General features: G+C 44.1%; 1 protein-coding gene across 1 annotated transcript; it reads right to left on the reverse strand.

Annotated features, from left to right (window-relative positions):
• Nucleotides 1-18,633: 18,633 nt before the first annotated feature.
• CRYL1 (crystallin lambda 1) lies at nt 18,634-181,217 on the reverse strand. The gene is made up of 8 exons (XM_077298366.1): nt 181,082-181,217; nt 162,137-162,244; nt 138,218-138,344; nt 74,243-74,404; nt 73,185-73,379; nt 44,925-45,030; nt 26,417-26,523; nt 18,634-22,079 (listed from the first exon to the last, which is right to left on the reverse strand). The coding sequence occupies exons 1-8, from the start codon at nt 181,120-181,122 to the stop codon at nt 21,966-21,968; spliced, it is 960 nt and encodes a 319-aa protein (XP_077154481.1). The 5' UTR covers nt 181,123-181,217; the 3' UTR covers nt 18,634-21,965.
• Between the last annotated feature and the right edge of the window lie 24,480 nt (nt 181,218-205,697).

Genomic DNA, 205,697 nt, shown 5'->3' on the forward strand with positions numbered 1-205,697 from the left:
GTGGCACGTATATACGTGGCACGTATATACGTGGCACTTAACTACGTGATACGTGGCACTGAAATACGTGGCACGTATATACGTGATACGTGGCACTTAAATACGTGGCACTGAAATACGTGGCATGTATATACGTGGCACTGAAATACGTGGCACGTATATACGTGGCACTGAAATACGTGGCACGTATATACGTGGCACTTAACTACGTGATACGTGGCACTGAAATACGTGGCACGTATATACGTGGCACTGAAATACGTGGCACGTATATACGTGGCACTTAAATACGTGATACGTGGCACTTAAATACGTGGCACTGAAATACGTGGCACGTATATACGTGGCACTGAAATACGTGGCACGTATATACGTGGCACTTAAATACGTGATACGTGGCACTGATATACGTGGCACGTATATACGTGGCACTGAAATACGTGGCACGTATATATTATTGAAGGCTTATTGAAGGCTGGCTGTCTCATCAGGTATTGCACCTGTGCATTTGCTATTTCATTTGGGTCCGCTGCATCCTGCTTGTGCATTAGTATTGAGGCCTATTCAGACAGGTAAGCATCTCTGCCTGTTTTTGGTGTTTTTTCTTGGATTGTTCCTTTTTTGGTGTTTTTCATGTTAGTGTAGGACTGGCAATAAGTAAGGACCCTTGACGTGGGTTGCCAGCTTCCATATTATGGCCAGAATATCAACCAATACCTTACATATATTTATATGTTTTGTTTTTGCACGTATATCTTTTTGCAGGGTGCAGCTGGGCCCAATTGGTTCTGTACACTGTGGCCTCTGTTCACACGGGATGCATTTTGGCACTGGGCAGCCCGCCATAGGGCGTTATTAATAGGCTGGAGCCAGATGCCTGCATTCCCTGTGTGAACACGCCACATACAGTTTTTATCTTAGTGCACGGGTGCACCACACGGCCAAACCCTTATTGAAGGCTGGCTGTCTCATCAGGTATTGCACCTGTGCATTTGCTATTTCATTTGGGTCCGCTGCATCCTGCTTGTGCATTAGTATTGAGGCCTATTCAGACAGGTAAGCATCTCTGCCTGTTTTTGGTGTTTTTTCTTGGATTGTTCCTTTTTTGGTGTTTTTCACGTATATACGTGGCACTGAAATACGTGGCACGTATATACGTGGCACTTAACTACGTGATACGTGGCACTGAAATACGTGGCACGTATATACGTGGCACTGAAATACGTGGCACGTATATACGTGGCACTTAAATACGTGATACGTGGCACTGAAATACGTGGCACGTATATACGTGGCACTGAAATACGTGGCACGTATATACGTGGCACTTAAATACGTGATACGTGGCACTGATATACGTGGCACGTATATACGTGGCACTGAAATACGTGGCACGTATATACGTGGCACTTAAATACGTGATACGTGGCACTTAAATACGTGGCACTTAGGCTACGTTCACATTTGCGTTGTGCGCCGCAGCGTCGGCACAACGCAAACAAAAACGCAGCAAAACGCATGCACAACGCTGCGTTTTGCGCCGCATGCGTCCTTTTTTTGATTGATTTTGGACGCAGCAAAAATGCAACTTGCTGCGTCCTCTGCGCCCGGACGCGTGCGCCGCAGTGACGCATGCGGCGCAAAACGCAAGCGCGACGCATGTCCATGCGCCCCCATGTTAAATATAGCGGCGCATGACGCATGCGGCGATGCTGCGGCACCCGACGCTGCGGCGCAGACCGCAAATGTGAACGTAGACTTAAATAGCTGGATAGAGCTGGATCCGCGGGCTGTGATCTGGCCTACGCTCAGCACTCTGCGGAGCGCTGTCATTCAAAACACGTCCACTCATTTTGGTGTTTAGTCCCAAAATGGAGGATGGAAGAAGAAAAGGGTTGGACAAGGAAATGACATCATTTCTTTTTTTTTTTTTTCCCCCACTGCAGTTAAAGCTTTATTTGTGTCAAACACAGACAATCTGCAGAGAAAACTGCATAAAAAACCGCACTAAAAACCGCATCAAAAAACGCACCAAAAACCGCACCTGCGTTTTCTGCCAAGAGCTGCGGTTTTTGTCCTGAAAAAAAAGGATTGAAATCAGGAACGTGTGAACATACCCTAAGCCAATCTCAAACTGCTGTGATAAAACCACATTTCTGCATCTGTATTACAGGGCAATACCCCAGATCTCTTATAGTTTTATTTAATTGACCTTAGATCATGTTAGGATTTTAGGATTATGCAAATTGGGTACTGTAGAATCACAGAGTCTGGATGTTCGTATATGACCCTACCAGGGTTTCCAACTGTCCAGAAATTCCAAGACGTTCTGTAGCAATAGGGTACTTTTTTTTGCTATAAAAATATTGAGCTGAAGGAAGTAACACAGATTTTTTGGCTTATACTTATCATCATTTTAAAGGTCACAGTTAAAGGGGTATTCCCATATTCAAGATCCTAACCCAAATGTACTAGGTGCAATAATAATAATATTAGCAAATACGGGGTGGGCCATTTATATGAATACACCTAAATAAAATGGGAATGGTTGGTGATATCAACTTCCTGTTTGTGGCACATTAGTATATGGGAGGGGGAAAACTTTTCAAGATGGGTGGTGACCATGGCGGCCATTTTGAAGTCGGCCATTTTGGATCCAACTTTATTTTTTTCAATGGGAAGAGGGTCATGGGACACATCAAACTTATTGAGAATTTCACAAGAAAAAAATTGATGTGCTTGGTTTTAATGTAACTTTATTCTTTCATGAGTTATTTACAAGTTTATGACCACTTATAAAATGTGTTCAAAGTGCTGCCCATTGTGTTGGATTGTCAATGCAGCCCTCTTCTCCCACTCTTGACACACTGATAGCAACACGGCAGAAGAAATGCTAGCACAGGCTTCCAGTATCCGTTGTTTCAGATGCTGCACATCTCGTATCTTCACATAATTATTATTATTATTTATATAGCACCATTAATTCCATGGTGCTGTACATGAGAGCATAGACAATTGCCTTCAGATGACCCTCAAGATAAAACTCTAAGGGGGTCAGATCGGGAGATCTTGGTGGCCATTCAACTGAACCACGACGACCAATCCACTTTCCAGGAAACTGTTCATGTAGGAATGCTCGGACCTGACACTCATAATGTGGTGGTGGACCATTTTGCTGGAAAAACTCAGGGAACGTGCCATCTTCAGTGCATCTTCAGCCACTGATGTTTCTTTATTAGTGACAATTTTCTTGTGTCCACATTTTGGCAAATCCAATACTGAACCTGTTTCACAAAATTTGGTAAGCAGTTTGCTAACTGTAGCATGGGAGATGGGTGGTCTCGTAGGGTATCTTGCATTTTATATCTGCTGCAATAACCCGGGTACTGCGTTCATCAGACATCAACACAATTTCTGTCCGCTCCTCACCTGTTAACATTTGTGACATGTCAATGGCTGTAAACAGAGAAACTTGTAAATAACTCATGAAAGAATAAAGTTACATTAAAACTAAGCACACCATTGTTTTTCTTGCGAAATTCTCAATAAGATTGATGTGTCACATGACCCTCTTCTCAGTGAAAAAAATAAAGTTGGATCCAAAATGGCCGACTTCAAAATGGCCACCATGGTCACCACCCATCTTGAAAAGTTCCCCCCTCCCATATACCAATGTGCCACAAACAGGAGGGTGATATCACCAACCATTCCCATTTTATTTAGGAGTATCCATATAAATCGCCCACCCACTCATATAGTGACAGTTAGTTGGCTGTTAGTGCTCATGCCCATGGATACCTAAGCTACCGCAATATCCTGCACATGGGGGAAGCAACATAGTAAATCAGAAGAACTATACTACATTTCTAGTTGAAGGGATTTGCTAATATTATTATTATTATTATTATTATTATTACAACTGCTACATATTGAGATAGGATCGTGGAGATGGTAATACCCCTGTATTGTATCTGATGTCAAGTTTATTAGCTGTAGACATATAGCACTTATACTCATAATGTTTTATTAAGGTTTTACAATGTGTCCATAAAAAATATTATCTGTCCATTATTTTTCAATACACTGTCTAGAAAAAAATAGGGTGTCAAGTTGGCAACCCTGAAACCTACCTAAAGGTTATTATACATATATGGTATTGTATGTTCATAGAATCATAGAATGTTAGAGATGGAAGGGACCTGAGAGTCATCGTGTCCAACCTCCTACTCAATGCAGCAATGCAGGAGTCACTAAACCATCTCACACAGATGTCTGTCCAGCCTCTGAAGACTTCCATTGAAGGAGAACTCACCACCTCTCGTGGCAGCCTGTTCCACTCATTGATCTCCCTCACTGTCAAAAAGTTTTTTCTAGTATCTGATCTGTATCTTCTCCCTTTTCAGTTTCATTCCATTGCTTCTTGTGTTTCCATGTGCAGATGAGAATAATGATGATCCCTCTACACTGTGACAGCCCTTCAGATATTTGTAGACAGCTATTAAGGCTCCTCTCAGTCTTCTTTTGTGCAAGCTAAACAATCCCAGTTCCTTTACCTGTTCATCGTAGGACATAGTTTGCAGTCCACTCACTATCCTGGTAGTTCTTCTTTGAACTTGCTCCAGTTTTTCGATGTCTATGTTTTATCGTGGTGATCCAAATCTTCCCCATCCTCAGATATCAGGTGAAAGGTGGATTGGGCATAGTGGATTTTAACATGCCCAGTCTTTTGTTCTTATGGGAGATAAGCTGATGCTAGAGGTGAATGACGCTGGTCTATCTTCCTCCAAAACTAAGCTCATTGCAAGGTGTCCAACTGTTGGGCTATAGGGATAAGCAGAAATTTGTGGATGAATCTGGCGGCAAGTGTTTAATTGTCCTGCAGCGCCAGCATAGAACATTACATGACAGTACTCAGATGTCTGGGTTTTTTCACAGACCCATAAACATTGGTAATTTTTATCCCACACAAATTAATATTGGTCCGTGATTTTGACACCTGATCCTCAAAAAAAGTTTGACAAGTTAAAAGTAAAATAGACAAATAGGTATGAGTGCTATCCATGAAAAACACAGATAGAACTCGTACGAGAAAAATGGACGTGTGAATGAGCCCTAACTTGTATTTTATTCATTGAAATCCTTGGTGTTTGTATGCATGCATGCGAGTCCAGTGGGTGGTGCTAGTCATTGATTGACTTGAATGCAAAGTCATACAGGGAAAACTGTCAGTCATTGAGTAGGACCGCCCACTGGACTCATGTGCATACAAACACCAGGGATTTCAATTCATAAAATAGAGTTATTATTTCTCCTTTTGGAGATTGACATTCTAAGCTTGCCGAGATGAGGAGTCTTAAAGCCGCAATGCTCCTCTGGGAAATGTGCTAATTATGCAAATTGTCTCTTCAGAGAGGAAGAGAACTAGAACTCTAGTGCCACCTATTGGAAGGTAGTAATCCTACAAGTCAATGTCGACCCTTTAATGAGCCTAGGTGGCACTAGAGTTCTAGTTCTCTTCCTGCGGCTTTAAGTCTCCTCATCTCGGCATGCTTAGCATGTCAATCTCCGCAGAATGTGAACATGGCCTAATGGTTCAGTAAGGTTTAAAAGATCAAGGCTACGGAAATAATATCGCAAACCTATTCAAGCCCTTGTCATACTATCTCAACAGCTATGCAATTCTACGAATTCTATATATTCTATAGCCAGTTCTGGACTGGGACTAAAATTTGGCCTCAGTGAAGGAAAAAAGTTGTCTTTAAAAGTTAAAGCACACATAGTGCGACCTACATAGCCAATGTGTATGGAATAGCCCCCTGCAGCTACAGCAAACAGCTGAACAGCGCTGTCCGAGGGGGAAGGGGGTTGGCAAGCACTGGCACTCGACTTCAAACTTTGTTTTTCCAAAAGTAAACAGAGATAATACTGATGTGACATCTATATAAAGTAAGGAAAGGGATGTAGAGTAAGAAAAATAGGAGAGATGTTAGATGACCCAAATTAAATCAGTTTTTTAAAAGATTATACTCTACCTAAATAAGCACTAGAAAGGAGAAAAAGCGAACCGTCACCTCCAAAAACTTATATTTATCTGCAGATATAGGGGTATTCTGCATGTAAATAGTGTATGTCCGGCTTGCTAATTGGAGCAGCGGCTACAGAGAGAACATGAAGTTTTATTCTCCCTTTACTCGCTGGCTTCCAGGCATTGGGGCGGTGCAGGAAGATAGTAACAATCACGCTCATTATACAGTGAGCATGCTGTAATTCCCCCATACACACATTACACAGAAGGCTGTCAGTCAAAGTGCATGTGAAGTGATCATGGCTGCGCTCACTGTGTAGTATGCGGTGATTATTGCACCACCCCAATGACTCTTAAGCAAGCAGCTGCAGGGAGGATAGAATTCATTTTCTCCCTGTAGCCACTGCTCCAGTAAACTTTCCAGGCATGATTTAAATTCTGATTATCTACATATTACCACTATATCTGCAAGTAAATAGCCTTTCTGGAAATAACAGGTTCCCCTTAAATACATTGAATCCATTTCCCCGTGTAGATTTTATCATTTGTCTCAATCTGATGAACGTGACTGAACAGGGAGGACTATTTGCACAACAAGTGAACACAATGTGCATCACAGTTACCTTTAAAATGTTGACAAAGGGATTATATTCCTGCGAATTGAATTCCTCTGCAAATATTACATTGTACGGACACAGTATTCCTATCTAACATTATTGGTAATACTGGATGCTAAAACCTGTCGCTGATAGCTGATATAAAACAAAGGCTAGCATAAATCTTTATGATAGGAATAACTGCATTGTACATGATGAGACAGGTACAAATTAATGTTATTACTATTATGTTTTTAGGTAAGGATTATCTTTTTGGATACATACCATGCATGCTGTAAGGTCAGTAAGTAAAAGCTATAATATAAGCTGTGGATTTTTATAAAAAATAAAAATAAAAGGTCCCACCATTAAAGGGGTTATCCAGAAAACTTAAATTATTATATTATATTACCTCAAGACGGACTTAAATAAAAAGGAAGGAATTCCTCACAAATCCTGTTCTGCCCCCCTCCTGTTCCTGGCTGCTAAATCTTAGCTGGTGTCATCTTCAATAGATCAGAAATGGATGAAAATGATCCCAATCAGTGTCCACAGCAGTGTCCTACCTCAGACAATGATTGGCTAAACAGACATCACTGTTCAATTTGGTGTATGGGTACCATCACACAGTGGCATTTTCATCGCTACGACGGCACGATTCGTGTTACGATCTCGCAGTGTCTGACACGCAGCAGCGATCAGGGACCCTGCTGAGAATCGTACGTCGTAGCAGATCGTTTGAAACTTTCTTTCGTCGCTGGATCTCCCGCTGTCATCGCTGGATCGTTGTGTGTGACAGCGATCCAGCGATGCGTTTGCTTGTAACCAGGGTAAACATCGGGTTACTAAGCGCAGGGCCGCGCTTAGTAACCCGATGTTTACCGTGGTTACCAGCGTAAAAGTAAAAAAAACAAACCGTACATACTCACCATCTGATGTCCGTCAGGTCCCTTGCCGTCCGCTTCCCGCTCTGACTGTCTGCCGGCCGGAAAGTGAGAGCAGATCACAGCGGTGACGTCACCGCTGCGCTCTGCTCTCACTGTACGGCGGCACTCAGTCAGAGCGGGAAGCGGACGGCAAGGGACCTGACGGACATCAGATGGTGAGTATGTACGGTTTGTTTTTTTTACTTTTACGCTGGTAACCACGGTAAACATCGGGTTACTAAGCGCGGCCCTGCGCTTAGTAACCCGATGTTTACCCTGGTTACCAGCGAACCTCGGCATCGTTGGTCGCTGGAGAGCGGTCTGTGTGACAGCTCCCCAGCGACCATACAACGACTTACCAACGATCACGGCCAGGTCGTATCGCAGGTCGTGATCGTTGGTAAATCGTTATGTGAGACGGTACCCTTAGTTGGAGACTGGGTGAGCATCACATAAATATCTTTTAAGGGACTTCCCCAAACTGTTCCCACCAATTTGTATGCATACAATTGTCCAAAATTACTTGGAAGGCTCTAGCTGTAACAACTCCTTTTTTTGGAACTAAGGGTACCGTCTCACAGAACGATTTACCAACGATCACGACCAGCGATACGACCTGGCCGTGATCGTTGGTAAGTCGTTGTGTGGTCGCTGGAGAGCTGTCACACAGACAGCTCTCCAGCGACCAACGATGCCGAAGTCCCCGGGTAACCAGGGTAAACATCGGGTTACTAAGCGCAGGGCCGCGCTTAGTAACCCAATGTTTACCCTGGTTACCATCGTAAATTTAAAAAAAACAAACCGTACATACTCACCTTTCGGTGTCCGTCAGGTCCCTTGCCGTCCGCTTCCCTGCACTGACTGACTGCCGGCCGTAAAGTGAAAGCAGAGCACAGCGGTGACATAAAGTGAAAGCACAGCACAGCGGTGACGTCACCGCTCTGCTGTTAGGGCCGGCACTCACAGTCAGTGCAGGAAGCGGACGCCGGGGGATGCGAAGGTGAGTATGTACTATTTGTTTTTTTACATTTTACACTGGTAACCAGGGTAAACATCGGGTTACTAAGCGCGGCCCTGCGCTTAGCAACCCGATGTTTACTCTGGTTACCCGGGGACCTCGGCATCGTTGGTCGCTGGAGAGCGGTCTGTGTGACAGCTCTCCAGCGACCAAACAGCGACGCTGCAGCGATCGGCATCGTTGTCTGTATCGCTGCAGCGTCGCTTAGTATGAAGGTACCTTAAGAGACCTAGGCAGACCCCTGAAAAATAACCCTATAGCATTATCTCTCCTACATCAAGTTACACATTTGGCTCAATGTAGTCCGGCAGGTAGAGTTTACTGGCATTCGCCAAACCTAGACTTGTCCATCAGACTGACAAATCAAGAAGCTTGATTTGCTACTCTACAAGACAAATTTCTACTGCTCCAAAGTCTAGTGGTGTTATGCTTTTTTACTTCAATACTTGGCATTGAGCTTGCTAATGTAAGATTTTCATGCATCTGCTCGCCATGGAAATTCCCAGTAGCCACCTTTTGTGCTGATGTTAGTGCCAGAGGAGGTGTGGACTCTGAGGTTATGTAGTCATCAGATCATTTGTGACTTTTGTGCACTTAGCACCTCAGTATTTAACTTTATGAGGTCTCTATTTTGTGGACAAGTTGCCGCAATTCCTTCCATTTTTCAATATCACTCACATTTGTCCCCCTTCACTTCCTTCCACTGATGATCATTCTTTTCCTCCTCCAAATTCTGCAGCAAGATACATGGACCTTGAGGGTCCCCAACAGATACAGGGTGGTGCTAAACAGTTGCAAATTGGTGTTCTTTCTCCATCCCATCTTGCATGCTGGTTAGTGTTTTTAGAGGATAAATATTAGCAGGATTAAATTAATTATTCTACAAGTATCCCTACTGAAAAAAATGGCCTCATGCCTCACACGCCTCATTAACTGCCAGTGTCGTATCTCAAAGTAAAATGTATTGTCCCTAGCCATGGTTGCTGCACCAGGTATCGAGTGCAGTGCACTTTGGAGCGCAAAGAAAAGCCCAGAGAGCGGCCTATGGCCTCCTGTATGTGTCAACAACGAAGAAGGCATTCCTTTCTGCTAGGAATAATGGCGTCTGGGTATCTTCCAAAGAGGATGAACGCACATTATCATTTCTCAAAAGGCAGCAGAATCCACAAACTGGTAAGGCGGTGACTACACCGTCAGCAACCTGACAAATTGCAAGTTAGTTTCGTGACCCAGTAGATGTAGATGGGAGCGTAAGCTTGTTTCTGCGACATAATCAGGGATGGATACTTGCTGATGCAAAAGAAAAGGAAGCGCACTTGGAGTTTGACATGTATTAGAGCAGGGGTGGGCAATTCATTTTCCCAAGGAGCCACATGAGAGACCTTGACTGTTGTGGATGGCTGAACCAATAGGTTGAAATTAATTATGCTCAATGTTAATATTAACATAATTACAATTATAATTATTGTTTCATTTTTATATTATCACTTAGTATTGAGCAGTATTAAGTATGCTGACATCCCCCTGCATATAGCATGAGCCCCCACATAGCCTCCTTATATAGCATGAACCCCCATAAAGCCTCCCTATATACAGCATGAGCCCATACACAGCCTTCCTATTGAAGCGATGGCCGGTGGACCACCACGGTGCAGGAAGACTACTGTACACAAAGCACCCCCACACCATCACACCTCCTCCTCCATGCTGGTGGGAACCAGGCATGTAGAATCCATCCGTTCACCTTTTCTGCGTCACACAAAGACACAGTGGTTGGAACCAAAGATCTCAAATTTGGACTCATCAGACCAAAGCACAGATTTCCACTGGTCTAATGTCCATTCCTTGTGTTCCTTAGCCCAAACAAGTCTCTTCTGCTTGTTGCCTGTCCTTAGCAGTGGTTTCCTAGCAGCTATTTTACCATTAAGGCCTGCTGCACAAAGTCTCCTCTTAACAGTTGTTGCAGAGATGTGTCTGCTGCTAGAACTCTGTGTGGCATTGACCTGGTCTCTAATCTGAGCTGCTGTTAACCTGCGATTTCTGAGGCTGGTGACTCGGATAAACTTATCCTCAGAAGCAGAGGTGACTCTTGGTCTTCCTTTCCTGGGGCGGTCCTCATGTGAGCCAGTTTCTTTGTAGCGCTTGATGGCTATTGCCACTGCACTTGGGGACACTTTCAAAGTTTTCTCAATTTTTTGGACTGACTGACCTTCATTTATTAAAGTAATGATGGCCACTCGCTTTTCTTTACTTAGCTTTTTTCTTGCTATAATACAAATTCTAACAGTCTATTCAGTAGGACTATCAGCTGTGCATCCACCAGACTTCTGCACAACACAACTGATGGTCCCAACCCATTTATAAGGCAAGAAATCTCACTTATTAAACCTGACAGGGCACACCTGTGAAGTGAAAACATTCCCGGTGACTACCTCTTGAAGCTCATCAAGAGAATGCCAAGAGTGTGCAAAGCAGTCATCAAAGCAAAAGGTGGCTACTTTGAATAACCTAGAATATAAGACATAATTTCAGTTGTTTCACACTTTTTTGTAAGTATATAATTCCACATGTGTTAATTCATAGTTTTGATGCCTTCAGTGTGAATGTACAATTTTCATAGTCATGAAAATACAGAAAAATCTTTAAATGAGGTGTGTCCAAACTTTTGGTCTGTACTGTATATATATACACTGCTCAAAAAAATAAAGGGAACACTTAAACTACAGAATCTAACTCCAAGTAAATCAAACTGTTCACTTTGGAAGCAACACTGATTGACAATCAATTTCACATGCTGTTGTGCAAATGAAATAGACCACAGATGGAAATTATTGGGAATTATCAAGACACTCAATAAAGGAGTGGTTCTGCAGGTGGGGACCACAGACCACATCTCAGTAGCAACGCTTCCTGGCTGATGTTTTGGTCACTTTTGAATGTTGGTTGTGCTTTCACACTCGTGGTAGCATGTGACTGACTCTTCAACCAACACAAGTGGCTCAGGTAGTGCAGCTCATCATCAATGTGAGCTGTGGCAAGAAGGTTTTCTGTGTCTGCCAGCGTAGTGTCCAGACGCTGGAGGCACTACCAGAAGACAGGCCAGTACACCAAGAGATGTGGAGGGGGCCGGAGGAGGGCAACAACCCAGCAGCCAGCAACTGCTACCTCCGCCTTTGTGCAAGCAGAAACAGTAGTACTGCCACAGTCCTGCAAAATGACCTCCAGCAGGCCTAAAATGTGCATGTATCTGCACAAACGGTTAGAAACCGACTTCATGAGGATGGTCTGAGTGCCCAATGTCCACAGATGGGGTTTGTGCTCACAGCCCAACACCGTGCAGGACACTTGGCATTTGCCACAGAACACCAGGATTGGCAAATTTGCCACTGGCGCCCTGTGCTCTTCACAGATGAAAGCAGGTTCACACTGAGCACATGTGACAGACGTGACAGTCTGGAGACGCCATGGAGAGCGATCTGCTGCCTGCAACATCCTTCAGCATGACTGGTTTGGCAGTGGGTCGGTAATGGTGTGGGGTGGCATTTCTTTGGAGGGCAGCACAGCCCTCCATGTGCTCTCCAGAGGTAGCATGACTGCCATTAGGTACCGAGATGAGATCCTCCGACACCTTGTGAGACCATATGCTGGTGCGGTTGGCCCTGGGTTCCTCCTAATGCAGGACAATGCCAGACCTCATGTGGCTGGAGTGTGTCAGCAGTTCCTGCAAGATGATGGGATTGACGCTATGGACTGGCCCACCCGTTCTCCAGACCTGAATCCGATTGAGCTCATCTGGGATCTCATGTCTCGCTCCATCTACCAATGTCACGTTGCACCACAGACTGTCCAGGAGTTGGTGGATGCTTTAGTCCAAGTCTGGGAGAAGATCCATCAGGAGACCATCAGCCGCCTCATCAGGAGCATGCCCAGGCGTTGTACAGTAGGGAGGACATACAGGCACGTGGAGGCCACACACAATGCTGAGCATATTTTCCTTGTCATGAGGCATTTCCACTGAAGTTGGATCAGCCTGTAATTTGATTTTCCACTTTTGATTTTGAGTATCATTCCAAATCCAGACCTCCATGGGATATTCATTTTGATTTATATTAATAATTGTTATGTTTTATTGTTCTGAACACATTCTCCTATGCAATGAATAAAAATTTGCAACTGGAATATTTCATTCAGAGATATCTAGGATGTGGTATTTTAGTGTTCCCTTTATTTTTTTTGAGCAGTGTATATATTTATATCTATATATATTTATTTTAAAACTTGACGATCACCCCCTTTAACCAAACTTAAATATAATTTAAAGAAACCACAAATGCTAAGTTATGAAGTTGCTACAGGTGGGTTCACAACTGGAAACAAATACGCAGTCAGTGTGGTTGTGTAGATAAACAGTTTGTGTTTGTTCTTTAGGATAATAGGATTTCTCTTTAAAAAAAAAATGGTCTTGAGCGCCTCAAAATATAGTAATTAGTGTTGAGCGAGTATACTCGTTGCTCGGGTTTTCCGAGCATGCTCAGGTGTCCTCCGAGTATTTTGGCGTGCTCGGAGATTTAGTTTCTGTCGACGCAGCTGCATGATTTGCGGCTGCTGGACAGCCTGAATACATATAGAAACACAGGAGGACAACAGGAGCGTTTAGAAAGCATAAATATAAACTTTATTAGAGAAATGGTTAAAAATGACACACTTAAAAAACACCAATTGAAAACACCAGAAACACATCAGTACCGGTACCCTTTGTTAGCAACAAATGTAACCGTATAAACTTATAAGCATCTGATAGTGCTTAAATAGGGGGTTGCGCCCAATCCAGGGACCTCAGTACTGGGTAAGATCCGGACATGGTTGGTGTTTTGGTGGGGGCCTCTTATGCCAGTTGGCATTTTACCTACGTTGCTCCATAAGACACTCCTTGTATTTACCCTCACCTGGGACTATTTTCTGGCCAGACCTTTTACTGCCTTGGCCGCACGGGCAGCATGTGTGACTAATGGGATATTGAGGCGGGATATGCACTCTGGTCCTTTCTGGGGGGGTTATGGATCGTCCATTTAGACACTATCAGATGCTTACAAGTTTATACGGTTACATTTGTTGCTAACAAAGGGTACCGGTACTGATGTGTTTCTATTGTTTTCAATTGCTGTTTTTTAAGTGTGTCATTTTTAACCATTTCTCTAATAAAGTTTATATTTATTCTTTCTAAACGCTCCTGTTGTCCTCCTGTGTTTCTATATGTCTTATTGGGAGTAGTATTTATAGGGGCCTAGATATTATCTTTGGCCACCTTTTCATTATGAGTCTGGGTTTATGTGTAGTACAGCCTGAATACATGTGAGGGTTGCCTGTTTGTTAGGGAATCCCCACATGCATTCAGGCTGTCCAGCAACCACAAATCATGCAGCTACAGAGACAGAATCTAAATCTCTGAGCACACCAAAATACTCGGAGAACACCCGAGCATGTTTGGTAAAACCCGAGCGACGAGTATACTCGCTCATTACTAATAGTAATCGCACTTTTAACGACACACGAGCTTTAAAATCAGAATTAGGTTTTAAATGCAAAATTAGAAATGAGGGGTTTAATACGGAACCTCCTTGCTTGCACTGTGTAGAATAAATGCAGCTATTAAGGTGGTGCTACCTCAGTATATCACAGATCAATCAATTTACAGTCACATCGAGTGACTATATAGCTACAGCAGTTCCCTATATATCACTTGAATCTTGGATTTCTATTCTCAGACTAAGGGTACATTTCCACTGGCGAGAGACAAATCGGTCCGTAATCTGGACCGAAAAAACGGATGTAACGTATGCGATTGTCATGCGAGTGTCATGCGAGTGCAATGCGATTTTTAATCGCATCATCCGTATGACATCAGTATGACATCCGTATTGCTGTCCGATTTTTACGCACCGGTGTCCTTTGAAAAGCCGGCAAATCAGCGCCGTGTACAGTAAAATCACACTGACAGGTTAGAATAGAGTAGATATATGCACATAGAATGTGTGTATATACATATATATATATGTCAGTGAGACACCTATATATGTATATTTATATTTAATGCAGCTCTAGATAGCATTAAAGCCTCTAATTCAATTGCCGGCTTTTGCTCTCTCCTTCCCAAACCCGACAGGATATGAGACATGATTACATACAGTAAACCATCTCATATCCCCCTTTTTTTGCATATTCCACACTACTAATGTTAGTAGTGTGTATGTGCAAAATTTGGCCGCTGTAGCTGCTCAAATAAAGGGTTAAATGGCGGAAAAAATTGGCGTGGGCTCCCGCGCAATTTTCTCCGCCAGAGTGGTAAAGCCAGTGACTGAGGGCAGATATTAATAGCCAGGAGAGGGTCCATGGTTATTGGCCCCCCCATGGCTAAAAACATCTGCCCCCAGCCACCCCAGAAAAGGCACATCTGGAAGATGCGCCTATTCTGGCACTTGGCCACTCTCTTCCCACTCCCTGTAGCGGTGGGATATGGGGTAATGAAGGGTTAATGCCACCTTGCTATTGTAAGGTGACATTAAGCCAGATTAATAATGGAGAGGCGTCAATTATGACACCCATCCATTATTAATCCAATTGTCTGAAAGGGTTAAAAAACACACACATGATTAAAAAGTATTTTAATGAAAGAAACAAACAGGTTGTTTTAATAATTTATTGCTCTCTCAATCCATCAGCAACACCCTCGCTTGGCAAAATAATAAACACACAATATACATACCTTCTCTGATGACCTGTCACGTCCAACGATGTAATCCATCTGAAGGGGTTAACTAATATTACAGGCAGGAGCTGCGATAAACCACTCGCTCGTGCCTGTAATCCCCGCGTGCTGAAAGGAAAGCAGAGTGATCTATACTTACATTCAGTCGCGGTGATGCGCCCCTGCTGGATGTTCTCATGAACTGCAGCCTGGGAACTTTTTCCCACGCTCCAGGTCATATGAGGACATCCACCAGGGGGCGCATCACCGCGACTGAAGGAAATGTAGGTCAATGACCTACATTTCCTTCATTCGCCGGGGAATTACAGGCACGGAGCACAGCTGCATTTGCAGGGCTCCTGCTTGTAAATTATTTTAACCCCTTCTGATGGATTACTTCGTGGGACGTGACGGGTCAGCAGAAGGTATGTATATTGTGGGTTTATTGTTTTGCCAAGCGAGGGTCAGCAAATGGATTGAGAGAGCAATAAAATATTAAAACAACCGCTGTGTTTATTTCATTAAAATACTTTTAAATCATGTGTGTGTGTGTGTGTGTGTGTGTTTTAACCCTTTCAAACAATTGGATTAATAATGGATAGGTGTCATAATTGACGCCTCTCCATTATTAACCTGGCTTAATGTCACCTTACAATAGCAAGGTGACATTAACCCTTCATTACCCCATATCCCACCGCTACAGGGAGTGGGAAGAGAGTGGCCAAGTGCCAGAATAGGCGCATCTTCCAGATGTGCCTTTTCTGGGGTGGCTGGGGGCAGATGATTTTAGCCACGGGGGGGGGCCAATAACCATGGACCCTCTCCTGGCTATTAATATCTGCCCTCAGTCACTGGCTTTACCACTCTGGCGGAGAAAATTGCGCGGGAGCCCACGCCATTTTTTTCCGCCATTTAACCCTTTATTTGAGCAGCTACAGCGGCCAAATTTTGCACATACACACTACTAACATTAGTAGTGTGGAATATGCAAAAAAAAGGGGGATATGAGATGGTTTACTGTATGTAAACCATGTCTCATATCCTGTCGGGTTTGGGAAGGAGAAAGAAAAAGCCGGCAATTGAATTAGCGGCTTTTATGCTCTCTTGCGCTGCATTAAATATAAATATACATATATAGGTGTCTCACTGACATATATACACTCACTGGCCACTTTATTAGGTACACCTGTCCAACTTCTTGTTAACACTTAATTTCTAATCAGCCAATCACATGGCGGCAACTCAGTGCATTTAGGCATGTAGACATGGTCAAGACAATCTCCTGCAGTTCAAACCGAGCATCAGTATGGGGAAGAAAGGTGATTTGAGTGCCTTTGAACGTGGCATGGTTGTTGGTGCCAGAAGGGCTGGTCTGAGTATTTCAGAAACTGCTGATCTACTGGGATTTTCACGCACAACCATCTCTAGGGTTTACTGAGAATGGTCCGAAAAAGAAAAAAAATCCAGTGAGCGGCAGTTCTGTGGGCGGAAATGCCTTGTTGATGCCAGAGGTCAGAGGAGAATGGGCAGACTGGTTCGAGCTGATAGAAAGGCAACAGTGACTCAAATCGCCACCCGTTACAACCAAGGTAGGCCTAAGAGCATCTCTGAACGCACAGTGCGTCGAACTTTGAGGCAGATGGGCTACAGCAGCAGAAGACCACACCGGGTACCACTCCTTTCAGCTAAGAACAGGAAACTGAGGCTACAATTTGTACAAGCTCATCGAAATTGGACAGTAGAAGATTGGAAAAACGTTGCTTGGTCTGATGAGTCTCGATTTCTGCTGCGACATTCGGATGGTAGGGTCAGAATTTGGCGTAAACAACATGAAAGCATGGATCCATCCTGCCTTGTATGGAGCATCTTTGGGATGTGCAGCCGACAAATCTGCGGCAACTGTGTGATGCCATCATGTCAATATGGACCAAAATCTCTGAGGAATGCTTCCAGCACCTTGTTGAATCTATGCCACGAAGAATTGAGGCAGTTCTGAAGGCAAAAGGGGTCCAACCCGTTACTAGCATGGTGTACCTAATAAAGTGGCCGGTGAGTGTATATGTATATATACCTATTCTATGTGTATATATCTACTCTATTCTAACCTGTCAGTGTGATTTTACTGTACACCGCGCTGAATTACCGGCTTTTCAAAGGACACCAGTGCGTAAAAATCGGACAGTACTCGCATGGTGCGAGTGCTGTGCGATTTTTTTCTCGCACCCATTGACTTGCATTGGCGAGTCTCATCCGAGAATTGCAGCAATACGCAGCTTGCTGCAATTTTTTTCTCAGTCCGATTTCGGCTGAGAAAAAAATCGCAAATGAAAAGACACCTATTGAATAACATTGGTTTGAGTGCAATCCGATTTTTTATCGGATTGCACTCGTCCGTTTTCCTCGCCAGTGGAAATGAGCCCTAAGGCTGCCGTCACACTAGCAGTTTTTGGTCAGTATTTTACATCAGTATTTGTAGGCCAAAACCAGGAGTGGGTGATAAATGCCGAAGTGGTGCATACGTTTCTATCATACTTTTCCTCCAATTGTTCCACTCCTGGTTTTGGCTTACAAATACTGATGAACAATACTGACCAAATACTGCTAGTGTGACGGCAGCCTAAGACTATCACTCAAATTTTTTATGTGGTACATGAACAGCATATCAGTACTGCAAAAGTACACCACAATCTCATTAAGCTTTTTTCTATCTATGCTTTGTGCTCTTCAATCCATACAAAGTATAAGCATAAAATGACATTCCCTGGCCACCCCATACCTTGTATACTGCCTGTGATAGCCACCTGATTGTCTAGGCTACACCATGTTAGCTTATTGTTGCAGAGCATCATGGAGCTGCCCAATGGCATAAGCATACTCATTGAGTCTTCAGCAGTGTGTGAGAAATGGCGCTAGGCATATATTTTCTTTTTCCTCTGATCCTCGCGAATCACAGAATGTTCAATTCGCATGGAACCCCGAATTTCAGGACATTCATCTCCAACACGATTCTCAGTATAACTTGATGATCCCTGATGAGAAAAGTCAGGCTCTCTTCTTGCCTTAAATCTGAAAAAAAAGTGTACCATTTCATCTTTCGAATGTGAGAAGAAAACTCAACGTTGTGGATCTGAACGGATGTGTCTAGCCAATCTGTAGGATCCGATCTTTTGAATTAATTCTATTTTTTATACTTGTCCAAAACGACGAAGATCCAGTTGATCAAATAATGTACAACAAATAGTGAAAATTTGTCAGTCACATAGGCGCACATGCAACAGAACAAATATTTGTGAGCTGCACAGAAACATTAGGTAACACAAGGGCAAAATCACATTCGCCTTTATTGGAAGAGTTTTCAAAATACACAAAATACAGTAAATGTTCTGTGCTATTTGAAAGGGAATGTAATTGATTAAGAGGCTGTAATTTTGTCTGAGCTTCTAACATTCAGAGATATGGTTTACAGCAGAGACACGGACGATAGGAAACAACTGGAGATTAGTGATCAGCGAGTATACTCGTTGCTCGGGATTTCCTGAGCACGCTCGGGTGATCTCTGAGTATTTGTTAGTGCTTGGAGATTTAGTTTTCATCGCCTCAGCTGCATGATTTATGGCTGCTGGACAGACTGAATACATGTGGGAATTCCCTAACAAACAGGCGTTCCTCACATGTATTCAGCCTATCTAGCAGCCGTAAATCTTGCAGCTGCAGCGATGAAAACTAAATCTCCGAGCACTAACAAATACTCGGAGACCACCAGAGCGTGCTCGGGAAAACCCAAGCAAGGAGTATACTCGCTCATCACTACTGCAGATAACTCACTGACATTTATGGGAGTTGTTGTGATCTCCCTAGAACTAATTTTGCAGTGTGGGGGAGGAGATGATCTCTGGCTGTCACCTATTGTAAATGGTGGAGTTTGTGTTATCTGTATATAGATTATAGTTGTTATTGTAATCCTGCCTGTGATAATGAGAATCCTGCTGAGAAATAATCTCCACGGAACAAAAAGAATCAGCCTAACTTAAGGTCCAGAACGAGAGTGAAAACTGCAAGTTTTCATGATTTTTTGATCAAGACCGTGACATCAAAATGGAAAAAAGAGAAAGTTTAAGCAGCAAAAATTATTAAAAATGAGTTTCACATAAAATCTTGCTTTCGACAATAGGTAATTTTCTGATAATACATTCTTTTTAATTTAAGAGGTTTGCAGTGAATAAACTAGAAAATATTTAGAAATAAAAAAATTCAGCCATGAGCAATGATTAACTCCCTTTCGCGAATCTTCTTGAAAGTCATTCCAGGTCTACTGTGTATTGCTTAGTAAACCATGTTTTTACGTAATAATACTTGATTCCAGTAGAGAGAAGGAAGACATTTTATCTTGTCTCGGATTTGGTAATGTCTTCGGAAAAAATCTCTCTCGTAGGAGCATGGTTCAAAAGTAAAATATGCCCTTATGTCATGGGGGGGGGGCGACTTTGAGTACAACAGGTGTTTTGTCCCAACTGAAATAAATTGGTACAAAAAGAAAATTGTCAACGAGGATGTACTCTCAGATCAAGAAAAATTACTGACGGATCAAGAAGATGAATTTCATTCCTTTTATTTGATCATACTGTGTTTTGGGTAGGTGTTTACACTGTCTCCAAACTAGATGATGAGCTAATCTGAATAAAGGGGTACACACGCCAAAAAAATTCCAAAAATGGGAGGATGAACCCTCACATATGGGCAGAACTGGTCAACCATCTAATTTGTCAGGTCCTCCTAACTGTCCACAACAGTAGAGATAGGAATCCTGACATTGAATTTCAACTGCCTTCTTGTGGCACCCAAGGGTCCAGTCACCACAGGGGTACTGCACCTCAGAGGTGTGGTGCTCCTCTCTCCGGTAAGGAGGGGACACTACCCAGGACTCACACACTTGCATCCAACACCAGACCTCTATAGGCCTGGAGGGAACTAGGTAGAGGAAGTGGGTGGAGAGAGTTGAGTTGTCATGGAAACAAGAGGGAGGAGTTATTTAGGGAGTTACACAGTGGGAGCTGGGGACTTGAGCAGTGAGGAGCTCCTCCCAGCACCAGAAGATAGAGAGAAGCTCCTGACAGAAAGGAGAGAAGGGGTCCTAGGGGCTCGGGTAGAGAGGAATCCACCTGTGGGGCCCGAATCCACACCGACTGTAGTTGGGTGGAGGGACCAGGTCACAGTGGGGGAACACACAGAATAGTGGGGAACTACAAGGCTCAGCTAGCCGGCCGGAGGCTGTTGTATCTGTACGTGCCAAAGCCACAACCACATACACTCGCTGAAAAGGCAGCCACATAGGATCAAGGGGACAAGGAGGACATCGCCCGACAATATCCGAGGCTGCTGGCTTGGGACACTGTGTGAAGGCGCAGTGCAGGAGAGGTGGGAGCCAGCACAGTGAGACGGCCAGGGAAGAACATAAGAAGGGGATTCTGGCAAAGTGGACCCCAAATTACCTGAGAGCTGGCCGGACCACAGACCCGGAGGACACAGCACCGGACTGGGACTGCATTTAAGAACTGTGAGTAAAAGTGTGGAAACTGCACCCTGCTGTGTCCTCTCCATTCTCTTTACTGCATCACCCGCTCTGCATCACAACATTCACTATCATTAACGTTAACTCTTTAACTGCCCTGGGGCCTAGCTCTATGGAGAGCTGAAACATCTCTGCTGCGTCATCATCTGCCCCAGAGGACCTGAACCGCAGCGTCGGCCAATTCCCTATTGCCGAGCACCACGCGTGGCGGACAAACAAATCCCCTAAACACTTTATTTCCCCTTCCTTTAATTGACTTTTATTGGACGCTCAGAGCCATGGACCGGGTCACTTCTGCCGTGACCATCCCCTTAAGAACTGTCGGACCCGGCCCAAGTACCCCACGTTCCTAGTGGGCGCTCCACTTACCTATTGTCCTTAGGGAAATAATCTGTTACCAGAGGTACATTTTGTACAATTGGGGCCCTATCTGAGCACAAGAAAGGAACACGTGCCAACTGTCCAGAATTTGTTTGAACTGTTGTGATTTTTCAGAAAGTTTCAGAAAATCTGTGTTGTCCAAGGCTAAAAGAAGACACAGTTTACACAAATCCTGCCCAGAAATGGATTCTAAGTGGGACTGGGGACGGGACTAAAGCATCCCTAAATTGCCAAAAATAATTGATAGTTATGAAAAGATTAGGACAGGAAATCTAGCACCTTGTGATAGCGGTAGATGTTATCAACCCATTTGTGAATGCACTTGCATAGTCATGCTCGACCTAGTAGAAATCAGGAAGGTTTCCAATGAACAAATCAATTTTTCCAGTAAAGAAAATACAAATTTAGTGACAAAATTTCTAGCAGAAAAAAACATTTTTTGATAATTGATCCCTGGTTATAAGCTAATATTATACAGTAATGGTCTCTCCATATGGCACATAATCAGACATGGAGCACATAAAATCATGGTAGAAACATATCAGAAACATAAGACCTTCTCACTCCAGTTCTATTCATTGTATATTTTGTAATATAAACCACCAGTGTCTTTTTGGCAGCGCATGTATGTATTCAAGCCAAAGGGCAGGGATTAACAGGTTGTGCACTGAATGACATTTTGAATCATCTGGACGCAAACATGAATTAATTCTTCTTCAGCTCTTTCTTCAACTTGGCTAGGTGACTCAGACAGGCATCTCTCCATTCTCTCCGTGCCTTAAGCTGGTCAGGTTTATCAGTCTGTTCCTCCCACAATGCCTGCAAAAGAATGAAATATGGATTGAATCATCCCTTGTTAAGTTGTTTCATATGGCTACAACCCAGGCTACTGTCTCCATCCTACATGGTAGAAATTATTTATGAGTAGAAGCAAAACATCTAAGAAAATGATGTAACGAGTAGTCCACATTTCATCTGAATGTATATTAACAGAAAAAGGTGGGCTACAAAAATTTCTACGTAACTCATTGTAGATGATAATACTTTGTCCACACATGAAAACATATTTGCAGGGCACTGGGGGATTCCATTTAACCCAAGAGTTGCGAAGACCAAAAGTCACCATCAGGTTTTTTCAGGTATTACCATATTGAATGATGGTCTTCAGGGCTCTATTGGCAACCTATGTTCATTGGAGTTCTGTATAATTTCCAGTGATCAGCGACCTTGCTCTTATAAGGTGTTATCCGGCATGCTAACTAAGTGTCTCCGGCATTCCAAAAAAATATGTCTGAGTCCCCGCACCGCCATGTCGCTCTAACAAATAGGCAATAAATGCATGTGTAGCGGCTGTCAAACAGATGCAGCTGCGGTGACTCGAACATATTTTTCGAGCACGCAGAAGACTCTCGGTTAGCACACGGGCATGCCGGATAACACCTTATCCCAGCACATTCCCTCATCACTAATAATTTCCCATTATTTGCATTGTAGTAAATATTCTTTCAGTGACACTATTAGCCTCTGCACACCATCAAAAATCAGGAATGCACATTGATCTGTATTTGATGTTGTGCGACTGAGGTCATAAAGAAACTTACAATCTGTCCATTACTTGACTACTAAAGATACGAGCTCGTGTGCATGTTATAGGACAGTGAACATAACCTGTTTGGCTTCTTAGGCTATGTTCACATGTTGTCTATTTACAGCATTTTTTTCAGCAGCCAAAACCTGCTCTCTTTGCCATAAAAACTGGTTCAAGATGCCTGTTTTTCAGTGTTTTTGCTGTGTTTTTTTGCTATTTTTTTTAGCATGGATTACTTGTGTGATTTGTTCACATCACATGTCTAATAAAGTCAGTTTTATTCACCATAAAATGATGCAAAAATCCTTAGTTGCATTCTTGCAGTGATTTTGCACTTTCTCATTACTTTCAATTTATGAAAATATCCTGGAAAAGTGCTGAAAAAATTTGACATGCTGCAGATTTTTAAAAACGCTGCAATTTTCCAATTCAGTCAGAAAAAAAAAACAATTGTGTGCATGAGATTTCAGAAATCACATAGTTTTGCTGGCTATTAGTGATGAGCGAATATACTCGTTACTTGAGATTTCTCTGAGCATGCTCGGGGGTCCTCCGAGTATTTTTTAGTGCTCGTAGATTTAGTTTTCATCGCCGCAGCTGAATGATTTACATCTGTTAGCCAGCATAAGTACATGTGGGGGTTGCCTGGTTGCTAGGGAATCCCCACATGTAATCAAGCTGGCTAACAGATGTAAATCATTCAGCTGAGGTGAGGAAAACTAAATCTCCGAGCACTAAAAAATACTCGGAGGACACCCGAGCGTACAAAGGAAATCTCGAGTAACGAGTATATTCGCTCATCACTACTGGCAATGTAAAAAGTCTATGGGTACGTAAAAAAATTGTATCACACACAGAACATCCGTGTTGCATCCAATTTTTAAGGATACATTTCTATTATAAACATAGGAAACTATTTATTTGATCATACAAACTTTTTAAATGTAGATGTATGAAAACAGATCACAAATGAACATCGACTGTCACACAGATGTTACTCGGACGTAAAAGTGGACACACAGATGGCACATGGATGATATTCAGATGTTAATAGTCCATGTTTTCTGGATGAAACTTGGACAATTTTTCATAAGTTTGTCTGCAGCTGGCCTTACGTGGATTTTTTTCAACCACTTTTCAGTATGTTATGTGGTAAAATAACTGAAGGCATTTAACACTACAATTCGTCCAACAAAAACAAGCCCTTGTGTGAGAGAAATACACTTTTTTCTATGCCTTTTGAGCTCCAAATTAATAAGATGTACACAGCCTTGTATGGTGTACCCAGGACTTCTGCTTGATTGGCATATATAGGCACTTTCAATTGGGTCACAGAGAAAGAAAGAAAAAGTTCCCTCAAAACTATGAACCAATAGGAACTTTAGAGGCGTGAATACAAATGTGAAACGTTTCCGTCCAATAGCGTTATTTGATCACCATTACACAAAAGTTACAAGACAAAATGAACACCACATACGCAAAATGGATTCTGTTCTCTCACAGCTTTGCATGGCTATGTCAAGACAACAATAAAAATGTTATTGGTCTTGGAGGGCTCAAAAACGAAAATTGTCTGTTTCATTAAGGGATTAATTTCCTGAAAAAATCTAAAGGCTTTTAATTGCTGACAGATATGACTAATTTTCAAGTTTCTATGTATTTCTTTTCATCTTAGCATAGCTGCTCTCCATAAATATGACGATGCTGCAGTTCCGGGAACACCCAGTGGTCAGGCTGCCGGCAAATTAAGGAGAACATACACTGATAATGTAGATGTCTAGATTGTGGTAATTGTGGCTGTGCCTTGCCTGACGATTGTTTTCAATTTAAATTGGTTCATTTGTTAAAGAAATAAAGGTAGGGCCACATGGTGCTGCTGTGGTGGCCGCAGAAATTAGCAGCTCAGTCTTTTAATTGCTTGAAAAATAATTACGGTACTTGATTTTTAAGGGAAACAGCAAAACGGCTCAGTCATTACAAGTTGTGTACATGTAAGCATTGTTCTGTTGTTCTTTTTGGTTATTGCTGCTCTTAATGATTATGTAATATATTATTAGGTTTTTCTTATTACTGAGTGTATATTGCTTTGCATGATATTTTTCGTCCTAGTTTGTTAAGTAGGGTAGTTTGAGATCTCTGCCTTATATTTCATGAGCTAGTACTATAGGAAATCATCACAGATTAGTTTTGATGGCGTGGTGTTTTTTCCCTGTATTTTTAAACATTTTTAATCATGTTTTTTTCTATTCCTGTGAAATTTAATTAAATTTGCCTATTCCTTGGATTTCGGTGTGAGCAGATTTAATTAATATATAAGTCTATAAGTCTCAATGCAATCCTATAAGAAACTCCATGTGAGTCCCATAGGCTTACATTAAGAAAATGACTTCCTGGCCTCACAGAAGATACTTGGTGCAGAAAACAACCTTTACAGTGCTGATATAATGAGAGAAGGAGGCGTTTCGTAAGTAAGACTTGTACAATTTTCACAATAAAGTTTGGAAAAGGACTAAAAGATAACATTTTTTATTTAATTGCTTCTTTAAAGGGAAGCTGTCAGCAGGATTGTGCACAGTAACCTACACACAGCATGTCACTTAATCAAAATGGCGGCTCCTGCTGCACCTGCGCACTTTCTCTTATCAGTTAGTGTCTAATATCTTCCTGTGTTTTAAAGAAAAAAAAATCAACATCATTATGGCGCTGTCGGGTGTGCCTGCGCACTAGCATCTATCGCGTTCCGACAGATGCTACTGCGCAAGTGCCACCACCGGCTCCTTGTTGCTGCAGGCAAAAAAATGTACACTACAAGAAAATAGTGCCAGCGCTTGCGCAGAAGGGTCTCTCAGTACGAGATAGATGCTACTGCACAAGTGCCTCTGCCGGCTTCTTGTTGCTGCAGTCAAAAAAAAAGTACACTACAACAAAATGGCACCATAGGAGGCGCATGCGCAGTAGCATCTATCTCGCATCAGCTGTTTCTCAGGTGTTGGCTTCGACAACTTAGTTCAATGAAGGGAAATCTTAAATGTACAACATATAAGACATTTTGGACAATTGTAGCTTCAACTTTGTGGAAACAGTTTGTGTAAGGCCCTTTTCGAATCCCCCATGACTCTGTCCTAGTGCACAAAGGAAGCTCCATAAAGACATGGTTGGGGGATTTTGGTCTGGAAGAACATGATTGTCCGCACAGAGCTCCAACCCCATTGAACACTTTGGGATAAGCTAGAATGGAGATTGTTAGACTGGCCTCTCATCTCTGTGTCTCCTCTCACAAATACTCTTTTGGATGAATTGGCAAAAATTCCCAAAACACCCACTACTAATATCTTGCAGAAATCATTCCCAAAAGAGTGGAAGCTGTTACAGCTGAAAACGAGGGATGGGGTCCATATTAATGCCCATGAGTTAAGTGTCACAATACTTTTGTTCATACTAGTGCATATTATGAAAAGAATTGGCACAGAAATTTGATCACAAAAAACTTTTTGTGGTTTAGTGGTGGTCATGTTTTAAGTTTACCATGAGACCAAGGAGGCCATCAGATTCAGAACCTTATACATACCTGGTCAATTTTCTCTGCAACTTCACCTGAAAAATCTGGAACTGGTCCAAACGTCCCCAAGACTCGTTTTATACCTTCTCCATATCGTTCACAGTAACTTTTAAAGCCTGGAACATATCAATGAATATATACCATCATCTTAGTTTGAAGAACAGTAAGCGATTTTTTATTTAAAAAAATTATATATAATTAGTTTATTAAATTTACAACAGGGAGAAAATGTAATTAGATAAGAAAATGTGATTTAATAGTTAGAAGGACAATTAGCTTATAATTCTGTGTACAACAATGATAGTAAAAGTGAAAGGGCACAATTCCTACTTTACCACATAGACCATCATGGGTTTGTAGACAAGCGTGGCTTCAAATAAATTTAATAAATGAGGCCATTGTCTTTTTACAGGTTGCTAAAAATTGTACATGGATTTCCAAGTCACCCCCATTTCTCTAGTTTACTGTAGCTTATAATCTTCCTTAAGTTCGGTCAACAAATTTTTGCATAACCATAAATTTAATAGATTCCTTCAGTGCCCATCCTCTAAATTGAAAGGCGAAGAAATGCCCCCAGATGTGTGGCAACGCTAAACCTCCCTGGTCTTTAGGTAACTAATTTTTCTCATTTTATTCTAGGGGTACCTTTTTCCAAACCAGATCTCTAAAAATGTTATGCATCTTTTTAAACCAATATTTCGGAATCCCAATGGAAGAAGTATGAAGGACATTTTAATAAGATTCGTTCTTCCAAGGGTAGAAAGGGATAATTTATTCCATGCACTGACTTTATTCCTCGACTTAGACACCAAAGGGATCAAATTTAAAGAGATATAATCGTTAACCTGGTTGGTAATATAACTACCTATATACTTAAATCTGTGTCCCACCAGAATTTCCAAGTTATTATTTAATAGGAAAGTATCTGTGTTATCCATGGGAAGAACAGCGGACTTTGACCAGTTAATAGTTAAACCCAAGAAAACCGCAAGCTTTTCTACAAATAGCAACAGGTCATTCAGTGCAATCCACTCCTATCTCCATTTTTAAAACCCTCAATCCCAGGGTGATTTCTAATAGCGCAAACTAGGTGTTCTATTGCAAGTGCAAAAATGTAACGGCAGTAGAAGGCAGCCTTGTCTTGTTCCCCTGTAGAGCTCTAAGCTCTCTGATAAATTACCGTAGGCTCTAATTCTAGCAGTTGGGTCCTTATACAATAGTGTTACCCATTTAATGAAGTTGAGGTCAAACCCCATTCCCCTTAGTACAGCCCAGATATATTTCCACGCCACACTATCAAATGTCTTCTTGGCATCTAGGGAAAGAATAGCTTTATTACCGGGATCTGTCTGTGATGCTTTGAAATATAAACATATAGTAGTTGATTTTGAGGGCATGAAGCCAGACAGATTTGGGTGAATTACTAAAATAATAACAAAACTCACTGAAGTTGCAAGAATTTTAGCAAGTATCTTAACATCTAACATCAAAAGCGGAATAGGCCTGTATGAGTCTGGCATTTCATTGTCTTTTTCGTCTTTAGGTACGACCACTATTATCACATTATATCGTGATCTAGGCAACTTGTCAGTCTTGAACGCATTATTAATCAATTCCAAGTAGTCCGGCAAAAGTTCCCCCTCAAATAGCTTAAACATTTCTATTGGAAAGCAATCACAACTCGGGGCTTTATCATTTGGAATTCTACCTACCTAAGGCCTGTTGGATTGCCTCCAGGGAAATCGGTAATTCCAAAAGATCTCTATCCTTATCAACGACCACAGGTTTTTAATTGGATTGAGATCTGATGAGTTTCCTAGCCATGGACCCCAAATTTCAATGTTTTGTTCACCGAGACACTTAGTTACCACTTCTGCCTTGTGACATGGTGCTTTGTGAAGCTGAAAAAGCATTGTTCAGCATCAAAGTTTTCTTGGATCACTTGGTGAAGTTGCTCTTGGAAGATGTACAGTATACTATTCTTTATTCATGGTGATGTTGATAGGCAAAATTGTGAGTAAGCCCACTGCCTTGGAAGAAAAGCATCTCCTCACCTGAATGGTTGCAGGATGCTGTAGTGTTGGCATCGCACAGGACTTATGGTAGCACTCACCTTTTCTTCTTCATAAAATTCTTCTTCTAGATGTTCCAAACAGTCTTGAGAGGACTTCATCAGTGAAATACTACAACTTGAGTTCTCTGCATTCCAATTCCTGTACTTCCTAAAAAATATCAGTCTGTCCGTGATGTTTTTATTAGAATGCCCTTGACACAAGTCCAGCCTCCAAAAACTTTTGCCTCACTGTGCAGCAAATAAATTTGCATGAATCTCAATACTGAAAAGCTTGTAATTTCTCAGACAATACACTGAGAGAAAAGAGGTGAAAAGAACACTGCTGACCATAAGAGCTTATACTCTACAGGAGATAGAGGACCCTGCTGACCATAAGAGCTTTCCCTCTACACAAGAGAAAGTGGACCCCACTGACCATAAGCGTTTACGCTCTACAGAAGAGAGGATCCTGCTGACCATAAAAGCTTACACTGTACAGAAGAGAGAGGACCCTGCTGACCATAAGGGCTTACACTCTACAGGAGACAGAGGACCCTGCTGACCATAAGCATTTACACTCTACAGAAGAGAGAGGATACTGCTGACCATAAGAGCTTTCACTCTTCAGGAGAGAGAATACCCTGCTGACTAAAAGAACTTATACTCTACAGGAGATAGAGGACCCTGCTGACCATAAGCCTTTACACTCTACAGAAGAGAGAGGACCCTGCTGACCATAAGAACTTATACTCTACAGGAGAGAGAGGACCATGCTGACCATAAGGGCTTACACTCTACAGGAGAGAGAGGACCATGCTGACCATAAGGGCTTACACTCTACAGAAGAGAGAGGATACTGCTGACCATAAGGGCTTACACTCTTCAGGAGAGAGAGTACCCTGCTGACCAAAAGAACTTATACTCTACAGGAGATAGAGGACCCTGCTGGCCATAAGCATTTACACTCTACAGAAGAGAGAGGATACTGCTGACCATAAGGGCTTTCACTCTTCAGGAGAGAGAGTACCCTGCTGACTAAAAGAACTTATACTCTACAGGAGATAGAGGACCCTGCTGACCATAAGCCTTTACACTCTACAGAAGAGAGAGGACCCTGCTGACCATAAGAACTTATACTCTACAGGAGATAGAGGACCATGCTGACCATAAGGGCTTACACTCTACAAGAGAGAGAGGACCATGCTGACCATAAGGGCTTACACTCTACAGAAGAGAGAGGATACTGCTGACCATAAGGGCTTACACTCTTCAGGAGAGAGAGTACCCTGCTGACCAAAAGAACTTATACTCTACAGGAAATAGCGGACCCTGCTGACCATAAGAGCTTACACTCTACAGGAGAGGACCATGCTGACCATAAGGGCTTACACTCTACAGAAGAGAGAGGACCCCGCTGACTAAAAGAACTTATACTCTACAGGAGATAGAGGACCCTGCTGACCATAAGCCTTTACACTCTACAGAAGAGAGAGGACTCTGCTGACCATAAGAACTTATACTCTACAGGAGATAGAGGACCCTGCTGACCATAAGAGCTTACACTCTACAGGAAAGAGAGGACCATGCTGACCATAAGGGCTTACACTCTACAGAAGATAGAGGACCCTGGTGACCATAAGAGCTTATACTCTACAGAAGAGAGAGGAGCTCGCTGACTAAAAGAACTTATACTCTACAGGAGATAGAGGACCCTGCTGACCATAAGCGTTTACACTTTACAGAAGAGAGAGGACCCTGCTGACCATAAGAACTTATACTCTACAGGAGATAGAGGACCTTGCTGACCATAAGAGGTTGCACTGTACAGGAGAGAGAGACAAACCCAGTGACTAAGGAGGTGGAAAATTACTCTGCCATCAAACTGTGCTCCACTAAGAACCGCTGACCTGTGATGGCCCCTCTACCGACCACCACTGTATAAGGTATGATAGTCTGTAAGATGTCATCATGGCTGCTGTTCAATGTGAGGAAGCCGGAGCAGCCATGCAAAAAGATATTAGCCCGCTCTCTGATGCTTCAGCAGAGTGGGAAATGGTGCAAGGCAAGTTTTTTTGGGGGGTGAATCATAAATCGAATCTTAAAGTGTATGAATTTGCGTGAAACCACGAACGTCCAGAGGTTAGACTCAAACTCAATCCTCCAAGGATCAGTTTACTCTTCTCTACTGTTTTTACTTGAGATACATGTGAGTAAAAAAAAATATTGCAATGGTGACCATAACATTCAAGAAATAAATCTTCCAGTATAATTACCTATAAATTTAGCACGCTGTTTCAATCATCAGTGCTTCTTAGTTACATGAATGAAAAGCTCTGGAACTTGTACAGTACATGGATCGCAGACAACATCAGTACTGGAATCCGTTCACACTACTATCATGTTCTGCTGCTATTCTTACTAAAATAATGGTCAGATTCTTCTTTCCGTGAGTTGCAGCATTATAGTCTATTCAGCACTCAGGTTTCCGTCTCACTAGAGTCTGGTGCTCTCATTGTCTTATTTATTTTGTCTTTAGGATTCAGTCCAATTTACCTTTTAGCCAAAAGGTCCCGTAGGATGTACAGGATTTTCTCGCTAGGTCACCTTTTGAACTAAGAGAAAGAGGAGAGCAACCTGTAGCCTCGCGGTGACATATTACTGACATTTCTGTCTGTGATCCAGATATGATCTATTCTCTGATCTAACTTGACTAAGGGTACCGTCACACAGTGAAATTTCCATCGCTGCGACGGCACGATTCGTGACGTCGCAGCGTCGTATGAATATCGCTCCAGCGTCGTAGATTGCGGTCACACTTTGCAATCACGGCGCTGGAGCGATGCCGAAGTCCCCGGGTAACCAGGGTAAACATCGGGTTACTAAGCGCAGGGCCGCGCTTAGTAACCCGATGTTTACCCTGGTTACCAGCGTTAACGTAAAAAAACCAAACAGCACATACTTACATTCCGGTGTCTGTCCCCGGCGTTCTGCTTCTCTCCACTGTGTAAGCGCCATAGCCGGAAAGCAGAGCGGTGACGTCACACAGTGCAGAGAAGCTGAGACGCCGGAGGACAGACACCGGAATGTGAGTATGTACTGTTTGTTTTTTTTACGTTTACGCTTGTAACCAGGGTAAACATCGGGTTACTAAGCGCGGCCCTGCGCTTAGTTACCCGATGTTTACCCTGGTTACAAGCGAACACATCGCTGGATCGCTGTCACACACAACGATCCAGCGATGTCAGCGGGTGATCAAGCGACGAAAGAAAGTTCCAAACGATGTGCTACGACGTACGATTCTCAGCAGGGTCCCTGATCGCTGCTGCGTGTCAGACACTGCGATATCGTAACGATATCGCTAGAACGTCACGAATCGTACCGTCGTAGCGATGGAAATTTCATTGTGTGATGGTACCCTTATTCTTGGCTAGATTTACACCCCTTGTGTTTATATTTGGTGGGAATGATTACAATATGGACACAGACATACAGTGGGGAAAATAAGTGTTTGATACACTGCCAATTATGCAAGTTTTCCCACCTACAAAGAATGGGGAGGTCTGTAATTTTTATCGGAACTACATTTCAACTGTGAGGGACAGAATCTAAAAAAAAGACAGAAAATCACATTGTATGACTTTAACATAATTAACTTTCATTTTATTGCATGAAATAAGTATTTGATACAATAGAAAAACAGAACTTATTATTTGGTACAGAAACCTTTGTTTGCAGAGGTCAGACATTTCCTGTAGTTTTTGACCAAGTTTGCACACAGTTCAGCAGGGATTTTGGTCCTCTCTTCCATTCAGATGTTCTCCTGATCTTTCAGGTTTCAGGGCTGTCACTGGGTAACACTGAGTTTCAGCTCCCTCCAAAGATTTTTATTGGGTTCAGGTCTGGAGACTGGTTTTGTTACACTGCAGGACCTTGAAATGCTTCTTATGGAGCCACTCCTTAGTTGCCCTCGTTGTGTGTTTCGGGTCAATGCCTTGCTGGAAGACCCATCCACGACCCATCTTCAATGCTGAGTGAAGAAGATTTTCGGTCAAAATCTCACAATACATGACCCCATCCATCCTCTCTTCAATACGGTGCGGTCATCCTGTCCCGTTTGCATAAAAGCACCCCCAAAATATGATGTTTCCCTCATTGTGCTTCACAGTTGGGATGGTGTTCTTGGGGTTGTACTCATCCTTCTTCTTCCTCCAAACACAGCGAGTGGCGTTGATATCAACAAGTTCTATTTTGTTGTCATCTGACCACATGACTTTCTTCCATGACTCCTCTGTATCATCAACATGGTCATTGGTGAACTTCAAATGGGCCTTTACATGCGACGGCATGAGCAGGGGGACCTGCGTGCCCTGCAGGAGTTTAATCCATGACAGCAGGGCCGCCATCAGGGCATTACAGCCGTTACTGCTGTACGGGGCCCGGTCAGCAGCACTACACAGAGGGGCCCGCAGATCCGGGGCCCCACTGTTGTGCTTCTACTGATCGGGTCCCATCGTGCACTAAAATACTGTGAACTGCGGCGCACACGTCGATGCTGGGGCCCGGGGAGCCGTTTTGGAGCTGTGCACGGCCATCTTACCTAGTCAGCTGCGCAGCTCCTGCTCGGCTGTAGCTAGAATGTATGGGCTCCATGCCGGTCCTGACTGCAGCCCATCCATTCTAGTAATCTCAGTAGTGAATGTGCTAGAATGTAGGGGCTCCTGTCAGGTCCTCTCAGCAGCCCATACATTCTAGCTGCTGCTTCACTGCTGGAAATACTAGACGCCCCGGAACGACTGAGGTAAGTATAAAAAACATTTTTAGTTTTGTTTTTTTAAATGGGTGAGGTGGGGGGGAGTGAGAATGCAGATGATGGAGTGTGTTTGAGGGGGCACTGCGCATGATGAAATGATAGGGGGCTGCAGATAATGAAGTGTGTTTGAGAGGGCACTGCGCATGATGAAATGATAGGGGGCTGCAGATGATGAAGTGTTTAAGGGGCACTGCGCATGATGAAATGATAGGGGGCTGCAGATGATGAAGTGTGTTTGAGGGGGCACTGCGCATGATGAAATGATAGGGGGCTGCAAATGATGAAGTGTGTTTAAGGGGCACTGCGCATGATGAAATGATAGGGGGCTGCAGATGATGAAGTGTGTTTGAGTGGGCACTGCGCATGATGAAATGATAGGGGACTGCAGATGATGAAGTGTGTTTGAGGGGGAACTGCGCATGATGAAATGATAGGGGACTGCAGATGATGAAGTGTGTTTGAGGGGGCACTGCACATGATGAAATGATAGGGGGCAGCAGATGATGAAGTGTGTTTGAGGGGGCACTGCACATGATGAAATGATAGGGGACTGCAGATGATGAAGTGTGTTTCAGGGGGCACTGCACATGATGAAATGATAGGGGACTGCAGATAATGAAGTGTCTTTGAGGGGGCACTGCGCATGATGAAATGATAGGGGTCTGCAGATGATGAAGTGTGTTTGAGGGGGCACTGCGCATAATGAAATGATAGGGGGCAGCAGATGATGAAGTGTGTTTGAGGGGGCACTGCGCATGATGAAATGATAGGGGACTGCAGATGATGAAGTGTGTTTGAGGGGGCACTGCACATGATGAAATGATAGGGGGCAGCAGATGATGAAGTGTGTTTGAGGGGGCACTGCACATGATGAAATGATAGGGGACTGCAGATGATGAAGTGTGTTTCAGGGGGCACTGCACATGATGAAATGATAGGGGACTGCAGATAATGAAGTGTCTTTGAGGGGGCACTGCGCATGATGAAATGATAGGGGTCTGCAGATGATGAAGTGTGTTTGAGGGGGCACTGCGCATAATGAAATGATAGGGGGCAGCAGATGATGAAGTGTGTTTGAGGGGGCACTGCGCATGATGAAATGATAGGGGTCTGCAGATGATGAAGTGTGTTTGAGGGGGCACTGCGCACAGGGCAGTTTCTAGCCCAAAAATGACACAGGGCGAGAGTAGGAAATTTCTCCCCCCCCCCCCCCCCCCCCGGCACCGAAAATAATAAACATTATTTTTGTGGGCTTGAGTAATAAATAGAGAGCAGGCTTGTATCTTCCCTTTTTTTAATAAATTATAATTTGCCTTTAACTTATATAGAACTTGGGGAAAAGGGACAAGTATGCTAATTATTAACGGTGAGAACAAAGTTGTAGGTAAATAATATCTATTAATTATTTTGGAAACAGATCCTAAAAATTGTAGGTTGCAGATTTATGAGAAACTGACTCTTCTAGATTTAGCCGCTGCAAAAGCATTAATAGCTTCCGAATAATTCAGCTTTTCTGCCAGTTCATTTTCTAATTCCAGGTCACATTTACTAATCTCTTCTAAAAGGAGATTGGCGAGACTTTCCCCAGATGTATCAGTAGCAGGACGATAGCCAATAAAATGTTCCTTTATTGCTACGTGATCATCATCTATATCAACAAATCTTAAGGTGTATGACAACTGTTCAGTGTGACCTGCATCTTGTGTGCAGTCCAACATTATTGAAAAATACTTAGATCTTTTGGCTTTTTCTAGAATACATTTCTTCACCTGAGAGGCCATCAAGCAGATAATTTCATTTTGAATTAAATTTCCACAGTAATGTGTATGGATTTCCTGGGAAGTAATTCGTTTTAAATGATCTCTCATTACTGGTTCAAATTTTCCAAGAAGCTCTATAAGCCCAAGGAAATGTCCATTATTTGGTGTAAACAATGTATTTGACGATCCTCGAAAAGCTAAATTATTGGTTGCCAGGTATACAGTTACTGCCATAACTCTTTCCAACACTTCTCGCCTGGGTGAGGATGCCACCAGACTGCCAAAGATGAGGTAAGTCAGCTGGGCCCCCTCCCGGGTTTCATGCTGTGGGGCATGCCAAATCAGCATGCCCCAAGGGTGGTTGGGGGGGGGGCAGGTGTGGGGGTCCCCATCCAAAAAAAAAGGCTAGCCCAACCCATCCCATCCCTCAGACCCCCTCACCTGTTCAGTGTGTCAGTGCCCTCTGCCCTCTGAGTCTGAGCGCGCTCAGACTGCTAAATGGGGCTGCTGGGAAGGGAAGGACTAATCCATAGGCAGGGGGTGGGCATTTTTGCTATACTGCTACCACTGTCAGACTAGACTGCAGCCTGTCCTGTCCAGCATTGAAATTGGCAACAGCCAGGCAGCCTAGTCTGACAGTGATAGTGTGTGTGCTTAGCTCTTTGATCACTGTCTCAGGGAGCGCCCGTGCTCAGCCGAGAGCGCGGCGCCCCTGCTATCAGTGTGGGAGTGGCCGAGCTGCCTCATCCTGGCTGTTCATTCTCGCTGTTCATCCAGCACGGAGCGGAGGTGAGTCATACCTCCCAACTTTTGAAGATGGGAAAGAGGGACAAAGTTTGCGGCGCGCTTTGCGCGCCGCGGCAAATTTTAGGCCACGCCTCTGACCACACCCATTCATAATTAGTCACACCCATATCCACATCCCAACCACACCCATTTAGCACTGCCGATCACACTGTTTCATATACAATAATTATAAACAAAAAAATATGGCCACACAGTGCCCCATACTGTATAATGGCCACACATGATGCTCCATACTGTATAATGAACACACATGACGCTCCATACTGTATAATGGCCACACATGATGCTCCATACTGTATAATGAACACACATGATGCTCCATACTGTATGACCGCACATGATGCTCCATACTGTATAATGACCGCACATGATGCTCCATACTGTATAATGACCCCACATGATGCTCCATACTGTATAATGGCCGCACATGATGCTCCATACTGTATAATGAACACACATGATGCTCCATACTGTATGACCGCAAATGATGCTCCATACTGTATAATGACCGCACATGATGCTCCAGACTGTATAATGACCGCACATGATGCTCCATACTGTATAATGACCCCACATGATGCTCCATACTGTATAATGACCGCACATGATGCTCCATACTGTATAATGACCGCACATGATGCTCCATACTGTATGACCGCAAATGATGCTCCATACTGTATAATGACCGCACATGATGCTCCAGACTGTATAATGACCGCACATGATGCTCCAGACTGTATAATGACCGCACATGATGCTCCAGACTGTATAATGACCGCACATGATGCTCCAGACTGTATAATGACCGCACATGATGCTCCAGACTGTATAATGGCCGCACATGATGCTCCATACTGTATAATGGCCACACATGATGCTCCATACTGTATAATGACCGCACATGATGCTCCATACTGTATAATGACCGCACATGATGCTCCATACTGTACAATGACCGCACATGATGCTCCATATTGTATAATGACCGCACATGATGCTCCATACTGTATAATGACCGCACATGATGCTCCATACTGTATAATGGCCACACATAATGCTCCATACTGTATAATGACCGCACATGATGCTCCATACTGTATAATGACCGCACATGATGCTCCATATTGTATAATGACCACACATGATGCTCCATACTGTATAATGACATACAGGCACGCAGCTCACACACAGGCACGCAGCTCACACGCACGCAGCTCACAAACACATGCAGCTTTGACACAAATGCATCACACACGCAGCCATCACACACACACGCAGCCATCACACACACACACACGCAGCCATCACACACACACACACGCAGCCATCACACACACACACGCAGCCATCACACACACACACACACGCAGCCATCACACACACATGCAGCCATCACACACACACGCAGACATCACACACGCAGCCATCACACACACACACACGCAGCCATCACACACACACGCAGCCATCACACACACGCAGCCATCACACACACACAGCCATCACACACACACAGCCATCACACACACACAGCCATCACACACACACAGCCATCACACACACACAGCCATCACACACACGCAGCCATCACACACACACAGCCATCACACACACACGCAGCCATCACACACACGCAGCCATCACACACACGCAGCCATCACACACACGCAGCCATCACACACACGCAGCCATCACACACACACACGCAGCCATCACACACACACGCAGCCATCACACACACAGCCATCACACACACACACGCAGCCATCACACACACGCAGCCATCACACACACACACACGCAGCCATCACACACACACAGCCATCACACACACACACACGCAGCCATCACACACACACACGCAGCCATCACACACATCACACACACACAATCTCCTCTGTGATGCAGGGGCGGCTGATGTCCATGTGCAGCTCTCTGCTGAAGTCTTCAGTCTCCTGCTCACAGCTCTGCACTATCCCGGCACCTCCCCCGTCTCTCCTTCTCTGCCGGGATAGCAGCTAAGAGCAGAAGCCGGAGCTCCGTGCACACACAGCCAGAGGTAGTGAATCGCTGACCTTTCTTCTTGATTGCTGCAGGCTCTCTCCTTCAGCGTGGCAGCGCCGCACAGGGGGCGGGAGGGGGGGGGGGTGTTGCGCGGGCGGTCAGGAGGCAGCTTTTATATAAAAAAACAAAAAAACAGGCTCTCTCTACGTCCCGGAAGTGGGCGGGGCTTCACCGGCGGCCGCAAATTCGGGATTTTAAATGCCCGAAGCGGGACAGCGGGACCCCGGTGCCAAAGCGGGACTGTCCCGCTGAAATCGGGACGGTTGGGAGGTATGGGTGAGTGGCGGCGCCGAGGTGGCCGCAACCATTATGTGCGGTGCGGGGGGGGGGGCGCGGCGACGCGAGGCGATGATCTGACCGCTCAGCTGTCAGATTTGCAGCTGAGTTCGGGCAGGGCGCGCCCGCGCTCAGCACTGAGCGCGGCATCCGCGCCCCTGACAGCCCTTAAACAGCAGCAGCAGCGGGCAGGGGACCACCGGGGCCCGAGGCCTCTCCTGCGCCCCCCGGCCCCACGGCGCCCCGTGTGGCCGCCCTGCCCGCCCTGTTGAAGAAACGGCCCTGACTGCGCATAATGAAATGATAGGGGGCAGCAGATGATGAAGTGTGTTTGAGGGGGCACTGCGCATGATGAAATGATAGGGGGCTGCAAATGATGAAGTGTGTTTGAGGGGGTACTGCACATGATGAAATGATAGGGGACTGCAAATGATGAAGTGGGGGTGATGGGGACTGCAAATGATGAAGTGGGGGTGATGGGGACTTCAAATGATGATGTGGGGTGATGTGGACTGCAAATGATGATGGGGGTGATGGGGACTGCAAATGATGATGTGGGGGTGATGGGGACTGCAAATGATGATGGGGACTGCAAATGATGTGGGGGTGATGTGGACGGAAAATGATGCAGGGGTGATGGGGACTGAAAATGATGAGGTGATGGGGACTGCAAGTGATGGGGACTGCAAATGATGATGTGGGAGTGATGGATACAGCAGATAATGAATTGTGTTTGAGGTTGTACTGCACATGATGAAATGATAGGGGGCTGCAAATGATAAAGTAAGGGGGACTGCAGATGAAGTGAAGGGGGGATAGGGGACTAAATGATGAAGTAAGGTGGACTGCAAATGATGAAGTGGGGGTGATGGGGACTGCACATCAAGTCCCCATCGAGTGTGAGGGACGGTGGACAGCAATTGAATTGAAGGTGGGGGTGGGGAGAGCCAATGGTGTATTGAAGGTAGGGAGAGCAAATAATGAATTTTGAGGGTGGGGAAGAGCAGTCGATAATGAATAGAGGGTGGGAGAGAGAGAAGGCATGACAATGAATTGAGGCAGAAGGGGCATGTAACTATAATGAATCGGAGTTAGGGTTAGAGCGGGAGGTACATAGTGGGATCGTTGAGGATAAAGTGACGAACTAAATTGGGGGAAAGAGTACAGCTGCTAATTAATTTATATATTAAATGGGGAAAGTGGCTATGTATAGCTAGAAGGGGCTCAGTGGCGTATTATAATTTATTTTTGGAATGGTGGGTTGCATAATAACCAATTACAGTATATATTAATGGTGGGTGAATGTCTGTATTCAGATGTGTAGTGTAGAAGAAAGGGAAAAAGTGGGGAATGTGCTCTGGAAGCGGTGCTCTAGATAACTGTGCTATTTTATGCAGAGACGAGTCCTGGCTGAAAGAAGTGATGGAGGTCTGTGCTGGATTAAAAAGAAACGCAAAGATGAAGGACTTCAGCTAGAGACGTCACTGGTGAGACAGTATGTTACCTGTACACTGACACCATACACTGTATACTGTATACAGAGCTCCTGTGTATGTCACTGGTGATCACTATATTATCTGTACACTATACACTATATACAGAGCTCCTGTGTATAATGTCACTGGTGATCACTGTATTACCTGTAAACTGACACTATACACAGAGCTCCTGTGTATAATGTCACTAGTGATCACTGTATTACATGTACACTGACACTATATATAGAGCTCCTGTGTATAATATCACTGGTGATCCCTGTATTACCTGTACACTGACACTATATATAGAGCTCCTGTGTATAATGGCACCGGTGACCACTGTATTACCTGTACACAGACACTGCATACTAAGTACAGATCTCCTATGAATAATGGCATTTATGGTGATAGTATTTTTTTTTATTAATGATCAGTATTGTACTATTCAGTCACAATGTGGTGGTAATATGTTGTCCGGCCATGGTGTGGCGGTATTTGTTCCTTGTATGTGCTATTATTTGGTCACTATGTGGTGGTAATATGTGGTCTGGTCATGGTGTGGTGGTATTTGTTCCTTGTACGTGCTATTATTCGGTCACTGTGTGGTGGTAATATGTGGTCTGGTCATGTTGTGTTGGTATTTGTTCCTTGTATGTAGTTTGTCACCATGTGGTGGTAATATGTGGTCTGTACATGCTGTGGTGGTATTTGTCCCTTGTATGCGATATTGTTCAGTCACTGTGGTGGTAATATGTGGTCTGGACATGGTGTGGCAGTATTTATTCCTTGTAGATAGTATTATAGGTCACTATGTGCTGATAATGTGGTGTCTGGTCATGGTGTTGTGGTATTTGTGCCTTGTATGTGGTATTATTGGTCATTTGAAAAATTGAAAAATAAATAAAAATATACCTAAATTGTATTGCATATTTTAACAAATGTTTAATAAGTTAGAGTAGAGTAGGGCCCGGCCAAAAGAGTCTACCTTGTCATCGTGGCAGATTAAAAAAACCTTTTGGCCAAAACAAAATCTGCTGGCTATGTGTATGATCTGGTGATGGGAACTGTTAATGTGTGATTGGTGAGAAGTGGAGTTTTTCCAAGAGACAGAGGTGGTGCTCTGGACAGTTCGAGGGTTGGAGGCGGGGCTGGGGTGGAGCCTGGGCAGAGTCTTAAGGGGGCCCCGGAAATTTTTCCAGTATGGGGCCCCAAAATTTCTAGTGGCAGCCCTGCATGACAGCATAGTATGTTACTAAAGGTAATGTTTGAGACTGTGGTCCCAGCTTTCTTCAGGTCATTGACCAGGTCCTCCCTGGTCAGATTCCTGACCTTTCTACAAATTATCCTTACCCCTGAGGCAAGATCTTGCATGGAGCACCAGACAGAGGAAGATTGACAGTTGGGACCTACAGTATTCTCTTCAACATATTTATTAACGATCTGGTAGAAGGTTTACAAAGTAAAATATCGATATTTGCAGATGATACAAAACTATGTAAAGCAGCAAATACAAGAGAAGATAGTATTCTGCTGCAGATGGATCTGGATAAGTAGGAAACTTGGGCCAAAAGGTGTCAGATGCGGTTTAACAATGATAAATGTAAGGTTATACACATGGGAAGAAGGAATCAATATCACCATTACACACTGAACGGGAAACCACTGGGAAAAATCTGACATTGAGTAGGACTTGGGGGTCCTAGTTAATGGTAAACTTACCTGGAGCAGCCAGTGCCAGGCAGCGGCTGCCAAGGCAAACAGGATCATGGGGTGCTAAAAGAGGTCTGGATACGCATGATGAGAGCATTATACTGCCTCTGTACAAATCCCTGGTTAGACCACACATGGAGTACTGTGTACAGTTTTGGGCATTGGTGCTCAGGAAGGATATAATGGAACTAGAGTGAGTACAAAGGAGGGCAACCAAAATTAATAAAGGGGATGGGGGAACTACAATACCCAGAGAGATTAGCAAAATTAGGAATATTTAGTCTAGAACTAAGATGACTAGTGATGAGCGAATATACTCGTTACTCGAGATTTGCCGAGCACGCTCGGGTGTCCTCCAAGTATTTTTTAGTGCTCGGAAATTTAGTTTTCCTCACCTCAGCTGAATGATTTACATCTCTTAGCCAGCTTGATTACATGATGCAAATCATTCAGCTGCGGCGATGAAAACTAAAACTCCGAGCACTAACAAATACTCGGAGGTCACCCGAGCGTGCTCGGGAAATCTCGAGTAACAAGTATATTCGCTCATCACTAAAGACGACTGATGGGCGATCAAATAACCATGTATAAGTATATAAGGGAACAATACAAATATCTCTCCAGGGATCTGTTTATACCAAGGAAGGTGATGGTCACAAGGGGGCATTCTCTGCGTCTGGAGGAAAGTTTTTCCACCAACATAGAAGTGGATTCTTTACTGTTAGGGCAGTAAGAATCGGGAATTCCTGGCCTCAGGAGGTGGTAATGGCGAACTCAGTCAAGGGATTCAAGAGAGGACTGGATGTCTTCCTGGAGCGTAACAATATTGTATCTTACAGTTATCAGGTTCTTTAGAAGGACCTAGATCTGGGGATTTATTCTGACGGAATATAGGCTGAACTGGATGGACAAATGTCTTTTTTCGGCCTTGCTAACTATGTTACTATGTTACCATGTTAGTCATCTTGGGTTTCTTCCATTTTCTAATAATTGTGCCAGCAGTTGTTGCCTTCTCACCAAGCTGCTTGCCTATTGTCCTGTAGCCCATACCAGCCTTGTGCAGGTTGACAATTTTGTGTCCATGGTGTCCTTAGACAGCTCTCTGGTCTTGGCCATGGTGGAGAGGTGGAGAGCCAGCAGTCCCATAGAGAATAAATGGAGAGGCACGGCATGTATTCAGCTGCCACTCCATTCAGACAAGGCATTTTGGAGTCCTGTTCTCATGATCGTGGGGGTCTCAGTAGTCAAAACCACCCCAAGTTATAACCTTATGGTCACATATGGTAAATGTCCCATATATATATATACATATATATACATATATATATATATATATATATATATATTCTCTGTCCTTCCCTAACTACATCGATGTCACTTGCGAAGGCGGCGCTGGTCTCTGCATGCCGGCTAGTGTTATAACATACACAGAAAGTGCACTGCTGATCTGAGCCGGCAACAGAGAGTGCGCTGTCATTATGCACATAGCACAGTGACAAAGCGGAGACTAGCTCAGACCCTGAAATGAGTGCCACTGATGAAGCTCGGCAGTGACTGCTGCTTCTGCTACTGCATGCTGTATGTGTGCTGAATCTTGTTGCGACCAAGAAAGCAGCCCAATAATTGTGAGAATAGCTGTTAGATACTTTTTGTAGCAAACATTCCAGATAAAACAAATGACTAAAATGCTAGAAAACATACTGTAAATATTTACTACATTTGTGACCGATTTTTCAATTTCGGTTGCACGTATGTTTTAAAGAGAACCTGACACCATGAAAATACCATCCAATCTTCAGGCACCATGTTATAGTGCAGGGGGAGCTGAGCAGATTGATATATAGTTTTGTGAGAGAAGATTCAGTATAATCTTTGTTTTAAGCATTCCTCTGCTCTTTCTGGGATTTTCGGTCCATGGGCGGTCCTATCAGTGATTGGCCATCATCAGTCCAGTGGGCAGTCCTATCAGTGATTGACCATTCTCAGTCCAGTGGGCATTCCTAACAGTGATTAACCATCCTCAGTCCAGTGGAAGGTCCTATCAGTGATTGACCATCCTCAGTCTAGTTGATGGTCCTATCATTGATTGACCATCCTTAGTCCAGTGGGTGGTCCTATCAATGATTGACCATTTTCAATCCAGTGGGCGATTCTATCAGTGATTGACCATCCTCAGTCCAGTGGGCAGTCCTTACAGTGATTACCCATCCTCAGTCCAGTGGGCAGTCCTAACAGTGATTACCCATCCTCAGTCCAGTGGACTGTATTATCAGTGATTGACCATCCTCAGTCCAGAGGCCGGTCCTATCCGTGATTGACCATTCGCAGTTCAGCAGGTGGCCCTATCCGTGATTGACCATACTGCGTACAAAGGTAGTCATCAGTGATTGAGCACCCTCAGTCCAGTGGAAAATCCTTTTAGTGACTGACAGCTTTCAGACAAAGGTTTTAGTCACTAATATGGCCGCCCACTGGACCCAAAATCCCAGAAAGGGAATAGGTTTAAATTCTGAAAACATAAGATATACTGAGTCTTTTCTCAAAAAGTTAAATATCAATCCAATAGCATGGAAACTGGGGAGCAAAACAAGAGCAGTAGGGTCTTAACTGGTAACATGGTGAGGAACCAAATAGGGGTGCTAACTCACCTGGTATAGTTGCAAATTACCAACATGTTGAACACATTGTCCTGCTGCAGCAGGACACGGGTCAGCAGACCGGAGAGGATACTTGATCCAAGAAAAAAGTGTTTGAATCTGCTCTGCTGAAGACTCCAGGTTAACAACGGTATCTTGAAAAGTTTTATTTGAGATAGGTTTTAAAAGTCAGTACAAAACGTTATTGGATTTTGTTCTGAGAAAGAGGTCCTGTGTCACTTCGAAATGCGTTGACTTTTAAAACGTATCTCAAATAAAACTTTTCAAAATACGGTCGTTAACCTGGATTCTTCAGTAGAGCAGATTCAAACACTTTGATCAAGTAAACATCAATTTACTCATCTCCTCGTGCTCTATAACATGATGCTGGCAGACTGGACAGCATTTTCATTGTGACAGGTTCCCTTTTAAATTTGTTTTCTGTTTATAAGATCGACATACAATTCTTGTATCTGCAGGATCCTGTGATACAAGAAACTATAAGATGCGGCTACATGGAGTATGTGATATACGTGATCTACAGTAGGGTTGGACTTGACATGATAACATGTGAAAAGAGACAGCACAGAGAATGATACACTTCAATAAAAACATTACATGGGACAAAGAATCTTACTCATATATTTTACGGAAGGGCAGACACCTATTCCCTAAGGAAGAGTCAAGAATATATACCTACAATCATACATTGTAAATTAGGTTTTTAATACTCTGCATTTTTTACTGTGGGTGGAGAGGAGTAAGTAAATCTTCATTTCTGGACATTATGACTTACAAAGCTGTAGTAAAAGCCTTTATAATAAGACAGACAGCCCAGATGTAAAGAAAAGGTATTAACATTCAATGACGCTGCATAGCTATAGAATTGTATAGTTTAATTGTAATTAGATTCACGATGTTACCTTCTGCATTGAGATGTGCAGTTTCCAGGGGACCAAGAAAAGCATATCTCATTCCAAGACCCTCAGACATGACAGTGTCCACATCTCTCGCTGATATCACTCCATCCTGTTTAGTAAGAACACAGCAATTGAAAAGAGAACCTGTTAATAATTTTAAATCTTCTGGGTTTTATTTTAGATTTTTATGCAATTACGGCATTTCTATTTTTTTCTGCATATAAAATTGCACCAAGGTATTCTAATTATACACTGCTCAAAAAAATAAAGGGAACACTTAAACAACAGAATATAACTCCAAGTAAATCACACTTCTGTGAAATCAAACTGTCCACTTAGGAAGCAACACTGATTGACAATCAATTTCACATGCTGTTGTGCAAATGGAACAGACAACAGATGGAAATTATTGGCAATTATCAAGACACCCCCCAATAAAGGAGTGGTTCTGCAGGTGGGGACCACAGACCACATCTCAGTACCAATGCTTTCTGGCTGATGTTTTGGTCACTTTTGAATGTTGGTTGTGCTTTCACACTCATGGTAGCATAAGACGGACTCTACAACCCACACAAGTGGCTCAGGTAGTGCAGCTCATCCAGGATGGCACATCAATTCGAGCTGTGGCAAGAAGGTTTGCTGTGTCTGTCAGCGTAGTGTCCAGAGGCTGGAGGCGCTACCAGGAGACAGGCCAGTACACCAGGAGATGTGGAGGGGGCTGTAGGAGGGCAAAACCCAGCAGCAGGACCGCTACCTCAGCCTTTGTGCAAGGAGGAACAGGAGGAGCACTGCCAGAGCCCTGCAAAATGACCTCCAGCAGGCCACAAATGTGCATGAGTCTGCACAAACGGTTAGAAACCGACTCCATGAGGATGGTCTGAGTGCCCGACGTCCACACATGGGGGTTGTGCTCACAGCCCAACACCATGCAGGATGCCTGGCATTTGCCACAGAACACCAGGATTGGCAAATTCACCACTGGCACCCTGTGCTCTTCACAGATGAAAGCAGGTTCACACTGAGCACATGTGACAGACGTGACAGAGTCTGGAGATGCCGTGGAGAGCGATCTGCCTGCAACATCCTTCAGCATGACCGGTTTGGCAGTGGGTCAGTAATGGTGTGGGGTGGCAATTCTTTGGAGGGACGCACAGCCCTCCATGTGCTCGCCAGAGGTAGCCTGACTGCTAATAGGTACCGAGATGAGATCCTCAGACCTCTTGTGAAACCATATGCTGGTGCGGTTGGCCCTGGGTTCCTCATAATGCAGGACAATGCCAGACCTCATGTGGCTGGAGTGTGTCAGCAATTCCTGCAAGATGAAGGCATTGAAGCTATGGACTGGCCCGCCTGTTCCCAAGACCTGAATCCGATTGAACACATATGGGACATCATGTCTCGCACCATCCACCAATGTCACATTGCACCACACTGTTCAGGAGTTGGAGGATGCATTAATCCAGGTCTGGGAGGAGATGCCTCAGGAGGCCATCCGCTACCTCATCCGGAGCATGCCCAGGCATTGTAGGGAGATCATACAGGCATGTGGAGGCCACACACACTACTGAGCATCATTTCCGTGTCTTGAAGCAGTTCCACTGAAGTATGATCAGCCTGTAACTTCATTTTCCACTTTGATTTTGAGCATCATTCCAACTCCAGACCTCCGTGCGATATTAGTTGTGATTTACGTTGATTATTTTTAAGTTTTATTGTTCTCAACACATTCCACTATATAATGAATAAAGATTTACAACTGGAATATTTCATTCAGTGATATTTAGGATGTGGGATTTTAGTGTTCCTATTTTTTTGAGCAGTGTATTATCTCACAACAGGACCACTGGTTGCTCACAATCTAGCCTCCCATCTCAGACATACATACTTTCTAGGAAAAAAATGAATTGGTGGAATTCATCAAGATTGGAGTTGCATGCATCACTCTTGATTGCTGGATAAAGATGCGGCAAATTAGGAGGAAGCATATGCCTCTTAATACATTTTGGAGCATGTTTGGCCTGTCTTGACCCACTTTGGAAAAGAGGAGGACTGTTTTAAAAATGCTAAAAGTTGTAACATTTTTGTGTACCTGCAGGTTATGAAAAAAATGTTGACTTTTTGTTTTATCAGAGGGGTAATGTGTGCTTTTCGAATTTAAAGAGATTGACCACTACTTTTTTATTGATGACCAATCCTTAGGATAAGCTTCAAAAGAGTCCACCAAGTCAGCAGTGAGAAAAATGTGATATGATGTTGATGCAGCAATCAATTAATCGTTGGTGCTCAGGAAGTAAACAGTGAAATAATTGTACTACACAAAGTAGAAAAAAAAGAAAGAATGCAGTACTCACCTTAAATGCAAAAAAAAAAAAACAGCTTCTTTTACTAGTCGAAACAAGAGAAGCTAGACATAGGTCTGGAGATGGCTCATTTCTGACACGGCATGACGGCCGGTTTATGTTGACAAGTGTTTTTTTGCATTTATGGTGGGAGTCGTATTCTTCCTCTTTTTATCTGCTATGTGAAGTACTAGCCTTAGGATAGGCCATCAATATCTGATCGGTAGAGGTGTGATACCCGATATCCCCAGTGGGAGATTCTAGGATGCTGCTGGAACACAGCTGCTCCTACATATCTATAGTGGCCACGGCCGGGTTCTATGGATTCACGCCTTGTTAATTTGAATAGGAGGTTTACCTGCAGTACACGGCCGGCCGAGGCCACTATAGAGGTGATGGAGCTGCTGTGTTCTGGCAGCCTCTGAGAACTTCTGTCCGGCACCGGTAATAGCTGATTGGCGGGGATACCGGGTGTCGTACCATCACATTAACAAAAGATACGTTCTAATAGTTCTGAGTTATGACAACATTTGTAAGGAAAAAATAAATAAAATTAACACAAAGGAAAATAGTGGGTGGGAATTCCTTTTTTTATTAGTCTCTTCCTTGAATAATTTGATGTTGCATAATTCTGGTTTTGTGAACAACCTTCCGATACATCGCAATGAAAACTTGCACAATCCCATTTGTTGGAGATGGATAAACGTTGCCTGTGTTTAGATAATGACAAACATAATATAGACTGGATCTGATATGCTATATATACTAAAGTATTGGGACACCTTCACCTTACACCTACAGGAGCTTCTCTGACATCCTATACTAATCTATCTATAGGCATCCATGTAACATGAGTGCCGACTCTGCTAAATAACCGACAACCGACGGTAAATGAGGCAATCGGAAAAGTCTCCCATCAGGTTACTTTATTTCCTTAAATGTTGGTGCCAAGTGTGACAATAGCATTTAATAGGCTTTAACATGGCAGCCAACGGCTCTGAAGCCTACTGAACCATGAACTTTGCAATTTTGGATAGTTTATCGCTTGCTATGGCAGTCAGGGACCGTCTGAAGGCATCTGTACCTACCATGTCAAATTTACTATGATGCCAATCCACTGGCTGCAATACTGTAGGATTAAGGAAAAACAATGGCAGAACTGCAATAATTTTTTTTTCACCATTTTATTGCATTTCAATATTTTTCCTGTTTTTCAGTACTTTGCATAGTAAAATAAATGGTGTCATTTCAAAACTATAGCTCGTCCTCCAAAAAGCAAATCCTCAAGGCTATGTCGATGGAAAAATTTAAAAGCTGGGCAAAGAGGAAAAAACAGAAGGGCACAAATCTGAAAAGTTGTGGATAATATTGAGCTGGTCCTCCATTTGCAGCTAAATCTGCTATCACTCGTCTGGGAAGACTTCTACAAAATTTTGGGGTGTGTCTGTGGAATTATTTGCCTATTCATCCCGAAGAGCATTTGTGAGGTCAGACACTGATGACGGAGGAGAGGCCGGACTCACAATCTCCATTCTAGCTCATTCCAAAGGTGTTGGATGGGGCTGAGGTCCGGGTTCTGTGCGGCTGGTGATGTTCTACCACTCCAAACTCCGCCAACAAAATCACCGTCACAGGGAACAGAAAAGAATCTTCCCCAAACTATTCACACATAGTTGGAAGCTACAATTGTCCACCATCTCTTGTTGAATCATTAAGATTTCCCTTCACTGGGGCTAAGGTACCAAGTCACCGACTAAGAAAACAACTCAAAGCATTATTTGTCCTCCACCAAAGTTTACAGTTATCATAGTATTACAATCTGGCATTTACCAAACCCAGACTCATCCATCAGACTGCCTGACAAAGAAGTCATTCCACAGATTTTCACAGCTCTGGTGACTTTTATGCCCTCTGTTACTCAGCACTTGCTGACCCTGCTCTGTAACGTTATGTGGTCTCCACTTTGGTTTGGTTTCTAAAATCTTCCAGGTTCCTATAATACCATTAAGGGTATGTGCACGCATAGGTGGGATGTCTGCGAATTTTTCCGCACCTGTTTTTGTAAATCCGCAGGTAAACCGCACTTTGGATTACCTGCTGATTCATTGCGGAATTACCGGGGTTTTTGTGCGGATTCCACCTGCGGTTTTACACCTGCGGATTCCTATTATGGAGCGGAATCCGCACAAAGTATTGACATGCTGTGGAATGTAAACCACTGTGTTTCCGCGGGTTTTTTTCTGCATGTGCACTGCGGATTTTGTTTTCCATAGGTTTATATGGTACTGTAAACTCATGGAAAACAGCTGCAGATCCGCAGCAAAATCCGCACTGTGTGCACATACCCTAACAGTTGATGACGGAATATTTAGGAGAGAAATTCTATAAACTGACTTGTTACAATGGTAACATCCTACTACAGGACTGCGTGCAGCTGCTCTTCAAGGCTCATGTGCATGGATATGTGCCAGGGTGTGACTAAAAAAGGCTGGCAGAGCATATGCCCAAAGAGCAGGGCAGGGACAGGGTGAGATGAGTCACCGCTACTATTTTCCTGCAGAATCAATTGTGTAATGTAGTAGATGATCAGCATTACCTTATAGAAAATGCAGTCGGATTGGAATAATATTGATGTCGCTATGATATGACTAACAATTGGTCAATTCTGTATGACTTGTACTGCTAGGTTTCACTTTGTGGGGATGCACTTCCAAAAGGAAGAAAGATGATTTGCATATCTTTTTTCACCAGGCATCATTGCCTAGCCTATGTCTTCTTATGCCGACTTAGCATTTCTCTTAGAAACAGTTTCTCCAGAAACGTTGTGGGGAAGGAAACCAGAGCCTTGTCTCTGGGCTGTACTGGAGCATGTATAGTCCATTCGATCAGTATTACTGGGATGTGGCTCTCTTCACTATTCCCTAGAAGCATTATATATAGAGTACATCTATAATACAAATATTGGCATCCTTTGTACTGACTCGAAGTAAGGCTACATTCACACTCACATGTCCGCTTTCATTTGTACAGCCATGTAATACGGACCATTTTTATAGTGCTTTGGAACAAAGCACATACGGTATATTGTAATCCAAACGTGGTTAACTTCTTCTTATTATTATTATTATTTTTTCTCATGTCATCCGTTTTGCATCTGATTCTTTCTCATCTGTTTTGTACTGAAGCAGACAGACTGTCTCAACATGTATTTATTTAACTACGGTAATTTAAGCATCTGTAAAAATCAATGAAATACAGATAAAAAAGTGAAGTAGAAAAGATGTCTTCCACTGTCTAGTTTACATCGATCCCCACAGACTTTAATGGCTAAGTTTCATTGGCTAAACGGATGAGAATAGGACCTGCTTAGTCTCACAGATCTGACACAAGGATCCATTTTTAAAACTGATGTGTGTACGTATCTTTAGGGATGTGGACTGTCTTAACCTGTTCTTGCCCCTGAAGACAACAGATGCACTATGTGAATACCGTCCTGCGGTTTTTATGTCAAAGTAAGGTGTGTCTAATGTAATGTAATAGGGTGATGTAAAGTATATAAAGTGTTACAGCAAAGTGTGAATATAGCATAAGGATAAGTGTAGGACATCATAGGAAATGGTTAAGGTTAGGACTAGCCCAGTGTGTGGGCACTAGTGCTGATAAGGGGGCACAACCTGGTTAGAGGGAGTTTAGTGTCAGCCGGTGAAGTGTGGCGTGGAGTTCAAGTTCAGGTGGCGTGGTGGGTTCCTAGGGGCAGCATGGGCCAAACGTTCAGGGCAGGGGGTGGCCAAATAAAGATCCCCGATGGACATTCCAACCACGGAATGGGCCTGATCTTCTGACATCATGAGGTCGGTGGACATGGAGGTACATGGGGGGCAGGTCCCGAGTGCACTGCTGGAGTGGACAACAAATACCTAAGGCTGATGGAGTCAGCGGGCTCAGGGGTAGTCCAGAATGAAAGTGTGGCAGAACAGAAGACTTGTGCTAAGGAGGAAGGAAGTCTGCATGGCTGTGACCTATCCCACCTGTATCCACCTATGAACTTGGTCTATTTAGCAAAAGTTTGACTATTTCAAAGAACCTGGTGTGCCATGTATTGTGTCCAGTGGTTCCTGAGGACTGAAGCTTGGAAGCAGTGGAGGCCTGCGGCCCACAAGTGAGTATGATGCACCCCACACCCTACAGTGCACTGGAACTGAGACACCCCTTGTCTGTAATGCCCCAGAGCGCAACAGGACAGCAGCTCGGTCATGACTACCGCTCTGCAGCACTTTACAGATAAATGAAGCTCTATGGGTCCATGTGATGTTTGTTTTTAAACAGACGGATGTGTACAACGGATGTGTGACTGTAGCCTATCAAACAGCTTTAGTACAGGCCCATTGAGATGTCCACCACATGAATTTGTAATCAAGTCATGGGCATTTTATTGTTGTTGGTTTCGGGGTACATGCCAGTAACACAAATCCTTATGATCCCTTACTGCAATACATTACTGTGAGTTTATTAATATCGTCATCCTATTTTGTAATATTGTGGTTAGAAGGAATTACATTTCACACCTGTATAAAACCCTGAAGAACAAGATTGCAAAAGAGAACAACAGGGAGAAAAACCCCAGAACTGCACAATGTCTATAGTAAATTATTGCAACTTTTTCTTAACTCAAAAACAAAAATTGAAAATACCAAATGACACATCTCATTTAAAGAGAAACGTTCCACTGATATGATTTTTGTAATCCTTATTATAGCCCAAAGCCAACAATGTCCCTTGAAGTTTCTATATTGTCTTAAAATTGGCCAACTGACTTGGATATGGATGTAGGGTGAAAACTTTCAGTGATTTGCCAATTTAACCAATCATCACAAGATACTGTATCTAGTGCTATAAAAAACATTGTGAAAAGTTGTTCAGCCATCTTTAACCCCTTCATGACCTTGGGATTTTTCGTTTTTCCGTTTTCGTTTTTCACTCCCCTCCTTCACAGAGCCATAACTTTTTTATTTTTCCGTCAATTTGGCCATGTGAGGGCTTATTTTTTGCGAGACGAGTTGTACTTTTGAACGACATCATTGGTTTTACCATGTGGTGTACTAGAAAACGGGAAAAAAATTCCAAGTGCAGTGAAATTGCAAAAAAAGTGCAATCCCACACTTGTTTTTTGCTTGCCTATTTTGCTAGGTTCACTAAATGCTAAAACTGACCTGCCATTATGATTCTCCAGGTCAGTACGAGTTCATAGAAACCTCACATGTCTAGGTTATGTTTTACCTAAGTGGTGAAAAAAAATTCCAAACTTTGCAAAAAAAAAAAAAAAAAAATTGCGCCATTTTCCGATACTCGTAGCGTCTCCATTTTTCGTTATCTGGGGTCAGGTGAGGGCTTATTTTTTGTGTGCCGAGCTGGCGTTTTTAATTATAGCATTTTGGTGCAGATACGTTCTTTTGATCGCCCGTTATTGCATTTTAATGCAATGTCGCGGCGACCAAAAAAACGTATTTCTGGCGTTTCTATTTTTTTTCTCATTACGCCATTTAGCGATCAGGTTAATGCTTTTTTTTTATTGATAGATCGGGCGATTCTGAACGCGGCGATACCAAATATGTGTAGGTTTGATTTTTTTTTTATTGATTTATTTTGATTGGGGCGAAAGGGGGGTGATTTAAACTTTTGTGTTTTTTTTATTTTTTTCACATTTTTAAAAACTTTTTTTTTTCACTTTTGCCATGCTTCAATAGCCTCTATGGGAGGCTAGAAGCAGGCACAGCCCGATCGGCTCTGCTACATAACAGCGATCATCAGATCGCTGTTATGTAGGAGAGTTGCAGGTGTGCTGTGAGCGCCGACCACAGGGTGGCGCTCACAGCCACCGGCGATCAGTAACCATAGAGGTCTCAAGGACCTCTATGGTTACCATTCAGAAGCATCGCCGACCCCCGATCATGTGACGGGGGTCGGCGATGACGTCATATCCGGCCGCCCGGCCGGATGCGGTAGTTAAATGCCGCTGTCTGCGATTGACAGCGGCATTTAACTAGTTAATAGGTGCGGGCAGATCGCGATTCTGCCCGCGCCTATTGCGGGCACATGTCAGCTGTTCAAAACAGCTGACATGTCCCGGCTTTGATGCGGGCTCACCGCGGAGCCCTGCATCAAAGCAGGGGAGCTGACCTCGGACGGTATAGTACGTCCGAGGTCAGTAAGGGGTTAAAGTGAACCTGTCAGCACTATTTTGCTAAGCAAACCACAGACATTGTCAGGTTGCCACTGTTATACTGATTAAAATGATACCTGGAATCAAGAAATCTGTCTTGTGGTTCTTGTGTAAAGTGTTACAAATGTTGAGTTAATGAGATGCCCGTGCTCCGGGGCAGGTCTGTAGGCAGAGTCTTATCTTCATGCTCTAAGCCAGAGACACCAAGGAAAGACCTGCCCACAGGCCACCCCAAAGCACAAACAATCTGTCTATGATGAGGAACGTGTTTGTGCTTCGGGGCGGCCTGCAGGCAGTACAATTTCAACTGTATAGCTTCAACTCTGAAATGTTCTAGCATTTCAGGAAAAAATATAGTTTAATAGCTGCCGGGGACTAAGAAGCACAGAGACTAAACAGACAAGTGGTTCCCCAGAAGCTTCTCCCCACCCACCATCCTGGAGTGGCAAGTCTCTTCCTGTGAGCATCTATTGAGAGAGACCTGTCAGTTACTGCCAGCAGGAGAGGAGAAGCAGAAGGGACCCACCAGTCCTACTAGTCTCCCATGTGGTTTGGACCCCGACAGTTAACTATGTGTAATGATGCTGCTTGGTGTAGTAGAGAGGCAGCCTAAGGGGGCACCAGTGGGAGCGCAGTGAGAGGGAGGCATGACGCACGTAGTTCACACAGGACCTGAACTAGGCTGGTCACATGATCTCTGCAGGGATGATGCAGAGGGTGTGCAAAAGCACAGGACACAGAGTAGTAAGACAGAGATGTAGTCAAAGGACAAGCCGAGGGTCAAGAGCCAGACGGGAGCAAGCTACCAAGGGGCAAAACAGCAGAGTAGTCAGAGACAAGCCAAAGGGTCAGAAAGCCAGGACAGACAGAGGAGTACCAAGCAGAAAACAGGGACAGTAGTCAGGGGGCAAACTGGGTCATACACAGCAAGTAAGACACGAACAGAAGCACAACGATTACAGGCAAATAACCTGGGTCAGCTATTTCAAACCGAGTGGACGGAATTTTAACCGACTCAGAACCACCAGCATTAAATAGCCGCCCCAGAACCAAAAAGAGGCAGAGTAATTTAACCCAGACCTGACCAGAACAGAGCCAGAACCAGTCCATCCAGAGTCATGACACTATGTTTTATATTGCTGAAATCATGCAGCCACTGTCCGATACATGCTGCCTGTGCATCGGGCAAAATGTATCAGCTGTCAGGTTTGCTTTAAGCTTATGCTCACATATAGTTATGGCCAAAAGTGTTGGCACCCTTGAAATTGTTCCAGAAAATGAAGAATTTCTCCCAAAAAATTATTGCAATTACACGTGTTTATTTCCTTTGTCTGTATTGGAACAACACAAAAAAAAACTGGAAAAAAAAGGCAAATTGCACATAATTTCATACAAAACCCCCAAAATGGACCGGACAAAATTGTTAGCACCCTCAACTTAATATTTTGTTGTACTGCTAGAAGACCCCAATAATTTGCTGGGAGAAATAGTTCATTTTCTGGAACAATTTCAAGGGTGCCAACACGTTCAGCCATGACTGTAAGTCTGTTAAGAACCCTAGAAAATATTTTCCATGTAAGCTCCATATTCTGTCAGACTGCTCGCACAGCCAGTTATGGAGGACCCTATAATACCATGCCAAGAAGAGACATCCTGCATTAACAGTACAAGGCAGAAAGTGCCCCGAAAAGTAATGGCAATCAAAGAATACCGCTATACATAGGGCAGGACGCACGTGCCCCTCTAGACAATGCTAAGTGTTAAACTTAACTGTGACAGATTGCCCCCATATACAGTACAGTACCTGTCTCCCATCGTCTCAGAAAACTCATAGGTTAGTAGAGAGGAACTACACAGCATGTCACAGCACCTATGTAGAGCTAGAACTAACGCCAATGTGTTCAAAAGAAGAAAATAAAAGTCTGACTTTGGTTTTTATGTCATAAAACATGTTTTCTAGAGCAACCTGTAACAATGAAAAACATCTGAAATGTGTAATCTTTTTTTGTGAAGCCTGAAAAAAAAATCATCATATTATACAATATGTTAAAAATCCAATCCAAGGAGTTATTAACTCAGAATGGTATGTACAAGACTATCCTTAGCTCAGAAAATATATTTATTTATAGGAAGCATTCATAAATTTCTTATACATTTTTCCTAGCTCAGTCTAAGGCCGTATTCACACATCTGGGTGACTGAGGCTGTTGAGTTCGGGTCAGCAGACCCAAGGCTGACCAGGAAGCATACGGACCCATAATAATGGAAATATGAGCACATCTAATATGTTAACGATTTGTGTGTTCTTTCTGGTAAAATGTATTCGTGATTCCTTTTTGCAAGTTATTTAAGTCTATGGGATTTGTTAACAATGGATGAAAAATGAAAGACATTTGTTTTCCATCTTTTTTTTAAAGGACCCATTGCATTGTTTAATGGGGGGGCACTCTTTGTAGCCCCTTGGCATCTCAAAAAATGGCTACAATAAACATGGTTTTGTGCTAATTAGGATCCAAAGAGTTGCCCTGGCCTTCACCCTTTAACCACTGTACATGGATCTGTGCTGGGGCCAAAGGGTTGACTGCTGTTTGGAGGCGCAGGCTGGCAGGAATGGTCAGGCAGCAGGATCAGAACTAGAAGGGCAGATAAAGTACAAATATGTCAGGCAAGATAATAGTCATAAAACGAGCTGAGGTCAGAAAAAGGGAAATCCACTAGAAAACAGTAGCTGAAGATCAGGGTGTGTAAACCAGACAAGCAGAACTATATCTGGCAGCTTCCAGCAGGAAGGTAGGAGCTGTTAGTTGGGTGCGGTGCAGTCCAATTGGCCAAGTTAAGGAGCTAATGACTACAGCTGATAGCACACACACCCATACTACCAGACTGGACGACACTACAAGTCCCAGCCACCCTAGTCAGTGGCTGAACAGAACCTGCACCACCCAGAGAATTTGGTCTCTATGTCTTCCGTATCACCAGCATTGCTCGTAGAATAAAGACTGCGGCAGATGGTCAGAGGAGCAGACGTAGGAGCAGCAGTGTCACATCTCCACCAGAACCTGCGACTTCTGCTTCTTTCGCCAGGTGCTGCTATAAATCACTCTGCAGGTGGAGCTGGTGATAGAGAAGATATCAGATCTAGAAGCTCTGGACGGCAGACTCTGTCCAGCCACTAAGGTTAGAGTGGCTGGGATCTTCAGTGCTGGCCAGTTTTATACTGTGGGTGTGTCTGCTGTCCAGCTAAAGTTGTCAGCTCCCAGCTCCAGCCGGAGAGCACCACACCCTACCTACTAAGGCTTCCAGCTTACTGCTGGAAGCTGCCAGATATAGCTTTGTGTCTTTTGCTCCTGTTTGGTTTTACTGTATTCCTGTTTTGAACTTGGCTTATTTTTCTGACTATTATTACAGATCCTGATTATGTCCTTGATGTGACCACTCAGCTCTGACCCTGCTTGGCGACCATTTGTGACTCTGGATGGCAGCCCTTCCATGGCAGCCTACTGCTGGGTCCTGATGTAAAACTAGATCCCTGTACAGGGGTTAAAGTGTATCTGGACATCGGGCCAGATACAATGTAACAGATTCCAGAAAAATCCTCATACCTGGTTTCACAACAGGACCCTTCAGCTGGACAGCACACACACACCCGTACTGCCAAACTGGCCAGCATTGCAGGTCCAAGACACCTTAACCTTGGTGGTTGGACAGTGCCTGCCGTCCAGAGCTTCTGGTTCTGACATATCCTCTATCACTAGCGCTGCCCGCAGAGTGAATACAGTGGAGGCTGGTGACAGAAGTAGAAGTAACAGGAGTAGGTACTGGTGGAGATGTGACAAACAGAAATAAAAAATGTCACACTGTTTACTTCAGTTTTTAAAAAGAATAAGAATAATGGATGCAAATCAAATTACACATAAGACAAAAAGGGTCAATTTTTTCCAGAGAAAAACAAAACACAAACTGATGTGTCAATGTACCTAGTATATAAACTATATTCTAGGTATTAATAACAAAAAATGTAAATGATGTCCAATATATAAAAAGATAAGCAGCTTACATGTAACTGTGCCATGTTAATCACGTAAGGCATGAAGGAATGCAATGAGAAACTGGTTACAGCTTCGCAGGAAAGTATAGAGGAAATGGGAGTAAAGGAAGTAAAGGTGCTATTTTCACAATGTAATGTCCTATTGTGAGAACTTAAGGGGTTTTCCCAAATTCCAAAAATATATGTGTGATAAACCCGCACCTCGCCACCCTGCCTGACATCGCTATTACATCAAAGGGATCACACGGTACGGTCTTCTCACTTGCACCAATGTGACATTTCGCACCCCCTAGAGACATGTAAGGTCAGCTTGGCTCAGTTTTACACAGACATCCCTATCCACGCGGGCCTAAGGAGGCACGGGGTTGAGAGAAGGTGGCCCACGCATCCACTGATGTGGCACCACACTCACTTACAACCCTAACAGGCTGAGAGGCCCCTTTCAGTAGCACCAGTGAAACACAGCGCTGCCAGCCTGGTAGGACTGCCACCAGTTCTTCGTTAGATATAAGCCCGGTCGGTTAACAGAATTATATTGAGCAAGAAAACCAGCGCTGGTAGAATGGAAAGATAAAACCGAGAACATGGATGTGTGGATTCAAGGATCGAGATAAAACAGCAGTCCAAGGTTAAATTATATATTTCATCGCCTGAAGGGCACACTAGAAAAAACAATATATACACAATGATTATACATATACAATGATCAGATATGCAAATACAGGTGGGTAGTATAAAAGTATAAGCATATGATACAAAAGTCAGTTACCGGTTTGACAGTCGGCGTTGGATGCTGGCAACCACATGGAAAGTGTGAGGGCCAGCTATTTCCAGTGTCTTCCAACATGCTGCACAATGTGATCTCCCTTGGAAGAGAACGAAGGCCCACATCGTCGCACATGCACTTAACTCCTTGGTCAGTTGCTTCCTTCCCCACCATCAGGGATATTCCTAGTCTCGCTCCCACTTGCTCTGGCAGCTAAAACACCAAAACCTATGATGGCTCATAACTTCTCTATGGAACGTCATAGGGCGGCAGTTATGGTGCCATCGGATCCAGCCAGGCACCAGTAAAACTTGGACATCAAACACAGCTTGGCTACATGGCTTCTACTAGCTGTTCTATGTATCTGCCTACCGCTGGGTTCTAGAACATGTCGAGAACCCGACGGGCGTTCGGCCCATCTTGAGATCTCTAAAATGTAAACTGCATACACCTAGGATGTACAATAAATCTATAACTCCATTAAATTAAGGCTCTGTCCGGCTTGAGGAATTTTTCTATCACTAAATTAGCTTTAGAATCTCAATTGGGATCCATCCTGCCAGAAAAAACTTAGTCCCAGCTATCTGCGTGAATTTAGCTCAATCACCTACAAAGAACGGTTTCCTGTCTCAGCTTCCTACATTGTAAGAGGACTATAATCTTAAACCAGATATGATAGCTGATTGGCAAGAAAAGATAGCCCCCATATTCTTCACAGTATGTGTAAGGAAGGAGACCAGGCTGTGGGTACCTATGAGACACCAGGTCCGGAACTGCAGAGGCTACGTCCAGTGTTGCAGGGGGAAGGAAATGGGAGCCAGACAGGACCCATGACTGAGAGTACGGGTGTGGTAAGCGAGGGGAAGAGGGAGAGTCGATCGCGGGAAAAGGCAGAGGGTTCCCGCCAAAGGAAACAGAGAGCAGGGACCTGCTGCGCACCTCAGAGAGAGACAGACTGCAGAGCAGACACCTAGGACAGGCGCAGTGGGGACTCCCAGGTACCAGTGAGTGTGCTGAGAGACGGGCACTGAGGGAAGTGTCGTGGTGCAGCTATCCAGGTACCAGCGGGTGTGCTGAGAGTCGGGCGCCAAGTGCAGCATTGTGGTGCGGGCATCCAGTTATTGGCAGGTGCACAGGAAAGCACACGCTGAGTAGAGACTTGTGCAGAGCTTTGTGCAGTTCAATGGACTAGGGGCTCAGCGGGCAAAACCGGTGACTGCCCGCTGCTGCCAGAAGAGGGACCGTCTGTTGGGTGGGGGAGCCTGAAGATGCAGTGTCGGCCTCCGCCGGTATTCCATCATTCATCGGATTGCAAGCGACTAAAGGACAGTGGAGTCACGATAAGTTAAATTTGATAGAAAGACTGTTGCGTGGAATCATAATAACACTGTTTAACCCATTTCCCCCCTTTCTGTTATCCCCCTGCGAGGAGTTCATTATTGTTAATTAAACACACTTTTGTTAACCCTTGCTCTGCGCCTCTACGTTACTGCATCCGTTTACCAGCTTTACATATGTACAGTATTTGGGCTCAGGATTGCAAAACATTTATTTTTCTATATACATTAATTCTGCCCTCTTTCACATGTTCATACTGCTGCTCTTGGTTTCCAATCATGCGCATTGATATAATGTCTATAGTGACTACTCAGGTGACAACTAGAGGCGAGCGAACCTTTCAAGATTTGACGAACATATCTGAACCCAATTGACTTCAATGGGAGGCAAAACTACACACATAGGCAACACCTTCAGTGTAGCCAAAAAGCTGTCAAAACAGCTAAAATTAGGGGCAGACACCAGGAAAAGTGACCCATCAATTGCGCTATAAATAAATAATAAAAAAAATTGACATGTGCTCCCCTGTATTTTTGATAACCAGCCAGGCAAAACTGACAGCTGCAGGCTGCAACCCTCAGCTGTCAGAGTTAGCAAGGCTGGTTATGAACCAGAGAGTGGTCTCCAAGCTGTTTTTTTAGTTATTTAAATAATTAAAACAAAACATTTTTGACAACTAGCCAAGCTAAAGCAGACAGGCTGGTATTCTCAGGTTGGTAACTGGCCCCACCCAGCCTACAGCAGCCTGCAGCCATTCTGGAGCTTTGCCTGCTTCTTTCCACTTGCTCTGTGGTGGTGGCAAGTGAGGTTCACATTTGTGGGGTTCGCACTGATGTCAGTGAGTTGAACTGAGTTCATTGGCTGTGACCTTCCAGGACCTTTTCGATGTCACCGCGAGCGTGAGAAATTTCTCATGATCATGGTGACGTTAGTCAGGTCACAGAAGGTCACCACGAGATACTGAGCTGGATGGCAGGCTGTATAGTCACAATGCAGCCTGCCATATAGATGTAGTAGAGCTAGACCCATCATGGAACAAACTTATTATCTTATCAGCGGACAGGTGAGAAATATTGTGGCTTATTATTTTAATTCTGTTACAGGAGAACTTATCTTCTATGGACTAGGCGTTGACGTGAGTATGGTTTAATTTAGATTAATTAAAGGAGTCTGTGTCATTCTTTCAATTAAAGAAATTTATTCTGGCTGTGTGTTTATTTACAATGTAACTGTAATAAATAGGTGTCCTATAGACACTTCTCCGTTACTAAGTCGTGGGCTTGATTTCACCGGACAATACAAAGGTGACATCAACTCTAGAAATGTGAATCGCACTTGCCACCACCACTGGACAAATGGGAAGAGCCGGGCAAAGAGACAGAATTGGGGCATCAAATAGATGCACCTTTTCTGGGTGGCTGCAGGCTGCTATTATTAGGTTTGGGTGGGAAATATCCATGGCCCCTTACCATAAGATAAGAATACTAGCCCCCAGCTGTCTGCTTTAGCTTGACTGGTTGTCAAAAATAGTGGGCACCCCATGCCATTTTTAAAAAAATTATTTTATTAATTAAAAATACTGCGTGGGGACCCCACTTTTCTTGATAACCAGCCTTGCTAAAACTGACAAGTGAAGGTTGCAGCCCGCAGCTGTCAGATTTTCAAAAATATAGAGGAACCCTACATCATTTTTTTCATCCCACATCATTTTTTTCATCCCACATCATTGTTCTCTGTTAGTGCTGATCGCAACACGAGCAGGGGACAGTAATGTGAGCTGCCTTCACTTCAGCACCCTGCGCTGGGGAACAGCACGAACAGTACCGCTGATTTCCAGGTGCCGGTATTTGTCACACTGATAACACAGGGCCGACTTTTGCCGATTTTTAGGAATAAAGCTCAGGAATCCGAACATGAATCTGAATGTGCAATGTTCATGTCGAATTTGAGATTGGCGAACGTTTTCAAAACAAATTCGCTCATCTCTGGTTACTACTACTTTATTTTTCCAAAAATTCCAGTGGCCATGTTATAAAGGGAATGTATCATTGTGGGCTATAACAAGGAATGCAATAAGTCTCAGTTGCGGTTTTAAAATAAACATATTGTTAGGAAACTACATAATTAAATCCTGTTACTAGTCTGAACATGGTTTATCCATTCAATAAACTGAACCTTTATGGCATAGACAAGGATAAGTGAACAATATAGAACAAGGACAACTTTATCTATTACGTTGCATAATGTATCGCTGATACAGGGAGAGGGAAATAGTCATCTGGGTGGCTCCCACCAGATTGCCCTGTATATTTTATGATATTTCTTCACTTATGCTTTCCTCATCAGTGGTTCTATTGTATTAACTAATAAGACTTAATGCTATAGTAGATCTGAGAACCTGAAAGAACAAACCACAGATCTATAACATACATTTATTAGCATTCCCTGTGTTAGTTATACTGGTATTGTAATTTCAAAAGTTTGTATTTAAAAGAACAACCTCTTTTTAATGACTGTTTTGCCATGAAAGTGTTTCCATAAGAGCAAATCCTTCCCTTTTTAAAGATCACATGCAGATACATCATGATACTTTGGACATCTTAGTGTTTAAGGGCTTGTCCATGACTTTAACAGTGATGGCCTATCCATAGGATAGGTCATAAATGGTATTATCGGTGGGTGTGCAACACCCAGTATTCCCGCCGATCAGCTGTTCTTAATGCTGGCAGCAACCAGAACTGCTCAGTTGTGGAGCTACACAGCACAGCTCCATGTAATGAATAGTGGCCAAAGATGGGTACTGCATATCTGCCTCCAATCAATAGGGGGCAGATGTGCAGTACCTGACTTCCACTGACGGAGCTGTGCTGTGGAACTCCGCAACAGAGCAGATATGGCAGCCGCTAGCAGAGGGAATAGTTGATCAGCACGAGTGCCGGGTATTGCACCCCCACCTATCCTAAGGCTAGCCCATCAATATTAAAGACCCAGACAACCCCTTTAGACTGATAACTGGCCAACATGCCAGCAATCGGCCAACATGCCATCAATCACCCAACAAACGAGCAATGTACTCATTTGTCTGGTGATTGAATTGTTCATGCTGACATTAAAATAATAATAAGCAACACATCATTTCAGGCAAACAGGAGATAAGCCGCCAATAACATTGATACTCTAATCACACAAAACAATCATGGTCCAAAAAGGCCAATTAGCGACCTCCAACCAGCCTGTACGTAGCTGATCGTGGGTCGTACAACGCACCTATAGAGCATTTCCTCTACTGCACTCCAAACATGCAATTTTTAGTGCCTTGCGAAAGTATTCGGCTCCCTGGAATTTTTCAACCTTTTCCCACATATCATTTTCCCAACATAAAGATACCAAATGTAAATTTTTGGTGAAGAATCATCAACAAGTGGAACACAATTGTGAAGTTGAACAAAATTTATTGGTTATTTTAAATTTATGTGGAAATTCAAAAACTGAAAAATACTATTCGGCTCCTTTAACTTAATACTTTGTTGCACCACCTTTTGCTGTGATTATAACTGCAGGTCGCTTGGGGTATGTCTCTATCACTTTTGTACATCGAGAGACGCAGCATTTTTCAGCTCTTTCCACAGATTCTCGATTGGATTGAGGTCTGGGCCTTGACTTGGCCATTCTAACACCTGGGTATGTTTATTTGTGAAAAATTCCACTGCAGATTTTGCTTTATGTTTGGGATCATTGTCTTGTTGGAAGACAAATCTCTGTCCCAGTCTCAGGTCTTTTGCAGACTCCAACAGGTTTTCTTCAAGAATGGTCCTGTATTTGGCTCCATCCATTTTCCCATCAATTTTAACCATCTTCCCTGTCCCTGCTGAAGAAAAGCAGGCCCAAACCATGATGCTGCCACCACCATGTTTGACAGTGGGGATGGTGTGTTCAGGGTGATGAGCTGTGTTGCCTTTACGCCAAACATATCGTTTGGCATTGTTGCCTAAAAGTAAAATTTTGGTTTCATCTGACCAGAGCACCTTCTTCCACATGTTTGGTGTGTCTCCCAGGTGGCTTGTTGCAAACTTTAAACAACACTTTCTATGGATATCTTTGAGTAATGGCTTCCTTCTTGCCACTCTTCCATAAAGGCCAGATTTGTGCAGTGTACGACTGATTGTTTTCCTGTGGACAGACTGTCCCACCTCAGCTGTAGATCTCTGCAGTTCATCCAGAGTGATCATGGGCCTCTTGGCTGCATCTCTGATCAGTCTTTTCCTTGTTTTAGATGAAAGTTTAGAGGGACGGCCGGGTCTTGGTAGATTTGCAGTGGTATGATACTCCTTCCATTTCAATATGATCGCTTGCACAGTGCTCTTTAGGATGTTTAACATTTTGGAAATAATTTTGTATCCAAATCCAGCTTTAGACTTCTCCACAACAGTATCACGGACCTGCCTGTTGTGTTCCTTGGTCTTCATGATGCTTTCTGTGCTTCAAACAGAACCCTGAGACTATCACAGAGCAGGTGCATTTATACGGAGACTTGATTACACACAGGTGGACTATATTTATCATCATTAGGCATTTAGGACAACATTGGATCATTCAGAGATCTGCAATGAACTTCTGGAGTGAGTTTGCTGCACTGAAAGTAAAGGGGCTGAATAATATTGCACGCCCCACTTTTCAGTTTTTGAATTTCCACAAAAATGTAAAATAACCAATCAATTTCGTTCAACTTCACAATTGTGTTCCACTTTACCAAAAATTTACATTTGGTATCTTTATGTTTGAAGCATGATATGTGGGAAAAGGTTGAAAAGTTCCATACTTTTGCAAGGCACTGTATGAAAGCCTAGCCTTCATAATCAATTACTTATAACTTCTTTATTACCACTGCAATTGGTTTTTTAGGCTGTCTGCCATAGATATCTGTCCTGTGATTGGCTGATCTTGAGGGAATCCATCTTTTTAATGTTATACAAGGTTGATTGAGATATTACCAGCAAAAACTTTAGGCAGGCTAGGACAGCGACTAAACTTCAGGACATGGAAAAAGTGGCCAGATGACAGGTAGGCATCCCCAATGAGAGGAAGTATCCCAAGAAATAGTTTCTACTGTTTAGTTGATGACAGGAGAATGTTTCTGATGCCAAAATAAGCCAAATAAAGAGCGGATTAATAGATTTTGAAATTATGCAGAAAGAAATTTGCTTCTGATGGATTGCTAAATATGTGGTAATAAAATAGATGGTATTTATAGATGATTGATTTGTCCGGAGGAGTCACTGGGGTCTAGTGTTCAGTGATAAAGGTTTGATGAAAGAAGCAGAGTCCAGGAAAGATTGTACTGTAACAAGAGACTTCTGGGAAGCAAGGGACACTGAAACGTTATTCTACAAAAGGGAGAAAAATTTGCCACCAACAAATCATTGTTCAAATTTAGTTCTGAGGCCAAAGAACAAAATTTTATGGCATATAGATCTACTGTGTAGACATCATCAAATCATTATATTACCAGAGAGGAGAAAAGCAGTCAAACGTTTCACCAAATAATGAAGAAATCATACAAGCAATCTTTACTTGGTCAGAAGAAAAATCAGGAGCCAGAATTTTATGATGAATGATGTACTAGTCCAGGAATTCCTGGTAGGTTTCGGAATTACCCTCAAGGTGAATATATAGACAAGTGAAATCACAGACTATTGATTATTAGATGGACAAGAACTAATGAAGTCAATAGAGGAATAGATGGGACCACATAATTCTCTGCATCAGGAGAAGACAAGGCATCCAAGAAGTCAGTAGAGAATTAGGTGGGACCACAGAATTCTCAGCATCAGGAGAAGACAAGGCTTCCAAGAAGTCAGTAGAGGAAAAGGTGGGACCACAGAATTCTCTGCATCGAGAGAAGACAAGGCTTCCAAATGAGCGGTGATGTTTTGCTGGAAAACCGCTTCCCGGCATGAATGTTGATGAATGAGCTCAGTAGTTAGCTCAATGAAATCAGAATGTGGAGCATCAGCGGGGTCTAGGGCTTAAGTAAATTGTAAAAATGACCACATGGGCATGTACATCTATTAATTCACTTATAGATTTGATTTAAAGGGAATCTTTCAGCAGGGTTTGTTATGTAATCCGACAGCACCATGAGGTAGGGAAAGAGACCCCGATTCCAGCGATGTATCAGTTAGTTTACTGGGTGCAGCAGTTGTGATACAATCACAGTTTTCTCTGCTCAGCTCAGTTGTTGAGAGGTGTATATCCCCGTCCACACCACAGCTTTCTGTGCACAATATATAGTGACAGAGAGCTACTAATCAGTGGTGGGGGCAGGGTTGGACTAGGATGCACAATACCAGTTGTCCTGTAGTGATATTCTCCTGCTGATAAAACACTGTTTGCATTAAAACAGCAAAACACGGCCCAGTAAGTGAAAGATCGCTGAAATCGGGCTGTCTTCACCTACATTATTATATTGTTGCACAAAAAGAAAAAAAAGGAGCATGAACCGCACCTCCAAAAATCATACATTGATCTAAAGCCGCTAGGCAAAAATTTATATAACTGAACATAAGGTTTTCAGTTTAACTTTCTGATCAGACTGTATGAAGCCCACTGCCACGTCACGGCAAACCTCGTAGTGGGTCCTACCGCCCTAACGAACCGTCTGCCCTGCTGGTGCATTGCCGCTGTGGTTGTGGTCGCCGCACGGCTCCGCTCCGTTAGGGCAGTAGGACCCACTACGAGGTTTGCCGTGACGTGGCAGTGGGCTTCATACAGTCTGATCAGAATGTTAAACTGAAAACCTCACGTTCAGTTATATAAATTTTTGCCTAGCGGCTTTAGATCAACGTATGATTTTTGGAGGTGAGTTTCATGCTCTTTTTTTTTTCTTTTTGTGCAAAGCATTATTATATTGTTGGCTGGACCATACAATGCAACCTTTTTTCTATAATTTACCTTTCATGTCTCCCCTATTTCCTCAGAGATTGAAGCTTGCGAGCACGGTTTTCACTCCTCTTTGTGTCTGTTGAATTACTGTATATGTTTCTCTATCATGTCTTTATTGTCTGTACAAGTCCCCTCTAAAATGTAAAGTGCTGTGGAACTATTGTAAGGGGGTTAAGAGGAAGACAAGCCCAAAGGAGGTTGCTTTCCCTGCTCCTTACCTGGAACCACTTAGTCGGACAGCTGGGTTGCTGGGGGGAGGACTTTCTGCCCTGGACAGAGGGGACCAAGTGACTGCTGGGGGCGAGAGGAAGAGAGAGGAGTGTGGTCAGAAAAGAGTGGGAGAGCAGAGCGCGCGGGACAGAGGGGACAGCGCACCAGAGAGAAAGCATTCTGCAGCGCCGCGCTCCCCACGAGAGAGTACTCCCTGTGAGGGCACTGAGGCTGAGATACCCACCATAGTGAAGGATGTATGTGAGGTTGTGGACTCTGAAGCCTCTGTAATCAGGGAAGACTTTTCCCCTGACAGTGCAGAGACAGTGACTCAAGCGCGCAGCCCCGGTGACCGCAGTGACAAGCCAAGACCCTTGAGTGTGATAAGTAACTGCCCAGTGTGTGTGGACTGCCAGCCTAACATACAGAGACTGGTGTGCTGTGCTACTTCCTGCTTCCAGTTTCACTCTGAGACAAAGACTGCAAAAGATTTAACCCCGGAGTCTCCAGTTCCCAGGAGACAGAGGAGAGACTTCAGAATCTTCAAGTGCTGCTGGTGACTGTACCCACATTGGAATAAGGACCTTCCAGTCAGGACCTCGCTGGACTGATAAGTTACAAGAACACTCGTTAACCATTTCTATTCCGCTTAACTGTTTCATAGCTTCCGTTAGCTCGTAGTGTATTGTCATACTGTTTGCTTTATCTCTATTAACCCCCTGTTTTCTCCCTGCGAGGAGAATCTTACTCCTGTTAATAAATCCCCCTCAACAGTTGGTCTGTCTGTTCCATGGTGACATACTCAACCCTGCACTCTATTACACTATCATGCTATATGAGTGTATTGAAGCCACCAGAACTGACATGTGGGACCCCTTCTTTAACCCCTTCACCCCCAAGGGTGGTTTGCACGTTAATGACCAGGCCAATTTTTACAATTCTGACCACTGTCCCTTTATGAGGTTATAACTCTGGAACGCTTCAACGGATCTTGGCGATTCTGACATTGTTTTCTCGCGACATATTGTACTTCATGATAGTGGTAAAATTTCTTCGATATAACTTGCGTTTATTTGTGAAAAAAACAAATATTTGGCGAAATTTTTGAAAATTTTGCAATTTTCCAACTTTGAATTTTTATGCCCTTAAATCACAGACATACGTCATGCAAAATACTTAATAAGTAACATTTCCCACATATCTACTTTACATCAGCACAATTTTGGAACCAAAATTTTTTTTTGTTAGGGAGTTATAAGGGTTAAAAGTTGACCAGAAATTTCTCATTTTTACAACACCATTTTTTTTAGGGACCACATCTCATTTGAAGTCATTTTGAGGGGTCTATATGATAGAAAATACCCAAGTGTGACACCATTCTAAAAACTGCACCCCTCAAGGTACTCAAAACCACTTTCAAGAAGTTTATTAACCCTTCAGGTGTTTCACAGGAATTTTTGGAATGTTTAAATAAAAATGAACATTTAACTTTTTTTCATACAAAATTTATTTCAGTTCCAATTTGTTCTATTTTACCAAGGGTAACAGAAGAAAATGGACCCCAAAAGTTGTTGAACAATTTGTCCTGAGTACGCTGATACCCCATATGTGGGAGTAAACCACTGTTTGGGCGCATGGGAGAGCTCGGAAGGGAAGGAGCGCCATTTGACTTTTCAATGCAAAATTGACTGGAATTGAGATGGGACGCCATGTTGCATTTGGAGAGCCCCTGATGTGCCTAAACATTGAAACTCCCCACAAGTGACACCATTTTGGAAAGTAGACCCCCTAAGGAACTTATCTAGATGTGTGGTGAGCACTTTGACCCACTAAGTGCTTCACAGAAGTTTATAATGCAGAGCCGTAAAAATAAAAAATCATATTTTTTCACAAAAATGATCTTTTCGCCCCCAATTTTTTATTTTTCCAAGGGTAAGAGAAGAAATTGGACCCCAAAAATTGTTGTGCAGTTTGTCCTGAGTACGCTGATACCCCATATGTGGGTGTAAACCATTGTTTGAGCGCAGGGCAGAGCTCGGAAGGGAAGGAGCGCCATTTGACTTTTCAATGCAAAATTGACTGGAATTGAGATGGGACGCCATGTTGCGTTTGGAGAGCCCATGATGTGCCTAAACATTGAAACCCCCCACAAGTGACACCATTTTGGAAAGTAGACCCCTTAAGGAACTTATCTAGATGTGTGTTGAGCACTTTGACCCAACAAGTGCTTCACAGAAGTTTATAATGCAGAGCCGTAAAAATAAAAAATCATATTATTTCACAAAAATGATCTTTTCGCCCCCATTTTTTTCCCCAAGGGTAAGAGAAGAAATTAGACCACAAAAGTTGTTGTGCAATTTGTCCTGAGTACGACGATACCCCATATGTGGGGGTAAACCACTGTTTGGGCGCATAGCAGAGCTCGGAAGGGAAGGAGCGCTATTTTACTTTTTAATGCAAAATTGACTGGAATTAAGATGGGACGCCATGTTGCGTTTGGAGAGCCCCTGATGTTCCTAAACATTAAAAACCCCCACAAGTGACACCATTTTGGAAAGTAGACCCCCTAAGTAACTTATCTAGTTGTGTTTTGAGAGCTTTGAACCCCCAAGTGTTTCACTACAGTTTATAACGCAGAGCCGTGAAAATAAATTATTTTTTTTTTTTCACAAAAATGATTTTTTAGCCCCCAGTTTTGTATTTTCACAAGAGTATCAGGATAAATTGGACCCCAAAAGTTGTTGTCCAATTTGTCCTGAGTACGCTGATACCCCATATGTGGGGGGGAACCACTGTTTGGGCGCATGACAGAGCTCGGAAGGGAAGGAGCGCCATTTGAAATGCAGACTTAAATGGATTGGTCTGCAGGCGTCACGTTGCATTTGCAGAGCCCCTGATGTACCCAAACAGTACAAACCCCCCACAAGTGACCCCATATTGGAAACTAGACCCCCCAAGGAACTTATCTAGATGTGTTGTGAGAACTTTGAACCCCCAAGTGTTTCACTACAGTTTACAACGCAGAGCCGTGAAAATAAAAAATCCTTTTTTTTCCCACAAAACTTATTTTTAGCCCCCAGTTTTGTATTTTCCCAAGGGTAACAGGAGAAATTTGACCCTAAAAGATGTTGTCCAATTTGTCCTGAGTACGCCGATACCCCATATGTTGGGGTAAACCCCTGTTTGGGTACACGGGAGAGCTCTGAAGGGAAGGAGCACTGTTTTACTTTTTCAACGCAGAATTGGCTGGAATTGAGATCGGATGCCATGTCCCGTTTGGAGAGCCCCTGATGTGCCTAAACAGTGGAAACCCCCCAATTATAACTGATACCCTAATCCAAACACACCCCTTACCCTAATCCCAACAGTAACCCTAACCACACCTCTAACCCAGACACACCCAACCCTATTCCCAACCGTAAATGTAATCCAAACCCTAACCCTAACTTTAGCCCCAACCCTAACTGTAGCCTTAACCCTAGCCCCAACCCTAGCCCTAACCCTAGCCCTAACCCTAGCCCTAACCCTAGCCCCAACCCTAGCCCTAACCCTAGCAATAACCCCAGCCCTAACCCTAGCCCTAACCCTAGCCCTAACCCTAGCCCTAACCCTAACCCTAGCCCTAACCCTAGCCCTAACCCTAGCCCTAACCCTAATGGGAAAATGGAAATAAATACATTTTTTTTATTTTTTTATTTTTCCCTAACTAAGGGGGTGATGAAGGGGGGTTTGATTTACTATTATAGCGGGTCATTTAGCGGATTTTTATGATTGGCAGCCGTCACACACTGAAAGATGCTTTTTATTGCAAAAAATATTTTTTGCGTTACCACATTTTGAGAGCTATAATTTTTCCATATTTGAGTCCACAGAGTCATGTGAGGTCTTGTTTTTTGTGGGACGAGTTGACGTTTTTATTGGTAACATTTTCGGGCACGTGACATTTTTTGATCGCTTTTTATTCCGATTTTTGTGAGGCAGAATGATCAAAAACCAGCTATTCATGAATTTCTTTTGGGGGAGGCGTTTATACCGTTCCGCGTTTGGTAAAATTGATAAAGCAGTTTTATTCGTCGGGTCAGTACGATTACAGCGATATCTCATTTATATCATTTTTTTATGTTTTGGCACTTTTATACGATAAAAACTATTTTATAGAAAAAATAATTATTTTGGTATCGCTTTATTCTCAGGACTATAACTGTTTTATTTTTTTGCTGATGATGCTGTATGGCGGCTTGTTTTTTCGGGACAAGATGATGTTTTCAGCGGTACCATGGTTATTTATATCTGTCTTTTTGATCGCGTGTTATTCCACTTTTTGTTCCGCGGTATGGTAATAAAGCGGCGTTTCTTGCCTCGTTTTTTTTTTTTTCTTATGGTGTTTACTGAAGGGGTTAACTAGTGGGACAGTTTTATAGGTTGGGACGTTACGGACGCGGCGATACTAAACATGTGTACTTTTATTGTTTTGTTTTTTTTATTTAGATAAAGAAATGTATTTATGGGAATAATATATATATATTTTTTCTTTATTTAGGATTTTTTTTTTTTTTTACACGTGGGAATTATTTTTTTTAACTTTTTTACTTCGTCCCAGGGGGGGACATCACAGATCGGTGATCTGACAGTTTGCACAGCACTCTGTCAGATCACCGATCTGCCTCACAGCACTGCAGGCTTACCAAGCGCTTGCTCTGAGCAGGCACTCGGTAAGCCACCTCCCTCCCTGCAGGACCCGGATGCCGCGGCCATCTTGGATCCGGGACCTGCAGCGAGGAAGGAGGTAGGAGACCCTCAGAGCAACGCAATCACATCGCGTTGCTCCGGGGGTCTCAGGGAAGCCCGCAGGGAGCCCCCTCCCTGCGCGATGCTTCCCTATACCGTCGGCACACCGCGATCATGTTTGATCGCGGTGTGCCGGGGGTTAATGTTCCGGGGGCGGTCCGTGACCACTCCTGGCACATAGTGCCGGATGTCAGCTGCGATATGCAGCTGGCACCCGGCCGCGATTGGCCGTATGACGTACTATCCCGTCGGTGGTCATACGAGCCCACCCCACCTCGACGGGATAGTACGTCTAATGTCAGAAAGGGGTTAAGATATGGAACCCGTGGATAGATTTAGATCCAAACTCGCAACTAAATCAGTCCCTACGTCTGTCACCCTGATGAGGCAGGATCTGAAAGACTTAAGGAAGATGTCCAAACAAAATATTAGGGGTTTAATCATATGTCTCCACTTGAGTAGACCTTATCATAAATTATATTCTTTCTTTTTCTACCTTAAGTTAACACTCCTTCTATGACCCAATCTGAATCTGAAATTCTGACTATTTTATGTTGATGGCATTGCGTGTACTTTCAATATCCTATTTCTGAATAAAACCTATTGACACCAAAGTGCTGTGGAATATGTTGGCGCTATAGAAACACAAATTATTATTATTATTATTATTATATTATGGTGCTCTCAGATTACATAGCAAAAACCTTCTGACAGATTCCCTTTAAGGCTAAACCAGAGCTTCAAGTATGAAGAATTGTGCATTTTTCTTACCCATGAAGACATTAAAAAGACATTATCACCAATTCACAGGATAAGTGATAACTCATCGATCAGTAGAGGTTCGACTACTGAAACCCCCAAACATTGCTGTCACCTTCTGCGCCCCCCCTAGCACTATGCTAGATTGTTTGCAGGTCGTATATATGCCGAGTGACTTCTGTCCACCATTCAAACAGAGGGATATTGTATATGCTTGCCAACTACTGTATTAATTCTGTATGGGCCTGCCAGTGATGGATGAGTACAGTGTCCTGCTATCTCCAGCAAACCGAGAGAACATCGATGGAGCATGCACATGAGCCACCTGGTCTGGCATAGTGCCTGGAGAACACGAAATGTGACAGCTGAACGTTCGAATACTAAGAGCCCCAATAATTGCCAGAATGGGGGACTTCTGTGCTCGGCTATCTCCAGTAATCCCATAGAGAACAGTGGAGCATTCGTCAAGCAAGCCCATTCAAGTGCCCATGTGTGACCTGTAGACTGACCGGCGTGGCGCCCGGAGAGATCTTTGCTCACACATTTATACAAGCATTGAAGTCATAAAAAGATAACAGTACATAGAGAAATCCCATGGAAGCATGAGGAGAACACAAATTATATTTAGCTGCTGTTCCTAGTGGGAATCCCAGAAACCCACTATTGTAACCCACCAGTAATAAAACATACCAAATTAATCACTTTGGAAAATGAATACGAACTGCACATATTTTTGCATCTTGTTGCAAACATCTACTGTATCTTATACGTTCTCATAGAGCAGCGTAACACATAATATTACATATTACTTTCTGCAACACGCTGGATGTTGTCTACTGTGCCCCTATTGTACCTGGACAAGTCTCCATGCCTCGCTAATCACTGCATACTGGAGTCGATTCAGCGCAAACCCATCAGTCTCTTTCATTAATTTTACAGGTGACTGACCAATTTTCTTCATGAGAGAATATGTTCTCTCGACAGTGACTGGTTCTGTCTGTGGGTGGGGAACCAATTCAACCAGAGGAACATAATACGGTGGATTTACCTGTAAAGCAGAAAAAGAAGAATAGAGGCAAATTAATTAATTATCCATATTTTGCACAGGGTCAGACTTGACTACCAGAGGATCTCCTTGGTTGGCATAATTATGAGCCTCTAAGGATTAGCGTAAAGAGTTGCCCAGGCATAAAATATTAATGACGTATCCTTAGGTTAGGACCCCAATATAAAATTGGTGGGTGTCCGACAACCAGAACCCCTACGGATCAGCTGCCATTAGCTGCTGAGACAGCTGGAAACATAGAACACAGTTGACCAGTACAGCTGTGTTTAATGTGTAGCAGCTGCTGCCGAGTTCTGCAGATCATCTCCTATTATATTAGGTGCAACATGCATGGTGACCACAGCCAAAGTGACCCAGGTGCACAACAACATCCTTGCCTGATGAATGATTGTTTTTCAATCAAACATTAGTCGATGGATTAAAATTAAAGTCTACATGAACCAATACTAGCTATTTAGGTCAACTGTGCTTCTAATTCAGATCATCAACCAAAAAATTCCACCAAGCCCAACGAATGTTTTGAACAATTGTGAATGTTCATCGGTTTCACTGAACCAGTCGATGATGGTTTGTTATCGTCATCATTTCATTAGAGTTTTATTTAATGTGTATAAGCTTCCTCAATGGCCATCTTTAGACATGGTACAGTGCTGGTTAAGCAGGGAGTTAATGCTAAGGTTTTACTCATTATGGGCCAACACTAGCTGGGATGTTCTAACAAACACCTAAGCATCATGCAATTCCCCGGCTCCTAGACAGACTATTAAACAAAATTATTACATTTTAATATATGTAAAAAATCACAGGGATTATCTCCCAAACTAGATGAAGTGTCTGGAACTCACGGGATGTGCAACTATGCAGTTCTTGACATGTTGGAGTCCATTAAACATTTTTGTTGGTGAGAGGCAAGATGTTGAGCTGCTTATTATGGCTGAATCGTTGATGTGACGATCTATGTCAGAAAATATCTTCAGCTTTAATTCCAGATTCTCTGGGACGCATTCCTAAAAACAATAAAAATAATCACCAGAAGCTCAATTATTTTTATTAGATGAACCATCAAGCCCTGGCAAGAACATTTTTTGCAGTGTTATAGTTTCACAATATGAAGTAAACATCTATTGAGAAAGGTGGAGACATTTTCCAAAAGTGAAATAATGCAATGCACTTGAAGACTTGGACCAAAGTAATAAATTGACCAAATAGTGGTGATTATGGTGGACCAATTTAGAATATGTGACACTGTTTATTCTCTTTCCTACCTACTTTTCACCAGATATCAAAATAAGTTAATTAGGAGTGCTAAATCTGACAAAGTTAGATGATCGACTACAATTTAAAAATATTTGGTGTCTTGCCACCCAATGTTCTTCCATAAGTTGTTCAAATACTGGATTGTTCATCGATCTCTCTTTTGGAAAAAAAACTTTAGTTTCCAGAAGTGGCACCTTTCATATTTCTTTCCCACTTGACCATAGTTTCAATTCCTCCATGAAGCATTTTACAAAGGATTTCACCTTAACTTTCATCTCATGCTATGTAGTTTGAAAAACCCAGATTTGGCAACAGTAAGACTTTGTGAACATAGTGTTTTTTAAGGCGTTTCTGCAGCGTAAACTTTCCAAACTCTCCAAATCCTCCTCCAAATCTCAAAACTCGTCAAAAACTTTCCACCTACGGCATATTTAATCTGATGGTGCCAAAGTTTTCCTTTTCAAAACCGCTTTAGGAAAATGCTGGCAGCTTTTTTCAAGAAGTGTCTCCACCAGTGGTTAAGCTATTGTATATTATCCCTTGCCAGCGTCTTTTGCCTGTATCTGCTATTAAGAGAGCGGAATCTACAAAACCCTGTAGTGGTTCAAATAAGTGACATAAGATGGAAAGTGCACAGCAATTCCCTTTTAACATTGCTGTACATTGCTGACTGAGTTTTTTAAAGAGTTTTTGGAAACAGAGCCTCTTCAAAAACTATTGGGAACTTCTATGGGAAACCCACTTTACTGCTCATATGAGGTTTTTTTTTTTCATTTTTTTAATGTAGAAGTTCAGAAAAATGTCACTTTTTTAAATTGTCTCCATTTTTAGATTCTTTGCAATTAATTCCTAATTGCAAAGAATTTACAACTGGAAAGTGCCTTATTTTTGGGACATTTTCTGAGTATGTGCGCCTGACTGACACCTTATCACCTGATCCCCCTAATCTTCGTTGATTGATTCCTTGCTTAGTGTGAGAAGTCAGATCTAGCTCTGCTTGGTGGACTGATCCTCATTGAAGACCTGACATGCTAACGCGGAGGTAACTATCACTAGTCACTACTGTAGCACTGGTCAGAAGAATGGAGAACAGAAATGTAAAAGTCCTTATACTACCTAACAGTAAAACTGAGTATGAAAACAAGGTTAGATGTTGTTCAGAAGTCCTGTAGCATGCAAGAAGTTTAATAACGTGAACTCTAGTGATAGATTCAAATTAAAGCTGTCTGCTTTGGACCTGCAACATCCAATCACTGGTTGCTATGAACACCAGTAATTATCTATCAATATTGTAGGAACCTAACAGCAAAGGCCAGATTCATTATTGCATTTGTGCCTGTTTATTTGTTGAGTTTTTGGTGCTTTGATCCCTTTTTTTTTTATGTGCACTAAGTTGATCTTCGTATTTGTACTTTTTTGCATGCTATTTTATATGTTTTCACCTATGGATTTTTTTTAGTTCTCCAGTGTGAATGGGGTTTAGGGTTTCCAGATACTTTCGCCTGATTCATCATTTACAACTTGAAAACTTTTTGGCAAATGTTCTCCAGTACATCCTGCTATGATTTTCTGTACACTAGAAATTTTGGAGCAAAAACAGTTATGAACTGAAAAAAAAAAGAAAAATTTTGAATTTGCAAAAAAATTTATGAACCGCGTGCTCCATTTTGAAGAATTTAGCATAATAAACATCAGTGAATACCACAAGGTGAAAATAGAAACGTGACTTAAAAAAAAGAATGCAAATAATGAATCGGGCTCCAAGTGTTCAATTCATCAACAGCAACACCTGTGGAGTAGAGATGAGTGAACACGAACTGTAAAGTTTGGGGTTCGTACCGGACCGGTGCTGAACTCCGAACACGGACTTCTCCTGGAAGTTAGTCTTACAGTTTGGAGAAGAGAGATATATATTTTCCAGTTCCAAAAGTTCGGGTTGCCATTGACTTCTATGAGGTTCTCCTCCTGGTTCAAGTTCGGGTACAGTTCTGGAACGCGAACCAGGCATTGGACTAAAGTTCGGTCGAACCCGACAATCCTGAACTTCCATGGGTACGCTTATCACTACTCTGAACAAATGAAGCGTTACATCGTAATTATTAAAATGAATCAGGTAATGTCAAGAAATGTCGGATCCTCAATACTGAAAGATATTTTTATGCTGTTCTCTGCTCTGGTTGATAAATGAGGATCCTGAGTGCAGCAAATAGATTATCTCACTGCTGTATATTCACAATGCATTCGTGATGAAAAATTTTGTTTTGCTCTTTACTTTACAGGCTTTCTTAAATCACAGTTATCCATTAAACATACTTTGCATTTTGGCAATGACAACGTGTGCACTAGGCGAGTGTAAACAGTTACTTTAAGGATGGTAAGAGAGGTATCAAAAGTTTGAGTTTCTATGCAAAGCCATAAAAAGAGTCCAAAGAATGGACCCATTGTGTCAGCTAATAGTGAAAGGCAATGCCCTTCAGCCCGGATCGTATGAAAACCTGTAGTAAGAAACCTCAAGGTTGCTAGAAACCCAACCAGCTCTGATTATCCAGGATGCATGAATGGACCGTTTGCTGAAAGGCTCATTTACACTGGTATAATTATCGTGTGTTTTTTGGATCACTCCAATAAAGTTTTTGTCAGGCACAAAATCATCCACCCCGATCAGGGACAGCATGTCCTTATAGACAATATGAACCTTGCACTTTACAGAGAATGTCACGACCCGCTGCTTAACTTCAGAAAGCGTAGACAAGTCTGAGACTATTCTCTGTTTTCTGGGAAAGTTCATTGCACAAAAGGAAATTAAATACATTACAAGACTTTTCATAGAGACATACATAAGAAAAAATAATACAATAGTGTAATCAGCCTCAGCTCTCCAGTTGCAAAAATAATTTATGCATTTTTGAAAATAAAGTTCCCTACAAAATAAAAAAAACTATTTGGAGACTACAGATGCAGCGTCTTGAAAAAGTATTCATTCCCTGTGAACTTTCCAACATTTTTATCACATGACACACACAAACTTAGTCTGGTTTCACACGTCCGTTTATTTCCAGTACTGGAAAACCCGGTACCAGAGATATCCGTGTCCGCATCAGTACCGCACGGACGGTCGCTGGGGAAGAAGCCCTAAAATAAGCGCTGTTCCCCGGCGGCAGGTGCTGAAGACAGCTCTCATCATTCTCCCCTGCTCTGCCGGCATTCGGCACGAGCAGAAGAGTATGATGAGAGCTATATTAAAGTCAGAACGATGACAGCAGGTGGGGGCTCTTGAGACTTACTCCCATCATCCGACACTTGCTGCCGCTAATAACAGTGACAGCAGGAGCGGATGATCGGGGTATTACTCCGCTGCCACCTGCGATATGACGAAATAAATGAATGAAAAACCCGGCATGGGTTGCTCATTATTTTCTTTAACCAACCAGGCAAAACTCACAGCTGGGGGCTGCAACCCTCAGCTGTCAGCTTCAGGAAGTTTGGTTATCAAGAATAGAGGGGTCCCCATGCTGTTTTTTTTTAAATTATTTAAATAATTTAAAAAAAACAGCATGGGGTCCCTCCATTTTTGAACACCAGCCTTGCTAAAGCTTACAGCTGGGGGCTGGTATTCACAGGCTGGTAAGGGGCCATTGATATAGGCCCCCCAACCTAAAACCTGCAGCCCGCAGCTGCCCAGAAAAAGCACATCTATTAGATGTTCTGGCGCTTTGCCCGGCTCTTCCCACTTGCCCTGTAGCGGTGACAAGTGGGTTTCATATTTGTGGGGTTGATGTCACCTTTGTATTGTCGGGTGACATCAAGCCCATGGCTTAGTAATGGAGAAGCGTCTATAAGACACCTATACATTACTAGTCCTATAGTTATATGTAAACAAAGACACGGCCAGAATAAAGTCCTTTAATTGGAAAAATGACAGGCTCCTTTATTAATCTCAATTAAACCATACTTACTGCATCGTCTAATTCCTTGACGCCTTCGATCTCCTGTAATAAAAGTAAAATTAAAAAAACACCAATACACCATACCTGTCGGTCTTTGTGTCCCACGCTGTAAACCATGTCTGGGGGTTAAATAGTTTTCAACCTGGACGGTGCCAAGATGCGACCATCCAAGCTGAGAACCACTGGGGAATGAACTGCTGTAAGCGCAGCCTCAGTGACTAGTGGTGACATCATCACTGGCATTTTCCCACGGCCCTGAGTTCACCACAGTTCAGCCCAGCCTCGATGATGTCAGCAGCTCATTCACGGTCGCATCTTGGCACCATGCTATGAATTTTGCCCAAAAGGTTCTACTTCGGTCTCATCTGACCACCTTCTTCCACATGCCATGTAGGGAGCACAGCTTGCAGCAGTAACTGCAGAGAAAGGTGGTCCTACAAAGTATTGATTCAGGGGCTGGCTGAATACAAATGCACATCACAATTTTCAGATTTATATTTTTAAAATATTTAGAAAACCATACAATCTTTTCTTTACACTTCACTAATATTTGCTACTTTGTGTTGGTATATCACATAAAAGTCCCAATAAAATACACTTAATTAGTGGGGGTAACGTAAAAAAAAAATGTAGAAAAGTTCTTGGGGTATGAATACTTTATGAAGACAGCTATACTCAGTGTTATCTTCAATTGAATGCAGTTGCTTATTTGTTATTTTTACTAGAAGCCATAATTGCTAACAGACCTAATAGACCAATTTTTCTTCCCAATGTCCTGTATAGTTTTCTATAACAGAGGTGGGGTTTATATCAAATTGACTATTCTGAAATTTTCTTCATTATTTCTATGCTCTTTTATAACTTAAAGAAAAAAAAAGTTAAAAACCTGCTCATAAAAATGACCAGTGGTCTGTAACATTACAGAAAATAAGTCTTCATTTTTAGTTGTAATTATTTTCTTATTAACCCCTTTACACCCCGTTTGGTGTAATAGTAACGCCCACGTTGGATGCCCCATTTGGAGCGGGATCTGACGCTGAGCCGCACCTTTCTGGGCACATGTCAGCTGATCTATACAGCTGACATGTACCTGCAACAGCCACGGGTGGAATCGCTGGTAACCAGTTGAATGCCACTGTCAATCTTTGACAGTGGCATTTAACTCACGCTTACCGAAAGCTCGTTCTTTTTCAACCAGAGGTCTGAAGCAGATCTCTATGGTTGTCATAGGCAGATTGCTATGACCGCTGCCCGATGCTCATAGCAAGTGAGCATTTCTGCTACTCAGGCGATCTGATCATCGCCTGTGTGTAGCAGAGCCGATCAAAGTAGTGCAGCTTCTAGTCTCCCATGGAGACTATTGAAGCATGCAAAAAGTAAATAAAAAAAAGTTTTAAAAAATAAATAAAAGATCACCCCCCTTTCGCCCCATTCAAAATAAAACATATACACATATTTGATATCGCCAAGTTCAGAATCTCACAAGCTAGAAATTTTAAAAAATAATTAATCCGATTGCTAAACAGAGCATTGAGAAGCAAATTCAAAACGCCAGAATTATTTTTTTTTGTTCGCCGCTACATTGCAATAAAATGCAATAGCGGGCGATCAAAAGATCGTACCTACAACAAAATTGTAACAATAAAAACGTCAGCTTGGTGCTCGAAAATAATCCCTCACCCAGCCTCGGATTACAAAAAGTAGAGACGCTATGGGTCTTGGAAAATGGTGCCTTTTATTTAACAAATTTTTGATTTTTTTTTTCCACCACTGTTTGGTGTCTATAAACTCATAATGACCTGGAGAATCATAATGGCAGGTCAGTTTTAGCGGTTAGTGAACATTGTTAAAAAAAAAACAACAACTGTGGAATTGCACTTTTTTTGCAATTTCACCACACTTGGAATTTTTTTTCCCATTTTGCAGTACACAATATGGTAAAACCAATAATGTTGTTCACAAGTACAACTTGTCCTGCAAAAAACAAGCCCTTACATGGCCATATTGATGGAATAATAAAAAAGTTCTGGAAAGAAGGGGAGCAAAAATCAGAAATTCAAAAACTGAAACATCCCTGATCGTTAAGGGATTAATTAGGATTAATTATGTTAGAGGGTTTGTTTTTATTGGGGGGGGGGGGGGAATATAGCTGATCTTCAGGACAATCCATACTGGGCGACAGGTAATTGTCTGACTCTCCAAACCACCACCAATCAAAATTACAAAGGTGCTGATCTGTAGTATCAGACACAGCTACGGGTAGAGACAAGATGTTGTGCCCTGATAAATGCGCTGTACTCGGCACACAGTCTCATATGGTCTTCACATGGAGAGGCACCACGCCTTACTCAGCTACCACTGCTTTCGAACTTCTCGCTAAGATTGTACATTGATGAGTAATAGGGGGCTCAGGGGCCCAGATCTTGTGACTGGTGGGGGCCTTGTGGTGGCGACAGATAATGTCTATTGTGATAAAATCCTTTTACGCTGTACATTATTTTCTGCTAAGTACAGTGTAGACTTTATGAGTTAGTTGGACCATTCCCGAAGCTAGAATCGCAAATGGAGCTGCCGGAATCTCAAGAGTCCCTAAGTGCTTACATAAAAGCATGCTGACAATTACAAAAATGGTCAAATGCACTTTGCACAAAATAACCTGCCCAACAGGTCTAACTGGCACATCCTGTGGCTACTATCGTTGGCACTCAGAGGTTTTAGCTGGAACTGGAATTATCCTCAAGTTTTTCTACTGAAATATTTGTTATGAATGATTTTTTTTTTTTGTCACCCGAGTTAGACCCATTTAGATCAAAAGATCCGCTCCTCCTTACGTCACTTTTTTAATCAAAAAGGAGGATCTTTTACTGGCACAAGGAGGAGAAGCATTTTCTAAAAAGATGAGGGGGCAGATCTGGCGCATTATATTATTTATTTATTTTTAATTCTCTTCTTAGAGATGTTAGTAACTAATGGGCTACTTACAAATTTTGTTGTTTCATCAGTATTTGAAAGTCAAACTCTCGAGAAAAAAAGTATAACTCAAATAATCAGACCAATTTGTGTTTTGGATTATAAATACGGTGTTTTGGCTTATAAATACGGTTGACATACTGACCGCCCAAAAGTGACATGTGAATAGAGCCTTAATTGGTAACAGATCTACTCTAAGTAGGTATTAAAAAAATGTAATGGAGGATTCATAGTCAGGACCAGAAAATAAACAAATCATGAGACTACTGTGAGACTCCTCATGCACACAGCCACGTGGCCTCAACAATTGTTTGGTAGACCACTGGTTTGGTACGATGGCGTTCACAGATTTTTCTGTCTAATTCTATACAACTCAGAAAAATATGAAGGCATGCATCTACGGGAGAATATCTCTGTACGTACTAAGTCTAATGGAGCCTGTATGGCAAGGCACGGAGTCGGCTCCATACTAAGCAGCTCCAATGCATCCAACCAGTGCAGTAAGCAGTGCCAGGTTAAACCCTGTGGAGGCCGCTAGGTAGTCGAAATCTTGGGGCCCCTCAAGCAAATTATTTCCAAATACGGTACATTTTTAAATTTACTAACAACCATTTTTGTACACCAATTACATTTTATTAAAAAAAGAACAAAAATTAAGTTATTCAAACTTCTTTATAACTAAGAAAAAGTAATTAAAGAGTAACCGTTTTAATTTTTATTCCATAAATTTATAGTACATATAAGATGTTGCAATATATCTATCAGAGAAATCTGCTTCTCTCTCTGCCAGAATTAATAAGTCTTTATCAAAATTCTCATTTTGAGGTGAAATCTGTGTTAAGTGAAGTCAGATCTTCCCATTACTGAGATAAGAAATGACAGTTAGTGCTCATCATATTCTATGTAGAAAGGAAGGGGTGGAGCTCTGTCTGTAGCTCCTCCCTCCTCCCGTGTACATAGAATTCTATCCGTAGCCGCTGCCATATCCTATCTCAATAATGGGAGAGTCTTCACTGAATACAAATTGACCTTAGAATTGAGAATTTTGATAATGACTGATCAATTCTGGCAGAGAAAGATGCAGATTTCTATGATAAGATATATTAGGAAGCTTTTTTATTTTCACGTGCACTATTAATTTATGAAATAAGAATTAAAACGATGGTTACTCTTTAACCTGGATCTCGAGTGTAGGCTTATACATCTTCTATCTTCTACTCATGAATGTTTAATTATGATCTAGAGACAGCGAGAAATCACGGCCATTGACCTCTCCTCCACTCCCACTCCCCGTTCTGGCCAATCACAAAGTTGTCACGCCCAATTGTATAGATGCTCCTCCTCTACTACTTGTGAATTCTCGAATATACCCGATAATCATGATTTCACTGCTCATTGCTGTAATGTTCACATTGGAGCTCTGTTGCTCCAGCTGGCCTCCATTGTCCATGCTGATTGGTGATTTATTTTAATATCAAAATAACATTATTTTTCATCCGTTGCATGGGGCCTTGAAAAGACGTGGGGCCCACTATACCTATCTGGTAATCCGGCACTGGCAGTAAGGTTCCGTGCCTGAACATTAGGTTCGGATCTGTGATCACACCAAGTTTTTGAAAACATTTAATTTTGGCATAAACATTAAGAATGGATCAATCGAAAATTGATTCACGCACTGTGTAATTAAAATAAAGCAAAAGACTTGTTTGGTCTTGCTTGCACTCAGATCATTTTGTACTGGTATCAGTGCCAGTCTCCAGTACTTGGAACAGGGAGGATACTACATGCATCTAATGAAGTAATTCCATGGCAATAGCTAATATGTTTTCAGATTTATAATAACAGTCCTGTACAGAGCAGCCTCTGTGGTTATGGCCAAAATCTGGTCAACAGCATCATGTATCACTATCAAAACTGATCTATCACTGATCATGCATTGCTTTTACCAACCAGGCTATCGGAACAAATGAAAGATGCCAAGTCCAAAACTGTACAAGATCTAGTTGATCCTTTAGATGGAATGTATAATCTTTAAGCTGTTGTACTTTTATCCTAGTTGACAAGATTTCCCATAGAAAATCTGATACCTACTAAGCTGCACAACTTGGACAACCCCTAATGAATCCCCTGTGTTTCACCTAAGAAAAATAATAACACTTATACTCACCTTGGGGGGTGTTCCAGCTGTCTCACCTCTACCGGGGATTATGTCACATTGTTATGTCTGGTGATCCCTGTGGCCGATCAGTGCTGGCTTCACTCTCTTCTCCAACAGAAGTAATTGACATCCGGAGGAAGTGAGAGCTATGGCGGCATTCTCACTTCTTCCGATTGTCTTGAATAGTGTAAAGGAGAGGAGAGTAAAGCGAGGGCTCATCAGCCACAGTGATCTCATGACATAACGACATAATGTCATGCAATCCCCGGGAAAGCCAATGCAGACACTGCTGGAACAGCGCTGACACTGCTGAAACAGCACCGGAAGTGAACATAAGTGTTATTACTGGAGGAAAACATAGGGATTTTTATACACACTATATAAAATGACTGTTAACATATACATTATCATTTCAGTACATTATGTGTGTTACATGTAGTTTGACGTGTCTTGCTTTTCTTTTTCTAAACATGCCGATATTTACATTGGCACACTCGCTGTGGTTTCTCCGCAACCTTTAGGTATTTGATTCCCACATAGGCAGAGCTGATTATGCAAATGCATACATAAAACGTTATGGATTTTTAACATTTCATGTGTATTGTTTTAATAAGTGGATACCAGTTATGAAAAAAAAAAAAAGTTCCATAAGGTTTTACGCTACAATCTGCATTCCTTTATTTAATTTCAACACCCCGATAGTCAGTTTGTCCCCAGGGGAGATAATCCATATTCAGAAATGTTTGGCTGCTGCCTAAGCCCTCCTCTGTGTACAAAACCCATGCACACTCTGCTGAACTGAGAGTGCATGTGTGCATGTGACTGACTGCAGCGCTCACGTGGTACAATAATGCTCCAGGAGACTGGCACTGACATTGCGGGATCAGTGGTGGTGCTGGAGGTAAGTATGAAGTTTTTTTATTTTATATGGGTGACTGCAGCATTTAAAGCACCACTCCAGCATTTTTTTCATTGCAGCGCTGGAATCGTGCTACTAATCTACGTTCCCTGCCCCATGTCATATACTTACCATCTGACATCTTCTTCGGTTATCGGCGCCGCTCCGGTCTATTTTCTACAGGTTGTAACCTGCTGGATAGCGACAGTGTTTGCTGGACGATCCGGAAGTCACAACTCAATGTAAGTTTATCAGAGTCAGAACGAGGCCAGAACAAGGTTCTCATAGACTTACATTGAGAGCTTTTCACCGTTACCTCTGACTCCCAGGCAGTCAGATGTTGCTGTCACAAAATGACGGATCGCGACCGGAGTGGTACTGAGAACAGTTGAGTATTTGTAGCAGATTTTTCTGCAGCAAAACCAAAAATGCGAGAAAAAACACTGTGTAAAAAATCCATTTTTTATGTGTTTATGAGTGTTTTTTTCTCAAAAGCTGCAAAAAATTCACAGGTTTGTATGTGTAAAATTGTTTGAAAAGTAAGAGGTGATTTTTATATACTCTCATTTGCTGAACGTAGTAAAAATATCGAAAAAAATTCCATCACAGTTTTTTTTTTACAAACACAGACTCCATATACTTTTTCTTGCACCATACTTGGACCCATTTGCATGACCTTTGGTGGATGATTTTGGTGTCATTAGATTGGTTAGAAATTAATGGACACTGTGCTCTGATTGGCTGCTGTGGGCAGAGAAGATTTTTTGTTAAGCCAGCTTCCAAAGAATGTGGTGGTGTCCATAGCACCCAAATATCACGACAAGTGGGCGTGCCCCCTCAGAACATGCCCACTTCCCACACTCATCGAAATATATGTGATATTAACACACAGAAACTTATGAAGAAGTTGCAGTCATCATTGGCCCCAATATCCTCCCTTTTATGTCCGGACTCTGCACTGAAACATTATAATGATACACTGCAGAATGCCCTCGATGAAGCTGTACCTTCTACACATAGAATAACTCGGCTCAGATGGTGACGACCCTGGCACAAGCTGCAAACACATCTCCTACAGTGGTGGTTAAGTTTATGCTTAAAAGATACAACTCTGCCCTTCACTTCTCCCAACAAATCTATTTCAACACCCTCATCACCTCACTATCCAATAATCCTACACTTCTCTTTGACCATTGTCATTTCCTTCTAAATCCAAGAGTGCAGGCCTCAACCACAGATCTCAGTGCTGAAAATCTGGCCAATTATTTCAAGGAAAAAATTAACCACATCCAGAATTTTCTCCCAATCACCTAATACCATGCACTGTCCTTCCTCCCCGACAGCATCCTGCTCATTCTGTGTCTTTGAACCAGTCACAGAAGTGATCAGGCTTCTTGCATCTTCTCACCCTACTACTTGCACCAGTGACCCTATTCCCTCACATCTCCTCCAGTCCATTTCCCCACCTGTCACCACTCCCCTAACTAAAACATTCAACCTCTGTCTCTCATCTGGTATCTTTCCCTCCTCATTTAAACATGCAAGCATACAGTACAGACCAAAAGTTTGGACACACCTTCTCATTTAAAGATTTTTCTGTATTTTCATTACTATGAAAATTGTACATTCTCACTGAAGGCATCAAAACTATTAATTAACACATGTGGAATTATATACTTAACAAAAAAGTGTGAAACAACTGAAATTATGTCTTATATGTCATTATATATAGGTTCTTTAAAGTAGCCACTTTTTGCTTTGATGACTGCTTTGCACACTCTTGGCATTCTCTTGATGAGCTTCAAGAGTTAGTCATCGGGAATGGTCTTCCAACAATCTTGAAGGAGTTCTCAGAGATGCTTAGCACTTGTTGGCCCTTTTGCCTTCACTCTGCGGTCCAGCTCACCCCAAACCATCTCGATTGGGTTCATGTCCGGAGACTGTGGAGGCCAGGTCATCTGGCGTAGTACCCCATCACTCTCCTTCTTGGTCAAATAGCCCTTACACAGCCTGGAGGTGTGTTTGGGGTCATTGTCCTGTTGAAAAATAAATGATGGTCCAACTAAACGCAAACCGGATGGAATAGCATGCCGCTGCAAGATGCTGTGGTAGCCATGCTGGTTCAGTATGCCTTTAATTTTGAATAAATCCCCAACAGTGTCACCAGCAAAGCACTCCCACACCATCACACCTCCTCCTCCATGCTTCACAGTGGGAACCAGGCATGTAGAGTCCATCCGTTCACCTTTTCTACGTCGCACAAAGACACGGTGGTTGGAACCAAAGATCTCAAATTTGGACTCATCAGACCAAAGCACAGATTTCCACTGGTCTAATGTCCATTCCTTGTGTTCTTTAGCACAAACAAGTCTCTTCTGCTTGTTGCCTGTCCTTAGCAGTGGTTTCCTAGCAGCTATTTTACCATGAAGGCCTGCTGCACAAAGTCTCCTCTTAACAGTTGTTGTAGAGATGCGTCTGCTGAGCAAAAATAATCCCAAAATATTCTTTAACTACATAAATAGTAAGAAACTAAAAAATTATAGTGTTGGCCCCCTTAAAAATAGTCTGGGTGAAATGGTGGATGAGGATGAGGAAAAAGCCAATATGCTAAATGACTTTTATTCATCAGTATTTACAAAAGAAAATCCCATGGCAGCCAATATGACTAGTGATAATAATCCCCAATTTAATGTTACCTGCTTAACCCAGCAGGAAGTACGGCGGTGTCTAAAAATCACAAAAATTGACAAATCTCCGGGCCCGGATGGGATACACCCCCGAGTACTGCAGGAATTAAGTACAGTCATTGATAGACCATTATTTTTAATCTTTAAAGAGTCCATAATAACAGGGTCTGTACCACAGGACTGGCGTATAGCAAATGTGGTGCCAATATTCAAAAAGGGGACAAAAACTGAACTCGGAAATTATAGGCCAGTAAGCTTAACCTCTACTGTGGGTAAAATCCTGGAAGGCATTCTAAGGGATGCTATACTGGAGTATCTGAAGAGGAATAACCTCATGACCCAGTATCAGCACGGGTTTACTAGGGACCGCTCATGTCAGACTATTTTGATCAGCTTCTATGAAGAGGTAAGTTCCGGACTGGACCAAGGGAGCCCAGTGGATATAGTGTATATGGACTTTTCAAAAGCTTTTGATACGGTGCCACACAAAAGGTTGTTACATAAAATGAGAATAATGGGGATAGGGGAAAATATGTGTAAGTGGATTGAGAGCTGGCTCAGGGATAGGAAACAAAGGGTGGTTATTAATGGAGCACACTCGGACTGGGTCGCGGTTAGCAGTAGGGTACCACAGGGGTCAGTATTGGGCCCTCTTCTTTTTAACATATTTATTAATGACCTTGTAGGGGGCATTCAGAGTAGAATTTCAATATTTGCAGATGACACTAAACTCTGCAGGGTAATCAATACAGAGGAGGACAATTTTATATTACAGGATGATTTATGTAAACTAGAAGCTTGGGCTGATAAATGGCAAATGAGCTTTAATGGGGATAAATGTAAGGTCATGCACTTGGGTAGAAGTAATAAGATGTATAACTATGTGCTTAATTCTAAATCTCTGGGCAAAACCGTCAATGAAAAAGACCTGGGTGTATGGGTGGATGACAAACTCATATTCAGTGGCCAGTGTCAGGCAGCTGCTACAAAGGCAAATAAAATAATGGGATGCATTAAAAGAGGCATAGATGCTCATGAGGAGAACATAATTTTACCTCTATACAAGTCACTAGTTCAATCACACTTAGAATACTGTGCACAGTTCTGGTCTCCGGTGTATAAGAAAGACATAGCTGAACTAGAGCGGGTGCAGAGAAGAGCGACCAAGGTTATTAGAGGACTGGGGGGGTCTGCAATACCAAGATAGGTTATTACACTTGGGGCTATTTAGTTTGGAAAAACGAAGGCTAAGGGGTGATCTTATTTTAATGTATAAATATATGAGGGGACAGTACAAAGACCTTTCTGATGATCTTTTTAATCATAGACCGGTGACAGGGACAAGGGGGCATCCTCTACGTCTGGAGGAAAAAAGGTTTAAGCATAATAACAGACGCGGATTCTTTACTGTAAGAGCAGTGAGACTATGGAACTCTCTGCTGTATGATGTTGTAATGAGTGAGTCATTACTTAAATTTAAGAGGGGACCGGATACCTTTCTGGAAAAGTATAATGTTACAGGGTATATATATTAGATTCCTTGATAGGGCGTTGATCCAGGGAACTAGTCTGATTGCCGTATGTGGGGTCGGGAAGGAATTTTTTTCCCCATGGTGGAGCTTACTCTTACCACATGGGTTTTTTTTGCCTTCCCCTGGATCAACATGTTAGGGCATGTCAGGCTATGGGTTGAACTAGATGGACTTAAAGTCTTCCTTCAACCTTAATAACTATGTAACTATGTAACTATGTAACTCTGTGTGGCATTGACCTGGTCTCTAATCTGAGCTGCTGTTAACCTGCGATTTCTGAGGCTGGTGACTCAGATAAATATATCCTCAGAAGCAGAGGTGACTCTTGGTCTTCCTTTCCTGGGGCGGTCCTCATGTGAGCCAGTTTCTTTGTAGCGCTTGATGGTTTTTGCCACTGCACTTGGGGACACTTTCAAAGTTTTCCCAATTTTTCAGACTGACTGACCTTCATTTCCTAAAGTAATGATGGCCACTCATTTTTCTTTACTTAGTTGCTTTTTCCTTGCCATAATACAAATTCTAACAGTCTATTCAGTAGGACTATCAGCTGTGTATCCATCAAACTTCTGCAGAACACAACTGATGGTCCCAACACCATTTATAAGGAAAGAAATCCCACCTGACAGGGCACACCTGTGAAGTGAAAACCATTCCAGGTGACTACCTCTCGAAGCTCATCAAAAAAATGCCAAGAGTGTGCAAAGCAGTCATCAAAGCAAAAGGTGGCTACTTTGAAGAACCTAGAATATAAGACATAATTTCAGTTGTTTCACACTTTTTTGTTAAGTATATAATTCCACATGTGTTAATTCATAGTTTTAATGCCTTAAGTGTCAATGTACAATTTTCATAGTCATGAAAATACAGAAAAATCTTTAAATGAGAAGGTGTGTCCAAACTTTTGGTCTGTACTGAACATCCATTACTTAAAAAAACATTCCTTGAGGAAAACTACGCTGCTAAAGGTACCTTCACACTAAACGACTTTGCAGCGATAACGATAGCGATCCGTGACGTTGCAGCGTCCTGGATAGCGATATCGTTGTGTTTGGATCCTGCTGTGATATCGCTGGTCGTTGCTGAAAGTCCAGAACTTTATTTGGTCGTCAGATCGGCGTGTATCGTCGTGTTTGACAGCAAAAGCAACAATGCCAGCAATGTTTTACAATGGTAACCAGGGTAAATATCGGGTTACTAAGCGCAGGGCTGCGCTTAGTAACCCGATATTTACCCTGGTTACTATTGTAAAAGTTAAAAAAAAAAACAGTACATACTCACCCTCTGATGTCTGTCACGTCCCCCGGCGTCCGCGCTGCTGCTCAGAGCTTCCCGCACTGACTGTGAGTGCCGGCCGTAAAGTAAAAGCACAGCACAGCGGTGACGTCACCGCTGCGCTCTGCTTTTACTTTACGGCCGGCACTCACAGTCAGTGCGGGAAGCAGACGCCGGGGGACGTGACACCGGAATGTGAGTATGTACATTTTTTTTATTTTTTTTATTATTTTTAACATTCTATCTTTTACTATTGATGCTGCATAGGCTGCATCTATAGTAAAAAGTTGGTCACACTTGTCAAACACTATGTTTGACAAGTGTGACCAACCTGTCAGTCAGTTTTCCAAGCGATGCTACAGATCGCTTGGAAAACTCTAGCATTCTGCAAGCTAATTATGCTTGCAAAACGCTAGTTTTCTGCGGGTATATGCATGCTAATTCTGCATGCGATATACCCGCGGCAGGAGGCGCAGAATTGCTGCGGAAATTTCTGCGGCAATTCTGCAACGTGTGAACTTAGCCTTAATGTGAACATGATGGGGGACTACTGCTGGATACTTCAGAGAAAATGTACCAAGAGAAGCTTTGAAGGGAAAAGGAGAAGGCGCAAGAATAAAATTCCAATAAAGTTGCAGAATGAATGTTCAATAAATTCTTATATATAATATTGTGTACATTCTTAGCTACAATAAAGATTTTTCTTGTTCATGTCACTTGTACAAAATCTCACTCAACGTTTTTGTGCAAAATCCATACGTGATGCTTAAAAATATAATTTTAAAAAAATCAGCGCATAGAAAACATTAGAATCATTGGATTTGAAAATATTTTCATAAACTTAAATTTTCTATACCTGTGTTATGAAAAAAGTGAAAAATCATTTGGTGACTCAAATTTGGAAGGAAAAAAAATAAGAAGTGTGTCCATGAGATTTCAGAAATCTTATTTACTTTGCTGGGACTATAAAACACTGCTTTTTTTAGTGCATACTGCAAAATGCAGGGTCTGAACAAGCTAGGTTCCCATTGCGTTAATGGGTTAACGCTAACGGACTGCGTTGCACGGCGAAATTGTCGCAATTAACGCCGTGCAACGGGTCCGTTAGCGCACCCATTGACAGCAATGTGATTTGTCTCTGTAGCGCATCGCTAGCGCGTGCCATTTTCGGCCCGAGCTAGCGATGTGTCGTTCTTTTGTGACGGACCTCGGACGCCGCTTTCAGGTCCGAGGTACGGTCCTCGCTAGCGCAGATCGGGGATCTGCGCTAGCGGGAACGACGAACACGAACCCTAAAGAAACATTGCATTAGCGCAATCCACTAGCGCTATGCGCTTAACGGATTGCCCTAACGCAGTGTGAACCTAGCCTTAATAGAAAGAACTAGACCCTATTTAAAAAACCTACAAATAATGTTGCATCCAGTTGAACCTTTTGGGTCCAGTATTGTGCAAGAACCTGAGACCACTGGAGGACCCTTTAGCTCTCAAGTGAACCAGTCCAATTAAGCCTGTGCCCAAACCTTTTCCAGAAAGGAGCTGTAGCTTTCACATGGAAAACCACAGCCAGACAAATTTCCCCTACAGTTGCCATTTTTTTAAGACATGACCCTAACCTCTTTTAGAAAGAGGTTATATGATTTTTTTGTGTTAATTCATGTGAACACCATATTGTAATATTGTAGACAATATTGTGCCATGTAACAATGCACTGGAACACGGTTGACAATTAATATTAAATCACAATGAATATACTGCTGTAAAATGGAGATTTTACTAAAGGTGAAACTCAGTTTAGTTGTATAAGATTGGAACCTGTGTATCTGTGAGATTACATAGGGCTTATCATGGCGGCCAGGAAGATTAGATTGGGCACCAGAAGCTTGGTTTTCACAAAGGTGTTATCACGTGGAGTAAAACTGACAGATTTATCAACACCAAAGTCTAATATTTGTTCAAGGTAAAAGACAAAAACTCAAATATTTAACACAAGCTATAAGGTTTTATTTTTATTGTCCAAAAAGATTCAAATGAAAGTGGAATGGAGATGTTTTCTTATTAGGTGAAGAGTTCTTAACCAATTCGATTAAGTATTGGGGAGTACAATAAAATATCCAAATGTGACTAGAAATGAAACCACAGCTTCTAGCTCAATAGCTAGGACAGTCCAGTTACATGGGTGACAAGCACAGGCAACTAGATATTGTTTAGGAGGGGGTGCCTCATCAAGGCAAACCTTTTCTAAATGCCTTATTAAAAGGGTTGAACAACCGGAGAACAGCACTAACTGTACCGCTGCTTCCCTGGCGCCGGTACATGTGGTAATGATACAGCACACGGTTGCCACATGTGTTCACAAGTATTACCCACATGGACTCACGGACACTGATATCTCCGGTACCATTTTTTTCTGTACCAGAAATATCAGGATGTGTGAAACTGGTCTTACTTGCATACAAAAAAAGTTTTAAAAAATAATTCAAGCTACTACTACTCAATAAATGGGTTGTCCGGTCTGAATTGACATGTCTGCAGTCACTCTATGTGACCGCAGACTTGTGAATTCTCACTGTGCGCAGACTGTGCACTGTGAGCATATTCTGGTCTCGGAAACGGGTGGTCATGCGACCATCTAGACATGGCCACATGTATGTAAATGGTATACTTGTGGTCACATGTGTGCGCTGTGAGGATTCACAAGTTTGCAGTCACATAGCATATGAGTCATGAGTAAGACTGCCTAGTGCAGTCGAAACGCGTCGACTAGGTCACGTCAACCAAGTAAATTTTTCTTTTGTATGCACCATATTTTCTTTTGAAAAATAAAAATAAAATCCAGTCCTGTTGAGCTGGACTCCAATTTTTTCTATTTTCCTTGATGTGAGGCCAGGGCGAGGCCGGTGTCTGAGCCCAGGTGGATGAGCATAGAGCAACTAGGTGAGCTGGAATTAAGTTTCCACAAGAGGTAGTAATGGCAGACACTATAACAGCTTTTATATACAGGCTGGACGATTTCCTTGATACACATAACATTGCGGGTTATAGCAAGATTAGTGACAAAATGTGCAGTTGGTGGAGAAAGGTTGAACTTGATGGATCTAGGTCTTTATTCAACCTATGTAACTATGTAATATGTCACAAGATGGGTATGTCTCCAGCATGGAATCTGGCATCGGTCTTACAGTTGGCAAAATATTTCATATCTCTTCCCTATTGCATTTATTGGAAAATGCTTTTGTTGTGATAACAAACCTACACAATTTACATTTACTACATCTAAACGATTCCAATGATCTATGTTCCAACCAGGCTTTTTAAATTATAGAAGCTATGGTAACAGAGGTATGCAAATTTTAGTTTCTGAAATTTTTTTCAAATCCAATAATATAATATAAAAAAACTTCTATTTTTGACCATCACGTATCGATTTTGCACAAAACAAGCGCAAAATTATATACAAGTGAGATGAACAAGAACAATCTTTGTGTAGGCAAATGTCCTTAATCCATGAGAAAAATTCAATTCTATTAGGTAGGACAAATGACAAACCCTTTGCCAGTACTTCTTGTTCTGTTGCGAGATATAATAATAGTAATATTTTGTGTATAGATCCTGTGAATGCGAAGTGCCTGCTTGTCTCCCTCTCTCGGTAGATATGGTACCTTCTCAGTCCTTCTTTCTAAAAAGAAGACTAACCCGACATAGATGGAGTAGGTAAAGAGGTTGAGAATTTTGTAGGCATTACTTGATCTTTGAGCACTTTTTCCTATTTTGGGGACCCTCTTTGGTTTGGTCTTGATTTTACTCCTCCAATCTGACCTTTATCTGCTATTGTATCATTTTTTGTCTCTATTTGCAAGATCCCTTTCACTATCTTAGAGGTCAGTATCAGTCAATGACAGATCGGTCCACTCCTCTTCCTTGCCCCGCTCGATAAAAAAGAAAGCCCTCTGAAGTCGGACATTTCCTTAACAATTTTTTTATGTTTTTCCTTAGGGTTCGCTCATACTTGCATATAAATAATTGGTCCTATTTTCATCCAGGAAAGTGGTTCAATTTTTCTCCCACTTGTGCTGTCCGTTTTTTTTTACTCAGCAGCTATTAATCTTTTACAGGACCATTTCCAGTTTCCTATGCTACAGAATTGCAAAGAACAAATATAGGCCAAAAACGGAACCATCAATGACAAATAGCTATGTAGACCAACAACCTTGTGGTGAGGTCTATAGCACAACATTTAAAGGGAACCTGTCACCACGTTTTTGGAAGATGGGATAAAAATAGCGTTAAATAGGGGCAGAGGTGGGCGTTACATTAGTGTGTTTGTTATGCGTTTATTACCCACCTAAGTTGCCGAAATACCTTTGCAAAGTCTCCGTTTTCGCCTGTCAATCAGGCTGGTCTGGTCAAAAGGGCGTGTTGTCTTCCCCCAGATTTTGCGTAGTTTTCCGTTGGTGGCGTAGTGGTGTGCGCATGCCCAAGGTCCCGAATCCTCTGCCAGGGGATTTAAAAGAGCGCGCTGTTCGTTATTTCATTGGTGATCGGTGGGCGCGGCCATCTTCCTTTGGCCGCGCGTGCGCAGAAGCGGCGCTCTGCTGGCCGCGGCTTCAGGAAACTGGCCGCGGGATGCCGCGCGTGCGCAGATGGATATCGCGGCGGCCATTTTCCTGAAGCCGCGGCCAGCAGAGCGCCGCTTCTGCGCACGCGCGGCCAAAGGAAGATGGCCGCGCCCACCGATCACCAATGAAATAACGAACAGCGCGCTCTTTTAAATCCCCTGGCAGAGGATTCAGGACCTTGGGCATGCGCACACCACTACGCCACCAACGGAAAACTACGCAAAATCTGGGGGAAGACAACACGCCCTTTTGACCAGACCAGCCTGATTGACAGGCGAAAACGACTACTTTGGTAACGTATTTCGGCAGCATAGGTGGGGAATCGGGGTACACAAACTACACTATTGTAATGCACAGCTCAGGCCCTATTTAACAGTATTTTTATCTCATAAAGAAAAAACGGGGTGACAGGTTCCCTTTAAATAAGACACTCATGATAGAGAAACAACCACAAAAAATGGAGTATAATGTCCAAAACACATTAATAAAAAGGTATACATTTATTTGACATAAGAAACTAGACATAATTGCATCAATCAATAGTAATTGGAAATATAGTACAAGCATTAGGATCAGGTAGAAACTCAAAACTCCAAACGTACATAAGAATAAAGTATCAACGTGTCAATATAAGTATGAGTAAGTGGGGGAGGTAGAATGTAAAACACATGTAATCGCCCAAGTGCGCATAAGGATTCTTCAATCCTCAGTCCCCCATAATCTATAAATGTTTAAAAGCACTCACCCATAGTTTGTTAAGACAGGACATGCGCCACGTCGCCGCCGACGCGCGTTTTGCTTACACTTCTTCAGGATGCGGTCATTGCAAAGTATAGGATGCCACTGATGGTTGTTTTTTCTCATGTTGAATATATTTTATAAAAAATATACAGATGTGCACTGCCTCATTGAATACTACAGGTCGACATGCAATCTGATTTTTTATCAGATTGCACTTGTCCAATTTTTTTTAAAATAATTAACATCTAGTAGCGTTCCACCAGAATTTCAAGATTGGTCTCCCTTCTATTAAAATCTGGGTTTGTCTTATGCTTAAAGGCTTAATCTATAAATTCAGTTAGTTTACCATGCTTACATATCAAGTTAATCTATATTTCTGTTAATAAGATGTGGATAAATTTGAAGGAGCTTTATATGGACTCGTTTTCAATTTTGTAGAAGTTGAGGAGTACTAGTCCGCCGTGCCAGTACCACTGTGATTCTAAGACTGTTCAGTTTATTCTATGATTAATGTGATTTTCTAGAGCAGGGGGCCCCAACCTGTAGCTCGGGGGCCACATGTGGCTCGCGGTCCCATGAATTGTGGCTCGCGGCTGTCTGCCAGCTTGGTGCATTAGCTCCCGGTCTAGCAAACAGGTGTGAAGAGCATCTCAAAAAGTGAGTTTGTGAGAAGCCCAGCACAGAAGAGCAGATCTGAATCCCTATATACTGGTCTTAGGGGTTTAGAGAGAATTTAATAAATGATACCACCTGTCAGAGGAGGTGTTTGAAGCTGGATGCAGCAGTGTGTTGGAAGTGCTTGATGGGAGCATATTATATGGGAATATTGTGGGAAAACCTGGATCTTGGTATTCTGCTTCAGGGTGATTTCTGTGGAAAAGCTTTGGTCATCATTATACCTGTAAAGGGGTCTTTGGTTGCCACTATTGTGAGGAGGGCCAGAGCTGGATGTGGCTCACAATCCTCTCTCAGAGCTAAATGTGGCTCTCAAAGTCAGAAAGTTTGGGGACCACTGCACTAGTGATTAGACTTGCCCCAAGACTTGAGATTCAGTTATATGTTGTGTACCCTAAGGTTAGAAGATGGGTCTCATCGGGATATTTCTGTTTTTGCAGACACCAAGCTCTCTAGTATCGAGCAATCTAAGTAATATCTTTATAAGTTACAGGCTGACTTGGAAAAACTGAGTGTTTGGGCATCCACATTTCAGATGATGTTAAGTGTGGATAAATGTAAAATTAAGCATATGGGCAGTAATAATATGCAGGCATCATATTTTTTAAAGGGAGTAAACCTAGAACCTAAGAGAGTCACTTGTAGAGAAGGATCTGGGTGTACGAGTAGAACAATCTGGACTAAATAACAGCATGAAATGTCAATCAGTGGCTTTTAATGCCAGGAAGATATTGTCATGCAATAAAAGAGACAGGGACTCAAGGGCTAGGGATGGAATACTACCACTTTACAAAATGTTAGTGGTATATGGAATAAGTAGTTTGGTTCTCGTCACTAGTTCATAGAAAGGATGCCATGGAGTCAGAAAAGGTACAAATAAGGCATGGAGGAGCTTAGTTATGATGAAAGATTAAAATGATTACATTTATTCATGTATCAGAAGAGGTATCTAAAGAAAATATGATTAATTTGTACAAGAACATAAATGGTAAATGGTTACACAAAGCATGGTCAAAAGCTTTTTCATGTAAAACTCCTTCAAAAGACAAAGGGCGAAAGGTTCAATCTCCAGAGGCGACAAGGTTTCTTTCCCATGAGAACTATTAAAGGGAACCTGTCACCCCCCAGGCGTTTGTAACTAAGAGAGCCACCTTGTGTAGCACTGATGCTGCATTCTGACAAAGTGGCTCTTTTAGTTCAGGTCCCTGGCACTGCTGAAATAATCGTTTTTGAAACTTGTCCCTCACACCTCGAAATCACCAGGGAGGCAGGTCTTTTCCCGCTAATTTAGACACCTCCCAGCCATCAATCATGGCCTCTGCATGCCAGGCGCTGCCTCCTCTTCCTTTATTAGCGTTCCCGGCGCCTGCTCTGTAAGTTTGAAGGGCAACGCAACTGCGCATGAGCGAAAAAAAAAACAACAGCACAGACGCCGGGAACGCTAATGAAGGAAGAGGAGGCGGCGCCCGGCGGGCAGGGGCCATGATTGACGGCTGGGAGGTGGCCATGAGTGACGGCTGGGAGGCGTCTGAATTAGGGGGGAAAGACCTGCCTCCCTGGTGATTTCGAGGTATGAAGGACAAATTTCAAAAATGATTCTTTCAGCAGTGCCAGGGACCCGAACCAAAAGAGCCACCTTGTCAGAATGCAGCATCACTGCTACACAAGGTGGCTCTCTTAGTTACAAACGCCTGGGGGGGGGGTGACAGGTTCCCTTTAATATGTGGAATCGTCTACCTCAAGAGCTGGTCACAGTAGGAACAGTCGATGGTTTCAAAAAAGACTTGGATACTGATTTAGAAGAAAATAATATAAATGCTCATGTAAATGTGTACAGCTCTTTTCTTAATGTTTGGTCCAGTGGATCAACAAAGGGGATCAGGAGAAAACGATTAGCTCTTTTGGAGTGGAATGGATCATGTATTATGGTTGTGCTTGTGACCTTTCCAATTGTCCTTTCCCATCCTTTGGTTGAACTTAATGGACATTTGTCATTTTTTCAATCGTCAAGTGTGTAACCATGTAAGATTGGCCAATACAACTAATCAAGGGATGTTTCGCTTTGCCTGAAATATTAGTGTAAATATGGAAATATTATACCTTGTATTGTAGCCTAGAAACATGAGTCACTTTATGTTATTTTCTGATGATGTCTGCCTTTTAGTTTGTTTAAAATGTCACAATGTCTTCATTAGACATACTTGTAGTACAGCCTGGGATAATAAGAACCCTGTGGGGTTTTTGGGCTTCTATCAATTGACACAGAATGTAATCTTACATAATTTTTTTTATCTAAAGACAATGAAGGCAGGAACATCTTGTCAGTTCGTCGTGCCCTGGATTCCCAGTACATTTCATCACATGGTTTTAAAGTGATCATTTCAATAAATTAGAATTGTACTGTACACAAGGAGGATACCATAACTTTGATGGTAAAACATGTTGTTATTGTCACTTGAAAATAATCATTTTTTAACTGAAGCTAGCCCATCATACAGCTGATAACGGCAAGTCCAGAATCACAAAGCCCCAGAGATCAGTTATGGGGGGGATGTTGGGGCTAACTGCAGCAAATCAGAATGGGACAAATCTGCCAGAGCTACAGCCAGTCTGTTGTGGATGCTCTACTCTAGATCATAGAGAGAAGTCATGGGTGGTCTCAAATAGTAAATATGGAACTCTTTTATTAACCCCTTAACGACCGCCGATACGCCTTTTAACGGCGGCCGCTAAGGGTACTTAAACCACAGCGCCGTTAATTAACGGCGCTGTGGAAAAAGTGAATAGCGCCCCCCCAGAGTCGGATTTTCTCTGGGGTCTCAGTTGCCGAGGGTAGCCGAGACCCCAGAGAACATGATTCGGGGGGTTTTTACCGACCCCCGAGTTGCGATCGCCGGTAATTAACCGTTTACCGGCGGTCACAACAAAAAAAAAACGTGATTTTCCATTTAATTTCTCTGTCCTCCGATGTGATCGCACATCGGAGGACAGAGAAATAGGGTCCCCGATCGCCCCCGATAGCCCCCCAATACTCACCTATCTCCCTCAGTGCTCCTCGTGGCTCCCGATGGGCGCCGCCATCTTTTTTGCGCCCGCCGCCCGGCAGATCTTTGGGGTCTCAGCTGCCGGGGGTAGCCGAGACCCCAAAGAACATGATCGGGGTCGGTTTTTACCGACCCCTGTTTTGCGATCGCCGGTAATTAACTGTTTACCGGCGACCGCAAAAAAAAAAAAAAGCGATCTGTAATTCTCTATCCTCTGATGTGATCACACATCAGAGGACAGAGAAATAGGGGGATTTGGGGACCCTATCATACTCACCCGGTGTCCCTGGGTCCTCTTGAGTCTCCTCCTGCCGGCCGGCTTTTTCCTAGGGAAAGAAAATGGCGGGCGCATGCGCAGTGCGCCCGCCATCTGCTGCCATCTGCCGGCCGGCAGAAGAGACGAGTTGGGGCTAAAATTAGGGTTAGGGTTAGGGCTAGGGTTAGGGTTAGGGCTAGGGTTAGGGTTAGGGCTAGGGTTAGGGCTAGGGTTAGGGTTGGGGCTAAATTTAGGGCTAGGGTTAGGGTTAGGCTACTTTCACACTAGCGTTCTTTGGCTTCCGTCGCAATGCGTCGTTGGAGAAAAAACGCATCCTGCAAAAATGCTTGCAGGATGCGTTTTTCTCCATTGACTTGCATTAGCGACGCATTGCGACGGATTGCCACACATCGCATCCATCGTGTGACGGATGCGTCGTGCTTTGGCGGACCATCGGCACAAAAAAAGCTACATGTAACTTTTTTTGTGCGACGTGTCCGCCATTTCCGACCGCGCATGCGTGGCTGGAACTCCGCCCCCACCTCCCCGCACCTCAAAATGGGGCAGCGGATGCGTTGAAAAAACAGCAACCGCTGCACCCGTTGTGCGGCGCTTACAACGCTAGTGTCGGTACGTCACACTGCGATGGGCCGAGTACGACGCTAGTGTGAAAGTAGCCTTAGGCTTCTTTCACACTTGCGTCGGTACGGGGCGGTCGCAATGCGTTGGCCCGACGTACCGACGCACGTTGTGAAAATTGTGCACAACGTGGGCAGCGGATGCAGTTTTTCAACGCATCCGCTGCCCAGTCTATGTCCTGGGGAGGAGGGGGCAGAGTTACGGCCACGCATGCCCGGAAATTGCGGACGCGACGTACAAAAAAAAGGTTACATTGAACTTTTTTTGTGACGACGGTCTGCCAAAACACAACGGATCCAGTGCACGATGGACGCGACGTGTGGCCATCCGTCGGTAATACAAGTCTATGGGCAAAAAAGGCATCCTGTGGGCACATTTGCAGGATCCGTTTTTTTGTCCAAAACGACGGATTGCGACGGATGCCACACGACGCAAGTGTGAAAGTAGCCTTAGGGTTAGGGTTGGGGCTAAAGTTAGGGCTAGGGTTAAATTTAGGGTTAGGGTTGGGGCTAAATTTAGGGTTAGGGCTAGGGTTGGGGCTAAAGTTATGGTTAGGGTTGGGGCTGAAGTTAGGGTTAGGGTTGGTATTAGGGTTACGTTTGGGATTAGGGTTGGGATTAGGGTTACGTTTGGGATTAGGGTTGGGATTAGGGTTGGGATTAGGGTTAAGGTTGGGATTAGGGTTAGGGGTGTATTGGGATTAGGGTTAGGTTTGAGGTTAGGGTTGAGATTAGGGTTAGGGGTGTGTTGGATTTAGGGTTTTGATTAGGGTTATGGTTAGGGTTGAGATTAGGGCTGTTTTGGGGTTAGGGTTGTGATTATCGTTAAGGTTGTGATTAGGATTATGGATCGGGTTGAGATTAGGGTTAGGGGTATGTTGGAGTTAGGGTTGGAGTTAGAATTGGGGGGTTTCCACTGTTTAAGTACATCAGGGGGTCTCCAAACACGACAGCCAATTTTGCGCTAAAAAAAGTCAAATGGTGCTCCCTCCCTTCTGAGCTCTGCCGTGCGCCCAAACAGTGGTTTACCCCCACATATGGGGCATCAGCGTACTCGGGATAAATTGGACAACTTTTGGGGTCCAATTTCTCCTGTTACCCTTGTGAACATAAAAACTTGGGGGCTAAAAATCTTTTTTGTGGGAAAAAAAATATTTTTTTATTTTCACTACTCTGCATTATAAACTTCTGTGAAGCACTTGAGCATTCAAAGTTCTCACCACATATCTAGATAAGTTCCTTAGGGGGTCTAGTTTCCAAACTTTGGTCACTTGTGGGGGGTTTCTACTGTTTAGGTACATCAGGGGCTCTGCAAACGCAACATAACACCCACAGACAATTCTATCAAAGTCTGAATTCCAAAATGGCGCTCCTTCTCTTCCGAGCTCTGCCGTGTGCCCAAACAGTGGTTTACCCCCACATATGGGGTACCAGCATACTCAGGACAAATTGGAGAACAAATATTGGCGTCCAATTTCTCTTGTTACCCTTGAGAAAATAAAAACTTGGGGGCTAAAAAATCTTTTTTGTGGAAAATAAAATATTTTCTATTTTTACTACTCTGCATTATAAACTTCTGTGAAGCACTTGGGCATTCAAAGTTCTCACCACATATCTAGATAAGTTCCTTGGGGGGTCTAGTTTCCAAAATGGGGTCACTTGTGGGGGGTTTCTACTGTTTAGGTACATCAGTGGCTCTGCAAACGCAACATAACGCCCGCAGACAATTCTATCAAAGTCTGCATTCCAAAACGGTGCTCCTTCCCTTCCGAGCTCAGCCATGCGCCCAAACAGAGGTTTACCCCCACATATGGGGTACCAGCATACTCAGGACAAATTGGACAACAACGTTTGGGGTCCAATTTCTCTTGTTACCCTTGTGAAAATAAAAACTTGGGGGCTAAAAAATCTTTTTTGTTAAAAAAAATTTTTATTTTTATTTTCACGACTCTGCATTATAAACTTCTGTGATGCACTTGGGCATTCAAAGTTCTCACTACACATCTAGATAAGTTCCATGGGGGGTCTAGTTTCCAAAATGGGGTCACTTTTGGGGGGTTTCTACTGTTTAGGCACATCAGGGGCTCTCCAAACGCGACATGGCGTCCGATCTCAATTCCAGTCAATTTTGCATTGAAAAGTCAAATGGCGCTCCTTTGCTTCCGAGCTCAGCCATGCGCCCAAACAGTGGTTTACTCCCACATATGGGGTGTCGGCGTACTCAGGACAAATTGTAAAACAACTTCTGGGGTCCATTTTCTCCTGTTACCCTTGGTAAAATAAAAATTTGGAGGCAAAAAGATCATTTTTGTAGAAAAATTCGATTTTTTCATTTTCACGGCTCTACGTTATAAACTTCTGTGAAGCACCTGGGGGTTTAAAGTGCTCACCACACATCTAGATAAGTTCCTTAAGGGGTCTAGTTTCCAAAATGGTGTCATTTGTGGGGGGTTCCACTGTTTAGGCACATCAGGGGCTCTCCAAACACGACATGGCATCCAATCTCAATTCCAGCCAATTCTGCACTGAAAAAGTCAAACGGTGCTCCTTCACTTCCAAGCTCTGCGGTGCGCCCAAACAGTGGTTTACCTCCACTGTTATGACCCCAATGGCGAGGGTCTCAGAGGAACGTGGAAGTCTGCAGAATACAAAAATCCAGCTCATAGGGCAGTGGTAGCTGGGTTGACCATATATCTACTCCTAACGCCAACACTAGAAGTAGCCGGGAATCATTCCTACGTTGATTCTAGATGACACGCTCCAGCCGGAGAATCTAGCTACCCCTAGTAGAGGAAAACAAAAGACCTTTCTTGCCTCCAGAGAAGGGGACCCCAAAGCTGGATAGAAGCCCCCCACAAATAATAACGGTGAGGTAAGAGGAAATGACAAACACAGAAATGAACCAGGTTTAGCACAGAGAGGCCCGCTAACTGATAGCAGAATAAAGAAAGGTAACTTATATGGTCAACAAAAACCCTATCAAAATCCACACTGGAAATTCAAGAACCCCCGAACCGTCTAACGGTCCGGGGGGAGAACACCAGCCCCCTAGAGCTTCCAGCAAAGGTCAGGATATATATTTGGAACAAGCTGGACAAAAATACAAAACCAAAACAAAATAGCAAAAAGCAAAAAGCGGACTTAGCTGATATAACTGGAACCAGGATCAGTAGACAAGAGCACAGCAGACTAGCTCTGATAACTACGATGCCAGGCATTGAACTGAAGGTCCAGGGAGCTTAAATAGCAACACCCTTAACTAACGACCCAGGTGCGGATAAAAGGAATGACAGAAAAACCAGAGTCAAAAAACTAGTAACCACTAGAGGGAGCAAAAAGTAAATTCACAACAGTACCCCCCCCTTAGTGAGGGGTCACCGAACCCTCACCACGACCACCAGGGCGATCAGGATGAGCGGCATGAAAGGCACGAACTAAATCGGCCGCATGAACATCAGAGGCGACCACCCAGGAATTATCCTCCTGACCATAGCCCTTCCACTTGACCAGGTACTGAAGCCTCCGCCTGGAGAGGCGAGAATCCAAGATCTTCTCCACCACGTACTCCAACTCGCCCTCAACCAACACCGGAGCAGGAGGCTCAGCAGAAGGAACTATAGGCACAATGTACCGCCGCAACAAGGACCTATGAAATACATTGTGAATAGCAAACGACACAGGAAGATCCAGACGAAAAGATACAGGATTAAGGATTTCCAATATCTTGTAAGGCCCAATAAAACGAGGTTTAAATTTGGGAGAGGAGACCTTCATAGGAACAAAGCGGGAAGAAAGCCATACCAAATCCCCAACGCGTAGTCGGGGACCCACACCGCGGCGGCGGTTGGCAAAGCGCTGAGCCCTCTCCTGTGACAACTTCAAGTTGTCCACCACATGATTCCAGATCCGCTGCAACCTATCCACCACAGAATCCACCCCAGGACAGTCAGAAGGCTCCACATGACCCGAAGAAAAGCGAGGATGGAAACCAGAGTTGCAGAAAAAAGGCGAAACCAAGGTGGCGGAACTAGCCCGATTATTAAGGGCAAACTCAGCCAACGGCAAGAATGTCACCCAATCGTCCTGATCAGCAGAGACAAAACACCTCAAATAAGCCTCCAAAGTCTGATTGGTTCGCTCCGTCTGTCCATTAGTCTGAGGATGGAAAGCAGACGAAAACGACAAATCAATGCCCATCCTACTACAAAAGGATCGCCAGAATCTGGAAACGAACTGGGATCCTCTGTCTGACACAATATTCTCAGGGATGCCGTGCAAACGAACCACGTTCTGGAAAAACACAGGAACCAGATCGGAAGAGGAAGGCAGCTTAGGCAAAGGAACCAAATGGACCATCTTTGAGAAGCGATCACATATCACCCAGATAACGGACATGCCCTGGGATAGCGGAAGATCAGAAATGAAATCCATGGAGATATGTGTCCAAGGTCTCTTCGGGACAGGCAAGGGCAAGAGCAAACCGCTGGCACGAGAACAGCAAGGCTTAGCTCGAGCACAAGTCCCACAGGACTGCACAAATGACCGCACATCCCTTGACAAGGAAGGCCACCAAAAGGACCTGGCCACCAGATCTCTGGTGCCAAAAATTCCCGGGTGACCTGCCAACACCGAGGAATGAACCTCGGAAATGACTCTGCTGGTCCACTTATCCGGGACAAACAGTCTGTCAGGTGGACAAGACTCAGGCCTATCAGCCTGAAATCTCTGCAACACACGTCGCAGATCCGGAGAAATAGCTGACAAGATAACTCCATCTTTAAGAATACCAACAGGATCAGCGACTCCAGGAGCATCAGGCACAAAGCTCCTAGAAAGAGCATCGGCCTTCACATTCTTTGAACCTGGTAAATACGAGACAACAAAATCAAAGCGGGAGAAAAACAATGACCAGCGGGCCTGTCTCGGATTAAGGCGTTTAGCAGACTCGAGATACATCAGATTTTTGTGATCAGTCAAGACCACCACACGATGCTTAGCACCCTCGAGCCAATGACGCCACTCCTCAAATGCCCATTTCATGGCCAACAACTCCCGATTGCCCACATCATAATTTCGCTCGGCAGGCGAAAACTTCCTAGAGAAAAAGGCACAAGGTTTCATAACAGAGCAACCAGGGCCTCTCTGCGACAAAACGGCCCCTGCTCCAATCTCTGAAGCATCCACCTCAACCTGAAAGGGAAGTGAGACATCGGGCTGGCACAAAACAGGCGCCGAAGTAAACCGGCGTTTCAACTCCTGGAAAGCCTCCACGGCAGCAGGAGCCCAGTTAGCTACATCGGAGCCCTTCTTGGTCATATCCGTCAAAGGTTTCACAATGCTAGAAAAATTAGCGATAAAACGACGGTAGAAGTTAGCGAAACCCAAGAACTTCTGTAGACTCTTAACTGACGAGGGCTGAGTCCAATCAAGAATAGCTCGGACCTTGACTGGGTCCATCTCCACAGCAGAAGGGGAAAAAATGAACCCCAAAAAGGGAACCTTCTGTACACCAAAGAGACACTTTGAGCCCTTGACAAACAAAGAATTTTCACGCAAAATTTTAAAGACCAACCTGACCTGCTCCACATGCGAATCCCAATTATCAGAAAAAACCAAAATATCATCCAGATAAACAATCAAAAATTTATCCAGATACTTCCGGAAAATGTCATGCATAAAGGACTGAAAAACTGAAGGCGCATTGGAGAGCCCAAAAGGCATCACCAAGTACTCAAAATGACCTTCGGGCGTATTGAATGCGGTTTTCCATTCATCACCTTGCTTAATGCGCACAAGGTTGTACGCACCACGAAGATCTATCTTGGTGAACCACTTGGCACCTTTAATCCGGGCAAACAAGTCAGACAACAGCGGTAAAGGATACTGAAATTTGACAGTGATCTTATTTAAAAGCCGATAATCAATACAAGGTCTCAAAGATCCGTCCTTTTTTGCCACAAAAAAGAATCCCGCACCAAGAGGGGAAGAAGACGGACGAATATGTCCTTTCTCTAGAGACTCCTTGATATATGAACGCATAGCGGTATGTTCAGGTACCGACAGATTAAACAGTCTTCCCTTAGGAAATTTACTGCCTGGGATCAAATCTATAGCACAGTCACAGTCCCTATGAGGAGGCAGTGCACTGGACTCAGACTCACTGAAGACATCCTGATAATCAGACAAATACTCCGGAACTTCCGAAGGCGTAGAAGAAGCAATAGACACAGGCAGGGAATCCCCATGAATACCACGACAGCCCCAACTTGAGACTGACATAGCCTTCCAGTCCAGGACTGGATTATGGGTCTGTAACCATGGCAGCCCTAAAACAACCAAATCATGCATTTTATGTAAAACCAGGAAACGTATCACCTCGCGGTGTTCAGGAGTCATGCACATGGTAACCTGTGTCCAATACTGCGGTTTATTTGCTGCCAATGGCGTAGCATCAATACCCCTAAGAGGAATAGGATTTTCTAATGGTTCAAGAGTAAAACCACAGTGCTTAGCAAATGACAGATCCATAAGACTCAGGGCAGCACCTGAATCTACAAACGCCATGACAGGAAAAGACGACAGTGAGCAAATCAAAGTTACAGACAGAATAAATTTAGGTTGCAAATTACCAACGGTGACAGGACTAACAACCTTAGCTATACGTTTAGAGCATGCTGAGATAATATGTGTAGAATCACCACAGTAGTAGCACAAGCCATTCCGGCGTCTATGAATTTTCCGCTCATTTCTAGTCAGGATTCTATCACATTGCATTAAATCAGGTGTCTGTTCAGACAACACCATGAGGGAATTTGCGATTTTTCTATCACATTGCACCGAATTAGGTGTCTGTTCAGACAACACCATGAGGGAATTTGCGGTTTTGCGCTCCCGCAACCGCCGGTCAATTTGAATAGCCAGTGCCATAGTATCATTCAGACCTGTGGGAATGGGAAAACCCACCATAACATTCTTAATGGCTTCAGAAAGGCCATTTCTAAAATTAGCGGCCAGTGCACACTCGTTCCAATGTGTCAGCACGGACCATTTCCAAAATTTTTGGCAGTACACTTCAGCCTCGTCCTGCCCCTGAGACATAGCCAGCAAGGCCTTTTCTGCCTGAATCTCAAGATTGGGTTCCTCATAAAGTAAACCGAGCGCCAGAAAAAATGCATTAATATCAGCCAATGCCGGATCTCCTGGCGCCAGCGAAAAAGCCCAATCCTGAGGGTCGCCCCGTAAGAACGAAATAACAATTTTTACTTGCTGAGCAGAGTCTCCAGATGAACAGGGTCTCAGGGACAAAAACAATTTACAATTATTCACAAAATTCCTAAACTTAAACCTGTCTCCGGAAAACAGTTCAGGAATCGGTATTTTAGGTTCTGACCTAGGATTACTGATAACATAGTCTTGTATGCCCTGCACACGAGTAGCCAGCTGGTCCACACTTGTAATCAACGTCTGGACATTCATGTCTGCAGCAAGCATAGCCACTCTGAGGTAAAGGGGAAGAAGAAAAAAAAAAAAAAAAAACTCAGAATCTTCTTTCTTATAATCCCTCTTCTGCAATGCATTAAACATTTAATACTGGCCTGGCAAACTGTTATGACCCCAATGGCGAGGGTCTCAGAGGAACGTGGAAGTCTGCAGAATACAAAAATCCAGCTCATAGGGCAGTGGTAGCTGGGTTGACCATATATCTACTCCTAACGCCAACACTAGAAGTAGCCGGGAATCATTCCTACGTTGATTCTAGATGACACGCTCCAGCCGGAGAATCTAGCTACCCCTAGTAGAGGAAAACAAAAGACCTTTCTTGCCTCCAGAGAAGGGGACCCCAAAGCTGGATAGAAGCCCCCACAAATAATAACGGTGAGGTAAGAGGAAATGACAAACACAGAAATGAACCAGGTTTAGCACAGAGAGGCCCGCTAACTGATAGCAGAATAAAGAAAGGTAACTTATATGGTCAACAAAAACCCTATCAAAATCCACACTGGAAATTCAAGAACCCCCGAACCGTCTAACGGTCCGGGGGGAGAACACCAGCCCCCTAGAGCTTCCAGCAAAGGTCAGGATATATATTTGGAACAAGCTGGACAAAAATACAAAACCAAAACAAAATAGCAAAAAGCAAAAAGCGGACTTAGCTGATATAACTGGAACCAGGATCAGTAGACAAGAGCACAGCAGACTAGCTCTGATAACTACGATGCCAGGCATTGAACTGAAGGTCCAGGGAGCTTAAATAGCAACACCCTTAACTAACGACCCAGGTGCGGATAAAAGGAATGACAGAAAAACCAGAGTCAAAAAACTAGTAACCACTAGAGGGAGCAAAAAGTAAATTCACAACACTCCACATATGGGGTATCGACGTACTCAGGAGAAATTGCACAACAACTTTTGTGGTCTAATTTCTCCTGTTACCCTTGTGAAAATAAGAATTTGTGGGCGAAAAAATCATTTTTGTGAAAACAAATGCGATTTTTTATTTTCACGGCTCTACGTTATAAACTTCTGTGAAGCACTTGGGGGTTCAAAGTGCTCACCACACATTTAGATAAGTTCCTTAAAGGGTCTAGTTTCCAAAATGGTGTCACTTGTGGGGGGTTTCCACTGTTTAGGCACATTAGGGGCTCTCCAAACGCGACATGGCGTCCGATCTCAATTCCAGCCAATTCTGCATTGAAACAGTCAAACGGTGCTCCTTCACTTCCAAGCTCTGCGGTGCGCCCAAACAGTGGTTTACCTCCACATATGGGGTATCGGCGTACTCAGGAGAAATTGCACAACAAAATTTGTGGTTAAATTTCTGTTTTTACACTTGTGAAAATTAAAAAAAATGGTTCTGAAGTAAAATGTTTGCAAAAAAAAGTTAAATGTTCATTTTTTTCTTCCACATTGTTTCAGTTCCTGTGAAGTACGTAAAGGGTTAATAAACTTCTTGAATGTGGTTTTGAGCAGCTTGAGAGGTGCAGTTTTTAGAATGGTGTCACACTTGGTTATTTTCTATCATATAGACCCCTCAAAATGACTTCAAAGGTGATGTGGTCCCTAAAAAAAACATGGTGTTGTAAAAATGAGAAATTGCTGGTCAACTTTTAACCCTTATAACTCCCTAACAAAAAAAAAATTTTGTTTCCAAAATTGTGCTGATGTAAAGTAGACATGTGGGAAATGTTATTTATTAACTTTTTTTCGTTTTTAAGGGGATAAAAATACAAAGTTTGAAAATTGCTAAATTTTTTAAATTTTCGCCATATTTCTGTTTTTTTTTTCATAAATAATCGCAAGTAATATCGAAGAAATGTTACCACTAACTTGAAGTACAATATGTCTCGAAAAAACAATCTCAGAATCAGCGGGATCCGATAAAGCGTTCCAGAGTTATAACCTCTTAAAGTGACAGTGGTCAGGATTGTAAAAATTGGCTCGGTCATTAAGTACCAAATTGGCTCTGTCACTAAGGGGTTAAGACCCTCGTTCTCCATTGTGTACAACCCCTCACCACCCATCCCCAATAATATCATCAGGAAAAAGACAACATAGTCTACATCAAGCTCGGATTGGTCAGAAGTGTGAGTGCAACGCGAGCTGCTAGTAATCACAAATGTATAGACACCAAGCTGAAATTCAGACTTATATCTACACAGAAAAAAATAACAAAACATATGATTTAAGGACTACAAATCGTTGACAAATCGTTCATAACTAAAATGTCCCGTCCCCCGGTGTCAAATATGAAAAACTACTTTACAAAATATTTTCCCCCAACTATGTAAAAACTTTACACAAATTGGAAAATTAGTTGTTAGATCAATTACCAAAATGTGTTTATTTTGTCGCCCTGTTACACCTGCAAGAGTGTAGTCATATATGATTGTCACCTTTGAATAATCTTTTAAGAAACTGATAACAAACTATTAAGTGGTGATAAAAAAAATAGAGAAAGTTATTAACCAAACATCAATATTGTTTTGCTGAAATTAACAAAGATAATTTTGACCTTAATGACCAAGCCCCACTTTATGTTGTAAAAACCCTGGCATGCTTCTATATTTTTTTGTGACACATTGTATGTTATGTTACTGGTAATTTTAGGTCGATATGTTTTGTATAATTTTATAAAAAATATCTGCAATTTGACAAAAATGTTGAAACATCAGCAATTTTCAAAGTTTGAATGTTTACACCATTGTACCAGATAGTCATACCACAGAAAGTAGTTAATAAATAACATTTCCCATCTTGTTCCAAACTCCTTTTTTGTGTTAGAAGGGTTAAAATGTTATCAGCAATTTTACATTTTTTAAAGGACATTTAGAAATCCTATTTTTGTATGGATTTATATACATTTTAAGTGACTTGGGTGGGGTAATGAACGGGTGGGAGAGGTCTATATACTGAAATCTCCAATAGTGGTACTATTTTAACCCCTTAATGACCGCCGTTACGCCTTTTAACAGAAGCAGTTAAGGGTACTTAAACCACAGCGCTGTTAATTAATGGCGCTGTGGAAAAAGTGAATAGCGCCCCCCAGAGTCGGATTTTCTCTAGGGTCTCGGTTGCCGAGGGTAGCCGAGACCCCAGAGAACATGATTCAGGGGTTTATTTTGTGATTGCACATCAGAGGACAGAGAAATGGGGTCCCCAATAGCCCCCCGATACTCACCCGTTTCCCTCGATGCTCCTCGTGGCTCCCAATGGGCGCCACCATCTTTTTCCAGGGAAAAAATGGCGGGCGCATGCGCACTGCGCCCACCGGCCGTCACCTGGCACATCTTTGGGTTCTCGGCTGCCGGGGGCAGCCGAGACCCCAAAGAACATGATCGGGGTCGGTTTTTACTGACCCCTGTTTTGCGATCGCCGGTAATTAACCGTTTACCGGCGAACGCAAAAAAAAAAGCTGCGTGTCATTCTCTGTCCTCTGATGTGATCGCACATCAGAGGACAGAGAAATAAGGGGATTCGGGGACCCTATCATACTTACCGGTGTCCCTGGGTCCTCCTGCGTCCCCTCCTGGCAGCCGTCTTCTTCCTCCGGGAAGAAAATGTGCAGTGCACCCGCCGTGATGTGCCAGCCGGCAGAGGAAGATTCTTCCTCTTGTTTTATTTTGGTCACTGTGAGATCCTATCACAGTGATAAATTTTTTTAAAAAAAAGTAAATAACCCCCCCCTTTATCACCCCCTTAGTTAAGAAAAAATGATAAAGTAAAAAAAGTATGTATTTCTATTTTCCAATTAGGGTTAGGGTTAGGGCTAGGGTTAGGGTTGGGGCTAAAGTTAGGGTTGGGGCTAAAGTTAGGATTAGGGCTAAAGTTAGGGTTAAGGTTGGTGCTAAAGTTAGGATTAGGGCTAGGGTTGGGGCTAAAGTTAGGGTTAGGGTTGGGGCTAAAGTTAGGGTTAGAGTTGGGATTAGGGTTTGGATTAGGGTTGGTATTAGGGTTAAGGTTGGCATTAGGGTTACGTTTGGTATTAGGGTTAGGTTTGGGATTAGGGTTAAGGTTGGGGTTAGGTTTGAGGTTAGGGTTGAGTTTATGATTAGGGGTGTGTTGGGCTTAGGGATTTGATTAGGGTTAGGGGTGTTTTGGCATTAGGGTTGTGATTAGGGTTATGCCATAGGGTTAGGGGTGTGTTGGGGTTATGGTTGGAGTTAGAATTGGGGGGTTTCCACTGTTTAGGAAAAAAGTCAAAAAGTCAATTGGTGCTCCCTCCCTTCTGAGCTCTGCCGTGCGCCCAAACAGTGGTTTACCCCCACATATGGGGTATCAGTGTCCTCAGGACTGATTGGACAACAACTTTTGGGGTCCAGTTTCTCCTGTTACCCTTGCAAAAAAAAAAATTGGGGGCTAAAAAATCATTTTTGTGGGGAAAAAATGATTTTTTATTTTCATGGCTCTGCGTCAAACTTCTGTGAAGCACTTGGGCGTTCAAAATGCTGACCACATATCACCCAAGTTCCTTGGGGGGTCTAGTTTCCAAAATAGGGTCACTTTTGGGGGGGTTTCTTCTGTTTAGGTACATTAGGGGCTCTGCAAACGCAATGTGACACCTGCAGACCAATCCATCTAAGTCTGCATTCCAAACGGCGCTCCTTCCCTTTCGAGCTCCGCCATGCGCCCAAACGGTGGTTCCCCCCCACATATGGGGTATCAGCGTACTCAGGACAAATTGGACAACAACTTTTGGGGTCCAATTTCTCCTGTTACCCTTGGGAAAATACAAAACTAGGGGCTAAAAAATAATTTTTATGGAAAATGATTTTTTTTATTTTCAGGGCTTTGCGTTATAATCTGTAGTGAAACACTTGGGGGTTCAAAGCGCTCACAACACATCTAGATAAGTTCCTTGGGGGGTTTACTTTCCAAAATGGTGTCACTTGTGGGGGGGATTCAATGTTTAGGCACATCAGGGGCTCTCCAAACGCGACATCGTGTCCCATCTCAATTCCAGTCAATTTTGCATTGAAAAGGGGCTCTGAATATGCAACATGACATCCGCAGACCATTCCATCAAAGTCTGCATTTTAAAACATCACTACTTCCTTTCCGAGCCCTGATGTGTGCCCAAACAGTGGTCCCCCCCACATATGGGGTATCAGCGTACTCAGAACAAATAGGACAACAAATTTTGGGGTCCAATTTCTTTTGTTACCTTTGTGAAAATAAAGATTTGGGGGCGAAAAGATCATTTTTGTAGAAAAAATTTGATTTTTTATTTTCAAGGCTCTACGTTATAAACTTCTGCGAAGCACCTGGGGGTTTAAAGTGCTCACCACACATCTAGACAAGTTCCTTAAAGGGTCTAGTTTCCAAAATGGTGTCACTTGTGGGGGGTTTCTACTGTTTAGGCACATCAGGGGCTCTCCAAACGCGACATGGCGTCTGATCTCAATTCCAGCCAATTCTGCATTGAAAAAGTCAAACGGCGCTCCTTCTCTTCCAAGCCGTGCTGTGCGCCAAAACAGTGGTTTACCCCCACATATGGAGTATCGGCGTATTCACGAGAAATTGCACAACAAATTTTGTGGTTCATTTTCTCTTTTTACCCTTGTGAAAAGAAAAAAAATTGGTTCTGAAATAAACTGTTTGCAAAAAAAAGTTAAATGTTAATTTTTTCCTTCCACATTGTTTCAGTTGCTGTGAAGCACGTCAAGGGTTAATAAACTTCTTGAATGTGGTTCTGAGCACCTTGAGGGGTGTAGTTTTTAGAATGGTGTCAAGTTTGGGTATTTTCTGTCATGTACACCCCTCAAAGTGATTTTAAATGTGAGATGGTCCCTGAAAAAAATGGTTTTGTAAATTTTGTTGCAAAAATGAGAAATCGCTGGTCAACTTTTAACCCTTATAACTCCCTAACAAGAAAAAAATGTGTTTCCAAAATTGTGCTGATGTAAAGTGGATATGTGGGAAATGTTATTTATTAACTATTTTGTGTGACATATCTCTCTGATTTAAGGGCATAAAGATTAAAAGTTTGAAAATTGCTAAATTTTAAAAATTTTCGCCATATTTTCGTTTTTTTCATAAATAATCGCAAGTAATATCGAAGAAATGTTACCACTAACATGAAGTACAATATGTCATGAAAAAAACAATCTCAGAATCAGCGGGATCCGTTAAAGCGTTCCAGAGTTATAACCTCATAAAGTGACAGTGGTCAGAATTGTAAAAATTGGCTCGGTCATTAAGTACCAAATTGGCTCTGCTACTTAGGCTACTTTCACACTTGCGTCGTGTGACGCACGTCGCAATGCGTCGTTTTGGAGAAAAAACGCATCCTGCAAAGTTGCCCGCAGGATGTGTTTTTTCTCCATACACTTGCATTAGCGACGCATTGCGACGGATTGCCACACATCGCATCCGTCGTGCGACGGATGCGTAGTGCTTTGGCAGATAGACGGCACAAAAAAAGATCCATGTACCCATGTCCGACATTTTCGACAGCGCATGCGCAGCTGAAACTCCGCCCCCTCCTCCCCGGACTGCAGAATGGGCAGCGGATGCGTTGTAAAACTGCATCCGCTGCCCACGTCTTGCAGTAAATTTCACAGGTTCCGTCGGTACGTCGGCCAGACGCATTGCGACGGGCCCGTACCAACGCAAGTGTTAAAGTAGCCTAAGGGATTAAAAACTGCACTGCTCAAATTTTTCAAAAATAATGTCAGGTTCCTTCAGGTGCATCATAAGCATTAATAAAAACTGAAGTGAAAAAAAAAAAAATTTCCACCAAAATATTTATTTAGCTTCAAATGTATCATTTTCACAACGGGTAATGGAAGAAAATGGACTCCATTTTCGAAGTGCAAATTTGGCTGGCATTAATTGTGGATGACATCTCATTTGCAGAGCAACCGCGGTTCCAAAACAGCAGAAACACCTCCACAATATTGGAACCTGGACAGACAAAGAATTCATCTAGGGTTGTGGTGAACATTGTGAACCCACAGGTGCGTTACAGAACTTAATAAAATTGGGACGTGAAAAAAAATTACTTCTTTTTACAGTAAAATGTTGTTTATGCTCCAAGTTTGTCAGTTTCACAAGGAGTAATAGGAGAAAATGAACAACACATTTCAGTATGCAATTTCTTCCAAACGCTGTCCTACCAGATATGTGGTCGACAACTAATATTTGGGCACATGGCAGAGTTCGGAAAGGAGAACTATTTCATTTTCATTTTGGAGTGCAATTTTGACCACGTGTGTACTACATATGGAGACAGGATCTTGGAGTTGAGAATTCCACTTTAAGGTTATGTGCCCACACTGACTTTTTAGTGAGCTTTAACACTCCGTATTTTTACTGCATCAGAAACGTAGCATCTTACAGTTCCAGCAGATTGGATGGAAGTTATAGAAATCTTAATAAGAAGGGATCCTGGTGTAACAGACCATAGTGCACCCCGAGCCCAGACTGGACCCGGGGTTAAAGCGGCGTAGGCTTGATTATACCCCGGGTATATTATGGCATAGGCTAATTTATACTCCGGGGTATAAATTGGCCAAGGCCACTTCATAGCCCCTCAAGCCAGATACCCCCTTTGATATCAGCAGCAACGAGTGATATACACAAGAATTACTTAATTTTTCAACATCTTATTGGAGTTGCAGGAGAAAAGAGAGAAACTACTGGAACAGAGGCCAAACGGCATCCAAAATGACTCCATCTGCCTGGGGTTTTGCCTGAATTGCTTTTTTTTTTTGGGGGGGGGGGGGATTAGACAGAAACCTCACTATAAGTGCTCGGCTTCAAGCACAGATAAATGTGAACTGAATTTTATTTTCATTTTGGGAGGTGAAAGGAACAAATAAACAACAGTACAAGAATTGTTTTATTTTTTTTATGCTGTTCATAGCACAATCTGATAAGACAGTTTTATTCATCTTGTCAGTACGATACCAGATTTATATTGTTTTTTTTATGCTGTGCCATTTTTGCACACTAAAAATTAACTTTCATCAAAAATTGTTTTTTTTTGTCACCATTTTCTGAGAACTATAAAATTTTTACTTTTTGGGGTTTATTGAGACCATTTTGGGTTATATAACATTTTTTGATTGCTATATATCAGATTTTTCAGATCAAAAATAAAACACCTCCATTCTTGAATTGTTTTCATTTTTTTTTCTGGTTTTCACTGTGCGATAAATCTTCATGTCATGTATACTTACAGTGTTATCTATAAGAGAGCTACTGCCAGACTCATCTGGCAGTGGCTCATCTCTTGGAAAACAAAAGAATCGGCCACAGGGCTGCCCTCCGTTGATGTCCTGTTCCAGGAGGGGTGACAACACACTGCTGGAGAATGAGTGCAGCCCCAGCATCCTGTGACAGATAACAGATTCCTTTAAAAAAATTTAATTGGTCTGGTGACAATAACTAGGCCCAAAAAGGGGGTAATATCTTGAGAAAAAAAGGCAATGTGCTAGTAAGAATTTATTACAAATCTTTATGATTTTTTTACACTTAACTGATTAGACAAAGGTTGCCCAAAAGTGCAGTTCCAGTTTAATCTACTGAGTTCTTTGTATTTCAATGCAAAACCATTTTAGTTTGCAAGTAAGACTGGCTACAAATTTTACGTCCTCCGACTCATTTTTTACTGTACACTTTTTTCTTGTTGTGAGTAGCCTAAGATAATGCGCAACTACACATTATAGGACTTAAGATACTATGGTAGAAAAACAGGTAAAAGTGTACAGAGTGATATAGGTCAAGTTCTGAACATTGTGATGCCTACATAAATCATTTGAAGCAAAGGGTAAATAGGTAAAATAAGGTCCTACAAGGCTGTTTTCTGGCACAAGTACAATTATTCACAGCTTATCTAAAATGCACAGTAGGAACGTAAGCTGAAGGTGGAGTTCTTTTCATACCAATGTGATACATGATACTATGCAGCACGTTGTTGTCCAGTGCAGTGTCACAACCCGGTTGTCTGGTGACTCGGGGCTCCTTCCCTGTCCCTAACACTAGGGGACGCACACTCGCTCGCCCTGTTCCCCGGTTTACTTCTGAAGGTGAAGATGCCGGGGCCACATACCTTGCCTTATCTCCTGAATCCGCCCTCTGTCTTTATCCTTCCCCCACCCAGGGAAGAGGGGAGTAGTTGTGCACTATAGTACACCAATCAGATAATGAAGGTAAAATGAACAGGCCCAAAAGAAAATACCAGGCATACAAATGTTCACTCTCGTATAACAGAGGCATGCACCGGGGAGTTGAGGGTGGGTGAAAACCAAAGTAGGGGAAGGAAAAGGAATTATCACACTTAAAGGGAATCTGTCACCCCCAAAATCGAGGGTGAGGAAAGTCCACCGGCATCAGGGGCTTATCTACAGCATTCTGTAATGCTGTAGTTAAGCCCCGATGTATCCTAAAAGATGAGAAAAAGAGGTTATATTATACTCACCCAGGGGCATTCCCGCTGCTAGTCTGGGTCCGGTGCCTCCTATCTTCATCAGATGACGTCCTCTTCTGGTCTTCAGGCTGCGGCTCCAACGCAGGCGTACTTTGTCTGCCTCTCTGACCTTTCCTGGCGCCTGCGCACTGCAGTACTTTGCTCTGCCCTCAACAGGGCAGACAAAGTATGCCTGCGCCAAAGCCGCTGCGTGAAGACCAGAAGAGGACGTCATCGTAAGAAGATGGGAGGCCCCAGACACGGACCGCAACGCCCATCGGATCGGACAGCCCGCCCAGGTGAGTATAATCTAACCTTTTTTTCTCATCTTTTAGGATACATCGGGGGCTTATCTACAGCATTATAGAATGCTGTAGATAAGCCCCTGATGCCGGTGGGCTTAGCTCACCGTTGATTTTGGGGGTGACAGATTCCCTTTAATAAAGCAAGCAACAGTCACAGATAAGCCCACTAAACACCTGTTCATATAGCCACTAACTCCTATCCTCCCAGCCATGCAGAATAAGCTATCTCTGACAATGTGTGTCAGTCAGGACCCAAATTATAAAGGGGATAGGAGTGGCTAACCGTGCTCAGCTAACAGCCCAGACTCCAAAAGCTCCCAACATGGACAATTAACCCCTGTACTGCCAAAATAAATTTACACCGTTTAAAAAGAAGAAGTGCTTCTCTTCAGCACAGGAGTAGGAGCAATCAGACGCTGCAGTCTTCGGGTTCCTCTCATTTGGAATTAACTTGGCATTGTGACATTTGGACTGTAGATCAGCCTGGAAGTGTGAAATGCACTGCAGCAAAAAAGAATGTTATTTCTTTGTTTATTTTTTTTAAAAATTGTGAAAAGTTTTTTCAGAGGGTCATTTATTATTCAACCCCTCAACCCACCAGAATTCTGTTTGGTTCCCCTAAAGTATTAGGAAGTAGTCCAGGCACAAAGAACAATGAGCTTCACATGTTTGGATTAATTATCTCTTTTTCCAGCCTTTTCTGACTATTTAAGACCCTCCCCAAACTTGTGAACAGCACTCGTACATGGTCAACATGGGAAAGACAAAGGAGCATTCCAAGGCCATCAGAGACAAGATCGTGGAGGGTCACAAGGCTGGCAAGGGGTACAAAACCCTTTCCAAGGAGTTGGGCCTACCTGTCTCCACTGTTGGGAGCATCATCCGGAAGTGGAAGGCTTATGGAACTATTGTTAGCCTTCCACGGCCTGGACAGCCTTTGAAAGTTTCCTCCCGTGCTGAGGCCAGGCTTGTCCGAAGAGTCAAGGCTAACCCAAGGACAACAAGGAAGGAGCTCTGGGAAGATCTCATGGCAGTGGGGACATTGGTTTCAGTCAATACCATAAGTAACGTACTCCACCGCAATGGTCTCCGTTCCAGACGAGCCCGTAAGGTACCTTTACTTTCAAAGCGTCATGTCAAGGCTCGTCTACAGGTTGCTCATGATCACTTGGAGGACTCTGAGACTGACTGGTTCAAGGTTCTCTGGTCTGATGAGACCAAGATCGAGATCTTTGGTGCCAACCACACACGTGACGTTTGGAGACTGGATGGCACTGCATACGACCCCAAGAATACCATCCCTACAGTCAAGCATGGTGGTGGCAGCATCATGCTGTGGGGCTGTTTCTCAGCCAAGGGGCCTAGCCATCTGGTCCGCATCCATGGGAAGATGGATAGCACGGCCTACCTGGAGATTTTGGCCAAGAACCTCTGCTCCTCCATCAAGGATCTTAAGATGGGTTGTCATTTCATCTTCCAACAAGACAACGACCCAAAGCACACAGCCAAGAAAACCAAGGCCTGGTTCAAGAGGCAAAAAATCAAGGTGTTGCAGTGGCCTAGTCAGTCTCCTGACCTTAACCCAATTGAAAACTTGTGGAAGGAGCTCAAGATTAAAGTCCACATGAGACACCCAAAGAACCTAGATAACTTGGAGAAGATCTGCATGGAGGAGTGGGCCAAGATAACTCCAGAGACCTGTGCCGGCCTGATCAGGTCTTATAAAAGACGATTAATAGCTGTAATTGCAAACAAGGGTTATTCCACAAAATATTAAACCTAGGGGTTGAATAATAATTGACCCACACTTTTATGTTTAAAATTTATAAAAATTTAACTGAGCAACAAAACTTTTTGGTTTGTAAGATTTATGCATCTGTTAATAAATCCTGCTCTTGTTTGAAGTTTGAAGGCTTTAACTTATTTGCATCCTATTAAACCTGCTAAATCTGCAGGGGGTTGAATACTACTTTTAGGCACTGTACATACAGTGTCTTGAACCATCCCGACTATCAAACATGTTGGTGGCAGCATCATGCTATGGAGATGCTTTTTTTCAGAAAAGACAGGGAAGCTGGTCGGAGGTGATGAGAAGATGGATGCATTTACATACAAGGAAATCCTGGAGAAAAACCTGTTAGAGGCTACAAAAGACTCAAGACTGGGGCATAGGTTCACCTTCCAGCAAGACAATGACTCTTAGGGCTCATTTCCACATGCGAGGCACACGTCCGTATCTCGCATGTGGAAACCAAGCTGTGGAGCCGGCACTCCAGAGCGGAGCGTGCGGCCGCATAGGAACACATGGAGCTGCACAGCTCTGCTCCAAAGTGCCGGCGCCAGAGCTTGGTTTCCACATGCGAGATACGGACGTGTGACTCGCATGTGGAAATGAGCCCTTAACATACTGCTCGAGCTATAATGGAATGGTTGGAGTCAAAGCATATTTACGTGTGTGAACGGCCCGGTCACAGTCCAAACCTCAATCTCATTGAGAATCTATGAAAAGACTTGCCAATTGCTGTTGACAGGTGCCTCCATCCAATCTCACTGAGCTAGAGCAGGTTTACAAAGAATAATGTGCAAAAATTACCCCAAAACACTTGCAGCACTAATTGCAGCAAAAAGTGGTCCTACAAAATATTGATTTAGAGGGGATGTATACAAATGCACCACACAATTTTCAGATTTATATTTTTTAAAAATAATTAGAAAACTATGTATCGTTTCCTTTGTACTTTACAAATACTTGCTACATTGTGTTGGTAAAATCCAAATAAAATACAGTTAAGTTTGCGAGTGTTACATGAAAAAATGTGCAAAAGTTTTCAAGGCAATGTAAACTATTGTTCATATATTTTTATAGCAAAGGATAGCAATTTAAATGAAGATAATCATCCTTTCCTATAGTACACTGTACATGTAAACAATAGGAATATACTCCATAATTAGAAATAAATGTGCTTAAAAAATGTCGAAAGTACTGCTAAATGTGAGGCTGATAAATATCAAATACTGTACATAATACTAGGTGAAACTGAAGAAAATATAATCACTAGACCCGAATAATAGATATAATGACCACTGACAAATACAGAACATTTCCAAGTGCAAATGCCTGCACCAAAGAAAAGAAAATTTAATGTGCTTGGCCAACTTGTACACAAACCTCAATGGGGGCTACAAAAGCTGTGATGTCCATACCCAATCCAACTTTGATCTAATGTACAGGTCCAACCTTAGTTTAGATTTCAGATGTACCCGGATGATGGTAGAGTTATTGTTGGTCCTTTAAAGCTACATTCCCACTATAAGCTTTTGGTGAGCTTATGATCTTGTAGATTTTCTGCACCATTTCTGCACCCAAGCAAAATAGGTTACTTGCATTTGTTCGAAAATACAAAAGTCACCAAAAACTCATTGTGGGAACATTGCCTACGGCCACGTTCACACGTTCAGTATTTGGTCAGTATTTTATATCAGTTTTTGTAAACCAAATCCACCGACACACTCTCCAGTTGGCTGATGCTTTAATCCAGGTGTGGGAGGAGGTCCCTCAGGAGAAAATCCATCACCTCATCAGGAGCATGCCAAGTCGCTGTACGGAGGTCATATAGGTACGTGGAGGCGACACACACTACTGAGCATCATTTTCTTGTCTTGAGACATTTCTACTGAAGTTGGATCAGCCTGTAATTTGATTTTCCACTTTGTTTTTGAGCATCATTCCAAATCCAGACCATGGGATATTCATTTTGATTTACATTAATCATCTTTTATTAATCTCAACACATTCCACTATGTAATGAAAAAAGATCTGCAACTGGAATATTTCATTCAGTGATATCTAGGATGTGGTATTTTAGTGTTCCCTTTATTTTTTTGAGCAGTGTACGTATAAGCAAAAGCTTTATGAGTCTAGTATCATCGCAATCATTATGACCTGAAGAATCAGACTGCCAGAACACTTTTACCACAGAATGAATGCCGTAAAATATAAACTCAAGAAACAATGGCTGAATTTTTTGATATAAAAATAAAAAAGTTATGGCACCTGGAACAAGGTGAGAAAACAACGAAAGAGCAAAAACGAAAAAAAACGTCCGGGTCCTTAATGGGTTGAACTTCCCATGAAGGGAATTCTAGTTTACCTTTCGACTCTGTATTAAATCTTGAGTTTTATATTATTCAGTCAATATCCTGGACTAGCAAGATTACCAATCCATCAAGTGCTTAAATTAAGTCCTCTGATAGGGAGTCTAAAATGGGAATAATGCAAAAGGAGGTAGGCTTGGTGAATGCGAGCTTTTAATAAGCGTCAAATGGTAAAAATGGCCTAATCTGGTAATTGAAGTACTTAGTACGAGTAAATTCTTAGGAGACACACAACTTTCTCATAATCGGGAATAAAACCATTGTTAAAATTCTTACAGTCTCCTTAATAATTAGATCATTTCAGGAGATTATGACAACATGTAAAAACATAGAGTGTTTTCCCTTGTTTAATCTCATTGCATTGTCACCTGAAACAATAACGTGACATTAATTTAAATTCCCTTCTCCGGTTACAAGGCATCAATGTTTGCTGTACCCACCCTGAATACAGTCTTGTCCTATATTTTCAAGGAAATGTTATATGAAATTCACCATTAGCATAAATCTAACATCGTAGATATTTTAAATTTCATACAGGAGCCCGAAGTGTTCATTCTCTAACCTAGGGCCCCCATACACATTAGACTAGTGTAGGCCCAAATAATGTCTACGGGGAGCCGGCCAACTGATTGTCTGATTCCAGACTGCCGATCACATTGTTCATTGATCACAATGAGATAAGCCACCATCAGAGATGTCGGTCAGCGGCTTTCTTATAAAGATCACAGCAGCGTTTGTCCGATCGTCATCTAATGTGTATGGTAGGGTTTACAAATGCTTTGTTGTTCTTTGATGTTTCTGACCTTTTGTCTGAGTTGTGGTTCAAGTATGGTAAAATTGCCTTTGACGAGTCCTTTCTCAGTTCTCAAGGCACAGGGAAATCAGAAGTAGCTTGGAACATACTTTATTGTGAACTCGACTTTCACTTACCTGATATATAAGGTTTCTATGCATTTATATTTAGATTAGAACATTAGAAAAGGTGTGGCAGAGTTCTATGCAAAGAGATTTTGCCTTGAGAGATTTTATGGGAAGCAGCAATTAACATCACGTTCTCCAACACATGCATGGATAAGTGAAAGCAATATTAACATATCAGGAAAACCTTTGCTAAAAGAAAACTTATTGGAAAACTGTATTGATAATTGAGCGGACTAGGGAAACGAGACATTGAAGGAGCTGGCCACTACTTGGACAACCCTTTCTTATTGGTGATGTTTAGCCGCCGTTAAAATAAAAACACGTAAACTCAACTCCCATGCCATGGACAACTCCTTTAAACATCAAAATTCAATTTTACAATATTTTATGTTACAAAAATTGATCAGCTGTTATCAGCTCTGGTGATGGACAGATGTAAGCAGTGAACAAGGTCAGAACAGCCCAGCTCCATTCACTGTGTAGTGGCTGCTGCCGAGAACAGCAGCTCATGGGAATAGGATGGGAGCTACCGTTCTTGGATGCGGCCACTACATAGTGAACAGAGCTGGGCTGAACCAGCTTAGTTATCCCCATGTCTCTGATGGCCAGAATCCCAATCTGCTCCTGCTAGACTATAGATGTCACTGCAGACTCAAAACCTGGACTGTCAACCACCAGTATAGGTTAAAAGTGAAAAACTCTGGAAAACATCTTTTAGCGGCAGTAGTGTGTATTATGCAGAACTATGAACCTGAACCAAGTGAAAAAGACCGGCACTTGCGTCTTCGTAAAAAAACTTCTAACCGTGCAGGTCCCAAACGCATTGCCTGGACGCTTGTATGTGTTATCCTCCTGTCATTTACTTTTTAAATCTGGAATGAATAAAGATGCTTCTTTATGAAGATGAGAGTGCCACTTTTTTCACTTGGTTTATCATTTGTTGGAGTACTCTTACCGATCACCAGACAGATGAGCCCATTGCTTTTTTCCTCGTGCATTATTATGCAGAACTGTGTTACAGCTCCTGCAGACCTGCTTTGTCAAATAAATAAACAGACAAAAAGCTCCTTATTCTCTCTTTAATGGCTCAGTCACACAAGGGATGATTCTCTATTCCAAGAGAATCGGATCTATTATGGTAATGACCCCCAACTCACACTCTGATCAGAGTGCCATTACCTTAATTGATCGGATCGATCACAGCGTCAGTTTACCGTGATCCGATTCTATCGGAACGCCCATCTGCTCCATTGTCTGGGTCCACGTAAATCAGACTTCACTTGGATGACATCCAAGTGCAATCCGACATTTTACGCGGACCCATAGACTTGAATGGGTGTGATGCGATTTGTGGAGCCATTCGCAGCATGCTTTGATTTTTTCCACAGGCTGATTTGGTCTGTAGAAAAAAAGTAGATCTGCACTGCCCCATAGTTTAACATTAGTCCGAGTGCTATCTGATAACATATCGCATAGCACTCGTCCGAGTTGCACTCTCGTATGAGCGAGCCATAAAAAGAGGTTCTGCAGTAGATGAGATATCTACCTTATGCAATAATGCCTATAAATTGTTGAAGACCATTGAGTGTCATCTCAGAGTTACATTATCTGTATTAATCGTTTTATATATATATATATATATATATATATATATATATATATATATATATATATATATATATATACACAGTACAAACCAAAAGTTTGGACACACCTTCTCATTTCAATATTTTTCTGTATGTTCATGACTATGAAAATTGTACATTCACACTGAAGGCATCAAAACTATTAATTAACACATGTGGAATTATATACTTAACAAAAAAGTGTGAAACTACAGAAATTATGTCTTATATTCTAGGTTCTTCAAAGTGGCCACCTTTTGCTTTGATGATTGCTTTGCACACTCTTGATGAGCTTCAAGAGGTAGTCACTGGGAATGGTCTTCCAACAATCTTGAAGGAGTTCCCAGAGATGCTTAGCACTTGTTGGCCCTTTTGCCTTCACTCTGCGGTCCAGCTCACCCCAAACCATCTCGATTGGGTTCAGGTCTGGTGACTGTGGAGGCCAGGTCATCTGGCGTAGCACCCCATCACTCTCCTTCTTGGTCAAATAGCCCTTACACAGCCTGGAGATGTGTTTGGGGTCATTGTCCTGTTGAAAAATAAATGATGGTCCAACTAAACGCAAACCGGATGGAAGAGCATACCGTAGCAAGATGCTGGGGTAGCCATGCTGGTTCAGTATGCCTTCAATTTTTAATAAATCCCCAACAGTGTCACCAGCAAAGCTCCCCCACACCATCACACCTCCTCCTCCATGCTTCACGGTTGGGAACCAGGCATGTAGAGTCCATCCGTTCACCTTTTCTGCGTCGCACAAAGACACGGTGGTTGGAACCAAAGATCTCAAATTTGGACTCATCAGACCAAAGCACAGATTTCCACTGGTCTAATATCCATTCCTTGGGTTCTTTAGCCCAAACAAGTCTCTTCTGCTTGTTGCCAGTCCTTAGCAGTGGTTTCCTAGCAGCTATTTTACCATGAAGGTCTGCTGCACAAAGTCTTCTCTTAACAGTTGTTGTAGAGATGTGTCTGCTGCTAGAACTCTGTGTGGCATTGTCCTGATCTCTAATCTGAGCTGCTGTTAACCTGCGATTTCTGAGGCTGGTGACTCGGATAAACTTATCCTCAGAAGCAGAGGTGACTCTTGGTCTTCCTTTCCTGGGGTTGGTCCTCATGTGAGCCAGTTTCTTTGTGGCGCTTGATGGTTTTTGCCACTGCACTTGGGGACACTTTCAAAGTTTGCCCAATTTTTCGGACTGACTGACCTTCATTTCTTAAAGTAATGATGGCCACTCGTTTTTCTTTACTTAGCTGCTTTTTTCTTGCCGTAATACAAATTCTAACAGTCTATTCAGTAGGACTATCAGCTGTGTATCCACCAGACTTCTGCACAACACAACTGATGGTCCCAACCCCATTTATAAGGCAAGAAATCCCACTTATTAAACCTGACAGGGCACACCTGTGAAGTGAAAACCATTCCTGGTGCCTACCTCTTGAAGCTCATCAAGAGAATGCCAAGAGTGTGCAAAGCAGTCATCAAAGCAAAAGGTGGCTACTTTGAAGAACCTAGAATATAAGACATAATTTCAGTTGTTTCACACTTTTTTGTTAAGTATATAATTCCACATGTGTTAATTCATAGTTTTGATGCCTTCAGTGTGAATGTACAATTTTCATAGTCATGAAAATACAGAAAAATCTTTAAATGAGAAGGTGTGTCCAAACTTTTGGTCTGTACTGTATGTATATATTTATATTTATAAATATATTGAACCTGATACACAAATAACGTCCTGTTATGCTATCGCTGTCTGTATTATAAAGCTTCAATAGTCGCTGGTCACATTGATCAAGAATGATTATTATTTTATTAGCCAATAAAGATCTGACATAAATCTATCTGTCTCAGAGACGACTTACATGGAGATACCATTATGCAATAAGTGCACCCATTAGCTGGTCCAGGGACTCGTACCAGTCCTGTGTCGCTTATTCAAGTAATGGCACGTTTTATCCAGGACAAAATTGCAGTCAAACTAAGTCATAATAAAAGATAAAAGCAGGTTCCTAAAAAGTTCTCCAATTGCTGCTACTTATACCACACCTCAGGAACAGGGGCAGGAAAGGATTTACATTAAGATCAGTCTGTGTCATCATTTCTCCCAGCGTTTATAGCCGCATCTCTTCAAACCATTATCTTCCCTTAATACTCGGTAATCATGACTATTATCACATACGCCGCAGGGAAGATGCAAATTAGAAAGTACGACAGAAAGAGTAGAAAACTAATTGGATTTTTGATTAATTTTATTTTCGTCTCACTTAAAGAGGTTGTCTCAAAAACATCTCTCCATATGACCCACCACAGAGGGTGAGCGCTCGTAAAAAGGATCTGGTGTGTTACATTTGAGTCGCTGTACGCAATTGTATTTTTCCCCTGGAGGAGGACCGAAAATTCCCTCCAGTTTTTCACTTTTGTATCCCTTATGGTTTATTTACACAAGTAGATAATTGTTTAAACGATGAAAGATTGTAACTCACGAAGAGCAAACAATGTGAGACAAGAATTGTGAATGGAATGGTTGAATAATGATTAGTGATGAGTAGTGATGAGCGAATGTGCTCAGATAAGGTGTAATCTGCGCATGCTTGTGTGTTAACCGTGCTCAAAAAATATGTCAGAGTCCCCGCGGCTGCATGCGTAACAAACAGGAAATCCCTGCATGTGTTGCGGCTGTCGAACAGCCACGAGATATACAGTCGCGGGGACTCGAACATATTATTCAAGCATGCCGAAGTCACTCGGTTAGCACCCGAGCATGGCGGATAACACCTTATTCCCTTATTCCAGCACATTCGCTCATCACTAATAACGATTGTTTCATCAGACATTGTGCTCTATAGACACACGGACGGATACCAATTTAGGACCTCTCCTTTTTCTCTGTTAAAACATTGAGTTATTATTATACAATCTTAAAAAGTTTAAGGATAATTTTTTTTGCACGATGAAAAATCAGTTTTGGCCACATTGCTCATTCACTCAACCAATTCAGATTACCCAATACCATCGGTGCAGCATGGTCCGAGCAAAGACCGCAATAAGAGTACTGGCCACGGGTCTCCTGAACTGAGCGTGACATCCTCCTAAAATTATATCTGGTCGCGAGTCTGTTCAGTGTGATCCGTGCTTGGACCGTGCTGCACGGATATCCGCATGAGTCCTTATCATCAATGGTGGGGTCGTTAGTGTTAGAATCTGACTTATTATCGGCCACTGTAAATGCCCCTTTAGGGCTGGTCATCCATAAATGATTGTGGAAGCCCAACATCAAGGCCCTTCATCAAACAAAACAAAGAAGCAGAGTTGCTCACTCAACAACTCAACACAACAACCTCTTTATGAGTGTGGCTAGCCCGAGCTAGGGCCAAGTTGTCAAACTGCAGCTTAGCCCCATGCAATTCAAAGAGCTAAGCTGCAGTACCACAAATATACGGATGCCACAGTGCAGGGTAACACAATGAAGTCTAGCTGTGCCACAGTTATTGCTGTACTCCTTTAGTTTTCTGACTTTGTGAGGGTTGTTGGCTATTTATTTCTGTCTCATGAGTAAAGATACAAAGAATAATGTTATGTTTTCAGTTGTCCAAGCCTTTGGTTTTCTGGTAATGCCTGGAAGCAGCTTAATCTGCCTACTGAAGTAAGCATGCATGCTCGGCTCATCTGAGCATGCTTTTTTAATGCAGAAGCTGAGATCTTATTTGCCAGGCAGACAATAAGGTCATAATTTACCATTTTGCAAATTTTTTTTTGTATTCTTGCCTTCTTCAAATACTCCTACAGATGTTCTGACTTTTACAGTGAACAACCACTTGACTAATCTGGGTGTCATGATTTTAGAATGGCCCGTTCTACCACATTGTAACAAGCACAGCAAACGGAAATTGGCACAAATTCATTCAAAGGATGTTAATCCTTTCACGCAGATGCTTTAATGAAAACCTCAGGTAAACTTTGTTGCACAAGCTGGCACGTTACGAAAATCCAGAACATGGCATATGCCCCTACTTGTCTATGCTAGACGTCAAGGACGTTTGATGAGGTTAAATTATGTGTTACAAATTGTCCTTTACATTAATACATACCAAAGCAAAGGTAAATACACAGTTCTACAAGTCAGTGACTCTGTTACAGGGTACATGCGGGCAAGGAGCATAGTCAGATTGTCCAAGGTTAGGTTAAACGAAAAGGCAAGGTGGGCAGATAGCAGGTGAGACAAAATAGGAATACGCCAATACAGGAAGCTAGAGACTGGGCTACTAGGAACCTAAGTTCAGGTGAGGAATGGAGGGTGTAGAGACTGTGTGATCCGTGTACCATAGTATTGGTGACTCATAGGACAAGATCAGATTCAATCATTGGCAGCACTAACATATGGATCCTGCAAGGGGCTGTAATAAGTTTGTATGAACAGAGCCTAAAACCATACTCAGTTTATTCCCCCTGAAACCCATATAATTGAAGCAGCAGAATTAGCGTTCCACAGAAAGGAAGTCAAACTCTGACCATTATTATTATGTAGTAGTTAAAGGGAACCTGTCACCCCGTTTTTTCCGTATGAGATAAACATACTATTAAATAGGGCCTGAGCTGTGCATTACAATAGTGTATTTTGTGGACCCCGATTCCCCACCTATGCTGCCGAAATACGTTACCAAAGTAGCCGTTTTCGCCTGTCAATCAGGCTGGTCTGGTCAGATGGGCGTGGTGTCTTCCCCCAGATCTTGCTTATTTTTCCGTTGGTGGCGTAGTGGTTTGCGCATGCCTAAGTCCAGAATCCGCTGCACAGGGGAGGGAAAAGAGCGCGATCTGCGCTATTCCCCTGGTGATCGGTGGGGGCGGCCATCTTCCTGTGGCCGCGCGTGCGCAGATGGAGCGCTCTGCTGCCCGGGAGATGCGAACTCTGCTTCAGGAAAATGGCCGCCGCGATCTCCATCTGCGCACGCGCGGCATCCGGCGGCCATTTTCCTGAAGCCCCGGGCAGCAGAGCGCTCCATCTGCGCACGCGCGGCCACAGAAGATGGCCGCCCCCACCGATCACCAGGGGAATAGCGCAGATCGCGCTCTTTTCCCTCCCCTGTGCAGTAGATTCTGGACATGGGCATGAGCAAACCACTACGCCACCAACGGAAAAATAAGCAAGATCTGGGGGAAGACACCACGCCCATCCGACCAGACCAGCCTGATTGACAGGCGAAAACGGCTACTTTGGTAACGTATTTCGGCAGCATAGGTGGGGAATCGGAGTCCACAAAATACACTATTGTAATGCACAGCTCAGGCCCTATTTAACAGTATTTTTATCTCATACGGAAAAAACGGGGTGACAGGTTCCCTTTAATAGTGATGAGCGAGTATACTCGTTGCTTGGGTTTTCCCGAGCACGCTCGGGTGATCTCTGAGTATTTGTTAGTGCTCGGAGATTTAGTTTTAACCCCTTCCCGACATGTGACGGTATAGTACGTCACATGTCGGGACCCCCGCTTTGATGTGCGCTCCGGCGGTGAGCGCACATCAAAGTCGCGACATGTCAGCTGTTTTCTACAGCTGACATGTGCGCGCAATAGCGGCGGGTGAAATCGCGATCACCCGCCGCTATTAACTAGTTAAATGCCGCTGTCAAGCGCAGACAGCGGCATTTAACTACCGCATCCGGCCGTGCGGCCGGATATGAGCGCATCGCCGACCCCTGTCACATGATCGGGGGTCGGCGATGCTCCTCCATTGTAACCATAGAGGTCCTTGAGACCTCTATGGTTACTGATTGCCGGTGGCTGTGAGCGCCCCCCTGTGGTCGGCGCTCATAGCACACCTGCATTTTAGCTACATAACAGCGATCTGATGATCGCTGTTATGTAGCAGAGCCGATCGGGCTGTGCCTGCTTCTAGCCTCCCATGGAGGCTATAGAAGCATGGCAAAAGTAAAAAAAAAAAGTTTTTAAAAATGTGAAAAAAATAAAAAAAACATAAAAGTTTAAATCACCCCCCTTTCGCCCCAATCAAAATAAATCAATAAAAAAAACCAAAAACCTACACATATTTGGTATCGCCGCGTTCAGAATCGCCCGATCTATCAATTAAAAAAAAGCATTAACCTGATCGCTAAATGGCGTAATGAGAAAAAAATTCGAAACGCCAGATTTACGTTTTTTTGGTCGCCACGACATTGCATTAAAATGCAATAACGGGCGATCAAAAGAACGTATCTACACCAAAATGCTATCATTAAAAACGCCAGCTCGGCACGCAAAAAATAAGCCCTCACCTGACCCCAGATCACGAAAAATGGAGACGCTACGAGTATCGGAAAATGGCGCAATTTTGTTTTGTTTTGTTTTTTGCAAAGTTTGGAATTTTTTTTCACCACTTAGGTGAAAAATAACCTAGTCATGTTAGGTGTCTATGAACTCGTAGTGACCTGGAGAATCATAATGGCAGGTCAGTTTTAGCATTTAGTGAACCTAGCAAAATAGGCAAGCAAAAAACAAGTGTGGGATTGCACTTTTTTTGCAATTTCACTGCACTTGGAATTTTTTTCCCGTTTTCTAGTACACGACATGCTAAAACCAATGATGTCGTTCAAAAGTACAACTCGTCCCGCAAAAAATAAGCCCTCACATGGCCAAATTGACGGAAAAATAAAAAAGTTATGGCTCTGGGAAGGAGGGTAGCGAAAAACGAAAACGGAAAAACGGAAAAAGCTCCGGGGGTGAAGGGGTTAACACCTTCACCCCGAAGCCTGTTTTCAACTTCCTGACCAGGCCATTTTTTCAATTCTGACCACTGTCACTTTATGAGGTCATAACTCTGAAAAGCTTGAACGGATCCTGGTGAGTCTGAGAATGTTTTCTCGTGACATACGGTACTTTATGATACTGGTAAAATTTCTTCAATATGACTTGCGTTTATTTGTGAAAAAAACGGAAATTTGGCGAAAAGTTTTAAACTTTTGCATTTTTTAAACTTTTTGTTTTTATGCCCTTACATTAGAGAGTCATATCATACAAAATAGTTAATAAATAACATTACCCCCATGTCTGCTTTACAATAGCACAATTTTGGAAACATAATTTTTTTTTGTTAGGAAGTTATAAGGGTTAAAAGTTGACCAGCGATTTCTCATTTTTACAACTAAATTTGCAAAACTATTTCTTTTAGGGACCACCTCACACTTGAAGTGACTTTGAGGGGCCTATATGACAGAAAATGTCCAAAAGTGACACCATTCTAAAAACTGCACCCCTCAAGGTGCTCAAAACCACATTCAAGAAGTTTATCAACCCTTCAGGTGCTTCACAGGAATTTTTGGAATGTTTAAAAAAAATTGAACATTTCACTTTTTTTCACAAAATTTTTACTTCAGATCCAATTTGTTTTATTTTACCAAGGGTAACAGGAGAAATTGGACCACAAAAGTCGTAGTACAATTTGTCCTGAGTACACCAATACCCCATATGTGGGGGTAAACCACTGTTTGGGCACATGGCAGAGCTCGGAAGGGAAGGACTTTTCAAAGCAAAATTGGCTGGAATTGAGATCGGACACCATGTCGCATTTGGAGAGCCCCTGATATGCCTAAACAGTGGAAACCCCCCACAAGTGACACCATTTTGGAAAGTAGACCCCCTAAGGAACTAATCTAGATGTATGGTGAGCACTTTGAACCCCCAAGTGCTTCACACAAGTTTATAATGTAGAGACATAAAAAAAATCATATTTTTTCACAAAAATTATCTTTTTGCCTCAAATTTTTTATTTTCCCAAAGGTAACAGGAGAAATTGGAGCGCTGTTTTGGAATGCAGACTTTGATGGAATGGTCTGCAGGTGTCACGTTGCGTTTGCAGAGCCCTTGATGTACCTAAACAGTAGAAACCCCCACAAGTGACCCCATATTGAAAACTAGACCCCCCCAAGGAACTTATCTATATGTGTTGTGAGAACTTTGAACCCCCAAGTGTTTCACTAAAGTTTATAACGCAGAGCCGTAAAAATAAAAAATATATATTTTTCCACGAAAATGATATTTTAGCCCCAAATTTTTATTTTCACAAGGGTAACAGGAATAATTGGGACGGCAAAGGTTGTTGTGCAATTTGTCCTGAGTACGCTGATACCCCATATGTGGGGGTAAACCAGTGTTTGGGCGCATGGCAGAGCTCGGAAGGGAAGGAGCGCTGTTTGACTTTTCAAAGCAAAATTGACTGGAATTGAGATCGGACACCATGTCGCGTTTGGAGAGCCCTGATGTGTCCAAACAGTGGAAACCCCCCACAAGTGACCCCATTTTGGAAAGTAGACCCCCTAAGGAACGTATCTAGATGTGTGGTGAGCACTTTGAACCCCCAATTGTTTCACTAAAGTTTAGAATGTAGAGCCGTGAAAATTAAAAAATCATTTTTTTCCACAAAATGATCTTTTAGCCAGCAGTTTTTTATTTGCACAAGGGTAACAGGAGAAATTGGACCCCTAAAGTTGTTGTCCAATTTGTCCTGAGTACGCTGATATCCCATATGTGGGGGGGGGGGGGGAACCACCCTTTGGGCGCATGGCAGAGCTCAGAAGGGAAGGAGCGCTGTTTTGGAATGCAGACTTTGATGGAATGGTCTGCGGGCGTCACGTTTCGTTTGTAGAGCCCCTGATGTACCTAAACAGTAGAAACCCCCACAGGTGACCACATATTGGAAACTAGACCCCCCAAGAAACTTATCTATATGTGTTGTGAGAACTTTGAACCCCCAAGTATTTCGCTAAAGTTTATAACGTAGAGCCATAAAAATAAAAAATATATTTTTTCCACGAAAATGATATTTTAGCCCCAAATTTTTATTTTCACAAGGGTAACAGGAGAAATTGGACTGCAAAAGTTGTTGTCCAATTTGTCCTGAGTATGCTGATACCCCATATGTGGGGGGGAACCACTGTTTGGGCGCACGGCAGAGCTCGGAAGGGAAGGAGCACCATTTTACTTTTTCAACGCAGAATTGGTTGGAATTGAGATCGGATGCCAAGTTGAGTTTGGAGAGCCCCTGATGTGCCTAAACAGTGTAAACCCCCCCATTCTAACTCCAACCTTAACCCCAACGCACCCCTAAACCTAAGCCCAACCATGACCCTAACCCAAACACCCCTAACCCTAATCCCAACCCTAACCATAACCCTGACCACACCCCTAACCCCAACACACCGCTAACCCTAATACCAGCCCTAATCTCAACCCCAACCATAACCCTAGCCACACCCCTAACCCTGACACACCCCTAACCCTAATCCCAACCCTATCCCCAACCGTAAACATAATCCAAACCCTAACTAAGGGGGTGATAAAGGGGGGTTTGATTTACTATTTATAGTGGATTTTTATAGCGGGTTTTTGTCTGGCAGTTTTCACACGCTAAGAGACGCTTTTTATTGCAAAAAATAGTTTTTGCATCACCACATTTTGAGCGCAATAATTTATCCATATTTTGGCCCACAGAGTCATGTGAGGTCTTGTTTTTTGCGGGATGAGTTGACGTTTTTATTGGTACCATTTTGGGCACATGACATTTTTTGATCGCTTTTTATTCCGATTTTTGGGAGGCAGATTGAACAAAAAACAGCAAATCCTGAATTTCTTTTAGGGGGGGCGTTTATACCATTCTACGTGTCGTAAAATTGATAAAGCAGTTTTATTCTTCGGGTTAGTACGATTACAGTGATACCTCATTTATATACTTTTTTTATGTTTTGGCGCTTTTACACAATAAAAACTATTTTATATAAAAAATAATTGTTTTTGCATCGCTTTATTCTGAGAGCTATAACTTTTTTATTTTTCTGCTGATGACGCTGTATGGCGGCTTTTTTTTGTGGGACAGGATGTCGTTTTCAGCGGTACCATGTTTATTTATATCCGTCTTTTTTATCACATTTTATTGCACTTTTTGTTCGGCGGTATGATGATAAAGCATTGTTTTTTGCCTCGTTTATTTTTATTTTTTGCGGTGTTTACTGAAGGGGTTAACCAGTGGGATAGTTTTATAGAGCGGGTCGTTACGGAAGCGTCGATACCAAATATGTGTACTTTTATTTTTTTTTTCTTTATTTACATAAATAAATGGATTTATTGGAAAATATTTATTTATTTTTTTCTTTTTGGGGGATTTTTTTAATTTTTTATACATTCTATTTTATTTATTTTTTTACTTTTTAACATTGTCCCAGGATGGGACATCACTATATTACATCAGATCGCTGATCTGACACTTTGCATAGCACTGTGTCAGATCAGCGATCTGACAGGCAGTGCAGGAGGCTTTCCGGCGCCTGTTCTCAGCGCCTGAGCAGTGGTACAGAGTTTCATGAGGTCGGGGTAGTCAGATCTTGCTGCACCCCGTGATAATCGGGCGGGACTTCAGCCTGTTCTGTGACTTATGGGAAAAGACAGGGATGCCCAGTAACTCAGGCAGGAGCCAGCGCAACCCTGATGCATCCCCTTCACAGTCGGAGATGGAGGAATTCCCCACGTGTGTCCTAGCTGGCAATGAAGACGATCCGATGACGAGTGAGGCCAAGGTTCCTCAGCTGGGGGTGTCTGGGGAAAATTTTGGTACTGCTTAAATGCAAGATCTTACCTTAAAAGGGGCCTTTGAAAATGTGTGTGATTGATGGGGTTGTTCAAGAGACGGGAGCTGACACCAGGTACCCACACTTTGCGTTCACTAGCAAATTATTGTACCGAGTGACAAGACTGAGGGGAGGTGAAATAGTGGAGCAGCTGTTGGCTCCAGGGCCATACCAGCGGAGGGTTCTGGAAATGGCCTATTCGCATGTTTTGGGGGGACATCTGGGGGTGGAGAAAATGCAGGAGAGAATATTGCAAAAGTTCTATTGGCGGGGATGTTACCGGGAGATCCTGAATTATTGTAGGTCCCGCCCAACCTGTCAAATAACCGCTCCCTCTTCTCACTTTTGAAGTCCTCTAGTCCCGTTACCGGTAATAGAGATCCTGTTTGAGTGAATTGCCATGGACCTAGTAGGTCCTTTAGTTAAGTCTGCACGAGGGCACCAATATATTCTAGTGGTCATGGACTATGCGACCCAGTACCCTGAAGCAGTACCCCCAAGGAATTCTTCGGCTAAGAGTAACGCCCGGGAACTTGTCCATATTTTTGCTAGGACAGGCATGCCGAAGGAGATTTTGACATACCAGGGAACCCCCTTCATAAGCAAGGTAATGAAAACACTGTGTAGGATCCTCCAGATTGCCCATCTGCGAACCTCAGTGTAGCATCCACAGACCGACTGCCTAGTAGAACGCTTTAATAAAACCTTGAAAGCTATGCTCAAAAAGGTCATTGAAAAGGACGGTCGAGACGGGGACTACAGTCTTCCGTTTTTGCTCTTCTCCATCAGGGAAGTCCCCCAGGCCTCTACTGGCTTCTCACCCTTCGAGCTCCTGTATGGCCGACATCCACAAGGGCTCCTGGACATCGCCAAGGAAATGTGGGAAGCTGAGGTCATGCCACACTGGAGCATCATAGAGCATGTCACACAGCTGCAGAAGAGAATGGCAAAAGTGATGCCTATCGTGAAGAAGTATCTTCTCCAGGCACAGGAGACATAGGCAATAACCGATCAGCGAGGCTGAGGCAGTTCCAGCCCAGGGACCGCGTGCTAGTGCTTATCCCCACGGTGGAGAGCAAGTTCCTAGCCAAGTAGCAAGGCCCATACGAGGTGGTGGAAAAACTGGGTGAAGTGTGCCTGTGTTTACCTCGAAGAGCAGCTAAACAGCTAAGTGAGCCGACCTTCCAAAATACACACACACATATATATATATATATATATATATATATATATATATATATATATATATATGAAAATATATATACAGAAAAATCTTTAAATAAGAAGGTGTGTCCAAACTTTTGGTCTGTACTGTATATATATATATATATATATATATATATATATATATACATACACAGTACAGACCAAAAGTTTGGACACACCTTCTCATTTAAAGATTTTTCTGTAGTTTCATGACTATGAAAATTGTACATTCACACTGAAGGCATCAAAACTATGAATTAACACATGTGGAATTATATACTTAACAAAAAAGTGTGAAACACTGAAATTATGTCTTATATTCTAGGTTCTTCAAAGTAGCCACCTTTTGCTTTGATGACTGTTTTGCACACTCTTGGCATTCTCTTGATGAGCTTCAAGAGGTAGTCACCGGGAATGGTTTTCACTTCACAGGTGTGCCCTGTCAGGTTTAATAAGTGGGATTTCTTGCCTTATAAATGGGGTTGGACAATCAGTTGTGTTGTGCAGAAGTCTGGTGGATACACAGCTGATAGTCCTACTAAATAGACTGTTAGAATTTGTATTATGGCAAGAAAAAAGCAGCTAAGTAAAGCAAAACGAGTGACAATCATTACTTTAAGAAATCAAGATCAGTCAGTCTGAAAAATTGGGAAAACTTTGAAAGTGTCCCCAAGTGCAGTGGCAAAAACCATCAAGCGCTACAAAGAAACTGGCTCACATGAGGACCGCCCCAGGAAAGGAAGACCAAGAGTCACCTCTGCTTCTGAGGATAAGTTTATCCGAGTCACCAGCCTCAGAAATCGCAGGTTAACATCAGCTCAGATTAGAGACCAGGTCAATGCCACACAGAGTTCTAGCAGCAGACACATCTCTACAACAACTGTTAAGAGGAGACTTTGTGCAGCAGGCCTTCATGGTAAAATAGCTGCTAGGAAACCACTGCTAAGGACAGGCAACAAGCAGAAGAGACTTGTTTGGGCTAAAGAACACAAGGAATGGACATTAGACCAGTGGAAATCTGTGCTTTGGTCTGATGAGTCCAAATTTGAGATCTTTGGTTCCAACCACTGTGTCTTTGTGCGACGCAGAAAAGGTGAACGGATGGACTCTACATGCCTGGTTCCCACTGTGAAGCATGGAGGAGGAGGTGTGATGGTGTGGGGGTGCTTTTCTGGTGACACTGTTGGGGATTTATTCAAAATTGAAGGCATACTGGACCAGCATGGCTACCACAGCATCTTGCAGCGGTATGCTATTCCATCTGGTTTGCGTTTAGTTGGACCATCATTTATTTTTCAACAGGACAATGACCCCAAACACACCTCCAGGCTGTGTAAGGGCTATTTGACCAAGAAGGAGAGTGATGAGGTGCTACGCCACATAACCTGGCCTCCACAGTCACCAGACCTGAAACCAATCAAGATGGTTTGGGGTGAGCTGGACCGCAGAGTGAAGGCAAAAGGGCCAACAAGTGCTAAGCATCTCTGGGAACTCCTTCAAGATTGTTGGAAGACCATTCCCGGTGACTACCTCTTGAAGCTCATCAAGAGAATGCCAAGAGTGTGCAAAGCAGTCATCAAAGCAAAAGGTGGCTACTTTGAAGAACCTAGAATATAAGACATATTTTCAGTTGTTTCACACTTTTTTGTGAAGTATATAATTCCACATGTGTTAATTCATAGTTTTGATGCCTTCAGTGTGAATGTACAATTTTCATAGTCATGAAAATACAGAAAAATCTTTAAATGAGAAGGTGTGTCCAAACTTTTGGTCTGTACTGTATATATTTTTTTTACAAGGGTTATCTAACTATTAACATAAATACAAGCCGCTAACTGTGCTGCCATACAGTCACAGGCATCCTTGTACACAGATGCCCTGAACCTTTAGCTTTCCAGTACAACAACTATTGATTCCCTGGTATAGCACAATAAGGACTCCTTCAGACATACGTTAAAAAACACAAAAAAAACCAAACAGTTATTCATCAGTGTTTTGGATCCGACTTTCATCAGTGTTTGGTCCGTGTGCCAGTTTTTACCATCAGTGTATTATCAGTGATATAAAAAAAAAACAATAAATAAATTACAAAGCTTCTCTTATTCACCTCAATGTTAATCATGGACATCACACTGATTGATGTCATCCGTATGCTGTCAATGATTTTCACGGACGCATAGATTTCTTAGGGTCATTTTCATCCATGACATGGATCAAAAACTAAATTGCGGTCCTCAAAAAAACATGTACAAGTGAACAGCTCCATAGATTAAAATGTTTACGTGTTCTATCCATGTTTATTACGTAAGTAATAGACGTCTGAATGAGGCCTAATATGTTATATTCCACTACAGTATATGTACGGTATGTACGCTATAGCAAATCTAATAACTTACTTGAATGAATATGGCGCCCTCTAATGCCGATTTCAAGTCACTGAAACCACTAATCAGCGAGATTTGCTCCTCGGAGCTCAGACTTCCTCTTAGCATTCCTGAATTTCTCAGTTCTTCCATCTGCTTCCTAAAAGGGGGAAAGAATAACATAGGATTGTAAAATTGAAAAAAAAACCTTCTTATTTCTTGTGTTCAGACATTGCTTGTTTTATGATCAGAATATCTAAAATCAGCAATGTATTAATAGGTACCTCTGGCTGGCTACAGTATTAACATTGTGGTCACTATTCAGCCTTTCTTAAGAAAATAGTCAAGAAAAAAAAAGTTGAGAAATTAATTAATATGTAAGTAGTATATAGATGAGAGTAGAGACTGACTAAGGCAGGAGTCACACTATCGTATTACACGGCCGAGTGCTATGCGATAAAAAAAATCGCACAGCACTCGGACCAGTGATAATTTATGCAAAAGTTGACACCCTGCAGCAATGCCCATGCTAGCACCGATCGCGGATGTTTAACCCCTCTAATGCCGCTATCAATAGTGACAGCAACATCGAGGATCATCGCAGAGGGAGTAAGCTCCCTGTCTGCTCCCATCAGCAGAACGAGATGCAATCACGTTGTGCCGATGGTCTCCATGGTGACCCTGGGCCGCAAGATGGCTGCGGGTTCCTTTCGGGTCCTTCAGGGAAGGTGGCCTGTGAGCGCCTGCTAAGAGCCTGCGCTGACACACCTCATCTCCTGCCTGTCAAATGCGGTTCTGATTCTCTGCAGCGCAAAAGCATTGCAGAGTATCAGATCAGTGATCGGTCACCATACAGTGATGTCCCATCCTGGGACAATGTAAAAAATATAATAAAAAGTTCTTAAAAATTGAAAAAGAAAAATTTAAAAATCCTCAAATAAAGAACAAATAAATAAAAAAAAAATAATAATCCCATAAATACATTTATTTATGTAAAAAAAAGAAAAAAAGTACACATAGTGGGTTCCTCCGGAACGACTCGACCTATAAAACTTCAGTGAACACCGTCAAAAAATAAAAGACGAGGCAAAAAACGATACTTTATCATCATACTGTCGAACAAAATGTGCAATAAAACGTGCTCAAAAATGCAAATGTATATAAAAATGGTACCGCTGAATATGTCATCTTGTCCCACAAAAAACAAGGCGCCATACAGCTGTCAGTGGAAAAATAACAATGTTATAGCTCTCAGAATAAAGTGATGCAAAAATAATCATTTTTTCTATAAAATGATTTTTATTGTGTAAAAGCGCCAAAACCTAAAAAAATAATATAAATGTGGTATTGCTGTAATCGTACTGACCCGAAGAATAAAACTGTCTTATCAATTTTACCAAACACGGAACAGCATAATAATAACAACTTAAAAAACAATTGCCGGTTTTTGTTCATTTTGTCTCCCAAAAATCGGAGCAGAAAGCGATTAAAAATGTCATGTGCCCGAAAATGGCACCAATAAAAATGTCAACTCGTCCTGCAAAAAAAGAAGCCCTCAAATGACAATCCCCAAAGATCGCAGTAAGGCTCGGCTCACATTTATCCTGCGCTCTACGCTGAGCGCTTACACCGAGGTTTCCGTGTAAATCTCTGAAATATGTGATTCGGACGGAACCTCTGGTTGAAGATTCCCTATAATGAGGCAGATGGTGGCACTGTGGATGCCATAGGACCTGTGATCCGGCGGTGTCCGTCTTTTTAGGATTACATAAAAGTCAGCCACTGCTGATTGTTTCTGGAAAATACTAATGGAGTCAAAAACGTCACTGCATCTGTAAATAAATTCCCAAAGCGGTATAATTTCCAAAATGGGTTCACTTGAGGGGGATTCTGCTCTTCTAGCACTTAGGGGCTCTGTATATGGAGCCTGCAAACTATTCTAGGAAAATCTGCGCTCCAGGAGGCAAATAACCCTCCATCCCTCCCGAGTCTCGCCGTATGGCTAATTAGTACTGAACAGCCACATATGGGGTATTTCTACATTCAGCAGAAATTGTGGGACACATTTTGGTGCCATTTTACCCATTTTCCAGTATGAAAATGTAAAATCTGGTGCTAACTACTGATGAGCGAGTGTACTCATTACTCGGGTTTCCCAGAGCATGCTCGGGAGGTCTCTGAGTATTTTGTAGTGCTGGGAGATTTAGTTTTCATCGCCGACAGGCTGAATACATGAGGGGATTCCCTAACAAACAGGCATTCCTCACATGTATTCAGCCTGACAAGCAGCTGTAAATCATGCAGCTGAGGCAACAAAAACTACCGTTAATGTCTGAGAGCTACAAAATACTAGGAGATCACCAGAGTGTACTCTGGGAAACCCGAGCAACGAGAATACTCGCTTATCACTAGCGTTAACACATAATATTGGTGGTAAAAATGTAATAATTTTTTCTTCACTGCCCAATGGTATAAAATTCTGTAGCACTCCTGTGGTGTCAATCTGATCACTGCACCCCTAGATGAATTAATTGAGAGGTGTAGTTTGTAAAATGAGGTAATTTATGAGGGTTCTGCTGTTCTGGCATCTCAGTGACATGGTACCCTCACACCAGTTCAACAAAATCTGAACTCCAATATGGCGCTTCTTCCCTTCTGAGTTTTGACCTCAAAAGTAGTTTTCATCAACATATCGGCCGTTTTGCGTGCTCCTACGCTTCAACTGGTCCAGACACCTGGACCCGTTGAAGCATAAGGAGTACGTGAAATGGCAGTCGTCAACCACTGACCCCCCCCCCCCCCCGCATCCATGCTTTTAATCTTAATGAATGAAATAAATAAGATTTTTACCAGATTGCAGAGTGCCATCTCTTCACTACATCGCTTGGATTCTGGTATATATATATGTCCCCAATACAGGTATACATGGCCCCTCCATCCTGATATATATGTCCCCATCCAAACATACATGGCCCCCCCATCCTGTATACATGGCCCCCATCCCCATCCAGGTATACATGGCCCCCATCCCCATCCTGGTATACATGGCCCCTTCATCCACATCCTGGTATACATGGCCCCCTCATCCCCATTCTGGTATACATGGCCTCCTCATCCCCATCCTGGTATATACGGCCCCTTTCATCCCCATCCTGGTATACATGGTTCCCCCATCATGTATACATAGCCCCCATTCACCTTCCTGGTATACATGGCCCCTCCAGCCACATCCTGGTATATTTGGCCCGTTTATCCCCATCCTGGTATACATGGCCCCCTCATCCCCTTCCTGGTACACATGGCCCCCTCATTCCCATCCTGGCACACATGGCCCCCTTCCTGGTATACATGGCACCCCATCCTGGTATACATAGTCCCCTCATCCCCATCCTGGTATACATGGTCCCCTCATCCCCATCATAGTATACATGCCCCCTTATCCAAATTCTGGTATACATGGCCCCCCATCCCCATCATCGTATACATGGCCCCCCTTTTGGGTATACATGGCACCCCATCCTGGTAAACATGGCCCCCTCATCCCCATCCTGGTAAACATGGTCCCCTCATCCCCATCCTGGTATACATGGTCCCCTCATCCCCATCCTAGTATACATGGCCCACTCATCACCATCCTGGTATACTTGGCCCCCTCATCCCCATCCTGGTATACATTGTCCTCTCATCACCATCCTAGTATACATGGCCCACTCATCCCCTTCCTAGTATACATGGCCCCCTCATCCTCACACTTGTATACATGGCCTCTTCATCCCCATCCTGGTATACAAGCTCCAGCATCCTGGTATACAGTACATGTTCTCCTATCCCCATCCTGATATACATGGCTCCCTCATCGCCATCTTGGTATACATCGCCCTCCAACCTGGGATAGATGGCACCACATCCTGGTATACATGGCCCCTCTTCCTGTTATACATGGCACTCCATCCAGGTGTACATGGTTCTCTCATCCCCATCCTGGTATACATGGCTCCCTCATACCCATCCTGGCATACATGGCTCCCTCATCCCTATCCTGTATACATGGCCCCACCATATCCATCCTGGTATATATGGCCACCTAATCACCATCCTGGTATACATGGCCCCCCATCCTGGTATACATGGCCCCCTCATCCCCATCCTGGTATACATGGCTCCCTCATACCCATCCTGGTATACATGGCTCCCTCATCCCTATCCTGTATACATGGCCCCAGCATATCCATCCTGGCATATATGGCCGCCTAATCACCATCCTGGTATACATGGCCCCCAATCCCCATCCTGGGATAAATGGCCCTCCATCCTGGGATAGCTGGCTCACCATCCTGGTATACATAGCCCCCTTTCCTGGTATACATGGCAATCCATCCTGGTATACATGGTCCCCTCATCCCCCATCCTGGTATACATGGCTCCCTCATCCCTATCCTGTATACATGGCCCCACCATATCCATCCTGGCATATATGGCCGCCTAATCACCATCCTGGTATACATGGCCCCCAATCCCCATCCTGGGATAAATGGCCCTCCATCCTGGGATAGCTGGCTCACCATCCTGGTATACATAGCCCCCTTTCCTGGTATACATGGCAATCCATCCTGGTATACATGGTCCCCTCATCCCCCATCCTGGTATACATGGCCCCCTCATCCTCTATCCTGGTATACATGGTCCCCTCATCCCCTATCCTGGTATACATGGCCCCTCATCCCCATCCTGGTATACATGGTCCACTCATCCCCATCCTGGTATACATGGTCCCCTCATCCCCTATCCTGGTATACATGGCCCCCTCATTCCCTATCCTGGTATACATGGCCCCCTCATTCCCTATCCTGGTATACATGGTCCCCTCATCCCCTATCCTGGTATACATGGCCCCTCATCCCCATCCTGGTATACATGGTCCACTCATCCACATCCTGGTATACATGGCCCCCTGATCCTCATCCTGGCATATATAGGCCTCCCATCCTGGTATACCTGCCCCCCCATCATGATATACATGCCGCCTATCCCCATCCTGGTATACATGGCTCCCATCACGCTGCACACATAAAAACATAAACTATTCTGTTTACCTACCCTGCGCTCCCTCGCAGAGGGAATTACTTCGATAGCTGCCACTGCGCAGGTGCAGGCGGCGCCATCTTGGAGGAGGAATTTTTTTTCTTCTTCAGCAAGATGGCTCCACCGACCCCTGCACAACAACAGCTATCGTATCACCTCTATATACACGGATAGCTGCCACTGAACAGGAGCGGCGGGTGCCATTTTAGAAATTTTAAATATTTTTATACTATCTGAATAACATCAAGCAGTTAACATGCGATTTTGCTGCAGCACAGATGCCACGGCTGGCGACCTTCCTGTGGAAGGTTTTTTCTTTTCTTCACTATGTACAGGTATTCATTATGTAAACTAGCAGGAAGGTCAAAGGGATCGGTGAACTGTCAGCAGTCTGCATTATGAATACCTAATCAGAGCACAACATGCAGACCCCCCACAGGCCGCCCTGTAGCACGAGCATATCATTAACTCAAAACTGAAAATAAAGAATAAACAACAACCACAAGACGGATTTCATTACCAGGTTTCATTTTAATCAGTATAACGGCACCAACCTGTCAGTGTCTGTAGGTTACTGTGCACAATCCTGCTGACGGGTTCACTTTAAATGCATTTGAAGTATTGGGAAAACCACACTAACCAGTGCAACACTGGAAGTCTTATTGCAGCACCCCAGGGTCCTGGTCGTTGCAGTACTGATGCTCCGCCGCTAAGGGGGGCTATGGTACGTCTGATGGCACTGAAGGAGTTCATCTAACCAGGTATCACAGACACCAATACACTTCACAGTCTGGCCTCCAGGGGGAGCTAAGGGTTCTATGTATTAGGCCACTCCTCACAATCTGGTAAAACTGGGGGTTAGGCAGGAAGTTAGTTCAGAAAGCTGACTGGGTTGGAACCAGGCAACACCTTGTGGCAGAGGGTGTTGTGGGGGAAGATTCAGAGGGGTCCCTGTCAGGGGTGGGATCCTGACAGAGGCCTAGCAACCAGAGAGAACGTTACGGGACCGCGCCTGCACGATATAGCGGCGGTACCCCAAGAAAGGACAAGAAGCGAGGTTTATTGTGCTGAGTGAGAAACGAGATCAACGCAACAAGGAGAATACCAGTAGGAGTCGTGCTGTAAGACGAGGCAACATCCTACTGAGGCGCATAACCGGTGGCCGGAACGCCGAGGAAGTATAGAGCTCCAGGCCAAACTTCAAACCTACGGCAGGACAGTCAGTTATAGGCGGGCTGTCTCACCCAATTGACCTAGGAAGACACAGGGGGGGTAACAACAGGAGTGGGGCGACGCTAGAGTCCCGGAAGAGCTCCGAGCCTCCCCGTCATACGGGTGCGTCCTAACCATAAGATCTGGGGGACGTAGAAGAAAATCAGAATCGAGTTGTGAGGGAACACGAGAAACAGACACAACAGTTGTGAGGACTATCCCGTGGTGCTTAGCAGGGAAGGACTACAACACACAAGCGCTAGAAGGTAGGCACAGATTTCCACCTGCAAAGGGAGCTCTGGATGTGCCATCGGACCGGCCAGGCTTGCGCAGCCCGGTTAACCGTATTCCGGATTGAGGATCCTGAAGCCTTCAGTAAAGAGGTAAAGAGACTGCAACCTGGTGTCCTCGTTATTTACTGCAACCTGCACCGCACCACTACAACATCATCACCATCACGGACACCTCTCATTGTACGCCCCTCAGCAGGGTCACGGACCGGGTCTAGCCACCGTGACAACCCCAGAACAGAGACTCAGAGGCCCGGTACCGGGTACCCCTCGGCCCTGCGGCAGTGGGGGCGCTACATTATCACATTGCTTATAGCGAACATTGGAATGGTATTGTGTTACTAGTAATAAACGAGATGGCATTGTCACATTACTGTCACAGTGCTGTTTACTTTTTATTGATTTCCTGAGTATTACTGGACAAACAGCCAGTTATCTCTGTAGGATCATTATCTCAGATCAACATAGGTAAAAGTAATATTAAACTGAACTTGATGGACTTCTGCACTATGCAGTGTCGGGCGGTAACAGAAACACCGCCTGACATGTATGCTGAATGGAGCATCACAATCAGATTTAAGCAACATTAAAAAAACATTTATCACCTACTCACAGGGTATCCAAAAGCTTGGAACCCCACCGATTGTCAGAACTGGAGTCCCAGGCCCCCTGTATAAATGGAGAACGGTCGCACATGAGTGCAGCCTTTCTATTCAGTGCCTAGGGGACTGAGAGTCGAGAGCACAGAACTTGGCCATCTCCGTCAGTCCTGTAGACACTGAATAGAGTGGTAGTGTGAACATCTAACAATCGTTAGAATCCTAAAGAACCCACACTCTCATGAATGATGGAGATCCTTGTGTTCACCCATGGGTTATCTCTTCTGAGGCAGTGAGGGGAATAAAAAAAATAAGGGTCGTTATGTGTCCCCCAGGATGCACATAGAAACATACTAAATGGAGTGCATTTTAATTACAGCCACACCTGTGATTACAATGCAAAATAAAAGAGAGTGTGGACTAAGCTATTTGACCAAGTCTGATTTAAGAAAACCTGACATGGGCATGTATTTTTGGGGATATCTGCAGGATGGTAGTGGGACGGATCTCTCCCTTCACTTCAGGTCTTGGGAGTGGCCCATGTCCACGATTCCCATTAAAGGGAACCTGTCACCCCCAAAATCGATGGTGAGGTAAGCTCACCGTCATCAGGGGCTTATCTACAGCATTCTGGAATGCTGTAGATAAGCCCCCAATGTATCCTGAAAGATGAGAAAAAGACATTAGATTATACTCAACCCAGGGGCGGTCCCACTCTGATGGGCAGCGCAGGTCCGGTCCGGGCCTCCCATCTTCACTCCATGACGTCCTCTTCTGGTCTTCACTCCGCGGCTCTGGCGCAGGCGCACTTTGTCTGCCCTTTTGAGGGCAGAGCAAAGTACTGCAGTGCGCAGGCGCCGTAAAGATCAGAGAGGCCCGGCGCCTGCGCACTGCAGTACATTGCCCTCAACAGGGCAGACAAAGTACGCCTGTGCCGTAGCCGCGGCGTGAAGACCAGAACAGGAAATCATGGAATGAAGATGGGAGGCCCCGGACCGGACCGGACCTGCGACGCCCATCGGAGCGGACCGAACCGGGACCGCCCCTGGGTGAGTATAATATAACCTCTTTTTCTCCTCTTTCAGGTAACATCGGGGGCTTATCTACAGCATTACAGAATGCTGTAGATAAGCCCCTGATGACGGTGGGCTTACCTCATCATCGATTTTGGGGGTGACAGGTTCCCTTTAAATCTTTCAGTTAAGATTTGGGTGTGTCAGTGTTTATTTTGCAAGCATCAGAGCAGGAGGCTCCATGCAGGACAGGTGTGTGTGTGAGACTGAACTCAGGCCAGAAAAGGCAAAGTCACTGACGCACCGACGGGTGGTATGGCGGTGAAGTTGCCATGGCAACAGATTTCAAACATAATGTTATGGACGATCTGGCTGCGAACCGGGGGATAAAGTTTGAGATATTAACTTGGGTCACTGTCTCTTTACCACACTGTAGTGAAAACTGCTACATTACACCCTCTAAGGCTACTTTCACACTAGCATCGTTTGGCCTCCGTCGTTTTGGAGAAAAAACGCATCCTGCAAAAGTGCTTGCAGGATGTGTTTTTTCTCCATTGACTTGCATTAGCGACGCATTGCGACAGATTGCCACATGTCGCATCCGCCGTGCGACGGATGGGCCGTGCTTTGGCGGACCGTCGGCACAAAAAAACGCTACATGTAACGTTTTTTTGTGCGTCGTGTCCGCCATTTCCGACTTGCACGGCCGGAACTCCGCCCCCTCCTCCCTGGACCTTACAATGGGGCAGCGGATGCGTTGAAAAACTGCATCCCCTGCCCCCGTTGTGCGGCGCTTTCAACGCTAGTGTTGTTGCGTCGGCACGTCGCATTGCGACGTGCAGTGCACGACGCTAGTGTGAAAGTAGCCTTATATTGAAAAATGTTGGTGCATAGTAATTCACCACATGAGCAACGTTAGGCTACTTTCACACTAGCGTCGGGAACAACCCGTCGCCGTGCGTCGGGCCGACGTTCCCGACGCTAGCGTGGTCTCCGCCGCACAACGGGGGCAGCGGATGCATTTTTCCCACTCATCCGCTGCCCCATTGTGAGGTGCGGGGAAGTGCGGGGAGGTGGGGGCGGAGTTCCGCCCGCGCATGCGCGGTCGGAAAAAGCGGACCGTCGGGAGCAAAAAACGTTACATGTAACGTTTTTTTCTCCCGACGGTCCGCTACCACACGCCCAAGCGTCGCAAAACGGACGCACCGTTTGGCAATGCGTCGCAAATGCGTCGCTAATGTTAGTCTATGACGAAAAAACGTATCCAGCAAGAACTTTTGCTGGATGCGTAGTTTCGGCAAAACGACGCATTTGCGACGTATTGCAGTTAACGCTAGTGTGAAAGTAGCCTTACTAACTGGAAATATATACTATAGGGGAAATTTACAAATTGATTTGCGTCTCCTTATGTAAAAAAAAAGAAGATTCAGATTTTGTATATGTCTGTTTTGTGCAAAAAAAAGCAACCTTTTTTTTAACTTTTTCTATGTTCACAGCATTTTTCTAACAAGTCAAGTGGATAGAGTTAGTGGGAAAGGTAGACCTATCACAATCTGGCAAGTACATTTTATATTCTAGGCTGCGGACAAGCAGCTGATGCCACAAATCTATGACAGGGTATTTTTTTAAAAAACATGTAAAACCCTGTCTAAGTTAAATTACCCTATACAGTATGTGTGAATATGTTTGACTTGGGAAGTTGACATATCAGAGTGGCCATTTTGCTGTGTGGAAACATAATACTGTGCAGGGGGTTTTGTTGGGAGATTATGCTGTTTGAGGGGATATCTTACTGTTTTACAGGCTGTGGGGTGACATCATACTATGTGGGGGCATTATACTGTGTGTGGGGACTGTGGGGGCTTCATATTGTGTAGGTGGGGGCTTCATATTGTGTAGGGAGTTGTTGTTCAGGGTATAAGGACTGCATAACAGGCGATGTATGAGTTAATGCTTTATATACACTTTATAAAAAGATGTGAATTATATTGTCTTGATTCACTGCTACACATGAGAATGAATACAGGTTACAATAAGGCCTATTGTAAGATGTATTAACAGTAGCAGCAAGTCATCATACATAATTCTGATCAAGATTAAGTGATTAAATAGAAATACAAAACAATAATACTAAGCAGAATTAAGTTTGAACGGTTGGTGCGATCCTCCACAACAGTCACAGTCTCTCATATGGCCTCTTGGAAAAATGAATTAACCGCCCCTGCTCTACACTATCCATTCTAATGGGCTATTGGAGCTGTAATAAATATCCTTCTATTACAGTGATGCTAATTGGCTATTGGAGCCTGAAAGTACCCTTTTATTGTCAACACTTCTTTTTCACAATCTTATTTCTGATAACCTATTGGAGCCAGGAAGCCCCCTAAGGCCGCTGTGCCAAATAATTCAAATAATTATCGGTCGGACGCCTCTCACCCAGCCAAAGCAGATCTCCACTTCTCACTGACGAGGGGCAGCACCCCGAAACACAGTGCAAATTGAGATTCTGATTTGGCTATTATCCTAAGTCATGTGTCAAGCCTCGTTAAAGGGTCAACATTGACTGTTAGGATTGCTGCTTCCAATAGGTGGCACTAGAGTGCTAGCTCTCTTCCTCTCTGAAGAGACAATTTGCATAATTAGCATATTTCCCAGAGGAGCATTTCAGCTTTAAGTCTCCTCATCTTGGCATGTTTAGCATGTCAATCTCCGCAAGGAGAAACTATACTTCTTGGATATCAGTCGGATGTCTCTCACCCAGCCAAACCAGATCTCCACTTTGCACTGACGAGGGGCAGTACCCCGAAACACTGTCTGCAAATTGAGATTCTGGTTTGGCTTTTATCCTAAGTCATGTGACAAGGCTCGTTAAAGGGTCAACATTGACTTGTAGGATTGCTACCTTCCAATAGGTGGCACTAGAGTTCTAGTTCTCTTCCTCTCTGAAGAGACAATTTGCATAATTACCATATTTCCCAGAGGAGCATTGCGTCTTTAAGGGTATGTGCACACGTTGCGGATTTGGCTGTGGATCCGCAGCGGATTTGACCCTGCGGATCCGCAGCAGTTACTCATGCGGTGTACAGTACCATGTAAACTATGGAAAGCCAAATCCGCTGTGCACATGCTGCCAAAAATTCCACGCAGAAACGCAGCGGATTATTTTCTGCAGCATGTGAATTCTTTGTGCGGAATCCGCAGCGTTTTGCACCTATTCCATTATAGGAATCCGCAGGTGTAAAAAACGCAGGCGAAATCAGCAAAAAATCCGCAAAAACCCAGGGCCGCCATCAGGGCATTACAGCGGTGACTGGCGTATGGGGCCCGGTGGGCAGAGGGGGCTCTGCTCACCGGGCCCCTACCGGCAGCCGCAGGCTGAACCGGGCCCTTAGCGGCAGCCGGCGCTGCTGCTGTTTAACGCTATTGACGTGCGGGCCCGCGCCTGCACGTCAATAGTTAACAGCCGCCAGCCAATCTGAGGCTGGCAGCTGACGTCAGCCGCAGCGTGCATGTTGCACGCTTCAGCTGCGTGGAGAAAGTAGGAGCGCGGCAGGTAAGCAGAACTTGTTTTTTTTTTTGTTTGTTTTTTGTTTTTATTTTGAGCGGCGATCCGGGGGGTCCAGGGCAGAACGCTGGACACACTGGGGCAGAACGGCTGGACACACTGGGGCAGAACGGTTGGACACACTGGGGCAGAACGGCTGGACACAGTGGGGCAGAACGGCTGGACACACTGGGGCAGAACGGCTGGACACACTGGGGCAGAACGGCTGGACACACTGGGGCAGAACGGCTGGACACACTGGGGCAGAACGCTGGACACACTGGGGTAGAACGCTGGACACACTGGGGCAGAACACTGGGGCAGAACGCTGGACACACTGGGGCAAAATGGCTGGACACACTGGGGCAGAACGGCTGGACACACTGGGGCAGAACGCTGGACACACTGGGGCAGAACACTGGGGCAGAACGCTGGACACACTGGGGTAGAACGGCTGGACACACTGGGGCAGAACGGCTGGACACACTGGGGCAGAACGGCTGGACACACTGGGGCAGAACGGCTGGACACACTGGGGCAGAACACTAGGGCAGAACGCTGGACACACTGGGGCAGAACGGCTGGACACACTGCTGCAGAACGGCTGGACACACTGGGGCAGAACGGCTGGACACACTGGGGCAGAACGGCTGGACACACTGGGGCAGAACGGCTGGACACACTGGGGCAGAACGGCTGGACACACTGGGGCAGAACACTGGGGCAGAACGCTGGACACACTGGGGCAGAACGGCTGGACACACTGGGGCAGAACGGCTGGACACACTGGGGCAGAACGGCTGGACACACTGGGGCAGAACGGCTGGACACACTGGGGCAGAACGGCTGGACACACTGGGGCAGAACGCTGGACACACGGGGGCATGACTGGAGACACTGGGGCATGACTGGAGACACTGGGGCATGACTGGAGACACTGGGGCAGAACGCTGGAGACACAGGGGGCATGATTGGAGACGGGGCAGAATGGTGATACGGGCATGATTGGAGACACTGGAGGCAGGATTGGAGACGGATGGGGCAGGATGGGGAGATCATATGGGGAGAACATATGGCTGACGCCAGGAATGAGACACACGGGGGCTAGGATGGCGAATATTATTACCATAGGGGCTAATTAAGGGATATTATTACTGCAGTGATGTATTTATTTTATTTTTTGAGTACACTGTTTTAAATGGGGGGCGGTCCTATTACTGTGTAGAGTGATACTATGTTGCCTTCTTCATGTGGTGTAATGTAGAAGTTGGGAAAATTAAGTAATGTGTTCTGCAAGTGGAACTCGAGATAACTGTTATTTCCTGCAGAGACGAGTCCTGGCTGGATGAAGTGATGGCAGTCTGTGCGGGATGAAAGATGAAGGACTTCACCTAGAGACGTCACTGGTGAGTCAGTGTGTTACCTATACACTGACACTATGCACTGTATACTATATACAGAGGTCCTGTGTATAATGTCACCGGTGATCACTGGATTACCTATACACTATATACAGAGCTCCTGTGTATAATGTCACTGGTGATCACTGTATTACCTGTACACAGACATTGCATACTAAGTACAGATCTCCTGTGTATAATGGCACTTATGGTGATAGTATTGTGGTTTTTTTTTATTATTGATCAGTATTGTAGTATTCAGTCACTATGTGGTGGTAATATGTGGTCTGGTCATGATGTTGTGGTATTTGTTCCTTGTATTTGATATTATTCGATCACTGTGGTGATAATATGGTGTCTGGTCATGGTGCTGTGGTATTTGCTCCTTGTATGTGGTATTATAGGTCATTTTAAAAATTTAAAAATAAATAAAAATATACCTAAATTGTATTGCATATTTTAACAAATATTTAATAGGTTACAGTAGAGTAGGGCCCGGCCAAAAGTGTCTACCTTGTCATTTTGGTGGCTTAAAAAATCTTTTGGCCAAAACAAAAGCTGCCGGCTATATGTGTGATCTGGTGATGGGAACTGTCAATGTGTGATAGGTGAGAAGTGGAGATTTTCCAAGAGAGAGCTGTGGGACTGTGGACAGTTTGAGGGGTGGGGCGTGGAGGCGGGGCTGGAGTGGAGCCTGGGCGGAGTCTCAAGGGGGCCCCGGAAATTTTGCCAGTATGGGGCCCTGAAATTTCTAGTGGTAGCCCTGCAAAAACCCACAGGGAATCCGCAGGTAAAACGCTGGTCATTTTACCTGTGGATTCTGCAGAATCAGAGTGGAAAAATCGGCAATGGAATCTGCAACGTGTGCACATACCCTAAGTCTCCTCATCTCGGCATGCTTAGCATGTCAATCTCCACAGGAGAAAAGATACTTCTTGGATAAATAATTCAAACACACTCTCAACCTGCTTGCTGTAATATTGCCCAATATAAGCAGTACTCTTATGCCATCTTTTGCTGATACTCGGTAGTGCACATACTTTTAACAATTGTATGAGGTTATTGTTAGTGATCTACCAGCCATAGGTTGTGCTATCCTCAATTTTTTTTGGTTTCTGCTCACCCCGTACCATTACTCATCTGACAATACTGATAGGAGGGCCACCCACCATCAGGCCCCGAGTCAACTGCTTAAGCACAATTGTCTTTTATATGTGCCTCTTTTAGTGGACTTTAGGTTGAGGAATACAGTAAGTACTATTCCATCTGCATAGCTCCTGAAATCCATGACTTGACACAAGACACACACACAATACATCTAGCTGAATTCTTCGGGCTTAGTCTGTAAAAGGAGGTACTCCGCCACCAAACATTCATTCATGGCTGAAACTAGTCCTATTGAAAGTTTCCTATCTCATTCATCTCCGATATTCGAAGTGGATCTTCACCACTTCCCCTCACTACGACACAAGTGGCTTCTCTCTCTTCTTCTGAGTTGTCCCATGGACTGACCATCCTACCATGCATCAACATCTGATTCAGAAAACAGTATCGGCCCCACCAGGTCTTCATCGGATAAGCTCCACAAAGCTCGCCCTTCAACTACTAACAAAAATGATAGCAAACCTCTTTAACATTCAGTAACAGAAAACTGGGACTGAAAAGTTCATATTTTTGCCATGACGGCTACTGAAACAGGTAATAAAAGGCCACATTCATAGGATCGAAGCCTCTCACAAGAATGACATGGAAAACCTAGATAAAACATGTAGCAAAAGAATTGCTAATATACTGTAGATTACCCCTTAAGTATAAAGAAATGGACATACTGCCCCTTGAAGACACATGTATTGTTGCAGGGTATTTCAATGTGTAATGTGCATTGTGACATTCAGGGCCGGACTGGCCATCTGGAAATTCTGGCAAATACCAGATGGGCTGGTCCAGTCATGGGCCACATTAATTGCGACTCTGTTAACAGTATTGGCCAAGATGCCAGCACTGTTAACAACTATGGTGAAGCAAGGAGCCTCCGGCTCCATACTCCGACACTTACTCCAGCAGGCCACAGGATGCTTCTGGCCTGTGGCTTGCTAGAGGATGACCCCACGAAGGTGATGTCGTCTGGAATGATGATGTCACTGCATCACGCTGCTGGCGTCCACTGCAAGACAGGATTGAAGAGGAGTCGGAAGCTGCGGTGGATGCAAAGGCTGGATTAGGTGAGCATAATTTTTGTTTTTTTTAAAGGGCTTTGGTTCCGATAATACAGTTTGGGGGACCTATGGGGGGACCATTATACTATATAAGGGCCTGAGGTGGGATCACAATACTATATAGGGCCTGTGTGGGGACCATCATACTACAGTTTATACAGTGGGTATGAAAAGTATTCAGACCCCTTTAAATTTGTCACTGTTTGTTTCATTGCGGCGATTTAGTAAATTCAAAAAGGTTATTTTTTTCACATTAATGTACACTCTGCACCCCATCTTGACTGAAAAAAAAAGAAATGTAGAAATTTTTGCATATTTATTAAAAAAAGAAAAAGTGAAATATCACATGGTCATAAGTATTCAGACCCTTTGCTCAGACACTCATATTTAAGTCACATTCTGTCCATTTCCTTGTGATCCTTGAGATGGTTCTACTCCTTCACTGGAGGCCAGCTGTGTTTAATTAATAAATATACAAACGACACTGGCGCTCGCCACTATTGCCCACTCCCTGAGTGGGGATAACCAATGGGATCACCCAGCTGCTGGTAACACCAAAGAATGTGCCACTTCTATGAAAAACAAATACATATAACAACTGATACCGCGCTTGGGTGATACAGACAGAACCTGGCTAGCAAAAAACCAAAACCACATGAATATATGGCAATAGGTGATAGGCTATACGTTGTGACCAATCCAAATATAAGCTAATATGCGAGCCTTCACCCTGCGTATTGCTGAGACCGTGCATTCAATTGTATGTTGCTTGCAATATGATACCATGGACACATATAGTGCCCGTACCTTATGCGTTACTTATATACTAAAATGAACTCGGTAACGGCCGTGCATAAGTTCTTACCGAATAGAGGTATGGTCTGCAGGGAACAGATATATTGTGTTGTGATCCCGCTGGTCTGCTCGTTGTGATTCCTGGAGGTGATGTGTCTTATTCCCCCAATAGACCCGGCAGGTGCGAGGATGAGATGACCTGCGTTTGTTGGTGGACAGGTGGGCAGACGAGGGTTGGTGCCGCCTGGAGCCGTGCAGGTCTAATAGCTGTAGCTGCTCAGTGTAGAGCCAGGAAGACGTCCCGGCCGGAGGCGTCCCTGGTTACACTGAAGAAAAAAATGGCCGCCGCTGACAAGCAGCGTGTGACGTCACGAGCCTACGGAGCCCTGCTAGGACAAAAAGACTAACCAACGCGTTTCGAAGGGTAATCGCCCTTCTTCATCAGGGTTGATGCCCTATCTGGGAACTCCTCTATTTTATACCTTCACTGCGCACCTGTGCCTGCCCCTCAGGGCTTGAGGTCCCACCCCACCTGCCTTACTTAATATAGGTCTAAAATAACAGCCTATTTGTCGCACCACATTAATGTTACCCTATCATATCAAGGTTGTAAAAAATATACGCTTCCTGTCAACTATTTATTAGGACCTCCAAACAAAAACTAGCTCTGGACCATATTCAGAATGGTGTATACCACATTAAAAATATAAATATATGTTTATTAAATAAATATTTGTCATACTGAGCAAATATGCATAAAAATATAAAAATATGCAAATATAAGAAAAATACAAAATATATGAGAACTATCTTTATTATTTAAAATCATGTATTCAAATATGGACCAGTACTTAAAATATGCTAAAAAATATCTCTAAAATTATTTATATAAATATATTTCCACTGCCTCCAGACATTATTTAAAAATGACCACTACCTCCAGACATTATTTAAAAATGACTCACTGCCTCCATACTCTGACACTTACTCCGGCAGGCCACAGGATGCTTCTGGCCTGTGGCTTGCTAGAGGATGACCCCACGAAGGTGATGTCGTCTGGAATGATGATGTCACTGCATCACGCTGCTGGCGTCCGCTGCAAGACAGGATTGAAGAGGAGTCGGAAGCTGCGGTGGATGCAAAGGCTGGATTAGGTGAGCATAATTTTTTTTTTTTTTTAAAGGGCTTTGGTTCCGATAATACAGTTTGGGGGACCTATGGGGGGACCATTATACTATATAAGGGCCTGAGGTGGGATCACAATACTATATAGGGCCTGTGTGGGGACCATCATACTACAGTTTATACAGTGGGTATGAAAAGTATTCAGACCCCTTTAAATTTGTCACTGTTTGTTTCATTGCGGCGATTTAGTAAATTCAAAAAGGTTATTTTTTTCACATTAATGTACACTCTGCACCCCATCTTGACTGAAAAAAAAAGAAATGTAGAAATTTTTGCATATTTATTAAAAAAAGAAAAAGTGAAATATCACATGGTCATAAGTATTCAGACCCTTTGCTCAGACACTCATATTTAAGTCACATTCTGTCCATTTCCTTGTGATCCTTGAGATGGTTCTACTCCTTCACTGGAGGCCAGCTGTGTTTAATTAAACTGATAGGACTTGATTTGGAAAGGCGCACACCTGTCTATATAAGACCTCACAGCTCACAGTGCATGTCAGACCAAATGAGAATCATGAGGTCAAAGGAACTGGCCAAGGAACTCAGAGACAGAATTGTGGCAAGGCACAGATCTGGCCAAGGTTACAAAAGAATTTCTGCAGTACTCAATGTTCCTAAGAGCACAGTGGCCTCCATAATCCTTAAATGGAAGAAGTTTGGGACCAGCAGAAGTCTTCCTAGACCTGGCCGTCCAGCCAAACTGAGCAATTGTGGGAGAAGAGCCTTGGTGAGAGACATAAAGAAGAACCTCAAGATCACTGTGGCTGAGCTCCAGAGATGAAGTAGGAAGATGGGAGAAAATTCCACAAAGTCAACTATCACTGCAGCCACCAGTTGGGCCTTTATGGCAGAGTGGCCCGACGGAAGCCTCTCCTCAGTGCACGACATATGAAAGTCCACATAAAGTTTGCTAAAAAACACATGAAGGACTCCCAGACTAAGGGAAAGGATAAGATTCTTTGGTCTGATGAAACGAAGATAGACCTTTTTGGTGATAATTCTAAGTGGTATATGTGGAGAAAACCAGGCACTGCTCATCACCTGCCCAATACAATCCCAACAGTGAAACATGGTGGTGGCAGCATCATGCTATGGGGATGTTTTTCAGCTGCAGGGACAGGACGACTGGTTGCCATTGAAGAAAACATGAATGCGGCCAAGTACAGAGATATCCTGGATGAAAAACTCTTCCAGAGTGCTCTGGACCTCAAACTTGGCCAAAGGTTCACCTTCCAACAAGACAATGACCCCAAGCACAAAGCTAAAATAACAAAGGAGTGGCTTCAGAGCAACTCTGTGACCATTCTTGACTGGCCCAGCCAGAGCCCTGACCTAAACCCAATTGAGCATCTCTGGAGAGACCTGAAAATGGCTTTACACCATCGTTCACCATCCAACCTGATGGAGCTGGAGAGGATCTGCAAGGAAGAATGGCAGCGGATCCCCAATCCAGGTGTGAAAAACTTGTTGCATCACTCCCAAGAAGTACTAGCTCAAAAGGGTGCTTCTACTCAGTACTGAGTCTGAATACTTATGACCATGTGATATTTCAGCATTTCTTTTTAAATAAATTTGCAAAAATTACTACATTTCTGCTTTCTTTCAGTCAAGATGGGGTGCAGAGTGTACATTAATGAGAAAAAAATGAACTTTTTTGAATTTACCAAATGGCTGCAATGAAACAAAGAGTGAAAAATTTTAAGGGGTCTGAATACTTTCCGTACCCAATGTAGGTGTGGGTGAGGGGGACCATCATACACAATAGGGGGCCGTGAGGTGGACCATCATAGTAAATGGAAATCTGTAGAAATCTGGAGTTCGCTAGACAGAGAGTTAACGGGCCAAGACAGAACAGAGAGTGTGAAATGATGCAGGCAGCAGTGAATGCATTGGTGAAGGAGGGGCCAGTGGCCCCTTCTTCCACCAAGCAGCGTGTGAGACAGCTGACATGATGACGTAATTTTATCGTATCAGCTGTGCACTGCGGAGAGTCAGTGCATCAGAGAGCCGAGGAAGATCAGGAGCAAGGTGAGTATGTGGTGGTTTTTTTTTCATGTGTATGGGAGATTTGGCTGGCCATGAGGAGGCTATGGGGGTCTCATGCTGGACATGGGGTGGCTATGGGGTCTTATGCTGGACGATAGGAGGCTATGTGGTTCTCATGCTGGACATGGGAAGGCTATGTGGGTCTCATGATGGACAAGAGTAGACTATGGGGGTCTAATGCTAAACAAGATTAAGCTATGGGGGTCTCATTCTGGACAAGAGGAGGTTATCGAGGAGTCATGCTGGACATGGGGAGGCTATGGGGATCTTATACTGGACATGGTGAGGCTATGTGAGTCTCATGCTGGACAGGAGGCTATGGGGGTCTCATGCTGGACATGAGGAGGCTATGGGGGTCTCATGCTGGACATGGGGAGGCTATGTGGTCTCATGCTGGACATGGGGAAGCTGTGTGGGTTTCATGCTGGACATGGGGAGGCTATGGGTCTCTCATGCTGGACATGGGGAGGCTATGTGGGGTCTCATACTGAACATGGAGAGGCAATGTGGGGTCTCATGCTGGACATGGGGAGGCTATGCGGGGTCTCGTGCTTGACTTGGAGAGGCTATGTGAGGTCTCATGCTGGATATGGGGATGCTATGTGAGGTCTCATGTTCGCCTCTGGCCTGGGGAGGCTATGTGGGGTCTCATACTGGACATGGAGAAGCCATGTGGGGTCTCTACTGGACATGGAAGTGATGTGTGGGTATCATGCTGGAAATGGGGAGGCTATGTGGGGTCTCTGGCTTGGAGAGGCTATATGGGGGTCTCATGCTGGACATGGAGGGGCTATGTGGGGTCTCTGCTGGACATGGAGAAGCTATCTGGGGTCTCATGCTGGACATGGGGAGGCTATGTGGGGTTTCCTGCTGGACATGGGGAGGCTATGTGGGGTCTCCAGCTGATCATGGGGAGGCTATGTGGGGCTCCTGCTGACCACGGGGAGGCTATTTGGGTCTCCTGCTGATCATGGGGAGGCTATGTGGGTCTCCTGCTGATCATGGGGAGGCTATGTGGGTCTCCTGCTGATCATGGGGAGGGTATGTGGGTCTCCTGCTGATCATGGGGAGGCTATGTGGGGCTCCTGCTGACCATGGGGAGGCTATTTGGGTCTCCTGCTGATCATGGGGAGGCTATGTGGGTCTCCTGCTGATCATGGGGAGGCTATGTGGGTCTCCTGCTGATCATGGGGAGGGTATGTGGGTCTCCTGCTGATTATGGGGAGGCTATGTGGGTCTCCTGCTGATCATGGGGAGGCTATGTGGGTCTCCTGCTGATCATGGGGAGGCTATGTGGGTCTCATGCTGATCATGGGGAGGCTATGTGGGTCTCCTGCTGATCATGGGGAGGCTATGTGGGTCTCATGCTGATCATGGGGAGGCTATGTGGGTCTCCTGCTGATCATGGGGAGGCTATGTGGGTCTCCTGCTGATCATGGGGAGGCTATGTGGGTCTCCTGCTGATCATGGGGAGGCTATGTGGGTCTGATCATGGGGAGGGTATGTGGGTCTCCTGCTGATCATGGGGAGGCTATGTGGGTCTCCTGCTGATCATAGGGAGACTATGTGGGGGCTGTTAAGGGTATATAGGGGACTGTAGTACTGTACTGGGTTGTGGTGAAGACAGAATAACTTGGAGCAGAAACAAGTAAGCTTGGAACGGAAGTAGAGAGAATGTGTGTGAAGATGCTCCATATTGTAAAGGAAACGTGTAGGTGGGTAGAAGACAACGTCTGGTGAAGAAATGTTAATGTGAACAGTGATAAACATGAATGTTTTATGGTTATATAGTATATGTTTCCTGGAGGTTCTACCTCAAGGCCGTTCCCAGGAATTAGGGAGCTCTGTCAATTAGGGGAACCATTACAAGGATAGGGATATAGTTTGCATCACTTAGGATAGTATATAGTTAACAGCTTGGGATTAGCCCACACACTGAAGGGTAGTTAAATCAGATAGTTGCTCCTAGTTGAAAGTCAGGTGCTACAGGAGGAAAGTTCAATTAGAGGAAGTGCTCAACAGTGACAGTGTTTGACAGGTTTCAAGGCAGTGATACATCAGCAGCTGCGGAGGGGTCCTGTCAGTGCCAAGTCTCCAAACAGTATGAGGGCACATCTGAAGTCTCGTGCAGATCCTGGGGCAGTCTCGTGCCTAGGGCCCAGAAGAGGCATTGGGTGCCATGTCTCTATTCTCCCTGTGAGGAAGATGTCGGTCAGGTCCCAGCAAGAGGGAAAGCTGGTAGGTCTCAGGAAAGCTGTTATGCTGGATGGAAGGTCCCTGATCTCAACAGGAGAAGTTAAAGCAGGAGCAGGTTGAGCAGAACGAAGTCAAGGACTGATGTTCCCTTTGTCCAGTGTACTATCATGCTGAGGGGATTCTGTCTCACTATGTGTGCCGCAACCGCAGGTATCCAAATTGCACAGTAAAATCGAACCTGTTGAACTGGACCTAGGGTCTCCTGTCATGTGTGCAGCTGAATCCGGTCCCACAGATGGGGAGGTAACAAGGACTCCCAAACTACAAGTGAGTACAGAAAGAATTCCACAGTACACCACACTCATGTCACATTTCTGTTTAGAGGAGGGGATTCAAGGCAAAAAGAACTCACTCAGTTCCGGCCCAGAGCAACCGGCCCTGGACCCCTTTCAAATGTTTGTGAAGTTAAGCACCTGCTATCTATTGTACATAGTTCCCACCAAGTTAATGTTAAAACCACCAAAGAGAAAACTTTACAAAAGGCCAGGGTATAAATAGTTAAGAAGTATAAAGTTTATTATACACATTAAAAACAATATGTAAAAAAGAGAGCACCGCAGGTTACAGGAAAGAAGTGGGTACACCCAGACAGTATGTAAACATAAACAAGTATTCAAAAAGTGTTAATATGACGTATTTGCATGGATCCTAGTACATAGATTTAATCCCAAGGAAGGGACTAGGGTAATCAATAAAAGGTGCAGATAAAGTTGCCAATTCACGTATATCAAGGGATTAAAGACGTAATGTGAAAGATACTTAGCATTAGGTGTGTTCATACAGAGCTGGCAGCTTCACATCAGGGTTTTAGTGGAGTTGTAGAGGGCAAAGTTGCCATGTGTTAAACAAGATATTAGCAAGATATAAGGCTGTCACTTCAGTATGCAAAAGGGAATGCAAGGAATACAAACAGTTTCAAACAACTGAAGAGTACATAGTGATAAGGTACTGTACTTCAAAGATGACAACTGGGGACCCACCACCACACCCGACGCACGTTTTGCAATTAAATGCTTTGTCACGGCATCATGCGGCCTGCAAGGGCGTAATGCCCCCATAGACGAACCCCACACACCCAGCCAGGATCCCCATCTTCATGTAGCATGCCAGGGCGTAAGAGATGAGCACCTTGCCCATGGCTTTTTGTGCTTAAATTTTTTCCTCACCTTTTTCCAAGAGCTATAACTTTTTTTATTTTTCTTTCAACATATACGTGCGCGGGTTTGATTTAGTGGAACAAAAAAGTTCAAATCATCCCCATTTTGCCCCATTAAAAATAAAACAATAAAAGATACACATATTTAGTATCACGCATCTGTATAAGTCCGATCTATCAAAGTATAAAATAAATTTATCTGATCGGTAAATGGAGTAACGAAAAAATCTAAATGCCATAATTACATTTTTTTGGGCTGCCGCAATATTGCAATAAAGAGGCAATCAAAACATTGTATCTACCCCAAAATGGTATCAGCAAAAACGTCAACTCAGGGAACAAAAAATAAGTCATCACACAAGATCTCAGAAAATGGAAATGTTACGGCTCTCGGAAAATGGTGACAAAAGACTTTTTTTTTTTTTACAAATTTAGGATTTTTTTTTTCACCACTTAAATAAAACAAAATATACATGTTTGGTATCTGTGTACTTATAATGACCTGGACAATCATAGTGCCAGCTTAGTTTTACCATATATTGAACACGGTAAATAAAAAAAACAAAACAAAAGACTATTGTGAAATTGAACTTTTTTTTGCAATTTCAACACACTGGGAATTTTTTTTCCTGCTTTCCAGTGCATCACATGATAAAATTAATGGTGTCATTTAAAAGTACAACTCTTCTAGCAAAAAACAAGCCCTCATACTGTTATGTGGAAGGAAACATAAAAAAAGTCATGGTTCTTGGAAGAAGGGCAGGAAAATTGAGAAAGAAGAAAAAAAAAAAATTGCCCGGTCGTGAAGGGGATAAAGGTGAGAGGAAATGACATACTGTCCTCTAAAAGTTATAAAACTTTACTAATCTTAGTGAAAAGGAGTATCCCATTCCGTTTTAGTTAACAGTTCCACAAACATACGTTACCAACTTTGTAACTGGCCTTTTCCAAGGGGAAGAAAGCAGGCTCTCTTTAGGAGGTAACCACCCTATAAGCGGACCCCCACTAATTTGACATTGATAACCACCAATCCGATAATGATTACCTACATAAGGATAACTCACCCATATACTGTAGTAATACAACACCCGTTTATTTGAGTTATGACAAGCAAAGTCTGTCTCTAGTATTTATAAAATCCAAAATTCTATCATACCGTATATCCTCCAGAGCGGCAGCGACTTGTTCTTTCACAATATCATACAGTCTGACTTTAAAGCCACCACTTGCAAACACCATGGCCCAGCTGCGACCAATCAGACCACTGAAAAAGAAAAAAAAGTAATAATTTTCATATATTTCATTAATTTTGAACTTACGTTAAGTCTATGTTCCCACTGAACCTATTTATAAGAGAAGTCCCATAGTGGATGTCCAGCAGAAAAAAACCCATAGCAGTATTTACCACTGGAAATCATTGTGAAGGTACAGGGGAACCTCACATTTCATCCTTTGCATCACATTGCCATTTGCGGAATAAATTGACATGCTGCAGATCTCCTGCTCGCAGTTCTCGTCACTTTACGTTGCAGATATTTTTTCTTAGATTCATAAAAACTGATTCATAAAAATCGAACATGTTTTGTATACGAGTTTCAGGAGTTTGAAATTCACATAGGCCTTGATTCATCCTTTGCAGGGTTTTTTTTGGTTATTTTTCTTTTTCGTCTTGTGGTCTTCACTGAAGTTCATGAAAATGTCACACGTAGTTCACGGATTTTGTGCAAAGTAAAAAATGTGCCTTTTTCCCTGTCATTTTTTTGGGCAACTTTTTGAGTAATAAATCCCATCTTTTTCACAATGTTGCAAAAAAATGGGAATTTTTGCTTAATGGGCACAAAATCACTCCAGGGGGGATACTAGAGTGCAGTTTGCACCAAATGTTGAAAATTTTCATAAGAATCAGCTGTAAAAATCTGGAATCGCTAAACTCCGTCCACAAAGTGGTAAATGAAAAAAAAACAAAAACACAGGCGCGCACATGTAAAATAAACTTAAAAAAGGCGCAAATAGAATGATGAATTGTGGGTAAGCAAAAAAAATGGCACAAAGCACAAAAAAATAGATAAAAAAATCAGGATAAATAGAAAATGATGAATCGGGGCCTAGAGCTGGCCATATACATTAGACTTATGTTGTCCGATATCGACAGGTCTGATCGATGGTCTAATGTGTATGGAAGCGCTGGGAAAATGATGGTTGGGAGTGATGTTGATCAGGTACACACGTAGTCAAAATTGTTGGTACCCCTCGTTTAATGACAGAAAAACCCACAATGGTCACAGAAATAACTTGAATCTGACAAAAGTAATAATAAATAAAACATTTATGAAAATGAACAAATGAAAGGCAGACATTGCTTTTCAACCATGCTTCCACAGAATTAAAAAAAAAAAATAAAACTCATGAAATAGGCCTGGACAGAAATGATGGTACCCCTGAAAATAATGTGACAAAAGGGACATGTTAAATCAAGGTGTGTCCACTAATTAGCATCACAGGTGTCTACAATCTTGGAATCAGTGAGTGGGTCGGCGTATAGGGCTACAGATACTCACTGTGCTGTTTGGAGACACCTTTCAGAGAGCCATGGACCGGTTGCTAGCCCCCACAAAAAGTATGCTGCGGCCTACCTGGATGACATTGTGATCTTCAGCCAGGATTGGGGAAGCAATCTGAGCAAAGTACAGGCGAAACTTGTTGCTCTAAGGGAGGCAGGGTTTTATCATAAACCTGACGAAATGTGCAATGGGGATGGAGGAATCCAAATACTTGGGCTATGTTATAGGCAAGGGTGAAATCAGGCCCCAAATAAATAAAGTTGATGAAATCCAGAGTTGGCCACAACCTCTCTCAAAAAAGCAGGTCAGAGCATTCCTGGGCATCATGGGCTAATACCGATATTTTATTCCCTATCTGTGCCATGAAAGCAGCCCTCTGACGGACCTAATTAACGGTACAAAGTCAGCAATGTCTAGGTGGTCTCCAGAAGCTGAGACACTGAGATGGTCTTTCAGGAACTGAAGCTAGCCTTGTATAAACAGCCAGTCTGGGTGGCACCAGACTTCACCAAAGAGATTGTGGTCCAGATTGACGGTCAGATGTCGGCTTGAGTGCTATCTTGTCTCAGGAGGTGAACAGGGAAGAGCCCCCTATAATATACCTAAGTTGGAAGCTATCTTCCTGCAAGAAGAACTACTCCATTGTGGAGAAGGAATCTTAGGCCATTAAGTGGGTGTTGGACACGCTAAAGTACTACTTGTTAGGCAGGAAGTTCAGATTAGTGTCAGACCATGCCCCACTGAGGTGGATGCGAAAAAAATGCTTCAGTGACCAGGTGGTTCTGGCACTTCAGGACTTTAGCTTTCATGTGGAAGATAGGCCCGGGAAACTGCAAGGAAAAGCAGATACCGTGTCATGGGTGCATTGTATGTTGGCAGAGAGTGCCGGCTTTGAGCAGAGGGGGTATGTAAGATGACTGCCAGGCAAGTCCTTGAGTGGAGATATGTATCATCAAGGTTGGTAGCCTCGGTGATGTAAGCCCGAAAAAGCAAGCTCCAGCACATATGTGCTGAGAGAGATGATAGGGCATATCAAGGACTGGGTTTTTGAGCAGTCAGAGAGATGAGGTGGACTTGCTGCTCACATATCCCCACCCTGGGGCATGGTATGGCAGATAAAAAGGAGACCAGTAGTCTCATTCAGTGACTGAGAGTGGAGGTGAGAAATCCTCCTGTGTTAAGTCTCCTGCCAGTCTTTTGTCCTGAATGTTACACTCTCCTGGCGAACTGGACCAATGTGTAAATGTCTCTGTACTTGGACTATTTTTTTTTCCTTACAACCAAGGGCCATTATATGATTTATTGACTGTATGATTTATGAAGTTTGAATAAACCTGGACATTGTTTAAGAAATTGCTTCCCGTGTATACCGCAAGTGCTGAGGAAGTGAGCGGAAATTTTACAAGAGTTAAAGGGTTATTCTTATGTTTATTAGAGGTAAAATTGCAAATGAGAAAAATTAAGTTTACAACACGGAAGCCACACTCGCACCCCACTGGTCCCTGTACAGACTAGACAATCCCTACCACACAACTAAAAACACCTCAGACCTGGCTCCCTAAAAGGCCATCGAGGAAATTCAAAGCATGTGCATGAAAGGGAAATAAGGAGAACTAAGGAAACTAATAAATGAAAAAAGAATAATCTTCCACCAGCCTAACTAAGGAGAAAGGAATGGTGCTGGAAAGGCAGACAAACAAATACACACGACATTTGCTTGCCTCACATAGCAGAGTAAAAAGTTCAAGTCAACAGTTCAACACTGTCACTGGTCCAATCTGCCAATCAAGCAGGAGGATGCTGCCCTCCAAAAAGTAGGGAGTGTGGAGACAAGAGAGTGGTGCACTCCTGCCAAAGATGAGATCATGCATTTGAACAAACTACACTAACCCAGACCTTATATTTGTACGGTCATAATTATAATTTTGATAAAATAGGTGAAAGCGGCGCTGGTGGCACAAGATGTTAATAACCTGCAGCAAATATGACAATCACCACAAGATTGTGAAAGACAAAATAGAAAAAAATATATATAAAATTTGCGCTGGTATATCCTGTGTATATCTTCGGACTAGATGAGTCACTATAAGAAATACGGTTTGCCAGATGGACATATAAAATAACGTGATAGACAATCGCCACAGGTGTATAGGATGAATACTCCAGCCTCCCGCTGTGTCTGCAATGCCTGAAGTAAATAGTTCTTGGTACACAAAGTCAATTCATATGAAAATAGTCGGTATCTTGAAGGATATAGGTGAGTAGTCTCCAAGATATTCGCCGAGGTACTGAGTCAGACGAGAGGAATCTTCAGAAACATAATACCGGAGGGTTGCCCCGGCCGGTGGCAGCGTCTCCGTGTATGAACTCCAGTAAGGGGAGGAGAAACAACGTCCTGGGTCGAAGACGCCGGAAGGTGCGAGTAGTGAAAGCGGTACATCTAGGACTTGCGTGACGTAGTGGATCAGGTGACCGCCCACGTGACTAGGAGATTAGGTACGGATCACGGTAAGGACCAGAAAGCCAACGCATTTTGGAAACAACTGTTTCCTTCCTCAGGGCTGCAATTATAATTTTGTACACACACTTGAGTACCTTTGCGCACTGTGCAAACACACATTGCCCACATATCGTCCAATTACGGTGTATAGTGCATATATAGCATATAGTAGGAAAAGTGAAAAGTTGCTGAAACACACTGATCAAGTAAAGAATGTGCAATTTCCTAGAATACCATAATTTCAGCAAAAAAGTCACACTGTGCCCACATGAAGCACTTAAAGCCAAAGGGCAGCAATACAATGCATAGAGAGTTGTTGAGCCCAGAATGACAGTTTTGCCCACATAGTACCATACAGCAACAAATAATGTTCACGTAGGGTTAGGTGTTTTCTAAATAGTGCCACACGCTGTCCATATACTGTAGAGCTGTGCAGCTCACAAGAGTGTACCTTATACTGTTCACATAATACAAAAAAAGTCCTAAAGTGTGCCATTTTTTACAGTCAGGTAGTGCCAGTTTGTGGCCACTCCAGAGGCAAATTGTTTATTCAAGAAAGTACAATGCTTGTTAAAAATGCACTACAGTGCCATACAATACCCAGTATACCCATATAAAGCCCTACATCAAAGAGACTGGAGCCATTTCTTTAAGTCACCATCCCCTAGGTAGGAAAATGATAGCAAAATTAATTGGGGACACACTTGAGCTATTACCCTTTGTTTGCTATTACAATAAGAAGAACCAAGCCAAATCCTTGATTACATTTATGATCTCCCAAGAAGGGGATCAGATTTGGTCTTAAAATCAGGAATAAGTTTCCCATTAGTTTTTTTCTCTTTGGAAATTACAGTGGTACTTGAAAGTTTGTGAACGCTTTAGATTTTTCCTTATTTATCCATACATTAGACCTACAATTACATCAAACTTGCACAAATCCTAAAAGTAGATGAACAGAACAAAAAAAAACAAATGAGTCAAAAAATATTACTTTGCATTTTTTTTTTAGGCCGGCGTCACACTCAGCGTATGGAAATACGGTCCGTTTTTTACGGCCGTAATACACAGAAATGTTCCCAAAATAGTGATCCATATGTCATCCGTAGGCAGGGTGTGTCAGCGTATTTTGCGCATGTCGTCCTCCGTATGTAATCCGTATCGCATCCGTACTGCGAGATTTTCTCGCAGGCTTGCAAAACCGACATCTAATGGATTTATGGCCTCAAATGTTCGTTAAAACATATATTATTATTATTACTATTATTATTTATTGTTATAGCACCATTTATTCCATGGCGTTTTACATGTGAGGAGGGGTATACATAATAAAAACAAGTACAATAATCTTAAACAATACAAGTCATAACTGGTACAGGAGGAGAGAGGACCCTGCCCGCGAAGGCTCACAATCTACAAGGGATGGGTGAGAATACAGTAGGTGAGGATAGAGCTGGTCATACAGCGGTTTGGTTGATCGGTGGTTACTGCAGGTTGTAGGCTTGTCGAAGAGGTGGGTCTTCAGGCTCTTTTTGAAGGTTTCGATGGTGGGCGAGAGTCTGATGTGTTGTGGTAGAGGGTTCCAGAGTAGGGGTGATACGCGAGAGAAATCTTGTATACGATTGTGGGAAGAGGAGATAAGAGGGGAGTAGAGAAGGAGATCTTGTGAGGATCGGAGGTTTGCGTGTAGGTAAGTACCGGGAGACGAGGTCACAGATGTGTGGAGGAGACAGGTTGTGGATGGCTTTGTACGTCATGGTTAGGGTTTTGTAGTGGAGTCTCTGGGCAATGGGGAGGCAGTGACATATATATATGTTATTGAGACACATATATATATATATATATATATATATATATATACTGTATTTATATTTAATTCAGCGCGAGGTAGCAGAAAAGCCGGCAATTCAATTGCCGGCTTTTCCTTTCTCCTTCACAAAACCGACAGGATATGAGACATAGTTTACATACAGTAAACCATCTCATATCCCTTTTTTTTGCATATTCTACACTACTAATGTTAGTAGTGTGTATGTGCAAAATTTGGGCGCTCTAGCTGTTAAAATAAAGGGTTAAATCGCGGAAAAAATTGGCATGGGCTCCCGCGCAATTTTCTCCGCCAGAGTGGTAAAGCCAGTGACAGAGGGCAAATATTAATAGCCTAGAGAGGGTCCATGGCTATTGGCCCCCCTGAACATCTGCCCCCAGCCACCCCAGAAAAGGCACATCTGGAAGATGCGCCAATTCTGGCACTTGGCCACTCCCTTCCCACTCCCATGTAGCGGTGGGATATGGGGAAATGAAGGGTTAATGTCACCTTGCTATTGTAAGGTGACATTAAGCCAGGTTAATAATGGAGAGGCGTCAATTATGACACCTATCTGTACCAGCTAGAGCGCCCAAATTTTGCACATACACACTACTAACATTAGTAGTGTGGAATATGCAAAAAATAAGGGATATGAGATGGTTTACTGTATGTAAACCATGTCTCATATCCTGTCGGGTTTGTGAAGGAGAAAGGAAAAGCCGGCAATTGAATTATCGGCTTTTCTGCTATCTCGCGCTGAATTAAATATAAATATATATATATATATATATATATATATATATGTGTCTCACTGACATATATATATATATATATATATATATATATATATATATATACCTATTCTATGTGTAGACATTTATTCTGCCTATTCTATTCTAACCTGTCAATGTGATTTTACTGTACACCGCACTGAATTGCCGGCTTTTCTAAAGAACACTGGTGCGCATTTCTCGCAAGTCACACGCATGGTCCGTGTGTAATCCGTATTTTTCTCGCCCCCATAGACTTTCATTGGCGATTTTTTTTGCGCAATACGGTGACAAACGCAGCATCCTGCGATTTTCTACGGCAGTAGAAGACCGTATAATACGGATCAGTAAAATACGGCAGATAGGAGCTGGGCCATAGAGAATCATTGTACCGTATGCAATCCGTATTTTCTGCACCTCTCATACGTCCATAAAACTCGCTAGTGTGACGCCAGCCTTATTGAGGGAAATGATCCAATACCATGTGACTGTGACTGGCAAAACTATGTGAACCTTTGCTTTCAGTATCTGGTGAGACCCCTTTGTGCAGCAGTTACTGCATCTAAAGGTTTCCAGTAATTGATGATTAGTCCTGCACATCTGCTTTCAGGAATTTATTCAATTTCTCCTTATAAAACAGCTTCAACTATGGTATATTAGTAGGTTTTCTCTTATTAACAACTAGTGATGAGCGGGTGTATTCGCTGCTCAGGTTTTCCTCGGGTGACCTCCGAGTATTTATGACTGCTTGGAGATTTAGTTTTCATTGCAGTAGCTGAATGATTAAGGGTATGTGTCCACATTCAGGAAACGCTGAGTTTTTGACGCAGCGTTGAGCAGCATGCATAAAAAACGCAGCGTCCAGATGTTACAGCATAGTGGAGGGGATTTCATTAAATCCTGTCTCCACTGTGCAGTAAAAGACGCATGCGGCACACCCGAGAAAACTCACATGCGGCGCGTCTTTTAAGAACGCAGCATGTCCTTACATTGCAGAAAAAACTCAAGGACAACGCAGGTGACCTGCCAGTGACCTCAGGTGCAGATTTGGTCAGGATTTTACCTGCGTCCTTCGCTGGTCTCCGCATCGTCAAAACGACGCATGCGGAAGCATCCGCATACTGCGGCACAACCTGCGTACCTAATGTTAAAGATAGGTACACAGGCCGCATGCCGGCCGCATGCAGAAATAGACGGAGCTAGCGGCCGAGGGCAGGGCTTCACGGAGGAAGTCCGCAGCCCTCCGCAGCTGCTGCAAACGCTAGTGTGAAAGTAGCCTTACAGCTACTAGCTACTAGCCTGCTTGATTGCATGTGGGAATTCCCTAGCAACCAGGCAACCTCCACATGTACTTAGCCTGGCTAATAGCTGTAAATCATTCAGCTGAGGAGATGAAAACTAAATCTCCGAGCACTAAAAAACACTTGGAGACCACCTGAGCATGCTCGGGAAAACCTGAGCATCGAGTACACTCGCTCATCACTATTATCAACTAATTTCAGTCTTCTACAACATTTCTATAGAATAAAGGTCAGGGTTTTGACTTGGCCAATCCAAAATGTTAACTTGTATGCTTTGGGTCATGCTTCATAACTCATGTTTTCTTGAGACTCAGCTCATACACAGATGTCCTGATGTTTTCCTTTAGAATTTGGTGCTAAAATCCAGAATTCATTGTTCCATCAATGACGGTAAACTGTCCTGGCCAAGATGCAGCAAAACCGCCAAAACTTTGATTTTACCATCACCGTGTTTCACAGTTGGTATGGATTTTATTGCTGTAATGCACTGTTTTTCTTTCTCCAAACTGTTACATGTGTGTCTGTGCTGGCACCTTTTGCATCTATTGTCAGTCGGGGTTGTGCTTTTATTGTTGGCGACAATGTGACCGTGATGTTTTATTTTCTGGGACTTGTAATGCCATCCAAGCAGGGAGCTTTGTGGTTAATGGCTAACATAGTCTTCTCATTATCTCCCTTCCATGAGCCTTGGACAAGACTCCCACTATATAAATCCTTAGCTTCACGCCTCTAATCACCAGGTTATGCCTAATCATTCTAATCATGGTTTTCCATATATCTTTGCTATCCTGATCCTGTGTGTTATTTAGTTTCTAACATCAGATTGTCTGACCTTTGCCTTATGATTCAACATGGTTTTCAACTTCTCTGGTTTTGAACCTGGCTTAGACCCTTCTCTGTCAGTGCGCTACACTGGCCAGCAGCCCCTCTTTGAACCCAACCCAGGGGGCCCTGTGCAATTCCAGATCTCTGTACAGAGGTTAAAGTGTAAAGGCCAGGGTTTCTCTGTAATGTGTTACAAGTGCTTTTCACCAAATTAGAATATCATCAAAAAGTTAATTTATTTCAGTTCTTCAATTCAAAAAGTGAAACTCATATAGTATATGGAGTCATTACAAACAGAGTGATGTATTTCAAGTGTTTATTTCTGTTTATGTTGATGATTGTGGCTTACAGCCAATGAAAACCCCAAAGTCATTTTCTAAGTAAATTAGAATAATTAATAAAAAACACCTGCAAAGGCTTCCTAAGCATTTTAAAAGGTCCCGTAGTCTGTTTCAGTAGTCTCCAGAATCACGGGGAAGACTGCTGACTTTACAGATGTCCAGAAGGCAGTCACACTCCACAAGGAGGGTAAGCCACAAAAAGATCATTGCTAAAGAAGCTGGCTGTCCACAGAGTGCTGTATCCAAGTATATTAATGGAAACTTGAGTGGAACGAAAAAGTGTGGTAGAAAAAGGTGCACAAGCAACTGAGATAACCGCAGCCTTGAAAGGATTGTTAAGAAAAGGTAAATCAAAAATGTGGGGGAGATTCACAAGGAGTGGACTGCTGCTGGAGTCATTGCTTCAACAGCCACCACACACCCAGGACATGGACTACAAGTGTCGCATTCCTTGTGTCAAGCCACTCATGACCAATAGATAACGCCAGAAGCATCTTACCTGGGCCAAGGAAAAAAAGAACTGGACTGTTGCTCAGTGGTTCAAGGTGTTGTTTTCAGATTAAAGTAAATTTTGCATTTCATTTGGAAATCCAGGTCCCAGAGTCTGGAGGAAGAGTGGAGAGGCACAATCCAAGCTGCTTGAGGTCTAGTGTGAAGTTTCCACAATCAGTGATGGTTTGGGGAGCCATGTCATCTGCTGGTGTAGGTCCACTGTGTTTTATCAAGACCAAAGTCAGGGTAGCCGCCTACCAGGCAATTTTAGAGCACTTCATGCTTCCCTCTGCCGACAAGCTTTTTGGAGATGGAAATTTCATTCTCCTGCAAGACTTGGTGTTGGATTCCGGATGATTAGACGCCGGTCAATCAGACGTTGATGACCCATCCTAAGGATAAGTCAATGAAAAAGTAGTGGACACGCTCTTTAAGGAAAGTTCTCTTCTACAGGTTGATGCTAAGGCTTGTGTCTTCTACCTACCTCTTGATGCTCAAAAACCCTCCACAGTTTTTTTTTATTCTTTTTTTTAGACTCATGGGCTCCTGTATGATGACCATGACCATGTAGTGTTAATAGAAAGTAAAATAGCATTTCCAAGCCAAGGATGATGTACTGCTGAGGAATATTGTACTGAATTTGGAGCTGGGCCAAAGACTCTAAATAGAATCAGCCCATGCAGTTTGGGGTGACTAAATCCCATAAAGCAACTAAAGTAGGATTCCTGATACCAGATGTAAACTTCCTGGAGTATATCTTGCTATCTTGTCTGCCAAAAATATGAATGGACTCCTCTGAGTTCCTACTGTTAAGGTTGAGTTTAACCAAAATTTCTGACACCTTTGAAGCTTTTGTTTGGGTTTGTCAATTTCTATGGTAAATTTATTAGAAAGGGTCTGATGTGATCAACTGGAAACACGAGGCATTCCATGCCTTTCCTGAGTTAAAGGAACTGTCATCATCTGGCCCTGTGTTAGTCCAACCCGACCTAGAGTGTCCCTTTGTAGTGAATGTAGATGTCTCAGATGCTGGAGTTGGAGTGGTTGTCACAAGGTATACTGTCTCTCATTCAAATTCAACCATGTGCCTTCTTTTCACAAAAGTTTCCATCTGCTGAGGAAAATCACGATAACAGTAATCATGAATTATTGGCAATCAAATGGGTTTTTGAATAATGGTGTCACTTTTTAGAAGGTGCCAAACATAGTCTCTGTTATCAAAGACCACAAAAATCTTACGTATATCAAATAAGTTAAGAAACTAAACTGTAGGCACGCTAGATGAGCTTTATTTTTCTCTAGGTTTGATTACGTTGTATTGTTTAGAACCGGTGCCAAAAACATTAAAGTTGATGCTCTGTCTCATAGTTTGTCTATCTCAAACTGGGGACTATAAACAAATTCCCATACTAGCCGAGGGTATAGTTGCATCTTTAGAGTCAGTGGAACTTGTGGGGGAGATCCGATTATCTTAAGAGTTAGCCTCTGACAAAACATCCACCCAAAAATTATTGCTCCCCCCACACTCTTTTGTATGCAAGTCATCTAGGAATCTCATGATTCTGTACTCACAGGTTATCCCGGGTTTAATAACCCTATCCATCTGTCATCTAGGAAATTTTGTGGCAAACCATTGTTCGAGATTGTAAGAAATATGTCATGGCATGTGAAATCTGCACCCAAGCCAAAATGCCACGCACTCGCCCTGCCGGATTTCTCAAGTCCTTACCTATTCCTAAACCTCAGGTCCTAAGACCCATCACTTTCTGTGGACTTTATTACTGACCTACCATCCTCCGAGAGTAGGACTGTTATCCAGAGGCCGGAAATCCGTAAACAAGTTGAAACTTATCTGGTCACTAAAAACCCGATATGGCCACCAGGCAAACAGAACTCCTCTGCTAAAAGGAGACACATGGATGGGCCAAACATTAGTGATGGGAACAAGCTTTGGTTATCCACTAAAAATATTAAGACTCACAGCCTCTACTGCTAAACTTGGACCGAAGTTCATTCTTTCATACAAAATAAATTAGGTAATGAATCCAGTAACCCTCTGTTTGAAACTTCCTCCTTCATTCTAGATTCCCAATGTGTTCCATAAATCCCTGCACAAACTACACCATTTACCCTGGCACCTAGTAAATAACCCTCCTACATCTGTGTTGCTTAGAGGTAATCTAGAGTACGAGGTACAAACAATCCTAGATTATCTGGTTCTGAAAGGGTTCCTGTAATGTCTTATATAGTGGAGGGGTTATGGGCCAGAGGAACAATCTTGGGTTTCGACTAATAACATCAATGTTGACAACCTAATCAGGAGGTTCCATCATTCTTTTTCTTATAAGTCTAGTCCCAAAGAAGAGGGGATACTTGGCAGACTTGTGGTTCTGTCCAGTCAGGGAGCTAGGAGGTTAATTCGTAACATTCTAATAATCAGCAGGTAGGTGGTACCCAAACAGAAGATATGTAGTAATGTAGGGACTGGGTTAAAAATTAACTTTTAATACAACTATTAAAATAACAATAATCGGGCAAACCTCAAAAGTGCAACGTGCAAAGAGTCACATACATAGAAAAAATGGTGTACACATACATGAGTGCTGGTATGACCCCAGGGGAGTATTATAATCATACAAAAACAGAAATCCACAAATAAAGTGGAGTCTGTGGAGCAATGCAGTAGCGAATTTATTTATTTCGAGTTACAAAAAAATGGAATTGAGTTTTATACTTTGGATCATTGTCTTGCTGAATAACCCAATTGTACTTGAGCTTCAAGACCATGAAGTGATGACCAGATGTGGTCCATTAGGTAAACACCGGAATTTAATGCCGCCACTAAAGTTGATATGATGTTCTTCTGTCTTTGTATGGTCTTCAAAGGCAATCAGAGCAGTATAAATGAATGATGTCCATTGTATACCTTCATGCTAATCGAGTGGTACTCTTGAATGGGGACTGTAGTCAGAGTGACACTGTGCATCTAATATGCTGTATTCGATTCTTCAAAGAACTGTGATAATGGAGGCCGATGTACGTGTAAGGAGGAAGAACAGACCACGGGTACCTGTAATGAGCCTGGTCCGGAACTGTTGAGGCTGCCTCCCTTGTTGCCTGGGGGAAGAAATGAGGAGCAGGACCGACCTCATGACCCGGGTAGGAGGGGCAGCTTAAAAAGCAAAGAGCGCGCAGCCACGTGCAGTTTGGAGGGAATCAGCAGCTGCGCACAGCCGCGAGAGCAGCGTGCTCCGTCCTCTGAGCACCGGCGCCGCGACAGGTTGAGGTGTTTGGTCCCCACCGCCTCCAGCAAGACCGCTACAAAGAGAAGTGTCGTGCGCTAAGTAGGTGCCAGAGACAGAAGCGCCGTACGCTCAGTAGCTGCAGAAACAGAAGTGCCGTATGCTCCGTGACTGTGAGTACTGCGCACATGCAGAGGAGAAAAAGCCGAGTACCGGACAGACTTTTGCGGCCTAACTTACCACTTGCTTTCCTCCCATTTACATTTGACTCTGAGAGTGCCGCAGCCTTGTTTGTTTCGGCCGCACGTGCTTATGGACTAGGGGCTCAGCGGAAGGTACCGGAGACCGACCGCTGCCGCCAGAAGACGGACCATCGCTTAAAGGACCATATCTGAGGACATCACCCGGCCACTGCTGGTTCTACAACTTTTCCTCCTGCGGGATCATCTGCTGCAGAGGACCATACAGGACACGATAAGTTCTTTCATTGGACTGCTATTGTTTTACAGTTGCTACCCCTATTATCCGTCCTTTAACCATTAACCTTCCTGCGAGGAGTGAATTCCCTGTTTATTAAATTGTTATATCTTGTTAACCCTTGCTCTGCCTCTTGTCTGTCACTGCATCCCGCAACCTGCTTACACTTGGCGTAGGCGACTGAATTCTTGCGCGGTGCGAGACTCGTACCCCTTGCCCCTCATTGGAGAGTCATTGTCTGCCTTGGGGAAAGCAAAATATTTTTTGTCTCTAGATCTAGCCAGTGGATATTGGCAGGTGCTCAAGGCTGAACATGATCGATCAAAGACGGCATTCATCCTACCCATGGGATTGTTTGAATTCAATCGGATGTCCTTTGGTCTTACCAATGCCCCTGGGACCTTTCAACGACTAATGGAAAGATGTTTGGGAGATGTGAACTTCAAAGCCACCCTTATTTATCTGGATGACATCATTGTCTATGCAGCTACCTTTGAGGAGCATCTCTGGCAGCTGGAGCAAGTGTTGAGTTGACTGCAGAAACACGGCCTGAAAGTGGAGCCCCAAAAGTGTCACTTCTTCCCAAGCAAATTGAATATCTGGGGCATGTTGTATCTGCTGAGCGGGTGCGACCTGAGTGAGAGAAGATAGCGGCAATGCAGGACTGGCTCACCCCGAAGACTGTGAAAGATGTCCGTGCCTTTCTGGGACTTACTGGATATTATCGACGGTTCGTGAAGAACTACATTCGTATTGCTAATCCTCTGCTGGAGTTATTGAAGGGAGTGCCGTCCGGTGCAAAAAAAATCGGATCATACAGTGGGGAGACAGCCAGGAAGAAGCCTTCCGAGCCATAAAGATGGCCTTGACTGAAGCACCCGTGCTGGCCTATGCTGACTTCTCCCAACCTTTCATCCTTCACACCAATGGAAGCTTACATGGACTAGGAGCTGTATGGTCGCAGATGGAGGATGGAAAAGAGCGAGTGATTGACTATGCGAGCCGATCCCTCCATGACTCAGAACGAAATCCAGATAACTACAGTTCTTTCAAGCTGGAACTACTGGCGCTAGTGTGGGAGATGACCGAGAAATTCGCCGAGCACCTGTCCGGGTCCGAATTCTTGCTACGCACCAATAACAATCCTCTGGCCCACTTAGAAAATGTGAAACTAGGGCCCTGAAGCAAAGATGGGTGGCCCATATGGCGAAGTACCGATACAAGATCGCATATCGAAGAGGAGCTGAGAATACACATGCAGATGCTTTGTCCAGAGTGACTCACGAGCGACCCGGACATAACCGAGACGAAGAGCTGGAGGCTAGGATGACCCCGTGATGATTGGGTACGGCTCTAGCAGGAAGATAAAGAGCTCACTCATTTGAGGCAATGGGTGTCTTTGAAACAACTTTCCAGCCGAAGTGAGAGAGACGCCTTATCCCCGGGAACGCTGCAGGTCCTCCGGAAGTGGGAGAGGCTCCAATTAGAAGATGGCTTACTGTATCGGAAAGTGCAGTTGGTACGAGAGTTGGGAGTCACCTGGCAAGTGGTGCTCCAAGAAAAGTTGACTAGTGAGGTGGCCACGGAAGCCCATTAAAGAGGGGCTCACTTTGGCCCAGAGAAGATGTTCCAGTAGCTGCAGAAGTTGGTCTATCATCCCCGTTTGAAGACTGCGGTGGAGGAACCATGTCAACAATGCCGAAGTTGTGAATTAGTCAAACTTCCTGAACAGAGGGCCCCTACACAGACCATCGTGACCTCCGCACCTCTAGAACTGTTAATAATCGACTACTTGACCATAGGTCCCGCTCATCTCGGCTACGAACATTGCCTCGTGATGACCGACCACTTCATGACGGCTGAGTCAGCGGCGCAGGCCATCTGCCACGATTTCATCTGGGTGTATAGTTGCCCGAAGAGAATTCATTCTGATCAAGGTGCCTGCTTTCAAGGTCGAGTGATGGAAGACCTTCACCGCCTGTATCGAATTGAAAAGTCCAGAATGACACCTTACCATTCGCAGGGGAACGGAGCCTGTGAATGTTTCAACCTGACGTTAATTCAGATGTTGTGAACGTTGGAGGAAGACAGAAAAGTCAGTTGGCCCGAGTATGTAGCTGAGTTGGTCTGGGTGTACAACAACCAGGTGCACAGTACAACTGGATACATGCCATACACCCTGCTGTTTGGCCAAAAAGGACGAGAGATTACCGAGCTGGAGTTGGACCCAGAGGAGGACTACCCATAGACGGGGATGTCCACCTGAGTCCATGAACATCGAAATCGCTTGCAGACTCTGCATCGACTAGTACAGACCAGGTTTCGGGAGCTTGAGCACCAAGAGACGACGCCTCTGCGAAGGACAGCTCTCAAGGCTGGAGACCGAGTATTGGTCCGAGACAAGTGACCTCGAGACAACTTAGAGCATCGATGGGAACAAACTCCGTACCGAGTGAAATGCCGAATTGGGACTGATGGACCCATCTATGAAGTCCAGCCTGAAGGAAAAGAAGGGGGCCCTATTCGAGTAGTCCACCAAAGAATGCTATGCCCGTGCCTGTCACGAGATCCCGCAAGAGGAGGAGCGTCGAGTGTCCCCAAAGTGTCCATTCCAGCGACAATCAATTGTGAAGAAGAGGTGGAATCTGCCTTATCCTCTGACTTGGATGGTCCGTTACCCACTGACACAAGGTGTAATAATTATAGGGGATAATTCAGGAGACTCTTTGCGTGGAACAAGACAACAGGACACAGTTTTATAAGTGGTAAAGTTTATATTATCACATGGTGATTCAAACAGGTGCAGAGAGAAACTCAAGTCCACAACACTTGGTGCAAATAATAAACGCAGCTAGCAGTCAATAGGAAACTTCAGAGGTAGATGCAAACAAACAGAAAGTCTATGAAGCACAGTTATTCTTGAGGAAACTTGACACGAATAGATCCTTGACATAGTCCAGACACAGACAGATATGCTATATGGCAGTTCAAATCATATCTTAGCTCAACCAGGGAGGCCTGGTTAATAGTCTCAGGTTTTGCAGAGCAGCAAACAGCTTACATGTCCAGCAAATGCAGATGGAAGTAACACGAGCAGCAGATGAAGGAGGATTACTGAACACTGGTGTATGCAGCAGGAACTCAGAGCAGAGTGGCAGGATCTCCAACACAGGTTCACAGGAGCAGGTGCAAGGCCAGGGAGTAATCAGGAGCTGGATGCAAAGCAGAATAATCTAGCACAGACTGAAGGCTGGGGTGGAGTTTTATAGCAGGAAGACAAGTGCACATGAGACCAAAGACGCCATGTTGGAAAAGGGCAGTAATGCACAAAAGGTAAAAAATGTTCAGAGTCCTGACACAAGGGAAGTGCGAGAACCTAAAACTCCCGATATGGCTGCTCCACTGAACCTGGACGCATCCCTGTCCTCAACTGCACAACCTGACTCGACTACCCAACCTGACTTATGTCGCACAGAATGAACAACAGCTGGAATACCTCCTAACCGTTATGAATAAGACCAGTTTATTTGGCAGGGGATCATTCGAGAGATGGAGGAGTGTCAATGCCTGATACAAGAACTCTAGCCCGTGGAATGGCGAGCTAAAGGAGAGGCGGCGTGTAAGGAGGAAGACCAGACCGCGGGTACCTGTAACGAACCAGGTCTGGAACTGTTGAGGCTGCCTCCCTTGTTGCCTGGGGGAAGAAATGAGGAGCAGGACAGACCTCATGACCTGGGCAGGAGGGGCAGCTTAAAAAGCAAAGCGCGCTCAGTTTGGCGGGAATGAGCAGCCGCGTGAGCAGCGTGCTCCGCGTGCTCCGTCCTCTGAGCACCGGCACCACAACGGGCAGCGTTGTTTGGTCCCTGCCACCGCCAGCGGGACTGCTGCAAAGAGAAGTGCCGTGTGCTCAGTAGCTGCCAGAAACAGAAGTGCCGTACGCTCCGTGACTGTGTGTACCACGCACATGCAGACGAGAGAAAGCCGAGTACCGGACAGACTTTTGCGGCCTAACTTGCCACTTGCTTTCCAACCGTTTACATTTGACTCTGAGAGTGCCGCAGCCTTGTTTGTTTCGGCCACACATGCTTATGGACTAGGGGCTCAGCGCAAGGCACCGGAGACCGACCGCTGCCGCCAGAAGGACTATCGCTTAAAGGACCCCATCTGAGGACATCACCCAGCTGCTGCCGGTTCTACAACTTTTCCTCCTGTGGAATCATCTGCTGCTCTATTATCCCTCCTTTAACCATTAACCTCCCTGCGAGGAGTGAATTCCGTTTATTTAATTGTTATATCTTGTTAACCCTTGCTCTGCCTCTTGTCTGTCACTGATCCCGCAACCTGCTTACATACGCACAGGCTCATTTTCAGAAACAAAGGATTATTTTGATATATAATATCAAGGTCTTCCTGTCCTATTAGTTTAGATGTTTTGCTATCAGCATTCGGAGTGTGGATCCAGTATTCTTTGATGAACATGTAGACAGAGCTGTGTACATGGACACCTTTGAGCAATTCTATTAACGCAAAATTATTCTAAGCATTGGTGTGGTTTCTTTTAACAGGAAACATGATTCTGTATTTCATGTCCCATTCTTTTTCCAGTACCACCTTCAGAAATCTCATAGCTTTGTGTTCCTTTCTTTGTCCCATTGTGATGAACCACTTGGTTAACAGCAATGCTTCATTGGAGAGAAGGCCACAAAATTAATTTTGTGGACAACTTCTTAGGTTCCTGTGTCCATTTTTACCATCTAGGTGTCATCCATTTTTCTTGCAGAGAATAAAACTGATGAAGGTTTCCCAAACTTCTCCTAGTAAGTCAGTGAAAAACATACTGGACGCGGATACAACACGGATGGTATTGTGTGTGATCTATTTTTTTTGCAGATGTCCTTTTTTTGGCAGACAGTCCTATAGACTATAATCAGTACATGTTACGACTGCGACTGCAATAAATGCCAGATAGAACATGCAAAAATCAGACAAGTGAATGGGTTCTAATTGCCAGGAAGATGCAGTGTGTACTTAGCCTTAGATAAGTGTGGCACACTGCAGTTTTCTGACATATTGGCAACATGATGGAATTTATATTCTTCTGTGTCTAAGTTTATTTTGGAAATGCTTGCAGTTAAAAAGAGCAAATGTAATGCATATAATATATCAGGAATGGCTATTAATGCAATATACCAATACATTAATGTGATTTCAATTTGCTGAATAACTTGAAATCAGAGGATGTGTTTCCGCAACCTATCTGTATGGAAAGGCACACAACACTAATATGTGGAAAATAAGCCAGGATCAGCGGCTTTTGCTTCCTGTTTTTGGAGGGGGATGGGAATATTGGAAACTTGAATCTCTGAGTTTAAAAGAAATTATACAAGTTATAGAAGTGATAAATAAGCAATACATAATTATCTGCATACTCTAAAATTATAATTTTAATAATTAATAAATTCAGTTAAACTATTAAATATATAAAGCATAAATATCTATTAAAATATCTCTAAAATATCCATGTTTTACAGGTATATTTAAAATAACTTCGTTTTTCCTATGGGTATTAAATTTGATATCAGGTTATCCCGCATTAGGTATAAACAGGCTTTTGTGCTTCAACTATTGTAGATCTACAAAACCCAGCATGTCAGTTTTGGGGTTTCAAATTTCTACAGCAGCTTGTGAAAAATGAAAATTGCTTCATTCTGCAGAAAACTCACACACTCTAGATATAAGCTGAACGCACAGAGGAATTGCAATTCTAGCAATAGAAGTAAATTACCTCCCAATAATCACAATACTCCCTTCCTTTGGGTCAGGCATGTTCCCCGGTAGTGTATTGTGACTACAAGTGCAGGTTGCAGGAAGGATCCCGACTGGCAGCAGAGTTTCACAACCCTGACTATTTACGTGGTGTCTCCTACAATCTGTGCTCTGATTGGCTGTCCTGGAAGGCTCCAGCCTCATACATGACATGTGCCCTGGGATTGGGTGCTGATATTCAGTGCAGGGCCCCACCTTCATTTCATACAGCTCTGCTATGGCAAACACAGGGTTGCTCTATATCTCCATGGTTGGAGGGCAAGCTATCAGAAGCGTAGCATGAAAAGTAGGCTAACTGAGCCAGTCGGTTAACCCTTCAGTGGCCAGAAGATCCAACAAATGCAGATTTGCCCTTGCATAGACAGCAGTTCCTAAATATATGTACAGTATGACTTTTATATACATTGACATTTCTTTATTTTACTCACTGCACTGATATAGCGCCACAGCGCTTTACACACATTATCATCACTGTCCCCATTGGGGCTCACAATCTAGATTCCCTATCAGTATGTCTTTAGAGTGTGGGAGGAAACCGGAGAACTCGGAGGAAACCCAGCAAACACGGAGAGAACACACAAACTCCTTGCAGATGTTTTCCTTGGTGGGATTTGAACTCAGGACCCCAGCACTGCAGTGCTAACCACTGAGCCCCCGTGCTGCCCATCAGACTGCATAAACACGGAATGCTGGCAATCTATTCCTGTTCACAAAGTGTCCTCAGAACGATCAAGTGTAGTCTGCAGGGAAATGTACAATCCTCCTACACCGCTACCACTGAAAGCAAAGGTCTGTTCCATGTAATTAGCATATGTGCTGGATCCCACACAGAGAGACATTCTTCATAGGTGATCTCCACTCCAACTAGTATGTATTTCCCATAATGTGACAATGCTGGAGCAAAAGTTATTATAAGTCTGTTGTTCCGTTCCTCTGTTATTCCTAATAGCAGGTGACAACGGGATGTTTCCGGTAGGGGATGTCGCTGTACAGTCTGACATTGTCCAATCAGCGCTGCCAGTGTAAGAGCTAATTCAGACATCCATTAAACTCGGCTCGAACATGGACTGCAATTCACGGACTGTCCACAGGTCTCCCGATCCAAGCGTGATAGCTTCATATAGACATCCTTGAATCTTGGTCCGACCACAGACTGCAATGCATGGACTGTCCGAATGTCCCCCAACCCCAGTGTGACAGCCTCATATAGACATTTGTGAAACTCGGTCCAAACATGGACTGTCCGAGGGTCTCTCAACCCGAACACAACAGCTCCATATATGCCTGTTTTTGAAAAGGTGAATGGTAACACCCAGTTGTCAATGTATTCATACATCTCTAAGAGGAATCACAGGTCACAGTTCAACAAAGAGTTATATGAAAAGATGCTCCAGAACCTTGATAACAATCTATAGAATAAAATGACATAACATTGTGCTGATCTGTGAGCTAATGAAGACCGCAGCATTCTGGTTACACACAGACCTCACATCCAGCCTATATTACTGAAAGAGACACTCCCACAAGAAAAAAATCTGAAACTAGGAGTAGCGCTGCATAATGCATAGCAGGGGGGTCTGAGAATGAACGTAGGAATGAAGATTGCAGCCTGAAACAGTGTAATTGTATTAACTAAAGGTAACCACTAGCATGTAAAAATCATTCTTTCTATGTCAAAGTTATCTACAGCCTTTAAGTGAGCTGCCTTTTCACATGGCATGTGTCTCTTTTTTATGTGATGTGGAAAAATAAAGATGTGACTGATGGAGATGCAAATCATCTACATCTACCATTTTAAAGTACATTTGGATATATATTTAATATTGTCTATTTTTCTATTTTAAGAGCAGTCTATGTGTTCCTCTAGGTTCTCTATTGTACTACTTAGCAAATAAGAATCAAATTAGGGAAGCAGCCCTGAAAATGATTGTCTAGCTCTGGTATACATAAAAGTCTATTGAATAAACAGGCGTAAAGTCTGATGAATACAAAATGGCTCTAAACACAGAGCAGTGTTTAAAATTAACACATTTAGTCAATCATACATTCTTAGGTATAAATAAAACTAACACCTCGGAGTGTAACATATTGTTGCCTCTTTGGCCTGATCTGCTTACAGAGGAGGAATTATAATTGTAGATTGGTTACCTAATAACAATACAGCTTGCCAAATGTGATGAAAAATATTAGTATAGTAAAACATAAGACCAAAAAGAGCATAGCTATATTCAGCTCTTTAAAGGGGCTGTCCCCACTGCTGACTTCATCCCACATACAGAATGTACAGTTTACAAATACTTTGTTTCCTGTCCCTTAACTAGTGTTTTACCTATCTGCATATAGTCTGCCATAGCACCTGCTTTTGAAGCTTTAGAACAAGGCTGTTATGTTGTACAGCATCAAATGCCTTAGCAAAGTCCAGATATATCACATCAGCCGCATGACGAACATCCAGATTTGCACTTATCGCCTCATAGAAACCCAGCATGTTATTTAGACACAACTTGTCTGTTATGAGGCCATGCTGGTCATTTATTTTATTATTCTCTGCAACATACAATATAGCCGTGGCAGCTGACCCCAGAAGGGGCGAGGAAGCAGGACTGGCCAGGAACTGGATAACAAGGGGACGTGTGGCTGGTAGACAGAACAGGTCGGACTTAGGTACAGGATCACAGGTGAAGGTTCCGACTGGACTGGTGATGGTAGCGGTACAGGTGCGGACAAGACGGATCAGCTCTGGACTTGGTAAAAGTAGGACGCACTCAGGAACAGATTACAACAGAGCAGACAGGAATCAGTTAAACAGGGTAGGCAAGATCAGGTGCAGGCAGGGCGGACAAGCCCAGGTTCAGACAGGACGGACAGAATCAGGTTCAAAAGTGCAGACAGTATCAGATTCAGGGAGCACATATACAAGGACCTTACAACTTGGTAGCAGGAAACACACTGAACACTGAAGTTGCTAAGGCACCTCCCAATTGGGGAGGGTGCCTTAAATATCAGATGTCTCCCAGTTATTGGCTGGGGACATTTTCCGAAGCGCGCACACTGCACCTTTAAGAGGGAGGATGTGCGCTTGTGCCCTAAGCACACTTCCAAGAGAAGTGAACACACTGGCATACCTGCTGGAAGGAGGAAGGGGACACATGTTCTAACAGTACCCCCATTACCCCCCCTCTTCCTCAAGCCCTAGGATTTTCTATGGAAGTGGAGCATGGATATTTGCTTCGGCTCTCAAAACCTTTCTTCAGGTCCAAATCCCTTCCAATCGCCTAAGAAAAATCTTTTTCCTCTCACCTTCTTCAAGGCTAAGATATTCTTCACCTCAAAGACATCCTCAGAGCTGATGGGAGTGGGCATAACACCAGGATCCTTGAGGGTATGTGCACACGTCAGGATTTCTTGCAGAAATTTTACTGACAAAATCCGGACATTTCTGCCAGAAATCCGCATGCGCTTTTTTTGGCGTTTTTTACGCATTTTTTGTGCGTTTTTTTGCTGAATTTTTGCGCTTTTTCCCTGACACTCCAATTTCATGGGAAATCCGCAAAAAATCCGCAAAAATAATGAACATGTTGCTTCTTTTTCCGGATTGCGTTTTTTTTTTGCAGAAAAAAAAGCAACATTTCCACAAAAAATGCAGAATGCATTCTAAATGATAGGATGCATAATGTATGCGTTTTTTATGCAGAATTATAGCATTTTTATCGGGGAATTCCGCAAAAAATCCTGAAGAAATCCTGACGTGTGCACATACCCTGAAGAAGGGACTCAGCTTCAGTAGGGAGACATGGAAGGAATTGGGCATTTGATATGAGGATGGCAGCTTCAACATATAAGACAGCATTAATTTGCTTGATGACTTCAAAGGGACCGATTAAGTGAGGACACAACTTGTAGAATGTAATCTAGAGACGCATGTACCTAGAAAATAGCCACACCTTATCACCCAGATGATAACAAGGTGGATCTAAAGGTACCGTCACACTAAGCGACGCTGCAGCGATACAGACAACGATGCCGATCGCTGCAGCGTCGCTGTTTGGTCGCTGGAGAGCTGTCACACACACCGCTCTCCAGCGACCAACGATGCCGAGGTCCCTGGGTAACCAGGGTAAACATCGGGTTGCTAAGCGCAGGGCCGCGCTTAGTAACCCGATGTTTGCCCTGGTTACCAGTGTAAAATGTAAAAAAACAAACAGTACATACTCACCTGCGCGTCCCCCAGCGTCTGCTTCCTGACACTGACTGAGCTCCGGCCCTAACAGCAGAGCGGTGACGTCACCGCTGTGCTGTGCTTTCACTTTACGGCCGGCGCTCAGTCAGTGCAGGAATCGGACGGCGGGGGACGCGAAGGTGAGTATGTACTGTTTGTTTTTTTACATTTTACACTGGTAACCAGGGTAAACATCGGGTTACTAAGCGCGGCCCTGCGCTTAGTAACCCGATATTTACCCTGGTTACCATTGTAAAACATCGCTGGTATCGTTGCTTTTGCTGTCAAACACAACGATACACGGCGATCTGACGACCAAATAAAGTTCTGAACTTTAATCAACGACCAGCGATATCACAGCAGGATCCTGATCGCTGCTGCGTGTCAAACACAACAATATCGCTAGCTAGGACGCTGCAACGTCACGGATCGCTAGCGATATCGTTTAGTGTGACGGTACCTTAAGTGTCTCTTGTCCGCATGCCTCTTCATAAGCTCAGACAATTTCTCTAAAGTGGCCTTGGTGTGCTCCCATATGTTTGAGAAATTCTTTGTGAAAGCATCAACTGCTGGTACGCCATAAACAGCAGACACCAGAAGAGGGATTCCTGGCTGTTGCCCAAAGACCATAAAGAATGGAGAACTTGCTGAAGACTTACCAATATGGTTGTTACAGGAGACCTCTGAACATGGTAAGAGCTTGCCCCAATCATCATGATGTGCATTTGTGAAGTGCCTCAGGAAGTTGGCCAGATTCTGGTTGATTCTCTCTACCTGTCCGTTGGATTGAGGGTGGTAGGCAGGAGAGAAATCCAGCACTAAATTGAGAATTTTGCACAAAGCTCACCAGAATCTGGTTGTGAACTGGACACCTCGGTCAGGTGTGATGAGGAAACCCGTGAAGACTAGTGTTGAGCGATACCTTCCGATATCGGAAAGTATCGGTATCGGAAAGTATCGGCCGATACCGTCAAAGTATCGGATCTAATCCGATACCGATACCCGATCCCAATGCAAGTCAATGGGACGAAAATATCGGAATTAAAATAAACCCTTTCTTTCCTTGTAGGTTCATTCTACATGAAGGAAAACAACTAAGAATAATGTAGGATGTATTGGGGGACGTGGCGGAGACATTAAAGGCACAGAGGTTTAGCCCAATCTAATAGAATAGCAGGATTTAGTTTTGTTTTTTATGACGTTCGGCGTTAGAAAGATTTTGACTATGTTATTTTTTTTTAAATTTTGTCAGATATTGATGTTTCACTACTTCCACGCCCTTCACCTTCTTTTTTACTTCTCCCACACTTTCTTCTTCATTATCCTCATCATCAGCTTCTTTGACATCAACTTCTTCACCTTATTCATCTTCTTCTTCATCTTCTACCTATTATTTTTTTTGTTACATTGTTCATATTCTTTTTATTTTACTATTATCTTCTTCATATTCAACTTCTTCATCATATTCTTATTTGTGACAGGCATTCCCGTAGTTGTTATCTATAAAAGTTTGAAGATTACACCTTCCGTTCTGCCTGTCACAAAACAGTTACATTTGTCCGCGTTCAGTTTGGCCTGCAGCATCAGGCTTTATCCAGGGGCACCACGAGGAGGAACGGACTCACCCCCATACACTGCTTAGTCTTCTTCTGCTTATAATTTAGATAATATCTTTTGCTCTGATATTTAGTCTTATGCTTAATGTTCTTCTGCTCTTTGTTCTGCAGCCTCTTGTTCTTCTGCTTCTCGGTCTTCCAGGTCGTCGTCGTCTCCAGGGTCGTCGTCTCCGGGGTCGTCGTCATCGGGGTGGTCTTCAGGGTCATCTTCTCCACGGTCATCGTCATCTCAGTGGTTGTCGTCTCTGGTGTCGTCGTCATCTTAGGGGTGGTCTTCCGGGTCGTCGTCTTTAGGGTCTTGAACTTGGAAATGTAGCAGAAGGTACAAGAAGGCTGAGAAAATGCCAAGAAACAGCTGATGGAACTGGAACTCGGATGGCTACCCGAAGGTCCAAGAGCCAATGGAACTACCGAGGACCAGCTGACGTTACTGGAACCCGGTTACTAAGCAGGAGGTACCCGTGCCTGAAAGCACTACCAAGGACCACCTGACGTTGGTGGAACTCGGATACCCAGAGGGAGGCACCTAAGCCAAAGGCTCTGCCCGGAACCAGCTGACGGTACTGGAACCAGGATGGGGAGCAGAAGGTACAAGAGCAAAAGACACTGCCGAGAACCAGCTGACGGTACTGGAACCCAGATGGGTAGCCGAAGGTTCAAGAGCCAATGGAACTACCGAGGACCAGCTGACGTTACTGGAACCCGGTTATTAAGCAGGAGGTACCCGTGCTGAAAGCACTACCAAGGACCACCTGACGTTGGTGGAACTCAGATACCCAGAGGGAGGCACCTAAGCCAAAGGCTCTGCCCGGAACCAGCTGACGGTACTGGAACCAGGATGGGGAGCAGAAGGTACAAGAGCAAAAGACACTGCCGAGAACCAGCTGACGGTACTGGAATCCGGATGGGTAGCCGAAGGTCCAAGAGCCAATGGAACTACCGAGGACCAGCTGATGTTACTGGAACCCGGTTACTAAGCAGGAGGTACCCGTGCCTGAAAGCACTACCAAGGACCACCTGACGTTGGTGGAACTCGGATACCCAGAGGGAGGCACCTAAGCCAAAGGCTCTGCCCGGAACCTGCTGACGGTGGTGGAACCAGGATGGGGACCTATTCAAGCTTGTCTTCCTAGTGCCCCAACTAGCGGTGTTGGAGCAATGGGTCAGCAGGGGGAGCAGAGTGTAGGCCGAAGCCTGCACTGGAGGCATTTGTAGGTCTGTTGTGTCTGCGTGGCTGTTGCAGGACACGTTGCCGGCTACACAGCAGGGGAACAGCTGGCGGTGCTGAACCCCACTGACACATTGGCTGGTGTTTTTCTCTGTGCAGCTAGCAGTACCGGGCCCCAACTGGCGGTGTTAGAGCCCAGGGTCAGCAGGAGGAGAGGGAGCAGAGTGTAGGCCGAAGCCTAATTGAACCAATTTTAAAGGTAACCTTTAACCCCCCCTCAGGTGTTACAAAGTAGAAGAGCCACGCCTTATGCAGCAGTAGTGCTGCACAAGTCAAAGGTTGCTCTTTTAATTTTGTTCCTTGCACAAGCTGAATGAAACACGTACAACATTTTGGCCCTTATACAGTCAATCTGTCTTGGAGGCGGGAGTTCCCTTTGTAATGAGACGCAGCACAGCTGGCAAAAATACCAACTTGGTGCTTGGCGCGGCCTCCTGAGCATCGCATTTTGCTGTACAGGAGTCTGCGTTGTTGCGTTATCCCTTGGCCATGCGCTGCCCGTCTTCTGACATCATTTCATGTCGGCTGGTGCGGTTCGCGATGCCCATGAATCCCAACCCCGCAGTGTCTTTACAGTGTTTCACACTGCGGGGCTGGGATTCATGGCCTGGCGCAGTACATATGTTCGCCTCTCGCTCGTGTCCTTACACCTGCTACAGACTGTGCGGCGTCAGCTGATCCCTTATCGCATGCCACGGCCATGAAGCCGCACAGTCTGAAGAAGGCGGAAGGAGCTGAGTGACAGCCTGGCGAAGATATGCACTGCTCATGCCCGTCAATCACACCCTCGCAGTCAAAATAAATAAGACACCGAGGGGCGTTGTGTCGGGCAGGGCGGCCGCAGAGGCGCAGCCAGCCAAACAATGATGTCAGAAGAAGGGCTGTGCTACCAAGGGGGTTGTTGCGTGTCATTACAAAGTAAAGTCACACCTCAGGGACGTTTTAATGGTCTCAGGGGACACATTGTAGACGTGTTCTGTTCCACGTGTGCAAGGAGAATAAGTTTATGAGCCACCTTGCACACATGCAGCATTACTGCTGTACAAGGTGGCTGTAAAACATACAAACACCTGGGGGAGGGGGGACAGGTTCCCTTCAATTTCAGTTCTTGTGTCTGCGTGGCTGTTGCAGGACACGATGCCGGCTACACAGCAGGGGAACAGCTGGCGGTGCTGAACCCCACTGACAGAGTGGCGTGTGTTTTGCTCTGTGCAGCCAGCACTTCCGGACAGCAACTAGCGGTGTTGGAGCCCGGGCTCTGCAGGTGGAGCAGAGTGTAGGCCGAAGCCTAATTGAACCTATTTTAAAGGTAACCTTTAACCCCCCCTCAGGGGTTACAAACTAGAAGAGCCACAGCTTGGGCAGCAGTAATGCTGCACAAGTCAAAGGTTGCTCTTTTAATTTTGCTCCTTGCACACGCAGAAAGAAACACGTATAACATTTAGGCCCTTAAGCAGTCAAACTGTTTTGGAGGCGTGAGTTCCCTTTGTAATGAGACGCAGCACAGCTGTCAAAAATCCCACCTTGGTGCTGGGCGCGGCATCCTGAGCGTCGTTGTTTGCTGCACAGGAGTCTGCGCTGTCGTGTTATCCCTTGGCCTTGCGCTGTTAGCGCTGCCCATCTTCTGACATCATTTAATGTTGGCCCGTGCGGTACGCGATGACCATGAATCCCAGCCCCGCAGTGTCTTTACATTGTTAAAACACTGCAGGGCTGGGATTCATGGCCTGGCGCAGTACATATGTTCGCCTCTCACACTCGGGTCCTTACACCTGCTTCAGACTGTGCGGCGTCAGCTGATCCCTTGTCGCATGCCATGGCCATGAAGCCGCACAGTCTGAAGAAGGCCGAAGGAGATGAGGGACAGGCGAACATATGCACTGCTCATGCCCATCAATCACACCCTCGCAGTCAAAATAAATAAGACACCGAGGGGCGTTTTGTGGGCCAGGGCGGCCGCAGAGGCGCAGCCAGCCAAACAATGATGCCAGAAGACGGGCAGCGCTACCAAGGGGGTTGCAGCGTGTAATTACAAAGGAAAGTCACACCTCAGGGACGGTTTAATGGTCACAGAGGACACATTTTAGACGTGCTCAGTTCCACGTGTGCAAGGGGAATAAGTTTCTGAGCCACCTTGCACACATGCAGCATTACTGCTGTACAAGGTGGCTGTGAAACATACAAACGCCTGGGGGAGGGGGGACAAGTTCCCTTCAATTTCAGTTCTTGTGTCTGCGTGGCTGTTGCAGGACACGATGCCGGCTACACAGCAGGGGAACAGCTGGCGGTGCTGAACCCCACTGACACATTGGCGAGGTGTTTGGCTCTGTGCAGGCAGCACTTCTGGGCCCCAACTGGCGGTGTTAGAGCCCAGGGTCAGCAGGAGGAGTAGAGGGAGCGGAGTGTAGGCCGAAGCCTGCACTGGCGGCAGCTTTAGGTCTGTTGTGTCTGCGTGGCTGTTGCAGGACACGTTGCCGGCTACACAGCAGGGGTTCAGCTGGCGTTGCTGAACCCCACTGACACATTGGCTGGTGTTTTTCTCTGTGCAGCTAGCACATCTGGGCGCCAACTGGCGGTGTTAGAGCCCAGGGTGTTATGACCCCAGTGGACAGGGTCTCAGAGGAACGTGTAAGTCTGCGAGATTCAAAAATCCAGCTCATAGGGCTGTGGTAACTGGGTTGACCAAATAGCTACTCCTAACGCCAACACTAGAAGTAGCCGGGGATCATGCCTACGGTGATCGCTAGATGACTCGCGCCAGCCGGAGAATCTAACTACCCCTAGGAGAAGAAAACAAAGACCTCTCTTGCCTCCAGAGAAAGGGACCCCAAAGCAAGATACAAGCCCCCCACAAATAATAACGGTGAGGTAAGAGGAAATGACAAACACAGAAATGAACCAGGTTCAGCAAAGAGAGGCCAGCTTACTAATAGCAGAATATAGCAAGATAACTTATCTGGTCAACAAAAACCCTATAAAAATCCACGCTGGAGATTCAAGAACCCCCGAACCGTCTAACGGTCCGGGGGGAGAACACCAGCCCCCTAGAGCTTCCAGCAAAGGTCAGGATACAGATTGGAACAAGCTGGACAAAAATACCAAACAAAACAAAAGCAAAAAGCAAAGAAGCAGACTTAGCTTGAAATACAGGAACCAGGATCATAGGACAAGAGCACAACAGATTAGCTCTGATATCAACGATGCCAGGCATTGAACTGAAGGTCCAGGGAGCTTATATAGCAACGCCCCTGAACTAACGGCCCAGGTGAGGATATAGGAAAAGACAGAAGCTCCAGAGTCAAATCACTAATAACCACTAGAGGGAGCAAAAAGCAAAATCACAACAGTACCCCCCCCCTTAGTGAGGGGTCACCGAACCCTCACCACAACCACCAGGGCGATCAGGACGAGCGGCGTGAAAGGCACGAACTAAATCGGCCGCATGAACATCAGAGGCGACCACCCAGGAATTATCTTCCTGACCATAGCCCTTCCACTTGACCAGGTACTGAAGCCTCCGCCTGGAGAGACGAGAATCCAAGATCTTCTCCACCACGTACTCCAACTCGCCCTCAACCAACACCGGAGCAGGAGGCTCAGCAGAAGGAACCACAGGCACAACGTACCGCCGCAACAAGGACCTATGAAACACGTTGTGGATAGCAAACGACACAGGAAGATCCAGGCGAAAGGATACAGGATTAAGGATTTCCAATATCTTGTAAGGACCAATAAAACGAGGTTTAAATTTGGGAGAGGAAACCTTCATAGGAACAAAGCGGGAAGAAAGCCACACCAAATCCCCAACACGTAGTCGGGGACCCACACCGCGGCGGCGGTTGGCAAAGCGCTGAGCCCTCTCCTGTGACAACTTCAAGTTGTCCACCACAAGATTCCAGATCCGCTGCAACCTATCCACCACAGAATCCACCCCAGGGCAGTCAGAAGGTTCCACATGACCCGAAGAAAAACGAGGGTGGAAACCAGAGTTGCAGAAAAACGGCGAAACCAAGGTGGCGGAACTAGCCCGATTATTAAGGGCAAACTCAGCCAACGGCAAGAAGGTCACCCAATCGTCCTGATCAGCAGAGACAAAACACCTCAAATAAGCCTCCAAAGTCTGATTAGTTCGCTCCGTCTGTCCATTAGTCTGAGGATGGAAAGCAGACGAAAACGACAAGTCAATGCCCATCCTACTACAAAAGGATCGCCAGAATCTGGAAACGAACTGGGATCCTCTGTCTGACACAATATTCTCAGGGATGCCGTGCAAACGAACCACGTTCTGGAAAAACACAGGAACCAGATCGGAAGAGGAAGGCAGCTTAGGCAAAGGAACCAAATGGACCATCTTGGAGAAGCGATCACATATCACCCAGATAACAGACATGCCTTGAGACACCGGAAGATCAGAAATGAAATCCATGGAGATATGTGTCCAAGGTCTCTTAGGGACAGGCAAGGGCAAGAGCAACCCGCTGGCACGAGAACAGCAAGGCTTAGCTCGAGCACAAGTCCCACAGGACTGTACAAATGACCGCACATCCCTAGACAAGGAAGGCCACCAAAAGGATCTGGCCACCAGATCTCTGGTGCCAAAAATTCCTGGGTGACCTGCCAACACCGAGGAATGAACCTCGGAAATGACTCTGCTGGTCCACTTATCAGGCACAAACAGTCTGTCAGGTGGACAAGAATCAGGCCTATCAGCCTGAAATCTCTGCAAGACACGTCGCAGATCTGGAGAAATAGCTGACAAGATAATACCATCCTTAAGAATACCAACAGGTTCAGCGACTCCAGGAGCATCAGGCACAAAGCTCCTGGAAAGAGCATCGGCCTTCACATTTTTTGAACCTGGTAAATACGAGACAACAAAGTCAAAACGGGAGAAAAACAATGACCAGCGGGCCTGTCTAGGATTCAGGCGTTTAGCAGACTCGAGATACATCAGATTTTTGTGATCAGTCAAGACCACCACACGATGCTTAGCACCCTCGAGCCAATGACGCCACTCCTCAAATGCCCATTTCATGGCCAACAACTCCCGATTGCCCACATCATAATTTCGCTCCGCAGGCGAAAACTTCCTAGAGAAAAAGGCGCAAGGTCTCATAACAGAGCAACCAGGGCCTCTCTGCGACAAAATGGCCCCTGCTCCAATCTCTGAAGCATCCACCTCAACCTGAAAGGGAAGCGAGACATCAGGCTGGCACAAAACAGGCGCCGAAGTAAACCGACGTTTCAACTCCTGGAAAGCCTCCACGGCAGCAGGAGCCCAATTAACCACATCGGAGCCCTTCTTGGTCATATCCGTCAAAGGTTTCACAATGCTAGAAAAGTTAGCGATAAAACGACGGTAGAAGTTAGCGAAACCCAAGAACTTCTGAAGACTCTTAACTGACGAGGGCTGAGTCCAATCAAGAATAGCTCGGACCTTGACTGGGTCCATCTCCACAGCAGAAGGGGAAAAAATGAACCCCAAAAAGGGAACCTTCTGTACACCAAAAAGACACTTTGAGCCCTTGACAAACAAAGAATTTTCACGCAAAATTTTAAAGACCATCCTGACCTGCTCCACATGCGAGTCCCAATTATCAGAAAAAACCAGAATATCATCCAGATAAACGATCAAAAATTTATCCAGATAGTTCCGGAAAATGTCATGCATAAAGGACTGAAAAACTGAAGGGGCATTAGAGAGCCCAAAAGGCATCACCAAGTACTCAAAATGACCTTCGGGCGTATTGAATGCGGTTTTCCATTCATCCCCTTGCTTAATGCGCACAAGGTTGTACGCACCACGAGGGTCTATCTTGGTAAACCACTTGGCACCTTTAATCCGGGCAAACAAGTCAGACAACAGCGGCAAAGGATACTGAAATTTGACAGTGATCTTATTTAAAAGCCGATAGTCAATACAAGGCCTCAAAGATCCGTCCTTTTTAGCCACAAAAAAGAATCCCGTACCAAGAGGGGAAGAAGACGGACGGATGTGTCCTTTCTCCAGAGACTCCTTGATATATGAACGCATAGCGGTATGTTCAGGTATCGACAGATTAAACAGTCTTCCCTTAGGAAATTTACTGCCTGGAATCAAATCTATTGCACAGTCACATTCCCTATGAGGAGGCAATGCACTGGACCTGGACTCGCTAAAGACATCCTGATAATCAGACAAATACTCAGGAACTTCCGAAGGCGTAGAAGAAGCAATAGACACAGGCAGGGAATCCTCATGAATACCACGACAGCCCCAACTAGACACTGACATAGCCTTCCAGTCAAGGACTGGATTATGGGTCTGTAACCATGGCAGCCCCAAAACAACCAAATCATGCATTTTATGTAGAACGAGAAAACGTATCACCTCGCGGTGTTCAGGAGTCATGCACATGGTAACCTGTGTCCAATACTGCGGTTTATTTTCTGCTAATGGCGTAGCATCAATACCCCTAAGAGGGATAGGATTTTCTAACGGTTCAAGAATAAAACCACAGCGCTTAGCAAATGAGAGATCCATAAGACTCAGGGCAGCACCTGAATCTACAAACGCCATGACAGGATAAGATGACAGTGAGCAAATCAAAGTTACAGACAGAATAAACTTAGGATGCAAATTACCAACGGTGACAGGACTAACAACCTTAGATATACGTTTAGAGCATGCTGAGATAACATGTGTAGAATCACCACAGTAGTAGCACAAGCCATTCCGGCGTCTATGAATTTTCCTCTCATTTCTAGTCAGGATTCTATCACATTGCATCAAATCAGGTGTCTGTTCAGACAACACCATGAGGGAATTTGCGGTTTTTCTATCACATTGCATCACATCAGGTGTCTGTTCAGACAACAACATGAGGGAATTTGCGGTTTTGCGCTCCCGCAACCGCCGGTCAATTTGAATAGCCAGGGACATGGTATCATTCAGACCTGTGGGAATGGGAAAACCCACCATAACATTCTTAATGGCCTCAGAAAGGCCATTTCTAAAATTAGCGGCCAGTGCACACTCGTTCCAATGTGTCAGCACGGACCATTTCCGAAATTTTTGGCAATACACCTCAGCCTCGTCCTGGCCCTGAGACATAGCCAGCAAGGCTTTCTCTGCCTGAATCTCAAGATTGGGTTCCTCATAAAGTAAACCGAGCGCCAGAAAAAACGCATCAATATCAGCCAATGCCGGATCTCCTGGCGCCAACGAAAAAGCCCAATCTTGAGGGTCACCCCGTAAGAATGAAATAACAATTTTTACTTGTTGAGCAGAGTCTCCAGACGAACAAGGTTTCAGGGACAAAAACAATTTACAATTATTCCTGAAATTCCTAAACTTAAATCGGTCTCCTGAAAACAGTTCAGGAATCGGAATCTTGGGTTCAGACCTAGGATTTCTGGTAACATAATCTTGTATACCCTGCACACGAGCGGCAAGCTGGTCCACACTTGTAATCAAGGTCTGGACATTCATGTCTGCAGCAAGCTTAAGCCACTCTGAGGTAAAGGGGAAAAGAGAAAAAAAAAAAAAAAAAATGAGAGAGGGAAAAAAAAACCTCAAAATTTTCTTTCTTATAATCCCACTTCTGCAATGCATTAAACATTTAATACTGGCCTGGCATACTGTTATGACCCCAGTGGACAGGGTCTCAGAGGAACGTGTAAGTCTGCGAGATTCAAAAATCCAGCTCATAGGGCTGTGGTAACTGGGTTGACCAAATAGCTACTCCTAACGCCAACACTAGAAGTAGCCGGGGATCATGCCTACGGTGATCGCTAGATGACTCGCGCCAGCCAGAGAATCTAACTACCCCTAGGAGAAGAAAACAAAGACCTCTCTTGCCTCCAGAGAAAGGGACCCCAAAGCAAGATACAAGCCCCCCACAAATAATAACGGTGAGGTAAGAGGAAATGACAAACACAGAAATGAACCAGGTTCAGCAAAGAGAGGCCAGCTTACTAATAGCAGAATATAGCAAGATAACTTATCTGGTCAACAAAAACCCTATAAAAATCCACGCTGGAGATTCAAGAACCCCCGAACCGTCTAACGGTCCGGGGGGAGAACACCAGCCCCCTAGAGCTTCCAGCAAAGGTCAGGATACAGATTGGAACAAGCTGGACAAAAATACCAAACAAAACAAAAGCAAAAAGTAAAGAAGCAGACTTAGCTTGAAATACAGGAACCAGGATCATAGGACAAGAGCACAACAGATTAGCTCTGATATCAACGATGCCAGGCATTGAACTGAAGGTCCAGGGAGCTTATATAGCAACGCCCCTGAACTAACGGCCCAGGTGAGGATATAGGAAAAGACAGAAGCTCCAGAGTCAAATCACTAATAACCACTAGAGGGAGCAAAAAGCAAAATCACAACACCAGGGTCAGCAGGAGGAGCATAGTGTAGGCCGAAGCCTGCACTGGAGCAAGTTGAAAGGGAACCTTTAACCCCCTCTCCCCCAGGGGTTTGTAGCTGAAAGAGCCATATTGTACAGCACTAATGCTGGAAAAGGTAAACTTAGCTCTTTTAATTATGGTCCTTGCAAACGCTGAACTTGACACTTATGAAATGTGTCCCCTCACACCGTTAAACCGTCCGGTCGGAGGGACTTTCCTTTGTCATGTGACGCAGCACAGCTGTCATTCTTACCCCCTTGGCGCCGTGCGCCGCCTCCTCAGCGTTGTTTGAATCTGTCCCGGAGCCTGCGCTGTTATGTTAGCCCTTGTCCATGCACACATTTTGCGCTGCCCATCTCCTGACATCATTTGGTGTCAGGCTTGCTGCGCCTGTGCGGCTGCGCTGGCCAAGATCCCGCCTCGCTGTGTCATCTAATGTAATCACTCTGCGGACCTGTGATCCATGGGCATGCGCAGTGCATATCCTTGCCTCTCACTCCCCTCCTTCCAGCTTCTTCAGACTGTGCGGCGTCATGGCCGTGGCATGCTATTAGGGATCAGCTGACGGCGCACAGTCTGAAGAAGGCTGAGGGAGATGAGAGAGAGGCGGAGGTTAAGATATGCACTGCGCATGTCCATGGATCACAGGCCCGCAGTGGGATTAAATCAGAAGACACTACGAGGCGGGATCTCGTCCAGCGCGGCCGCACAGGCGCAGCCAGCCTGACACCAAATGATGTCAGAAGATGGGCAGCGCAAAATGTGTGCATGGACAAGGGCTAACATAACAGCGCAGGCTCCGGGACAGATTCAAACAACGCTGAGGAGGCGGCGCACGGCGCCAAGGGGGTAAGAATGACAGCTGTGCTGCGTCACATGACAAAGGAAAGTCCCTCCGACCGGACGGTTTAACGGTGTGAGGGGACACATTTCATAAGTGTCAAGTTCAGCGTGTGCAAGGAGCACCACAAAAAGAGCCACTTTTTCCTTTTGCATCATTATTACTGCTGCACAAGGTGGCTCTTTCAGTAACAAACGCCTCGGGGGGGGGGGGACAGGTTCCCTTAAATTTAAGCTGTTGTGCCTGCGTGGCGGTCGCATGACACGTTGCCGTATACACAGCAGGGGAGCAGCAGGCATTACTGAACCCCACTAACACATTGGCGAGGTGTTTGGCTCTGTGCGGACAGCACTTCTGGACAACAACTAGCGGTGTTGTAGCCCAGGGACAGCAGGAGGAGGAGGTGTAGGAGATAGGAGGGATTGCCACACACACAGCTGGGGAACAGCTGACGTTACTGAACCCCAATAACAGAGGAGCGACTGTTGACTGTGCGTACAGCACTACCAGGCAACAACTAGCGGTGTTGGAGCCCAGGGACAGCAGGAGGAGGAGGTGGAGGAGATAGGAGGGATTGCCACACACACAGCTGGGGAACAGCTGATGTTACTGAACCCCAATAACAGAGGAGCGACTGTTGACTGTGCGCACAGCACTACCAGGCAACAACTAGCGGTGTTGGAGCCCAGGGACAGCAGGAGGAGGAGGTGGAGGAGATAGGAGGGATTGCCACACACACAGCTGGGGAACAGCTGACGTTACTGAACCCCAATAACAGAGGAGCGACTGTTGACTGTGCGTACAGCACTACCAGGCAACAACTAGCGGTGTTGTAGCCCAGGGACAGCAGGAGGAGGAGGTGGAGGAGATAGGAGGGATTGCCACACACACAGCTGGGGAACAGCTGACGTTACTGAACCCCAATAACAGAGGAGCGACTGTTGACTGTGCGTACAGCACTACCAGGCAACAACTAGCGGTGTTGTAGCCCAGGGACAGCAGGAGGAGGAGGTGGAGGAGATAGGAGGGATTGCCACACACACAGCTGGGGAACAGCTGACGTTACTGAACCCCAATAACAGAGGAGCGACTGTTGACTGTGCGTACAGCACTACCAGGCAACAACTAGCGGTGTTGGAGCCCAGGGACAGCAGGAGGAGGAGGTGGAGGAGATAGGAGGGATTGCCACACACACAGCTGGGGAACAGCTGACGTTACTGAACCCCAATAACAGAGGAGCGACTGTTGACTGTGCGTACAGCACTACCAGGCAACAACTAGCGGTGTTGGAGCCCAGGGACAGCAGGAGAAGGAGGTGGAGGAGATAGGAGGGATTGCCACACACACAGCTGGGGAACAGAAGAGGGGCAGCGCTAAGTGTGCCTGGCCAAGGGATAACATAACAGCGCAGGCTCCGGGACGGAATCAAACAACGCTGAGGAGCCGGGGCACGGCGCCAAGGGGGTAGGAATGACAGCTGTGCTGCGTCATATTACGAAGGAAAGTCCCACCTCCGGGACGGTTTTACGGTATCAGTGGACACATTTTATAAGTGTTAAGTTCTGCGTGTGCAAGGAGCTAAACAAAAATAGCTACCTTTTCCTTGTGCAGCATTACTGCTGCACAAGGTGGCTCTTTCAGTAACAAACGCCTTGGGGGGGGGGGGGGGACAGGTTCCCTTACATTTCAGTTGTTGTGTCAGCGTGGCGGTCGCAGGACACATTGGCGGCTACACAGCTGGGGATCAGCTGACGTTACTGAAACCCAATAACACTGGGTCGTATGTTTTGACTGTGCAGACGGCACTTCTGAGCCTCAACTGGCGGTGTTGGAGCCCAGGAATTAAAGTTCAGGTGGTAGAAAGATGAACACAACAGGAGACCTGGATACTGAAGACAGTCACCTAATTATTTAATCAGGAAGAGGAGTGGCAAATTCCTTCGAGATCCAGGCCTTGTTCATTTTCAGGAAAGTAAGCCGGTCAACGTTATCGGAGGATAGTCGCATGCGACGGTCAGTTAGTACACCACCTGCAGCACTAAAGGCACGTTCCGATAATACACTAGCCGCAGGGCAAGCCAGCACCTCCAATGCATACTGGCTTAGCTCTGGCCATGTATCCAGCTTTGAGACCCAAAACTTGAAAGGGGAAGAGCCGTCTGGGAGTACAGCAAGAGGGCAAGACATGTAGTCTGTCACCATCTGACGGAACCGTTGCCTCCTGCTGACTGGAGCCGTCTGTGATGGTGTAGACTTTTGTGGTGGGCACAAAAAACTGTGACACAGTTGGGCCATACTGGTCTTGCCTTGGGCAGAGGCACTGCTTCTGCTCCCTCTTTGTGCAGAGCCTCCACCACTGCCTGGACGCACTGAGCTGCTTTGTAATGCACTAGCAGCACTTCTCTCACTTGGAATGGAGAAGATGATGGAATTCACCAGTGTGTCTTGGTACTCCCGCATTTTTCGCTCCCGGTTCAACGGTGTGATGAGGCTTTCTACGTTGTCCCGGTAGCGAGGATCGAGGAGGGTGAACACCCAATAATCAGACATGTTGAGAATGTGGGCGATGCGGCGGTCGTTTCTCAGGCACTGCAGCATGTAATCCACCATGTGCTGCAGACTGCCAACTGGCCAAGAAACGCTGTCCCCTGCTGGAGGCGTGATCTCTGCCCACTCGTCATCACCCCACCCTCGCTGTACACACTGAGTACTGGACAATTGTGTAACTCCCTCCTCTGGACGGATGTCTTCCTCCTCCATTGACTCCTCCTCATCCTCCTCACAAAGTGTCCCCTGCCTACGCGTTTGTGAGGAACCACGTGGCGCTGACTGTCCAGAAGATGATGGAAATGCTGAATCCTCATCCTCCACCTCTTCCACAACATCATCCCTTAGCGCTTGCAGTGATTTTTCAAGCAGGCAGATAAGGGGGACAGTCATGCTGACTAGTGCATCATCTGCACCCGCCATCCGCGAGGAATAATCGAAGGGACGCAAAACCTGGCAGACGTCCTTCATAGTGGCCCACTCTGTGGTTGTGAAGTCTGAACGGCGCGGAGTGCGACTTCTTTGCGCCTGATGCAGCTGGTACTCCATTACAGCTTGCTGCTGCTCACACAACCGCTCCAACATATGTAACGTGGAATTCCACCTGGTAGGTAGGTCACATATGATGCGATGTTCCGGCAGGCGGTGTCGGCACTGCAGAGCCGCAATGCGCGATTTTGCCGTGCTGGAACGCCGCAAGTGAGCACACTCTAGGCGGACCTTGTGCAGCAGTGCATCAAGATCCGGATAGTCCCTCAAAAAACTCTGCACGACCAAATTGAGCACATGTGCCAGACATGGGATGTGAGTGAGGTTGCCGAGGCCCAGAGCTGCCACCAGATTTCGGCCATTATCACACACTACCATGCCTGGCTGGAGATTCGCTGGCACAAACCACACATCGCTCTCCTGCTTGATGGCATTCCAGAGCTCCTGCGCTGTGTGGCTTCGATTCCCCAAAAAATTAATTTCAAGACGGCCTGTTGACGTTTGGCCACGGCTGTGCTCATGTCGGTCGTAACAGGTAAACGTTCATCACGGGTCCATGTGGAGGTGGACTGTGACGGCTCCTGCAGCGATGATTCTGAGGAACTGGTGTAAGAGGAGGAGTCAATGCGTACAGAATGGATTCCTGCAATCCTTGGAGTGGGCAGGACACGTCCTGCGCCACTCGCACGATCTGTACCCGGCTCAACGACATTAACCCAATGGGCAGTGAGGGAAAGGTATCGCCCCTGTCCATGTTGACTGGTCCACGCATCGGTGGTGAGGTGGACCTTGCTACTGACGGCGTTCAGTAGCGCGTGTTTTATGTGTCCCTCCACATGCTTGTGCAGGGCAGGGACAGCTTGCCTGCTGAAGTAAAAGCGGCTGGGCACATTGTACTATGGGACTGCCAATGACATCAAGTCACGGAAGCTGTCAGTCTCCACCAGCCTGAATGACAGCATTTCCAGTGACAGAAGTTTGGCAATGCCTGCAGTCAGAGCCTGTGCTCGTGGGTGGTTTGACGGGAAAGGCCGCCTTTTCTCCCATGCCTGTACTACCGATGGCTGTAGACTGGGCTGGGAGTGTGTGGATGACTGGGAAAGTGGTGCTGCGGGTGGAATTACAGTGGGTCTCTGGACAACAGGGCCAGAGGTTCTTCCACGGCGATCCTGGGAGGAAGCCGAACCAGCTGCGTGTGAGCTGGAGGAAGAGGCAACACGAGCTGAAGGGGTGGTAGCTGCCGCTATTGGTTGGCCAAGCTCTTCAGTGTGTTTTTCTAACTCCGCCGCGTGCCTGTTGCGCACATGTTTCCACATGTTGGAGGTATTGAGGTTGCTGACATTTCGACCTCTTTTGACTTTGTGATGACACACCTTGCATTTGACATAGCAAATGTTATCTGCAACTGTGTCAAAAAAGGGCCAGACACTGCAAGTCTTGGGAGCGCCCTTTTTGGCTTTTGGAACAGACATGCTCCTAACGGGTGCCAAAGTGGAGCTGCGCAGTCTTCCCCCTCCCTCTACCTCTTTGGCCCGTTCTAGGAATCTCTTCCTCGGAGCTGCTCCCACCACCTTCCTGTCCCTCACGCCACGATGGGTCAAGGACCTCATCATCTACACTACCCTCTGCCACCAACTGCTCCTCCTGGGTAGTCTCAGCAGCAGAGCACGCACCAGAAAGTGGCACCTGAGTGTCATCATCAGTGGATGCGGCCTGCGATGTGGTGACCGGAGGCACTGGCCCACCCGCCTCTTCAGACTCAGAGAGAAAAAGCTATTGGGCATCACTTAACCCTGCCTCTTCTTCCATTTCTCCAATGCTGCTTGGCTGGCCCCCTGTTTCCAAGCCAAGAGATTCAGAGAACAGAAGTAGAGACGGCTCCTGTCCTGGGCTCTCTGTCTGCCTGGCCAATTTGGCAGGTGGTGAAGAGACAGATGGCTGCTCTCCAGTGCTCTGTGTCTGAGAGGATGTGGCACTTATTGAAGTCGATGCGTTAGCTGCCATCCATCCGACAACGGCTTCAATTTGGTCTTCACGCAGCAGCGGTGTACGGCGCTCTGCAACAAAGCTGCGCATGAAGGACTTTTCCCTGGTGAAACTGGGTGCTGAGGAGTCACCGGTGCCCGCAGCAGGCACAGAATCCCCACGTCCTCTCTCTGCTCCGCGCCCACGTGCCTTACTCCCTGCCTTCTTCATCTTGGTTGACTGATAAAGATAAGCAGAAAAGTACTAACGGCTTTGTGTGCTTATTCCTGAACAGCTCCGAGTCCTAACAGGTATAGGAAACACTAATTTTCTAAAGTGTGGACTAGACTTTAATATGAGCTAATGTGGCCTACACAAATGTAAAGTGGTGTGTTTGGTGAACTTTATTATTTATTTATTTTTTGGGGGCTGAACTGACAACAGAGAGAGCTGCAGTCACACGGAGACCGTGCAGACAGCCGTAAACGGCGCTGCAAGGCCCAAAAAACCTCCTCTACTTTATCCTATGTAGTGTTTTTCCACAAGTTAGCTGGATATGGGTGGAAAGACAATAATAGGAATTTGTAGAAAAAATGTGCAGCAGCCTGCACTACTTAAAACAAAAGGAAAATTCATTTTACGGTATGACGCAGTGAAGAACCCTGAGCTGGATACAACCAGGCTATGGCTGCTCACAGACTACAGGGCGAGCTGCAGTCACACGGAGACCGTGCAGACAGCCGTTAACGGCGCTGCAAGGCCCAAAAAACCTCCTCTACTTTATCCTATGTAGTGTTTTTCCACAAGTTAGCTGGATACGGGTGGAAAGACACTAATAGGAATTTTTTGAAAAAATGTGCAGCAGCCTGCACTACTTAAAACAAAAGGAAAATTGATTTTACGGTATGACGCAGTGAACAACCCTGAGCTGGATACAACCAGGCTATGGCTGCTCACAGACTACAGGGCGAGCTGCAGTCACACGGAGACCGTGCAGACAGCCGTAAACGGCGCTGCAAGGCCCAAAAAACCTCCTCTACTTTATCCTATGTAGTGTTTTTCCACAAGTTAGCTGGATACGGGTGGAAAGACACTAATAGGAATTTTTTGAAAAAATGTGCAGCAGCCTGCACTACTTAAAACAAAAGGAAAATTGATTTTACGGTATGACGCAGTGAAGAACCCTGAGCTGGATACAACCAGGCTATGGCTGCTCACAGACTACAGGGTGAGCTGCAGTCACACGGAGACCGTGCAGACAGCCGTAAACGGCGCTGCAAGGCCCAAAAAACCTCCTCTACTTTATCCTATGTAGTGTTTTTCCACAAGTTAGCTGGATACGGGTGGAAAGTCACTAATAGGAATTATTAGAAAAAATGAGCAGCAGACTACACTACTTGAAAAAAAAAAAAAAAGAACAGTATGAGGCAATGAACCACCCTCCCTGAACTGAATACAACCAGCTATGGATGGCCTATGGCTGCACACAGACTAGAGAGTGGGCTGCACTCACACACACACACACACACACAGACCTTGCAGATCGCTGTGAAAACAGCGCTGCAAGGCAAAAGCAAGGTGATTAGTAGGTGAACACAGCGGTTGCTAAATTAGCCTTGGAAAAGCACAAAGAAGCAAATCGCTATCTCTAAACTGGCCCTCAGTCAGCAAACAGCGTCCTGTCACTAACTGAATTCACAGCAGAGTGAGGCTACTTTCACACTAGCGTTAACTGCAATACGTCGCAAATGCGTAGTTTTGCCGAAAATACGCATCCAGCAAAAGTTCTTGCTGGATACGTTTTTTCGTCATAGACTAACATTAGCGACGCATTAGCGACGCATTTGCGACGCATTGCGAAACGTCGCGTCCGTTTTGCGACGCTTGGGCGTGTGTTAGCGGACCGTCGGGAGAAAAAAACCTTACATGTAACGTTTTTTGCTCCCGACGGTCCGCTTTTTCCGACCGCGCATGCGCGGCCGGAACTCCGCCCCCACCTCCCCGCACTTCCCCGCACCTCACAATGGGGCAGCGGATGCGTTGGAAAAATACATCCGCTGCCCCCGTTGTGCGGCGGAGACCACGCTAGCGTCGGGAACGTCGGCCCGACGCACAGCGACGGGTCTTTCCCGACGCTAGTGTGAAAGTAGCCTGAGCGAAAAATGGCGCCAGCGACTTTTAAACTGCATCATGACATCATTTCAGCAGCCAATCACAGCCTTGCCAGTAGTTTCATGCCCTCCATGCTGAACAGGATGTGCCCACACTTGGAATCATTCTCATTGGCTGATTTCATGCAAATTTGTGCAGTTTGAATCCTGGGAACTTCCGATTCCGATATCCGATACGCGGCAAGTATCGGATCTCGGTATCGGAATTCCGATACCGCTAAGTATCGGCCGATACCAGATACTTGCGGTATCGGAATGCTCAACACTAGTGAAGATGGAAGATGTGCTGGATGAATTTCTCCACAAGCTGTGAAGCGGACGGAAGAGCTATCAATGGGGTAAAATGTGCAATTTTTGAGAAGCGATCCACCACTACCCAGATGACAGAACAGCCCAAGGACACAGGAAAGTGTCTGTAATAAAGTCCATGGAGATATACTGTCAAAGCACCGAGCACGTAGGAAGTGGTAAGTCTCCAGGACGAGAGTTGTCTACGAGTTTTGTTGTGGGCACCGGAAGGACAGGCGGAAACTAACTCCATGGTGTGCCATCAATAGTGACGTAATATGAGCTGCAACATCTTTTTCTGCTTGACATGACTGGCCACCTTGAAGGAGTGCTCCCATAGCAGAACTCATCTCTTTTCCGATTCAGACACCAAGGTCTTTCCTGGAGGATTTGGGACAAGTTTACCAATGCCACAGTAACCATCTTAGATGGCTCGATGATGAGTTGGGGGTGCCTCTTTTTGGTCGGTGGGCAGGAAGGTGCGGGAAAGTGAATCAGCCTGGATGTTCTTGTCAGCTGGCCGAAAATGCAGAACAAAGTCAAATCGGGCAAAAAATGGCAACCACCTAGCCTGGCGCGGGTTCAGTCTTTACACAGACTGCAGATAGGTCAGGTTCTTATGGTCTGTGTAAATGATGACCGAATGGACTATTCCCTCGAGAAGATACTGCCACTCCTTTAGAGGCATCTTGATTGCCAACAACTCTCAGTCGCCAATCAAGTAGTTGCGCTTTGGGACATAGAAGGCTTTGGAGAAGAGACCACAGGTCACCATGCAGCCAGAGGAAGACTTTTGGGTTAGGAATGCTCCGGCCC

The sequence above is a fragment of the Ranitomeya variabilis genome, chromosome 3, assembly GCF_051348905.1.
Source record: "Ranitomeya variabilis isolate aRanVar5 chromosome 3, aRanVar5.hap1, whole genome shotgun sequence".
Lineage (NCBI taxonomy): Eukaryota > Metazoa > Chordata > Amphibia > Anura > Dendrobatidae > Ranitomeya > Ranitomeya variabilis.

What these genes read in the sequence shown, in the direction of transcription:
- CRYL1 (XM_077298366.1), bottom strand. Translation starts at nt 181,122, where the DNA reads ATGCCTGACCCAAAGGAAGGGAGTATTGTGATTATTGGGAG. An exon ending in ACTGCATAGTTGCACATCCC is followed by an intron (nt 73,380 to 74,242) that starts GTGAGTTCCAGA and finishes TCTGCTTTACAG; the next exon opens with GTAAATCCACCGTATTATGT. An exon ending in TGCACATCTCAATGCAGAAG is followed by an intron (nt 26,524 to 44,924) that starts GTAACATCGTGA and finishes GATATGTTCCAG; the next exon opens with GCTTTAAAAGTTACTGTGAA.